The sequence below is a fragment of the Gobius niger genome (assembly GCF_951799975.1).
Source record: "Gobius niger genome assembly, chromosome: 15".
NCBI classification, from domain to species: Eukaryota; Metazoa; Chordata; class Actinopteri; order Gobiiformes; family Gobiidae; genus Gobius; species Gobius niger.
This window is the reverse complement of record NC_136866.1, coordinates 15,243,166-15,531,523: the sequence shown is the minus strand read 5'-3', so window position 1 is coordinate 15,531,523 and position 288,358 is coordinate 15,243,166. Positions and strand designations below refer to the sequence as shown.

General features: G+C 41.5%; 14 protein-coding genes and 1 long non-coding RNA gene across 15 annotated transcripts; 6 read left to right on the top strand and 9 right to left on the bottom strand.

Moving 5' to 3' along the window:
• Positions 1–9,640: 9,640 nt before the first annotated feature.
• Positions 9,641–13,772, bottom strand: hlx1 (H2.0-like homeo box 1). The gene is made up of 4 exons (XM_079572787.1): positions 13,036–13,772; positions 12,388–12,564; positions 11,323–11,507; positions 9,641–10,194 (listed from the first exon to the last, which is right to left on the bottom strand). The coding sequence occupies exons 1-4, from the start codon at positions 13,499–13,501 to the stop codon at positions 9,832–9,834; spliced, it is 1,191 nt and encodes a 396-aa protein (XP_079428913.1). The 5' UTR covers positions 13,502–13,772; the 3' UTR covers positions 9,641–9,831.
• Positions 13,773–34,229: 20,457 nt separating this feature from the next.
• Positions 34,230–38,116, top strand: hey2 (hes-related family bHLH transcription factor with YRPW motif 2). Its single transcript, XM_079572835.1, has 5 exons — positions 34,230–34,459; positions 35,099–35,177; positions 35,253–35,336; positions 36,948–37,029; positions 37,582–38,116. The coding sequence occupies exons 1-5, from the start codon at positions 34,374–34,376 to the stop codon at positions 38,013–38,015; spliced, it is 765 nt and encodes a 254-aa protein (XP_079428961.1). The 5' UTR covers positions 34,230–34,373; the 3' UTR covers positions 38,016–38,116.
• Positions 38,117–39,009: 893 nt separating this feature from the next.
• On the bottom strand, positions 39,010–43,319 carry LOC306975339 (lactoylglutathione lyase-like). The gene is made up of 6 exons (XM_079572859.1): positions 43,219–43,319; positions 41,360–41,442; positions 39,902–40,042; positions 39,525–39,592; positions 39,328–39,417; positions 39,010–39,168 (listed from the first exon to the last, which is right to left on the bottom strand). Exons 1-6 carry the CDS (start codon positions 43,300–43,302, stop codon positions 39,074–39,076), a joined length of 561 nt encoding a protein of 186 aa, XP_079428985.1. The 5' UTR covers positions 43,303–43,319; the 3' UTR covers positions 39,010–39,073.
• Positions 43,320–44,212: 893 nt separating this feature from the next.
• Positions 44,213–58,136, bottom strand: bub1 (BUB1 mitotic checkpoint serine/threonine kinase). Its single transcript, XM_079572651.1, has 25 exons — positions 58,001–58,136; positions 57,788–57,847; positions 57,126–57,264; positions 56,628–56,824; positions 56,475–56,515; positions 56,231–56,307; positions 56,081–56,133; positions 52,170–52,360; positions 52,015–52,097; positions 50,730–51,715; positions 50,332–50,366; positions 50,124–50,243; positions 49,711–49,809; positions 48,219–48,300; positions 47,907–47,982; positions 47,669–47,837; positions 47,544–47,601; positions 47,235–47,459; positions 46,543–47,075; positions 45,612–45,712; positions 45,381–45,542; positions 45,084–45,241; positions 44,803–44,980; positions 44,607–44,713; positions 44,213–44,517 (listed from the first exon to the last, which is right to left on the bottom strand). The coding sequence occupies exons 1-25, from the start codon at positions 58,021–58,023 to the stop codon at positions 44,316–44,318; spliced, it is 4,155 nt and encodes a 1,384-aa protein (XP_079428777.1). The 5' UTR covers positions 58,024–58,136; the 3' UTR covers positions 44,213–44,315.
• Positions 58,137–58,643: 507 nt separating this feature from the next.
• nudt15 (nudix (nucleoside diphosphate linked moiety X)-type motif 15) lies at positions 58,644–60,758 on the bottom strand. The gene is made up of 3 exons (XM_079572877.1): positions 60,524–60,758; positions 59,851–60,047; positions 58,644–58,869 (listed from the first exon to the last, which is right to left on the bottom strand). Exons 1-3 carry the CDS (start codon positions 60,673–60,675, stop codon positions 58,754–58,756), a joined length of 465 nt encoding a protein of 154 aa, XP_079429003.1. The 5' UTR covers positions 60,676–60,758; the 3' UTR covers positions 58,644–58,753.
• Positions 60,759–64,829: 4,071 nt separating this feature from the next.
• LOC306975368 lies at positions 64,830–67,170 on the bottom strand. The gene is made up of 3 exons (XR_013793700.1): positions 67,145–67,170; positions 66,003–66,068; positions 64,830–64,885 (listed from the first exon to the last, which is right to left on the bottom strand). It is a non-coding gene; the product is annotated as an uncharacterized lncRNA (long non-coding RNA).
• Positions 67,171–73,446: 6,276 nt separating this feature from the next.
• actc1a (actin alpha cardiac muscle 1a) lies at positions 73,447–77,993 on the top strand. The gene is made up of 8 exons (XM_079572876.1): positions 73,447–73,470; positions 74,719–74,875; positions 74,967–75,095; positions 75,216–75,411; positions 75,946–76,107; positions 76,674–76,865; positions 77,188–77,369; positions 77,709–77,993. The coding sequence occupies exons 2-8, from the start codon at positions 74,747–74,749 to the stop codon at positions 77,850–77,852; spliced, it is 1,134 nt and encodes a 377-aa protein (XP_079429002.1). The 5' UTR covers positions 73,447–73,470; positions 74,719–74,746; the 3' UTR covers positions 77,853–77,993.
• A 4,591-nt stretch (positions 77,994–82,584) lies between these two features.
• On the top strand, positions 82,585–84,653 carry scg5 (secretogranin V). Its single transcript, XM_079572853.1, has 6 exons — positions 82,585–82,654; positions 83,007–83,240; positions 83,629–83,778; positions 83,855–83,967; positions 84,210–84,263; positions 84,347–84,653. The coding sequence occupies exons 2-6, from the start codon at positions 83,021–83,023 to the stop codon at positions 84,470–84,472; spliced, it is 663 nt and encodes a 220-aa protein (XP_079428979.1). The 5' UTR covers positions 82,585–82,654; positions 83,007–83,020; the 3' UTR covers positions 84,473–84,653.
• An 860-nt stretch (positions 84,654–85,513) lies between these two features.
• On the top strand, positions 85,514–86,047 carry grem1a (gremlin 1a, DAN family BMP antagonist; the record flags this gene model as incomplete). Its single annotated transcript, XM_079572584.1, has 1 exon — positions 85,514–86,047. One exon carries the CDS (start codon positions 85,514–85,516, stop codon positions 86,045–86,047), a length of 534 nt encoding a protein of 177 aa, XP_079428710.1.
• A 432-nt stretch (positions 86,048–86,479) lies between these two features.
• Positions 86,480–102,026, bottom strand: fmn1 (formin 1). The gene is made up of 17 exons (XM_079572664.1): positions 100,969–102,026; positions 100,384–100,489; positions 99,363–99,424; positions 92,686–93,248; positions 92,151–92,289; positions 91,594–91,681; positions 91,340–91,401; positions 91,167–91,255; positions 90,964–91,093; positions 90,744–90,890; positions 90,570–90,629; positions 90,226–90,346; positions 87,622–87,714; positions 87,271–87,322; positions 87,032–87,181; positions 86,703–86,784; positions 86,480–86,623 (listed from the first exon to the last, which is right to left on the bottom strand). The coding sequence occupies exons 1-17, from the start codon at positions 102,022–102,024 to the stop codon at positions 86,561–86,563; spliced, it is 3,063 nt and encodes a 1,020-aa protein (XP_079428790.1). The 5' UTR covers positions 102,025–102,026; the 3' UTR covers positions 86,480–86,560.
• An 11,594-nt stretch (positions 102,027–113,620) lies between these two features.
• On the top strand, positions 113,621–197,547 carry ryr3 (ryanodine receptor 3; the record flags this gene model as incomplete). The annotated part of the gene is given in 109 exon segments (XM_079572619.1): positions 113,621–113,651; positions 113,654–113,692; positions 113,695–113,723; positions 113,726–113,776; positions 125,361–125,480; positions 127,430–127,534; positions 128,685–128,705; positions 130,921–130,995; positions 131,069–131,147; positions 131,931–132,043; positions 132,640–132,739; positions 132,838–132,931; positions 133,041–133,115; positions 138,322–138,478; positions 138,686–138,850; positions 139,262–139,383; positions 139,462–139,639; positions 140,354–140,489; positions 141,687–141,782; positions 141,861–141,979; positions 142,433–142,566; positions 142,641–142,882; positions 143,340–143,532; positions 143,857–144,073; positions 144,177–144,281; positions 150,851–150,954; positions 151,275–151,358; positions 151,447–151,606; positions 151,771–151,915; positions 151,984–152,189; positions 152,308–152,482; positions 152,553–152,761; positions 152,841–153,004; positions 153,086–153,134; positions 153,213–153,373; positions 153,710–153,860; positions 162,372–162,458; positions 162,534–162,760; positions 162,887–163,099; positions 163,951–164,554; positions 165,085–165,285; positions 166,453–166,555; positions 166,754–166,888; positions 169,506–169,779; positions 169,975–170,089; positions 170,712–170,844; positions 170,925–171,028; positions 171,444–171,579; positions 172,029–172,206; positions 172,707–172,809; positions 172,917–173,037; positions 173,119–173,288; positions 173,498–173,718; positions 173,910–174,000; positions 174,089–174,229; positions 174,529–174,692; positions 174,766–174,844; positions 174,909–174,998; positions 175,063–175,203; positions 175,330–175,392; positions 177,328–177,403; positions 177,471–177,594; positions 177,689–177,804; positions 177,881–177,948; positions 178,022–178,143; positions 178,652–178,701; positions 178,778–178,838; positions 179,097–179,335; positions 179,431–179,512; positions 179,607–179,737; positions 179,827–179,945; positions 180,011–180,209; positions 180,409–180,503; positions 180,574–180,719; positions 180,791–180,878; positions 180,960–181,052; positions 181,188–181,355; positions 181,505–181,564; positions 181,677–181,811; positions 181,911–182,023; positions 182,722–182,818; positions 183,693–183,805; positions 183,875–183,926; positions 184,005–184,061; positions 184,134–184,233; positions 184,363–184,442; positions 184,527–184,603; positions 184,676–184,749; positions 186,680–186,694; positions 187,443–187,523; positions 187,603–187,691; positions 187,764–187,892; positions 187,969–188,073; positions 188,274–188,355; positions 188,439–189,759; positions 189,831–189,993; positions 190,154–190,240; positions 190,534–190,737; positions 190,944–191,074; positions 191,925–191,967; positions 192,088–192,215; positions 192,365–192,425; positions 193,129–193,275; positions 193,880–194,014; positions 194,424–194,580; positions 194,807–194,871; positions 194,937–195,037; positions 195,109–195,160; positions 196,556–197,547. Coding segments are annotated over 109 exon segments (14,625 nt in total). The 3' UTR covers positions 196,652–197,547.
• aven (apoptosis, caspase activation inhibitor) lies at positions 196,476–236,582 on the bottom strand. The gene is made up of 7 exons (XM_079572583.1): positions 236,341–236,582; positions 231,999–232,167; positions 202,085–202,155; positions 199,069–199,161; positions 198,491–198,777; positions 197,716–197,963; positions 196,476–196,647 (listed from the first exon to the last, which is right to left on the bottom strand). Exons 1-6 carry the CDS (start codon positions 236,518–236,520, stop codon positions 197,738–197,740), a joined length of 1,026 nt encoding a protein of 341 aa, XP_079428709.1. The 5' UTR covers positions 236,521–236,582; the 3' UTR covers positions 196,476–196,647; positions 197,716–197,737.
• Positions 221,261–239,595, top strand: chrm5b (cholinergic receptor, muscarinic 5b). The gene is made up of 2 exons (XM_079572750.1): positions 221,261–221,368; positions 237,483–239,595. The coding sequence occupies exon 2, from the start codon at positions 237,501–237,503 to the stop codon at positions 239,091–239,093; it is 1,593 nt and encodes a 530-aa protein (XP_079428876.1). The 5' UTR covers positions 221,261–221,368; positions 237,483–237,500; the 3' UTR covers positions 239,094–239,595.
• A 1,529-nt stretch (positions 239,596–241,124) lies between these two features.
• On the bottom strand, positions 241,125–243,631 carry emc7b (ER membrane protein complex subunit 7b). Its single transcript, XM_079572840.1, has 5 exons — positions 243,287–243,631; positions 242,545–242,664; positions 242,326–242,464; positions 242,015–242,095; positions 241,125–241,623 (listed from the first exon to the last, which is right to left on the bottom strand). Exons 1-5 carry the CDS (start codon positions 243,520–243,522, stop codon positions 241,474–241,476), a joined length of 726 nt encoding a protein of 241 aa, XP_079428966.1. The 5' UTR covers positions 243,523–243,631; the 3' UTR covers positions 241,125–241,473.
• Positions 243,632–244,219: 588 nt separating this feature from the next.
• Positions 244,220–248,474, bottom strand: katnbl1 (katanin p80 subunit B-like 1). The gene is made up of 10 exons (XM_079572818.1): positions 248,295–248,474; positions 247,439–247,563; positions 247,288–247,325; positions 246,893–247,172; positions 246,443–246,558; positions 246,325–246,375; positions 245,957–246,046; positions 245,250–245,354; positions 245,082–245,175; positions 244,220–244,707 (listed from the first exon to the last, which is right to left on the bottom strand). Exons 2-10 carry the CDS (start codon positions 247,550–247,552, stop codon positions 244,675–244,677), a joined length of 921 nt encoding a protein of 306 aa, XP_079428944.1. The 5' UTR covers positions 247,553–247,563; positions 248,295–248,474; the 3' UTR covers positions 244,220–244,674.
• Between the last annotated feature and the right edge of the window lie 39,884 nt (positions 248,475–288,358).

The following is a 288,358-nucleotide window of genomic DNA, read 5'->3' as shown; positions in this document are numbered from 1 at the left end:
TGTTTTAACATCCTGCCTTTTGTGTTTGCATCTCAGTGGGATTTCTCTCCATGGAAAGGGGAAAAAAGGGGGGGCTCGCGGGGTCTAATTAATACCAAACGTTCACAAATTACAGCCTGTGGCACGCGGCGCTGGCCCGGGACACCAGTCTGCACCAGGGCAATAAAAGGCCTCCTTCACGGCCACATTAAAACCAGGGCGGTCGCTCTGAAGGCTGCAGCTCAGAAAGGATTACATTTGGACTGGCGAGAAGGTGTGTGTGTGTGTGTGTGCGGGGGGAGAGTATTATAGGCTGAGGCTGCTGAAAGACAGATTAAATGGGCTAATTTAGGTGTCCAGATCAAAAGGGATTTATTGAGCTCTTCAAATGGGCAAGGACAGGCCGTTAAACACATTATGCTGAGAACTGCTTAAAAAGTAACACAGTGCCATGTTAGAGCTGATACTTTGGTGTTGCAGTATTGACATCACAGACATTTGGATGTTTTTTTGAAGACAGGGGACTTGTTCATGAACTCCCTTAAAGGAATAGGCCACCGTTTTTATATACTGAGATATGCTCTTACCTCACTTTAGCCAGGTTAATATATCCCCGTCTGGTCTTTGTCCGTGCGCTCTGTCACGCAAACGGAGCACATACGCAGCCTCTCCCACATGTCACATAGCTCCAAAAAAGCTCACGATAGAAGCTACCAAGCTCTTCCACGTGTTCCCTATTTAAATAAAGTTACGTGAAGTGTTTTCATGCGAAGTATATTTACACAGAAATGTAGCATGTCGATTTTATAAGCAAATAAAAAGGGGGACTATATTGTGAGGCGTAATGATACGAGGAGCAAAACGTCCGCGCAGTAACTCCTAAAGACTTCCCCCGCTCACTTCCGTCAATAACCTTTAGGAGTTACTGCGCGGACGTTTTACTCCTCGTATCATTACGCCTCACAATATAGTCCCCCTTTTTATCTGCTTATAAAATCGACACGTTACATTTCTGTGTAAATATACTTCGCATGAAAACACTTCACGTAACTTTATTTAAATAGGGAACACGTGGAAGAGCTTGGTAGCTTCTATCGTGAGCTTTTTTGGAGCTATGTGACATGTGGGAGAGGCTGCGTATGTGCTCCGTTTGCCTGACAGAGCGCACGGACAAAGACCAGACGGGGATATATTAACTTGGCTAAAGTGAGGTAAGAGCATATCTCAGTATATAAAAACGGTGGCCTATTCCTTTAAAATCACTGCATTTCATGAAATTTACTCTGCAGATACGTGATTAAATTGTAAATTAAAAAATATAATGAAAAAATGTATTTCCTTCTTTTAAAAAACATTAAAATGGTGTACATTTTCAATCATCCAGGAGGTTAATTCAATCCTGTGAGGTCAGAACACAACTGGACTTTGCTTTGTTTTTTTAACAGATGCCGACATTTAACTCTCCATCCAGAGAAAATCCTCATGGAATGGCGGTAACTGGTGGCCGTGACCCTCACAAAGAACTGCCATGAGGATGCTCTCTGGATAGAGAGTAAAACATTGGCATGTGTCAAATAAATGTAAGTCCAGGTGTCTTGTTTGAACCTTACTTCAGCCACATTGTGATATTATGGGTATTGTAACAGATGTTTTACAATTACAAGTTCAACCTAGTAGCTTTTGATTTCCTTTAGTTACACATAATTAATGAAACATTGCTCCTGCCTTTGTTACATATGAGCTGAACTGTGGCCTTGAATAGCAGTGATGTGCTGTCAGCCTTCACTAAATCAAGTTGCAAACAAGTGCAGTTCAAATTTCAAAGATGGGAATCATCCAGGGTCGACCCATAATCTGACCCTGGATGTGGAGGTTAAGAAGGGACTCCCTGCTATGAGCCTGCCCGGCTGAGGCCTTCCGACTGTGGGCCGTGCCGCAGCAGCAGTGGGTGACTCTGGAGGAAGGGAGGAAACTGGGAGAAAAACCATGAAAAATGTGGAGCATGAAAATGTCTCCCTTTGGTTTATAGCAGCTCAGTGCGGCCGTCCAAAAGAAACACATCTTTAAATTTAACTTGAGATCTAACTTTTTTTTCTTCTTTCTCCCACTCCCAGAACTGCTGGCAGGGGCCAGGTCTCGAGAGCAAGGCCAAGTGCAGCCTTGGAAACTGCGACCATGTTAGAAAAGCACTCAATAATGTGGCTTTTTGGAGATGTGGCGACAGCTCTTGTAGAGGGTTTGGGTTTCAGTGCGCAGCTGCAGGGCGAAGGGCTCCGTTTCCAAATGCTCAGGCAGAAGTTGATTTACAAACGGGGGGGTGTTTACTTAAGGAAAAGATTAAGTGTGAGGAAAAATATCTTTAAAATGGATCATTCAGATACGTGTAGTGCGGATCGGTGCATGAGCAGAAAGTGCACTTGGCACCTCTGTGGTGAAACAGTGCATTTGATAGTGCTCCCTCAGCACTGAGGTGGAAAAGTAGAGACTTTCACTCAAGTCATTTACTCTTTATAAAACACGAGGGATTTTTTTCTTTCATGTCGTCTGAATGGATTGTAATAGTGCAGAAAATGTTTTCCAAGCAGTTTTATTTGAATTCTAGGTCATTTTAGGAAGTCTTTTGGAAATTAGTCTTGAATTTGTGATACTTAAATCAGTTTGGTCGGTAAATGCCTGTCTACACAGTTCAATATATATAGAGAGATATGAGGGCTAAACGATATAGATAAATGTGATCACTGTCTAGAATATTGCAATAACAATATCATTGCAATATTTTAACACAGTATATAAATAAAATAAAATAAAAAGTGTCAAAACAAGGATTATGACCGAAACAAGGCTGAAACAAAATTAGAAAAATCCTGAATAAAACATAATTTCTTTGTCCATTTTTAGTAACTATGAGTTTTAATTTAACAATATAACCTTGTATATTATTAGAAGCACTTTTCACTTTGTTTCCATTTCTGCCGCAGATGTCTTGGTATTTGCGCTGGTCTTGGGACTGGCACGACGACACCAGACAGAACGACAGCGAGCGCTCATACAGTAGCAGGGCATTGCACCCGGGAACCTCTTATTGTGAGGCGAGCCAAGCTGTGCTTTAGAGAGGCTCTGGAAACTACCCGCCCCTCTATCAATGTGGATTCTATACCTACCACTTCATCCCGAGCAACTGTAGCTCTCCCATCTCACCATTTTCCACATCCAAAGCGATCATCTCCTTTTGGGATAGGGACCATAAATACTCCACCTGATCCCAGAGGCTGTTACACCGGACGAACGGCTGGAAACATTTTGGAGCGCTATCAAATGAAATCGTTGTGCCATGTGATAATATTTTGCTAGTCTCAAGAGGAAGCCATCTCTCACGCGGACGATTCAGGCCTCATTTAGGGAAAGATGTCGTAAATCAGACTTGGATGGAACAAACAGAATCAGGAGGGAGAGGAGAAGAGTCCAAGTTAGTGATAGGGCCGAGTGATTTAGGGATGATGAACGTGTTACTGAGGGCTAGATGCATGTCATAAACACTGCTGCTTGGTAACTGCACTGACGGCTATGTTTTGAAGATTGTGGGGGGGGGGGAAACAGCTTCTAGCAAACATCACATCTAGTAATTACTGAAAAGGTGGCAGGAGCTAAGTTGGGAGAGATGTAGACACACTAATATCAAGCTTGCTCGTTCAGTCACTTGTACTATAAAGCAAGTCATCATTATTGTCATTTTCAAACATACTTTCCCAAAAGGACTGACCCCCGGTACGTGCAGAGCTGGAATAGCCGTTTGTAGTGAATTTTCCATGTTCCTCGAGTCCCTGTTAACAGCCCGTGCAGAGCATTTGCCAAGTGTACAGTGTCACGTGTTTAAATGGGTGTGCCTGCTTATTATTACAAGTCATCGTCAAACATACTCAAAAGAGAAAGTGATTAATATGAAATCCGAGGGCTAATAAAAATATGTCAATCAGTAACTTGCCTAAAGCAGTACGCTATTGCAGTTGGATGTGGCGGTAAAGGACATACCAACTGAAATCTGATTTATTTTACAGAATCATACTGAGTTTCCTCTCTGCATATCAGAGTAAGGAATCACAACAGTTGAAGAACGTGTAACGGTTTACCAAATGATAGGTGAACTCACACAGAGACACGAGCTGAAATGCCTCGAGATCATGATGAACGATGATGAAGCTACAGACAACACAGCAGTCCATCCAACACCTGCGACATGAACACAATGATCCTTGCCCAGCGCTGCAGACAGGAACCATCTCCTGGTCTCGTGATATAAAACTAAAATACAACTGCATGTATGCTGCCTGAGAAAACTAGTTTTCAACAAAGTTCTACTGCGGTAGTTCTACCATCCCTCGCACACAGTGTCTTCTACACATATTTAACTTCCAATACATTTCAAAATCTGTCTGAAAAACTTTTTTCATTTGTTTCATTTTCTGCTTGCCTTCCTCTTTCTTCATACATTACTGACCCTGTAAAGATTTCTGCATTTAACCGTTCTTGAATTCCAAATGGGAAATCTGTCAGGATCAATGGGCACCTGCCTTGCGTGTACAAAGTTTGAATACCTTGCTGAATAACAGTGCAGTTACTTTGCACCCATGCGCCTGTCCCATGTCGATAAGTGACGTACAGGGCAAGCTTTTAACACAGAAGGGGGAAAGTTAACATTAAATACAGCCCAGATGGACTTTCTCCGATCCTGCTCATAAAAGTTCTTAGGACGCGCCACAAATCAGGGCCCCTCGGTATTATGGTACGCGTCTAGATTGTTATTGTTATTTTACATTTGCAAATACTAAAGTAATTTATAGCATTTTGGGCATAATTCGGGGCTGGACCCACCCCAGACGTTTCTAAATGTGAGCTTTTAGCAGTTAATATTAGCTTGATGAAGCACTCGACGCTTTTTACTGCGCTCAATGGAAACTCACTGGTTGCTGTAACTTGGATAATGTAGTCTTCTTCAGTGAATTAGAAGGGATGTAATTTTCTTAAGAACTGGTGGGAGATAAATATAATATAATGACTATTTTTTAAAGAATGTAGCTTATAAGTGTTTTAAAAGTAAAAGTAGTGACACTGACAATAACATTTACCTTGCAATTACAGTAAATCGACAGCTAATATTCCCTAATATCACTGCAAACCATAATGACAGCAGCATATAACCTGGCTTTAAAGTGGACATGTCATGCAAAATCGACTTGGAAATTAAAACCATGGTATACCGTCGTTGTTCCTTCATCAAAGACATATCTGGAGTAGTTTCACTACATTCAAGTAGTTTGGAGTAATCCTTGGACAAAGCTGTTAAATTGAGCTGCTTCTTCGGCGCTTCGTTATGAACTTCCTGAACACAACTGCGTCAGTGTTAAAACCGCAAACTGTTCTCCATATTTTTAAAGCCCATAATCCAACTTTATGTCAGTTCTGCGCTCAAAGTGTGTTTATCAGGCCGCGCTGAAGCTGTAAACCACAACGTAAATCGAAACTGAAAGAATTTTTTTTTTTATAAGATATTCCAACAGCTGCCAGCAGGAGGAGCCCCAGTCTTCACCAGCCTTAGCGCCTGTATTTCATTGTCACGTAATTTAAAACGATAAAAGACAAAACATCAGCACTGAGGAACCCAAAGTAATGTCAGTCTGTTTTTAAGCCCCATATGCATGATATGTACACTTTAAATAAGTACAAATAAAGCTATTCGAACCAGACTTCCTGTTATATACTTGTAACACACTCCATATGAATTCTTCTGAAAACATACTTAAAGAATTACTTTAGTTAGAGAACCACCATCATGAAACACTCAATTTACGATGGGCTGAGAGGAGGAGTTGCGTTATATTAAGGGCTAAACTATCTCCTCTAAGGAAAAGAGCGGCCCTGAGCCAGCCGGCAGCAGCAGCAGCAGCAGCAGCCCGTATAGAAAATGAAAAGTGAAATTCAAGATGGTGGGGTAGAACGGAAAAACGGCAGCTCTCTGGGGGTCCGTCCTCTTTCCGGAGCGAGGCAGGAAAGAAAACCCCATTATGGCGGACTTTAGGTGGTCCGGCCTGGGTCATTCGTTATAATGGAGCTGCGAACATGACAACAACCACCAAAGGGGTTCCAATGGAAGATACTGTAAAATAGACTACTGTACGGCTGCTAATCTGAAAAAAGGAACTATATACTTATCGGACTAATACTTTTATCATGTGAATATAGTTGTCGGCACCTTAATACTTTTATGCCAGATGTAATTATTCCTCAGATCCAAGAGTGCAATGGTGTAACACTCTGGTGCGCCAAGAGCCAGAAGCAATTATATGGTTTTATCGTCAGAAATATGTAAAGAATTCACAAATGTTGGAGCAGATAAATCATGTGAGCGACGGGTTATTTCCCTACACTCATCAAAGCATGTCATCTAAAAAAAACAGCTACAGACTTTCAATTAGAGCTGCACAATAAACTGTGTAGAATGTTTCAATAACGACATTGAGATATTTTATATTTGACACTAAATCAGGACCAAAACTAAACTAAAATGAAAAATGATGTTAACAACAATTCTACACTCTCTTCTGTTTCAGGCTGTGATTGCAACTAAAAAAGAAGTGCATTAAAACACCTTACAGATATGTCACCTAATATTACAAAAACGATATGATGTATTGTGCAGCTCTGGGTACTACACTACCCTTTCTATTCATCCATGCCACTGCTAAATATTGAGAATAAAATAGTCTACATATACCAAAAACTGAAATATAAAATATGCACCAGCTATATAAATAAAAGGTCTCTTGAGTTTACTTAACGTCATTACACCAAGCAGTGCATACAAATAGCATATTAATGTTTGAAAAATTGCATTCCTTAACTCATGTAAGGTCAACAGAAGCAATGTGACACCAGATATGAAATAAATGTCCACATAGGAGAACATGTTTGCATTCGTAAGTCGTGAAATGATTGTTTATTTAATGCTGACCTCCATAAATTTGAGTGTGAGCCGCAGCAGAGATAGCTTTCTCCTTAAAGTTCCATCAGGCTCATTTTTCCATCAACAAACCTCTTAATAGCCCGGGCATGTGCTCTGTTCTCCGAGTATAAAACACTTAGTGACAAGTAAACACGCAAATATCAAGTTTAATATTGTGCAGGAGACACAGGACCTCCCAAATATGTACACACTCACCTTCTTATCTTACACCAGCACAAGAGTTTAAGCTCCTCAACTGTAGCTGTACGGACAGACAGAAAAACTCCACAGAAGTCTTCTGGGTCAAACCATGTCATATGAAGCTGTGAGTGTGAACAATGTCAAGTTAGAAAATTAACCGACTTACCAATACCCTGTTTAGGCTCAATCCCAAAATATGAACTTCAATTGCTAAAACAGGCCCGTCGAAAAGGGATGGGATATCTTTATGTGACTTCCAATTTCATGACACAAATAATATCTGACGGTTCACATGCCAGTTTCCATGTTCATTATTTAAACGCGTGACGCACACAACACATCATGTTTATATTTTTATTAACTAACATCCAAGTTTTGCTTGGACTCCTTCAGTGAAAAGTATAAAAACAGATCAGCTATTATCTATCAGTTATTAAAATGATATGTGGCACAATTTTGGTAATATGCGTATATATTTTCTGATTGCAATGGAGATTCAAGAAAAGATTCAGTTCACTGCTCACATTTTAAACACGACCAGAAGTGTCAAACTTTTTTTTTCACAGTTTTGATGTGATTGTGCAGCCCTACAACAAGTCACACCACAAGTTGTTAAAACGATCTGATAGCTGATAGAACTGTTCCCATGACCCACATTAGGATCAACTTCCACTCACTTCTCTAGAACTGTCAGCAATTCAGCTTTAACACACTTTACTTAACATTAAAATGTGCAGATTTTAGTTCTCCAGCTCGTGCATTGTGGAAATGTACTTTTTCTTTTTCTATATCACATGTATTACAAACTTTGATCTTCTATCACTCCATAACTTCCTCCTGATATAAGTCTCCATCTTATAAACAGCATGCACTCACCAGCGGTCATCAAGATAAGGGTAATTGGGAAACTGCATGATTTTCCTGGCCGGTCCTCTCACAGTACTCAGTGATTATCATGATTGGTCCTGAAGGCTGTGCAATATAAAAACACATCAGTCTCATCAGCTGCAACGGCGTGAAAGCAGAAGCAGTCAAACCGCACTGTGAATGGGCCACTTACTTGTTGATAGTATCTTGGTCTGCACACATAAAATACATCCATCCAGGTCATCGCCGTTGTCTGCTGGAGCCAGATAATGTACACAAGCTATAAAATCTCCTCTTACTTTCGCCAGAGCTGCAAGAGAGAAAGTTCATAAACTGAATAAAATAATGCGCCTTCAGGCCACAGCGCTGCTCTCTAGAAGAAACATTTTGGCAATATTTGGTGACATTGTACACTGCAGCTGTTTCAGTAAGTCTGCATTGTTGTGTAAAGAATAGAGCTTTTTACTCCAATGTTTCAACGCCCACAATGTCTAAAAGTCCCATTTCAATTATGAGATTAAAAAAAGTAATTGGAATGGAGTCAATGGACAGATAATGCACAGGCTTTCAGGAGTCCATGATCAGAATTGTCACAGGGTCAAGGTAGTACATAAAAAAAATGAAATTAAATGTTGTAAATTGATTGTTTGAATCCACCATTTTATTGAGAACTAGCAAACCTGTTCATAGACTAACATTAGCTAAAAACTAAATAAGTAAAGAAGACACACTCGTCAACTCAAGCAGCAATATATACATCTAACATACCCTTGTGTCCAAATGGTATTAAGTGAATGATAAATGCAGTATTTTTACATTTTATAATCTACATTAGTTCTTTGTTATGTAATGTACCTCTAGTCACAGAATGCTTAGCCATTGTGACGGCCTTAAAGCTGATGTACATGAGTTTTTGTTGTTGAAAAGTAAGTTTGTTTTTACCACCTCAGGATGAGTTATAAACACAGCAAAAAACAGATATTGATAAATTGTCTTCACCTTATTATTTATTGAGTGATAGAAGATAGAAATACCGCTCTAAATGAGTGGTATTTTTTCCGCTTTTCCACTGCTACAAGCAGTACACGGGCATGAAAAGTGCTTATAAACCATTTGCTAGAACAATTTGGACATGCAGGAGGGATTGTAAGTGCTAGAAACGAGTTTGGGCCAAATAAGAAAATGTCAAAGTTCGTGTGGGAAAAATCAGGTGCCCCAGCTTTAAGATGGTTAATAGTGGGGCTAATAGTTAAAAAAAAAAAATGGTGACACTGTGGTCATTTTTACCATAAGAAAACGTTTTATTTACAATTATTTTCAGTGCAAATTATCAATAACAAAATAGCACAAATATATCCAGACAAAAATATATCATCACTATTGCATGTTCTGAGATTTTGTAACATGAAACAAGTGGTTCATCACCTGATAATAAAATTCACGACCGCATTTCCCTCCACGTGGAGAAAATACTGCTCACATAAAAACATGTCGGACCCGTCTTATTAGTGGCGAGGATGAAATTATTCGGTAGACAATGGGAGTTGTTTAAGCCCTGGTTCATTGTTAATAGAAAAACACATCTTTGGCATTTAATTTATTTTTGACATTATTTTTCAGGTAGTCTTTACTCTCCCCGAAGTTGTCCAGGAATTAGCCTGCACCCACTCATAATCATACCTGTCACCTGCTGCCACGCGCTGCTTTGGACGTCGTAAAAGCCTCTTATTGAACACTTTCGGACGCCATTGTTCATGAGCTAACACAGTGCTAACATTGGCCTTCGCTCATAGCAGCACCTGGGGGGAGGCCGCAGTGTCCGTGGTCGCAGTAGCCGCCCCTTCCTCACTGTCAGGCGGGCTGCTTGATGCGCACGTGCCGCTGATGATAACGCTTGTCTGATTGTTGTTGCTGGCGCTGGAAATGTCCAAGGGAACCGACTCGTCCTCCTCTCCCTCCGCGGGCTCGTCGGACTCGCAGTCGGTCCTCGGCTCGCTGTCGCACTCGGACTCGGTCGGGTCTTTGTTGCTCTCCCCGTGGGCCTCGGGCGGCAGGCTCTTGTTGTCCCCCGCGGGGTCCTTCTCCTTCTGGGCCTGCGCCTCTTTGGAGTGTCGCCACTTCATGCGCCTGTTCTGGAACCAGACCTTGACCTAGGACAAAGATGCAGCCCCTTTAGGCAAGTATGATGATGTTTTGACCTTATGCTAACGAAGTGTGCTTTCTAAAGCCTCTATTAGGTAGACTGGCCAACCAAATACACGTGTGCTATATGGAAAAACGAAGAGCTTTTACCACACAAATGGGAAGTGGCGAGGCTATTTGAAAAAATAGTGGCTACCAGACAACGTGATTATAGCCTCTGTGCATCCCCTTTCCAAATGACATCAAATTAACTACTTAACCATAACTTGTCAAGGTAAAATAAAGGCATCAATGTAAAATAAAATAAAAAAAATAAACGGCATATTTCCAGTAATAAGTAATAATTTGTTGGCAATATAGCAATCTTTTTCACGCGCACACACACACACACACCTGTAATTTTGCCTTTATTTTCAGCTTAATTTCTATGGGTAGATAGCACATATAAATTACTTATTAACTCAAACATTACAAAACAGTGGGGTTGTTTTGATGTGGCAAAAAAAATGAATAAAAAAGACAGGAATTTGTATTAAATAATATGAAGTTTCAATAAAAAATATATATATAATACATAAATTGCAGAACATTCATGGGGTAGTGGGTGAGTATGGGGTCAGCTGGGTTTATTGAAAGAATGAAAACAATTTAAATACGGAAAAACTACTGGTGCCGGAAAAAAAGCTGGCACAGAGAAAATATTTGACTTAATGTAGTAAGTTATGATGTCTGGCGAGCCATGAGACAGCACTAAAGAAAGCAACTTGATTCTCAAACAAATGATAAAATCTAATGGTATTGCCCATAGTATTTATTTTATGAGCATATAATTCTGTTATAATTGTTTTTCTACAGAAAGCATTAGGGTCATGCACTGGTACCACACTGTCATAAAAAATGTAAATGTCTGCAGCCCTTTTCGTTGGTGGTCATTTGTTGTGAAAGCGATGCAATAATGCATGCAGTAGTTTGAAGCGTTTGGGTGAATAGATTTACTGCTTTTAGTTTTCCAAACATCAATAAAGAACGTGAGTTTAAATAAAATAGGAATCCAACGTGCATTAAAGACATTTTATTATCAAACCCATAAAAATCACACATAACACATTTATTTTTTATTTTTTTCCACTTCTCACCTGAGCGTCAGTAAGTCCCAACATGGCGGCCAGCTGCTTCCTGTCCGGCTTGGTGACATACTTCTGAATTTCGAATCTCTTCTCCAGCCCTTTTCTCTGCAGGTTGGAGAACACCGCCCTGGACCACGACCTTTTCCTCTTGTACGTTTGGGGCATTGTGTCTTTGGTGAGGACAGCGTAGGGACCTAAGGCAGTAAATTACAAGAACACACGCAGGTAAAGATCACTATACCAAATCACTCCGTTTACAAAATTATTTTCGTATCATCAAATCAAATAAAAATACAATACAATTTATTTTTTGAATGTTTAGATTTGGGGTGTGGATGCATAAATATGGGGTCATGTATCTTGTTGCTAATGTAACGTTTCTTGGAGATTTTCCTTTTGAAAACTATATTTACAATTACTGTAATTAATACAGTTAAGAAATACGATGTCACTTTCAAATGTCCTGCCCTGGACTTTGGAATCTGAACACCATCAGTTCTGCAGACCAAAAAAGCACTGGATATGGAGGTGTCCTTCATGGATGCTACTTTTACACTGTGGTTTTCAGCTGGCATATCTTCATGAACCATCTTCAACCTCTCATGAGAGCTCAAAGAAAAATAACCAATTCAATTTATAATGCAAAAATATTCCCTTTGACACTTCAATATACTTGAAATGCAGCATTTCCTCACAGAGCTCTGTTAAGTCAACCATAATAATTAACAGTGGGTCACTGAGCCAAAAATGGGCCCCGACTCACCAGTTGAGAACCTCTGCTTTACTATTTCCAAGTGTACACAAGTACATTTTTCACTTGATTCTTGTTGGCTTTTGTGAACACCCAGAGCTGGGGGCAAGTGTTGTTGTTTTTTAATGTATGCAATTTTTAGTTTTGGTAATACAACTTTAGTAACAACAAACGGTTGTAATAATTATTTGGAGATGTTTGACCTTTCATTCAAGAGGCTTTGTCAGTTCTTTACTTTCGCTTTTGAACTTGTAATTATCATGTCATTATCCATGCACTTTTTGACCCCTGCTACGGAGTAACGCCGCATGTGTGGTAACTACCTGGGAAGGTGTCTTGAAACTGATGCTGGCCTGTTTGCCTGCTGCTGAGCGTGCCCATCATGGAGGCTGCGTCGCCCATCCCTGGGTCTATGGAGGAGAAGTACTGTCCGGAGCCAGGCTGGACCGCCACGTGGTGCATCCCTGACTGACGGTTTGAGCTAACGATGGAGGTGAGATCTGCCATAGAGCCACAAATAGAGGAGGTTTTAGTGAGACGGTAAAGACAAAGACGTGCAGCTTCAACTCCAGCTCATTGGATTGAAAAATGATCACAATTTATTGTGAATTATGGGCTAGAAAAGTTATATTCAAGATAACAAATAATCTGCATGCAACTCATATTTATTAAATTAAACTACAAATGCAATTGTGTAGCTCAACTTGTTACAAAGGTCACAGCTAATACATCTCAAACTTCATCTACAGGACTTAATAAACGACTTAACATAAAAGAATTGAAAACATATAAAACAATTGAATTGCCTTGCTCTTTCTATCATTTTGACAATAATAAACATATCGGAATTACATGGTTTGTGGCTTTCTGGATGTCAGTAGCATTTTCGCTCTGTGTTGACAAAGTGTACTGTGGTGTGCATTATAATTTCCATGTTTAGTTAGACTTCTTGCGCAAAACGTTCTCCATACCTCTTAGCGATGACTTTTCCTTGCTTTTTGGATCAAAGTCCGTGGAAAGTATCCGATCTATTCCAAACTTGAGGTCTTTGCTGGAGGGCGGCGGGACCTGCTGGGAGCAGTACGCTGTCCGGGACACCGAGGTCAGCTGTAGTCCGTGTCTGTGGTGGTGGTGGTGGTGATGGTGGTAGGGAGACGGGGGGCTCACCCTGGCTGCGTACACGGCGGACTCCGGGGCGACTACTGGAGAGGGGCGCAGGGGAGGTGTTCCAGCGCGCCCCTGCGCTGTCCTGTGGTGGCCCATGTGCACCATGAGAGCGGAGGAGCCCGGGATGTTCTCCGCGTCTCCGGCTTGTAAGATGTCAGCGATGCAAAACGACGGCTTCTTCATGGTATCCACCGCGAAGCCCCCCGCGCAGTACGCAGACCACAGGCTGAAGTTCGACGCGTAAAACGGGTTGAGGCCGGCCGTGTACATCCCGTATAGCGGCGCTCAAAGACGCATATGAAGGCACGTTGAGAAGGCGAAGATTGCGTTTTAAACCCCCGCTGCTGCTGGTCCTGGTTCCTCTCTGTGGAAGTGCCAATATCACTCTCTCAACTCTGAAATCCTAAGCTTGGGGTCCGGGACTCGGCATGAAAGTCCTGTCTCTGACACTGATTGGTCGCTGTCTGAGCCAATGGCCGGAGCGCACTGAGGCTCACATCACGCCCTCGCAGTTGAAAATGTGTAAGTAACCCTCTCGCGCGCACACATGACCTGAGTGTGCAGCAATTTTGATCCCGAGATGATGGATTGATCACTTAAAGAGAGGCCACTCCCTCCTGTGACCGCAAAATGTGGCACGATCCCACAAGCTCATTCTCCAGATTTTTTCTCTATTTAGCGACGGACAAATGTGAATGAAAGCCCGCCGTGAAAGTGAAAACAATAGCGCTTTAATTCATGGTAATGCAATAATAGCTAAGAACGGGCGTATGGCGCATTAAACAATTTTACGCACATATTACGCACGGATTTTACAAAGCGTAAAACGCCTGAAAGATGAAATAGATGAACGTAAAGCGTTTAAAAAAATAAAACGTGTGTGTGCGCGCGTGTGGCAGTGGGGGGGTTTACACAGTTAAATAGCCTATAATAAAATATAGTCCCTATTAAAAAAAAAAAAAAACAGTAGCCTTAAATTTGGAAAAATGCCCTGTGTGTAATGTGGGGATTGATAATGATGATCGTTTGAAAGGCAATTTAATACAATAATGTGATTCAATCTAATACGTATGAAGCAGCCAAGCCTAATATAAGACATATAATAGGCTATTATGGTCTGTGCGCCGTTCAAGTGCAATCAGTGCTTCTATTAGCTTCGTCTCATCCTGTTTTTGATGGCCTGCGATTCGTGTTAAATGAGCGGATGCGCCTGCTAGATTTGCCCCCAAAATAGAAGCCGTTCCAGTATTTTAGGATACAGCAGAAATCCTTATTTCTTCCGGTGCTCAGGGGGGGACACTTTATAATGACTGTTAGAACTTCCTTCTTTCAATATTTGTGCAACTTTATCTCGACCTGCAAGTTGCACGGTGACGCAAATCCGTCCCCATGCTCATAATAAACAGAGGAAATCTATTCCCCGCGAAAACGAAAACACAATTAACTTCAGAGGCGATACTTCATCCGCAAGGCCCCTCAAGATTCACACTGCGGGTCACGGCCAATGCCAGCTTGTGGCCAGCACTTAAAAAGTAGCATGGAAAGAGAAAAATAATAACGGCTAGGTGATAAAAACTAATGTGATTACTTGTCAAATAGAAAATAATTTATAGAATTATTAGCATAGCACATTAGCTATAGGTAAGGGATTTTAACTATTAAAAATGTATAAGGCCACATTATAAGCCTATAAATGCGTGAAGGTATCGGTATAGTTTAATATGTATTAAAGTAGGCTATAGTGTAATTATTGGCTAATAGATAGGCTACTTTAAAATTGGCTTCTATGTTAGGATTGTGTTTATTTGGCAAATCCACCAATTAAATATATACATATATATATATTATCTTCCTTTTTTAAACATAAGCCCTACTTAATAATTTAGCTACGTTGTGCTGTGTCTGTAATGCAGGTGTGCCTGTGTTCTGCGTAAAGTTGAGATCGTGCTGCACTTTCGATGCTTTGCCCACGTCACTATTATATTTGAAATGAACTCCCGCTGCGTTCAGTCCTTTTGCTCTTGATTCATGCGCGCGGAAACCGCGATGACCCCGGTTGCCTCCTATCATCATCACGCTGTTTTCGAGTGACACTTTTCCGGGATAAAATTAGCATCGAGATACTGAAGGTTCGCCCTCCATCACACAGTCAAAACAATCCAGGGAAGAGGATATGGCAGGACCCAGCACGCCTCGAGTTATTTCAGTGACTACACGAAGAGGTTTTCGGCGCATCCGACATGCAGGCCTCGGTGCGCGCGCGCTGGCATCACAGGAAACGCTCATTCATGGGCGACATTTGTTCATTTGGGTTAACATGGAAAGAGAAAGAGAACACATTGGCATTTACTATCTGTGACGTCATTCTCATATTACCCTATTATAACTTTAACCTTTTAACCCCCACCTGAACCGAGCACATTTTCTTCAGTTCGGCATTACCCAAATCTAATCTAATCTAATTCAAACCTATATAAATAGTCTATATGCCAGTGTATTTGAAAGCTAAGACCCATATAACTGATCATTTTCCTTCTGTTGTTGTGACTTTAGTTCACATTCTTTTTAATCTCATTTTTGCCACTTTATTATCGCTATTTTTTTGGTTTTGTGTGGCTTTCTCATTGCGTTTTTGACACATTTTTGCCGCACTCTTCTTTTGTTACTATTTCTTTGCTCTTTCATCACTTGCTCTTTTTGTGGCTTTTTTTGCCACTTTTTTGTTGCACATACATTGCCTTTTGTCACATTTTTGTTGCTCTTTTGTCACTTGCTCTTTTGTGGGTTTTTTGTATGCTTTTGTGTTGCGCTTTCTTCTTTTTGTCGCTATTTTGACACTTTTTTTCTTTTACATTGTTTCCCCAAAATGTTAAGGCGGGGGTTAAGAGATTAATGAAGAGGTCAAATTACTTACACTGCAAAAAAAAAAATCTCTTTATTGTAGATATCCCAACAGTGGGGATTTAAACTGTCCATGTAATTTCTTTATTTCTTTATTTTTTGTCTAGGCTATAGTACAGTCGTGATCAATGGCTTCTCTGCAGAATGCGTGCACTAGAAACCATAAGATATTGTAAACCATATCAAGTGGGTCACGGGCCTTATATAATATAGTTTTTGATTGAAATACTGTGAAAACAAATCTTTTTCTTTGTGTTCCAGCTGTTTCTGACGCACTGAAGATGTGTCCCGAAAGCAACAGCACTAACAACCACTGTTCCACACTACTGCCCTAAGTTCAGGCTGAGTATCATGAAAAATACCCTTTCAGAGCGCGTTAGCACAAATCACCTGTAAAAACTGAAACATTACATTTCTCTGCCAGAGCGCTGCTGGACTCTATTATTCACCTCCATTTCCCCTTTTTCCAGGCGTCTCTCGGCGGAGCTGTATAAATGATCGCAGGTGGGATTTCTGCTTGTGCCAGCAACTCCGGCATCATTCAGAATCTGCGAGAATCAAGAAAAAACACGTGTACTGGTAAGTTAGTGTCAACTGTTTTCGTGCTAAACATTAGTTGTTTTCAGATGGTAGAAAGTGAGCACGCCAAGAACATCACAAACTTAAACTGCGTATTGTCACTGAATGTCACTTTGCCAGGTTTAAAAAGATGAATGCTATTAATTGTATTATCAGGTATTCTCGTCGTAGAAAGTAGAAAATATGGGCGTCATACAGCTGTTAAAATATGTGTTTGTTGACAGCATGCACATTTACCAAACAGCATGAAAAGTAAACAAAGGATTCACATACTCCTCTAGCTGCTAGTTTTGTAGAACTATTAGATTAGATCAGCTGACAGGAGGCATCCTATAAATAAAACAGTAAAGCTAATCACGGCTCAAATAAACAACAAACAAATGTCATGGCATTAATGACTTGCACAAACAAAACAACTCTTTCGATTACCTATTGTTGTGGTCTGATTACTTTGTGCATGTTTTGAGAATGCCTTATCAGCTGCTGGAAAACTGAATGGGCCCCTCCAGGTTTAGGGAAGGGAGGGAGAAAGGGGTGGAAGGGGGGGGAGGGGGGGGGGCTGTGGATCAGAGACCAAATTAAGCCCATTTCCATTATTACACCAAAGAATTATTGCTCCCGCCTGTAACAGACTGTGCGGCCCGAGCCAACATGACTATTTCTGGCCATGTTTATCCCAGGAAGGAACTTTTTTTTTTTGCAGATTTAATGGGACCTGGGCCATTGTACACAGCCTTCTGTTGGGCACCGAGCCACCGCCGCTCCAGCCGGGGGACGCAGAAGAAAGGAGCTGACGGCAAATCAAAACATGGGCTGCACCGGCCGCACCAGGTCACCGCGAACTCAGGTGATGTTGTCATTCACATTGTATTGAGAGGTGGAGGCACTTTTGCTGCTGACAGATGGACTAAATGTAATAGAACAGGCAACAAAAAAAAAACATTTTTAGCTATAAGAAGACTAGGTCTGCATAGGACCCCACTTACACAATGGCCCTCAAATGTATAAAGACACTATGGTGGATTGCAGACATTCTTTGCTTACAAATTCTGGATTACCAGGCTGTTTTATCTGGAATAAAAGCAGTTTGTATAGTACCCTAAAGTTCCATTAGCACAGTGAGAAGTTGCTATTAGTAGCTAAGTAGAGGGGCAGAAACAGTACTTAGATAGTTGATCTCCACCCCTATTAATGCATACACAGTGGTGTTGTTGTTGCTCACCTTTAAAATCTACATTCCAGCCCTCCTTTATGTGCATAACAGTGGAATTGCTGTATAATTGGCTCCCCCTAGTGACAAGATGCTTCATTGCAATATATCTTCACGTCAGCACCAGATTATGCACATCTATATGGAATCTGATATATATAGGTGTGTAAGTATAATGTGAAAAATGTGAATAGCGACTATTCACGCTAATGTACTATTTTTAGCAGTAGCACATTTGGATTTTTAGAGAGATATCCCATTCTAACTTTGAGTAGTTTTGTTTGCTTTGGTCATTTCTTCTTCTGTGCTCCAACCTGCATGTCCTAGATTTTATAGCATAATAGATAAAAATGTGTCCTCCACATTTTCCTAGTCCTCAAACAATAATCGGACGTGCTCTGAGCGCTTCTGCTCTCAAACTGCATTTATCACGGCGCCATCAGTTAGTTAGCATGCCATTAGCTTAAAATAGCAGCTTGTTTTTTCGTGTTCACTATGGTTGATTCCCCCTACTGCCGCTGAGGGTGCTCCAAGCATGAGATGCGTAGAAGAGCATCGGTTACTCATCAGGCGTCTTTTTCCTACACGCACATTCATTTAAGTTATAAAACGTCAAACTATCACTGCTGAGGTTGAGGGATGACGCGGAGCATGTGTGGGCCATTTGCCACCTGAAGAAAGCTTTTAATCCTTAATAAACCATTAAAACGATATGGCGCTGTCGACTGAGAAGCAATTTGTTTAGTCACATCAAAACGCGCATAACTGTCCTGATGATCTGTAAAGTGCCAACTATTTGACCCATTAGCTTTCCATCGGGGCGCATTAACGGTAATACGGTTATTCTTTGTCCGCTAATGTATCTCAAGTGCCTCCATAGACTAAGTTGGTTTTATTAAGAGGAGTAAATGTCCATTATATGAAGGCATTTCTATTTGCGGGGCTAGTTCTGAAGACATTAAGTGGTCGTTAGCCGGACAGCGGAGCGTTAGACTAATCACACTCACCCCGGCCTGCCCTGTGCTGTAAACACGCTAAGGGGTTCGCCGTAACGGACTCTTTTTGAATATGATGGTGACTTAGTGCCTCCGAGGCTAATCCGAGTGTTTACGTTGTGGCAGATTAAAGTCGCGGGTTCAACGCCCCTACCACAGCTCCAGCGCGCAAATGTACACACGAGTTTAAATCAAGTGTGCGGAGCTGAGGAGCCAAAGACTTAATGCAAACAGAGGAGTCATAATAACAAACTATTATACGGCCTACTGCTTCTCGTCCGCTGTTGGAGCTGCCACGGAGAGGACAGGCCTAAGCCATCACTAAACAATGCTTCCAAACACAAGCCAGCGCGAAGTCAGGGTTTCTCCCGGGTCAAAGCTAAGCACTTTCGAAAGGCAGATTTAAAAACACTTACGCTTTTCCCAAGGCGTTTTAGCTACAATTCTGCAGAACTGCGGGGTCAATATGACACACGATATGCATGCGCTTCCCACACTGAGGAATCTACAGCCCAATTTGAAATGTCATGTATTAGAAAAGTGGAGAGTTTAAGTTCATTGTGGCTGCAAACACGTGGCAAAAGGTGAAAAGTCACAAAAAGAATCTTGTTGTATTTTGAGTACACAAACACTGACTGAAATCTCCAGATTAACCAGATATTTTGATTGAAGAGTAAAAGCTCAATGTAAAAGGAAACTTAGGAGGCTCCTGCCAAGTGAGCCTCATCATCGTGAATGTAAATAGCTCAGATATAAAATACCAGCCTGCCAGTGCGCCCGGCTTCTTCCTTATCGAGTAATAAGGTGGCAAAATGTTCGTCACTGAAGTGGTTTATAGCCAAAGTGACGCTCATGCTGGGTATACACTTTAGCCTGACACAGAGCAGAGCTGAAAATAATAGCTTTATTCACATTAACGCTTCATCAGAGGCTCCTGTTTAAAGCAGAGATGGAAAAATGTCATATATCAAACAATGTCATCCAAACCAAGTCAGTGTAGTAGAGACATACTGTTTGTCACCTTTTTTGGTTTCGGCTGACCACCTGAGCCAAGGAGACACCCAAAGCTTTGCTGAAGAAGAGGGCTCTGTGTGTTTACTGTAGCATGAATATGATATGAATGCCTTCTTCTTTACACAACATTTATTTTCCCACAATATTGTTTTCTTATGTGGAGCAGTGCATTGTATTAGTAGCATTTGATCATAGCATCATATTATAGTATTTTATAATAATGAATAATAATTATAATAATGGAAAAGAATCTAAAATCGGTGGTTTATAGAGTTTATTTGGAAAACCTGGTACATTAAGTACCATTGAAAACCCTCAATGTATGTTTTCATTCCTAGATTTGTTTCAGTGTCATAAAAATATAAAATATAATATAAAAATATAAAGTCACATGTTCTTTATTGAATTCACACAACTTAAGTTTCATAAGTGTTGGGTATAGTAACAAATTCAAAACAGAGATATCTGCTTTTGCAAATGAACTTTGTAGACCTCAGAACAGTGCTCTAGGCCAGTGGTTCTCAACCTTTTGGAGCCACGACCCCCATTTTAACAAGTAAAGGGGTTCGTGACCCCCCGCCCGGGTCACATTGTGAGAAATAGGAACATTAGCCTATATAGTTCTGAAAAAAAATAAAAAAAATGTCTGAATTAAATTCATCAAATTATGAACAAATAATGGCACTCTCCAACACGTGCTACAATATAATATTAGGTTATATGCTAATAAAAATATGTATATTTTATCTAAATGATCTGGCAACCCCCCAAATCTGTCTGGCGACCCCCTTGGGGGTCCCGACCCCCAGGTTGAGAATCACTGCTCTAGGCTATAAGCAGCTGTGGATGGTGAAATTTTGCATTTGCCATAACAAAAAACGTATCAGTCCATTTCTACTATAAATCAACAAATAATGAAGATTGCTATTATGGATTTGCAAATGCTTTTCTTTTAAATAGGATCGATCAAATGTCAGGAAAAGCATTTTTGCCATTTTAGATATACTACAATACAAAGACATCCATTACATGTTCACAACGTAGTGTAGAGCATTTGAGTAGTTATATTTCATTCATGTTTACTTTAACTGCCTATTTCTCCTCAGTCCCCACACTTTGATGGTAACAGGACAGGACACATCTGTACCGTATGTTTACAGGTATTAGAGAAAGGTCGCCATCTAGAGTTTTTGTACCCCTAACACGGCTAGGCCTATAGATTGGAAATTAATCATTTTACTGTGAATGAATAGCCTGCAAAATGACAAAATACTCCAAACCAATCATCAAAAGTATATAGGTTGTATATAGGTAGTTTCAATATCGTCTCATGAGCCGCTAAATGCTTTGATCCAACCTCAGGTCAGATGCCCTCATCATATCGCCTTTCGCCCTTACCATAACTCACTGTTTGCTTGTGTGCCCTGTAAAATGATTGAACGTATCCGTGCGGCTAATTAACATGTGCGGTTGGCGATGTTTGGACATCTCGAGAGACTTTTGCCGTAACCTTTGGCCTCCATTAAAGGCCGGGGCGGTCCTTAGGGAGGAAGTAGGTCCGTTTCAGGAAGTGGAGGCAGGTGTCAGCTGCTGGAGTGGAGAGAAGTGCTTGAAACTGGACACGGCCGAGTCCGAAAAGTGCTCCAGAAAGGCAGCGACACGACTACCACGACAATCCTGCGATTTGAACCAGTGTTGGCACAGAGCTTAAGCATTCAGACATTTAGAAGTACATTTTTCCATATTTAAGACTGCCAAGTTTCAACATAACATAACATTCCACACCAGGAAAGAGTTTCAAAAGATCTGGCCCAGGTTATGTTTCATCTCTCATCCAGGAGGCTTTACCAGTTGTATATTTCTCCTGGTTTGCAGTTCCTTTTGTCCTGACCCGGGGTGTGGCCCATGAGGCTTGAGGACAACTATAGGCAATCATCATCAGAGTTTAGCATACAGCAGGTAATTGAACAACTGGGGGAACTGAAGAAGCCTTTTGGATGAGAGGCGAAAGATGACATCTGTCTGAAAACATTTGCTAATACAAACATATAGGCCGGTTGCAGTGGCTCAATTCTCTAACCAGCTGAGGCCTTTCGATAGGGAGTTGACATGTTTATCCCGGACAGATTTTGACAGGAGATCCAGTTTCCTTTCCCCTGCCAATAAAAAAAACATGCACTTTTATCATCATAATAAATAAATGTTTTGGCTTTTGTCCACATTTTGAGTCCAGAACATCATCACACTACATCCAACGATCTGCAAACAAAAAAGACTGATCACAGTAGTCTGTAAATGTTAGATATGTAATGTAAATAATGTCTTACCTTCTAGGAAATCGAGCTTGTTGTGGAAACTTGAGACCAACAGATCAGCAACCAGACGAGCACAACATGGGGGATGACTGCAAGAATGGTAGAAATCCACTGAAACTTACTGTATCAAACACCTCATTCAGTTCAAAATGTGTCTCTGCTGCAACCCACTGCACTGGCTCCCCCTGCTGGACGATCCCGCGTGCTACCACAGAGCTGAAGTAGATGTAAAGTCAACTATATCCATACAGGCTTTTGTAGTTGTGAAGAGAGTCAGACCACTAACTGCAGGAATGCTGGGTATGTGTCGGAGACGGTGCACAGACCATCATTAAACATTGCTCAGATAAACAGTGAGGCTGTAAAAAAGGCGGATGATCTCAGGCTCACTCAAAGCAGACATGAGCCAGACTGTGAGCGAGACGGTAAACAAGCAGTTGCTATGGTAACAAGGGGAGAGAGGTGGCCCTAAATCTGGGACATCAGTTTCAGAGTGAATGATTCATTTAAGAAACACGAAAGTAAGACAATGCAAGTGTTTTTTGTACTTTTTTTTAAACGTAAGCCTTATAGAATTACAGGATTATAATCATTAGAAATAAAAAGCAAAGAGTGCAGTTACAAATATTTCAGTGTCATATGCCCAGCTAAATGTTTTAAGTCTTATAAACTTATAAACAATGCCTCCCTTTTCCAGATTTCAGCAGCATAAAATTGAAACTCAGCCTGACCGTGTGTAGTCCTGACTCTGGGACCAGGAGGAGACCAGCACTCTCTGAAGTTCTTAGAGCCCGAGAGGGTTGTCTCTAATATGCCAGAGATGTACTGTGGTGCTAGATCATGGAGAGCTGTTTTAAAGTCTATTCTCCGAGTGTTATTATGTGGCTAATGTACAAACTGATCACTACAAGATGATCCTGGAGTTTAACTTTAAATCGTCAAAGAAAACATATCACAAGAGTCCAGAACGTTACATTTACTTTAGTAGTAAGTTACTGTTCAGGCGGTGTGTAAATCTATCAGTGACAAAAGCATTGTGCGAACATACAAATGGCATATTTTTATGCCGTAATCTTCAGAAATATAACAATAACAATATACATACACATAACATTTCACAGAACTTTACATTTGGTCTCACTCGTTACATCAACACAAAATCATCTATCAATGTCTTTTAAGCTTGTTTATTTTACCTGTGTAATTGTATGACTCAATTCTTTTTTACTTCTACTTATTAAAGTCGAATTACTATTAATCTTTATCAATTAAGTATTTTGCTCACTCTTCCCAGCTCTGCTTATCATGGCACATTTGTACCACAAGAGGGAGCTGTTTTTGTTGGAATGATGTCAGACGTTATTCCAAGTTAAAAATCTTACAGCTTCTGACAGCGACAATCCTTAAATCATAAAAAAAAAACACACACACACACACATTAATCATGTGTTAATAATTGTACTGAAATATTTATAATTATATTTATTTCCATGCTTTGCAGAAAAATAAAACTTTAAATTCAGGAAAAAAATCCTCAAATCACAAAGTTTCCTCTCACTAAAGTTTGACATTCAGAAATTCAGAAATAGTTAACCCTGGAAATGGTCCTTTGACCTCTAAGACAATTTTTTTAAGCCTCAAAAAACACAATCCTTTAAGGAGCGGCATTAAATCACTCTGTGTCTAACTGAACAACAGCTCTGCCTCTGATGAATTGCCCATAAATCATTGCGGTCACGACTCCAGCACACGCTCTTCCTCCTTTTCTCCTACTTCCCTCCTCCTCCTCCTTTATTGTTTCTGGATAAACTAATGCTGTTTTCACAGTTTGAATTGCAGAAAACATTTTGACCGCTTCGACACCTGGGCTCGATTAGACAGTGCTGAATGTCTCATATGAAAAATACTTGCTTTGAATGATGGATGCACATTGCTGTTTTCAAATCAAAATGTGCTCTCTAATTTAGATGTTGTAGAACATGATGGATGGGTGGTTTGCACTCTCGCCTCACAGCAAGATGGTCCCATGTTTGATTACCGTCTGGGTGGATTTCCTCCGGGTGCCATGGTTTCCCCCATGTAGAGCTGGGGAAAAAAATAACCCATGTCAATATCCAATGATGCAATATCGGTATCGCAAATTGCCACAGAATATGGCAAAATACCATCTACTGACATTTTCATATTTCTTGCTAACAAATGCATGGGACTTTTCATTTTCTTATTTTAGTTCCATTTTTATTCCTTGCTTTGGTGCTGATTTGATGTCTCGCTTTGACACAGTTTGCAAAAAAAAACAAGTTACTTAAATTGTGTTCAAATGTAACGGAACATATCGATGGTGCTGAGACGGTTTAGTAAAATAGCGCAACAATATTGTGATCGCAATATTGCCAATCTGTATCATAAATTGCAGGTCAGGAGTCCCACAAGGCAGTATTCTGGGCCCCCTACTGTCTCTCATGTGATCAGGCCAAATATGGGACCCGTTCCCTTTTTTTTATTACATTTTTATTGTATTTTTTCAAATGCGACCAAGGCCACTTTTACATGTGCTCCTAAATCCGACATGAACCCCATCTTTTGCCATGTGACTTCAGTCTGAATGGTCACACTCATCCGGCACACGCCATCGATGCATTATAATATCTTTTATTCCACGCTGTGTCTAATGTGAGCGTACAGTGCTTCAGGCAGTGCAGTGAATCCCCACGATTTCCACCATAACGAATTATTATCTTTTTGATCTGTTCCCATGCTGCTCCCCCCCGTCACACTTTCACACCTCGGATGTACTTGTGTGGCTGGGAAAACCTCTCCAAGGGCTTCTACTCCTGTTAATTACACAGGGGGCCGCTGATGTCTGGAGCTGCTCAGCGTTAGCTTCACCACAGGCCACTCCATTATCTCCCACTGTACATACTTTTACACTTAGCTCCAATACCTCCACTGTCTGACATGCATTAGCTACAGTCAGGAGATGAGAAGGGCCCTCTTAGGCTGTAGATTGACAGGCAATTTAGCCAACTTTACATTTATGTTATTATTGTGTTCAAACTTAGTTATTGATGCACTTCATGGAGCTTCTGTTGACCTAGAAATCTACAAAGCAACAACAAAAAGTAACATTTTCTTTGTATATTGTAATGTAGAATCCACCGTTGACTTCTTGCCTTTGGGATCATGACCTGCACGCTCACTGCCTCCCCTCAGGGTCCGGCCCGTAGTACTTGTGTGTGTGTACAGTATGCAGTAGAGTATGTGGTGGTGGGTGTGGGAAAGGCCATGTCCCTCCGTACGCTCGCAGTCAGCTGATGCCTCCTCCAGCTCTCCCATCTCCACAGCTCCGCGTCTAAACTGGACTCTGGAAATCCCCCGCTTCAGGAATAACATGTTTTCTCTATATAGTAGCAACGCCGCCCTGTACACTGACACGGAACACGCTTTTTTTCCCACTAGAGCTACAAAGTGGCTAGTATGCAGTCTGTGGTCACTTATGCGACCGTTCAAATTAGAAATCGGATCAGACGCTGTTCCACCTGCCGATGTCATGAGGTGGTGCTCCCTTGAGCTTCACTGGGCTTGCTCTGATGATTTCAGCGCTCAAACCGCCTCCACGAAAAGCACATCTTTTGTTATAGCCGCTATTGTTCGTTGGAGCTCAGGCGTTTTTGTTAGTACTGTAAGGCGTCCAGAAGTGTACACGTCTGAGAATACTGCAATAGTGGTAAAATAGCATGTTAGTAATAAAAATAGACCTAGTTTTAATACTTTCCTAAACGTAACACAGTGCTTTACTTTTCACTTTAAAGGGATATTTCAGGATTTTTGACATAGGGCCTCATTTCCTATTTTTCCAGAGTGTTATTGATTTCTGGAGATATTTTATTTATTTATTATTCAGGCAGTCCTTATATTTGAAGAGTTTAGTGGTGCTAGGTTAGTGCTAGGCTAGCGCATGTCTATGGTAACTAGTAGCCTGCATTAAAAACAGTCTGACCCAAGCACAGTACACATGAGGCAAATCACTTAAAACACCAGACAACCCATATAAATGTCTGTTGACTAAATAATGTTTGAAATATAACCATTTTACAATTTAAAAAAACTTGAGCAGCATCAGCTTCTTGGTTGTAAGCTACGCAGCGGTGGAGTGATCTGCTCGGTTTCCGGATCTACAGTAGTTTGTTTAAATGCGGCCGGCATTACTACACGTGGAATTCACAAAGGAGCTTTCTACAAATCAGATATGGCAACGTTTGGAGGACTATCTGATGATTTTGAAGAGGTTTTTAATGCAGGCTACTAGTTACGATAGACATGCACTAGCCTAGCACTAGCCTAGCACCACTAAACTCTTCAAATATAAGGACTGCATGAATTAAAAAAAATAAAATTAATCTCCAGAAATCAACAACACTTTGCATAACTAGGAAATGAGGCCCTATGTCAAAAATCCTGAAATATCCCTGTAAAAACGTTTTGAGACCCGGTACGAAATGTTCAAGGCTAACAGAGTGATATTTACTAACTTACTAATATTTTGTGAGACATTGATTCGTATTGATTGTTTTTGCTTTTTTTGTTCCATATTAATAATGTGAGTTTTTCTGTGTGTGTCGTGTGCATTATATTACAACTAAAACATAAACTCTACCACTCAATTACTGAGTACTTAGGTATTTTCACTAAATGCTTTTTTTGTTGCAACTTTTTTTTTTTTGGTCTGGCAGTATATCAAAGAGTTACTCAAATTTGAGAGAATATGTTGTCTTCTTTCTTCACCTCTGATGGCAACAGAATATAAGAATATGTTTTTAATTACCCAGGAAATGTCAGATATCAAGGCTAATATTTCTTGGATTATGTATATCATTTATATCTTCATTCATCGACTATTTCTTGGCAGTTGCGTGTGTTTCAAACCGCTTTGGCTTTCACAGAGCCTGTTCCCACAAACTTCTAATCGCACAAGAACAATCCGCTCTGTAATGATGCCGGGGGTTTCTTTAAGTGAATTAACACCCGGGCTGTGAAGACATGGCCCCTGCCGCTCATGCAGAAGTGCGTGATTGTATGTTCCTGACTGAGAGCCTTTTATTGTGCGTTCGTAGTGAGAGGCGCCCATTGTTGCGGCAGGACGGGACATCTGAGATCACAGCTGATAGAGGTGCTGCGTTCGCTGGCCTTCGGCCCTCCGAGCGCTCGCGGAGACAGTGAAGGTGGCACGCAACACAAGCTTTGATCAGCGATAAACACTCGAGAGAAATACGGCCTTGTGCTTTCCCACACGGCTGACAACGGGGTTTGTTGATGCTGCGTTTAAGAAACAATGATATAGGAGGGTGTGCAGAGATGTCAACAATACTTGATATTAATATTTAAATAGAAGTACTGATACTTAAAAGTACAGCTGCAACTTGTTTACTCAAAGGCACTACCTGATTTATTTCTAGTAATGGAATTTGCTTAGTCCTCCTTTAGTATATTGTAAACTCAGACATTTGTGGGGAAAACACTGTTGCATCTAATTATAAAGCATTTGTAACAATTTTATGAACTTGCAGGAGACTTTTCTAGCATTTAAAGTAACCCTAAAAAATTACCCTGGAAGTTATGAAATATGCTTATAAACTCGTCCCTGTGAAGGACTGGGATGCTACAAATAAAAAAAAATGTTTGGAAAGTAAAGAATGAATGTGGACCACAACTAGCATTGTCATTTTGTGGCTTCCTCTTTCATTGTTTGTTATAAAAATAAAAATAAATCAAGCATAGGGCCTGTAAAGGGGGTTTAAAAATGTTAAAATGAAGTATTTTCCTCCCCCTGCATGTTCCAGCCATGTCCTAATGTTTAGAATGAGCCCAGACCTGTTCACCACAGCTGCCTCTAAAATCTTGCACCGTCACTCAAAAAGGTGTTACTTCAAATCCGAAGTGCTGTCAAGCATGAGCTTAATATAAAAGGTGCAGTTACACGTATGACCTGAGGTGGCAGCAGTGAGTATAAATGGCCAACTTGCATCGAGTAAAAGTAAAAGTACAAAAATCCATCAAAATGTACTGCTAAAATGTAAAAACAGTCGACGATGGAACATGATTAAAAACATCCGATTAAATATGTTTTTTGTATTGAATTACTCTAAATAAATCCGACTTATAGGTGATGCATTAAAGGCTCTTCTTTATATCTGAGCTTGTTCTTATATGCTGATTTAAATCATATGATAACTGCAGCTACTGTACTTGCATCTGTTATTGTTTTTTTTTTTCCATTCAATTCTTGAAACAGGTCTCTCTTGTAAATCAGAATCAGTATTGGTTTATTGCCATTGTAAGAAGCGGTTCACAAACTTTTCTTTGGTTCAATCGTGCAAAAGGAAACATAAAACATGTAACATAAAACTTGGTAGATAAATAATAAACTATAAAAGCTTCAAAACTATAAGACAATAAGGGCATATTAAAATAAAAGATTAAATTGCATCTGAAGAGGCAAACTTGTATATTATAAAGAATTAAATGAATATATAGTAATACAAATACAAATGCCCAAAAAGCAGAGAAGCAAGAGAAAGGGGCTGGGAAGGGCATCTCGGGAGATCGTTTGAAAACCAGGAAGTGAAACTACAGCATATTTTGCTTTAGCTATTTTTTTTTAATCAATATTGCATTCCCTGTGATGAAAAGTGCCATCCTTGGGACACTTGCTACAAAGTTTGCAGGAGTACTCAAATATTCACCGTAAAAATAAGAATATGTGGTTAAGCCAATAAAGAACCAGTTAGTCATTGTCGTTATATGATTGTCTCCCTGTGCTCTCTTGTCCTTCCTCCTCCCCGGCCCACCGCGCTCCCTCCCCTGTGATTCCCAGGCGTCCCCCTGACCTGCTCCATGCCTCTGGTGCCCTCTCCCTGCCCTCGCTCTGCCCATGCTCGGGGTCTCCGGTCCCGGCCTCACACACACAGGCCTCGTATTGTAGCCTACGCCAATCACACCGTACGCAGGACATAAGCCGTTCTCTTCTACCATTTTTTTGTGAGCATCGTTTGTTGTTTAAGTCACCCACGGCAAAGAAACTGACATGAGTCCAGTCTAGGAATCCAACCTGCCACCACATTCATATCAAATGCTGGTGTGGACAGGTCCCGGTGTGGTTGGATGGAGGTGTGGTCCCTAATGACAGGAATGCCCTGGTGTGCAGAGGTTTGGAGAGAGTGCCGACGTGTCTGACAGATAAAATCGCACACGTCTGGCACACTTGAGGCTCGACTGATCCTGTTACAGCTTCTCTGACCAACAGTCCACTGCAATGAAGCATCAGTGCACGGCGTGATAGGGCTCTTTAGTCAGAGGAGAGAGCAGGTCCACGTGCTCATCACTGTTATGGGCTCCGTTTTGAGGAAAGTCTGTCATTCCCAAAAAAAATGTTATTTTGTTTGAAATCTGCACTTGCTGTCATTAGTATTTTGTCTTGTTGCATCTATGTTATGTATGTTAGCTCTCATGACGTGCTAAATGGAGTTTTTGAACTTTGAATCACATTTTTAGTTGAGACAAAAAATATCTTCCTCCAAAATGTGAGTTCAAATATCAAATCATCGTTGTAATGCTTTTGAAAGTATGACTTATTTAGATGGATAACATCTGTTGTATGTAATAATAATAATAATGAAGAAATGTTGGGCAGAAAAGTTATTTTTATTTGAATTTTCAAGCTACTGACAAGAAGTGACATAGATAGAGGTAAAGTTCCAGAGCAGTTTGACTCTTTTCCCATTCACATGAAGTTAGTAAGTGCTTTATTTGTCATTGTACAACCGTACAACGAATTGTGTTCAGGTGTTTGTCCTGAGACATGTGTGGCTTAGCTGTGAGTCTTGCCCGGATACCTCCTCGTTTGTGCCTTTTTTGTTTCCTGTAGCTCCTCTTGTGACGCCTCCACTGTGCTGCAGGTGTGGGGGGCTCTTGGTGCCTCTTCAGTGTTTCGAAGACAATGTCTGTAGGTCTCAAATGTCTTTAGCTCATAAGCTAGCTGTTTGTTTACTTCTTTTTTTTTTTTTTTAAAGCGGCTTTCTTCAGGACCATTATGGACTCTTTGCTGTAAAAAAAAATCTGCAGAACCCCACAAAAAAACACGGCAAAGACGTACGAAAGTATCAAGTAAATCAATGTGGAACAGAAACCACAAATGCAGTTCGCTGAAAAGGAAAAAGAAAACTATAAACATCAGAAAAATTGACAAACTAAAGAAAGCTGAGTAAAATGTTTAGCAAAATCTTTAGTATAATTGTGTTAACTATGTTTTAGCAACAATTGTGTCTATTGTGTCATATGCACTTTAAGCATCTTTGAGTGTCCAAAACAAAGCGCTATTCAAGTTTGATCTCAGGAACACCTTTGAATGATGTGATGGACTCGGGGAACAGGCCAAAAACAGTTACCGTAAAACTAAAATCTCAAATCTTATCCTTCAAAATAGTTCCCGGATCCTTTGCCCTGAAAAACGGAAAGGTACCCCCACCTTTCCGTTTTTCAGGGTAAAGGATCCGGGAACTAGTGCACTGATGTGAACACATGCCCACCTGGAGGGATGTTTTGTGTTATTTTTACACACTGGCTGATTTCTTGGTGTGTATTTCAGGCATTGTTGGACTTTATTGCCGCCGTTGCCCGTAATTCAAAAGCACACGTAAACATTGCCAGCACAGGTCCAAATCCACGCTCCGATTCTGATGGAGGGAGCAGGAAGGAAGCAGCAGCTGCAGGTTGCCAGCTCAACGCTCCTAAAGGACATTTTCAGGGTTTCCTCCGTCACAACAATGGGCCATTATACCTCCGAACAACAGGCATTCATACAGTCTATGGAAGTGCATTAGAGGCTGATAAAGCTCGTAAGTCTCTCTCTGGTCCTCGGGGAGTCCAACGTGCGAAGACGGGGAAATAAAGCTGGATCAAGTGTTAAGGGAAGTGACGTCTTAGAAGAGTCCATCAAACAATGTGCTCTTTTTATTTGTATGACGTGAGGTATAGGTTTGTGTGGATTTGGAAAAAATAGCTTAAAAGTTTCTCGGACTTGTATGATTTTAGTATTTTACGATACAATTTCAAAGTGGATGTTTGGGCACGGAGACTCAGGACAGGTGGCTTTGGCGGTCCTGAACTCTGCTGTAGTTTTTAGTTTGTTCTTCCACAGTGTGTTTGCTTTGATGGGACCTGTGTGGGGTCTGGGGCGGGCGGTGGTAGTCCTGCCAGTCTCTCTCGCTCACAATAATGCCCTGTTTCCTTCCATTCTCTCTGCACACTCTGCCCCCACCCCCCACCAGCCGTAACCCCCGCCATCCCAACACAAACACACAGTCAAACGGCCGCGTTCAGGAGGATATCCGACTCACGGCACTGCGCTCCCCCAGATATTACCCTCCTGATAGGCCTCTGCCAATGCTTCCTGCTATAGGATGGCCCTGCTTGTCCTCTGTGACCCACGACATCAATAAAAACATTCATATTCACATCAAGAAGAGCGCCGTGAGGCCAGGTTTAAAATAACAGTTTGGAAAAAGGCAAATCCTGAAAGAAAGTGGGGAATAATTGAGTACAAAGGTGCATTTACCAGTAGTGCCAGTTGTTCCGTGCCATTTTTGTTTGTTTTTTGCATCATTTAGGCTAATGTTGCTCTAGGGTAGGGGTTCCCAAACTTTTCAGGACGTGACCCCCAAAATCAGCAGACCAGGAACTCCCAACCCACATTGTAAAATACAATCAGTATTTATTGGGGCTGGGACGATCCACTTTTGTCATGATCCGATACATATGATACTCAGGGGCCGATCCGATCCGTATTACGATACAGCAACAAGTAATTATGATTTGTATATGTTAACCTTAAAATTTGTCCAAAGTGTCCAAAGTTGATAAACCCAATGCCATTTGCCATTTATTGAAAGGCAAAGGCAATAACCACTCATGCAGCCACTGGGTCACTACAACTGGGTTACAACTTTTTTTCATATAAAAAGTTGCATAATGCACCTTTAATGTTATTTGTTTAAAAAAAATAATAATAATAATCTTGCGAACCCCAGCTGTATGGACCTACAAAATGGCCGACGTTTGATTTCTTAGAATGAATCCTAACAACATAAGCCGATACACAAAGGAGGCCAAAGATACTGCTTATACAGTCTGTACATGTCTGCACTGGCTTGAATATAAACACTTCAAATGGAAATAAATCATTTGACACACTGTATGAAAACGTGATTTTATAATCTGGGCCCCAGGAAGACTGTAGCTAATAGGGATCTTCTTAAGCAAACAAACACAAACAACTCCTGACTGATTTGTTTGTTGAAATGAGCAATACACATATACCCCATTATATTACTATCACATTAACCTTTTAACCCTCACCCGAACAGAGCACTTTTTCTCCAGTTTGGCTTTACCCTAAAAGCTTCTTGAAAAAAGGGTCAAAATAGTGACGAAAACAACACCTAAAACAAGGATAAAAACACTGACAAGGTCTTGGCTTTCAAATGGGGCATTATACACTGGCCTAGAGGCTGTGAGCTCCAGTCAAGAAGCTTTTAGATTGAGATAAAATGCACTCAGTTAAGGCAGGGATTAACAGGTTAAACACTTAAAATGTATATATAGAATAATATTTCTATGTTAGGCCCAGGACTGACTGTGGGATTTTGGCCCAGGACCCCACACACGGTGCTAGCCCCGTAGTAAATCCCTCACAAACGTTTGGAGAAAAGGTGGAGTGAGCGGCGGTTGCTCCGGTGAGCTGGCGCTGAGATTAGCAGGTGCGAAAAGACGTCGGCTCCTGTGCGAGGGGCCCTGGACCGTCTCACACGACGATTGGGTTTCAGAGTGTGGGAACTGCTCTGATGCTCGGAGCAAAGGGAATGATGAACTCACTTTTACAGCCTTTATGGGACTTCAGTTTAGCTTTTTTAGTTCAAAAACATCCCCATAAATCCCCATGTGTGGTGTGCACATCATGCTTTACATGTCTCTGTACCTTGGTTACATAGTATTATAGTTTACTCCAATCCAAGAAATTGCAATTTTGATGCCCCAAAATCTTTGTAACTTTTCTTTCATTTCCACAATGAGGTTCAAAAGGTAAAAGCGCAGAAATATAATATAGGTCATCTGGGGACACAAATAGGTCATGTTTTGGAAATATTCAATTCTGGCTTTAACGCTGGACATGCATTTAAATAAAAACACAAAACAATATGCTGCTGTGTTGGAGATCAACCTCAGGACCTGTGTTTAGTCCCATGTGTTTATTAGTGAAGTACAATGAGGCGTTGAGTGTACATTTGCTGGAGGGTCCCAAACATTTCACAGTACCTTTGGACTTGAGTAACGATTTGCCTGGATAAGCTTGTTAAAAACAATGGCCCCTTCCTTGCACACACACACACTGGGTCCGCCCAAACGCTCACAAATACGGTTTAGACATGGGAGGCTGCCGCAGACGGAGCTCGGGCTGCTCCCACTTCAGATAAGTCCGTCCGTCTGGTTCGTACGGAGTGCGCGGGCGTGTGCGTGTGAGGGTCCCAGGCTCCGTGGGAAAAGTGCAGCCCAGGAACAGAAGGAGGAGGGAGGGGAGCTGTGCAGACCGCAGCCTGCTGAGAGGCTGCTTTAGCTGGACACTTCTCCAGAGATGGACCGCTCATAAAAGTCTGGGATTCTCACTTCTTCTTTTTGTAAAGTATTGGGTTTTCCTTCACTTTTTCTTTAAGTAAAGCTTTATTCAACTTAAAACAGTTATTAGGCTCTTTGGGACAGACCGCAATCTCAAAGCGCATCTTATTTTTACGTTTTTTTGTTGTTTTTTGTTTTTCCCTTTTAAAACGACTTATTTTTAGAATCCCTTTATTCAACTCAAAACAATAATTGGAATTTAATTGGACATTTTACCACAATCTTGCAAAATGCGCATCTTTTTTTAGACCTTTTTTTGTAGTTCTTACAATATCACATTTCCTTTAGAGAAAGAAGGAAATATGTGGAATTACCGTGACTAGTTTTACCTGGAGAACCCACCCCGCACCTCCAGTCGTTCCCCGGGGACCCACGGGGAGCATCAGCGCGGCCCGGGCGCCATGAAGCGGCCCTCTGAGGACAGCAGCTCCGGCGACAGTGACCTGGAGGGAACCATCGATGTGGGCTGTGAGAAGGGCTTTTCAGGGTGAGCAGCTCACACCACACACACCCTCACTTCACTAGGATTCACTAGGATTCACTAGGATTTCAGATTTATTATATTTATTTATATTATACCACAATAAATGTAGGCCTATTTACCAATTACCAACAGAATATTTGGATTTAGGAGGACCCTGTCTGCACAAGGCCTAAACTAGGGTTAAATCCAGTCAGCGACACCATGACTAATGACTCCTAGGTCAAAGCATAAGTAAGACAAAGCATATTTCAATTGAATAAAATAGAAACGCTCAGGGCCTCAATCACACTGGAAGCAGAAGTGGCACTCGTACCACAGTTACTGATACAGAGACGATACTTTCTACACTAACCACTAGCAACTTCTAATTTTTGCTTGTGTCATAAATTCCCTTGAACCTTTTTCAGGGTACATGACAGATGAAGTCACAGATTATTTAATTTATTTTGAAAGTTAGTCTGGAACAGTGACATCTCGCTTTGAATGATAAGACCCTTTAACTTTACTTTACTTTAATTTATTTGTTTTCATTAGACAATTATTATTTGTTGATATTTGGGTTCACAAACATTCCATGTCAAGTCATTTTAGTGAAAAGAAGATGCGCTAGCTTCACTTTTGATTTGTTTTGTTTTCCCCCAGACATATAAAGACATCCTTCATGAGATGCGCATCTCCCACGACAACGACTCAAGTTATGGCCAGGAAGAGGCGCAGAGGCGTAAGAAAGATGATCTATTTTCTGTTGATCATGTTTAAAGTTAAATGATTAACTCTCTATTTTTTCAAAACCTAGGTAATTGAAAAGAGGCGCCGAGACCGGATCAACAGCAGTCTGTCAGAGCTGAGGAGACTGGTGCCCTCTGCGTTTGAGAAGCAGGTCAGAGACAATACACTGCGTTCCAAATTATTATGCAAATGACATTTTTCTAAGATTTTCTAAATTGTCAACTCAAATGAGAGTCAGCATAATTTTCAAGTCTTTAACTGGTAGAGGATCATTTAAATGTGGTTGAAAAAATCTCCCAGTGACAACAGTATTTTTTTCAAAAATAAATATAGTAAAAACTTCAAAATCCACTGTTCCAAATTATTATGCAACTCATCGTTTCAATACATTTTAAAGCTTTTAATTAACTGAAAATGGTCATTTGTTGAATTTGTAGCATTAGGAGGTCATATTTACTGAAATCAAAAGCTACTTCAATCAAAAACATATTAACAGGTCAAGTTATATTTTACCATAGGAGCCCTTGTGTGATAGCAGCTTCAAAATTCTTAAATCCATTAAACTTGTGAGTTTTTGGACAGTTTCTGCTTGGATTTCTTTGCAGGATGTCAGAACAGCCTCCCAGAGCTGCCGTTTGGATGAAAACTGCCTCCCACCCTCATAGAAGTTGTTTTTGTTGAGGCTCCAAAGGTTCTCAATAGGGTAAAGGTCAGGGGAGGAGGGGGTCCACATCATGAGTTTCTCTCCTTTTATGCCCATAGCAGCCAGTGATGCAGAGGTATTCTTTACAGCAGGACATGATGCGTTGTCATGCATGAAGATGATCATTTTGTAGCATAGAAGACAGCGGTCAGTCAGAAACTCCACAGATTTTTCAGAGGTCATTTTCACACCTTCAGGGAGCCTAAAAGGGCCTTAAGGGGCCGACCAGCTCTCTCACCATGATTCTGGCCCAAAACATAACTCCGCTACCTCTTAACTGATGTCACAGCCTTGTTGGGACATTGTGGCCATTCACCAACCATCCACTACTCCATTGATTTGACCATCCAGGGTTACACGGTGCTCATCTGTTCATCAGCATTCAATTAACAGTTTAGGGGAGGCCCGGATAGAAGGTTTATGCACAACTGCAGCCTCTGGAGGGTCCTACACCTTGATGTTCGGGAGACTCCAGAGGCACCAGCAGCTTCAAACACCTGTCTGCTGCTTTGTAGCATCTGTTCTCTTAATCTGGTGTATTTGTCTGACAGAAACCGTCCATAAGAGCACAAACCCGAGTGTGCTCTGAATCATCCACAAATCTCTTATCAGTATGATGATTACACTTAATCTTTCATGAAATATCGAAGGTTTTCATACCTAGACCAAGGCATTCAACGATTTCACGCTTTTCATCAGCAGAGAGACCCTTTTTCTTTCCCATATTGCTTGAAAATGATGATCTGCATAATAAAGTGGAACATCCTTTTTCAGTAGTTTTTCCCTTAACTGGGCTTAACCTGAAAACTAATCATCCCAGGCCTCTGAGATTAATGTCAGTGATTCATAGAGCCCCAAGACACGATACCATCCATGAGTTTCAATATTATTATTATTTTTTTTACCTTTTTGACACAAAAATACAATTTGCATAATAATTTGGAACGCAGTTTTTAAGTGGCTACAATATGTCCGTTACAACATGGGCAAATGCTGGACAATACATACATTTAGACAACAGATCAAATAACCAAATACCTCTGTTACTGTTGACAGCAGGGTTCTGCTAAACTGGAGAAGGCGGAGATCCTGCAGATGACGGTGGACCATCTGAAGATGCTTCAGGCCACAGGAGGGAAAGGTGTGTGAGGCCTTCTTTAAAAAAGCTTTACTATCTATGGACCGCAACTTCTTTTGTATAGGTCACTGCATTGGTAGATAAAATGTTTTGTTTGTCAAAGCAAAGCAGCCTTTTTTAGCTTCTCCTCACACTGCTTGCTTCTCATGTTGACACAAATTGTGTGAACTTTGTGGGGGAGTTGAGTCCTATGGGAAGTAGCTGCAGGGGGAAAAGTCAGACTTTGTTCTGGCCTGAGCGGCTTTGTGTTTGTCTGGACAGAAGCACAGAGGAGATCACAGGCCGAGATAAAGCGCCATAGACGTATCGTTGTGTTGACACTGATGATCATGCACATTATGTATTTAAAGTGCTTATGACAGGTCTTCATGCTTTACTATAGTTTGTCGAGATAGTGCGTGTTGTGTTACTGTAATCTACTTTTCCACTTGTTGAAGCTTCTTAGAGCACTGGTGTAAGCCACAGCTGCCCTAAAGCGAGGCTGCCAGTCTACGCCAGTGCTGCCTTAGAATATGATAGTATGCACGAGTTGTAACTCTTTATTCGTCTCCTCAGGTTTGGTTGACGCCCAGGCCCTGGCCGTGGACTTCCTGTGCCTGGGCTTCAGGGAGTGTGTCTCGGAGGTGTCCCGGTATCTGAGCGCTGTGGAGGGGCTGGACTGTACGGACCCTCTGCGCTCCAGGCTGCTGACCCACCTGACCGCCTGTGCCTCACACCTGCACCTGCCCCCCCATCATCACCACTACCCCCCGCCCCACCCATACATGCAGCCCCCCTGGGCGGCCGCCGCGGCCTTCAGACCCCCGCTGTACGGACTCAGCATGCCGGTGGAGGGGGCCTGTGTGCCAGTTTACACTCCCCGTTCGCTCCACTCAGTCCAGGCTAACGTCAGTCCACCTGCCCCCAGCCCGGTGACTTCCTCTGGCCCTCAGACGCCCCGCAGCAGTAAACCGTACCGACCTTGGGGCACTGAAGTGGGGGCTTTCTGACACACATGATTAGGACCTGTGTGTCGACACATAGTGTTCACAGTCAGCAGGAGAAAAGACATCTCCCTCCCTCAGTATGGCCCAGGGCAGCTTCACTACAGCAGCCAACCAGGGTCACTCTTACACTGGCATCAAGCAGCACATATTTGGCTTTTACAGGATTAACAGGCCAATAACCAGAGGTGGGTAGAGAAGCCAGAATACTCAAGTGAACCAAGTAAGAGACAAACATTACTTCAAAATACCCAAAATGCAGTTCTTGACCGTGTTTGTGCGTAAAGGCTGGTTCTGTGGTTGTGCTGTGTACATCCATAAGCTGCCAGTGCTGTTGGTTGATCCTTGAACAGCACAAAACAGACGCCTTCAATCTGTCTCTAGTTCATACCTTGTACCACGGTTTATGCAATGAAAAATAAGCAAATGAATAAAATCAGTCACAACATGATGGGGATTAAGTTTAAATGCCTGAAAATGATTTTTGATGTTTCCAAAGCATACATTATATTATTTCCTTATAGTGGAAAGAGAAAGAAAATGTTTTACTCAAGTAAGAGCAGTTACTTCACCTTAATAATGTCAGCGTTCATACTATTACACTATGTTACCACTCACAAAGCATACAAATTAGTGAAACTGACTGATTGAAGCTTGTTATAACTGTGTGCAATGCTCATTGAATCCATTTATTACTGACACCCAACAATTTGAAGCAGCATTTTCTTTTTCTGAGTGTGCAAGTTTGTTTTGAACTTTTATTCTTGCCTTCCCTCTGGACCTGCAAACTGGACTCCAACGTAACCCAACCAAAGTACAATAGTGTCAGATTTGTGGGTTATTTTGAAGTTAAATACAGTTGTCTTTATACAAACAGACTGAAATAACTTAATGACTTGGAAAATTAACCAAAAGACTGTTTATTATGTGTGCGTTTTACAATAAAAATAGAAACTTCTTTGTCTTTAGTAATAAGAGTTCTTTCTTTTTAAAACCTTCTAAAATGACATCCTTGTTGTTCTATGATAAAACAAAGCCCTGAGCGTATTATATTATATAAATCTTCATTGAAGCATTAATGTGACCATGTGTTGAGGGCTCAGGATCTCGATCCAGTATCCGTCAGGGTCCTGTATGAAAGCCAGGTTCTTCATTTTACCTGAAACAGACAAAGAAGAAGAGGAAGTTCAAGTCCAAACTTGCAAAACACAAATGTACAGATTTTAATCTCATCAAATATATGATCTACACTGAAGTTAATTGAACCTCTCCATCATGCATAGAGCGCCCTCTTGTGGTACAAATCTACCTATCTTACCTGCATCTGCTTTCTTTACAAATGTAACCCCACGTTTCTCAAAGTATTCACACGCTTTTTCCAGGTCAGGGACAGCGATACCTATGTGTCCTGCAAATAGCAAAAAAAGAGTAGGTTTTTGTTTTGCAGTGTAACAAATAAAAAAAGTATTCATCACGAGCATCAATTAAAGGCTGCTTTGCACACAGACGACTCACCGAAGCCCATTGGCTTTTTATTCCCATTGTGGAAGGACAAGTCCTTATCTTTTTCTGCCCCCCAGTTGCTGGAAAATACATAATATTCACAACATTTTTACATTTTTAATCCCATATATCCAGTCATTTTAATCAGAACTTGAGTTACAGAAAACCAGCTGCATTGTAATTTGACTTTTTCTTGCTTTTAATCAAGTTTCCACATGTAAACATAATTCAATTTTTGTTTTGTTTGCATGTTTGAGTAATCCAGCATATTCAATCTGTCTCCTTCTCAAGAGCTCAAAACGCTTGCAAAGGTTTTGCGACCTAAAAGACTGGATTCACAGATGACATGACGCCTAAAGTGATGTGTTCAGTTGCAGAGTGGGCCGTACTGTGTGAGCTCGATGACGCCGTGTCGAGAAAAGGTCCAGGCCGTCCTCTCCATCAGCTCCTCGGGGATGTTAGCCTTGTCCTCAAAGCCCAGGAAATACAGAGTGAAGTGCATGGCGGGGAAGTCGATCTTCTGAAGCAGCCTGAGCCACAAAACACCACAATCAGAAGCGGCACAGGAAAGAGGGAAATACAGTCAAGCTTATTCTTGCTGTTTCAAATACTTTTGGGCAGGTGTTTACAATTTATAACTGAACATAGAATATAGAATATAAAATTTAGCACAGGGAAGCAGCGAGGGAGAGGGATACGAGATTTGAAAGCAGTTGAAAAAACAATTGAAGACTGTTTTTTGTTTTGGGATTCCACATACTCAGTCTTTGTTCTCATTTCTGATATTACTTTTGGTATTTGTAGTTTTTACTATTTACAGTAATGATTCTAAATCTCCATTGACCTGAAAATTCAGTCTGTACATGACTTGACCAACTTGACCAGTCTGAGTTCAGCTCTCATTTTTCAGCCTTGGGTACAATCGGCATTTTGCTGACACACAATTAGCAGCTGCCAGTGGAGGTTGCCATATTAATAGAAAGTCAGATACCAATCACACAATAATTTCTTGATTGATACAGCGGTGCGGTCAATGGCGCACACCCCATCAGCCAAATATGACCAGGTTGGTTGAATTTAACCCATTTAGAGCAACTTTTTTGTTTACTTTGACCATCATGCTTCCAAATGTGACTAGAATAACACCGCGCTCACACCAAAGGGAAATAAGTCTCTCTCCTTCGCTCAGCTTGTTCTACGCCACCTCCAGGTGTCTGTCAGATCTTGTTCTGTGGTTGGTGGTCGCCACCGTAAATGGCTCTGTATTAGCATCGCGTTGGATTGAACTCTATGCTAATGCCGTCATTGCTCCGGCTGCCCGTATCGAGCCGCTCTCCTGTGTATTTCCGGAGGCTTCTTTCCGGTCATCAGGCAGCATAGGGAATGAATGGAAGCTCGGCGCCCTCTTCTCTTCCACCGCTGTTGCTGTGAGCGCGGTGTCAGGAGTTATTAGCATCTGGATGAGTGCGTGCCAGCTGTGGACAAGTGTGACTTCAAAGTTCACTGACGTCACTGACAGCAGGCGCAGCTGGTCACATGACTGTGAATCCAAATACAATCACCATCAATCAGTTCCACCTGGTGCTGCGGCTGCAAGTGGAACAGATTAATCATTACACCAATGACATATGGTCTGTGGCTCCCTCTTGTGGACACACACTGTAACTGCAATGTTTAGCTAATCTTTCACATTATAATCAAGTGTATGTAGTGTATGAATACAACTGAGCACTACCCGTCTCCCATGGCTTTGGAAACTTCTGTGTCAGTGGTGACCTCCTACACAAACTTCTTTTTAGATCAATACAAGTCCAATGAATGGAAATGAAGTGTATTCTAACACTCACGTCATTCCCAGAATCCCGGTGTAGAACTTGATTGATCTGACTGGATCTTTGACCCTCAGCATGGTCTGCTGCATCATATAGTCCTACACAGACAAAGACAATATCCTACTGTCATACGCTTCATTTCAACTGATGAATGATTCTAATTATTATCTCACTTGTGACTACTGCACACGTTTTCATCATTGCACCACAATCACGGCTATTTTGGATCACGTCGCTGTCCCAAACTGAACAGAATCAGTTTGACACAGCGTGTTGAATAATCCCTCATGTGTCACTAATGACATGTTGAGGAGCTGAGGAATGAGTTCAGACTTGCAGCAGGTAAACCACCACATTAGGCCAAAACAGGTTATGGTCCAGTCTTTACGATGTCATAATGGAACAAGTAAAAAGTATGTTTGTATTTAGTGCAAATTAGAAAACTGGCTGACTTTGTTCCACTCTTAGCAGCTGCTCCTGTAACTTGTATAAAGCACTGTGTAATGAAAAAGCATGCAGTCTGGCTGGCCAGGCAAATGACTAATGAGTCCATAGCCAATTATAATCCTATTTCCACTTGACGAAGGAGTGGGATAAAGTATACTGTAGTAGTTAGACGAGCAAATTCAGTTAACCAATAATTTACTTGCCATGAAGAATTCCATTTATTTGTTGCTACGTTAAGTTATAAAACAGATGCACATGTGGGTGTCACCCTATATTGAGATGTTCCCATTCTCCTCCAGTCCAGACCTGTCCCCCAAAATATCATCTGCCCTGCTTTATTTACGCCACATCAGTTTGCTACTCTATGAATACTTTCATTATTTTTGCCAATATCTATCCAACATAATTCACTAGAACCTGAGCTAAATGATCCAAAGCACTGACACATCAGAAAGCAACACCTCGGCATTAAGAAAAGTCACGTGACTGACACTTTACTGTGTCATTTTGTATAATATAATATAAATATATTTTAAATCTTAGTCATTGACTTTATTTGTAGATCGCTGTATCACTGATTACTTTATTGAAGTCTCTCATTCATTTGTTTCTATTCTCTTAATTCCGAGTGCAGTTCCTGAGCTGTTGAAACAAGATCATTCATGACCATTTGGTTCACATTTCTGAACGAGAATAAATGAGCTCAGCCAGTGTTGAGTTCCCATTTTTCAGCCTCACTGCTGTAATGTCTTTTCACCACCAGATGGCGCCGTACCATACGGATAATGATACAATCATGGAAACGTGTCACACTTTGAGGAATCATCTGCCCATCACTTGATCACAGTAGCAGAACCATCAAATGGAATGATAATGTTAATGTGATCCATAAATGAAAAGTAGGCCTTTTAAATGTTAGCATGGACTTGATTTGGGACAACCCAGTAACTTTCTTTATATCAGGACCCACAGGCATCAAAACATGGTTAACATCTTTTTTTTCTTGTCAATCCCAGTTTTTAGAAACCTTTTTTTAAATCGAATTTTAAAACAAATATATAGCCTACTGTACTGGTTCATAACACAGATTCTAAGTGGTTAAGAGTTTATTAAACAAACAGCAGTTTCATGTGCAGTACTGAGTATTTCATTCTGAAACAGTGATTAGTAACCATCCGCAACATCGCTGTTTGAATGTACGTTTCTATTGTTCTATAAACAGCATTGTTTCTATTACCCTGGTTTTACTTTTGGAGTAAAATGCGTCAAAGTGAAGCGTGTTTTCTTTCTTACAGCCAATAAATAAAACTATCCCGCGCATCAATAACTACCGCACTGGTTTGTGGTTCTACTGGTCTCACTGCATACCGCCCACACTGCTCGCTGCAAGTCGACGATCCGAGTCAAAGCCCCGTCAGAAGCAGTACCTGAGTCATGGGGTGTCCCTCCTTACAGGCAGCGGACACCTCTTCATCGCTGAGGGCCCGCGCGCTCTTCCCCTGCACCTCCATCTCTGTCCCCTGCGCCTGGAATACGTGTGAGAACATACTGGCGTCCCACACTTCCTAAAGGTAGTGCAGACTCCACCCACACTCAGACTGCACTGTTGCCCAACCAGATGTTTCACCTTGGTAATGAGCACGGAGAAATACAAGGCTTGCCAAGGCCTTTGCAGGAGTGGTTCAAGCATCTGTTACTTTAATGGAGTTTCAATTTAAAAAACATTTGAAGTTAATGTGGCCACAGCTTCTAATGTTTGGCTTGGAATTAAAAGTAAAATGTTATGTGATATTAGACAAGGAGCTTAAAGCAGATTCTTTCCCATTGCCTACTGCCCATTATTTTAACTAATCATGGCAACAAAACTATGTGACAAATCCCACAATGTCTAATCCCTAAAAAGGGTGCAGATAACGACTCAGCCATCCCGGTCTTAAGTTGCATGTCATGGCATGTCCTAAAACATTTTAACTGCATATTTCCACCTCCTCCTCCGTCACCTCGGGCTTGTCATGGACACATGAGCAGCATGCACACGCTTTATTATTTTTCTTATTTAAAGGTCAACATATTAATCAAATCAATAATAAAAAGTGAAAAGAGAATGTATTTTTTATATGTACAAAGTTAATGCAGCAGTAATATCAAGCTTTCACATTAGAACAAGTCAATTTCAACACTGGCTTTAAAAGACAGATCACTTACTTACTAATTCAAATCACATCAATCACAACAAGTCCATTCTCCAAGATATTTACCACTTCTCTCTCAACGTGTGTCTAACCTAACCTCTAACCTGTTTTGCCCTGAGGTTTCCCAGGTTATGCACTTCACAAATGTCACGTGAAATGTATCTATTGAAATAAAAAAGTTCAAATACATTTGTCGACACTTTGTTTACAGTATTGTCACTTTTTTTTCTAAACAGGCCACAGGAATGTACAAGCGAGTCCCACAGATTGGAAAATCCACGGATGCAGAAGTAGAAGGGATGAGAAAAGTCAACAGAAGTGTGCTGCTGCGGTCATCTGCGGAGCGTCTTCCTGCTGCTCTCCAACAGCAGGACGACCAGGCGGCTCTTCAGTGAGGGCACTTTGCTTCTGTAGGTCTGCTCCAGCACAGACAGGAGCTTGTTTCGCAGTCCCCTCAGATCGGGCAGGGAGCCGCAGTCCGGGACGTTCAGCAGGGTGTGGAAAAACTCCTGCCACAAGTCGCTGTGAGGGTTTCTGCAGAATAAGAAAGCGCCTCTTAGATATGGATACTATTGCTGAGCCACTGCTTCAGATCATTTCAAGCCTTTCTGTTTAAGCCTCACCGTCTGAACACCCCATTTGTTCTCCAGACTCCTCCATCATTCACCACCTGCATGTAGGTCCCGAACAACATGCAGTAGACTGTCCCAGCCACGCCAAAGTAGTCCGTCTAAAAAAAACACAACACACATTTTTATTCCAACAAACCGCTAACTATTACAGCGTAATATTTTTTGGTGTAGTCTGTTGTAATCTTACCTGATAGGTCCATGGTTTGCCGGTCTGCATCTCCGTACACTGGAAGCCTGAGGTCAGACACTTGGCGGTGAAGGCAGTGCCCTCAGGAAACAGCCTCATGTCGATGCTCTGTCCCAGGTCGATGAGCACCAGACCATGGTCCAGGTCGTTCCCGTCAAAGCCTCTGTTCTCCAGGAATCTGAGAGGGCAGGTGAAGCAACCAACAAATGTAGTTTTTTTTACCCATATATATATATACTGGATATATTTATGCTGAAGGATTTCCTTTGCTATTCTTTCACCTCTCTCCGAGCAGGAAGTTGTCCGGTTTGACGTCGGCGTGCACTATGCCCACGCTGTGCAGCTGTTCCACCATGTGCAGGATACACACGGTGAAGTACAGGACCAGCGGCTGAGGCATCACTTTGTCTCCCAGGGTACGGTACAAGTTCACTGCGTTCTGCAAGGAAAGATAAAACCATTTTAAAAACTGTTTTGTATTAATGCTGGTGTTATCAAAACAATAACACCGGAGACTATAACCCGGCTACAGAGTCTGCGTTATGCGTCAGGGTGAAAGTTATGTAGTTTGTAGTTACCAGTAGCGTGCCGTAGTTATGCATCTCTCCAAGGAGGACACTGCCATTGTTAAAAATATGAGCCGACTGGAAACTGCTGTAAAAGTGTCGCATGGAGGGAGGCACGCGGACATCCAACTGTGTGTTGATGTAAAACTCCCAGGGATTGGCTGGTTTCTGCACCTGTAAAGACACATATGACACATACATATGACATTGAGTCATGACATGTAAACATGTCGCAGGACCCACCTTTAACACCATCTTGTCAGATGTCATTGGGTTTGTGGTTTGGTAAACTTTAGCAAAAGCTCCTTCTCCAAGAACACAGTCCACTCGCAAAGATGTGTTACCTGTGAACAGACGAAAGGTCACTCCTGCCCCACAGTGGACGCTTCCTAACATGACAGCCTGTTGGGTTACTACAGTAGACAGCAGGTTCACAGCCACTGGACATGCTGAATCATTCACATTCCACATGCGGATACAGTTTAAATGTGCAATCCTTTACGATATACTAATGCACTCATTTCAGTTTCTTTGTTTAAAAATGTATTGACTTTGGCAAATAAATGATCATAAATGATGATGCTGTTCAATTTGTTACCCCAGAACCGGAGCAACAATTTGGGCGGAAATTTAAATGGTTGTAATGAGAAAAATCACAAAAGTTGCAGTTATTTAAAAGCAAATAAATGTCTCCATGTCACAGTTTTCAGGGGGTTGTGGCCTTGGGCTTTGGCAAAAATTGTTGGTACATTTTTGTTATATTTTATGATTTCAGTGTTGAAATGCTGGTTTAAATATTATATTACACAACAGGTCAAACTTAAAAAGCTGAACTAAACATTTCTCTTTTAGTCGTCACACACAATATGCTCAAAGTGGAACCAAATAGGAACTTCTTGTTTCGACATAGGGCTGGGCAATTAATCGAAATCGCAAAACTATGCGAGTTTTGGAGTTTGTATGAGAACAATGGAAGATTTTTGTATAATAAATGATACTGGGGGAAAAAATATTTATTTTTGCTTGATTGCTTGATTAAAAAAATAAAATTAATGCAATATCGCTCAGCCCTATTTCAACATCAACAAACCTGTTCTGAAAAATCCATTAGATTGACACAACCAAGCAATACAATAACTGCAATACGAAGAGACATGTACAGTGAGACTCTTACCCATTGAGAGGGTCATTTTGGGTGCAATGTCGGGCAGGTTACACTGCCACGTGACATAGTGGGAGTGTGCCATCAGAGGAGGGTCCATACTGGCCAAAAGATGTGCTATGAGGTCATCGTTCCACGGATCGGGCACCAGTGACATCACAGGGCCGGCTCGTGACCTCCTAGGTGTTTTGGGGTCAACAGACACATCCATTGGAGTCCTCATGTCTTTGTCGGGGCTCATCATGTGTGCATCTGTGCTGAAGTCCACCTGGGGGCTCATTGGTATGTCCTGGCTTAGATGGGACACGTGTAGTGCCTCAGGGCGATGAGGAGTGAGGAAGGCCTTTAGGTCCTGCTCGGCAGACTTCTCTGGGCTTGGCATAGCGGGCCAGGCGGGCCGGGGGGCACTCTCCGGGCTCATGGGGATGTCCTGCAGAGGTTGGGGATGGGGCTGCGGTTGTTCCATGTCTTCCATTATGATGAAGGGCTCGTGTTTGTCTTTGGGTTCAGGGCTTGTGTAGACCTCCCATCCAGGTCCAGAGCTCCTGCAGACAGATGTGTGGACATGAAAACTTACAATCTGGTGCCTGTAGATCAATGCTATGAACCCATCAAACATGTCCCTGAACAGAAGATTAACTACGTTTTTAGGCTCTGGTCGCCAAACTTGCCTGAGCTATACCCATGACAATTCTTACTCTCACCTGTGAACGGAGGCGTTGTGGGGCACGAGTGTCTGGTCCCTGAAGGACAGCACCGCAGGGGGAGGGGGCTGGACCATGGTGGTGCCGGTGCAGGAGGTGGTCATAAACTGGGTGTTCATGGCCAGCGCCTCACCCACTATAGTGCCCTGCCGTGAGCCCAGGGACTGCCGCATGACCGCAGTGTTGTTGGGCTTCTCCTCGGACGGGCTCTGCTCAATGATGGGACTGAGGGGGAGGAGAAAGGCAGAAGACACTTAGCCAAAGTTCAAGCGACGAGGGTCCCATTACACAACTTTGCTGTAGCCTTACCTCAATTTCTTCGTGTAGCGCCGACCAAACGCATCCTCCTCCACTCCTTCACTATTTTCTGGAAAGGCAATAAACAGATTTTTAATGGATGTAATTGTTGAAAAATGTATCCTTTTCAACTCTACCTTGGTCGGGGAAGAAGATTGGGGTTTTGGACATGGAAGGCGTGGACACAAAGCGGGCCAACATGGCAAAGTCCAAGGTGCTGTTGGGACACGCTGCCAGGGAGTTCTGCGCGTGGAGTTGGGCCCCCCACATGGTGCTCTCGTCTGGGGTTAGTTCTATCGGGGTGTCCTGGGGGAAATAAAATAGAGCGTTAGAGAAGATGTTACTCTAAGAGCGGTCTGTTTTGCTGGTACTCACGTTTGGCTTGGTGGGTTTGGGCAGTTCAGCCAGAGCTCTGACCGGTCTGACTTGATCACTGACAGCAGAGGGAGCACTGCAAAACAAAATACATTCTAAACTTTGTAGAAAATCTATTTTGCCTTCTTGCAAATCTTTTTCAAAACACGTTTGAGGATAGATTGTTGCCCAAATATATCCACACATTATTATCACATGTCATGATCAGGGAATATTCTGTCTGTGCATTGATTTACCTGTAAATTTACAACTCCAAATCAAATATACATCGTCTTGTGTGTCAAATTTGCAATGCACGTGCGTTATGTCTACCTGCAGTTTTCCTTGTTCTCACTCTCTGCTTCATCCTGGAAGATTGTGAATGGGGCTGTGGCGGCTGGCTTAACAGTGGGCCCTTTAACACAAGAAAAGGAACCAAAGGTTTCATTTTTGATACAACTCTTTATAGCTTTAAAGCCACACTGCAGAATAACGCCTAATAAACAAAATAAAAAGAAATATAACAAAATGAAATGGTATTGGTGAAAAATACCATAAATGTGTGTGGGCAGACCCGCCTCTCCTTAGACTTCACATGTAACTTTGCTCGGAGTGGGACATCACTACCTCTTGTCAATTGAAAGGTTGCTGCGTTTAAATGGGTTACTCTGATACCCACTGCAAAAATAACATTGTCAGTGTCTAACCGTCCGAACGCCTGGCGTACGGTGCGCTCAAATCCTACACCAAGACAGGAGGTGGTGTACATGATACACCAATTTTAACTAAACAGTGCTGGAAAACAGTTTTTATCAGCATGAATTGCATTGCCACATCGCATATAATCCACATTGATGATTTAAACATGAAACAAGGCGTTAATGATTATGGGCAGACTTGATTCAATGTTGCGCTGCATCGACCTGCTCCTCCACGCCACGGGCCGAGTCCAGAGGCTCAGCCCGACCAGACACTAGAACAGCTCCACAGCTTTCTTCGGTCCGGACAGGTTCGTAAGGTCCGGGAGTGGCGCGCGCAGGGTCTGCTGACCGTGCGTTCTCCTCTCCTGAGGGGGATGATCGAAGCTCGTCCCGTCGTAGGGCTGTTTTCGGTCCGGATGGGTTCGTTAGGTTCCAGTTGGCTGTGAGCTCTCCGCCCACCTGTTGCCTCCTGGAGGAAAGCTTTGCTCAGGCCAAAAGACGTGCAGTTCTGCCCCGGCTCCAGCGCTGAGTCCGCGGAGCTGACCGCTGCTTTTCGCTGGTTCAGTTCATGGTCCAGAGTTTGCTCGGACTGCAGCGTTACATCCACGCTTTCTTCTTTTTACTACACTTTTTTTTTTTTTTTGTGGTTTAATTTTATACCCTTTTTTAAATAAGCTATTTAAGCCTACAGCATATTTAATAAACGTTTTTTATTATTAACCCATTTCTTTTCAGTAAATGTGACCTTGGATTGGCTATAAGGTTATTGTGGGTTTCTAATAGATTCTTGAATTTTTCTCATGCGCAAAAATATCATATTTGTTGTGTTAAAAACAACTCTTTATCATTTCCTGGTTGGAGAAATGTTCCTTTTTTGCCGTGTGTCGTGCGTGCGTGCCGTAAAACCCGTGATTCTGATTATGAATATTTTTGGGCGTTTCATTCAAATGACGCTGGGATTTCTCTGTGACATTTACTATCAGATGCTTCTGCGTACGGAAAGATCTGAGCGTAAAGCACAGGTTCATAAATGCCACGCGCACTCTGACGTATATCGCAAATACACATACACCGTTTTTGTACGCAATGTTGATAAATGAGGACCACTGTGTGTACTAGTGTACCATTTCTTGTGTATATGATGTCATCGCCTTGCTCTTCTGAAGCGTTGAGGAAAGGATCCTCCAGCAGTGTAGGCGCCTGGAACATGTCCATGATCACATCTACAAGTAAACAGGAGTTAGTTGAGAAAACCAAAACTAATTCATTTTGAGAGATCCATAGAAAATAGAAAATAACTTCAAATGAAAAAATGTAACAATTGTAGAACAACTCAGTGCAAACGACCTTTCACACACACAATCACATCTATTTAATTTGTCTTTCTGGATCAGTCGGAAAATTAATTAACCAAGGCCACAAAATCATTGCATGTGGGACGATCATTTCTACAATGACCGTATCATTAAACGGCGAAGAAGAAATGGCAGTGGAGCAGCCTTTGTGAAACCCGGCTTTTAGACAGTTGTGTGCTCACCCAGTGCTTCTCTGGTGTTGACAGTCGGGGACGGTAGCACCCGTGAAGGAGTGGCTTGAATGTAGCCCAGAGAATTATTAGGAGTGATACGGGACAGGTTAGCAGTAGCACCCTGGGACACTGTCACACAAAGAAGGTAAGGGGTGTTTTTAAAGGACGTCCTAACAGTCAATGAAAAAGCTTTTTGCTTAGAAACACATGTACATACTATATGCCTCATGCTCTGGCTCCAGGGGATCCTCACTAAAAATAAAATGGTCAAGTCAATGGATTTTTTTACATCCTAAAAACATGCAGGAGAAACTAACCAAGCCACGTACATTCTGCTTACAACTGATTTCAACAACATATGACCGGATTTGTATTTTTTCATAATTATTTCATTGTTTGATAGGATAATATAGGTGACATTATGGGAAGAGTGATATTCCTTATTTTGAGGAACATGGTCCTTATGTACAGTATGGTTATGGAAAGGTTACCTCTATGGTTATGTCACATCCTCCGTCAAAAATCAAGGAATTAAAATACTAGAAATGATAAAACTACGGGTCTCATAGCACCTTCTTAATGTGAGAACTAACAAATAAAAACACATTTACTCACTTGTCATTGTCTGGTGGACAAACATCTGAGGCCATTCCTTGTAGTAAAACAGACTCATGATGAGACAGGGATGCACCGGGGGCAGGAGACTGATGGGACAGGGATGCAGCGGAAGCAGGAGCGTGATAGGACAGAGATGCACCGGGGGCAGGAGACTGATGGGACAGGGATGCAGTGGAAGCAGGAGCGTGATAGGACAGGGATGCAGCAGGGGCAGGAGCATGATGGGACAGGGATGCAGCGGAAGCAGGAGTGTGATAGGACAGGGATGCAGCGGAAGCAGGAGCGTGATAGGACAGGGATGCAGCGGAAGCAGGAGCGTGATAGGACAGGGATGCAGCGGAAGCAGGAGCGTGATAGGACAGGGATGCAGCGGAAGCAGGAGCGTGATAGGACAGAGATGCACCAGGGGCAGGAGCATGATGGGACAGGGATGCAGTGGAAGCAGGAGCGTGATAGGACAGAGATGCACCAGGGGCAGGAGCATGATGGGACAGGGATGCAGTGGAAGCAGGAGCATGATAGGACAGAGATGCACCAGGGGCAGGAGCATGATGGGACAGGGATGCAGTGGAAGCAGGAGCATGATAGGACAGAGATGCACCAGGGGCAGGAGCATGATGGGACAGGGATGCAGTGGAAGCAGGAGCGTGATAGGACAGGGATGCAGCAGGGGCAGGAGCATGATGGGACAGGGAGGCAGCGGAAGCAGGAGCGTGATAGGACAGGAATGCACCGGGTGTGTGAAGGGATAGTTCCGGTGCTGGAACCTGTGCATTATGGGACACATTAAGGGATTGGATAGTCGCTGAAGTCTTGGAGTCAATGGATGGTTCAGGTTCAGGGGGCTTTGGGGAGTCATTGAGAAATGAGGGAGGCCTCAGCCCTAGAGTCGTCCTGGTGCTCAGGCACAAAGAGGATTGCGGCTGCACCGCAGGCTGATGGTGGTCTAGGCCTGGACTTGGGTCTGTCTTCAGGCCTGGATTCTATACAAAGAACAGTGGGATTTAATCAACCGATTGAAAAATAAATCTGTGTGCGCGTGTATGAAGGACTGCACAATGAATCGCTATCTTTGTTTAATTAGCAAATTGTAAAAATGGCAAATACATCTAAATACCTCCATGGATATTATGTTATGACCATTTTTAAATTTTACATAATAGGACATAGGAGACATACCAACATAAATTGTACAAAAATCAACATGTTTGGAAATGCAAATGTTTTTGTATTATTGAGCAGTTAATACTACATGAATCATTAGTGTCCTCATGACGCTCACCTTGTGAAGTTCTAGATCTTCCAGCAGCATTCTCACTTTCATAAACATATTTACGCCAGCCTGAGTTGGATCGTCATCAAAAACTGCAACAATATAATATAGTACATATCGTGAGGAATATAATAACTATGGAGGTGTGGACAGCTTTGGCTTACCTGTGGTTTCTTGTCTTTCTGTCTGTTCTTGCTGCTGCTGCTCCTTGACTTTCTGGAAATACCTTTGGGCCCGCACCTCCTCAAAGCACAGCTCGGAATCTTCACACTGCAGCGCCTCCTTGTCATAGGCAGCCACAACGTTCTCATTGGAGCTTGGGGGGAGTTTTCCTGAATACTCTGAACGGGAAACCCTGTTTAACGGACACAGCAGTTTAGACATTTGCAATAGCCCATGTTTATACACCATAAAGGCTGCTACATTACTTTACAATTACATATGGAGTAAGATAAGATAAGATAAGATAGCCTTTATTGATCACACAAAGGAGAAATTTACTTGTTACATTCAGCTATTTAAAAAAAAAATACTAGAAATTGAACATATGGCTGATCCTAAAAACACCAGAGTTAAAAAGGACATGCTAGAGTGTAAAACAGAACTACAAACAATTCTCCATGAGGAAAATGCATATGCCCTCTTTCTGTTGCGAAAACAATTTTATGAATCGGGAGATAAGGCAGGAAAAATGCTTACCCTTAAACTGAAACAACAGGAAAACCGACAATCAATCCCATCAATTTATGATGAGAGGGGTGTGTTAATAAATGATCCTAAACAAATTAATGAGACATTTGTAAAATACTATAGCAACCTTTATAAATCAGAGAGCTCTGCAAAGGAGAATGATATGGAAAAGTTTTTTGAAAATGTAACATTACCGTCCCTGGCAAAAGAAGATACCGAGTCTTTAGAGGGCCCGGTACTTATACATGAAATAAAAACTGCAATAAAATCCCTCTCTAATGGAAAAACACCAGGAAATGATGGATACACAGTAGAATTCTTTAAATGCTTTCAAGATGCCCTCATTCCATTTCTAACCACATTGTTTAATGATATTATAAAAAAGCAATCCATGCCTCCAACAATGCGGCAGGCCTCCCTATCCCTTATCCCTAAACCTGGCAAGGACCATCAGATAATGAGTAATTATAGACCGTTGAGCATTCTAAATAATGACTACAAGTTGTTTGCAAAATTACTTGCCAAACGAATGGAAAAGGTGATTCCAAAGTTAATCCATATAGACCAAACCGGATTTATTAAAGGCCGTTTGGCCTCAAACAACATAAGGAGGCTATTGCATGTAATGAAGAAGGCGGAAGAATATCAACACCCGGCGATCGCTGTATCGCTGGATGCTGAGAAAGCCTTCGACAGAATAGAATGGGAATACTTGTTTTATGTTCTTTCTAAATATGGTTTTGGTCCAAGTTTTGTTAACTGGGTTAAAGCACTCTATCATCAACCAGTAATAAGAATTAAAAGCAATGGAATGCTATCTGAGCCCATGCACCTATATCGATCCACACGCCAAGGGTGCCCGGCATCACCTTTAATTTTTATTCTTGCATTGGAACCCTTGGCCTGTGCGATTCGGACACAAAAAGAAATCAAAGGAATTAGTATTGCCAGCTATGAATTTAAATTAAATCTATTTGCCGATGATATTTTACTAACATTAACAAACCTAGAAAAATCTATCCCAAAATTGTTTCAGTTAATTGAAGCCTTTGGCCATTTATCAGGATACAAGGTAAATTATACTAAAAGCGAAGCCATCCCACTTAACCGACATACTTTCCAGTCTCATCTCGGCACTACCTCCTTTCAGTGGAAACCTAAAGGCATGACATATCTAGGAATTAAAATTAAATTTCCTATTGAAACTATGGTGGAATTAAATATTAAAGACCTCACAAAAACAATGAGAGAAGATCTTAAACGTTGGACAATATTACCCTTCTCACTGTGGGGCAGAGCTGAGACTATTAAAACGTATCTGTTACCAAAATTGACTTTCATAATCTCATCAATTCCACTTAAATTCCCTACAAAGTGGTTCAAAGATATAAACAAATTATTTACAGACTTTCTGTGGAGAAATAAGAAACCTAGAATAAGTTATAAAAAATTAATTCAAAGTCGCGATAAAGGTGGGATTGGCTTGCCAGACATTTACCTATACTATATTGCATTTAATTCTACATACCCTCTAAAATGGGCATATAGCAGAATGAAAGAAACTGGCAGCTGGGAATGGCTTGAAGAAAAAATAGTAAAAGAACACAACCCAGACTTGTCCCTTGCAACTCTCTGGTATAGCCCTAAGACGACTAGTGATATTAATAATCCACTAATAACATTCTCTGGAGACGTCATTAAAATGCTACATAAACACTTTTGCTTTAGCGGAAAATCTTTGCCTTCTTGTCCCCTTTGGTCCAACCCGCTTTTTATGGCAGGTAAAAGAATCCTAAAGAATAAAGTTTGGCAACAAAACAATATTCAAAAAATATCACAATTAATTATAAATGGAAAAACAATCATTTTATTTAATGACCTAAAGAAAGAATATAGGCTCAACGATAAAGAATTTCTTAATTACCTACAAATCAAATCTATCCTAAAATCCTCACTATCTCAAGATAATAGCCTGGGGGACAAAAAGGATCTTGAGGATAAATTAAAACGTGCTGCTACAAACAGGGGCACTGTCTCAGTAATATACCGACTATTATGTAACACTAAATCTAACCATAAGAATGTAACAAAAAATCAATGGATAAAAGACATTGGTGTGCCCATTTCTGACTCACAATGGAATGTGGCACTGCAAAAAAGCACAAAAATGTCCAAATGTGTCAAGTATAAAATCATACAGCTCAAAATAATAAATCGAGCATACATTACACCTTACATCCTCAATAAAATGGACAAAGAAAAATCTAAACTGTGCTGGCATGGTTGTGGGTCAGAAGGCACGCTGCTGCATATGCTTTGGAAATGCCCCTCTGTCCAGGCATTCTGGAGCAATATCACTGACACACTGTCTCATATGTTTGATGTACAAATATCGCCTTGTCCTCTGAATTGTCTACTTGGAATACGGACTCAAGACTTTAAATCAAAGAATGTGGACAATATTATATCACTGGGCTTCTTAGCAGCCAAACGCATAATTATGTTGAACTGGAAAGAAAGAAACTATAATTGTTTTGATGTACATAACTGGAACAAAGACTTTCTGGAACTAGTTGCTATGGAGCAGGCATCTTTACTTTTAGATAATCAAACGGACTCTAGACTGCCTGGACCTTGGCCCATAGTAAAAATGTATTTACAAAAAGGTAAACCTCCGAAGTAACCTGTGGTAGGGTGAGTAGAATAGTTATTACTGTAAAATTAGGGATAATAATAGATAAATAAATAAATAGATTAATAATTATAATAATAATAATAATAATGATGACAAAAATAATAATAATTGCTATTGATATGTATATGTATATATATGTATATTATGTATAATATTTGATGTATTTATGTATTATTGCAAACTCTGTAACCCCCCCCCCCCCCCCCAACCCCCCGGATGAATGTGGGTGAATGTGTATGTATGTGTGTACGGGTGTATGTATATGTATACAAGTGTATGTATATATGCATGTGTATGTGTTTGTACAAAATGTCTTCTTTTCCTATTTCTTTATATAAAAACATCTTCAAAAACAAATAATAAAAAAAAAAAAAAAAAAAAAAAAAAAAAAAACTATGGTAAATATGGATCATGTGTTCTCACTTGTGTCCTTAATAAAGATTGAATGTGCAAATAGGCAGGAAATGTGGGGGAAAAAAACAACTAATAGTAAATAGTGGTGGTATGTTATACACGACTTTGTGGGGACAAAAAGTATAGACAGTAAATAAAGTAAACAGATTATAACAAAAAAGTACAAGCCAGCATTGCTTCAATTAAAAAGTCAATTAATTGCAGTGCCGTGTTGGCCAACACCACAACAAGAAGCAAATTACAAATTGCATTGAAAAAAGTGCAGAGTTGACTTACATGACCACATATCTACGCTCTGCTGGTTTGGCAGGTTGGCAATCTTCGGATTCCTGTATTAAGAAAACAGTTCAAAATAAACATTAACAATTAACAACCATTAAGATAACCTAAGCAGTGGCAAATCCCAGGATTTAGAAAGACACACACCTTGTTATGAATGGGTGGTTCTGCCCGTGTTGTCATTATGTTGGCAGAATTAGAGCTTTGTAAGGCGTTTCTGCTAGCTGTTGCATAAAAAATATTGATAGTATTGTCAAGAAAAACTGAAACGTTACACACATCCAACATCTTAAGCCTTTGGTGATGAACCCTTCTGAATTATATAGTGAATTAAGAATTTCACAAAGCATTGCCCTTTGAAAATGTATCAAAACTACACCAGAGTACATACCTGATACGGCTACAGGGCACTTTGTTCTTGATTGAAACTGCCTATTGAGCAAATGAATAATATATAACAAAATGTACAATTGCAATGCACACAGCCATAAATAAAAGAGCTGAGGTAGAAGTAAACGTTGATTTTTAAAGGCAGGTAGAGTACCTGTATTCACTGAGCACATAGTCAGTCGGCTGGGCAGAGTTCTCAATGCCCTTCTGATAGAGCGCCTCAGCATGGTCGTTCATATTTCTCTGCTCTAACTGTTGAGCCCAGGACACATAAAGAGCAGCACTGTGTCTGCCAACACCTTTACTGAAGATGTGACTGTAGAAGGCATTGGGGTCTCCATAAGAGCTGGCCTGGAAAAAACAGAGCAGAGGGAGAGTTCATCCCATCTAAAATAAATAAGTAAATAAAATTGCTCTCACGAGTGTTGTTTACTGTACCTTTAAGTCAATTTGATTATTAATTAACTACATCTACTATGGCCCCAAAACTTTGTAAACATATTGTATTATCATGTAGGGTGTCTCAAATCAGTTACTGAAAAAGGAGGTTTCTGCCATCGTGAAATTTGTCTTTTAAAAACACTACTTAGATCACAGTGCACATCTCCACATTGTGCAGGAGCAAAATTCACAGAACATTGTGTTTACTCACACATTTGATGCAGAAGTTGACAAATCGTTCATCATTGGCATATTTTTCCACATTTAAAAAAGTCTCAACTAAACGATTCAACACAAGTGACAGTTGACTGGGGTCATCTGGAAACTTCCGCAAGAGCAGCTCAACAAACCTACAGAAAACAGGAAAAACAACATCAGTCAGATAAAACTGAAGAGCCTACATTTTCAAATTACAACGGGACTGGTGTGACCAAAAGCTTCACAAATTCAAATACATGGGCTTCTCTGATATGCATTGCAGTCAGTGAGCCAAATACTTCAGAATCAGAATAGTTTTTATTGCCATTCTTGGAACGATCATGCAACATAGAACATATAATGGAGAATTTAGATAAAAAATAAGCTATAAAAAGTTTTTTTTTTTTCATTTTAAGATTGAGCTCTTATGGCATTTTATACACAAGCCAGAAAACACAAGAATTACACGCCTTAAATTGTGCATCCCTCTTATGAACAGCTGAAATTAGTCGCAAGTAAAGATCATATCAATCAAAAATAATGTAAGGCCTGCTACAGCCACTTATGACTGAAAACGTCTTTATTATTGTATTGGTATGTCTTTTGTGGCGATGGCTGGTAAATTGAAATAACTTGTAAACAAATGAGGTACTACAGTTTACAAAGAGCTCTTACTTGTCCCACTGCTCCAGAGGGTCGTCTCCCACGAACGTGTTCATACTGCTCTCAAAACGCCTTGAAAAGCAAATAGATACACAGTGAAAACGGATCATCTTTCCATCTTTGTTTAGTACAATCGGATTTCTATGGTTAGTTGTCGCTAATGCTAACCGTTGCTCACACTATCCGCTAGCACAGCGGAGGAAATGGGAATAAAAGTCACTTAACTGTAAATATGCCGCGACATCCATCTTTCTACGATGATACGCAACAATACAACAAATTATACTCCAGTGTTGGGCTTAAAAACAGAACTAAATTGAAACTACACTCATCTACATGAGCACTTTTGACTTTTGTCTGGACTGTGTACACTACTTTTTCAAATTCCGCGCTCCACCAATCACAGCACGGCTCTAGCCGGCGCACGCAGCTTACGTCAGTATCTCCCCCTAGTGGAAGCTTTAGTAGTAGCAGTCCATCGAGGGTATAAGATACCTTTACTGATCTCACAATGGAGACATTTACTTATATGCAGATTCTACTTCACAAGAAATGGAAACTGAAATGAATAAACAAGTGACAAATCAAATAATAACATAAGACAGAACTTCGGAAGGACTGACCATTTACATTTTTTTTATCAAAACTGAATCAAATACAATTAAAATACTGATAAACTCTATAAACTCTATAAAATACTCTATAAATACTCTATAAAAGATAGTTTATAGAACATATAGGATGATCAAGTTTGATCTATCAAAAATGCAAAAACACAAATTAACAAACACAAATAAAAAACAAAACTCAATACAAATATATATTGTAAGCAGATTTTATTTCAGTTATTTAGGCGTGCAGACAGTATAACAGGATTTGCACACACATTTGCAATCCTATTGTGAGTATAAAACGGAATCAATGACCAGTATAAAACAATGAAAAATAAAATAATAATCATTTGTATCAGCTTCCTTGTCATTGTGTTTCTGGTTGGTCTTTAAAAGGACTAAATCCTTGTCTACGGAGTTCAGCCAGAGGCAAAAACAGCTGATCATTAGGAGGCAACTCATCCCACCTTGTCCATGTCCAGCCTGACAGAATAGATTACAAATAATTTCATGAAGAATACTACAAAAACATAATAATAATAATAATAATAATAATAATAATAATAATAATAATAATAATAATAATAATAATAATAATAATAATGCATTGGTTTTATATAGCGCTTTTCTAGACACTCAATGACGCTTTACATTGCACTATTCGTTCACTCCATATTCAGTGATGGTAAGCTACTACTACTACTACTACTAAAGCTGCCCTGGGTTAGACTGACGGATGCGAGGCAACCAGTCTGCGCCATCGGCCCCTGCAACCACCACCAATCACTCACTAACTACAGTCACCAGGCTTCCTGGTGTTCCCAAACGATCTCCCATCGAAGTACCGATCAGGCCTAGCCTGGGAATCCCCAATGCTGCTGTGTGCGCTCGAATCATTTCGAACTGCCCAACATATATAAATATAACTTGTGATGTTTTGTCTGGCAATAGCCAGGCTAGAGCAGGCCCTTCCATGCTTAACTTTCAAGGTCTGACGGAATTGGGCAGCAAAGGCGGTACGGCAACAAAACAACCTTGCATTACACATGGCAATAGAGCAGTGGTTTTCAACTGGTATCGCATGGGGATCCAACATCACCATAGGCAACTTTATTTATACCACGCATTTTGTACGCAAGGCCACTCAACTATGTTTTAATCACAGTTTGAAATGATTTGAGCGCACACAGCAGCATGGGTACTCCCAGGCTATGTAAATACAGTCATTTCTCACAGATCATTGTGGATTAGACGTTGAACTAATAGTTTTAAAAGATTCCGGAAGAGTTTTTATACTTTTTCAGTCGATATATTGGAAGAAATGTGGGTCAGACGACCCACAGCTGAGTCCCGACCCACCTGCATTAGAGGATGAGTAATTGTTGAATAAATTAAGTATTGTTCTCACAAAATTTTCACTTTTTACTAATGACAAAACAGAAAAGTATGTATATATATTTTTACCTTCATTCTTGTCTGGCTCCATATTCCTGGGCTCTGCGGACCTCCCTCGGTCCAGCTCCCCTCTCATAAACACAGTGACATAGTGATAAGCCTCATCCAGTTTCACTGAATTCACCACAAAAGCGAAACAAACGTGCTTTAAATGAACTCCTGCCTCCTCCAGAACCTCCCTCTCTGCACATGCCTCCCAGGACTCACTGCAAAAGATAACTCAACAGTTCACACAAAAAAAGAGAAAAGCTTAAGCATTAAATATTTTAAATAAAATAAAAAAAAACACATGACAACATTTTACAGCATTCTTTTTTTTATTGTCATTATTTCAATGGGTGCCATTATATGGTGATTTTTGATAGCACATCCATGACTTTTGATTTGGGTAGTAATGAATTGCTGTATTTATAGTTTTGCTTCCATCCAATCTCTGACCACATAAATATATCACACTCAAAAGCGCAAATACAGTCTTTTACTTTGACAGTGATCAACCGGAACCATTTGCCTTTTATTAGACATCCTATTTTCTTTTTTTCAGACATCCTAACTAACACGTGTTTATAATATGAAAAGACAATGAAAAAGATGTGTTATTAATAGCGTACAATTTGCTAAATCTAACACAAAATTGAAGAGATGTCTTGTATTGTAAGAAAATAAAAATAAAAAAACGCACCCAAATTCCAGGTGACCTCCCGGAAGTTGATATTTGCCGTGGCCCGTGGAGTTCTTGCGTTTTCCGAGTAAAACTGAACCTGCATGTTGTGAATCTGTGACCAACACTCCAATCCCCACACCGGGCCGCTTCACCTGCAGAGAATCACACATGAATATGAAATGGTTTTGGCAGTAAATGTGCAAAAATACTAGGTCTACGATCGCGTGTGACTGCACTGAGGAGCAAGGAGTGAAGCTACAAAACTGGACAGGGGTGACGGAAGTTCAAGGTAGCGTTTAAAAACCTACAAAAGAAAACCGTGAAAAGAAAATTGGAGAAGTATCCATGTTGACCACGAAAAAACAACAACAATCACTTTTGAATGATTAGACGTTTGCCGAAAAATGATAAACAACTGCAAAAACATTGTACTGTATGTCAGTGCGGTACCATGAGATGGCGCTGTTTCAACAACAAGCGGTTTATGGTGTTGCAGTGTGCCAGCATAGTGCCAGATGCCCGCTCATCCTCCTTTACCACTGCAGTTCATGATTCATTTCATTTGCCACTAAATGTAGGCTATTTATTTTTTAATTTACATCAGTTACATCACTCACACTTCATCATAAAATATCAAACATGGATATGTACTTAACCTAAAATAAAAGCCTGCTGCAAATTGATGCGCCATTTTGTGAATATAAAAATTTGACCTTGAATCTGAATCAAAGCATAAAATACTACAAGATGAAAGATTCAAAATGTGCCAGTAATTGTTTTCTTTTTTTCATTTTTTTTTCATATCCCAGTCAAATATAATCCAGAAGTTGACATTGTGACATCACTTGAATAAACAGTGTATCTGTGGTGTAAGTACATACATTTCCAACAAGAAGAGACTCCATCAACAACAGTACCCCACCAAAGTGGGGTACTCAATAATGGCTCTAGTCTAATCCGCTCCCTGCCTTGTAGAGCATAAATTCCAGAAAATATGAATAAAAAAAGGAAAGATTTTCATACGTGTCCAGCAGAGGGCACTGACATAATAAGAGATCTGGATATGAACAACACATTATAGCCACGTGATATCTGTCTCAGGGCAGCTGTGGCTTCAATAACAGCTTACCACCACCGAGTGTGGAGTCAATGAATAATGACTACTATGTAGTATTAGAGATACACACAGGCTTGTAAAGTGCAATACAAGCATAAGCCGTTGTTAGGATTAGGCTACAGCCAAGTTGGGGCTTTGACCAAATCACAGCTCATTATTATTATTAATTTATTGGAAAAAATGTTCTCAATAGTATTTCCTGTTTACATAATATGCGACCCGCTGTGGGAGCTGAATTTCGGCCCATGACCCAAAATGAGTTGTGCTCTAGGCACAAAACTCGTTTTTTAATTGATTACAGGTCATAACGGGCACTTGTCCTTCTCTGGAGCGTCCACTTATGTTGAAATCAACAGGCTGCATTACTGTTGCAGTGGAAGACGACAAATCACATGCTCTTTTGCTCAGGCACTTGACTGTAACAATAATCCACAACTACAACTGCCCATTAGTCTTCAGCGTTTGGTTCATTATAGCTGAGAGCAGAGCTGAGGCGCCTTGTCCACATTCATAGCCTCTGTTTGGGGTTCTCTGACAACCTGGCAGAAACAATCATAAAAAATAATACATGAACATTTGTTGACTTGTATTTTATTCAATAACAGCTGAACACTAAAATCCTGAATCCTAAACTTTCTTTACTACACTCATTAGCCTATAATACATTCAACATAACATTTGTCTTCAAGATCACAGTTTTGAACATATATTTTGCTGTGGTAAATTCCACTTATTGCCTAAAAGTTGACTGTTTCCCAGCTCCGTTAGTCTGCCCCAGGACAGTCCTCAGTCCTCAAAGAGTGCTACTAGCCTTTGACATGGGCTAACACTACGCGAGCAACAAGCTATTCTGAAGTGGATAGATGGTGACTTTGGTTACAATCCTGTTTTTTATTACATTGAATGTTTTAGCCACGCATCAATAAAGCACATCTGTCTCCGCAGTGTGTAACCTGATGTGCCAATATATTGAAGCAAGAGACGTACCTCTTTGAAATATTTTGTCTTCATTAATAATAATAATGGCCTAAACTTGAAGTGCACTTTACAAGCCAATGTTGACAACTTTCACAAAGCGCTTGGCTGTAGGACTGTTGCCTTCAACCTCCCAAAAAGTGTGGATTTTTGTAAATGCTGTTTCTTTGTCAGGGGTTCTCTCTTACAGAAAAGGTTGGGATTGGAAAACCATAAACCTACGTCCTTTACAAAAAGCTGTTTATGTGTGACACTGGTGCGTTCTTCTCCGGGACCCACAGCCTGCCGCCAGTGTCTGATCCGTTTGGTTCCATCTCCAGCTCAAAATTGCAGATAACTGTGTAATAGCACCTGAAGAAGCCCTGGTGTTTGTGAATCACTGGACTTGCAAAAACAAAGGACCTTATGTCTCACAATTATATAATTTGTTAAGACCACTGCAAACACTATCTTCAACTAGTGAATGAAAGAAATGTAATAGTGGTGCAACTGAAAAAAAAAAACTCCCCTGTCCCTCATTTGGGCAGTTTGTGCTCTTCAAAATCTGGGCTGTTTATAATACTACACTTACAACAAAGGTCAATTACTCCAACTTTATAAATAAGCTATGAACAAACAAGAAATACAAAACTTCCTCCTTATTTACTGTACATACGTTTATTTATCACTCCTCAAAGAGCTTCACAGGCAGCACTGCACAGTCAGGGCGACACATCAGAAGGAAACGGCTGCATCTCACCTCCATCGGAGCTTCTCTACGGGCGCGTCAGTGACACGTGACTTCCCACAAGAAAGTTAGACAGTGGTGCAGATGGTAGAGCGGGTGGTCTCATGATCACAAGGTTGGAATCCCAGCTCCTTTGCACTGCGGTTGTGTCATTGTGCACGTGGCCTCCAGTACCTGCACACATCAGTGTATGAGTGAGAGTGCGAATGGGTGAGCGGCTCCCTGATACTATACATTCATCTATATATAAGTTGAGACCATTTACCATTTACTAAGAGCTGCAGCCTCCTTAGAAATCACAGGTCACTCTCATGTCGTGTGGTGTTGGGTCAGGACGCCCTCTGCTGGTGCCACGCTCACTCGCAGATGTTTCTCCTGTAAACAAACAAAAGAAAAACACACACAACCCTACCAACAAAAACACACTCCTATTCATCTTCACTATTACGGCATCAGTCATAAATAGAAGGCATTAGGTGATAAAAAATGTACATTTTATTATTCAGTTTTTATTAAATGATAATAAGCTCTTACTCTACATGTTTCACCCCTTTTAATATTGTTTTTGTTGTTTTGTTTTTAAAGCACACACAAATACTATTACTACTAATAGAACAAGAAATATGTTTTTTGTCTTTTTGTTTTAAAAGCACACACAAATACTACTACTACTAATAGAACAAGAAATATGTTTTTTGTCTTTTTGTTTTAAAGCACACACACATACTACTACTACATTAAATATATATGTTACGGTCTTTTGGTGTTTTTAAGCACCCGCAGAAACGACTAAGTTAAGGCTACACACTGGTCAAAGCGCGGTGGTGTGGAGGGTGGTAAATGTTGCTGTTACAGACTTTCCAGATCCAGAAGTCAGAGGCTAAAACTCAGTCCTTGTCTGACTCTGGGTCCTGGAGCAGGTGGGGGTAGAGGAAGAAGTGGATGGAAGCAGAAGTGGAGGGGCTGTTGGAGCCGCCTTCAGAAAAGGAGAGGCGCGGGCGCTTGGCGCCGTCCTCCTCGTCTTTGTCATCTTCATCCATGCTGCGCTTGGATCTGCCGAGAAATCCCAGAGCAGACAAAGACAAATCCGGGATGGGAGGGCGCAGGGAGAGAGAGCTGACCGAGGTCCTGATGGTGGAGCGCTTCCTCAAACATCCTCTGCAGTGCGCTGACGGTTGGAGACAGGTTCTCTGCTCGTTGCTGTGGGCAGGGATCTGGGGAAGACCAACCGGCGCGGAGGCCCCCAAAACTCTTCTCGAGGAACGCGGTCTTTCTCTGCGAGATGACCGTAGCCCATACAACAAAAGAGGAAACCCACCAACCTCCAACTCACCAAATCCTCCCCATCTGAGAAGACCTCATCCCCTGGAGCGTCGGCAAGACATTTCTCACTAACCCTGGTGGTGAAGCTCCTCCATGATGCAACAGGAACTGAAGAAAAGTCTGAAATAAACAGGACACATTACCCAACTGGAAACAACCAGAAATCACCGCGTAGATAAGAAGTCAGTGTAGAAAGTGTGCCGATGGAGGGGACCACACAGAAACAGCCCATCTCTTCCTGTTGGAAAGAAAACATGAGGTTAAATTTAACAACGAGGGTAAGGGAGGGAATATGTTTGTGCCTCAGGGAGAGACACAGCCAGGACCTGAAAATAAAAATTAATGTCAAACTGTACAGAGAAAGGCAAGAAATGAAAGTGTGAAAGACGTAGAGGCCAACAAACTGTTAACACTCCACTAGAATAGCAGAAAAGGCTTGAATCACTCAAACCTACGGCGCAACCTCTTAGGACTGGCCTCAGCATCGTCGTCCTCCCTAAAGCGCTTACGAGGGGAGGGAGAAGAGGAGGAGGACAAAGAAGGGGAGGAAGGACAAGAGGAGGAAGGAGAAGACATAGAAGAGAAAGAAGAAAGTGAGGATGGAGAGGAAAGAGGGGAGGAGTACGGCGAGGGAAGGGGAGAGCGGGAGAAAGGAGGAGGAGACTCAGGGCAAGACAAAAGAGGAGAAAGAGGAAGGGAAGGGGGAGAGGGAGCGGGGCTCGGAGAAAGAGGAGGGAAGCCCGGAGAAAGAGGGGGAGAACCCAGAAGTGCTAGGAGGCCGGGGGAAAGAGGGGGAGAACCTGGAAGTGGAAGGAGACCCGGAGAAAGAGGGGGGCGGCCCGGAGAAAGACGAGGGGAGCCCGGGGAAAGAGGGGGAGAACCCGGAAGTGGAAGGAGACCCGGAGAAAGAGGGGGGCGGCCCGGAGAAAGACGAGGGGAGCCTGGAGAAAGAGGGGGAGAACCCAGAAGTGCAAGGAGGCCCGGGGAAAGAGGGGGAGGGCCCAGAAGAGGAGGAGGGAGGCCCAGAGGAAGAGGAGGGAGGCCCAGAGGGGGGGCAAGAGGAAGAGGAGGGAGGCCCAGAAGGGGGGCAAGAGGAAGAGGAGGGAGGCCCAGAAGGGGGGCAAGAGGAAGAGGAGGGAGGCCCAGAAGGGGGGCAAAAGGAAGAGGAGGGAGGCCCAGAAGGGGGGCAAAAGGAAGAGGAGGGAGGCCCGGAGGGGGGCCAAGAGGAAGAGGGGGAGGGCCCGGAGGAGGAAACAAAGGGAGAGGTGGAAATGGGACGAAGGAGCCTGCATCCCCAGCACCGAAGTGAAGGGGCACAGGAGGAGGGTCCACAGGTGCACGCGGGAGAGGCTCACCCGGGAGAGCGTCCCCAGCACCGAAGATAAGGACCGCAGGATCAGGAGGCAGCCAGGGGGCGTCTCCTAAACACACAAAAATACTTGTGTTAGAATCCGTTCTAATCTCTACTTTTAAGCTTAACTCAGTGCAATTAAACTGGCATTCATTTGTTTTTGTTGTGCGGGACACTGCAGGAACTGTCTCTGAAGAGCACAGTCCTGGTGCCTTGTGTCTGAGCACGTGTCAAAGTAAAACACACTGTTGCCTCAAGACTTTTGATCCCGCACAAAACTGTTAACACTTTGTTTTACAGTACCTAACTACATTTAGTACAATGTAATGTGCTCTGTAAAAATGTCTAATAACTTGTACCTATGGGTTAGATACACAATGGAATAATATGTATTAGTAGTTTGTAGGGACATAATGTAATAAGACATAACTCTAACCTTAAGCCCTAACCCTAAGGATCTCATGTCCTATTACAATATGTACCTACAAAGTACTAACACAAGTTATTCCATTGTGTGTCTAACCCACAGGTACAAGTTATTACAGATTGTTACAGAGCTCATTACATTATACTAAATTTAGTTCGCTACAATGTCAAGGCAGTGTAAAATAAAGACTTGCAGTAAATACATGAACTGAAATGAAATACTCTTGAACTAAACATTCAAATAAGAGCGAGCACCATTTAATTCAAAATGTTGCTACTAATGTGAAATTCAACACCCAGCCCCAAAAAATAAAGAATTATAATTAAGTGTTGGTTTCTTAGTTTTATCAAGGTTTTATACAAGACATTTTGAAGAAATCGTCGAACTTAGTGTCTGCTAACGTTACCAAAACTAGCTAGCGTAAGCCAAGTTAACCCCAAAATTCAGTTTTAAAACATGTTTTTCTCCACTCAAAGTGATGAACTATTACTGTACAGTTGCTAATACCTCGATCATTTGCAGTTTTTACCGATGGATTTGACCGGTTTGAACAAGGTATTTGGATACACTGCTAGCGTTAGCATCAATTAGCATATATCCTAACCGAACAAAGGCCTAGCTACAACAGTACTTTTGGAAAAATATATGTCACACACTAAAAGAAAACCTAAAGCCTAACATAAGTAGGTAATACAAACTAAGAATATGAGGATACATACCTCGAACCTGCAGGTCCAGGGCGTCGTTGTCCAGAGGGAAGTCCAGATGATCCATCTTGTCGAAGTTTTCCGTTGATAGTTCTCACAAATCTGGCAAAAATATAAAAGAGTGTTAGCTAAACTGCTTTTACTTTGTCAACAGATAAATGTGGAGACTCTAATTAAAGCAGAAAAGGCTAAAGTTACGCACCTGTAGCTACAGTCCGCAGTCAGTGTTGAACTCAAAGTCCAAAGGTAGTTGCCAGGCCACAGTTGCCATGGTAATAGTCATAGACGTAAGACGTAAGTTTGGCGCGTTGATGTCATAGGGCAATGGATTAAGGGTTTACATTGAACTTGGAGATTTATGATCAAGTTAAAACATTTGGAGTTAGGGTGACCACCTTCTGTTTGCACTGCACAGCCATGGGGAATTGTGGAAAAAGCAAGGCCTTAAATGTCCTTGAAAAGCATAACACATGAACATGCTGTTCACCTGCAGAGACAAAAGGCTGTGAACACTCAAAAAAATCAACACTTTCATCACATATCAAAAAATCTGATGCATATCAGTGCTCTGAGTAGTTTTGGAAGACATTATGATCAAAAAAGATGATTCTGTATAAATAAATGTGCATTTGTCTGGTGTTTATAGAATGTTCTGCTCTATTGTACTTTAACTTTCACTGTCAAACTGCACTGAACATACACAGATCACAGACAACAGAGGACTTCCCTGAAATAAGGGAATTTGTGAATGAGAATCACAGTTTGGTTATATTTCAAAACTGGGTTATAGCACTGTTTTTTGGGTCCTAAAAGATAGAAACAATTAGTGAATTCAAAATCTGGTAAATGTGCATGTAGTTGAGGCCCTGTGGAGTGTATAATATGTAAAAAGATTTGGAGTTGAAATGAAGGTGGTATGAAAGGCAGAAGACAGTAATATAGCTGAATTCACAGACATGGAGGACACGCCATTGAAATGAATGGAGAGCTGCTGCTGTTTTCAGGCTTTAGGCCCTACAACTATTCTAAAAATACGTTGAATAATATCCAGTTCAGGAATTTCAGGAATTATTAAAGGGCAATTTTTGGCTCAAAATTTGACTTACTTTACAAAACATAAACAATCAAAATGTTATTTTATGAGAGAAATATTAGAGAAACAAAATGGGGTCATTAATGGTGGTCGAGGTCTGTATGGGGGCCATATCCCTCGGTCTCTTCCAAAGTACATGTTTTGTCTGGTCTCATTACTAACATTATTTTTCAATTAGGTTAGTGATCCAAAGGCTCGGAGCAACTTTAAGTTGTAGGCATCACAGCAATGCAATAATGTCTGTTGATGATGGAGCGCTGACATGGAAACTTGCTAAGCACCGCACATATTTATAGAGCTGACTTTATCTAGGAGACTGCTGCTCAGAGCACTATGGTGGTTACAACACTCCAACTGTACAGAGAGCAAAATGAAGGAGCTTTAAGTATTATTATGTATCAGCATCCTATTATATTATAATTATGGTATAATACTGATGGTGTTTACATTCACAGTATCCCAGATGAAAGTTGTGTAGTGTTTTTGTGGTTTTGTGATAATAGTTGCTGGCATTCTGACTGTTTTTCAATATATGAGCAATTAACAGATGTCAGGCCGGTGGTGATGATAACTTGTGAAAGAGATGCCGACAGCTCCATGTCAGAACCTTTTTACAACCGGAATGTAGCACGTTCTACATAGGGATGAGGAGCCACGAACAACACCACGTAGTAAAGGAAGTATTTTATCATGGCTTCATCTGATGTAAACTATTGATTATGTAAATGTATTAAAAGTAGTATAGAGTGTCAAACTCTTCTTTCACCAGATCATTTTAGTCACTAGTACGAAATATCTTTATAGTTATAACAAGGTTATTTAGAAAAAGCCGTACTCCCCATTGTTGCTCTTGGCGGGATACACTGAAAGTATTCATTATACACATCACATTCTAGCTTTTTTTGTTTTTCCTTTTTTTTCTTGATGGCCACTGTGCCTAGTCTCAGCACTAGCCCCTCAGTCAGAACTACTGTATGGTCTGAGCGCTCCATGTATGTAAATGACGAACAGCAGTGCTGTGGTGGGGGCTGCTCCGGAGACAATTGTTGCAAACAGCTGCCATAATGTATGTGTGTGTGGGTGTGTTTGTGCTTTCAGGGGCGCAGCTGCTGGACCCATCGTGTGCTTCCCTCATCTCCTTTTATGGAAGAAAGAGCCTCAAAATCTTCAGGCCATCCCGGACCAATCTGCTGCATCCAGATAAAGAGGTGCTGAAACTGATAGGGCAGCGCCAAAAAGTGTTTCTGGACAGCTGACTGACACAACACAGGCCCGATTTCCACCAAAACAGAGTTGGGTGATGCTACTATCACTGTAAAAATGTGGCATGGTTTTCTTTCAGTTGACAGTTTTTACAAAGTTCTTGGGAGAGTGAACTGTGTGGTGGCCAATCCATGTGTGAAAATGATGTTTCATACTCCTTGGACCATTCTTTCACAATGTGACACGGATAAAACAGCAGACCAACTAACTCCAAAACACTTGTCTGCTCAGGGGAGCTTTGAAGTTTGTTGGTCTTCTTTATCCATCAAGCTGGCTACATTTTACGTATTTACATTTTTATTTTTATTTTCAGGGATATTTATCGGGATATAATCTCTGCATTTGACCCACCCTTCGGTGCCACAGGGCGACCCAAAAGGAGCAGTGTGTGATCGCAGTGCCTCACCTGGGGACCCATCTCCAGATGTCGAGTCAAGCTATCGGTCTAACTCAATGTTTGAAATAGGAGCACCCAGCGGAGACCCATCATGTCACAAGAAGAAAACTCAAACTCAACAGAAAAGGCCTAGTTGGTCCGGGAATTGAACCCACAACCTTCTTGCTGTGAGACAAGAGCGCTGAATATTCTGACACTAAGCTGAATCAACTGCAGCAAATCAGATTACAGGTTACAGGTGGGAATTTTGTATGGGTTTTGTTTCCTCCATATCTGCATAACTTCTTTTTACAATAGACTATAGACTACTTCACCTGAATACAGTTAATATGTCGTATACCACAGAGGTTTGTTGAATTCGAGATGCATTAAAGTTTTGAGCAGTGGCAAAGTGTGGACCACCCCCTAATGAAATGGCACTTATTTAGATTCTACTTCTATCTTGCATTGCTCAGTAAAACTTGAAGACAAAGCAATAAGGTCTATTTTATGCTGAGGCAGCAAAAATAAATATACTCTACAACAACAAATAGTCAGGTACCCCAGATTTAATGTTTACCAAAGTTTCCCCTAAAATTATGACAATTCCGAACTCTATTGGAAATGTAAGAAGAGGCAAACATTCCATAACTGTTGTCTTTTACTGTATATAAGGAAATATTCCAGAAAAACATAACACAACACACAGTTTTTTTCATTCTAGGTATATAGAGTATCAAATACACATCCACAGAAGAATCAAAAGGAGCTGTTGGGAGTGTTACACATTTATGACTGCTGCAGGACGTCCCAGTTCCTGATAGGGACTCCGCTGCTGTGTGAGAGCCCTGAGAGGTGACTAATAAGGAGCCTGCGCCAATGACCCGTCACTCTGTGGCTATCAGCACCTGCTACTGTCCACTTCCCTAAAAGGACACGCGCCGGCCAATCGCAGCTCAGCGTTCGGCAGCGTCCACGGTCTTGGGACAAGCCTTCCCAGGAAATAGTGGAGGTCTGGACAGGCCCACTCCCCTCTCCCCCTCTCTGTCCACACGACTGTTGCATCTCAGTTGTCGGGTATGTTCTTGAACCCCCCCCATTTCTTTCTTCACACATGCACAGGGTGGTATGAAAACACAGTCCTTCATACGTACAGCACATACCAAAAGGTGTCTCTCATTATACTTTGAAAATAACTATTAATTCTATTATTACTTTTACTGCTAATGCACAAACCAGACAGTATACCCAGTTATGCAGTACTCAAACAGCATTTAAATAAATATATACTGTTGGATGAGTTTCGACTTGTCATTGTTAAAGTAATAATAATACTTCAACTCTCTTTTCCATCACATTCTTTTATCACTCCACTATTTTATTGGCAACTTACTTTAAAGGCCCTGTACTTGATTTGTGGAATAAAATTATCTTTGACTTTCAATATATTGTAATGTATAAGCAGATATTGGTGATATTTGTGCATGATTTCTAAACTGTTTTATTGATGGTAGTAGTTTAGAGCATGTCATTAGAGCATGTCCAATTAAAAATGGACATGCTCTCTCTCCCATTGTTTAGGCCCTTAAGGTTTTTTTTTTATTCCAAGAGAAACGTAACAAACACATCTTCTTCACAAAAACACACTAATGTAGACGACAATTTAAAATGTAATGTTTGCTTTAGAGAGTGCATCTAAACTGGTTTGTACAGAAACTACGGGCAATCGACTTTTTTATTTGAATGAATGGATCTGGTATAATAGATTTTTTAATGGTTGATTACCAGATATTTTAGTAGAAGTTCAACTACGCTCCATAAAATGTCTGTTAGATGACATGGCAGATCCCTTACACGAGTCCCACAAGGCTTAAAACATAAACTTGGCCAGATTTCTCGGTGACGGAGTACTGTTACAGCCTTTGGCTCACCCACATCCCCAGTGCCCTGCATTTAGCTTCATCTTATGAACACATCCTTAGAGAACAATTGTGCGCTATATAACAGATACAAAGCAGGATTTAGAAGTCATTATAATTCAAAAGATTTCTTGGCAATTTTTTATTTATTTATTTGTTTATTTGACAGGGACAGTACAAGGAAACATTGCCAACTCGTTGGCCGATGTTCTGTACATAAGGCGTCTAGCCATCGGCTAATTTGCAGCCCCCGTCCCTGGTTAGGCTTTTGAGAGGGTTTATAAAAGAACAGAAAAATGAAAAATCAGTGAAAAGCATCAAACAATTCAACAATAAAAAGAAAGAAGAGAAGACATATCTGTCCACTTCCCATCCCTAGTTCAGCCTCACAGTTCAGTGTTCACATTTTTGTTTGTTCTTCAGCCACAGCTTCAGCTTTTGTGAGAAAAGTCTCAGGTCCAATTGGGACTTTAACTCCAGTGGCAAAGCGTTCCATAACTGAGTCCCTTTCACTGAGAACGCAGACTGACCCAGGGCAGTTTTGCACCATTTCACTCTGCAGTTCCCGCTTACTCCAGCTCTGGTACTCACTCCTTGGTTAGTGTATTTTTGTACTAATTGACACAATACAGACGGAGCAAGACCATTAAGACACTTGAATATAGTTTTTATAAAGGAGAAACTGATGAAGTTATCAAATGTCATCATTTTGTATTTTTTAATAATAGTGCAGTGATGCCACTTCATTGTTTTTTGATCAAACACCTTTAGTGTTTGCTTGTAGAGTGATGTTAAAGGCTTTAGGACAGATTGTGAAGCCTGGCCCCAAACGACTGAACAATACGGCATATGTGATAAAATCATAGCATGTAGATAAACTTGTGCCGCCTGAGTTGATACACAAGACCTAATCATACGGAAACAAGACTGACATTGCTGTATCAGAAAGACATGTCCAAACGACAGGGCGTTTCATACTGTGCAAAAAGTGGAATAAAAGTGGAAAACAGATACAAAATAACTACCTAATTACCTACCAAAAGTAATCATAATAACCATATGGGATCATAAGTCTGTGTATATTCATTTTAACATGACAACAAGACGGTCCCTACAAGACTGAACCTCCAGCAAGGAATTCCTGACCCAACAGCGAAGTACATTACACTCACGTTATAAGTCCTGAATCAATAATTTTGAGTACGTTTTGTGGCTCATAATGTTTGGAAAATGAAGACTTTGTGATTGCACAGTTGCACGTTAAAATATATAAATGTGAAATGAAGTGCTGTACATAATCATCCGTCTCCCCCCACTGTTCACCTCCTTGTTAAATAAAAGGGTAATGTGCATAAAATGATCATAAAAAGTTAAAGGATTTGACATAATTTGCAAACCCAAACACAGCTGTCCGTGTGTGTCGCTTCTTGTTTTTCTAAGGGAACATCATCTGTCTTCACTGGTGGTATCCCCCGACGCTGACATACCTAGGATTACCCACTGTCTCGGAGCCGTTTGGCTGAGCGGCACTTATTTGGACTTGTGTGGACTCCTCCGGCCCCGCCCCCTCCTCCTGTAGACCCCCCCTAACCTCCTTCACTCGGAATGACCCGGGTGTATATAGGGACCCCCTACGCCACTCAAGCTTCGTCCCAGTGCAACCGCCAGACCTTGAAGTTACAACTTGGTGAGTACACGGGCGACTACATCTTGGCATACTACTTTGAGTGCTTGCTTTGCTTTATGTTACTTTGGGTTTGAATGAACTGATTTGAAGTTTTGTCAAAAAATATACATGACTTGATGATGTTGCATTCCTGAAGAGTAGTTTTACAAAAATCAGTCAACTACTTCTAATATAATACTACGACTACTATCAATCAATCCAAGAAGGCAAATAATCCTTCCAGTGCAGAGATAAACAGAACACTTGTAGCACTTGCAAAGGGATCTAAATGGAATTCAAGTAATTGACACATTGACATTTAATTTTATAGCAACAATACCCAAGTGTAGGTATTTCACATCTATGACTTGAAGATAATTGTCATTTTGGCCTGAAGATAATTCCTTTTCTCTTCACCTTTATCTCCCACTTGCCAAACCAGAATGTCTAGCACTGGTTCAGCTACATGATGTTGTGTTGCAGCGACAAAAGAATATCTCGGAATTGTCATCCTATATAGACCTATCAATCAGAAATGGGGAGAACCGCAAAGATTTGAATGACTCAGGCAAGAAAAATGATACAAGAGTCAAAAGCAATGAGCCCAAAAGAATACTTCAATAAGAGCAGAAAACTACTCCTCTGAATGTCATGAAGTCATTCTTCATGTTCAGGATGAATTCAAATGGGGAAGCCTATCTAGTAAAGGATGCTGCCATTAGATTACACTTCTTGAAAGGCTCAGACTCCTTGATAGGTCACAACAAATGCACGTGTGGACAGCTGAGGAAACACTGTGCCTCTATATTGTCAGTGGACACACCACCTCAGCTGTTAACCGGCTCCTGTTAAATGTGCCTCAAACACAGAATGGGCTTGGGGAGGGGGGATTTTCTGTTGATACAAGTGGGACAATTGCTCTCCAAACCTAAAATAGTCATGTGTGAAACTGGGAGCTCTGTTCATGCCCTGTTTTGGTGTTTTGGGGGCAGCTGAAGAGATTAGGGCACTTAAAGGTGGCCTCATACTACTTGGCATAGTGTTGTTGCATTGTTATCACAGGATTACATAGCCCTACATGTACATGACCCCACTTTGAGAACCACTCAGCTAAATTGGCAAGCATAAACATTTGACTAATATAATGGCAAATGCAACTAAAGAATAATAAATTGATGATAATTTGGGACAATTTCAGACAAGTTCTTAAGAGGCTTCTTGTTTGAGGAGTATGGTCTGTGTGTAAGGCTCAACATGTTGTCTTCACAGGTGCCAGCCAGTCAAACAAAGACCAAAGATGTGTGACGACGATGAGACCACCGCCCTCGTGTGCGACAACGGCTCAGGCCTGGTCAAGGCTGGCTTTGCTGGTGATGACGCTCCCCGCGCTGTCTTCCCATCCATTGTCGGACGCCCCCGTCACCAGGTACCGAAACATAAATCACTATAAAAAGGTGTCTTGTTGTATATTGTCGGGAGTTTCCTGGAGGATTGACACGAGTATTTTCTCTCCCCAGGGCGTGATGGTGGGTATGGGGCAGAAGGACTCCTACGTGGGAGACGAGGCCCAGAGCAAGAGAGGTATCCTGACCCTGAAGTACCCCATCGAGCACGGCATCATCACCAACTGGGACGATATGGAGAAGGCAAGACAACTGCACATGAAACTGAGGGGTTACTGTTTGTGCCTGCCCCAACCCAAGATAAACAGAGAATAGCCATGTTTGAACTTTTTCATAACATTTTGTTTTGCTTCTTGCCTTCAGATCTGGCACCATACCTTCTACAACGAGCTGCGTGTGGCCCCCGAGGAGCACCCCACCCTGCTGACCGAGGCGCCCCTCAACCCCAAAGCCAACAGGGAGAAGATGACCCAGATCATGTTCGAGACCTTCAACGTCCCGGCCATGTACGTGGCTATCCAGGCTGTGCTGTCCCTCTATGCCTCCGGTCGTACCACTGGTGAGTTCATAAGCTTTTTCCAACTATTTTAGATTGTTGCTTTTTTGTTGCTAAATAAGTTTTTTTGTATTGATGCCTTTTTAGGGAAAGATAGCATGAAAAGTGTACTTTAACCAGTCACTTTCTCTACTATGTGATAAAGTAACGTCCATCATATGTTAATGTTGGTAAATATAGCAGGAAAATTGATTCATATGGATTTAAACTTTGTATTTTTTGCTTTAAATTGTACAAATAGATCAAATCATTGGAACCTTGTCGAAAACAAAATATTTTGCAAATATACTATTTCAGTGACTTTTAAGAACTCTGGGAACCAAGTACGATAAATGATTCCACCCACGACCTTCTGACATGAAAGCATTGATTTAGAAATAAAGTCATCATGTGGTTACCAATCAGTCCAGCAAATAACACAAATCTTTGTGAATTAGCCCTTGACTAAAAGGCATGTCAAAACTTGAGGATAGCACCATATTACCCCACTTTGGTGAAGATATTGAAGAACTGACCGAGCACATCTCCACATTGCAGGTATTGTGCTGGACTCAGGAGATGGTGTGACCCACAACGTGCCCATCTATGAGGGCTACGCGCTGCCCCATGCCATCATGCGTCTGGACTTGGCCGGCCGCGATCTCACTGACTACCTGATGAAGATCCTGACTGAGCGCGGATACTCCTTTGTTACCACAGGTAAGAGGCAAAGCACAGTACAAAATACACAAAATAACAACAGGGCTGTTTCAATATTCAAGATAATTATCCAATCAGAAAGCAGAATGTGCCCCACATTTCAGGCAGCCAGATCCTGTCTTATCATTTACATAAGTGATCAAAAAATGAATCTATGAAGTAATGTGCTCTACAATCTAAATAAAAAATGAATAGAAAATAGGCATCAATCATTTGGACTGACTTAATGTAAACCTTATCTGACCTAAATAGATTTGCTGCTTCAACTGATCTGAAAGGACTTGAACAGAAACTAGACATGCCTTTTCTCCACCTGCATAATTTGACCACTTAGCACTTCTCAGCGGTTAATAACACATCAATAATTGGCATTTTGACGCTGATTTGCCACAAACCTTTCTGACGTCACCTTGCCCTGTACAGACTAGACAAAACTAGAGCCACTTCATATTGTTTATTGCGCTTAGTTCAGTCAATTTGTGTCCCCAGTAGCCTCAGCACTCAATAGCGCTTCGATTACCCATCAGCCACAGCGATGCTAACTGATCCAATTGTTTCGTCTCCAGCTGAGCGTGAGATTGTGCGTGACATCAAGGAGAAGCTGTGCTACGTGGCCCTGGACTTTGAGAATGAGATGGCGACCGCTGCTTCCTCCTCCTCTCTGGAAAAGAGCTACGAGCTCCCCGATGGTCAGGTCATCACCATCGGCAACGAGAGGTTCCGCTGTCCCGAGACCCTCTTCCAGCCTTCCTTCATCGGTGTGTTACTCTATACTGATATTTCAGACAGTGTACATTTTAAACATGTCCTGGATCATTTGCGTTTGAGAGAAGCCCATGGGTAGATGGATATTTAGGCTGCAATTAGTCTTACATTTTAGCGTTTGTTCAAAATCTAACCTCAGTAAGTCTTAAAGTGGAGAGCTTGGGCTGCAAGTTCGAATTTGCCTCAATTAACTTATTGCCTTTACCTACTCCCTTAAATTTAGATTTCTTTTGCCGCAGTTTGCTAGTGTAATATCTGCAGATAATATTCTAAAGAAATTGAGCTATGTTAACCTTCTGTCTCACGATGTTTCAGGCATGGAGTCGGCTGGTATCCATGAGACGGCCTACAACAGCATCATGAAGTGCGACATTGACATCCGCAAGGACCTGTACGCCAACAACGTCCTGTCTGGAGGTACCACCATGTACCCAGGTATCGCTGACCGCATGCAGAAAGAGATCACCGCCCTGGCCCCTAGCACTATGAAGATTAAGGTAAGAAACAACAGCACTAAGCAAAGGTCATGGGAAGCTTTAAGCGATGCTATATTTGTATCAAAGCACACATTTAGCAACATTTTTGTAAGTAGATTATAATAAAGATGTCCGGCAGAAAGTGTCCAGTCAAAACCCTGCTAAATGTGCATATCTGCCAAAATACATTTCCGAGTCTGTTTACCTCACAATGTCTTTTGGCTCCTCCTCCCTTTTAATAATTTTTGGAATGCCCATTTTTCTCTCTCTTATATTAGAGAGATAGTTGAAAAAGAACTTTGTAATCAATTATTGTTATAGTAAATTTGAACAACATTGTCTTTTTCCTATTCTCTCCAGATTATCGCTCCCCCTGAGAGGAAATACTCTGTGTGGATCGGCGGCTCTATCCTGGCCTCCCTGTCCACCTTCCAGCAAATGTGGATTTCCAAACAGGAGTATGATGAGGCGGGTCCCTCCATCGTCCACAGGAAGTGCTTCTAAACTTCTGCGACTGACCAAACAAAACCAGCACCAAAGAACCAAAGAACCAAAGAACACCGAGCCCACCCAGTTTCCCTTTCATATGTGTTTCCATTGTGCCTTTCTATGATGTACTGTACATATATTTGCTATTGTAATAAATATAGATGCTTTTGACAATAATCACGTTTCTTAGAGTCTTTCACTATCAAGAGAGCGTCTGCACACCACCGCCCACATTATTATGCTCTTCTTATAGTGTGCCTGAAACTGGTAACAGCTGGGAATTATGCCTTGGTTGACCATGATCACCTGTCCCTCTTTTGTTGGGAATAGCAATTTACATATTGTCCCAAACTATACCCGAGGTATATTATGGCCCAGGCCAAACTATACCCGGGGGTATGAAATAGCCTAGGCTAGACTATACCCTCAGATGTTATTGTTATGTTCTCAAAGTGGTTATTGTTATTGGTATGGTCTCACTAAATAACCATCAAGGAGAAGAAAGGAAAATGCATGAAGTCTTCAGAGATTTTGTGATAAAAAATGCGTGTTCCGGCTTGGAACACCCATCCTAAATTAATTATGCAGTAGTATGGTATGGTTAAAATATATCAAGACAATGTTGAAGTCTAAAAGCAAAAGTAGATGGAGATAATAAAAAATGTAGTATTCCAGACCCTAACCCCTAACCCTAACCTTAATCCCAACCCTAACCCTAAAACCACATCTTGACTCTCAAACAGTCCTTCATAGAAATGAGGACCACCCAAAATGTCCTCACTTTCCAAAAATGTCCTCACTCTGTTGGTCTACATGTTGATGTTCTCACTTTGTCAGTCTGTACAAGTACAGCCACACACACGCGCACGCACACAAGTACATAGGACTAGTAAAATAAGAATGTAATGAGCGTGTAAGAAGTATAGCTAAGTAAAAGAGCCCTCCCTTAAAAATAGTAGGCTACTACTTGTACTTTTTACTTGCCTCCTTTCCACTGCTATTGAACGTACCACGTATAAGCTAATCCTTATTACCCACCTTCTTTCTGTCACCTAAACGCACCCTTGTCCAAACCGCAGGTGCGTCTCATCAGGATCATATCCTTCCTCCTGTTTCCTCCTGCGTCCTTCTGTCTGAGGTCTACTCATGTCTACAGCGATGAAAGTTACAGATTCCAACGTGATCCGCTTCCATCTTCAAGTGCTTCATGGGATAACACTGAAACCTTGTGAGAAGAAAGTTGACAGGTTGTTCTTCGGTGGGGCGAGAGTTTTTGGAGTGCCATTGGAGAATTTGGCTCGGACCTACATCCCCGATTTTGGCCTGGTTCCCGTGTAAGCGAACAGTTTATCGGTTTGATTTGGGTTGGGCGTCATCGTTACGCTAATACTAGATAACTTTACTCTGCTGTTTGTTTTGCTTTTAGCTTCATGGTCCAGGCGTGTTCTTTGCTCAGTGAGCGCCTGCGCACCGTGGGTCTCTTCAGAAAGCCTGGCTCTTTGCCTCGCATCAAGACACTACGGGTGAGTTCACATGTTCTGCACACAGGTCTCACAGGATTAAGAGGTGTATTTTCAACAATAATGATCAGTACTGGAAAGTAGCAAAGTATACATTAGAAAATGTTTTGTTTACAATTTACCCTACTTCATGATAAAAATATTTTTTTCTTTCTACTCTCTAGAGTTTACTGAATTAGAAGTATTTTGATTTGTGGCTTTAACGCATTTATTTTTGCAGCAATCTTTTTGTAAACATGTACATCAAGTTTCCACAGTCGTTAAGTACTTTTTGCCTTTATTTGAAAGTACATTTTCTGCTGTGACTAAACTAAAACCAAATCAACCAGTAGCTCATGTTTTTAGTTTGGTTTGGTGCAATGCAATTGAATCTTTATCTTTATTACGTTTCTCCATTAATTATTGCAGCAATAACTATTCCTCCTGGGGTTCATATAGAACATGTACCTTCACAAGTCAACATGTAAACAAAACAAGCATCAACATCACTGGTAGTCACAAGTTGGGTTTACAGTGTTAATTATGTTTACATTGGAAGAACACGTATACAATTTAAACAATATCGAGCATGACAGACGAGTCCTTTCAAATGTAATAGTTTAGAACCATTTCCTTCATAAGTATCGCCTGTTTCAACCTCTTTTTAGATGTCTCCTCCATTCTGATCTGTATTTTATATGAAGGCAGATGAATCCACGCTGATCCAGCTCTATACAACACTTCTGCAATAGGTAGTTGAATCAGAAGCTTGAGACACTAGCTTTGATTTCATACCTTTTATAATCACACAGATGACCGTATGTGATACTTTAACTTCTGTTTTTCCTCTCTCACCTTTTTATAGTAAATACATTTGCAGCCCTTTTCACTTTAATGACCGTGAAACGTTAAACCCCAAAACCCAACGTTGTGCTGTATAATTTTAAATTGGGTGACCTAATTTCCTGTATTTCCAGGCCAAACTGAATCGCGGGGAGGACTGCCTATCCACAGCCCTGCCCTACGACGTGGCCACACTCATAAAACAGTTCTGCCGTGAGCTGCCAGAACCACTTTTTCCCTCGGTCCTCCACACAGCGATACTCAAAGCCCAAGCACTGCCCAAGCAAGAGGCCCGGTCTTCAGCTCTGCAGTTGCTGTCCTGCCTGCTACCTGCCAGAAACGCCTCCACTCTGCACTACCTGTTCAGTTTTCTCTACAAAGTCTGTCAGAGGTAAAGGTTCACAATTCAGGGCTCAACAGTTCGGGAAACATAACTAATTACACTTCATTTGACAAGTAGAGGTGCATTTTAGGAAGCTTTCAAATGATCTGTTTATTTGGGGAAAAGCTATCCAAATCTTTTTTTTTATCATTTTGTAGTTGCAACGACAACCTGATGACCAGTTCAAACCTAGCCACTGTCTTTGTTCCATGTCTCCTGCCGCCTCCAAACCAGGCGGAGATGTCTGAGAGCAGACTGGAGCTCAGAGTGCTGGTACTACGCACTTTTATTGAAAATCCTCAACAGTTCGGTAAATACTCGTGCACCAATGCCTAAGATTACTTCAGAACATTTAGTACATGCTCAAAATTCTTCTTATTTTCGGATTGGAATAGGTGTGATCCCAAAGTCGGTTCTGGACAGTATGGAGTTCTTGAAGGATTCACCAATTTCTAAAGACTTGCAGACAAAAAGAGGAAACCGAAAGAGGCACAGTTTCACAAGTTAGAGAAAAAATCTTGACAGTTAAAATAATGTTCTTACAGATTTATATTTATATACATTATTTACATATTTTCATGCAGTAAAGAGAGCTGCAAAGACCATCCCATGGGTTCAAGCGCGCCCCAAGGCCAAACTTGCAGACACTGACCAAGTCAAGGTACCCACACACCGGCCTGGACTCAGAAGGAGTCTGGGACACGAGAACTTTCCAAATATCCAAGTGTTCAGGAGCTGTCTGCCCTGGGAAGGTGAGCATTATTAACGGTTAACCCGGATTAAAGTGAAGATAAAGGTGTCTGTCTAGTGTGTAATGGAAAGGTTTTAACCTTTTTTTTTTGTCAGATCAAAGTTACAAACTGGCCGAAGAGGTCGACGACATGGGACAGGGCGGATTCAAAAGGTGAATTCTGTGAAATTAGTGATTATTGTTATAAAAAATAGTTTGTATATTTGTGAATGTATTTTTGTGGAAGATGGCATGCTTTTGCAATAATTATGCACTTTGTTTCTTTTGAAGGGATTTACTTCTGCTGTCTAAAAAGGTCAAAGGACAGGATAGAGATGGCTCTCCAGTGCTCACTGGAGTGGGCAGATTGCACCTTGGATCCTGGAGAAGACGCTCATCACTGTGAAGGAGCTGCCCAGTTTTACTGTTTATTTTTAATTGTGTGGATAATTATGTGTTATTTAACTTGAGTTTGTCTGTTCTGTTCTGACAATGTTCGTTTTAATAAATAAGAGTTTTTAATAAAATTTGAAAACACGTGGCACGCATTTGATCTGATTTGTGTAAATGTGGCCATACCGCCTTTGCTCTGCCCAATCCCGTTAGACCTTGGAAGCTAAGCAGGGAAGGGCCTGGTCGGTACTTTGATGGGAGACTGTTTGGGAACACCAGGAAGCCATGCGAATGTAGTGAGTGAGTGAGTGGTTGGTGGTGGTCGGAGGGGCCGATGGCGCAGACTGGTTGCCTCGCTTCTGTCAATCTACCCCAGGGCAGCTGTGGCTACAATAGTAGCTTACCACCACCAAGTATGGAGTGAACGAATAGTGCAATGTACAGCGTCTTTGAGTGTCCAGAAAAAGCGCTATATAAAACCAATGCATTATTATTATTATTATTATAAATCCTCAAAATCATCTTGAGGGTGAGGTTCTATACTGGAAGGCCTTTTGGGGGATGTATAGGGGTATATAGTAGCCTATACATTGCCTATACCCCTGAACTTTAAAATATAGTCATTGCACTAATGAGCAACCAATCAGCGGTGACGTTTCCATGGTTGCTATAGCAACCAGATCTGAGCCGTGATGAATCGCATCCTGCAGGGATTATGTAATGTAATGACAGAGGATGCAGAACACACTTACCCTGCGAATTAAAGCTGTAAATACAGTTAAAAACTTCATGTTTAGGTGAAATCGTTATTTTCACGATCTATTACGTTTAAACAATTCGGATATAAGAGATATGGCTGACTAAAAATAAAAACGTATATGGCTTTATTTTGTAACAGGAAGTAAAAGACTTTCATGCTGCTGCTTGGACAGAGCAGGTGCAGGTCCCTCCATCAGTACGAGAGGACACGGTAAGCGCAACGCACTTGTTATTTAGACACTTATCGTTTATTCATGACATTGGTTCATAGTTGACAGGCTAAGAGGTAGATGTCGCGTTTTTATCTTGAATGATTGGCAGTGTTCGTAATTGTCTTGTGGAAAGCTGTCCTAATGGCTGTGTTGTTGTCATACAGTTTGTGTCACATTGTTATGCTAATAATTGAATAAACCAGCACATTTATGTCGTAGCCTGCATATTTATTTATTTGTTCATGTCTCATCTGTCTCCCTTTTTTTTTTTTTTCTACCTGTCGATATGAACGTTTGGATTTTTCCATTCGCTGAACCACAATCCCCATGTTTATTTCTAACCCCCTGCAGGCTTCACGACAGAAATGGCATCGGCGGTGCGGCTCTCCCTCCTGGGCCTCGTCGTCCTCTGCCTGTGTCCCGACAGAGCTCCAGCCCGTAGCCCCCGGACGGTGGACCAGGTGTCAGAGGCCGACATCCAGCGTCTCCTCCACGGCGTCATGGAGCAGCTGGGCATCGCTCGGCCCCGCGTCGAGTACCCAGCTCACCAAGCCACCAACATCGTGGGCCCCCAGAGCATCCAGGGTAAACGCTCAATAAACACCAGGCTGGGAATAGCAGATTTGTTTTCAGAGGCTAGAATGTGGTAATGATCCTAATGATGCTGCACTTTCATGTGGGAGGGTAATGTTTTTTTTTTTCCCTTTTTTTTTTATTTTTTTTTACTGTACTATAACTCAGACACTGTTATGTATTTAAAAAAAAAACATATGCAGACCTAACCAGATACTTTTTAAGCCATTATCTGTACTAAGTTCTGATGTGACAGATGAGGACTTAAAATCTATATTAAAAAAATTAAGTATTTAGAATAGTTTAATTTTAATGTTGAACACCGTGATTTAAACTTGCGTTACTGAATTTTATCCTTGTTGTGGTTATTATGGTTGACCGTTCTTCTTGTGGCCGCCAGGTGGTGCTCACGAGGGCCTTCAGCATCTTGGCCCCTTCGGCAACATCCCCAACATCGTGGCAGAACTGACGGGCGACAACGTCCCCAAAGACCTCAACGATGACCACGGATACCCAGATCCACCTAACCCCTGCCCCCTGGGAAAGACAGGTACTTCAACACACCCCAGTTTACAGACCAAAATGCTCACTTTTATTTCATATACATGAATATTGTGCCTTTATAGCTGCAGATGGGTGCTTAGAAAACGCACCGGACACAGCAGAATTCAGCAAAGAGTTTCAGAAACACCAGCATCTGTATGACCCAGAGCATGACTACTCTTCTCTTGCAAAATGGGTGAGTACAGACCGATGCATAGAGCCTAAATATATATATATATAAAGAATACAGTCATTATCTCGTCAAACTAAGTTATGATTAGAAAATCATGCTCGTAGCACACATGGAGTCATTCTTTTGTCTGCAACTTCTGACGGCATCGGTCATTTCACTGTCTGCAGTACATAAAAGCATTTAGGCAATTTGTTGGATGTTACCCGTGAACAAAGGCCCAAAATGTTTTTCTCGTTTCCTGTCAGAACAAGGAGCGTCTGTATCAAAAGCTGAAGGGAGCACCAAAGAGAAGAAAGAGGGTATAGTATTTCATAGTCTATGGCTGACACGCCACAGTGTCATCTAAAGGGTAGGTTATAAAGACGTTTTTTTTTTTTTGCAGAATGTCAACCCGTATTTACAAGGCCAAAGGCTGGACAACGTAGTGGCCAAAAAATCAGTCCCAAATTTCGACGAGGACGAGGGAGAACCTACTGCCTCGCCCAAAACAACAGCTCCAAATGTCTGAAACAATAGTTAAAATACACTCTACAACCTATAGGTTACACCTCTATGATTCGTGTTTGTTTTGACACTGTACTCTTTACAATAAGGATAAGGATATTTTTTAGCATTTCCTGAATTTCTTATTGCAAGACCTGTATTTATTTACACAGTTCTTACAATAAGTTTTGAATGCTATTACAAATAATTGACTTGGATACAGTTCATGGTCTCTGTTCTGGTACATGCATTTTAATACCAACAGATCTTTATTCCTATACAGAGATATTAAGTCTGCAAAAAATGGAAGCATGTTTTGCTAATGTTATTAAACTTGATTTCTCACTGTGTTTTCCCACATTTCACTTGCACCAAATGCCAATGAATTTGTTCTGTTGTAAAAGTGCAGCAAATGCTCTGAAAAAAGAGGGGTCGTCTAATATAACACAATTGAACCAATGGTGGCCGTGTATTAGATTAGGAGAGGTACTTTAACCAGCTGTGTGTCTTGAAGTAAATAATGTAATATGTATATTCTGTTGTGCTATGTAATTTTGTTGTAGAAATTCGCATAACTATTCTTTATATTAATAAGCACTCTTGTACAGAAGACCAACCAACCTTTCCTGACTGTTTTTTTGTTCTGAGAAGTCAAATAAAGCTTATATCTGCATTTGAAATCGGGAGTTTGTGTAGTGTTTGTTTTGCCAGAAAGATGAAGATTAAACCATGATGCTGAGGGGCGTGTTTTGTGGAAGCATGAAGTTTAGAAAAAGTCCTGATTTGTCATTCAGAAACCACAACATTTAACAAAGGACAACGTTGAAGAAACAAGACGTGGTGGTGTCGATTTTTTTTAACGGGTAAGTGGCAATTTAGTGGTAAATGAAAACGTGTATTCCTATAATCCTACTAGGATGTTACAAGGGATGTTCAATTTCATTTTGTTGTGACATTCTCAACGTTATATGTTAATTAAAGCTAAACAAGCTCGTGCGTAAAAGTCGTGCGTAAAGTTTCTCCAACTAAAGATGACGTTTTTATTTCCCCTATTTCAGCTTCGAAGATGAGAGCGACTCTGGCTGTGGTCTTGGCTCTTCTCCTAAGCTCACCAAGAAGCGCAGATGCCGTAACCTTCCAGAGCGCGTTGCCACATCCGAACAAACCGACCTCGCCAAACGACTCCGACGCCTGTCTCCAACCCCCCATCGCTGGACTGATGTCACGCGCGTCCGGAGCTGCCACCACGGCCACGGAAGAGGTGCTCGAGTCAAGCCAAGAGGCGCTGTACGTCACGGAGCGCCGGTACCTGCGCATGGACTGGTGCAAGACGCAGCCGTTGAAGCAGACGATCCGCGAGGAGGGCTGCCTGAGCCGCACCATCGTCAACCGCTTCTGCTACGGGCAGTGCAACTCCTTTTTCATCCCGAGGCACGTTTACCAGGAGGGGGGCGCCTTCCAGTCCTGCTCCGCCTGCAGACCCAAAACCTTCAGCACCGTCACCTATACTCTGTACTGCCCCGGACAGACGCCCAACACGCGGAAAAAGAGGGTCCAGCGCGTGAAGCAGTGCCGGTGTTCCACCATTGATACGGAATAAAGACGTTTGTACTTTGTTTATGTAATGAGAAAGTACAATTATCTAAAAAAAAAAGACAACAACACAGACTGGAATAGTTTTTGGATGTTTAGTGTAAAAATGTCAAACCATTTCCTACAATGTGCCTTATGTGAGACTAGGGCAAGAAACGTACATGATCAATGGATAAAAATCGGACATATGTGCTTATAAAAAGACCTCTGCTATTCAGTTATAGTCTTGCTCTTTATTCTTCGCTATAGCCAGAATATTATGGCAGGTCAGTGTTTTGTGCAGGGTGTCGTTTCCACTGTGTGGGATATATAACATGTTTAATTTATAATACCTTTGAGCTGCGCTTCATAATAAACATATGCAACATTGCAATTAAGTTATTTGAATAATTTATTTCATATCAACATTTACATTGATTGTCACATAGTATCACAGGTATTGCACAACATACAGTAATCACCAGTGAAAGAAACCCCTACAACAAAGGACAGATCCATTGACTTAATCATTTAAGACTTTTCATCCAGACATTTTTAAATCGAAGATGGGTGCATGGGCCTCCTTTTGGCGCAGCCGCTGTTTCTGTTCAGTCAAAACACATTCATAAAGGTTAAAAGGTTTCTTGTGTATGTTGTCTGTGTCACAGAGAGCATTATGTTACCAGGCTGTTTGCGTTGATCTTCCTGGTCTCCACTTTCTTCTCTGCTGTGATCCTCTTCACTGAGAGTTGAGCTTCTTTCAACCTGAAGGGACACTTGTGTGAACTTGTGTGACAGTAGTTTTTAAAAATATACATATTTTCGTAAGTATGTGTTTTTTGAAGCTATTAGCTAACATTTATTTGGCAATTAACCGTCTGATGAAGGGCTAAAAATACATCACATTGAGGTGTAAACACATATTGGCTGTACAGATGAATCCTATTTTGACATTATTATGAGGCATAGTAAGCGGGAACTGGCCTCATCATATTGTGCAACGAGCGCTTACCTCTCTTTGGAGATGTTTTTACTCTCCCTCTTCCATCTGTTTTTGAAATCGGCACAAAATTCGAACCAGAGCATGAATAGGTAGCTTGCGGTCACCTCCTTGTCCCCGGCTTTGGGCCGCAGACCGAAGTAAGCCACCAAACCCTGGAAACTAAAGGAAAGAAAGAAACGTCATCGTTCCTTATGACTTTTCATGTCTCTCTGTGCCTGCACTCTTTTCACATCTTTAAAATGTCTCACCTGTTCTCCACTGTCTTCAGCTGATACGAGGCTTCACCGTGCTCCTTCCTCGCTGCAGAAACACAAGGCACACCATAGTTCGTACATGTGGACTAGTGATGCAATACTTCCTATGGAGAGTCTGTCCCTAAACATACCACCTTAAGACCTTTACAAATGGAACCACTCAGTCTCAGTCTAATTACACACAAGCTCATAGATTCAAAAAACTGAGTAGCTCCTTCTGTCTACTTTTCCATAATCTTCCAGTTTGTCCAGTGTGATCTTTATCTGAGCGTCTGATCCCACAAGATATCAAAGCAAGCTCAATTCAAGGAAAAGAGAGGGGTATGAACTGTTAGAATCACTCACCACTGAGAACAAAAGCCTCCATCTTGTCCTTAAAGGGCTGGAGGCGCTCCTCTGGGGAGTTGCTGCAGACCCTCTGGATGTCTTTCTCACATTCTATACAAACATCACAAACAGAAGAAAAAACTGTAGTACGGCACATTGTATTGATATTGTGTCTAGGCCGCAGCAGGCAATACAATCCCGCGGAAATGATGTACTATTTCCTCACTGCAAAACCTGTAAGGAGCTATTCACTATTCAGTCTAAACAAAATGGATTCCACTGGTTGTTACTATGGTTATTATTCACTCCATATTCGATGGTGGCAAGCTTCAACATGGCAAATCAGCTTTATTGCAAAATAAATAAATAACATGATCTCTTATTTTGACTTTGTTTAACAGGTTTGTAGTACAGAGTAGCATACCAAAAGATTGTAAGCTTTAAACCTGTCAGTAGCTGTGAGACCCGTCTCCATATCTTGCAACCTCGATCAGGAGCACTTCGCTGGAGGAGTAGCCTGTTGTGCATGTTTGGCATTGATTGGAAATGAGAGTGCCTCAATCTAGGGAAACCTGTTTTTACTGGGCAGCCATTCAAAACCCAGTTTCTCTAGAATCCTTGTTCCGAGTACTGCTTGGTGCCAGCTTCACCTGTCGCTGTGTTTATCTCAGTAACTTCCTCTCTTTCTCTCAGACTGATCCTAAGATGGAGACTACAGCTCCAGCCTCATAGTCCTCAGTCCTCTCCTCCAGTCTGTGTCCCATCTGCGGATCAGAGGAGCCAGTCTACACAGAGGCAGCCATAACAGAGCCCTACCCCACCCGCCACTCCAGCCCCGGCAGCCCCCATGCCCCATACTCCATCTACATCTGCAGATAAGATTACAAAAAGAATACTGTTTTCTTTCGGGGAATTGTCTAAACTATGGCGGTTGCTTCTACCTTTGTGCCCTGTATAGCGGGTCGTGGGATCTTTAGTCTGGCCTTTGTGGCTCTAAGGGTTAGTTTATATTCCACTGAAGAGGGTAATTCACTAAAAAGAAGCAGGTCAAAGCAGTCATTGAAGCGGTAATTTCAAATGAAAAACTTCAAAATACAGTGTGTTGTAACCTTGAAAACATTTGTAAACTTTTATTCTGTTGGGAATTCTTACCAACAGTAAACTATCTGCACAATCAAATACAACCAGTCACATTATACTAGATAATGAGTGTCCTGCTCAGGGACAGTTAGTTCTAATGTTCCAAATTTACTTTTATTTTAGCCTCACTTTGGTCCTGATTCAGTGTTTTACTCTTGTTATATTGCTGAAAAACAAATTACTTATGGTTTAAACTGAATGGAGCACATCGCGGTGAGGCGGTTTAGTAAATATTGCAATAATATTATTGCTATATTGCACATCTGTATCACATATTGTTTTTTTCAATATTCCGCAGCCAAATGACCACTCTGCTCTGCCCCATATGGTTTTAAACCCATTAGTAGAATTAATTATCTTATTCTGGTTTTTATTTATTTATTTATTTTCCCATACACATATTATTGATCACATTTTGGCTTTGATGTATAGCGTTAATGCTAATCAGGTGACTTTAATAGGAATGTAGGGAATCGTCATTGTTTCGAATATTGGAACTTGGTAAACATTGACTGTTTATGCAACTAAATTGACGTCTGAGATGAAAAATTGTTATAGGCAAGTGTAGAAGATCGTCATTATAACATGACAGCAGAATACACACTCATTTTAAAGCTTTCATGGCAGATCAGGTAACAGTGCTTTAATATTTCATCTGTTTTCAGCACGGCTGACTACATAAACCAAACTGTCTGTCGGAAAACACAGAGAGAGTGAGAGACCGAGCGTACGGGTGGATCGGACTGAACAAAAGGGAAATCTCCTCCAGATCACACGCTGCTTTGCTTCCCACAGTCTGATAGAGCCGTCTGTTGAGAGCTACACAAAGCTATCTACCAGGCCACAGTGGAGCCACACGGAGATACAGCGCAGGTTACACAGGCGCCGACTGATGGGCCGTGATTACACAAATGGAAGTTGTGGTCTCTCTTTTCGGGCTGGCGACAGAAGCGCAGAGCCGGGGCGATGTATGGGGCAGATCTGATGGAGGCAGGATTAGGGCTGGAGCTCAGGCGCCAGAACAGCCTATCAGCAAGAGCCTGCTGCCAGACTCCGACAGCGACACACAAACACACAAGCAGCCATGCTCACTTTGTTCACTCAAATGTTTCATCAGAATTTCAGTCAAAGTCATCATTTTTCTGCCTAAATTAGACCGAAAGAAGTTCATGACGACTAAAACTATGACTAGCTTGTTTTCTCACTATCATCCTAAAATCTCAGGGTAACAACTGCTTCGGTGTCTTATTCGGTCTAAAATGCACAGTGTAAGAATAAATTCTGCCTTGATAACTGCGACCACATAGAGGAAACCAGTGGTGTCTGGTGCAAAACTATCCCAGACACGAATGAAAGTCTGGAGCCCCGCAGATTGAGTTACACAGGGGCCGACTGAGGTTTACCAACAAGAAAACAACTAAGTAACCACAAGCAGAGGCTCGTCTGGTGGAAAACAGTTTTGAACCAGGGGTGACAACGTACGTGTGAGGTCTCGAGAGAACTGCGTCAGGTCCCTGTGGAGCTCCTCGAACTTGACCTGAGCTGCCAGGAAGAGGTCCTGAGGTTCCGGGAGAGGGAACACGCTCTTGTCCGTCCCCGCGTTCTGGAAGGTCAAACCGCATATTTGTTTTTTTTGTACAATTTCTCTAGAGTGGCTTCCTGTTGCTCAGAGAATAGACTTTAAAACAGCTCTGCAGGGCTTATTCTTCTGTGTAATTGAAGTAAATGTTTTAGCCTTGTTCATGTTGTTATACTGTGTTGAGTTAAAACCTAATTTCAACTGCAGGGTGGCTCATTACTAACGATGTAAAATGAGAAAAGTATACCTTGTCCACATTGTGCAGATAGTATGACACCATGTAGTCCCCGAGATTGATGCGATTATCCTTGAAATGAAAACAAAAATGTAAATGTTGAGGAAAGCAAACTCCATCAAAACAAAAGTCCCGACCACTTTAATCCATATTGGTGTCGTGGTTGAGAAAATATCAATCTCTTACCCTGCTTTTAACATCTTTGAGCCTGGGGAGGATTTCCAGTCCAAATCCGTCAGCCTGTCCTCTGGTCCTGCTGCCTCCGTTCATGTGGTTCCCCAGCGCCAACACCAGACCCATAATCTCCTTCACGCTGGCACTCTTCAGCAAGACCTGACAGGCAAACCAAAAGACTCTCTAAAGTCCGAGCGAGCGTGGCATTTAGTATTTATAAGCGATTCCACACCTCACAAACCGATGAGACCACACGTAGCTTGCGCTGTATGGAGACGATACCGTCCAGAAACGTAGACTGGAAGATGATGCAGCTGGCTCTACCTGCAAAGTCCGGGATCTGGGACAACTCAAAGAGGAACCTGGACAAGCATGCACAAATTAGATTGGCTGAAATGACAATCTTTGCACATCTACAGAGTCTAAGACACGTACTGTTCAGGCTTGTCCAGCAGTTTAATTTCCTCCTCGTTTGACATCTCGTAATGTTTCTCAATTCTTTCAAGTTCATCTGGTTGTGCCCTCTAACAAAAAAGCCAAATGTATTTAGACGAGGAGAATGGAACAGAAATTTGCAATGAGACTTTACAGACTATTTTGTTGCGTACATTTTCATAAAGAGCTTCAATGGTGTCCAGATCCACCACTGAGTTATCCACCGTCAGTACAGCTGTGGAAAAGATAGGAACTGGATTATTTTGTCAAGCTGAGTCTTATTTGAAGTTACAAATTAAACCCTTACGTCCCTTCTACTTTTAAATCTGTGTCAAATACTTTTACTTTAAGCTCATTAGAGGGCGGGTGCTTGTTTGAACACTTTCATCTCATACCGAGGCTAGTATAATGTCTGTGTTGGCCTCACCGTGCTGTATGTCCTTCATGTCCAGGTGCAGGCTGGAGATGAGGATGCCCACGGCCTGAGAGCGCTTCCCGTCCAGCAGCTTCACGATCTGTCAACAAAGCAACCATCACCACCATAATAGCCACAGTTACCGTGGTGACAAGACATCATCAAACCCATTACTGAGCCATCAGCAACAAGGGTAAGCAAAGCAAACATGACTGATGTGCCTAATGCACTGGCAGTGAAGATGGAGAGCATTTTTGTAGAGCAGCTTTTTCACGCTAAAATGTAGTAGTAATGGCACAACAGAATATGCAACAATGGGGAATTATAATCTTGATAATGTGCGCCGATTGTTCTTGTTTAGAAATGACCTAATTGAATGGTTTCTACAAGTGCTGATTCAAGATTGTTTGGGGCTTGTTTCAACGATGCCTGCCCCCTCTAGTGGACATGTGACGAATTGCTATGTAGAACCTCATGATGGGCATTTGATCCACCCAGAGTCTCAAGGCCAGAGGGGGACTGTAGAGGGTATCTCGCTGGAGGTTTTGGGTTCAGACGTGTTACTGTACCTTTCTGGTCTTAGCTTTTTGGCCATATGTCTCTGACAGTGGCTTCCGTTTAATCTGTGTGGTGGTTTTGGCAAAAAGATCTTCAAAATCACAGGTGTTAATGTTTGGCTCCTCCAAAGTCTCCCATAACGTTTCTTTGCTGCAAAAGAACAAAAGGAGAGAAAATGAGCACATACACAATTTTTATTCAATTGATCATAGCTGCACAAAATTGTGAAAATGCCACATTAAAATTTTTATTTCAAGCTTTTTGGTATACGTATGTTGCCTGTCCAGGAGCGCCAATATTTGAGCATGAACTTGTTTGCCAAAGATATTTTAAAGTCTACTTCACAAAATTGCAGTCTTTGCAAATTAAATCCAATACTTCTCAGACATTTCTGATTTCTAAATTATTGACAGCGTAATAATATTCAGTATTATCATGTTGAGTGTATTCAAAAGAGGATTTTCAAATGATCTTATGAGGCATTAGTTGTACAAGCTCTACAAATGACCCACAGCTATAACATCTGATATAATGGCAGTTTCTTACCCGCTCTCCTGTATCTGAATCCTGGTCCAGTACAGCGGCTTCATTGGGCGTGATGGTTCTACGGCCGACTTTCTGGGCGCTTTGTCCATTGACGTGACCCCACACCCGCCAGGCAGAGGAGGGGGAGGGGGCAGTAGACCTGAGCCTGGCCCTGACAGAGGCAAAGGGGGAGGTGGCGGTGGGACTGGAGGTGGTGGCGGTACTGAAATGGGCTCAGTTAGACCAATATGGCTTTGAAATTCCCCATCATCTTTCAGATCAGACAGGTTTCTGCTAATCGAGTCAATATCTAACTTTTTATGCTCAACTGTCTGCTGTCTGAATCCTCCATCCTCACTGACACACGTCTTTACAAATGTCTCACGGTCCGTCTGGATGCAAACGCTTCGGAACGTTTTGTGCGAGTCGTCTCCGGTAGAGACTGAAGCGTCGCGGACTTCGCTTTGGCGGCGGTATTCGGACTGGGAGAGACGGGACTGCAGTTCAATGATGGTGAACTGTAATCGGGCCACGCGGTCATCGCTCTCCTCCCTCAGCCTGCTCAGCTGCTCCACATAGTCCTCCTGCAAAGGCAAACCAATAAATAATGTGTCAGTTTCTGTTTTAAGCCACCTTTGCGCTGCAGTCATTTCAGAGCCATAAATCAAGCCAACAGATTCACATTCATTCTGGCAGTTACAAGGCACATTCAACCATACAATCCTGTCCTCTCTCTCAATATCTTAGAACGTTGTGATGGACAGTGAATATATCCAATTTTATGGTCATATCTGAATATGATGCCAGAAGATCACAGGACCCTGTACAACTATACTGTATGTGGGGCTCTCCCAGACAGTTAGTATTTTGGCAATAGTATTTGGGCTAAGTTTGTGTTGATTGATTAAGATTGTGACTGATTCGACTTCCAAAGTCGCCAACTATTTCAATATTTGATTAGTTGTTGATGAGTTGTTTCAGCCTTACTTTTGATATTTCAAAAGTATATACTTAAATAGCTTTTTATCATTTTAGTGAATTTTAATAACCCAACACCTGCGGCTAAAACAGCGATGGCTCCAGAACAGACGGACAAATAGAGATCCTCAACATTAAAGTGCATTGTAACAAAAATGGAGAGGGAAAACTTCGGGTCCCTGTATTAAATTCTATCTGAGCCTAAAAGTAAGAATCCACAGGTAGATATCTGACTCTAATGGCCCCAAAAGGTTCAGCACCCCTGAAGTCTTTTCTATTAGCCCTGAACTAACTAAATTATTGATCAAAGTAATTGACACTACTTTGATCCAGGACCCAGTTCAAAAAACACGTCATAAAAAATCGTCATTAAAAAACTTAAATAATACAATTCTCAATTTCTTGATATTTTCTTGTCAGTCAAAACCTGGTCCCCTCCAGAGCAGTAGGTACACCGGCCCCTGCACACCTTTACAATGAGGATGATAGAATGTGTGGACTCAACCTTACAGTCCTTTAGTTTGGGGGATATTGCTCTAGTGGTTAGTTAGCATTTAATAATCTTTTCTTCTGATGCAGTGTGTTATAGCCTATTTAAATATCCACTAGTGACTCAATAATAACTATATATATATATTATTGGTGTTCAATCTTTTGAAGCCAGTTTCGCCTCTGTAGTCGTTTTCTAACATCTTTCTGTTTCATTTGTGTTACAGAACTTGAGCTAGAGGAAAGTGCTTTAGCTCTCTCGTCTTCGAGCTGGTGTCTTCACAGCCCAGCTCTGATGAACCTGCCCCCTTAATGGCCCCATCCTCTCCCACCTCTGCCACCACTCTGAAAAGACCACCCACTCCCCGCACCACCTCTGCCCCGAGGTGAGGGAAAACTGCAAGAAAGCGAAGCAGGAGCGGACCCGAGAGCAGACCTCCAGCAAGGCTGCAAACTCTTTACCCAAAACGACAGATGGAATGGAGAAGACGACCCCGACACTCCCCCCCCTAAATAAAAGGTTTACACCAAAATAAAGCCAGGACACCATTGGATCTCTCTTCACTTTTTGTAGACTGAATTACTATAACCACTCTTTGCAACAACACAAACAAGCAGGCTGGCAAAAACATTACCAAGGGAAAGAGGTACAAATGGAGACCAGGTAAAGAAGATGAGATGTACACATTTATTGGGCTCACGTCACGACAATGGATATACAGTGGACTTTTCTATTTACACTGGAGAGTCTCAGTTTACCACACAGCGCTGGTACCGGGCCCTCTTTTTTCCATTTTTTAGACATTGCAGCCACCAATGCATACCTTCTACACAAGGAGTTGCGCCAAGAGAGAAAAAGCAGAATATAATGACACACACAGGGGATTCATGGAGGAGCTGACAGCTCAGCTGTGTGGAGCGACTGTATACTTTTTGCCAGGATCACTCCCCAAAACCCGTGTGAACAGGGCTGTCAATTAATTGTGTAATTACTATATCGACTTATCATTCAATAAATAACAGATAAACAATATATTTTTGGGCTCGATATTTATTATCTGTAAATTTATTAGCATTTCACCCCCTATTTTTTTTCTTTTTTCTCTTTTTTTTTTGGTGTGGCTTGGGACTCATGGGTGGGGGTGGCTTGGGGTTTGGGAGGGTCTAGGTCTTGGAGCGAGGGACAATGTATACACTACCAAACTTAAAGAAAAAAAATTCGAATAAAAAGTTGATCACAAAAAAATAATATCGTTTATCGCGATACTTTCCTGCCTCAACATATCGAACTTCAAATTTGTAATCGTGACAGGCCTACGTGTGAAACCCTTGCCAGTGGTGGTAACCCCCCCAATTCGATGTAAGCAAGCATGCATCCTATGTGAGGAAAAAATGTGTCTACTGCAAAATAAAAACAAACAAACAAAAGAGCGACAGTCGACTCCCTGGAAATGTGAGGCATGTGATGTTGCTCTTTGTCTCATTTGAGATAGAAACTGTTTTCATATGTGGCATCAAAAGGGCAACAAGAAACTAGTTGTTGATGATGATGATGATGGTGGTAAAAATGATGGTGGTGATGAGTAAACATTTTAATAGGCTGTAGTTAGAACATTTCTTTTTTTTTATACAACATTTTTAGACTCCAGCTCATGTCTCCTGTAATGTTAAAATAAAACAAAGATGTGTGCTTTCTATATGTGCTTTTGTCTTTTGTAATTCTTGAGATATTATTATCATCATATGCTAATGGGTTCAGTTTTTTCACTTCACTTCCTTTGAGTTCTTTTTTTAGAATGCTATGTCATAGTTCTAAGAGGAAAAACATGGCCTATGTGTTTTTCCTTGTGCGTAAGTGACTGAAATAGTGCAAAGTTTTCCTTAACATTTAGGGGGGTCTTCTACTTTTATGAAGAATGTTGGCAATCTACACTGGGACCAAAACAAAGGCTTCAAAATACTGCAAAAATACTAAATGACATTTCAATTTGGTAAGTTTCAGATAAATATTCTAATCAAAATTGTGTGTTGTTGGTCATGAGGTTGTTATTATCGAGCTTGTTTCCTGACTCGTCCTCCAGACCAGTAGATGGCAGTAATGCTATTTTAAACGGTGCATTCCGCAGTAGTGTATGAGAGAGCGGTAGTAAACAGCAACAGCGGCTAGACATGTGTTAAACTCTCTTGAATCGGCTGTATGTTTCGTTTCAGATCAGACTGAGTGTTCACTTTAAAGGCACAGATCCAAACTTTACAATGGACCAAACCTCGCCTCCAGATGATCCATATGACGACGACGATGATGGAAGTGTCCTGGATTCCCAGTCCGATTTTCAAAGCTTTACCACAGATGAAGACGACTATTATCTGGAGCCCCTGGACCCAGATGACGAGTAATAACAACAAATACCCTTTTCAGTGAATTCATATAAAACTGATCGATATTCCGTTCAAAAGTTTAGAATACTTAAGTGATCGTTCTCCTCCGTTCATTGGTTGCAAAACTTTCTGGGGTTGTGGACGCCCTGAGACTTAGCCTGAGACCAGCCTAAACTATTTTGTTTTGTGTTTTTTTTATTAAACAATTATGGCACAGCAGTTTACGGAGTTTGTTTGCGGATGTATCTTGTTGGATTTCTCGTGGGAAAGTAGATTACGCGGTGGGGATGGAGGGTTCTCTACTAATAACATCGCTATATACGTTTGCTTCCGGGATTTTCGGCGAGTGTTTTGGTGAGTGGCAGACAACAGCTGACGCATCCAGGCATTGCTTCCCTTTTAGCGTCATGCCTTTTTTTTTAAATAGCAAATAAAGTACTGTTCCTTTCAAAATAATTCTTTTATTAATGTACTTAATTTGTTAACAGCTTTTGAGGCCCCCCCAGTAGTGCCTTTAGGGGCCCCGGACCCCACTTTGGTAACCACTGGAAATCTATGCAGAATAGAACATGCAATATCTTTAAGTGGGCTGTTCAAACCGGATATGCAGCCGCTGTTGTGTTATGCACGAGCTGTTGCTTTACACAGGCTGCTAGCTCTTATTATTTAATGTATAGTTCTTAGGGGGTAAGGAATTAATATATTCTGCAACACAAAAGGCTGATTTAACTCATAACATTTGATTTTAGACTGTGCTAATCCCTACGCCATGCATTGTTTTTTCTTGTTTTATAACGCTATTTCTCTTTGTCATATTTTTTTTTACAGAAGTGGTCCTGAGGACAGCTTATCTTCTTCATCTTCGTCGACTGTGCTACCATCTTCACAAGCTGATGTATCACCTGCCCCCACTTCTCAGAAAAAAAACACCTTCCTGCTGACTACTGACACCACCTCTGGTCCCAGGCGAAGGACCACTCCAAGAAAGCGAATGAGGAGCGGATCTGAGAATGGCTCTCCACCACGCCGCAGACTCTGTGCTCAAAGCACCAGGTGGAACGGCATAGACGACCTCGATACTGCCCCCAAGCTCCAAAAATTTACACCAAAGAGAAAACCAGGGCACCAACTGGACCCAAATGGTACTTACACCCCACTGGATCTCTTCTCACTTTTTGTTGACTATGGTGCAATATCTATTCTGTGCAACAGCATAAACAAGCAGGCTGTCCAAAATATTGCCAAGGGAAGGAAATACAACTGGATTCCAGTGCAGGAAACTGACATGTACAAATTTCTTGGGCTCACGTTTTACTTTTGTTTAGTAAAGCTGTCTGAAATAAAAGACTACTGGAAACAAAACACCATATTCAGTCAAGTTTTTCCTCCCAAAGTGATGGCTAGGGAACGTTACCGGACAATATACTGGAACATTGACATGAGAGACTCATATGACGACCCGAGCAATGACAAAAAGAAAGGAGCGCCCCAATGTGATCCACTCCTCAGTCTAAGGCCTCTCCTGGACATCATAACAAGCGCATGCAAAATGCACTACCACCCACAGAGAAGCCTCTCCATTGAGAAGAAGATGGTTGCAACAAAGGCACATATAAAGGCAAAGGCAACAAATAAGGAGTTCCAGCTCTTTGTGCTGTCAGACAGTGACAATGGATATACAGTGGACTTTTCTATTTACGCTGGAGACTCTCAGCTTTCATCTAACCGTGGACTGCAGTATGACACGGTTATGTCACTTTTAAACCCTTCATACCTGGGCCATGGTTACCACTTATATGTGGACAACTTCTACACCAGCCCACGGCTGTTCAAGGACCTGCATGATATGAACATTGGGGCATGTGGTCTATTCAAAGGAAACCGAAAAGACTGTCCCCAGACACAAAATAATGCTCTGACCAAAAAGGACCCCAGAGGCACCATCCGGTGGATCAGGGAAGGTCCACTGGTGTTTGTGAAGTGGATCGACTCACGAGAAGTGTCAATCTGCTCCACCATTCACCCAGCCTTCTCAGGAGAAACAACAATGCAACACAGCAAACATAATGATGAGAACTGGGGAACTACTGCTGTTACGTGCCCAACCCCTGTCATTGAGTACAATAAACACATGAAATGTTTTGACTTTTCAGATCAGCTCATACAGTACCACACAATTCACCAGAAAACAAGTAACTGGTACCGGACACTCTTTTTCCATATTTTAGACATTGCAGCCACTAATGCATACCTTCTACACAAGGAGTTATGCCGAGAGAAAAAGCAGAACCCAATGACACACAGGGGATTCGTGCAGGAGCTCACTGCTCAGCTGTGTGGAGTGACTGTTTCAACCCCGCCGTCCAAGGCCCCAGAACAACACTTACCAGTGCCTGTAAGCAATCAGACTGAGAAGAGCAAACGTGCGTCCTATGGAAGGAAAGGCTGTATCTACTGCAGGAACACACTCCGAAAGGAGCAGTCCACTCCATGGAAGTGTCATGCGTGCGATGTCGCTCTTTGCCTCATTAGTGATAGAAACTGTTTTTTTAAGTGGCATCAAAATTGTGACTTTGGATTATTGGTTGAGGGCCCCGATTGAATTGTTCAACATGTTTTCTAATGTCAAGGTGAAAATGTTTTTCAGTTTTCTGTGCAGTTCACTTATAAACCCTTTTTCTATTGTTATTTTTTATTATCGCTTCCATACTGTACAAACCCACTCGAGCATTCACTCCACAAGTTATCCTTGTTGCGTGCCCTCCGATCAGGATAGGTGAATAACATCTTTGATGTTGTTTTATTGTATTGGACTGAAAGCTTTTAGAACAGATTCAGTTATTGTGAAGTACCTGTATCTTCTCCAGATCCTTTTGGCACTCTCTCTTCAGCTGTAGAAGTGAGGCTTGGTGCTCTGAAAGGACATAGAAGGAATGTTTAAAATATACCACAAGAGGGCGCTACACTCCCAGGCTCTGCATGCAGCTCAGTCACAGAGAATGAATGCTGTATAGATATTGAGGAACTACAAATATTTACCTCCTCATAGGACAAGCTCTGAACTCCTCCATGGAGAAGGCTGATTTGTTGGCTAAACTGTTGTTGTGGGATAAATGAACACCCAGCATATTTAAGATTTAAATCAATAACTACATTTCTACACTTAAGATGATTTCCACTGCTTTTCCCCCTTATTTGAGAAATCTGTTTGAAATGGGAATCCAGGAAGTAGTGGCACACAAGCACTGGAAATCATGGTATTTTTAGAGATGAATAGTGTGGTGCAATCTTCTCAATCATCTCAAATTCATTCATTATGAAATCAAAGTATTTATCTTATTTTATTTTAATAATGATTGCATGACCACAACCACGTTTGTCCAAAAAATATAGCCGCCTTATGTTTGCATTTTCCGGGCTGTAGTTTATCCACAGAGAACACACAGGGTTGAGTGCTGTTTATCTTAGCTTTAGTTTGATATTACAACCGGCACATGATTACAGTGAGCAAACAGTACTGTAACTGCTGTCATGTGTCCCGCTATCATCACTCAGGAGAATTTAGATCCTGCTGACAGTCAGCCATATAACATTTCTGCCACGGTCTATTTCCTGCCTTCAGAAAATTCAGTGCATTTACATACTGTAAGGTGGGTTTAGAGCATTTTCATACATCTTGTAATTGTTTCTCTTATATTATGTGACTGTCTGATGGTTAAATGGTAAAAAAAAAACCTCAACATTAATTAATAAGAAATAGTATTCCTTTCACTGTATGGAGTGTAGATCTTAAAATGATGACAATAATAATTTGAACACTTTCAGTATCACACTAATACCATAGTGATATGAATAAAATACAAATGAATGCACCTGCTTCTGTGTACTTCAGTCCAACCTTCTCCTCTTCTTGGAGCGGAGGCCATACTGCTTGGAGACGACCCGGGGTTCGGTCCTCTGCATCAGTGGGACTCTCAGCCTAAAAAATAAAAAGGTAATAATAATAATGTTAATGCTGAACAGTTTCTCTCCTAACCAGCCCAGGGAACTAAAATTGGTGATAGCTTGCAGTTATTTTATCATTTATTTCAGCTGCAATAACCACCTTGTTTTCCCGTACCTGCTTTCAGTGCACTTTTTTTCGATACCAATAGGACCTCAGCTTTTTCTTTTTGATACCATACAGGTATTGTTTCTAATAATGAAACCAAAGTGAAACAAACATGCAGTTACATAATGTTTTTTTCTAAACAGCCTCAAACCACTCCCAACTACTAGTTTACTTTACACAAAAAACTGTGGAAGTATGTATTTAGAGACTTGCAGCACAGGCAACAGCATAACCATTTAGAGATGTAAGCTTAGTAATAAAAGTATCTGCCGTTGTAGTATCATTGTAAACTAGCAGTTACATTCTCAACATGATTACTGAATGTGATGGGGTTTTTTTGGTCATACTTTGCCATCAGACGCCTCCTCCTCTGTTTTCTCCAAAGCGCTCCTCAGCAGATCTCTCTCGTTCCTTATCTTCTTCCTCACTGCGTCCAGGTCCACCTTCTCCGAGGGATCTTTCTTCAGAGGTTTGGGTGTAAAAAACGCCTTGAACGCATCAAACACGGCGTCGGCGCTGGACCTGCTGTTCTCAACCACTGCCCCTTCCTCCTTCTTCAAACTATCACTGAACTCATTCTGACACCACTCCTCTTCTGCACCCTCTTCTTCTTGCTTCTCGCGGTTCAAAAGCTGCGATATTTGATCCAGAAATGTCCCTTGCGATGTGCCACCTTGCGGTATTGGTTTGAACTGGGACACGGTGTCGTGATCGGGCCCGACTACGCCTTTCCGGAGAACTCTTAGGCCGCTGAACAGGGCTGGGAGCTGGGGTTGCTTGTCAGTCGGAGAAGCGGATGGAGAAAAAGTAGCTCTCGTCACGGTGGACCCTGGTGGAGGTTGACTCGAACAGCCTAAAGACTGGATGTGAAAGTTTGAGACTGGACTTATGGGCGGCTGTGTGGCCAAATCTTGGGATGCATTTTGGATTCCTTCTTCTTCAAATGATGGTTCAAACTCCTCTTGCATCTCCAGTTCATGCTTTTCTTCCCACACCATTCTCACACCATCCCTTTGATTGATAAAGTTTGAATTCTCATCGTGGGGAGCGACCTCTCTCATGGCGTTATCTCCATCTTCCACACGACCAGTCTCGGTGTCTTGACATTGAACTTGAACTAACTGGCCTTTTCCACCATTACTATCGCTCTCGTTCAACGCGTTGGTCAATTCTTCAACACTGCAATCTTCAGCTTCATCGACGTCCTTCTCTTTCTGGTCTAAAAGCTCATCTGTTTTTAAAGGCCAGTTGTATTTGATGGTTTTCTCAGGATAAGGCAAAATCACAGGAAATAAGTCTCTTTTCTTCACGTCACCCCAGTATGTGCTTTCCTCGATGATGTCAGCATTCAAAACCTCGGGAAATTGTCGGAAAAATGTCAGAATAGGGCTTGGTTCTTCCATGGCCGTATCACCCTATGTTTAGGTCAAATGATAATGTAAATAATCTGGAAAACAAGCCAGTTCAGTCCTTTTGCATCAAATTAGTATGCAAATCTACACCTCAGATCATAATGTAAAATGCCACAAAGAGGAATAAAGGTATGAAAAACGTAAAGAAAAATTGCAGCAACACAAATGTAAGATTTTGGCATCAATGTGGCAAGCTGTTATGAGCATTACAGTCTTATGCAATGAAGTAAATCATCTACTTAGCCAAACCTGATTCCAGTTAGCAAATTTATACATCCTTGCTCCTTAAATATTAGCTCAGTTTATGCCTCCGCAGCTATAAAAGTAAATTGTCCCGGATGACACCCATGAGAAATGGCAGTGTCCAAGAGTTCCAAGTGCCTTAGTCAGCTTGAGTCCGGCCAAATGTAAAATCTCCAAGTGTGCAAGATTTCCTTCAAAGTGACTCGAGCATCATCGTTTTAAGTGCACAAAAGCTGTTCCTTAAGCGGCGTCCTGCGTCTGCGACACCACCCGGACATATCCGTGAGCTCCTGCGGGCCACATCAGGGACAGGGAGGGAGCCACGCCTGGGTAGTTGAATGAGGCGACTAGGATGTGAGGAAACTGTCTAAATGTTTGGAGAGTGACTGCTTCACTGCAATAACACTTGAGCTCGTATAGAGTAGCACCGCTGACGCTGTAATCTGGACGTCTTGCGGAGTGTGAGCCCGCCTCATTGGTTAAGCAGCTCGCTCTAAGCCATTGATGCAAATGTTTTCCCTAAAAAAAATAAAAGGTGAAGCTGTTTATAATGTGATCTCAATCCATAGAACAAGCGTCTTGGTCCGGGCAGCCTTTGTGCCACCGACAAGCTGGGATAAATGAGTAGTGACAGGAAGGGAATCTGATGTATTTGTACAAAAAAGGCATTTACAAAGAAATCTGTGTAGTCTTTAGTTAAAATAAAGACGGGCACTTCTGTCAGGAAGGACATCTGAAGTAAAAGCTATGGACATGGAAAAAGGCAATTCAATGCTGTTTAAGTGAATATACAAAAAGCTAATTCGCTCAAATTTGACCCCCAAAATCACTCAACCAATGACTCGGGACCCCTTTCAGTAAAATGTAATTCACATTTATAATCATTTAAATTATTAATGTTAGTAGGGATACTGTATTTTGATATTTAGGACATGCTGTTTTCAATTAAAAAAAAACCCATTTTATTCAGTCATCTTGTGACCCCCATTTCAGTGTCCCGCGACCCCCACTTTAGGAACCGCTGCTTCACAACCTTTCTTTCTCTCAGTGACCATTATTTTATTTTATCAGCAACCCCAACACCCTGTCCCAGCCTGGAAAACTGCTGCAGTTTAAAGAAAAATCAACATTTATAGACATAAGACCCTAAACTCCAGACCATGTCTTATTACATCATGTACCTCCAAACACACACACATTATTCCACTACAAGCTACAAGTTATTACACATTGTTACATGGCGGAGTTACACCGTACATATTTGTTAGAAGCAATGTATCAAGGGTCGTGTAAAATGAAGTGTTTAAGTAATTTACTAGTAGTTAGATAATAGAAGATAATCAAGAACATTATAAATGTAATGTTGATCCTGACCCCAGAGGAGGGACATCACTGCTCAAGGGGTAGATCATACAATGATATAAAAGACTATAAAGAAACAAACAGTTACTATTCATTCATATGCATTACCTCGTTTTCTTCATAATGCGTCAGTCATCACCTGTATTAATGTTGCATAACCATTTTGTCCTATATACCAGTTAAAACCCTTACACTTTTGACAAAATGGGGAACATTTTGTGAGAGCTTACAACTATAAGCCTATAGAGCCACGGGTTGAACATTGTGGCCTTAAAACAAGTTATGTTTATGTAAGAATGGACCCAGTTAAGCTTGTAAATATCCTTAAAGCCGTCTGCATACACTGCAAACTACACGTCAGAATGGATTATGAAACAGGAAAACAGCCCGGACTAGATTTAAATGGCATCGTTATATTAATGAATAACTCGTTGCACTCTTGTTGTTTTATTAAATTTATTTGATCTATATTTATCCCAGCTACAACAACAATTTTGATGCATACAATTTCTATACTCCTACATTTCACATAAAGCGTACAGCTGATTTTGTGGGTTATCACTTTATTTTATGGCAAAAAAAAACCTCAAATGGAGGGAATCAGCCTTACCCCGTCGACCGATATCACACACCCAGCGAACTATATATGTTTTATTTATATGTTTTCACCAACGATTGTGAAAGCTCCCGAAGCAATCGACCCATACCATTTATTGTACAACACACCTAGAGCACCTCTAATCCTGCTGTTATGTAACTAATGAAAACACAATGGCCTTTGTTACGCAGCCCTGAACCATGAGGCCACATCTTAATCTTACTAACTGGGAAAAAAACAGAAAAAAACAACCCTGCCTCCCCTTTTTCCTTTACAGTGAGAAATGGGTCAAAGCGGCGATGACTCTGCAAAATGCCATGTTGAAGGAGTTGCTTGATATCCACCGGGAAGGCTGGGTACATGGTCAATACTATGAACCAGCAGACCGGAGCACAGCACAAACGGGACCGCAGATCTATCACCGTCATTACTCCAGACTAGGGATGGGACGATAATGACATTTGGGGTCACGATCATCTTGGCCAAAATAATTGCGATTAACGATATTATCACGATATTTGCCTATGGGTTAAAAAAATCACTGAAATTGACATAATGGGGATTGGGCAATTATTAAATATTCCGCTTCATATTGAGTGAGACATAAAGTTAGTATTTAAAGGCACACTGTGTAACATTTTGGACTATACTGTTGTCATCAATACAAAACATGCAGCTAATGAGGAGCTCGACACAGAAAATGCTATTCTGTTGCAGTGGGTAATCAAAGAATGGATTTGGATGAGGAACTAACCTACTGAAATCTTAAATACTGCGGACTTTAGTCACATCTCCATGGAGACGTCAGGAGCAGGAGTCACTCAGCAGCATCTATGACTCGAGAGTTCTGAGGAAAGGAACCCAGATCTCCACAGACTCCTCACACACTCTACACTCTCACTGCGCCCTGTTGCTGTCCGGGTCCAGGTTCAGGTCCCTCCCTCTGGGGACAAAGAGAGCGACCTCCACTTTCCTCCCTACCTCCAGCCGCCTGCTGAATAAATGACTGTGTAGACCTTGGTCTATCAAAGGCCCACTATATTGTTTTTTAATGTATTTATTATTACACATGTTGATTGTGTTGTATGTCTGTGGATGTACTGTCTTTATCGGGCCCGTACTGGCACTTCTCCTGCAAATGAAGTTCCAAACGGATAAAGAAAGTGAATTTGATTTTGATTTGATTTGAGACGTACCCACTCCCGGTAAAGTTACTGGCACTGGTTGTCTAATGGATTTTGCGATTATCTTCTAGCACGACAATAACAATAGTCAAAAAAGGCGGCAATCGATTATTTGCCACATGAACTATTGGTTAGTTTCTGTATTCATATCCTTTAATTCTCTAAATCCAAATGTGTTAACCTCTTACCCCCCGCTTTAACCGAGTGCATTTTCTCCAGTTCTCCGGCTTTACCGAAATGTAAAAGCTTCTCGACTGGAGAGCAACAATGCAATGAAAAACTACAGCCTTCAAAACTGATCCTAACCTTTTTTTTTTTTTTTTTTTTTACATTTGTCACCTTTTCATTGCTCCTTAGTCAGTTTTTTATTGTATCATTGCTTTTTTGTTGTGTTTTTGTCGCTGTTTTGGTGCTTTTTTGAAGAACCTTCTAGATTTGGGTAAAGCCAAACTGTGTGTGCTCGGTTCAGGTGGGGGTTTAAGACGTTCAACTTGCTAGTTTATCAGAAATAATCCCATTTTTGGATAGTACCCTCACATAGTTTTTGCCTGAACATGAACTAAAAGAAGCCTAATACAAGTCTCTTACCTTGGTAATTGTTAGTATTCTTAATAGTGAATGTGAGTTTCATTGTCAGATTGGTTGAACTGAATCAGAGATTTGATAAAGGGACCACATTATGCAGCAGTGTTTGGGTATAGCTGTTCCCATCACAGTCCAATTAGATTGTGCGCTCTCTAAAAAATGAGGGGCTTATATATGCAGCCGTAAATCTGCAGCGCGCTCCGGTCAGCATGTTCACCCGACTCTAGGCAGTAAATATTTCAGGATGGGGACAGGGTGAGTTAGGAGGCACTTAACTCACCCCTAGCTCCCGGGATAGCGGCGGTGGTGGGGAGGATGAGGAGGTCGCGGGGCTGATGTCTTCTTCTTCAAGTGCAGTGAGGTGTAAAAAGTCCACGTGCTGGGGTCTGCCGGGACGGGACAGGACCAGGCTCTCCTCCACCTCCTGCTGCCATACCTCCTCCTGCCTCCGGAGGGCCTCGTCTGACAGGGGACAAGAGACAGAGTTGGAGTATGATATTCCATGTTGTGTTAAAAGGCTGAGGGGAGGTGGATGTCATTTTACCATTAGTGTATCGCTAGGGCTAACACAAGCTTAAATGACTAATTCATGATAAAAGGATGAGGACTAAATCAAAGGAGGATAGCAATGAGAACAAACCAGAGTTGTATTACATCTTTTCCTGTGATATTTAATTGGAAGAGCATAGAGGAGGAGCAGGAGTAATCAAGGGCCCTTACAGCTTTTGGCAGGGGCAGAGTCTTGTGATATTTTGGCAGCAAATAGACCATCTAATTTCAAATTGTAAATCACCTCTGCCAGGTCCAATCCTGAACAAATTGAAGATAATACATTACGTATCGGTTTAGCCAGTGTGCGTTTGTGGGTCAAATCTAGAACAGTCTTTCCCCGCACAGGACTTGGATGTTGTTTCGTCCTGATGACCTTGGACCACATACTAAATGCGCCGCTCCCGGTGGCAGCTGCAGCGCTTATGGGTGAACCGACCAAGGGCACACAGGACTGGGATGTGGACAGGCTGGAAATGGGCTCGACTGCAAAACGATTTTATGCTGGTTAACTAACTTCAGAATCCTCTAAACTGATCTCGATGAGACTGTAGAGATGGAATGCAAGCACAGCTGTAATGTCCAGCTGCTTGCAGTAAATTATCTCTTTACAAAGAAATCGGATTTGTTTCTAACATTTGCAAAAGCGGCACGTCTTCAAACAAAAGCATTCTCCTTTCAGCCGGGTAAATGGCACTTATTATGCAGCTCAACTGTTCAAAACGAAAAGGACAATCTGCATAATACAACACGTACTTTCGAGCTGCATGGATGTTTTCTGAAGATAACTATATGAGTAAAATAACAGTTTGAAGAGAGAAAGAAAAGAGGGAGAGAATGGGATTAACGTACTTTCTGGATGAGGTCACTCTTGGTGCATTGGCTCTCCTTCATAAAATATACACAATAGGCTCATACCAGAGGTAATCCTGATCAACATCCTAGCTCTAGGCCAGTAGACGGGTCCCTACACTCCATAGGCTTTGAAAGATGGGGCAGGTGCAGTTATTGTTATCATTACATTTTCCTATACGACCTTCTGGCACAAAGCTCTCTCTCCTGGCGCTACACAATGAATTGCTACTGAATTGTAATTACAGTTTGAACAGTCACAATATGTAAATAGCAAAAGCTGCAGTTAGTTGATAAAATGCCTTTTGATTTTTGAATACTACAGGGGGTCTTATTATTAGCTGTGGCTTTGTTTCAATAAGCTTCTGCCATGTAAAAAGATTCAGTGTTGCATTCATTTCCCACCAAGATCTTATACTGATGATGGGAGTGACCAGCACATCCCAAAGATTGCTGGAATAACCTGGTCATTCAGGATGTTCAGGTCGTCAGCTGATCTCATTCTTTGGGCAACTGCAGCAATAACACTTTAATCCAGGCGGCCACTTATTTTTTGGTCATGCAGTGTAGGATGCGTGCTCACTCTGCAGTTTAGACCTCTACACATGTATATTCTGAAATGGATTTGATTGTTGTAATAGTTCACATCATGGTCAGTCTTCTCTCAAATGTCAGCCCTCCTGAATGTGTATAAAATGCACGCCGAGAACTGAATCTTAACTTCAAAACACAAAAATCAGATTTAATCAAGAATGCAATGCTAGGGGCAGTCTAAAAATAACAATTAGATCTTTTTCCACAATTGTGTGGCCCTAGTACAGCCCAAGTAGCCCACATCTAATCTAAAAGGCTTCTCCACTTGACTGAAGCCACAAGGAGCCGGCGAGAGGCCATTATTCACAGCCTTGCTCACACACATACCTTTACTGCAGCTGTTGTCTGTGCAAACTACTATGTCTAATGACCCAGGAGGGCCCTGTGCAGAGGATGAGAGCAGATACACGGAGGTCAGAGCTTTATGTTAATCAATGTTTAAATCTGACAGTCACAAGCAGCCTGCTCTTTCTCTAAAACTGTCCAATTCTCCTCACTTCGTCGACCAACCAGCTAAAGTCAATGTTACGCACTCCTGCACACGTCCTTTTCCGAGTGGCTAACCCTGAGCTGAGAGCAAAACATTGTGTGGAGGTCTTGTTTTAAGATAAAGCAGCAATGTTTGCCTTACACTTGATGTATACTTAAAGATATATACCAGACATATAATAAAATACATGTCAGACATAAAATATACCAAACATCCACTAAGTGAGGACTAAGTGTTGTTATATTCCCTATAGTCCAAGCAATGCAACCACATGACCAGACATCCGTGTTATGATATTATTAATATGGATCAAATGTCTTAGTCAATACCACATTCCTGCAACCACTATTACCATGCTAAGATAAGAGACAAAAGTATCTGCAATCAGTGCAGTCAGTAAACTGAAAACAGCGTACTGTGACAGCAGAAAATCATTTCAAATGCTTCTCATGATGTACAAGGAGGGCTTTAGCGCAATACTGCTAATGCCAATGGCCCGATCAATGTTCAGTGCCTGAGGCGGGTTGTCCTCATATACATTTAGTCAAGTACATGTGCGTTCTTTGTGAGTTCTTTTACACAGCACATTTACTTCCATTTTTTTCTGCTTAAAGGCACACTGTGCAACATTTTGGACTACACTGTTGCCAATACAAAACATGCTCCTATTGACTAGCTAGACACATATAAAATGCTATATTTACGATGGTAACCAAAGAGTGGATGAGGACTGAGCAACTCAACTATTGCAAAACTCAAAACATGCCAGTCAAGTCGATTGTGAAATCACAGTGGGTTATCCAAATAAAGCATTTGGAAGAGAAGAACTACATGTTTGGTTGTCTTTAGTCAAAGCAAACCAGAAACATCGCCATGGAGACGAGCTGGTGATGTCCCGCTCCTGACAAAGTTAATGAAGTCAGGCCTTTGGTGAGCTTGCTCACAGTAAACACATGTTCTGATGGTGACAATGAAATTGAAAGGCTTACTTGTTACACAGTGTGGTCTTAAATGTTAAATAAACAAAACATTGGATTGTTGTATCTAAGGCTGATACTGAAGTAACTTGCGATATGCAGATACAGCTGTGGAGGATCGCGATAACGATATTATTGCAATATTTCACTTAACCATTTCAACACGATATGGTCCATTCTAATTAAACACAAACTAGTTTTTCAGCAAATTGTGTCAAAAGAAGACTTAAAGAAAGACTACATCAGTGCCACAATAAGACTAAAAAATATAACTAAATTAGGAAATGTTGAACTAAAACTTTAACGAGAACTTCTACACATTTATAAGTTCAATGCATTGTTGCATTGTTTTTGGCTGAGTTTGCAAAAGCGTGTGTCAATCTCAGTCAGATGAAGGCTTTAGTGATTTTGTGATACGGATATTGCATCACTTAATATCACTATACGATATTTTTTGCAATATATTGTGCAGCCCTAGATGTAGCCGTATTACCTGAACAGAGCAGACCATCTTCACTGTTGCTTGCGTCGGTGTAGACTGAGCCATATTCCCTCATCCAGTCCATCCATTGTTCATTAGTATTACTGTAGTCTCCGATATCTGCTTCCACAGAACTCCCCCATGTTTCCTCCGTCACCTCTACCTCACTCTGGGGCTCAGGACTTGGCCAATTCGAGGACAAGAGAGGCGACACGGTGGGAGAAGTTGAACGACTATTTGCTTCGCTGTAGCCTGGATTCGATGGTTGACACTGCGGCCTTGTTGGAACCTTTGCATGTTGGTAGTTCTGTTTCAGCAAATTTCCTTCTTCCACCTTTAAAGCTCGTTGGAAACATTGGCCAAGTGCTTCTCCCAACGAACGGAGCTCCTTAGCTACCAAAGGCTTTGTTGCACTGAATTCCATGTCCTTGTGATCATTTTCAAATGAGGTTTTCAAACTCATAAATCTATCATTGTCTTTAACCAAGTCAGAACTCGCTAGCCTGACCCTACGGATAATACCTTCCACTTCTTCAATTTTAGCCAGAATTATATGTGCATCAGTCTCCTTTTGAACCTCCTCAACTCTTCGCAAAGATGTCTCCGCAATCCTTTGACTAACATGGCCACTTTTGACTTCATAAATGTTCTGGTTGTCATAGTTCGAATGGTCCGAATCTGCATTTTCTTCATTAAGATGAATATCAGACAATGGACATTTTGGAAAATATAAAAAGCCTATAGCTGGGGTTGGTGCTTGATCTCGTTCAAAATCACCCCCAATGCATGCCCTTTTTGTCGAGATGTCTTCTTCAGAGCAGTTCTTAGTTATAAGCTGTTTCTGGTTCCTCGGCTTGAGTGGAATCCCCGGTGCCATCTTAGCTTTAAAGCTGCTCTTGCTGATTCTGCTCTCCCCTCTCTTCCTCCTCCTTCCCGATCCGAAGAGCTCATCTTTTAGGTTTTGCTGTATTTTGGTCGCCTGCTGGTTGCCCATGTTCACTTGGCACTTCTGACGCAGTGATAAGAGTTTAGAAAGCCCATGGAAGTCTGAAGGCTTGTCAAGGGGTAGGAATGCTTCTTTAAAGTCTTTGAGGGTCAAGCTGTGGCGTTTTTGCCCCTCCTCTCTGCTCCCACAGGTCAAATCCATGGGGCTGGGGCCTTTAGAAGAGGGAGTCCAGCCCCTGGGTGAGAAAGACACGCTGCTCCTCTCCATGATAGGCGTAAAGAGGTGCAAGGTAGAGTGTTTGCCCTCCATAGTGCAGCAAAACTATTTGTCAGAATGGATCCTGTTGAAAGAAAGTGGGCATATTATTGTATTCAAAGGGCAAGAAAGGTCATAACTGTATATCGTAGTATAGCTGAATTATTGACTTTGAGAAATACTGTATAACTATGTTACAATTGAAAGTAAAGTTATTTAAAAAAAAAAAAAAAAGGTAATTTTCATTGTGGAAGACGCCAATGTTTATATTCCCACTTAATGAGACACTACAAGCCTAACATGGTTGAATTGAGTTAGAGTATATACTAAAATATATAAATGAATAGATAAAAACTAGGATCATATACACAAGGCTAACTAAAAGTCATCCTAAAACATTTTGCGCAAACTGCTCCAAAATAAAATACAGAAGTGTAATAAAATGGAACTTACTTGTGGAGGAAAGCTGCTTGGACACTCACAGCATTCACACAGGCATTGATGGCACACATGTCGACATGCATCCTCTCTGCGCTGACCCACAGCGTGTCAACCAATAGCAGCTCTCTTGGACGACTCGTGCGCTCCTCATTGGATTAGAGGGACAAAAACCAGTGGGACTAATCCGAGTGAATCCACAGGTGAAGATATAGGAGCAAAGTGAAACACAGATGGTGGGGTTATTTATGTTAATGAAGGCAATCCTCTTGACTCCAATCAGTCTGGAGCTAATAAACAAAACAAGTAAGTGTTACCAGATATGGCACTGCACACTTGTTTTACTCACAGATTAAGTTTCATTTGAGAGGTTTCATTAGAGAATCTCCCTCATTCGATAAATTTAAAAAGAATATCAAAAAGTGGCTAGTGGAGACACAGATGTTTTGCTCTTTTTACGTACTTCTCTATGTATGTATGTATTGTATGCAGTGTATACATTTCATTTGCATATTGTTATAGGGCCTTAACATCAACATCACTGAAGGAATTTTACCAAAAGTTAATTAGCCAATTCTGCTAATTTGGGAACGTTTACATTGTGTAATCCAGATTAATGTTCAGTGTCTCTCTTCAGATAAGTAAATACATAAATTAATTAAAGTTTGAGCTTGTGATTTATGGCAGTAGATTGAGGGCTTACAATTCTGCAAAATGTGGAAAAAGCAAAAGCACAACGAGATATTCTTAGACTAGCCAAGAAGAAGCATAGAGGGGCCAAAGCATGATAACACTGACCTGGATTACATTTATGACGTCCTTCCCCAGATATTCCCAGGACGACAGGCTGGACAGCAGTGCTCTATGTAGAGCCGCACACATGGCCCGCGTCTAAACACGGCGTTAATCTGACCCTCTGGATTCTGTGGGCAGATGTCTGTTACTATGCTCTACACAGGTAAGTGGAAAAAACTAGCAGCTGGTGTAATTGAGACGGCAACAACAGACATGGCATGTTTAAGGTAATCTGTAGTAGTGAGGCGGAGGAACTGCTGAATTTGGTGGCTGCAGTATCATTGTTCAATAGACCAGTGGTTCCCAAAGTGGGGGTCACAAAGAACTGAGCTGAGTTTAAAGATGTAAAAAGCTAAATGTTGATAGAGTATTCAATTTATATTCTTCAGTGAAAGCATAGATTTGTGACTTGAGATAAAAAAAACAAAGTAAACTAAGTATAAATATATCACTAAACCAGATTTTTAAAAGCTTTTTGCTTGATGTTATAAACATTATTCATTTGTTTTTACAGTGGTAGTCCTGGATGGTTCACTTGGTAACTTTGGGGGTCCTGGCCTTTGCAGTTCAATGTGTGACCAGTAGGTGCCTGTATCATATTCAAAAGTTCATCAAACATTACTCCAGACTTTAAGTTTAACCTTAAAAAAGAGTATATTAATGCTCTGTTTGAAGTAAGGTTGGTTGAAGTTCATGCCAATAGCCACTGAAGACAGTAGGCCTTTGGGCTAAGCTTGCCTCTGACAGTAGAGGCAAAGCATATGGTAGAGTGTGACGGTTGGCAGGCTACAGTGGACTGTACTGCCAAGAATTTACTTTTAAATGAAAGTTATTTTTAACCTGATAGTAAATAGATTAGAGGTGGGCATGTTAGTTTGTCCATATCTGTAGATTTGATTGGATGTAATGTTATCATAACTATTAGTGCTGTTATCCATATAAAATGTTGCCATTTTCATTCATAATTTTACAGCGTGTGCCTTCAGACAGCCTCATTGATTTGGCACAAAAGGCAAGTAGTAGACCTGTAGATGCTCATTTCATCCACTCAGCCACGCAGCATCTCCAGCCTCCGTCCTGTGGTTCTCTGTCCATCCACCTGCTCCGCACTGCTGCTGGGGGTCTGGGGCTGAGCGGGGAGGCGGGGGGCGCACACAGGGGGCTGTCGGAGGAGAGCAGCGGAGACGGGAAGAGGAGGAGGGGGTAGTGTGGAGGGGGGGCTCGCCGGGCTGCCCTATATGGCTGTGGATGAGCTCTATGCTAATATCGGCTTGAGAGACACAGCATCGCGTTTCTGCAGCCAGTCAGTGGTGGCTTGCAGAGTCTGAGCAGGCTCCTTCACAGCCATGGCTGAGGGCGGAGAAGGGGAAGATGAGATCCAGTTCTTGAGAACAGTAAGTAAAGCTCGTGTCACACGGGGCCGGGGCTGTCCTTTTGTGGTGCCATTTCCCAATCGCCAAATTACGCACGGAGACGACAAGCGAACACCGGGCACACACCGTCACTTTCGTTCCGAGTGGCGTGGCTGCGGAAGTTTCGGATAAATTGCCCAGTTAGACTTGCGTTTTGTGCACGGTTTGCGCTCAAGTTGCCGCAGGTCTCGGACTACAGCACACACCTGTCGGCAGGGCTCTCGCGCAGTGGAGAACGTCAACGAGAGACGGTGCAGGTGCAAGGGCAAAATGATTTAACACTGGCATTCCCAGCCATTTGAAGTCTCGCAGCCTGATAATCTACGTGTTACACAAATCACATTATGTCGCGTTTAGGCAGCCGCAGCTATTTATATTCAGGTGGATGTTTTCTCTTGGGCTCAAGGAGTTTTAATAAGTTGTTGCTCGCGCTCACGCAAACCCCCCGCGATTACTATTTTAGTTGTTTGACGCACATTGCTTGCGGTGTCCTGCTCTACGTGGAAATGCACAGCAGTTATACTTGTAAATGATATGACAGCTTGTATGTTGGTGTGGTGGGAATATCTAGCGCGGTTTCTTGACTGGGCTCAACAGCGGCCCAGGCGTTGCTTTTATTTCAGCTTTATTATTCATCGACCAGCTGGATTGTTTTAGCGTTTGTCTAGCATTATTTCACTAGGTATTAAATAAATCACTGACAAAACTTTATGCAGTTATTTTGGTTCCCATGGTTTTAAAGACATTGCTGTTCTTATTCAAGGTGCAAATGTGTCTATCATGGAGAGCTGACATCACTGAATTGATAGCTTAGTAATAAACTACACTGATAGGTTTACTACAATTTACTCAATCAAGAATCTTTAGCTTTTGAAGGGTAAATCTCTTCCTTCCACCATTTTGACAAGCTTGCCTTGATGAAGTTGTATTCATCCAACAAGCATTTTTTTTTTGCAGTTTGTCTACTTTTGTTTGCAATACCAAATAAACCATAAAGCAAAGGTGTTTGCTACAAAGGCACCACTGTTCCCGACATTAACAGTTCACATCAGATTACATTGGAGTTTTGTGTACATTTGGATGGCATCACTTGGACACACGCTCCAGCTGAAGACACGAGGCAAAATCCAATGACTTCTACAAGTTTCCAATTGTCCAATGTCAAAGTCTATTGTGTGTATCTGCACTAAACCCAATCAAAGTCATTATTTTAATGCTGTAGTTGTTCACAGGCTTTTATTTAAGATTAATTGCGGAGAGGCTGAGCATATGGGACAGATGAAATTGATTACCAACCAAGCAAGATTTGCAGTACATGCAAATGTGATTTTTATCGGAAATGCCGTAACTCTGGCTTTCATTAGTTTCCTCTTACAACTGTGCGTACAAAATGCAAAAGAAAGTGAAGCAAAGAAGAAGAAGAGATTAAATTAAAGAGTTGGTCACTGCTATTGCTTTTTTATTGATAGTGTCTATTGCAGTTGAACTGCAGCAACAGTGTTCAAAGCTTAAAGGGACACACTGTCACCGTGTCACTGCAAGAGACTCGTCAAATTATCATGTAACTAGTTTTGGTGACTGAGACAAATGAAAGAATAAGCTGGAAGAGGAAAAAGAGGAATTGTGTTTGCTGAGAATCATTGCGGAACTAATGAAAACAGCTGGAATGATATTAACTTATGGCATGAATTTCTGGAAATGGTTGTAGAGTTCTAAACTTAAGGGCTTGCTGGTTTATAAGCTTATTATTGAGGCTACATGGAGACAGGATTCTTTGTTGACAGAGGAAATGGCAGAGATTAATGCAGCCCTAATGGTCTAGTCTGATCAAATAGCTTAAGTAATAGGTTCTGCAGTTATAAGCAAATGGCATGCACTAGCATATACAGTAGTTATTATGTTTGTTTACAGAAACTAGCGTTACAATAATTCACTGGGCTGTTTTTTTCTTTTTTGTTGTAACGCAGACAACGTTTTACAATCTTACTATTTGTGTTTGGTGTGATATGCTGACCCTCATGCCTCTCTAGTTTCTACTGTCACAATGGCATCCTGCTTATCTGATGACAACAGCAAAGTGAGCAAGTGGGGCTTCCCTTAGGTCCACACAGCCCCCCTTATTAAAGCTTGGTGCTGAGAGAAAGCTTTGCCCAAAGGAAACACTAAAGTACGAGTGCTAACATTACAAACCAAAGCCCGCATACAGCTGGCATATGTTTTGTGACGTTAGGAATTGTCCTTGTCTAACTGATGTTGTCAACAACTGCATATGCTACATTAAGCAAATCCTGCTTCCATTGCTTTAGTGCTGGAGAGTGCATATGATTAGATTTGTAAAGTTAGTCTACTTCACAGCCTTTCACACAGCTAAAATTACTTGAGAGTGTGATCTGGATTTGTAGCATGATTTAGTCTGTACATTGAGTATGCTTCTTTTAACAGTTCTACAATTAACATCACAGGAAGATACAACAACAAAAATGAACCACTGCTTCATTTTAGGGCAGCTTAAGCAAGGGACAGTGGAAATGACATAGATGATCTGACTTTGGACAGAAAATGAACTATGCCTCTTGAGATGAATAGGATGGAACTGGAGTGACTCCAAGCTCCCCATTAACTAAGTCGGCACTTACATTAGAGGTTAATGTAAGGTGACACAAAGGGCCAGTTTCGGAGCAACAATGATGGAAAGAAGAGTCATTCTGTTAGTTCTAGATCCCATTCTATAGAAATACTGGACTGACTTTGATAAAATTATACTGGTAACTCTTTTCGCTTCCCATCACCTCTCATGGTTTTGATGTGGCCTTGTTCAGTCTAATTCAAGTCCCACTGATGTCCTGGTCTCTCTGGTCTAGATTACAAAACTATGTAAAACATTGTCAAAATGATCGACGGTCACATCATTAATTTCAGACGCCATGTTGTGGACAGTGATGGGAGGTGGTGACAGAGGTCTAGACATTGTTAATCAATTTGGTTTGGGACACTCTTTCACCTTGCTTGTGATGTGCAATGGGAAAGCTGGCAGTTGCGAGAGATTATCTATCAAAGAAAACAGCAATGAACAACAACTCAGGGAAATGTTTCACCTCTGCCTCAAAGCGAAGACTGATGCCTCTCTGGTAACTCTATAGTGCTACCCTTCAGCGCTCCTCTGTGCTGCCTTCAAAGACACAAAAGTTTCAATTACTCAGCAGTCAGCATCTGTGTCCAGAATATCAGCACTCTCAGACATCTGTACTCAATCAAAATAAGCTTTTTACTCAGTTTTGGATTATACTTTTATATAAAAATGGGCTTTGTATTGAACTTTTGCTGGTAAAAGTTGAGAACACCATGCCTATAAGTTGCCACCCTGGCAAATACGATTGTAATTTGTCACAAGAATGTGTTTTCAATATAACCCCATCATAGCAAACAAAAGTTTCAATTTCATATAATACCAGCTTTATAACATTATTTCTCTCATTACATTTTAAGAATAGCAGTGGTTAGTAAACTATTACAAAACAAAAACCAAAAGACAGTATTACAATGGCAATTAAGAATGCTATTGCTGTCTTAGAATTGTTCCACTACCCTTGTCTGAACATTTATTAAAGTGGCACAATCACTGACTCTGAACTCAAAGACCCCAAGATGGGAACTCAACCATCCTGTACATACATAAGAGTCATGAGTGTTAGACAGTACTCCTTCAAATACCTCTCCCTCTTCTTATGACAGACATGTTCTTTTTCCCCAATTTTCTTCATAAATCAACACTTTGACTTGTGTACATAAAACAGGCATTACCCAAAAAAAGGAAGTGATGAAAACCATGGCAATTGGTCATATGCCACATTAAATGGAAGTTGTCATTTTCATACTCGCTACTGCCACCTCAGGTCTTAAGCGTAACTGCAATTTCTATATTAAGCTCGTGCATGACAGCACTTCAGACTTAAATTAACACCTTTTTGAGTGACAGTGCAGGATCGTAGAGGCAGTTGTGGTGAATAGGTCTGGGCTCAGTGTATGCATTAGGACATTGCTGGAGCAAGTAGGGGGTGGAAAATACATAATTTTAACATTTTTAAACTGTCTACTTTACCATGTCATGTTAAATAGGTACATCTAAACATAATGTTTACATTAAGAGACAGTGAGTAATTAGAAGCAGCTGTCAATCATCCATCACCGACCTGCTCGTGCTGCTCCATCCACAGGCCATCAGCGGTGAAGTATGCGCAAAACATCTTTAATGTACGTTATCTGCAAATTACAAAAGGAAAAAAGGATTAAAACGTAAGCCATGTATGTGTGAGTGAGTGGTAAGATATAAATTATTACCAACTTTCAATTGTTTTCTGACTTGAGCGAACTCAGCTGAGGCTTGCTAACTGTAGCAGCAGTAGCAAACATACTGGGAGCAAGCATTTAGTTTTGGTAAGGTGGCTGTGCTGCAGTCTTCTTCAAGTGTGGCTTGACATTTATTCAATGTATTTAATATTATGACACTGTAATACAATTATACCTTTCTAACTTTAGGCCAACGCGAGAGAAATGCTAATCATGTTAGCTTCCGTGCTATGGTGGGTTGAGTTGACACGCCTCCGGCTGATGAGCGCACCAGTCTCTGCGCTACTGCTCACTACAGCACAAGACTGAAATAATCATCTCAGTTTGATTTACGATCATTTAAGCTATTATGCAAGGGTGCCAATGATTTGTAGACATTTGTTCTAACTACATGGATTTGTGGTTTTACTAGTAGCATCACACTAAAAATTATCCAGTTAGTGTGTATTGAAGACAAGAATATTAGTCTTTGACTCTTTGTAGTTCTCTGGATAACGCAGCAAAATTATATTTTTAAAAATAAAAAATGTGATAGTGCTACATACAATCAAATTATAATATAAATCATTACAGTTGATTAAAGTTTCATTTTAGGATATGATTTCTTTTGGGCCATGTTAACGCAACATATTTTTTATTGAAAGTAAAATCTCACAATGCCTCAAAGTTTATTTAACCTTGGTGAACCAGGTAGTTCACTTGTTCCTCTATAAAGGCCAGGTGTTCATTGGTCACAGTTCGGCTGCAGAGGGCTTATTTGGGGTTTATGTTGTTCTGAAGCCTGCTGCATACCAAAGCATGGACTCTGGAGGTTTAAATTTAGCCTTTTTAAAGATGATGCTTCCACAGCACATACAGCCCTGCTCTCTGGCACGGCAGTACGCTACAAGCCATGCCTCAGTCAGGGCAGGATGGGACCAACAACACTTTAACACCATTTTTATAGGGATAAAGTCGCATTTAGATATTGTATGTCTGATACCACAGGGTAATATACAGCATATTTCAAAGCTTAACAGACTAGGGTGAAGTTCTATAGTTGGTGGGAGGCCAGTGACAGAAAAAAATAGACACGATTCATTTCCACAGCTGTTATTTTTTAATACAAGATTTCACATTGGATTATCACCCTGAATGAGTTTGTTGCCATGATTCCTTATTTGAATTACCTAACTTTAATGTTGGATAATGTCGCTAATGCTATTGGTGGCTTTAGTTGAGCCTGGATGATGCAAGTCTTCACACAGTCCCACATGAGAGGAGTCAGGTGTCCGCATAGATCAAGAGGGATAATTACAAACATACAGTATGTGAGCGAGTGTATTGAATATCCCAGTTATAATTACCCAAATAAAACATGCAACCATTGGTTTAGTATTGATTGTGAAGCTTGAACAGACCACTTGCTTTGAAAGTCTAGTTTGTATAATATAGTGTATAATAAGCGTTTTGTGCCTTTGAATAGGGCAAAGTTGGTCACCTCTGGAACCAAAGCAAGAAGTGGAGTGTAGCTGTCAGGTCTATGCTACCTGCTGCGGACATAAATTGAAAGGGAAGGATATCCAGTGTATTGATTGGGCCACCGGTAAAGGCAGGGCAGGCCAGTGTTTGGCAGCAGGCTGAGAAGTACGGGACAGGAGACTGCAGCAATTACAGGCTGATGTGGATCTGATACAAACTACCACAACGATTTTGTCCTCTGGCAAAAGAAACTGAGTGCTTTTTTATCTTTGTGAAAACTATCAGAGGATAATTATAAAAAAGTAAATTTCTTACTGTATTCAAGTACTTGCAAGCGGATTGCAAGAGGACATGCGGCTGTATTGTTGGTCAGTTTGTGCATTTATTTGAAGCAGGCCTAATACAAGCACACCCGGTCAGGGACAGAACAGACATGTTTAGCTGGGCACGAGAAAGTGACATCTCTGTGTTTTCAGCTAAGACTGTTTCTTTATTATTAAATCGGTTTGTAAAACGCTCTGTGCACAGCTGCAGTGTTTTGCTTTTTAGTACGGATTGTTTCATTTTGGGGCTCTGGTCAAACATATGAGAAACGGCAAATGCACAAAGAGTACAGTATGTGATGGCAACTGTAGAGTGATCGTTAGACAGGCCAAGAGTGTGACATCCAAAGAACCTAAACCAGACGCTTCTGAGTCAAAAGGCTGTAGGATTCAGCATTTATCACAGACTCTGAGACTCCGGGGCACAGAAGTAATGCCTCTTGTGATGACTAGTGTAATGCAGTTTTTATGTATAGGATAATTTGTGAAGCAAAGAATATCATTTATCATACCACTTTATTCTGTAGCTTATTTTCAGACTAAAGGAGGATTCACTTCTTTACTCTTTCACTCCTTTAGGTGCATTGAGTTGCCATGTGTGTGAAATGCGTGGTGTAAATAAACTTGCCTTGCCTTCAAACGCACTGTTGCTGTTTTGGCGCACTGTCGCACTGTCGCCAAAACAGCGACAGTGCTGTTTTGGCGACAGTGCGACGCACTATCGCTGTTTTGGCGGGCAGGGCAATTATTTGTCTGCTCAGGTCTCCTCTGCTCCCGTATCCCCTGCTAAGGGCAACATCTACACTGAAGCAACTTGAACCCCAGACCAAGCCCGATAGCTGCACAGTGTCCATGCGCATAATGATTGTCGCAAACGTTTAGTTGTAAATTGTAAACAAAATGGCTCGGTCCTCGTTCAAGCACTGTGTGGTGGTCGTCTCTGACGAGTGGATTGTATTCTCAGAGAGTCCCGTCGCCATTTTATTTACGTTTATGTACGTATAATTACGTTTTATCAGGGCCACAACGTCATAGTCTTCTCTATTATGGGACACACTGATCATTTGGGCATGTTTGAAAATGTGTTCTTTAAATCTCTTTTGTTGGACGGACATTACAAATTAATCTGGCTATATGTTGTATGTATGTTTAGAATGTTACATGTTGCAGGTACACTTACATGTACATAGAATAATATACTATCAAATAAATGAATGAATAAGTAAATTATAACAGTGGCGACAGTGGCGCAGATGGTAGAGCGGGTCGTCTCATGATCGGAAGGTCGGGGGTTCGTTGTGTCCTTGGGCAAGACACTTCACCCACATTGCCCCCAGTGTCTGCGTACATTGGTGTATGTATGAATGGGTAAGTGGATCCTTTGTGTAAAGCCCTTTGAGTGCCTAATGTAGTTGGAAAAGCGCTATATAAGTTGAGACCATTTTATAAGGTGGAGAAACCTGATACATGGCTTTTTGTGCTAATGGATTTTTGCTCTTCATGGACAGGTTCTGTCCGTCATGTGGTTCTGAACGATGCAAGACTTTTGTGTGTAGTTCACATTTATGAGGATGTGCTCACCTCAACACTTCTGTCTGGGATTTTGTGCCTCATATAAATCTTGCCTTTGCTCTGTGAGCAGATTCAGCAGCGGTAGTGAATGGAGTGTCAGTGATGCAGCATAGATGAAGAAGAGGCTTATGTATTAGCCTCAGGTAAATGTCTCTGCCCCCCCTCCCATTCTCTCTGTTCACTAAGAGGATGCCTCCCCCTGACCAGACACCTCCCATTTCCCTGTCCTGCTGTGGAGGTGGGCAGCACAGCCTTGAGCACACTAGGAAGCTTCCATTCTCTGAAGCTCAGATAAAGCAATATACATGCAAAGTATGCCCAGAAAATCCCATTTGTTGTAAGAACACCTTATAAATCTTGAAAGCAGTGATCCATAGCAGAGCCTTGCGGAGCAAAACTTGCTTGACTAAGTTTTTTCATTTTGCTTTAAGGCCACACAGATGTGCGATCAGACAAAGGAAACACAATCTTGTCGATGTTACACAATAGTTTAGTTTCTATGTAAGTTTTGGACATATTCACCTTTGCAAGTAAAGCTGAGTGCGTTTGCACAAGTATTCGAAATGCCTGCTGCAAAGGCATAGTGCTGCACAATATGTAGCCGAGTACAATGCTGTATTTCTTCTGTGCATTAAGTCTGTGCAGGGACCCAGCATGACTGCAGGCATGGTGTATGACAGGACACCCTGGGCCTAGCCTCTGGAGCGGTCTGTCAACATAAAATACGGCAGCTGTGGAGTTCAGCTCATTAGCTGTTTGTCACTCCCTGCTCCCTCTGTGTTCTGCCGGCTTTGTTGTTTTGTTCTGCCTCTCCAGCCACAACAAGAAATCAATCTTCATCTATTGGAGAAACATTTACGTTCTTGATGCGTCTTTTAGTCCTGATATGGACTTTTTCCAAACTCCTGTTGAAGTTTTGTAATATGCTTCTCAAAACATGAAGCTCCACCTGTACTTAGCACCAGACTGACATTTATGAGCAACACGACTCCTGCGGTCACAGCCGCTTAGACCCACTACACACCACCACAGTGTGAACAAGGAGACAAACACTCCGGAATCTTCTCCACGTTGCTGTCCTACCTACGGCACCTCTACCTTGCGCTCCCCTGCTGGCTCCTCTGTTGATGTCCAGTGAGCATGTGCAGAGCGCGCTTGTCAAAATAGCAGCGCTGAGGGATTGAACAGATTCACCTTTTCTCAAGTTCACATTGGTGGCAGCAGCGGCCGGGCTGTGGGAGTAGATTTGGCTCAGGGGGGCGCTGGGATATCTCGGGTTTCAGTTGTGGGTGCATCTCGCTCCTCAATGCTCTGCCACCTGTCGCCGTCTGTTTATCATGAGGGGACGGCTACGCGAGGTAAAACGGGGAGGGAAATGACTTAAATCAAACATTTTCATGCTATGGATGGAGTGAAGGGCTGGGGGTGAACGTTTGTGTGGGGTTCTTTTAAAAACATCCAACCTTGTTGTTTGGATCTCTACAAATTATGCTTTGAAATTGTTGTAATAGTTTATCCATCGTTTTCTCAAAGGATCTAGAGCAATTATATTGTTCATCTATAAGCAATCCCAGTATTTGTCAAAAAAGCCACAAAAGGGTTCCGCCCCAAGTCCCAACCCTGCGTCACCTCTTGCCCTATACATAGTTGCGGTGGTGCCTTTAGCACTCTAACAGATGTCCTGCTGCTGCCATGATATCACTTTGCCTTAGATTCACCACATTCTCTGGCCCCGGATCAGGTCAGGGACGCACAGGCCGATCGAAACGCTGATAGGAAGCTAGTAGTTGACACATAGTAGTCACACTTGTGAAAACGGCTGATCATACGCTTCCAATTTTAATGAGATCACACAGATATGTAATATGTAATCACAGATGACCTGAAAGTCCACTCATATCACCACATGACTTTGTTTATTTTAGAAGGAAGTTGGCCCCAATTAAAATACTTCTTGCTCAGACGTCTCAGTATGTTTGTTGATAATTTGCACTTTTTAGACATTCACTTGACCTGACAAGGCAAGGTTTATACTCATTTGGGCGTGCCGGAGTGGATCTAAATTAGGGGTTTGTGATATTGACTTGGAAAAGTACAAAAATGCAGACACATGTAGTATATTTTATTGTTGTATTTTAGCAGCAGCTTTCTGTTGATTTCTTGACATTGGAAATATTGTCAATATTGCAAAATTACATATCCTCAAAACAGCTATTTTAATAATTTCTATTTTCGATCCACAGGGGAAGAATGTAATGCTTCAATTGCGCTGAATATGGTTTGACTGCTGTCTCACAAGGTTATGTCAGGACAACATAACCTTTGCTCAACATGTTCTATGTATTACAACATGTTTGTAGATTTCTAAACTACAGTGTTAGCAAGTATTGTACATAAGACCGCGTGGATGGCACATTTTTTCCAATGCAATGCATATTGTCCGACAGCTTTTGCTAACAGCGTCTTTTGAAGCCCTGGTACATATATGTCCTCCGCTGCGTTGTTTTGTGTAACTCAGTGTTAACAAAGTGTCTAAGTCAAGGCCTGCTGCTGAAGGTACATTGTGTTGAAATGTGTCACCTGGTATCCAAATAGCACAGCACCGATAACGAACTGCTACCAATTAAAGCCGCTTAAAGCCAGGCCGCATCAGAGCAACACAAATATAGTTTCAGTCGTGGTGCCAGGTCCCACCGCTGCCCCGCAGAATCCAAGCCAGCTCCATCGAAACCACTGTTTTTATTTGGTTTAAGAGGTGGGAAGTCTCTGCTCCAAACTGACTTCCTGCTCCCACTGCGGTCCGAAAGTTCATGCTGGCCAGGCTTGGATGGACAAAATGAGTGTGGAATGGATAGAAAAAGTGCATTTATAGGAATGGCCTGAAGATTGGAAACACTGTTTATGCTACATCTTTCTTTGTGTCTTTTTTACTTCATTTTGAGAGCGAGCAGGACATTGTAGCAGTTCTTTAGTGCGGTATTGAATATTACAGTATGCCAAATTTAACAGTTTGGCAAAGTGGCTGCTGCAAAAAACTGTGGAACAAAGGTGCAGTACAAGGAGTGAAAAGAAAGAAATGTGGACCTCAGTTGCTTTGGAATGCACCAGGGCTGCATGGTCTTGCAAAATAATGTAACTATTTTCAATTTCTGTTGTAAAATGCAGAGTTGACAGTGCACATTTTTCACCAGATCTTCGAGCTTTTAACGTTTGAGTGAAGGCTGAAAAATCTATTGTTAAACTAATACTAGAGATCTAAACTAAATCATATTTACATCGTTCATTCATTTTTACGTTCTATTCTTGTGGAAAGTTGATTACTGCTCCAAGCCATTTCCGAGTAAACAGGAGGACGACGCAATGGCATTAATTAAACACAGCTTGCCAATGATGCTGTATGTTTGTTCCATTATAGACAATGCAGTGATTTAAAATATGTTTGCTGAATGCTGGAATTAAAGGTGGCGATCTTTGGTCTCACCTCCTGAGTAACTGGACACTGTATCTATATGTTTTGTTTTAATGCTGCTGTGAAGGCGGTGAGAACCATAGCAACCCTCAGCCGAGCCCGTGTGGGACGTGAGCTGGCACACACACATGGTCACACGCGCTCAGACGCAAGCACTAGAAGGGAAAAAAAATCAATATCTCTGGATCTGAGTGAGTGTAGCTATGTAGTGCTGTACCCACAACACCACACTCTGACATGTCCTGACTTTTCCTGATGGCTATATTTAACGTTCTGCTGAGTATTGTGAATGAAAGGATTGATTTGCACAAAATAGCGATGGTTTCTTCACGGGGGCATAATGCTGCTGTGACTGGGTGCTGATCGCTGCTGTTTGTTTGCTGTTTGTGCGCAGGATGATGAGGTGGTGCTCCAGAGTGTGGCCACCATCCAGAAGGAGCACCGGAAGTTCTGCCTGGCCGTGGAGGGCCTGGGCAACCGGCTCTGCTACCTCGAGTCCACCTCAGACGCGAAGGTAAGCACAGTTATCTCAGGACAAAGGTTTTCTGTGTGTCAGAGCATCCACACATCCATTCATCAACCTTTTCATCTTTGTAAGAGCCTCCGTTTTTAAGGCCTTTTGAAAAGTCTGCTGACAGGGTAATGTTGTGTTCATGCTGAGGAAGTGTCTTTTACTGCACAATATCAAAGTTGTGAAAAGTAATCAAGGAAGTGCAGCTCACTTAAGTTTATGAAGCTCGCCCAGGTATAAATTCTCTATACTTTATTTGGTGTTAGCAAACACTTCTTTTCTGATGAGTCATTTTTTCCTAATTAGTAATAAGTTATAGTGTGCTGAGAAGCTGAGTGTTGAACTATGAAATATGTTCTAATTAAAATAATGTTAGGGCGGATAATGCATGGAGCGGTGCAGCAGGCCTGGACATGTTCTTGGCTTCTTCCTGATGTGAGTGTAAATCAAAGAGACACTAAAAACCAGACGCTTCATTCCATCGTGTCCATCTGCTTTGGTAAAGTGCACACACTTTGCTATTGAGTTAATTAGATAAGGACCATCTCCAAATGAAGGCCAGCGGCGCTCCAAGTTTAGTCTCCTCCCAATTGGTCTCCCAAAGGACTGTTTATAGAAATGATGCATCGGATGAAGCACACACTTCTCCTGAGCTTTGTTTCCAAATTGGACAAACATCTACAGTAGTGATGACGACTTCGGTGTCAGACTTCCTTTTATTTTTTGTTGACCCTCAAAAACATCTGGATAATCATTGTTGGGTTTTACTGCGATCAGTATGGATTGGTATTGTATTTGCAGCATTCACGGTGCATTTAAGGTGCACAGTGTAATTAAACCCAGTTATTATCATGTGTTTTAAGCTGGTCAGACCTAGCTTTACAGTCCGTGATGTGGCAGGGTGATAAACATGTGATCACAGCCTCTTTTCACGAGCTGTGCATTTCAAGCTGCGGCCGAATGAAGAGAGTTATTAAGTGATAAGACCTGACAAACCTGACGGCTTATCTCCCACTACCTGTTATGTTTGTGCAATGAACACTGAATCGGGTAGTCGCACCTCTATTTTCATCTGGTGCTTTCAAACACAAAACTGATCTTCATCCAAAGGAACTTGAGCGTCACGTGGTAGCCTGGCGGTTACAAATTAGTTCAGATTTTGAACTAGAGCAAAGTTAGAGTCGGGGAGATAATGAGTGACATCGTGAGGTCTTGTCTCAGTAGTGAACCTCGCTGACCAGTGTGATCGCCGAAGTTTCCAGGATGTCCCCTGTTCTGTGCAGCCCAGAGACTCTTTACGTGTTTAGTTTCAGTGGAGGCTCTGCTCATTATCACCACAGCCTGCCCTATGCTCACATTTCTCTCTTCATTGCTGGGGTCAGGGGTCAGCCGTTTGTGTTACAGAGTCCTGCAGCCAATACTTAATCATTCCACTACACCAGCGACGTGGAATAATCCAATCGAGAGCTAGTTAAGAGGCTTTTCTGTTGGTAATTGTGGAAAGAAGAAACCTGCACATGATGATTATGATGCCTTGTTCTGTTTTACTGCAGACAGCGTGGATAATTTACTATTAGTAACACTTCCAGTGGGCATTATTAGAGAAAGCATTCATATAATTCCATCAATGAGTTCTCAGTAAATATCTACAGTGAGTGTAATTATGGGCTGTACAGGTAAATGTGTATAGAATCGGGCCGTCCACAGGCAATCCTCCTGTTCATTGTTTGGACTCTGGAGGAATTAAATAGAAACAATTTCATCTTAAATGGGACTTGAGTGGAAAGTATTTATATATTAATAAATAAAACTAAATCAGAAACCAGCTCATTAACACTTAGTACTTTTATATTTTTATTTCAAAACTGTATTATGTAATGTTTATTGTTTATTGTAATTTCTGAAGACTAAAGCTAATACACTGTACTTTTCTTCCTCTTTTCTGGCTGCAGCATGTTCCTCCTGACATGTGCATCTGTAACTTTGTGCTGGAGCAGGCTCTGTCAGTGCGGGCTCTGCAGGAGATGCTGGCCAACACTGGGCAGAGCAGTGAAGGGGTGAGTATGGATTTCCATTCTTTCGTCCAAAGCCTTCAGATTATCTTCAGAAGTTCTTTTGTCTTACATGAATGATGACCAGAAAGGTATATGAAGATTTGAAGAAGAGTGAGGATTTGTTTCAGTGCACATGTCTCTGTATGAGTTGAATAGATAAGTGTAAGACTAACTATTCTCTGATCCAGGAAATGTATTCTTCTAAATAGGAGCCGGTCCATTTTGGAGAGGACATTTATTCTGTTTTGTAAAAGAGAGGAGACACTCAGATAAGGAGAGTGTCTGGGGACAGGAGCAGAGGCACAATGATCTGGGGGTGCACTCTTTGTTGCACTCTGTTCTTTTTTGATCAGTGCCTCTGTGAGCTCCACATTCTTTTTAATGTCTGACGGCTTAACTCTTTATAGTCATAGTGGAGGCAGGCAATAATGCACGGTTCTCAATCAGCCATTTCCATTCGCATTATCTATCATTTCACCAGCAATCAGTACTGTTTTCAAGGGCATCTTGCCATCACAGGTCCTGTATTTTAGGGATCAATTTTTTTTTTTTTAACCACCTAAAATAAAGAGAACAAAAAACAAAGAGAAAACATTGCTTTCCTTTTCTAAAATCTTTCTGCAGACACACAAGCCGTCACTTTCAAAACACAGTGGCATTCTCTCTCTATTCTGTGTGAAAACTCTGGTGTGTGCATTTGAATATTGCATATTATTGTACACAGAGCTCTACTGTCCTAAAGGAACAGAGATGAGAATATCCATTACAGCATGAATGTTGCAGTGCACTTACTCCACATTGGGAAGCACAGGCGTGAGTGCTTCAGTTCAAACAACAGTACAGAGTACAGATGTGATCCTGGCTGTGTGCACTTAATGCATCACACAGTGTGGCCCTCTGCTGCAGGTCAGCTCTGCATTGTTATTAGGCAGCAGATTTGTATTGTAGTCAACAAAGCAGCATTGTTGTCCCGCCTTGTTTGGCAGCACAACACTCTGCTGGCTAGAATGCAACTCTGATACAAAGCTAATAAATCATCGTCCTCTCTTCCTGAGGAAAGGCCCATTCCTCTCCATCGCAACTCTCACATTGTGTAATTGATGCAGCACTTCCAAATAACACATTCTTTTCATTTGTATCTGTGTGTTACTAGAGTGCAGACCATGAAAAATGGGTAGGTCCATTTGCTGGCTCAGTGCCTCGTCCGCCTGCATGACCATGTATCTGAATGATTAACAGTCCTGATGAAAATTCCCCTGCTTTCTCATGCCTATTACTTGATTGTCATTAAGATCACCAGTCATGTATACTATACTAAATGATACATTCAAAAAGCAGAAAATGTCAGCATGGACAGCACTGATACTGAGCAACCTCTGAATTCAGTACAGCAATAAATGTAACAGCGTGCTTGTCCAAATGCATTAATTTTTGCAGATAAAGTTCTCACCATGCCATCACTCACTGCTCCGGAGACAATCAATTTCCTGTGACAGGGTCCTAAATTGTAACTTGTGACAATCCTGAAATAGACATTGGTGCTGTCGCCTTGTGCACATAAGTCAAATGAAGCCTGGCTCTTATAGTGTCACCCACGTTTTAAAGATGTTCCTCTCTTTGTTCTGCGCGTGCAACTGTTTTCTCTGGGTTTGGTTTCACATTTCATTTGATGATTTTGAATGTTCTGAAATCTTTTGGGATTTCAGTGTGTTTCTTTCCAACCTTTTACTTTCCTCCAGATTTTGTGCCAGTTGTTTTTAATCACACTTGTATTTGCATAACATTGTATTGCTGCAATGTTGGAAGCATTCAGTTATAACTTATGTCAATATTCGGATGCTTTCACATCACTTCTCCTGGAAACGCCTGCTAAATGAGAATGTTGCACTTTAGAATATAATTCTGTTGTCCCCAGAGGTAGAAATGTATCTTTTACTCACCAATACCATAAAAAAGCAAGGGCAACGTAAAGCAGCCGATGTTCAGTTGCCAGAGTCACCTCTTGTTGAACTGTCTGCTCCGGTTATTACTAGCTTATGTTATGGGAATGCTTTCTACTTGAGTCAAACCACAGTCAGCAGTGTGTAATATTATCAAGTGTTGGTAATAATAATCTACCACAGACTGACAGGCAGGTTCTGAACAGACAATGCAGCTGAGCCAGGAGTCCAAGCCGAAGTGTCATCATGGATATAACTTACATTGTGAGTTCATGTAAATAAAATTGAACAAAAGTGGAGTTCCTTGTCCCTTGTTGAGGGGAAGGGCACGGGGCAAAGAAAAGGTCACACTTCTTGGCAGTGATGTGTCAGCATGAGCTTCGGACTGAAATACCAGGCTGACCACTTCACACAGCTGTTGCAGAATACTCTTCCCATTTGTCTTTTTGATCAAACCCTCCATTTCCTTTTTGGTCAGTCATCAATTAGACACAAGTAGTCAGAAGTAAAATGTAATCCTCCCTCAAAGCAACAGGATTAAGGAAAGTCAGAATGTCAGAAAGTCTTTGCTCTACTACCGTTATATATCAATCTTACAGGTTCATCTTCTCCAAAGATAATAGGGCACTAGTTTGAAAAGATCCACAACAGTTTATTATTTTATATTTGTGGAGCTGATCAAAGTTATCAACTTGACCGGGTTGTTTGAGTTGATGATGTTTTGACACTTTTCTCAGGGATTTCTTCTCGCTCATCGATGATGATAAGCAAAGACTCCTGAGAAAACAACCCAGTCCAGGTGATTTTGAAAATCAACATACCATGATATAAAACATCCTGGATGACTGAGAGCTTTCACAAACATCTTCTTTATTTCAACTTGTTCCAGTTTTCCTTTCCTGTGGATCAACTCCATAACTAGAGAGATCTTTAACAGCTGATTTTCAAAGTATAGTTCATACCTGGCTGTAGTTTCAGACTGTACTATTTGAATGGTATGGCATCATGTGACAGCAACCTGCTGCTTGTACAAAAAGTCCAGTGGTCCAATCTTTACTCTTATGTTCTGTGGAAGGCAGTACTTACAAGACAATATCTATTCTTTTTTTTGCTGCCATAGAAGTTGATCAAAAGGGTAAGGATGCGTCTTGAAATTCAAGTCAAACATCTTTTCCTTTCCATTAAAATGTCATCTTGTTATTCTTGTTTGTGTTGCTGTTTGATTGATTTGAAAGTGAAAAATGTGTCCTGTCATTTATTTGCTTGCATTGTGTCTGAAAGAAGATTTGTTTTCCTTGTTAAGTCAAGGGATGCTGTATTACTGCTTTGTCTGACAAGTAACTGGTATTTTACTCACTGAAAGGTTCGATAAACATAATGATCCTCAACATGTCCACTCATAATTTGACTCTTTGATGTTGTAAATGAGCTCTCTTTTGTTTCTCCCAGGCGGGACAAGGGGGTGGTCACCGGACCCTCCTTTATGGTCATGCAATCCTCCTACGTCACTCCTTTAGTGGAATGGTAAGTACTAAGGCATAGCGTTTATTAGTACAAATTTCACCAAAAATTAACTAACATTTTGTATTTAAACCAGTACCTGACATGTTTGAAGACATCGCGGTCGTTGACAGACAAACTGTCGTTCGATGTGGGGCTACAAGAAGACTCCATAGGTACAGTGCAGTTCACTATACTGCCCTGAAGGACTGATTTCCAATGATTGGTATTGGATTAGTAACTTATGCACCATCCACTTTGCAAGAAAATTTCTGTGTGGAGTTTGCATGTTCTAAGAAACAAGAAAAAAGGCCTGCACAGCTTACTCCCAAGCATAAAACATGTATTTATTGCTTACACCTAGGTAATATTTCGGGCGTCTTGGCCCTTCATCAGTCAACATGTGCCACGGATGCACCTGTATTTGTGTGGACTGATTGGCTTGCCATGTGACAATTGCAGGCCAGTCAAAATAAAGGGATTTTTTTTTTACAAAATGCATTGACAAAAAGTGTCTGATACAGAGTATTTAATTTACATAAATAACATACAAAGACTGTGTGTCTCTATGCAAGTTGCAGTAAATACACATTAACATAGAGTGGATAGAAATACAGACATCAGGAGTTTGCATGTTCTCCCTGTGTCTGTAGGTTTTCTCTGGGTATTCCGGTTTCCCCTAGCATTAAAAACATGTTCAATAGATTCCGACTGCCCACTGCTCCTACCGGTTGTCCCAGTGAAGGATGGGTCAAATGCAGAGAATGAACTCCCCTTTGGGGATCAATAAGTATACCTTATTGTATTTTTTTCTAGTTGTGTAACATTAATGCAGTTTATTTTATTTGAGGCTCTAAGATGAAAATAAGTTGTGGCTTCAAATACTTAAAAAAATACATATGCTGTGCTGAATGAGCTGATTATTTGAGAAAGACTTGAATTTGTCTGAATGTGCCCAGGGGAGTCTTGCTGGTGGACCATTCACCCTGCGTCCAAGCAGAGGTCTGAAGGAGAGAAGGTCCGGATTGGAGACGACCTGATTCTCGTCAGCGTCTCCACAGAGAGATATCTGGTGGGTCAAGGCCAACTGCTCCTGAGGCTTTTTTTAAACTTAGCTTCTTGTTCACAGTTTTTTTATTTTGAGATGGTGCTTTTTGTTTACATTATTAACTTTCAGACTGCTGTATTTGTCTAGTTCAAATCCCATTTGCATCACATTGCCAGACTTGTTTTGATTCACTGTCATCTCCAGAAGCACTTTATAAAGTTTAATGGCCCTTGGGGAACTTGGATACCTATCTCAGTCCCCCAAACATACAAGTGACAAGGCAATTGAGGATAAAACTTCCAAGGCCGTATCTGTAATGGAAATCCGATTACCAGTGCCGCTGTCGTATTTTTTCTTCTTCACCGTTCCTTGATAAAGCACCACTCTGTCTGACGTATAGCTAATGCTCTGTCTCATACGCACAGCTCTGTACCTGCGCTCAAATAAACTAGCTCAGTAAACAAACAGGTTAGGGAAATTTTTAGAGGGATTGTTAACAATAGTGAGACAAACCCAGGTGGTACTATGGAAAAGGTGATATAAAAGGATTGTTCATGTATGTATTTTATTACTTTTATTAGAATCATTTACTTACTGAAAACGGTACATCCTCTTTTCAGCACCTCTCTGCTTCAAATGGGAACTTCCAGGTAGATGCCTCTTTCATGCAGACTCTTTGGAATGTCCAGCCGACTTGTTCTTCAAGCAACGTGGCTGCAGGTACATTTCACTCTCAGGCATGGCGACAAATTACGCTATGGCTCTTTCATCACTCCATGATACAAGTGTATTATCTTTAATGACTTGCTTTTTTGAAGGGTATTTGATTGGTGGCCATGTTATGCGACTTTGTCATGGACACGATGAAAGTTTGACCATCCCAGGAGCAGATAAGAGTGAAGAAGAGCAAAGGTAATCTATACTTTTTAAGCATTATTTGCTTTAACTTTTTTTTTTGTGTGTATTTTTTTTAAGAAATGAAGATTTTTAAATCTGACATTACTAATTGTATTGTTTTCAGAATAGTGAACTATGAGGCAGGAAAAGGAGGATCCAGGGCCCGATCGCTGTGGAGACTGGAGCCTTTGAGGATCAGGTGAAGTCACAGTGTTGTGCACTTAGTGATGTACAGGTAATTTTGAGGGGCAGATGCTCAACCGAGATAAAAGGGCACTTCTTGACACCCTACAAACAGCAACATCAACAAAAATGTTATATATTTAGTGTAACTAATAATCAACACAGACAGGGACAGATTTTGTAAATAATTTAATATCATATATAGGGATGGGCCAAAATGCAATTGCCATGAGATTTCTTGTCATGGTGTAAAAGAATCTTGTGATTTAGTATTATGGATTGACTGCGGAATTCTTCCGCAGTCAATTATTGGTTTTCATGTTCTTTATTATTATTCCTCTTCCATCTTTTTCCTGATTTTCTGCAGCTTTCAGCACCTTCATGCTTTGTGCAATTTATGCAAGTTATGCATCAAAATGTTCCACATGTTGAGGAGAATGGTGCTGCCGCAAATCCATGCTTTTCTGCATTTTTTTCTGCATTTTATGCAATTTCTGCACTTTGTGCATGTTCAGCTTATGCAACTTTTGGGTTTTGAGAAAAAATTGGCCTTCTGCAGATTTCCAGTTTTTTTATACGAGAGTTTGAAATTTTTGCATTGGTGTGTATGGGGGAATCCAGCCAATGGGGAGACTCCAGGCCTTTCAGCCATTTGTGCAGCTTCTGCCAATCAAGCACTGAGGCCATTTCAACAGTTTGACCAGTTTATGGAATATAAAAGTTTATGCAATATTAAAGGAGCTATATCATGCTATTTTAGCCATTCCAAAGTTAAGTATAGGCATGTATATGATATATTGTACCTCTACCATTATGGAGCACTCATTTTTGTGATAAATATAAGTGTTTTCTGGAGGTATTTTTCGAACCCGGAAGACACAACGCTTCGATTCAGTTAACTCCGCCCCCTCTCTCTGCTCATACAACTTTACCGTAATATAAATAAACAGCAATAAGTGAAGTTACTTCACGATGCAGTTATACGGAGTTGACATCTGCAACACAGCTTCATAAATGGCTAACACACAAGCTAATATGCTAACACACAAGCTAACCCGCGTTTGGATTGACTCACCACTCTGGTCCATCGCTGTTTACATTGTGGGACTCGCGTTGGTTATAAAAGTTAATCCACTTTGATTCTGGTGAAGGTTCACCAAACATCCATCAGAGACAGTCACAGAAAAACAATATTTTGGTGATAGTCGCTGAATCCCGGAGAAAAAAACAACTTAGATTGGCCTCTTCTTGAAAAAAGTTGAACAAACTCCTCGTCCTCGTAGCCAAACGCGCTTCTTTTTCTCCGTGACATCGTTAGTTAAGAAAAAAGAACATGTGTGTCCAGAGTAGGTAACAAGCTCCATCTTCAGCTGCAGCGCAAACATGACTGATCTGTTCAGACGCTCAGGGGATGTTTGTTTGTTTGTTTTGGCCCCAGCTGACCTGGAAGCACCTCGGGCACATCCTTTTTTTTTTTTTTTTTTTTCTTTTTCTTTTTTTTTCTCTTTGTTTCTCTCTTACGACAGAAATAATTAAAAAGCTGTTTTACAAATTAAAATCAGGCCGTAAGCATAGAATTAAGACACAACATTACAGACGCTGAGCACTTCCGTTCCGCTGTTACGACACAACTGAACACTCAGTCGTTCACCAGGAGAGAGAGTGGCACAGTGGCACAGATGGTAGAGTGGGTCGTCTCATGATTGGAAGATCGGGGGTTCGAATCCCACCTCCTAAAAGTGCACATTGTCGTTGTGTCCTTGGGCAAGACACTTCACCCACATTGCCCCCAGTTTCTGCGTACATTGGTGTATGAATGAGAGTATGAATGGGTGAGTGGATCCTTGCTGTAAAGCGCTTTGAGTGCTTAATGTTGGTGGAAAAGCGCTATATAAGTTGAGACCATTTACCAATATTAATAATTTATGCAAATTAACCACTTTATGGGATTTAACCAGTTTATGCATTTTAAACCGTTTATGCAACTTAAGAGTTTATGCCATTTAGGATTTATGAATTTTAAAGAGTTTATGCAACTTACATAATGTATGCAAATTAACCCATTCATGCATTTTTCCACTTTATGCAGTTTATTCACCTTATTTCGGAGCCTCGCGTGGGCGCCGCCATGAATTGTGCCCGCCCCTTTTCTCCTACGTGTTAACATGGGGCCGGAGAAGTCCACATAAAATCAGTCACTACACGAAAACAAAGCCGTTTTTCGGCCGCGCTGAGAAACGCTAAAGTGTTGACATGTCGGTGCAAATGAACATTGGCCATTTTACACAAATCAATCGACTAAACATCAGATTTATTTATTTATGAACATTTTATTAGAGGATCAGCCCCAAGAGATGAATCATCTCGTTTTCATTGGGGTCCTCAAAATGTCCAAGAAAAAAAGAACAGAAAACAGCAGAGTAGATGCAATCAAATCAAACAAACTGATAACAGTAATAATAATACAATAAAAACTAAATAATAATAATAAACAAAATCTTAACGCACACACACACACACACACTCACACACACACACTCGCTCTCATATTTCACCTCCCCACCTATTATCGAAGGAGTACAGTGGTTCCCAAACTGTGTTGTTTATGGTAAATGGCCACAACTTATACAGCATATGAGCGGAGAATATTTTCCCTCGTTCTCCGTTAAAACGGGCTTCGCGCTCGACTGGAAGTGTCTGGACAACGGAAGTGCCGAGACAACGCAAAAAGAGGCAAATGTGGGCGGGGCGGAATAAGGTGAATACAGTTTATGCAACATGACATTTTATGCATTTTACCAGTTTATGCAAATTCAATTATGCAAATTAAGCAATTTCTGCAATTTGAACAGTTTATGCAATTTCTGCATTCGCTTCCCGCAATTCCGCAGTCAATCATTTCTAGTTATTATTATTATTATTTTTTTAATAGGCTGCAATTTAGATATTGACCTACTTACTGTAGATTGCTTAAGGGGAATATATAGGCAATAGATATGTAACTGTATGTACTTAATATATTGATTAGCACTTTAAAAAGAAAGATTCATTTGATAAGTTTTCATGTTCAGGCTTTTGGGTCCGTCGCCTCAGTGTTTAAACACATTGTTACTTTCTCTTTCATTTTGAACTAAAACCTTGTTTGTACACGTGAACTCTGCCACGCATGGAAGAAGCAAAACAAAGTGGATGTTTTGCTCACGCCTGCGTGGACAGGGAAGGAGGGGCCGAAAGCACAGCGTGCAGAATATGAAGGGATAATTACTGTGTACAGTGGGCCATTTGAGGAAGAAAGAGAAGAAAGAGGTCTAAGAATCAGTCTCTGTTTAAAGCCTCCTGTGCATCAGTGTTGACACAGACCGAATCTAAGCCTGTCTCCTCCTCCTGAAATCAACTTTTAAGCTTCAAATTCTGTGTAATTATTCAATATTACAATAGGAAATTAAATTTAAGCTGAATGCACCTAGAGCCAAATGTATTAAACTATGCTCACAAATAGAGTCTGCATGATTTTGGTAAATCTTCAATTCCCATCCTTATTAGTTTTTGTTTTATCATGTTACAAAAATACAATACAATTGCTCCATACAAAGGAAGCATAAGAACAAAGTATTATATGCCATTGCAAATTATGTCAAAATCTCGTCTCGTGAGATTTGTATCTCGGCCCACCCCTAATATAAAGTTATTGTGCTAAGTTATCAACAATGTGGCCTGATATTGAACTATAGTCAATAAAGCCCTTCACAATTCTCAGTTCTTATGATTAGCATAAATACAGATGATGTCCAATTTTATTGATGTGTCCATATCAAAAATGGACTATAAAAAGACTATTTTATAGTGTGAAAAACAGCTGATAAAGTTACTGATTTCTTACCGCTGCGCTGACATTGTCCATCCCGACAAGTGGCGCTGTCTGACAGCCTCGTCCTATTGGCTCTTTCGTGTCCATTCCATATAAGCCGTCAGTCGTCTCCTCTTCTGGTTGTCACACCAAATTAGAAAGAGGAGCCCCACAGAAGATAAGCCACCTAAGTTCACCTACGGCTTTCATCCGTCACCGTCATGTCCGCTGCTCTCCCTCTGGGGGCTGTCTGTCATAGTTTGTACACCTGGATGTGCAGCAGATGCACCTATGAAAGTAAAAAAACAACAAAAAAAACAACGCAAAATTAGATAATATTAATAGATAAATATATGAATAAATAAATTGAAAATATGATTCTCTTGGGTTCATAGTCATACTAAGCTTCACAGCTGGAAGGTCTGGCTCACGAGCCGTATGCGGCTCTTGGTCGCTCAGAGTGCGAATCTTTGCCTGATTGGGTACGTTTGATATAATGCGGCTCTTTGCAAAATGAAGCTCGTACTCACACGTAGATTTGCACACTGTATAGTAAGTGGCAATGATCCAATAAATGATCAAGATCAGCTTGTCATCTATACTGACAACATGTCCATCGTCTAACGGAAGCAGCTAACAACTGGGGCGAATCAGAGGAGGGGCCTCAGTGGGCAGGGCCCCAGACACAAACATACTCCAGCACTAAAAAATAAATAATAGTAATGTTGATAAATAAATACGAAAAATACTGTCCCACTCTGAGTAGATAAGCAGAAAATGTGCAGTTTATTTAATATAAATTGAGTAAAACTATAAAGTCTACTATAATTGTTACTGAGCAGCTGGAAATATTACATCTAAAAAAGGCATTACATCTAAAAACCAAAATGCAAGAAACTGCACATTGTATGAAAAATAATTCTTCACCCCAGACCCTCATCTTTACACAGTTCCCATTTTACAATGAATCACCTTTTTGATTACAATGTTTGAACAGTTTTGAAAAACCACAACAACAAAAAAATGGTCATGGCATAAATAATAACAATAATCATATTTGTTTGGCGCCTTACTCAAGGTCACCTTACATCAAGGAAACCTATTAAAAGTACAATGCACAAACATTAGAGAACAATAAACAGGCAGATATAGTATCAATAAAGTTTTTATTATGATGAAATGTAATATGATGCTGACGGCCTGATCATTCTCTGGACATCGTGATCCTTCATAGGATCAAAGATGAAAATTTTGGCTCTTGGTATCTTACTAGCTAGTCACACCTGATCTAGTCTGAGCAGTGTTGTTGCAAATACATTATGTATGAGAAACTGCCTACATTGTCCGGTTGGTAAATGTATGCTTCTTTATGCAGCTGGAGTGGTAGTCATCTCCGTTGGGGGCAGCCTTTCCGACTTCGACATCTCTCCACTGGTTATTACCTGGCCCTGACCGAAGACAAAGGGCTGGTTCTTCAAGACAGAGAGAAGTCGCATACCAAAGCTACTGCTTTCTGCTTCAGACCCTCCAAAGTAAGATTCATCGCTTTGGAGGATTATTGCAACTTCATTCTGTTGTATAAGAGCAGCTGCAACGTCATCATTTTATACAGTTGGTTTTTTTTGTCACTTTGCGTGCTTATTTTTTGAGTGGTGTCTGGAACAATCCAAATTATCACACTGTCCAATTGTGCTGCCCCATTTGTGTCCATGATGTAATCTTTGTGTTTACCCCCTCAGGAAAAGGGTGACATGGGCCCAAAGCGAGACATTGACGGCATGGGTGTACCTGAGATTAAGTATGGAGACTCGATGTGCTTTGTCATGCATGTAGCAACAGGACTGTGGTTGTCCTACCAGGCTCCCGACGCCAAAGCATCCCGCCTCGGTCCCCTGAAAAGACGGGTAACTGAAAATACAGAGGACATGTAAAAAATGAAATAAAAACACATTTAAGTACCAAAAAAATATTTCCTATACATTATGTCTTATGTACAAAATAAGCAAATGCGCATACAATTTGGTTAAGTACATTTTTGTTATACCTTCTGACACATAAAGGTGACAATGAGCAGAGCACAGGGACAGAGCCTGGGGCTTGTGCCACCAGACTCTGTGCTTTGGCACCAAGTCAATGCACCTGACACCTTCAGAGTAATGGCTGCTCATTTTAATTATCTTGTTTCAAGGAACTTTGGTTTAGGCTATTCAAATGTTTGGTTTTAAAATGCTTGTGATTATCAAGGCTCTCCTTTTAAAACTGTCATGCCCTATGGAACACTTTGTACAATTTAGTGATTCTTTTTCTCCCTACAGGCCTGCTTGCACTCTGAGGGCCACACGGACGATGGGCTGATCCTCCAGCGCTGCCAGCACGAGGAGTCTCGAGCTGCACGCATCATCCGCAACACCACCTTCCTCTTCAGCAACTTTATCAAGTAACTTAACCGCGTAGACAATCATCTTTAGTATGTGCTTAACCAACCAACGTCATATTTTCTTTCCAATGGCACTAGAGCCTTAGACAGTATGACTGAGGGGGACTCCCAGGTGGCAGGATACATAGAAGAGGTGCTTCAGACACTCAATGACCTGATTGAGTATTTCAAGCAGCCAGACTCTGAGCTGGAGCACGAAGAGAAACAGACCCTTCTACGTTCACTCATAAAACGTCAAGACCTCTTCAAAGAAGAGGTAAGGCAGCTAATACCACACAAAATTGTTACTATAACTGTACGTAATGTGAAAATATTGTATAGTTTTACAATGTTGAACATGCAAAATGAAGCTCATACTCAAACGTAGATTTGCACACTGTATAGTAAGTGGCAATGATCCAATAAATGATCAAGATCAGCTTGTCATCTATACTGACAACATGTCCACCATCTAACTTAAGCAGCTAACAACTGTAATAGTGATGCGTGGAAGTGTTCTCTGCATCACAAGATGCAAAAAGTTGCTTGTTTTATGAAAATCCACCATATATTTACGCCAAAAACCTGCTGTAAAGATGATGAAATAAGTTGTGACAGAATTCAATGAATGCGCGTACAGCAGCATAGAGTGGCCGCAACTGGCATTTTTTGACCTGCCCCAACCCGGCCCGCGATCGAAGGAGCATTTCACGACTCGACCTGACCTGAACCGGAGCCCCCAGGGTCCGTGATGGAACTTGCAACCCGCACATCAGTAAACTGTAACTTATGGGAAAAATACACACGTTTTCTGACTTAACGTGTCTAATGTGACTTTTTGTAGCCCGTACTCACCAGTATTTGTATTTTCCTGTGTTCATAGTACACCTGCCTTAAACAAGACTAGCAAGTTGCCAGAAATCCCTGCGATTGTACAATCGTAAAGATGGCAAAGTGTACTTTATTTATAAAGGTGCACATCTTTTTCTAGGGTATGCTTGCTCTCTTGGTCAAAGGCATTGACCGAATGAATGTGTACAACAATGCTGCACATTTTGGAGAAATTGCTGGGGAAGAGGCAGGAGCGGCGTGGAAAGAGATTTGCAACCTCCTTTATGAACTTTTGGGTAAGGGTACTGTATAACACACTGCCAATATTCAAAACAAATTTAAAACAAACTGTTGTATATGTCGTAGCAGCTGTCATTGCACCCAACAATAACACATTAACTACTCAGTTACAGTATGTCCAACTAATCACCATTCAGGAACATTTAGGTTGGTCACGAGACACACAGTGTAGAAAACTCAGTCAGCACAAACAGAGTTCAATGGTACAAATGGACAAATCATGTAAAAAAAAAATGTAAATATGGGATGTGTGAGATGACAATGTTTCCACTAACTTCAATTTTCACTGCATGTGCCCTGCTCTTATATAGAGTGAATTCAATGTAGATAAAATAAAATGTACTTACTTACTACACACTAGCAGTATATCCATCGTTGTTGAATTACAAAGAAAATGAACCTTAAATACTTGTAAATGACTGATTAATTTAAGATGACATATTACAACCTCCAGTTCACATTGGAGTTGTTTTGACACATTAGGTGGATTTAGCAGCACACTTGGGGCCATTGACAATCGACAAGGTGGTGAAACATAATGACATCTTTTTACAACTTTGGGGATAACCTTGAAAGGTTTTTCATTTGAAAACTTCCTCTTGTTATACCATCATTATTCAGCCTTTCCCTCCAAAAGACAACACCCTGCCTAAGTTAATCATCACCTTTGCAGCATGTGCTAACTCAGTGCATGTTACAGAACGCCCCCCGTAGTGAGGTCAACTCCAAGGATGCTGAGGCACGATGTACAAAGCGGGCTTTACATGATGAATTGTGCAGGGGCCTTGCTCATTGTGGTCTCTTCCTAATCTCAACAAACTTTTTAAGAGTCACATGATGTGCAGATCATTTTCTGGAACATTCTATTGTTTCAGTGCCATTGTTTCTCTCTATTCCACATTGACATATTGCTCGGCCATGTAGAATTAGCGTTTAATGAAAGGTTCCTAAAAAGCTGAATTAGAGGATATTAGACAGTCATCAGTTCTCCTTTGGCACAAAATGCAGTTAATGAGCACCATCAGTCCACTGTCCCTGAATCCTAATGGTAAGAGATGAGAGCCTAGTGTAACTCTTAAAGCATGCAATAGAACAAGACCTTAGTTAAGTGCAAGAAGAAAGTGTATAGAGGCTTAGCACTAAATCAAGTATCTTCAAATATACATATTAACATTTAATTAAAATGTTCCCAGCTGCTCTAATTCGTGGTAACAGGACCAACTGTGCCCAGTTTTCCAAAAATCTGGACTGGTTGGTCAGCAAACTCGAGAGACTGGAGTCATCTTCAGGTATTTTAGTAGATTAGATTAAACATATTTCATACATTTCACAAGTAACAAAATGCACTTTTTTCTGTACCCTTTTAGGAATCCTTGAAGTCCTCCACTGTATATTGGTGGAAAGCCCAGAAGCTCTGAACATTATTCAAAAAAGCCACATCAAGTCTATCATTTCTCTGCTCTACAAACATGGACGGAACCATAAGGTTGACAGTTATTTATAGTATTTCGACTTCACCTTTATCTGCACCATTAATTACGCTTGGACACAATAACAACAACATAAACCAATGCGTCAGAGATAGATGGAAACAATTTACAAGGGACTTAAATGAAACCTAAAAAGGGCTCTGGGTCATCATCTGATGTGATGTCACTTATGTAAATCTTTGTTATAGCTGTAACTTAAGCCTCCTATCAACTGACCAAGTGTAGTGTTTACATTCTCACTATGTGCTTTACATGCAGTGTTAAACTGGGGCTCCAATATTTACTCTATAAATTCACAAGGCATGAAAGGGCATCCTTGTTAACAACAGCTGCTAATCACAGAAGTCTCGTTGAGAAGTGCATTGCCATTTTATAGTTGTCAATTTAGGGATGTACTAGCATCTAATTTTCATACGCACGTGTGTCATAACATTAATCGTCTCTGTCAGGTTTTGGACGTCCTGTGTTCTCTGTGTGTTTGTAATGGAGTGGCCGTAAGAACCAATCAGAACCTGATCTGTGACCACCTGCTTCCTAAGAGGGACCTGCTGCTGCAGACTAAACTTGTCAATGATGTTCAGAGGTAAAAGCACACATTATACGGATTATATGAAATTTAGTGTGGGTCACTGGTCTGAACTTGTGTTCTGTCCACAGCATGAGGCCAAACGTTTTCCTGGGTGTAGCTGAGGGTTCAGCACAGTATAAAAAGTGGTATTTTGAGCTGGTGATTGACCAAGTGGACCACTTTGTTACTGGAGAGCCTACTCATCTGAGGGTGGGCTGGGCCAACACTAAAGGCTATGCCCCGTATCCTGGTGGAGGAGAGGGATGGGGAGGCAATGGTGTGGGGGATGACCTGTACTCCTACAGCTTTGATGGGCTTCATCTGTGGTCAGGTAGGATTTATACTTTCAAATATAACTATGACAGTCTTTTATTCATACTAATCTCCTGTGGGTTTCCAAGAAAAGTCATAGGTAAAGAACAATTGGAGGTGAATAAAAAAAAAAACCTCACACTTTGGTCCTTGTATTCTTATACATAGTAGTAGGGGTTGTAACTACAGTATTATCTTTAAAAGTGTACTATGCGCACTCTAAAACTCACACATCTGGTTCTGCTAATAGCATGCCTGTTACAACATGTCTTAAATCGACTAATTCCTCTCTTATCTTTACTCTTGGAGGAAAAAACATCCGTTTCACCTTTTCCCAGAGAGTCCAACTGCCTCATTCATGTTTTAAAGTGAATCTCTCCTCTGCCTCTCTCACATCTCTTCTCATCACTATCACCCTGGCCTAAATCTGCAATGACTTTGTAGCAATAACAGCCATCCATGGTGCGTTTGTCTAGGCCGAATCCCGCGGGCCGTGGCCTCCATTAACCAGCACCTGCTGAACTCAGACGATGTGGTGAGCTGCTGTCTGGACTTGGGTGCTCCCTCCATGTCCTTCAGGATCAACGGGCAGCCTGTGCAGGGCATGTTTGAGGACTTCAACACTGACGGTTTCTTCTTTCCCGTCGTCAGCTTCTCAGCGGGGGTCAAGTAAGTGCCTGCATTCAGCTTACAGACACTGAGATAGCAGAGTTCATTTTGTCTCTTAAACATTTCGAAGAGAGAACGGCACTCCATAGTTCTGTAACATTTTGTAAAGCTTAGAAATTGAGTCTATTTTCATCCATACTACTGTATTTACTGTAAAGTGTAGCCATGTGTAATTGATTCTTATTGAAAATACCAAAAACATATCAAAATGATCTAGATTAAATGTTGTCTTTGATTCTTGGAATGGTATTAACTCCACAACTTGGTACAGGCAAATGAATTCTATTATTGATTGTGCAGAAATCTTACAATTTCTTGTCCCAGGGTTCGTTTCCTGTTAGGTGGGCGTCATGGAGATTTCAAGTTCCTGCCCCCTGCTGGTTACTCTCCTTGTTATGAAGCGCTACTGCCCAAAGAGAAGATGCATGTGGAGCCTGTGAAGGAGTACAAGCGGGACCATGAAGGAGTCCGAGATCTACTAGGAACCACCAAGTTTCTGTCTCAAGCCTCATTCATCCCCACACCTGTGGACACCACCCAGGTAAGGAGAGTGAACTGTATTCTCTCTTACCTACTGAATCAACTGCCGTCTTTGCATTTGCCTGTGAACCTGCTGCTACATTGGATGTCTCGCCCCTCTGCAGGTTGTTCTACCCCCTCTGCTGGACAATGTCCGAGATAAGCTGGCAGAAAATATCCATGAACTGTGGGCCATGAACAAGATTGAGCTTGGCTGGACCTATGGCAAGGTAAAGCTGACATTTTAGTGTCAGTGTGTAAATGAACTTATCTTCTGCATTTGTTTGGTAGATACTGTATATTCACATAGTGCTTAATAATCCTGGATTCATCTATACATCTATAGGCGTCATTTATAGGGGGGTTCTTCAGAACAACTAAATTTAATTAAAATATTGCCCTTAATAAATGAAAAATCAGTGGGCTATATAAAGGTTTAAATGCGTTTGCTTATTCTTTCTAAATTAGTTTAATTTATTTTAAGAAGAAGAAGTAGAAACTTTATTTATATAGCTCCTTTCACAGATAAAATCAAGTGCTCCACAGAGACACAAAACCAACAGGTTACCAAAAAAATTAACATAAAAACAGTTGACAGCCTTGTCAGCTAAAAGCTCGCCCGGACAGCCATGTCTTCAGCTGTCGGCTATACGTAGCAACAGAGGAAGCTCATTCCACAATTTAGATGCAACTGCTTCAAAGGACAAGTCTCCTCTGGTTTAAAGCGGGTCCTTGGGACAGTGAGGAGGTTCTGGCCTGAGGACCTAAGGGTGCAACCGGAGGAGTAGGGGCAAAGCTGGTCAGACAAGTATTTGTAGACATACAACACACGCCCCGGGGAGACACACAACACGCTCCCGGGTAGACACACAACCCTCTCCCGGGTAGACACACAACACACGCCCAGGTAGACACACAACACGCTCCCGGGTAGACACACAACCCGCTCCCGGGTAGACACACAACACGCTCCCGGGTAGACACACAACACACGCCCAGGTAGACACACAACACGGTCCCGGGTAGACACACAACCCGCTCCCGGGTAGACACACAACACGCGCCCAGGTAGACACACAACACGCTCCCAGGTAGACACACAACCCGCTCCCGGGTAGACACACAACACGCGCCTAGGTAGACACACAACATGCGCCCAGGTAGACACACAACCCGCTCCCGGGTAGACACACAACACGCTCCCAGGTAGACACACAACACGCTCCCAGGTAGACACACAACACGCTCCCGGGTTTATAACTTGAAATAGTGCTGTGAATAATCTGCAGGCACACGAACTGTCACTGGTCTGAAAAAGCCCACAAAAGTCAGTAAAGATTCCTGGCAGAGGGATCATGCAGGGCAGAAAGGGATGTGTGCACAAACGTGCAGAGAGAGGGTGGGGCCAACTAAAGGCAGTCCGCACTTTTATTTTGGCTACAACTGTATATGAACTCTATTAGCCTGTCTCTGTCTATAGGCAACATTCTCTTCTCTGGTTTGGTGCAAAATGATGCACCAAACCAAAGTATGTCTAAGGAAATGAGCCCAGTTTTCATGGTTTCACTCTTCTGTCAGTGGGACGGAGTAGACTGTACTTTGCCATATACTTTGAATGAATTAACGTTACTATAAAATAGTGCCCACTGCCCTTATATTAGCTATTGGTTAAAACCATTGGATGAAATTAGTCTATAATCTTATTGAAAGAGTTCTGTTCAGAATTAAAGCCCTGTTTGGAACCAAAAGGGCTTGATTTAAATGAATCTCTTGTGTTTGGCTCAAACACCCCCAGAGTTCTGAGTTTGTTTGATTGAAAAATTGTGGCTTAATTTGCGGCATTTTTGACCTTTCATTCCATTAGACATATGTCATGATTACCCTGTCCATCACTTGGCATTTCCCAGTGAAGCAGGGAGCTCTGTTAACAGTCTGCTCACACACAGTCTCTGTGCTGTAGCGGTTATCACACAATCATTTTCCAGTGGGCCAATACCAGCGGGCTCATTCCGCAAGCCTAATGAGTGCTTCACCTTCCAGGAAGATGACACCCACATTAATTAAGGCTGGGAAGAAGTGCTCCATAGAGGGAAATATAACTATATAGTTTATAAAGGACACCATTTAAGTGCAAACAGCTGCTGTTTCATTTAGTCTTGAATAGACCCAGTGACCCGTAACAGACGCCATGAATTCACAATGTGAGCTCTAAATAACACCATGCAAACTGCACTGATACAGTTCTAATTATGTTTCATTGTTTGGTCGAACAATGAAACAAAACAGGTCAGTAGTTTGGTGCAACTAATTAATACTTACTTATTTTAAATGTACTGTTGTATTTAGTGTAATTATACAATAGTGGGCCTGATTTACTAAGTGTTTGCTCACGTGCAAACACGATAGTGTGTACTAATGTAGAGGAAAAAGTCAGTGCAGTTGATATTTGCGTTGATATTTTTCCAGCAATTGCGGGAAAATGTGCGTATTTGCATAAAGAAAGTAGGCTACACATTACCTTTCCTCTGTATTCCATTGAACTGGAGCGGCTCACAGCAGCTGTCCATCAAAGGACGGCATCCCATGTCCTTTTAACGTCCTCATTCACCTTATTCCGCCCCGTCCACTTTTGCCACTTTTTGCTTTGTCTCTGCACTTCCGTTGTACAGACACTTCCGGTCGAGTGCAAAGCCCGTTCATTTAAACGGAGAACGAGGGAAAATATTCTCCGCTCAATCTGATGTTTAGTAGATTGATTTGTGTAAAATGGCCAATGTTCATTTTCACCAACAAGTCAACACTGCACCGTTTCTCTGCGCGGCCGAAAATCGGCTTTGTTTTCGTGTACTAACTGACTTCATGTGGACTTTTCCAGTCCCATGTTGGAAACTAAACTGCAAGAACTTGGAACTGTTGACCCATGCTCATAAGACCCTGCACTAAATTAATTATTTGTATGAAACCAAAAGAAAGACAAGCACTTCTCTCTCTTAACCATTGCCTGACACCACCTGCTGGCCATACAGGGGCCAGTGTAGGTTACAAGATCAAGAAACAACTGGACAATCAGGATCACCAGTGTGGTCCCATGGGTGAAAGACTGCAAGCTCTGATCTTCTTACACTTGTTGGACTTCTCTATTTGGAATTCCTTGGAAATTTCAACAGCTATGACATAGGGCCGACTGCTGAAGCCCCAGGTGTGGGTTTAGGATGGCATTTCATGGAATAACCCAGAAAAACATGGGAAGATAGGCTTTCCTGTTATGTACGGGTAGTGGAAGAGAGGCTGAAAGTAGTAGTTTGAGTAAATTAAAATCTGGTGAAATATTGTGGAAACTGACAAAGGGTTTTGCGTTGGTTAACTAACTTGACATTTAATGTGGAATGTACTATGGATTTTTGTTGTATGGTTGCAATTTCAATAATGGAAGCAATTACTAAAGGCAAGAAGTGTAATAATGGTTCCTTTTAATTTTTGTTGTACTGTAATTGATTGCTCCTGGCCCAAACAATTAAGGGGCCGGTGTTTAGGAACCCTCTTGACTGTCCTTTGTATGTGGGGCTCTGTGGTTTACCTGTGTTGAAGGGAGACACACCTGTAATAAAAGGACAGGAAATTGGCACCCGGTGTTGGAAGGTGCAGAGGCAACATAATTTTTGACTGTGTCATTGTCAGAGTTCTTTGTTTGTGCTAAAATAGCTAAAATAAATTAGTTTTAATAATTCCACTGGACTCTTTTGATATTCTTGAAGACATGTGTGCTTAAAGAACTTCGGTACACCTTCAACCAATAGTGGCTATTAGCACAGAGCATTTTAGCCAGAGCAGTCTGTCTACAATGTATTGATGACACTGAAGAAGACACAACTTCTGTTGTTCATCTCTTCCTTACATCCATGGGCGTCTCCAATGGGGGAGTGTGAGCAGTGGGTCCTGCAGCTGTGCGTATTCCCTTTCGCTTTCGAGGAGTCTATGATCCAAACCTCAAAATCTTCTGTCCCACACTCAGCACGATGATCACAGTTTGCTGCAGGCTTCCCCAACACTTCCCTATGTCTGTAGCCTGTGCGTAGTGAAGCGCACAGCACTTGTGAGATGCCCCTGAACCAGCGCGTATACAGCTGGATGCACGCATAGGGCTTTAGAGAAGGTCTCGTTTTTGCCCTGTGCCTCAACGTGCGCTATCAAATCACAGGCAGTGGGGCTATTAACTTAATAAAGATTCAGATTTAAAAAAAGAAAAATTGCTATAATAAGTATTATTTGTATTTCAATAAAATAATTATCAATTGCCTTTTGTCCTTTATCCAGCATTACTTTATACGTGGCTCTTTTCCTCAAAGGCGCTCAGCCGTTTAAAGAGAAGCTGCAGTTTTGTGATTCCTCTGCTCACACAGTAAACTCATTTACATTCACATTTCGACATTAGACACTATACACATATGTATGTGCATAGTGTCTAGTGGTAAATCAGGTACAAGCCTACAAATTGGCAATGGCTAATTTTAGGTACTACTCACCATTTAGCACCATCCTTAGTAAATCAGGCCCTATAAGTACAACAGCTGTGCTGTCCTTTTTGTGTTGGACACATGAAATACACAGAAAAAGTTAAAAACTCAACACAACAATTCAAAACAAATCCCCCCTTCTTTTTTGACAATAGCTGCGCAGTGTAGGGGAGCGATGTGTTAGGGGCCTAGGGTCAGTTTGCTAGGAGAATTAGGAAGTGAAACTACTGGAGATTTTATGCCAGCTACTTTAGATCAAAACAGCATTTCCCAAACAAAGTGTAAGAGAACGACCAATATGTTATAACCTAATACATTCTGAAAGCATAACACCCCCTTGAACTTTATTCATTTTCCATGAACAAAAGCTCCACATACATAAAAGTACCTGCAAAGACAGTTGTGTGTGAATATATGTCAAGAATAACAACCACCCCCCAAAAATAAAATAAAAAAGGAAAACTACAACCAAAAGCCTAAAATAATAGCAATACAATATATTTACAATATACTGATATTTATATTATATAGCAGGGGTCCTGAATTAAGTTTCACTAAGGTCCAAATTGAAAAAAAAAAAGAGACTACACAAGGTCGTGGTTTAGTCCAGGTTTGGTCCAGGTTTAGTGCTTGTGTAGTTGTGGTTTAGTCCAGGTTTAGTCCTTGTGTAGTCATGGTTTAGTGCTTGTGTAGTTGTGGTTTAGTCCTGGTTTAGTCCAGATTTAGTCCTGGTGTAGTTGTGGTTTAGTCCTGGTTTAGTCCTGGTGTAGTCGTAGTTTTGTCCAGGTTTAGTCTTGGTTTTGTCCTGGTTTAGACCAGGTTTAGTCTTGGTTTAGTCCTGGTGCAGTCCAAGTTTAGTCCTGGTGCAGTACTGGTTTAGTCCCGGTGTAGTCCAAGTTTAGTCCTGGTTTAGTCTTGGTTTAGTCCTGGTTTAGTCCTGGTTTAGTCTTTGTTTAGTCCTGGTTTAGTCTTGGTTTAGTCCTGGTTTAGTCCTGGTTTAGTCTTGGTTTAGTCCCGGTGTAGTCCAAGTTAAATCCTGGTGCAGTACTAGTTTAGTCCTGGTGTAGTTGTGGTTTAGTCCAGGTGTAGTCCTGGTGTAGTCGTGGTGTTGTCCTTGTGCAGTTGTGGTTTGTCCAGGTTTAGTTCTGGTTTATTCCAGGATTGGTCCAGGTTTAGTCCTTGTGTAGTCATGGTTTAGTCATTGTGTAATTGTGGTTTAGTCCTGGTTTAGTCCTTGTGTAGTTGTGGTTTAGTCCTGGCTTAGCCCAGATTTAGTCCTGGGCTAGTCGTGGTTTAGCCCTTGTGTAGTTGTGGTTTAGTCCTTGTGTAGTTGTGATTTAGTCCTGGTTTAGTCTTTGTTTAGTCCTGGTGCAGTACTGGTTTAGTCCTGGTGTAGTCCAAGTTTAGTCCTGGTTTAGTCTTGGTTTAGTCCTGGTTTAGTCTTTGTTTAGTCCTGGTTTAGTCTTGGTTTAGTCCTGGTTTAGTCCTGGTTTAGTCTTGGTTTAGTCCCGGTGTAGTCCAAGTTAAGTCCTGGTGCAGTACTAGTTTAGTCCTGGTGTAGTTGTGGTTTAGTCCAGGTGTAGTCCTGGTGTAGTCGTGGTGTTGTCCTTGTGCCGTTGTGGTTTGTCCAGGTTTAGTTCTGGTTTATTCCAGGATTGGTCCAGGTTTAGTCCTTGTGTAGTCATGGTACCATCTTATCTTATCTTATCTTAGTCATTGTGTAATTGTGGTTTAGTCCTGGTTTAGTCCTTGTGTAGTTGTGGTTTAGTCCTGGCTTAGCCCAGATTTAGTCCTGGGCTAGTCGTGGTTTAGCCCTTGTGTAGTTGTGGTCTAGTCCTGGTTTAGTCTTGGTGTAGTCGTGGTTTTGTTCTTGTGTAGTTGTGGTTTCGTCCTGGTTTAGCCCAGATTAAGTCCTGGGGTAGTCGTGGTTTAGCCCTTGTTGTGGTTTAGTCCTGGTTTAGTCCTGGTGTAGTTGTTGCTTTTGTCCTTGTGTAGTTGTGATTTAGTCCTGGTTTAGTCCAGATTTAGTCCTGGGGTAGTCATGGTTTAGTCCTTGTGTAGTTGTGGTTTAGTCCTGGTTTAGTCCTGGTGTAGTTGTGGTTTCGTTCAGGTTTAGTCTTGGTTTAGTCCTGGTTTAGTCCAGGTTTAGTCTTGGTTTAGTCCTGGTTTAGTCCAGGTTTAGTCTTGGTTTAGTCTTGGTTTAGTCTTGGTTTAGTCCTGGTTTAGTCCAGGTTAGTTAGCCCCTCTTTAAGGAAAAAAGTAATATAAACACCATTTTTTTCCAGGTTCGAGATGACAACAAGAGGCAGCATCCTTGCCTCGTGGACTTTTCAAAGCTGCCTGAAACGGAGAGGAACTATAACTTGCAGATGTCCAGTGAGACGCTCAGGTAAGCGTTTAATTACATATTTATTCGATTTGCATTTCTTCTCTGAAGCTGTGCAGGGCAAATTACTGCTAAGATTAAAGTACACTTTGTAATGACCCTTGTTGCCTGAGTGCATACCATTATTGATTAAAGAACCTTCGATTCAAAGCTTATTTGAGCCAGCCCCTGCAGGTGTTATTCAGTGACCTTATTTGGAGGTACAGTATTGGAGAAAGCTTTTAATTCACCTGTAGTAATCTGTGTTTTTAATGAAGTTTTCTCTCTGATGTATGTGGCCTTGTTGATTACACCAAATGGAAGTTATTTTTTGTTTCACACAGAACACTGTTGGCGCTGGGATGTCATGTTGCCCAGGCCAATATTCATGCTGAGGACGATCTGAAGAAAATCAAGCTTCCCAAAGAGTGGGTGCACTTCTTAGTGTTCAGCAAAAAATATTCATCCTCAAACAATCATTCCATCTACCCTGGGATATTTGGTTGTGTGTTCCAGCTACATAATGTCTAATGGATATAAGCCTGCGCCACTCGAACTTTCTGACATGAAACTGAATGCCGGTCAGGAGGTTCTAGTTGATAAACTGGCTGAAAACGCACACAATGTGTGGGCCAAAGACAGAATTAAGCAAGGTTGGACCTATGGCATCCAACAGGTAAATCATACACATGCAGCTGAATCTTAATCTTATCAATTTTATCATTTGTCCCTGTCCAGCTATGAAGGTGTGAATTCTTCAGTGTGAAACTAATTGTATTATTTTCTTTTTTCAATGTTTTTAATAGCTTAACATGGCAGATAATTTTTCATATGTGACAGGATTTGAAGAGCAGACGCAATCCCCGTCTGGTGCCATATGCTTTACTGGACGAGCGCACAAAGAAGTCAAACCGAGACAGTCTGAGAGAAGCCATCAGGACTCTTGTGGGATATGGATATAACATTGACCCCCCAGATCAAGAGGGTTAGACATGTTCAACACTTTTTACTCTTTAGCTGTGTATGTGCCTTCTAAAAAACTCCTTTCTTTAGCTGTTCATATAGTTGACAGTTCGTCTATTGAGACAATCCGCTTCTTCCGTGTGGAGCAAACGTATGCGCTCAAAACGGGGAAGTGGTACTTTGAGTTTGAGGCCATCACTGGAGGCGACATGAGAGTGGGCTGGGCCAGACCAGGCTGCCGACCTGATGTTGAACTTGGAGCTGATGACCAGGCATTTGTTTTTGATGGATACAGGGTAAGTCATGCTTGTGCATTACTGTATAGTCTTTAAGAGGGCTTCAAACCATTGGCTGTCTACACGAATCAAGATGTCCATATATTTTCAGTTCTGATGGACATTTTCATTTCTTAAGGGTCGACGATTGCACGCAGGTAGTCGTTACTTTGGCCAGCCTTGGAAGACGGGTGATGTGGTTGGTTGCATGATCAATATGGAGGACAAATCTATGATTTTCACTTTGAATGGAGAGCTTTTGATTACTGGCAAAGGCTCTGAGCTTTGCTTTGCTGACTTTGAGACTGAAGATGGTAAATGTCCATACTTAACTGTTGCACAAATTGAACTCTACAAACTTCACAACATGTTCTCCCATTCCAGGATTCATTCCCGTGTGCAGTATGGGCCAGTCTCAGATTGGCCGTATGAACCTGGGCAAAGATGCCAGCTCATTCAAGTATTACACTATGTATGGTCTTCAGGAGGGCTTTGAACCCTTCGCTGTCAACATGAACCGAGAGATCACCATGTGGTTTAGCAAACGCCTGCCCACTTTTGTAAATGTGCCTTCAGATCACATGCATGTGGAGGTAAACGCTCCTCTCCTCACCTGTTCATAGTCTGTGTATGTGAGTTTACATGGATTTCATTCTTAGTTTGTCTCTCAAGGTAACAAGGATTGATGGTACAGTGGACAGTCCGCCCTGTCTCAAAGTCACCCATAAGACTTTTGGCACTCAGAACAGTAACAATGATATGGTGTACTGCAGGCTGAGCATGCCTGTGGAGTTTTACTCTACAGACATGATTCTGGACGAGTCACACAAACTCAGGTCAGACAAGGATCTAATACTGTAAAAGCTTAATTCTTTTACATCAGTTTTTCCATAGTAATTCCCTGAATGTCTCTGTAGCCAGCCACCAAAAGAAGATGGAACAGTTGACTATGGAAGCATCACAACGGTAAATATATGTCTTGCAAAGATTGTCTTGTGCTTTATAATACATGACATTCATTTACATACCTTTCTGTGCTCACAGTATTACCACTCTGTGAGAGTGTTTGCAGGACAGGACCCTGCCTCTGTCTGGGTGGGCTGGGTCTCTCCAGATTATCATTACTACAGCAAGAACTTTGCCCTGAGCAAAACACGCACCGTAACTGTGACCCTGGGAGACGAGCGCGGACGTGTTCACGAAAGGCAATTACTTTGAAAATATATGAACTATTCATACACTTATTGTGGTTTGTACATCTAGATTTAATGCTTGGCCTGCTGGCATGATTTATTAAAGGTCTTAAATGTTTCGATTGTGTCAGTTATGCTGTATTTTCCTGTAAAATATTACAGCTATGTGGCTGTGCATCACAAGAAGTGTTATAGATTTTCTGTCTTTGAGTGGCACTTGCATCACCTCTGCTGTGGAACCAAAGACAATCCATGATGCTTGTCTATTTCACTCTTTGGCATCTCACATGATTCTATGGTGGATGTGTTCTATTTAAGTTCCATATGACATTTTTGTTGTTCCTGCAGTGTCCAGAGGAGTAATTGTTACATGGTTTGTGGATCGGATGCAGTTGGGCAGTCCGCAAACTCAGACTTGGAGATTGGCTGTCTCATAGACCTGGCATCTGGCCTTGTCTCCTTCTTTGCCAATGGCAAGGAGCTGCCCACCACATATCAGGTTAGTATTTCTCTTGATGTTCTAACTTGTGCTGTAAAAGATGGTGAAGTCACGGGAAAGTCATTTTTATTTGCTGTTGGCAGAGTCATACTTATTTTTTATTTTTTGTACTGTACCCCCTTGTATTTAAGGGGATATATTGTATTATGCAAAGCCAACTTCCCTCATCAAAAACATACCTGGAGTAATATTGCTTGATTATTTAGGAGTAATCAGTTCAATTTGGTTCTTTTGTATTCTACAGCAAAACATTTGCAGATATGTGTTTCCTGGATTTTGTTGTGTAATAGATAAGCTAGCATGCTGTGTTCTTTTTGTTGTTATTTTATGTGCAGCATCAATCTGATCTCTTCCTCTCACTTCATGGGTTAACTAATACGGTAAAAAAAAAACTCTTCCACACCCTCCGCGGGCGGTCTCTTTCTCCTCCTGCTCGGGTCCTCTACCAGAGGCCTGGGAGCTTGAGGGTTCTGCGCAGTATCTTTGCTGTTCCTAGAACTGCACTTTTCTGGACCGAGATGTCTGATGTATTTCCTGGGATCTGCTGGAGCCACTCCTCCAGTTTGGGGGTCACTGCCCCGAGTGCCCCAACGACCACGGGCACCACTGATGCCTTCACCCTCCAGGTTTTCTCCAGCTCTTCTCTGAGCCCCTGGTATTTCTCTAGTTTCTCATGTTCCTTTTTCCTGATGTTGAAGTCGCTTGGTATTGCTATGTCGATCACAACGGCTTTCCTCTGCTCTTTGTCCACCACCACAATGTCCGGTTGGTTCGCCATTACCATTTTGTCCGTCTGTATCTGGAAGTCCCACAGGATCTTGGCTCGGTCATTCTCGACCACCTTTGGAGGTGTTTCCCACTTTGACCTTGGGGTTTCCAGCCCATATTCTGCACAGATGTTCCTGTACACTATACCAGCCACTTGGTTATGGCGCTCCATGTAAGCTTTCCCTGCCAGCATCTTACACCCTGCAGTTATGTGCTGGATTGTCTCATTGGCCTCTTTGCACAGTCTACACCTGGGGTCTTGTCTGGTGTGGTAGATCTGGGCCTCTATTGCTCTGGTGCTCAAGGCCTGCTCCTGTGCAGCCATGATGAGTGCCTCTGTGCTGTCCTTTAGTCCGGCTCTGTCTAGCCATTGTATATATATATATATATATATATATATATATATATATATATATATATATATATATATACACTGCTCACAAAAACTTAGGGCGCACTCAAAAAACACATCCTAGATGTCAATCAATTCGATTTTTCGGATGAAAATCTTTATTCATAGTGTAGGGCAATGTGTTGAGAACAAAATAACATAAGATTGATAAATGGAAATCAAATTCTCAGCCCCTGGAGGTCTGGATCCAAAATTATAGTCAAAATCAAAGTGACAAATTAGGTCACTGGTTGATCCAAATTCTGTAGAAATTCCTCAAAACGAGTCTGTATCATCCTCAGTAGTGTGTGTGGCCTCCACGTGCCTGAATGCACTCCCTACAACGCCTGGGCATGCTCCTGATGAGACGACGGATGTCCTCCTGAGGGATCTCCTGCTAGACCTGGATTAGAGCATCAGTCAGCTCCTGGACAGTCTGTGGTGCGACGTGGCGTTGATGGATGGACCGAGACATGATGTCCCAGATGTGCTCTATTGGATTTAAGTCTGGGGAACGGGCAGGCCAGTCCATAACATCAATACCTTCATCATGCAGGAACTGCTGACACACCCTTGCCACATGTGGCCTGGCATTATCATGCATCAGAAGGAACCCAGGGCCCACAACACCAGCATATGGTCTTACAAGAGGTCTGAGGATCTCATCCCGGTACCCAATGCCAGTCAGGGAACCTCTGGCTCGCACATGGAGGGCTGTGCGGCCCTCCAATGAAATGCCTCCCCGGACCATCACTGACCCACCACCGAACCGGTCATGCTGGATGATGTTGCAAGCAGCAGAAGGTTCTCCAGGGCGTCTCCAGACTCTGTCACGTCTGTCACATGTGCTCAGGGTGAACCTGCTCTCATCTGTGAAGAGCACAGGGCACCATTGGCCAATCTGCCAATCGCTGTGATCGGGCAAATGCCAATCGGGCTACACGGTGTTGGGCAGTAAGCACTGGCCCAACTTGTGGATGTCGGGCCCTCATACCACCCTCATGGAGTCGGTTTCTGACCGTTTGAGTACCAACATGCACATTTGTGGCCCTCTGGAGGTCATTTTGTAGGGCTCGGGCAGTGCTTCTCCTGTTTCTCCGTGCACAAATGAGCAGATAGCGGTCCTGCTGCTGGGTTGTTGACCTCGGTTGGCCCCCCCCCCAGGTCTCCTGGTGTACTGACCTGTCTCCTGCTATCTCCTCCATGCTCTGGACACTGCGCTGGGAGACACAGCAAACCGTCTTGCCACAGCACGAATGGACGTGCCATTTTGGATGAGCATCACTCCCTGAGCAACTTCTGTGGGTTGTAGATGCCTCCCCATGATACCTCTAGTGGTGAGAACACTGGACAAATGCAAAACTGTTCCAAAAATACGGTACAAAGGATGACGACAGGGAAATGGTCTGTGGTCACCTCCAAGCTCGGGTCCTCTACCAGAGGCCTGAGAGCTTGAGGGTTCTGCGCAGTATCTTTGCTGTTCCTAGAACTGCACTTTTCTGGACCGAGATGTCTGATGTATTTCCTGGGATCTGCCACTCCTCCAGTTTGGGGGTCACTGCCCCGAGTGCCCCAACAACCACGATAACCACTGATGCCTTCACCCTCCAGGTTTTCTCCAGCTCTTCTCTGAGCCCCTGGTATTTATCTAGTTTCTTGTGTTCCTTTTTCCTGATGTTGAAGTCGCTTGGTATTGCTATGTCACCACAACGGCTTTCCTCTGCTCTTTGTCCACCACCACAATGTCCGGTTGGTTTGCCATTACCATTCTGTCCGTCTGTATCTGGAAGTCCCACAGGATCTTGGCTCGGTCATTCTCTACCACCTTTGGAGGTGTTTCCCACTTTGACCATGGGGTTTCCAGCCCATACTCTGCACAGATGTTCCTGTACACTATACCAACCACTTGGTTATGGCGTTCCATGTAAGCTTTCCCTGCCAGCATCTTACACCCTGCAGTTATGTGCTGGATTGTCTCATTGGCCTCTTTGCACAGTCTACACCTGGGGTCTTGTCTGGTGTGGTAGATCTGGGCCTCTAGTGCTCTGGTGCTCAAGGGCTGCTCCTGTGCAGCCATGATGAGTGCCTCTGTGCTGTCCTTTAGTCCGGCTCTGTCTAGCCATTGGTAGGATTTCTGAATATCCGCCACTTCAGTTATGTTTGGGTGGTACATGCCGTGTAGGGGCTTGTCCTCCCATGACGGGGCCTCCAGCACCTCATCTTCTGTTCCCCATTGTCTGAGACATTCACTGAGCACGTCATCTGTTGGAACTTTGTCCTTGATGTACTTATGGATCTTGGATGTTTCATCTTGGATAGTGGCTCTCACACTCACTAGTCCTCGGCCTCCTTCCTTACGGCTAGCGTAGAGTCTCAGAGTGCTGGATTTGGGGTGGAACCCTCCGTGCATGGTTAGGAGCTTTCGCGTCTTAACATCTGTGGTCTGTATCTCATCCTTTGGCCAGCTTATTATTCCTGCAGGGTATCTGATTACTGGTAGGGCGTAGCTGTTTATTGCCCGGGACTTGTTCTTGCCATTGAGCTGGCTTCTTAGGTCCTGCCTTACTCGTTGGAGGTATTCGGCCGTAGCCGCTTTCCTTGTCACCTCTTCGAGGTTGCCATTTGCTTGTGGGATTCCGAGGTACTTGTAACTGTCCTCAATGTCTGCTATTGTTCCTTCTGGGAGTGAGACCCCTTCTGTGTGGACTACCTTCCCTCTCTTAGTCACCATCCGACCACACTTCTCTAGTCCGAATGACATCCCAATGTCTGCACTGTATATCCGGGTGGTATTGATCAGTGAGTCGATGTCTTGCTCATTCTTAGCGTACAGATTGACGTCATCCATGTAGAGGAGGTGACTGATGGTGACCCCGTTCCTGAGTCTGTATCCATAGCCAGTCTTGTTGATTATTTGGGGGGTTCAGACCTATGCAGAACAGCAGTGGAGACAGGGCGTCTCCTTGGAATATGCCACATTTGATGGAGACTTGTGCAAGTGGCTTGCCGTTGGCTTCAAGGGTGGTTTTCCACAACCTCATCGAGTTTGCAATGAAGGCTCTTAGAGTCCTGTTGATGTATAGCTCCAGGCATTCAATGATCCAAGTATGTGGCATTGAGTTGTAGGCTTTCTTGTAATCAATCCAGGCAGTGCTCAGGTTAGTGTGTCGGGTTCTGTAGTCTCGAGCGACTGTTCTGTCTACCAGGAGCTGGTGTTTGGCACCTCTGGTATCTTTACCGATTCCCTTCTGAGCTGTGCATGTATATGTATATGTATATGTATATGTATATGTATATGTATATGTATATGTATATGTATATGTATATGTATATGTATGTATATATATATATATAATATATAATATATATATTAGGGCTGTCACGGTATGAAAATTTTACCTCACGGTTATTGTGACCAAAATTATCACGGTTTTCGGTATTATCGCGGTATTTTTTTAAATGTGTGTTAATATGGTCAGAAAGCATTGATAGTCCTACACAAACTGAAATCATTTCAAAAAAGTTTAACAGTGCTTATTAGATTTAAAAAAAATACAGACAAAGCCTTTTCAATCAAAGTAAAGGAACTATAACGGTGTGTTGTTGATCGTTTCGAGGGTGTTACGTGTACTATTTATAGCGTCAGAAATGAAGATAAACCGTCTATATCAGGAACATTGTTGTTGTCCTTCCAGTGAGCTTTCGCTTTGCAGATTTGGGAAAATGCCATCATTATTAAATTCATAAAACTGCGGCGAGAGTGAATCTATTGCAATCTGCCACTGGGAGCCCCGTAACGCATTGTGCCATCGTGCGGAGGTATCCGCGACACGGCATATGCTGGCGGTGGCGCTGCAGCCGCACTATGAGGCGACTCGTTACATTCTCCTCAACCCAAAGTCCCACATCAGCATTTCAGCTAAAACGCCAACGTTAACTTACTGCTATAGAGCTGTGGGAGACGGTCACGCAGGTGAGTCAAGAGGTTCGAAGTCTTGCTGCATTTGCTGACACTTTTTCCTGCACGCTCCGCAAACTGAACTCTGAGGCTGATAGATCCTGCGCGCTGTCGTGTCGGACATGATTCCAGCTTCGAGAAAGTTTTGTTTGGGTTGCAAACAACAAAGTGCGCATGCGCGGAAACTGCAGCAGATGAGACGGTGGCTGGTTTCACCGTCAAAATTTTTACCGGGGTTTACCGCTACACCGGTTACCGTGACATCCCTAATATATATAATATTAGTGCTGTCAATTGATCAATCTCATTAACTTGCAATCAATCACACATTTGTATCTCTTCTAATTATATGTCCCTTGAATTATTATTTAAGTACTCTTTTCTACATGAAAAAGTGGATTGGCTTGTCCATACATGCCACTCAAAGTAAGCTATGTTTTGTTGAATGTCCAGTTTCATGGGGTAGAAAAAAATAACATGTTTTATTTTTTCGAGTTTAGATGTAGCCTATACGTCCTCTGCTCAAAATGCGGCACAACGGCAGTGCCCAATCACATGCATGACAGGCATATGTGATGAAATAACAAGGCGACAGCTTCTTACTAACCTGAGGAGAGCAGCTTCTCGTAGTGTCAGGTAAAAGCTGCTCCATTATAGATACAAACCTCGTTTTGTTTGACAAAAAGAGTTGTCCATGACGTGGTAAAAGTAAACCCTCGGAAAATATTCTCCACCTTGTTTCCTGATTAGTCCATACGCAATTTCAAAGGTGTACCCAGCAGTGCAGCAGCAAAACACACCAACAAGTGCTATTTCCCCACATTAAACTCGGCCACGTGTTTGAGTGACAGGCAGTGGCAGAGTGGCTCAATGTCTGTTGGCAAATTGACCTGAAAAAATACTACATTTTTCAGGTCGGTTTGGGGCAGGTCAGAAAAAAAGCTGACATCACTGGACCACAGCTTATGAAAAACTAAAAGTTCAACAGGTGACAAAGAACGTTATATATATAAAATATATATATATATATACAATAAATGACACCGTTAAAACAGATTTGAGTTGACGTGCTAACAACGCAATATTTTTGACAGCACTAATATATTTTATTTTATCACATTACTGACATTATTGTTGAAGAATCGCCCAAAATGAACAAACAAATGTGTGTTTGCTGTGAGTGGCTCTCCTCAGACTTTACTGTAACTTTACTGAGAGCGGGCACGTCTCCAGCTCGTCTGCTTGGAGATGTTGATGAAAGGCAGCCATATGACATTTAAATAGGTTAGGTCCTCATCCAAACCCATTTTTTAATTACCAACTGCAGAAATGTCATTTTCTGTGTCTAGCTGGTCATTATGAGCATGTTTTGTATCGTTGGCAACAGTAGAATCCAAAATGTTATGCAGTGTGCCTTTAAAGTGTACTAAGTAACTCATGCTTCTGGAGGCCATAAGTGCCATTGCAGGTGTCGTAGCATGTTGCGTTTTTTTAAAAACGTTTTAATTGTCGGTAAAAGTAAATACTACGCTAATAGAAAATACAAAGGGAGAGAGTCATATTGTACATCCCATTACACAATGGAGATATTTTTTTTCACTTAATGTTGCCTGTAAATACTGTTTGAGTGGAGCTAGCCCACAGTTAGCTTTGCCCAAGAGCCTGTTAGCTTCTTCTTCGTGATTCTATCAGCGTGTATTGGGGCCTCTGACCCATTGGCAGCACAGTTGCAATTGTGGTTTTCTGGCCAGAGACACCAGGGGGAGATGAAAGACCCCCAAATCATCCCAGTAACACTTGTATTACCCCAGAGGGACTACATAAATTATATTATTTAGGTAAACAAGTTACTTAGTTCTGCTTTAACTCCCATATCAGCTGATGTTGAATAAGATCACCAACAGTGGGTTGCATAAGTGTCTGCCCCCCTTTAAGTTTTTGACATTATGCCACGCTATATACCACAAACATAAATATATTTAATTTAAATTTTATGTAAAAAACACGCACTAAGTGACACACAATCGTGAAATGAAATATATACATGATTTTGAACTTAAAAAAAATAAAATAAAAAACGAAAGTTGGGTTTGCAAAAGCATCTATACTCCCTGAGTTAATGCTTTGTGGAACCGCCTTTTGCTGCAATTACAGCTGCAAGTCTGTTGGGGTTTGTCTCTACCAGTCCTGCACATCTTGAGAAAGGAGATTTTTACCCATTGTTCTTTGCAAAACAGCTCAAGCTCAGTTATATTAGATGGAGAGCGCTTCTGAACCTCAGTTTTCAGGTCTTTTTGATTTAGGTCTGGACTTTGACTTGGCCTTTCTAACACATGGATATTTTTTGTTTTCAACCATTCCATTGTTGCCCTGGCTTTATGTTTAGAGTCGTTGTCTTGCTGGAAGGTGAACCTCCACCCCAATTTCAAGTCTTTTGCAGACTCTGACATGTTTTCGTCCAAGATTGCCCTGTATTTGGCCACATCCACCTTCCATCAACTCAAACCATCTTCGCTGTGCTACCCCACCATGTTTGACACTGGGGATGGTGTTTTCAGGGTGATGTGCAGTGTTGCTTTTACGCCAAACATAGCGTTTTGCATTTAGGCCAAAAATGTTCCATTTTGGTCTCATCTGACCAAAGCACCTTCTTTCACATGCTGCTGTATCGCCCATGTGACCTCTGGTGAACAGTAAACAGGACTTCTTATGGTTTTCTTTTAAAAATGGCTTCTTCTAGCATCTCTTCCATAAAGGCCAGATTTGTGCAGTGTACGACTAATAGTTGTTCTGTGGACAGTTTCCCCCAACTGAGCTGAAGCTCTCTGCAGTTCATCCAGGGTCATCATAGGCTTCTTGGGAACATCTCTGGTCAGTGCTCTCCTTGCTTGGTCAGTAAGTTGAGGAGGACGGCCGGGTCTTGGTGTAGGTTTGCAGTGATGCCATACTCTTTCCATTTCTGGATGGTGTATTTACCTGTACTTTGAGAGATGTTCGAAGCTTTGGAAATCTGTTTATAACTTAACCCAGCTTTATACTTCTCAACTAACTTTTTTTAGACTCTCTTTAGTGATTAGGTCAACATGTGATCATTCTGAAATAATCAGGCAACTTCTCAAGCCAATTGGTTGCACTAAGAGAAAAGGGGAATAGATACTGTTGCAAACCCAACTTTTCACATTTTAATTTATAAAAAAAGTTCAAAATCAAGTATACATTGCATTTCATTTCACTTCACGATTCACGTGTGTCACTTAGTGAGTGTCTTTCATGTAATGTTTGTGGTCCATTGTAGGGAAAAATGTAAAAAAGTTAAAGGAGGGCGGACTCCTATGCATCCCAATGTAGATTAGAAGATATGTAGTAACAGAAAATGATGCATTTTTATTCCCAGGTTGAACCCAATACCAAGCTGTTCCCTGCTGTGTTTGTGCGACCCACAAGTGCCAACCTCTTCCAGTTAGAATTTGTCAAGATCAAGGTTTGTTATCCTAAAACATAACTTACTTTACTCTCCTAACATAAAAAAAAACTGTAAAAGTAAAATGTACCCCAGGATGCCATGCCACTGTCGTCGGCCATCTTCAAGAGTGAGCACAGGAACCCCGTGCCCCAGTGCCCCCCTCGTCTGGATGTGCAGACCATTGTGGCTGTGCTGTGGAGCCGGATGCCAAACACATTCCTGAGTGTAGAGACGGCTCGAGTCAGTGAGAGGCATGGCTGGGTCGTCCAGTGTCTGGAGCCTCTGCAGATGATGGCTGTACATATCCCCGAGGAGAACAGGTCTGCTACACAAAGACACTATATACTTTTACTCATACTTTTGCATAGGTTTGCAGATCAGGACATCAAGCACTCATACTTTAACAGAATCATTTCTTACTGAGTTGTGTTTGTGCCATGACTCAGATGTTTGGACGTCCTGGAGCTGTCTGAGTTGGAGGACTTGAGGAAGTTTCATTACCACACGTTGAAGCTGTACTGTGCCCTTTGTGCCCTGGGGAACACCCGCGTGGCTCATGCCCTCTGCAGTCATTTGGACCAGTCCCAGCTGCTCTACACCATCGACAACCAGTACCTGTCCGGCATGCTGCGAGAAGGCTTCTACAATGTGCTCATCAGGTGGGCGAACGACACTTATTACTAATATGATACACCTGTATTCAATAAAATAAGAGTGAATCACATAACAATGTTTTTAGTCACAGCAGCTTCATGTAACATTTTAAAATGTTGCATGCAAATGTAATTTGCAATATTTTTAAATCTAGATTCATTTGACAGGACCCTCTGTATAACGTCCAGGAGCATTAAGTTTACAGTGGCATGCAAACACTTGTACAGTAAGTCAACATGAGAACAGATTTTTCCTTTTAACTGAACCTCACGGAGAAGGCATACTTCACAGAAAATATGATTATTAATAATAATTGCAGTCTTTTATGATTTGCTAATTTCATCAATAACTTTTCTAGCCCAACTCAGGGTAACTGCTGAAGTATTGTAAGATAAGATATCATTGTTTGTAACACAATTACTTTGCCACAACAGCCAAGTACAGCATCAATAAAAAAAAGAGGATTATGATAAACAGGAAATATGAAAAAGGAATTTAAAATAAATATGCATCTTTTATCAAGTTTGATTGATTTGATTTGATTTGATATATTTATTTCACAAAGGTCTATGGTACAAAAAATATAATAAAGACAAAAAACAACAACTGTAGAATAAAACAGTTGTTTGCTCTGGGAAACCCTACAGGGGCTCAAAGCCCCCGAGAACAGAGCTCCAGGATCATTCAGGCTCTAACCCTCCACCACGTTAACCAATTATAAGAATTATTAAACAATACATAGTAATGGAAAGTTTACATTTTTAAACCTTCACAGTCCAAACGATTGTTTTTGTTGTTGTTTTTTTTTAAGATGAACTTGAATGGACATATTAATGATTGAGCCCATTTTTCCCAGTATCCATCTTGAGACGGCGAAGGAGGCTCGTCTAATGATGAACAATGAGTTCATTATCCCTGTAACAGATGAAACCCGCTCCATCAGGCTGTTCCCGGATGAATCCAAAAAGCACTCTCTCCCTGGAGTGGGCCTGAGCACGTCCCTCCAACCACGGGTCCATTTCTCCCCCGTAGGCATCCTGAGCACCAAGCGGCAGCCATACATCTACAGCCCCCAGATGCCACTCAGCATCCTAAAGGAGAAAGCCATAAGCATGCTCACGGAGGCCGTGCAGGGTGGAGGCACCCACATCCGCGACCCCGTGGGCGGGAGTGTAGAGTACCAGTTCGTTCCTATCCTCAAACTCATCGGAACACTGCTGATAATGGGGGTGTTAACCAGCAAGGAGGTCCGGCTCATCCTGTTGCTCATCGACTCTAATGTGTTCGGGGAGGCCAAAGAGGAGGAAGCCAAAGGGGATGAGGCCATCACTGTGGAGAAGGAGGAGGCCAATAAGAATGAGGACAAGGCTGTGGAGGCAGGAGAGGATGAGAACAAAGAGACCAAAGCTCCTGTCAAGAGTCTCCTGGAGAAGTCTCTGCCCGAGTCCGTCAAACGCCAGGTCAGAAAAGTTCATCAATTCATCTGTCAGGGGGTTCTAATGACATTCAAAGTGTGACTGCCTCCTTCCGGTCAGTCGATTTGTTACACTAAATCCCCATTTGTCAGATGTAATGTTATGATTCATCCCATCCCGCTCTGGGAAGTTGCTGCTTGGGTGCACAGGAAAGTATCCAAGCTGAATGCTAATGCGCTTATCAATGACACAGCTATATGTGGGCACAGCAGTACTGGCCACACTTTTCCTGAGAATGTAAAAGTCTATGAAAGGAAAGATGAAGAGCTTTTAAGGCCAGTGCCCACAGTATGACTCGTGACTGTTACATTTACAGCCATGAGTGAAACCAGATGAAATAGAAACAAAATGTGCTTATTAGCATGTGACAAGGCAGTCATAAATAATTAGAAAACAGATCAATCCTGACATTTCTATCTGGCATTTAGATTCAGCTGCTGAATCTGGAAAGAAGTGCTCTCTTTTCCTGTGATTTCCTGCTGTTAGTGTTACTGTGCTGTGATGTGTTGTTTCAGATGTGCGAGCTGCTGCACTACTTCTGTGACTGCGAGCTCAAACACCGCATTGAGGCGATTGTGTCTTTCTCAGATCGCTACGTCTCCAAGCTTCAGTTTAACCAGAAGTTTCGCTATAACGAGCTGATGCAGGCGTTCAACATGTCTGCTGCCGTCACTGCAAAGAAGACCAAAGAGTTTCGCTCCCCTCCTCACGAACAGGTATAGCACCAACCCCCACAAAGATGTCCAACATGTTTATGCTTGTTGGACATATTTTATTTGAACACTTTGGGAAATATTGATTTTTTTCTATTGCCCCAGGTCCAAACACAAGATTAGGTCTATAGATCTTGTGTTTTATATTTGGATTCTATTCCCAAAAGGTCGGCTGGCCTTTAACTTGGAATATGGCATTTAAGATGCTTCAATGTTGTTTGATTGTTCATGTGTAAAAATTCTATTTCCAAGTTTGAAAGTCGTAGAATACCTTTCAAAGCAAGACCAAAGCGTAGGCCCTCAACCTGTATTTTATCTGATAATTACATCTGGGCAATTTAAACTGTTGTCTTTACTCCATTACTTTTGAGTTGGGGGACGCTTAAATGAAATAAAACTATACACTTTTTATTATTGCATCTATAACTCTACATTACTAGCTCTTTTATGTTGTTTTGTCTGACAGAAAAGGGGAACCTTATTCAAAAAGTACCACTTCAAAAACCTATATACAAAAACGTGACAAAAAAGCAACAATACGAGTGTCAAAAAAGTGATTAAAGAGCAACAAAAAAGCTATAAAAATGTGACAAAAACGCATCGCAAAATGAGATGAAAAAAAGTGAAAGAAGTTATGACAATGCGGTAACTACGCAAGGAAAAATATCTGTTTTGATCCGTTTTATAGGTCTTAGCTTTCAAATAAGGCATTGCACTGGCCTATAGGCTGCAAACTTCAGTCCAGAAGCTTTTAGATTTGGGTAATGCCGAACTGGAGAAAATGCGCTCGGTTAAGGCGGGTAGGAGGTTCAACCAAAGCGTCTATCATGTAAAGCTATACTGGTTATGGGGAAAAAAAGCTAGAGCAGGTTTTGACTGATGGCAGTCAGTGCTTCTCGAAATAGGTATCAAGTACCGTTTAAATGGGATCTGCTTTTGCTTACCCACAGACATTTAGCTCCTTATATTTAGTCATTTCACATTTGGCTTGAAACATGCAGCACACAGTATGTATATGATACATGCATAATTTTGTCATGGATATTTTAATAATGTGAAATTGACAGTTTATAAATGCACACTTCTTAATGTACATATCTCAATAATTCAAAGTACGTGCATTTACATGCTGTAATAGTCATATGTCTAACTTTAACTTTTTGCCTGTAGATCAACATCCTGTTGAATTTCAGTGCGGGGGAGGACTGCCCCTGTCCCGAGGAGATCCAGGATGAACTCAACGGCTTTCATGAAGAGCTGCGACTGCACTGTGGTACTCCTCCACATTATCACTATTTTCACATAAGCTCAAAGGCCATGAGCAGAAATGAACAGAATGCAGTATGCAATGAATGCGGAAATATAAGTTGGCAAAATGCATGTAAAATGTGTAGGGACTTCTAGAGGCCAGATGTTTAGCGTATGTTCAGAAAGTGCTTTTTGTCTCTTTAACATCTTTTGCTTATTTCAGGAATTCCAGTGGAGGAGGAGGAAGATGAGCAGGACACGTCGATAAAGGGCCGTCTTCTTGCATTGTTGTATAAGATCAAGGGCCCACCTCAGAAACAAGAACAAAATCCCTCTGAGCAGGAGCAGGAGGTTCCCAGTAAGTGACATCCATCCCATTTAACTAAGAGCCACTTATGGTCAGAGCAGTTACTCCAGCACATGGTTTTAATCTCTTAAGTACTGTAGTATTGCACCAGTCACTGAGCCATTATAATATACGCATCTCACCAAAAGATTGAAATAGGTGTAAAGGCTGATTTTTTTTTCTTGTAGTGGAATACAATTTAGTTTTGTCCTTCAGTATTTAACAAGATATTAGTAAGAAAAAAAAAGAAAAAATTGTCTGTTTTGCACCTAATTATACATTTCTATAAGCCACTACCTTTTTCACGTGTTGAACCTTGCGGCTTATTTATAGATTTTTATGGTCATACTGAATGTTATGTCATGTTATCAATAACAATGCATCTACGTTTGATCATATAGAAGAGCGCTACACAAGTGCTTTATTACAACGTACCCCACTCAATAACACGGACAGGTGGTAAACTTCTTCCAACCCTGTCCGCGATGTTTCCTGCATTCTGGGATGCCCTCCCGCGCCTGTAACGTGGCTTCAGGTGCAAAATAACCGCACAGGCTAAATTCATCAAAAGTCATTCAACAATGATTCACCATGGATACAGCTCTGCCACACTCTTTGAACACTGAGAAACTCCTGGGTCTGTGTGCACAGATATGCTGAGGAGGGCAGCTCTAAACTTGGCCACACTCCCAAGAGGAGCTTTTGTCTGACTGAACACATGCGGCTTTAAGAATAATCTTATCGAATTTATAAACTTCAGTTCTTAACACACTCTTATAAAAGTGAATGTACCTGTAGGACATTGTTCTCTTGGAAAATGTGACGTGTTACAACGTGGACATCTGCGGCCTGTATGTAAAAAAAAAAAAAGTAGTAGGTGCGCTCAAAAGTCCGAACATTACGGTTGTTGCAGTTGTTTGCAGTTGTCCTGAAGGTTTTGAAACATGCTTATAAACTTGTCCCTGTGAAGAATTGGGATGATAGAAATGTGTAACGAATTAGCTACTTTGAACCACAATGAATAATATAAAATGTACATGCTCCTTTTGTGGTAATTTGTAAACAATAAAAAAAGAAGTAGGACCTTTAACTTTATGAGTAGAAATATTTATAGTTCCTCTCTTCAGTATTTTCCTTTAGTTGCCTCTTGGCCAAAGTTCAGCTTCAAATATTAATGTCAACCCACTGCAGACACCTGCATTTTCTCCATGCTCTGAATCAACCTGCGCCGTCCAGAAGCTTTATGCTTTACATGGCCAACTCAAGCAATCCCTCACTTCCTCTGTTATTTATTGCAGTTTATTACAGTTTCTGTTGCTAAAAAGAATATGTAAAGGCAGCGCAGATAAAGTCAAGCAGTAAAAAGCCAAATTACTTTGTTTATGTCAGTGTCAATGTCAATGTTATTTATAAAGCACATTTAAAAACAAACTTACTCGACCAAAGTGCTGTACAAGTACAGTAACAATATGTACAATTAACACAGTAAAACTTATGTACATATATAATATATAAGGCACAAACTGTATCTAGTCTACATAGAACCGAAGGCCAAAGCAAAAAGGTGAGTTTTTAATTTGGTTTTAACTCTTCTATAAGCTGTTCCAAAGTTTAGGAGCCGCCACTGAGAAGGCTCGGGGCTCGGTCACCTCTGGACACACAAGCTCCATCATGGCACCACTTAAAACAAAGTCCAGTGTGGTGAAGACTTTGGTTATATGCAGAGCAGATGTAAGCCATTGACCTTCAGAGCTGCTGGGTTTCTCTCTCTGTCCACAGGCTCATTATCATTCTGTTGCAGTATGACCCTTGTTTGCTACAGATGCCCCATTGTTGACATGACTCACGGATCAACTCTCATTTTAGAATAACAATAAAAAAAATCAGATTTGGAGATTTTTTTGTTTTGAGTGACTCAAAATAATTAGAGTTGTACATATTTTGTGGTACAAAATTCAGATTTTTATTAGATTGCAATCGTGCTGTTCTCTACACTGCATAATATGCAGTAAAAACATGTATAATAGCTCATGGTGAATAAGAGTGTGTTTGAGAGTGTGACTCACTCACTCGCTCTTGACGAATTATTTTGGGGATGGGAGCACAATTCAGCGTGGCATGATTCCTATGTGTGCTCGTTAAAATGCACAGTCCCGACCAAATAAACAAACAAATAAACAAAAGATATTTAATTCTGACATACTTTAATGCTTACCATATGTGTGTCAAAACTTCATAAAAATAAATAGAAAATTCTCAAAGTTTAAATCCAGTGCTTAATTATATGTATATATATATATATATATATATATATATATATATATATATATATATATATATATATATATATATATATATATATATATATATATATATATATATATATATATATATATATATATATTTAAAAAAAACTCTTCCTCAGTATCTTTGCTGTTCCTAGAACTGCACTTTTCTAGACTGACTGACTGACTGACTGTCTGATGTATATATCAGACATCTATATATGTATATATATGTATATGTTATATATATAATATATATATATATATTGTTTCAACTATATGACCTGTCCCCACATTAAGTCCCACCATAAATTAACTTGTCTATGATTTTACTCTGTGTTTAGCTAACCTGAAGGAGTTGATCTCTCAGACCATCACCAGCTGGGCACAGGAGTCTCACATCCAGGACCCAGAGCTGGTCCGAGTTATGTTCAGCCTCCTCAGGAGACAGTACGACGGCATCGGGGAATTGCTGCGCGCCATGAAGAAGTCCTACACCATTAGTGCTGCGTCTGTGCAAGATGGTATCAACCTCTTAGCATCTTTAGGTCAGATCAGGTCCCTGCTGTCAGTGCGAATGGGCAAAGAGGAGGAGAAGCTCATGATTGATGGGCTCGGGTAAGATATTGTGAAACTAACAGCTCCTGTAGAATCTTAAAAGCCTGATTACCTGTTTAAAATGCCTATTTTTGCGTAGTGTTTGTCAAGTTTTTTAATGGACCATGCGTTCGCAATACATTTGAATTGAATTGAATTCAAAGAGAACAAAGAAAGGTATTCCTCAAAGGTAATTAAAATGTCTTGTGTTTATAGGGACATTATGAACAATAAGGTTTTCTACCAGCACCCAAACTTGATGAGAGTGCTGGGTATGCATGAGACTGTCATGGAGGTCATGGTCAATGTGTTAGGAGGAGACAAGTCCCAGGTATGTATTAGTTTACTGTGACTTGCAGCACATAACCAAACAAACAAACAAACAAACAATAGATCAGTTTATCTGTGTACTATTACAGTAAACCGATGAATTTCTTACCATGAATCTGAAGTCAGCCAAGAGCAACAGCTTAATGCCTATAAAAGCCTCTCATGTAATGGAGCTCGTAAGGCACTTGCTTGTCCAGAGCAGGGTGGAAGGTGAGGTGGAAGAGAGGCCTCTCTGCCCTGTCCTTTTTGAGCTGTGCTGACAGAAGCTGGAAGAGAGGGCTGTGATTTAATGCCTTAGTCGGTGCCAAAGATGAATTGAACCTTAGACAGACAGACCTCAGGGAGACAGCGAGGCACTTAACATCCGACTCTAGCAGTCCGATCACGTCGCCCCGGACATAAATTCCTCACCGGTTTACTGCCACTTGATACATGTAGTTAACTTACACTACCCATATAAACTAAGCAGGACTTATGAAGGTGTATGTCATATTTCTGATGTTTTGTTCTATCACTGATCATTTTATTTGTGAAGTTGTTTAATATTGATTCATGGTTGACTGAGGAACTTGACATAATTGTATTTAAGCTTCAGAATGTTATTTTAATAACTTTGTTCACAGGAAATTGCTTTCCCAAAAATGGTGGCCAGCTGTTGTCGATTCTTGTGTTACTTCTGTCGTATCAGTCGCCAGAATCAGAAAGCTATGTTTGACCATCTGAGCTACTTACTGGAGAACAGCAGTGTGGGCCTGGGTGAGATCAATGTTCAACCATGTTTGAACAACTCCAACGTCTGTACATTACATTTTTATTTAAAACAATGTCCTCTTTAGCTTCTGAAGCAATGCGAGGATCCACTCCACTGGATGTTGCAGCATCATCAGTTATGGACAACAATGGATTGGCTTTAGCGCTAGAGGAGCCCGACTTAGAGAAGGTGAATAAATAATGACATACAAACATATAAGAATTATAATACTACTGTTACTATGACTACTACTGCTACTGCTGCTACTACTACTACTACTACTACTACTAATACTACTAATACTACTACTCTCAAAGCCTTACAGATTAAGCCATTATTCGTTCGCTCTCTACTTTTAAATATACAGTATTTATATATGTTTATATATATATATATATATATATATATATATATATATATATATAAACTCTTCCTCACCCTCCGCGGGCGGTCCCCTTTTCTTTTCCTCCAAGCTCAGGTCCTGTGCAGTATCTTTGCAGTTCCTATTTTATTTATTTATTTTTCTCACATTTATTGAATAGCATTACTAAACACATGGACTTGAAACATTTCATGTTTTGTGAAACCAAGTATCTTTGTGTAGGTGGTGAGATATCTGGCAGCCTGTGGTCTTCAGAACTGTGCCATATTGGTTGCCAAGGGTTACCCAGACCTCGGCTGGAACCCAATCGAGGGAGAACGCTTCTTGTCTTTCCTGAGATTTGTTGTCTTCTGCAATGGTGAGAACTTTCCTTCAGTACGTGCATTTACTTATGAGTGTTTTCTGTTGCCATTGTCAGTGAAAGGCATTTTCTCAAACTAGGATTTATTTCTTTATGTGCTATGTTTCAGCATGACTTATAAGAGCATGCAAAAAATAAAAAAATGGACAAGATATAGTATTATTAGCTAAAATATATATGAACCAACCAAACAACAGGATGAGTTCATAGATTTAAAATGTGAGGTGTAGTACAAATACAAGTGCAGGAAACTAGGAAATTATTTAGTGTTCATGAGTTTGACGGCAGAGCTGACCTGATGTATTTGTCTTAATCAAAATCAATAAATCAAAAATCAATAAAAGCAAAATCTTGCATTGCATTGACTGTGTGATAGTAGTCTATCCAAACAGATGCACATTTTCCTCTAGTCTGAAAACACAATATTGTGCTTCTTGTTTTTCCAGGTGAGAGCGTGGAGGAAAATGCTAATGTGGTAGTGAAGCTGCTGATCAGGCGTCCCGAGTGCTTTGGCCCTGCCCTGAGAGGGGAAGGAGGCCAAGGTTTGCTAGCTGCAATGAAGGAAGCCATCAAGATCTCAGAGGATCCAGCCATGGATCTCCCCCCTGCTGCCGCTACTGCAGGGTATTTGGCTATTGGGCATTTGAATGTAGTTTTGAATACACATTTATTTATTTATCACATGAAAGCTACACCTTTTTAAAGGTATAGTTTTCAGACATTCCTCTGCTCTGTGTTCCTGTTGTACAATGTCCCACAATCCATTGAAGGCAAAAAGCAAATGAATGTGACCATGCTTCATTGGAAGCCCTGTTTTGTAAATAAAAGTTTGACATTGTTGGCTATTGTGCTCCCTGTAGTATTGAGATAGTGTAGACCACATTAGTATGCAAAGGCTGTGATACCGTAGCTGCATTTTAATGGGGAGAGGATATTAAAGTCTGGAGTGTGGAGGAAGAATGGAAAAGTAGTCAAAATCAATATTTATAACCCGCTGCTCAGTAAAAACACTGTGTTCAGTGCCAAATACTGCTGTAAATACTGCACCCCATTTATGCTCGTAGTTATTAAATAAAATAACAAATGTGTGTGAAAAAGGTGATCGACTGTAATCTATGTTGCAGGTCTGGTGAGGAGGAGGGAGAAGTCCTTCACATGGGCAATGCCATTATGTCCTTCTACTCTGCCCTCATTGACCTGCTGGGACGCTGTGCTCCTGAGATGCATGTAAGATGTCACCTCACATAGCCTAATAATCAGAACTTGGATGACACATTTTACATGCACTGAGCTTGTAAAAGAAGATTGAAACAAAATGTTGACAACTTTTGCAGTTAATCAATGCAGGGAAAGGTGAGGCTTTGCGAATCCGAGCAATCCTACGGTCCCTGGTCCCCACCTCAGACCTGGTGGGGGTCATCAGCATCCCTGTCAGCGTGCCAGTTGTTAACAAAGGTGAGCTGGCCCCAAGCATTTTCAACCTTATTCATAAATCACTAGAATTATACAGTATGTATACACATATGTTTTTTACAGATGGTTCAGTGACAGAACCCGATATGTCCGCCTGTTTCTGCCCGGACCACAAGGCTCCCATGGTGCTCTTCCTCGACAGGGTTTACGGTATTGAAGACCAGGGCTTTTTGCTCCACCTATTGGAGGTTGGCTTTTTGCCTGATCTTAGAGCCTCAGCATCTCTGGATACTGTGAGTATGCTTTAAAGAGTAGAGTTTCTATAACCTGTCTTCATTAAAAGCCTCATTATCACATCATGCGCCCTTACAGTGCACAAATATCTGATTGTGTGATGTAACTTGATGTAACTTGATGTAACTTGATGTAACTTGATGTAACTTGATGTAACTTGATGTAACTTGATGTAACTTGATGTAACTTGATGTAACTGATTCCACAGGAGGTGTTGAGCACCACAGAGACTGCCCTGGCCATGAACCGCTACATTGGCTCTGCTCTGCTGCCTCTGCTGACCCGCTGCGCTGCTCTGTTTGCCAGCACAGAGCACCACGCTCAGCTGGTCGACTCCACTCTACAGACCATCTACCGCCTGTCTAAAGGCCGCTCTCTCACCAAAGCACAGAGAGATTCTATTGAGGAGTGTCTGCTGGCGATATGCAAGTGAGTGTTGTCAGACGTGTCAGGTATAAACTGCCGACATCGATTACTGTGATGAACTGGACTGGAGCATTCTATTGTATTACAGCGGCTATCAGATAAATGTGTCCACATTTATTGATAAATAGTTTGTTTAAGTCAAATGAATTAATCATAAATGGCAATAACCACAAAACTACACCTCTTTGTGACAGACATCTTCGCCCGTCGACGATGCAGCAGCTGTTAAGACGCCTTGTATTCGATGTCCCGCTGCTGTCCGATTACTGCAAGATGCCACTTAAGGTGACACAACCTGACAGAAGCCCAATTAATTCTCCTGTAATCATAGTAACACTAATGTTTTTATTTTATTTTCTCTTTTGGTTTGTAGCTGCTAACCAACCATTATGAACAGAACTGGAAGTACTACTGCCTGCCTTCTGGAATGGGCAGCTTAGGTTTAGCATCTGAAGAAGAACTACTCCTGACAAAGAAACTGTTTTGGGGAATATTTGAATCCCTCTCTCAGAAGGTATAGCTACATAACAATTATGTGACACATACAAATCACGTTTCTTTCATTTCATATTTTTGTCTCCTAATGTTCCCAAGTTTACAGTGTCTTGAACGTGGGTGGCACAATATTGGTTTAGTGAGAAGTGCAGCTGAGGCAAAGCTAAAATAGATGAATCATTTATCAATTTCTGTGACAGGCTGTTGTTATATGCACACCCCTGTTCTTCTGCCCCGCTCTCCATTTTTATACTCATCCCATCATGCACTGCCTGAATAAACTGAAACATGTAAAACTTTTAATTGTGTCTGTTATAGAAATATGATGCAGAACTTTTTAAAATGGCCAAGTCGTGCCTGTGTGCCATCGCTGGTGCCTTGCCTCCCGACTTTATTGATGCTACACATGGGGCAGCGTTGGAAAAGCAGGCTTCAGTGGATGCACATGGAAACTTTGAACCCAGGCCAGTAAACACTGCCAAGTAAGTGTTCAGCTGTTCATCTGTCTTTTAAATAATGTCCAGTTTGGTCCTTACATATACACACTCTTTTCAGCATCTCCCTCCCTGAAAAACTTGAGTACATTGCCAACAAATATGCAGAGCATTCCCATGACAAATGGTCCTCGGAGAAGGTGTGTTCAGCATGTTTTTATTTTCTTCCTAATGATGTTTCTCATGTGAGGGCTGTTGTCACAGGTGTCAGCTGGCTGGAATCTTGGGGACAGTATTGATGATCAGGCCAAAAGTCACCCTCTGCTGAAGCCGTATAAATCTCTGAGTGAAAAGGTACATGTAAACATCACAACATTATGTACCCCCTAAACAAGCACTAAACGTGTTTCTGTTGCAGGAGAGAGAAACCTATCGCTGGCCAGTGAAAGAGTCGCTGAAGAGCATGCTGGCAATGGGCTGGAACATTGAAAGCACCAATGAGGGAGAAGCCATGTTCCAGCAGCGAGAAAGTGAGAAGCAGAAGAAGGCAGAATCCGAGGTATTATGATCCATTGGTTGTCTCTTTTGAATACAACAAGCCAGTGCACTCATGATGTATAAGCTGTCAGAAGGCCAGCGCTGAAAAGTTGGTGATTTATTTCACATTTAATCATTGTCCTTGTAGGTTAATGGTTTCAGTCCTACTCCAGTAGACCTGCACAATGTCACTTTGTCAAGAGAGCTACAGGTCAGTCCTCATTCCCAACTTTATAAGCCCCCTCAAATATATTTTTTGTGTCATCAGAATGCTAATTTTATTTGTCTGTGAATTTTCTGCTTTTTTTTTTTAGACTGAAATAACATGTTAGAATATTTGTCATATTTTTGTCCTTGATTTTCAGACACTTAATATTCATTACATTATTATTCCATACGTGTTTTAAATTAAAAATTCACCTATTTAATGTCATAAATTAAAAATTTGCAGTAGAAAAAAATTCAAATGGAAAAATTCACCCTTAAAGGGGCTAGATGCAAGTTGGCCATTTTATTCTTACTACTGCCACCTCAGGTCATACATGCAACTGCAGTTTCTATATTAAGCTTGTGAATGACGGCACTTTGGACCTGAAGTAACATCTTTTTGAGTGACAGTGCAGGATTTTAGAGGCAGTTCTGGTGAACAAGTCCGGGCTCGTTCTACACATTAGGACATTGCTGGAACATGTAGGGGAAGGAAAATACTTAATTTTAACATTTTTAAACTCCGTATAGTCCCTTTAAAGGGGCTAGATGCAAGTTGGCCATTTTATGCTCACTGCTGCCACCTCAGGTCATATGTGTAACTGCACCTTCTATATTAAGCTCGAGCATGACTCACTGATGATTTATAAACTCTGTATAGTCCCTTTAAAATATTGAATATTAAAAAAAAATCTTTATTTTCAACAGTAGAAATTCAGAGAGTGAAATTCATATGGAAAAAATTACACAGAATTCCCTGGACATCAAGATCAATCGAAGAGCAATCGATCCAGAGTGAGTCAAGCCAAATTCAGCAAACAGTGCAAGGGACCACTCAAAATTCTTGCATTTAAACAATGTAGATAAGCTTAGGAACATCCAAATGTGTCAAAACCAAAACAATGCAAATTAGCTCTACCACTTAATGAGTATAAAACCAAAAAATGTTTAAAAACAATGAATAAAAATTTAACCGATTAAAAGAATAAATGGAAATAAAACAGACTAAAAAAAACAACCTAAAACAATAGAATAGATATAAAGACACAGAGGATCACACAACTCACGCAGTGTTAAAAGCCCGAATAAAAGTGGGTTTTAATATGAGCCCTAAAACACCACTGTTGGGGCTGTTCGGAAGTGGAGGGGAAGAATGTTCCACAGCTTGGGGCCGACAATGGAGAACGCTCTGTTCCTCATGGTTCGTCTTAGGAACTACTTGGAGTTTTCCCTTAAACCTCACGGTGTGCGGGGGTCGGTAAATTTAGAAGAGGTATATGATCATATTGCACCGCAGCGTTCTGGACTAACTGTAAACGATGATTTTGATTTATCCCAGAGTTAAGTGCGTTGCAGTAGTCCAGATGTGATGAAATAAGTATGGTTCCTATAACACCTCCTATAGCATAGGGACATCAGGATGTGCCTCATCAGCCCATAAGGAGCTAAGAACAATCCCACAAGCCACTGTGCTGCCTCCCGAAGGTTTCCGAACTCAGCCAATCTCCGCCCGAGTGTGAAATGATTGACAGTTTTGCTGCATCACATTTCATTCAATAAAAATATAAACTATGTCCTAACTATATGAAGTATAAAGCAGGTCATGCAGTGATAGAGCCACAGCAGCATTTGAAGGTTTTATGATAGGAAACCTATATCTATACATTGAATATTTTAAGGGTGAATTAATGTATTTCCATACATACATCGCAAATTTTACACTCTGAATTTAGACTCTTGCATTGGATGTGTTGAAAAATAATGCAGTAGATATTTAAAAGGTTAATTTTTCATTTAAAACACTTGAAAAATGTAATGAATATTCAGTGACTGAAATTCAGGACCAAAAGACTGAATCGCACATTTTGATGACACAAATAATTTTCCATACTCAAAAGAATTTCAAATACATGAGTATTAATAAGTATTGCGTTATCAGGGTATGGTTGAAGTAGTTTCAGAAAACTACCACAACATTTGGGCTAAGAAGAAGAAGACGGAGCTGATGAGCAAAGGTTTGCACAAATGAATGATTTGAGCTATGCATGTAACACTGACTGTGCTGCATATTTGAATGAACAGGAGGAGGGACCCACCCATTGCTGGTTCCCTATGACACCCTGACGGCTAAAGAGAAGCACAGAGACAGAGAGAAAGCCCAAGAGCTCTTCAAGTTCCTGCAGCTCTGTGGATATGCTATTTCAAGGTTTGCAAATACTATCACAAGTAATCAATGAGAAATACTAATTCATAAAAATGGATTAATACTTTCAAAATTGTAATGTCATCTCTGTCTATAGAGGTATGAAAGATATGGAGCAGGACTCGTCATCTATAGAAAAGCGCCATGCCTATAAGTTGGTCAAAACATTGCTTAAATATGTGGATTCAGCCCAAGAATTCATAGCTCATCTTGGTATGTTTAATTTTATCCACTCCATCAGACCTAACCATTCAAATGTAATGTTCATATGATGATGGATTTTCTTCAGAGGCGATGGCCACCAGTGGAAAGACTGACAAATCACCACATGACCAAGAAATCAAGTTCTTTGCAAAGGTTTGTTCATAACTAGACCCACCTCTACCCGGTTTTATTTCACTTTTATTGTGTTTTATTATTGTGCCTGCAGGTGCTACTTCCACTCATCGATCAAGCCTTCAAGAACCACTTTCTGTATTTCCTGTCTACACCCAACATGGCACTGAGCAGCTGCGGATGTGCCTCTAATAAAGAGAAGGAGATGGTCACCAGGTAGAGAAAAGTACATGTATTAGATGTGCTGCTTCTATTTCTTCACACTTTTCTTTAGACTCTCTGCCTGGCACGCCAGCCGTTCATACTTTCTTTTCAAATGCAAGAGTGACGGGAGTCCTGCTCACAGAAAATCATTTCCACCATACAATTTTAGCATGGTCCATCCATACCTGTTTATCTGTAGTGTGCTACTCAAACGTGGAAATATAGCATTTTCCATTCAACAATCTTGTATCATTCAGAGCCAACTTATCTCATTTCTCTCAATTCTGATTAAAAGTGTTGAGTGCTTTTGTGGCAGAAGATGTATTAGACTCCATGTCTGTTTTTTAGTATCTCCTACTGTGCATTTCTCTGATTGATTAACCTACCTGTCAATCATTGCCACCTGAATTCACGTAGATTAGAGGAGATGAGAACAGAAAAAAAGACTGTTGTCTGGTCTGGCTGGCAAGGCTGTCTGACTCTATTTAAACGCTTGCCTTCTTGACTTTGTCTTTTCTAGCCTTTTCTGTAAGCTGGCAGCTCTTGTCAGACACAGGATTTCTCTGTTTGGTAAGGTTCTAACTCCTGTGATATGAGCATTTGCCCTGAAGTTTGTATAGCTATAGGCATGTTTTTTGTATTGCAGGAAGTGACTCGGCGAACATGGTGAGCTGCCTGGACATCCTCGCACACTCCCTGGACACGAGGTAAGACTGTTTGTTTGTGTGTAACTATTTGCACACTGAGACAAAGGCTATGTTCAGACTGCAGGCTTCTATGCTTAATTCAGATTTTTGGGAGAAATCTGATTTTTTTTCCTTACAAGGTTGTTCATGCAAACAAAGCAGAATTGCGCCACTTTAGGCTGGGGTCTGAATGTAGTATGTTGGTTAATAATTTTACCTGTTAACTTTTTAAATTAAAACTATCACATGTTGATCTTTTTATGTTTACTCGTGGCCTAGAACGGTGATGAAGTCTGGGTCAGAGCTGGTCAAGGCTGGATTCCGCACCTTCTTTGAAAATGCTGCAGAGGATCTGGAGAAGCTTTTGGAGATGTTGAAACTGGGGAAGTTCTTACAGTCAAGGGCCCAGATGAAGAGTGTCAGCCAGAGCATCAACTACGTGACTGTGGCCTTAATGCCGGTTCTGGTTGCCATCTTTGAACACATCACGACTTATGGGTTTGCAGCAGATCTCCTGTGTTAGTGTGCCTTTTCATTTCAACAGTTTTTAGCTTTAAAGTTTTATTCTTTCATTTGGATGTTTTTTATCGTATGATTATCTCATTATTTTCAGTGAATGACATGCAGTTGTCCTGTTACCGAATCCTCGTGTGTCTGTACTGTCTTGGGACAGGAAAGAACATCTTTATGGAGAGGTGCCCTATTGACTTTGAATTTAAGCACAAACAACGACAAAAGAGAGGAATGTGTCAGAATATTATGTTAATGTATGTATCTCCTTTTACCTAGACATCTTCCTGCACTCGGGGAAAGCCTGGCTACTTTGGTGGGAGCTATGCCTGTAGCGTTTTTGGAACCTGACCTCAATGCCTACAACCCACTGTCTGTCTTTAACACCAAGACGCCCAGAGAGAGAGCCAGTATGTGGCTGAGTTCTTCATCTGCCATGTGGATAGATCATTAGATACAAAAGCTTTGCTCTAAATCAGAAGTTTTATTTTCTGTTCAGTTCTCAGTATGCCTGACACTGTGGAAGAGATGTGCCCAGAGATGCCCCGCCTCGACAAGCTGCTAAAGGATGTGAATGATATCTCTGAATCTGGAGCCCGCTACAGTGACATGCCACAGGTGCGGGGCAAAATACTATCTCAAGTGACACTGGCTTCAAAGTCTAATGAATATTTCTTCCATAGGTCATTGAAGTGATCCTCCCCATGCTGTGCAACTATCTGTCCTATTGGTGGGAGAAAGGTCCGGAAAACTCTGCTCCGGACGCCCTGTGCTGCACTATGGTGACTTCTGAACACCTCAGTGGCATCCTGGGAAACATCCTCCGCATCCTCAATAACAACCTGGGCATTGATGACGCACCATGGATGAAGAGAATCGCAGGTATTCATTTCACATTACATTTGTCAACAAGTAACTTTTAAACAAGACTGGGTTTGCAATGTGGCTCTTCAAAGATTGTTTTACGTTGTCTCCATTTTTTTCTATTTGCCTCCAGTCTGCAACAGCCAGTTTACCTTTTCTTTTTAGTATTTTTTGTTTGTACAGTAATTAACTGCAAGAATGGCCCTGTCTCTTCCAGTTTACTCTCAACCTATTATCTGCAAAGCTGGGGCCGACCTATTACGAGCCCATTTTCTACCAACTTTGGACAAACTCAGGAAGAAGACAGTCAAGGTAATTTGAACAGATAGAAATGTGTTCAGAAAACAGAGAGTGTTTTTTATAACACATTTAAATTCTGAAGGTTGCTGCTGAGGAGGAGCTGTTAAAGGCTGACGGCAAAGGAGACATCCAAGAAGCGGAGCTGCTCATTCTGGATGAGTTTGCTGTCCTGTGCAGGGACCTCTACGCCTTTTACCCCATGCTCATCCGATATGTGGATAACAACAGGTGTGCATAAGTAAAAAAAATATGCTGAACTTTGATGTCATCAATTATTGACATGCAGATTCCTGTCCCAGATCTCGATGGCTGAAGGAACCGGATGAGAACTCCACTGAGCTTTTCCGGATTGTTGCTGAGATCTTCATCCTGTGGTGCAAGTCAAATGTATGCTTCAATACTTTATATTTCTGTGTATTTTTCCTTTGATTCAAGTCTAAACAAATGTGACCTGTATTTTGGAAACAGAACTTCAAGCGGGAAGAACAAAACTTTGTGGTACAGAATGAAATAAACAACTTGGGCTTCCTCACTGGAGAAGGCAAGGCAAAAATGTCAAAGGTAAGAGAGGTCTCCCTGAAGTTACCTCAGTTATTACTAGAACTTAAATAGTTGTCTAAATTATTCTATAATATCATCCACAGCATATAGTCAATCATCACTCACATTCTTCCAATGTTGCATGTTCTGTTTTAGGCAGGTGGGGACCAGGAAAGAAAATACAAGCGGCGTCGCGGTGAATACTACTCCATCCAGACGTCTCTCATTGTGGCCTCTTTGAAGAAGATGTTGCCCATTGGCCTAAACATGTGCACCCCCGGGGACCAGGAGCTCATCTCACAGGCCAAACTCCGCTACAGTTTGGTGAGTATATGGGTATGAGTGTGACTTTAGGAATGTTTGTTGAGCCATGATCCAAACAAAGTACATCTTGACATGGCTCCTTAGAAGAACTCTGCCCCCTGCTGGTAATTTCTACATCTACTGTATAATGTATATGTTTTCTGTCATAGAAAGATACTGACGATGAGGTGAAAGAGCACCTGCGTCAGAATCTTCATCTCCAAGACAAGGTAACATAAAGCTTTATTTTTTTAATATCACTTTATTTGCATGGTTGGGAAAAAGTGTTTTTTCAGTTACTTTGCTAATTACAAAAGCCTAACATCCATTTCTATTTTGTAGTCTGAAGACCCTGCGGTCCAGTGGCAGTTGAACTTGTATAGAGATGTTGTGGTAAAGAGTGAAGAACCTGCAAACCCAGACCACACAGTGGACCGTGTGCAAAGCATTTCTGCAGCTGTCTTCTATCTAGAGCAGGTACAATCAGCACAGCATGATAACAGTACTGTTTTACAACACGATGAAACAGTATTTATGTATGTATCACACACTGAATTTTGCTGAATAACATTTCAGGTGGAGCAGCCTCTGAGAAATAAGAAGTGTGTCTGGCATAAGTTGTTGTCTAAACAGCGTAAGCGTGCTGTAGTAGCCTGTTTCCGAATGGCCCCTCTCTACAATTTACCAAGGTGAGAAGTACACCTGCTAGGTATTATGAAACTGAAATTTCCAATTGTAAAGTAGTGCCTTAAAAACACTCATTCCTAACACAACAGAAATAGCACCACTGTTGTGGAGGACATTTGTTTGATTGTATGCCCATATAAACTTTCACCTTCTTCCTAGTAACACCATGTCCTGTGTGTTTTTTACATAACACTTGCTCTTCCTCAGATACAAAAATAATAATTACTTCCTGAATGGCTATCGGGAGGTATGGCTGGAAAGGGCATTCAAAGCCTCCAGCTTTGACCGCCTATTCTCTCTGCTGACGGTAAAGTGAAACTATCAGGCAAATGCTTCATCCACACCCCTCCTCATCACCAGGAACAGGCCCTGCCCAGCAACCAGCTCTTTCCTGACTGTTGATTCTGATCGGTCAGCTTAAAGTTGACATACATTTACTATGGGCACAGAATACACTTTTAATGTAGTTACTCTTGTTTAAACTGTGCATGCATATCTCAATCCAAATAACAATTCCATGTTGTAAATGACCAGTCAGAGTCAGTGGGTCCCACAGTCCCCTCCTGCCTGAAATGCACTCCTGTAACCCCTCCCACTCATCTCTCCTTACTGTCTCCAAACTCACCAGGACCAGTCCTAATGCCACTGTTCCTCCCATTCCTCTTCATTCACCCCCCATTCCCTCATCTCCCCTCCCCAGGCATCGTGCTATCAACTTCTTCATCCCGGCCTATCAGAGACTATGGATAGAGACAGAGGAGTACTCCTTTGAGGAAAAGCTAGTTCAGGATCTGGCAGTAAGTACTGGGCTCGTGTTGCCCTCGTCCTGTGTGCCCTGCATTGGCACCCCTCTGCCAGTCCTGTCTGCTGAATGCTTCTTTAGCCCTGTGCCCGTTGAGCCGTGGGAGCGTGTTCGGGTGGGGGCCCCGGCCAAAGCATCACGGGGCCCTCGCTATAGGCGAACCAAAGCCTTCACACAGAGGTCCGTCAGGGGCCAGAGGCTGCATGACCACCTCAGGAGACCCAGAGCCCGCTCCAGCGCTCTCAGCTGTAGGAAAGCAGGCTATGCCTTTGTGAAAGCAGGGGTAAGGAGGGCTCTTCTATAGCTGTTTGGCTGTCAGATCTGGATCCAACCATCAGTTGTCTTTTTGCTGTAACTGTAAGTCTGTCAGAGTGAAGGTGTAACGTACAGATGTTCTGTGGCCGTGGTGTCAGTGGCATGTTTGCGCTCTCTTTTCATAGTCAATATTTGTGCAGATGTAAAGCAAATGACGTAAATGATGTGGAAGCTCAAGTATTTTGTCAATAACTGATTAAATGTGTAATTTTATTATTAAAAATTTGAAATTTACAAAATGGTCCTCACTTTTAGCTATTAGTGCTGTTTTAGCTGTTAGTACACTTTGTGACAGGGTCATTTTTCATGTGCAGCCATAATCATCCGTTGGCTAACTGCCTGCCTCTGTTTGATTCAAAAAAGCATGTGTACTAAGAATTGTAAGGTTCATTGTACTTTAATGTTCTTGTCCAGCTGTTTTCAATGGCTACAGAATAAGACGTTATCACATGTGCATGCTGTTTGAATGTAATCATGTTTTTTTTTTCTTCATTCTCAGAAGTTGTACATTTTGGGGGATTAGCTTAAGTTTAAAGATGTGTGGGTTTCTACAGAAAACTCCAGTCAAGATGGTGGAGGAGGAGGAAGAAGTAGAGGCTGAGGTTAAGCCTGATCCACTCCAACAACTCATCCTCCATTTCAGCCACAACGCCCTGACAGAGAGAAGGTGGGCCTTCCAAACCTTTTGTCATTTTTGCAGCACAGCAGTAAATTAAGAACATCTCATTTGTTGCAGTTACTTGGAAGAAGATCCTTTGTATATTGCATATGCAGACATGATGGCAAAGGTACTGATTTGAATTTGAAGTTCCTTTCTCTTAAAATGTTTTATTCCTTTTTGTTCTAAGCATTTCATATCTCTGTAGAGCTGCGCAGAGGATGAAGAAGAAGAAGAGGAAGAAGGAAAAGAAAAGACATTTGAGGTTTTTGATTAATGATAGAATGCATGCAAATAATGCACTACACAATACTTACTGAACATTCAATCCTTTCAGGAAAAGGAGATGGAAAAGCAGAAGATCCTGTATCAGCAGGCAAGGTTGCACGCCCGTGGAGCTGCAGAGATGGTGCTACAGATGATCAGCGCCAGTAAAGGTAATGTATAAAATCATTTGTCCAATTCCAAAACATTTCTGCATACCTCAATTTCAAGGCCGAATAACTTTAACGGGGCTTTCAGACAGTCCGGACATGGCTACTAATGTTCTCGATGTCCGCTTTCAGGTCGTTTGGGCCCTATGGTGACCTGCACCCTCAAACTGGGCATTGCCATCTTAAATGGAGGCAATGTGCAAGTTCAGCAGGTGTTTTGATATATCATGGGACTGATGTGTTTTGATTATGAATATGAAATGAGAGTAAATGTATATTTTCCTTCCTAATGTCAGAAAATGCTTGATTATCTGAAAGAAAAAAGAGATGCAGGTTTTTTCAAAAGCCTGTCAGGACTTATGCAGTCTTGCAGGTAGGAAGTAAAAACATGTTTTGCTCAATATGAAGATTTGTGAATGTATAACCCTTTATCATGTTTTCCCAGTGTCCTGGACTTGAATGCCTTTGAGAGACAGAATAAAGCAGAAGGACTTGGGATGGTGACAGAGGAAGGTTCAAGTAAGTAATGCACTTGTGTTTATTCATTTATGCATTTATTTAATTAACAAAGCAGCAAACTTTATTTAGCCAGGAAAGTCCCATTTACATTCATAATCTCAGGGACCAGGGATCCTTTTGCACATACAGTGGGGCAAAAAAGTATTTAGTCAGCCACCAATTGTGCAAGTTCTCCCACTTAAAATAATGACAGAGGTCTGTAATTTTCATCATAGGTACACTTCAACTGTGAGAGACAGAATGTGAAAAAAAAATCCAGTAATTCACATTGTAGGATTTTTAAAGAATTTATTTGTAAATTATGGTGGAAAATAAGTATTTGGTCAATAACAAAAATTCAACTCAATACTTTGTAATATAACCTTTGTTGGCAATAACAGAGGTCAAACGATTACTATAGGTCTTTACCAGGTTTGCACACACAGTAGCTGGTATTTTGGCCCATTCCTCCATGCAGATCTTCTCGAGAGCAGTGATGTTTTGGGGCTGTCGCCGAGCAACACGGACTTTCAACTCCCTCCACAGATTTTCTATGGGGTTCTACGACGAGTTGAGTTTATACCAAAAAGTTCTACTTTGGTTTCATCTGACCACATGACATTCTCCCAATCCTCTGCTGTATCATCCATGTGCTCTCTGGCAAACTTCAGACGGGCCTGGACATGCACTGGCTTAAGCAGGGGGACACGTCTGGCACTGCGGGATTTGATTCCCTGTCGTTGTAGTGTGTTACTGATGGTCACCTTTGTTACTGGTCCCAGCTCTCTGCAGGTCATTCACCAGGTCCCCCCGTGTGGTTCTTGGATTTTTGCTCACCGTTCTCATGATCATTTTGACCCCACAGGATGAGATCTTGCGTGGAGCCCCCGATCGAGGGAGATTATCAGTGGTCTTGTATGTCTTCCATTTTCTGATAATTGCTCCCACAGTTGATTTATTCACACCAAGCTGCTTGCCTATTGTAGATTCACTCTTACCAGTCTGGTGCAGGTCTACAATTCTTTTCCTGGTGTCCTTCGACAGCTCTTTGGTCTTGGCCATAGTGGAGTTTGGAGTCTGACTGTTTGAGGCTGTGGACAGGTGTCTTTTATACAGATAACGAGTTCAAACAGGTGCCATTAATACAGGTAACAGGTGGAGGACAGAAGAGCTTCTTAAAGAAGAATTTACAGGTCTGTGAGAGCCAGAGATCTTCTTTGTTTGAAGTGACCAAATACTTATATTCCACCATAATTTACAAAATTTAAATTCTTTAAAAATCCTACAATGTGAATTCCTGGATTTTGACATTCTGTCTCTCACAGTTGAAGTGTACCTATGATGAAAATTACAGACCTCTGTCATTATTTTAAGTGGGAGAACTTGCACAATTGGTGGCTGACTAAATACTTTTTTGCCCCACTGTATATCTTTAAAATTGCTAATGCTGAACCATGCCAAATAAAGAAAGTAATCAAGTCCAAAAGAAACTAGTGTTTGAGGAATCCGAATTAATTGCTGGTACAGTGTTTTTCGTGCTGCTGTATTTGCAGAGGTGAGTTGAACATACAGGCTGTTGCAGCAGGATGTTGGAGCACTGAGAGCAGAGAGGTGGTCTGTGAAATACTAACACAAGTGTCTAATCCAGAGGACATGGTCCAGCATTAATCCAGCTTTCCCCCACGTTCCATTAAACTGTTTGTCTCCATCACATATTTCCAATGAGTCTCGTGTTTAACAGTTGAGTGTAACTATCTGTGCCTTTGTTACAATATTTTACTATAAATTAATATTTATTTGGTTATTGATAGATAACTGCATGATACTTAGTTTTACACCCGCAGTTGATACTTTTGTACATCTGTATTGTAACCCAATGTCCTCTCTTTTTGCTCATGTCTTGGTGAATTCTTTGTCTCCTTCGTGTCATTTTAAAACCCATCGATGGCAGTCCACACTCAGCGGGGTAAATAGCAAATGTAGATTGCCCTGATTTGGCTATGCTTCACCCTGTATGTCCTCTTCATTTCTGTGGTCCATTGTCCCTGCTTTGGTGCCCAGCCCCTGCCTCAGTGACCAGGAACACCCTGTGCATGCAGTCTCTCTCCACATACACTGCCTGTCCTGTGTGACATTGTTCCCATGATCTCCTCTTAACAGTTACTAATGCAGCCTTACTGATGCTCTGTCCTGGGGCACAGTGCCACCTCTAAGGGTTTGACTGAAGGTTTTCACAGCCTAAGCAAAGCTTTGTCTTGCTTTGTATTTGGGGCTCATTTCAAAAAGCTGGTTTCTGTATTTTAACTATTTATTATATTTTAACTTTCACATGGTTTCTACCTGCTCATACATGTCCTTTGCACATGCCTTTTAGCTCTGCTGTTGGTGGTTTATTTTTTTCATGAACAGTGTAACCACTTTTGTCCCTTGCTCCTGTGCTTCATCAGGCTGGGCCGCGGCCTGCATGTGAAAGTTATCAGGCTTCCTCCAGCTTTTGGATTTGTCCTAGTGTTTTATTATTATAACCACAAAACACACTTTGGATTCAGTTTCCAACCTGCAATCTAAAGACCATACATTTCAAAATTACATAAAACCTTTCCTGCTTGCCTCATATGAAATACTATTGAAGGTAGTCTCCCTATCCATTTCATTAAAGACAACTGCAGTTTTATCGAGTTTGAATTGATTTTAATAAAAGCCTTTCCTCAAAGGTTCAAAAGTGCTACAAAATGATGACTTTACCAAAGACTTGTTCCGGTTTTTGCAACTCCTATGTGAGGGGCACAATGGAGGTGAGGCCTTCTATCTTTACATTTCTATATTCCTGTCTTCTCTTGTGCCTGTTACTGATAAAGGACAACATTGTACCAGATTTTCAGAACTTCCTGAGAACACAGACTGGAAACACCACAACAGTCAACATTATTATCAGTACTGTAGACTACCTGCTGCGTCTTCAGGTTTGAAAATGGCAGTATTGGCAATGATTGTATTTGTGTAGTTTTCATGTACTCTCTCCTTCTGCCCTACAGGAATCCATCAGTGACTTCTACTGGTACTATTCGGGTAAAGATGTCATCGATGAGACTGGAAAACTTAACTTTTCGAAAGCACTGGATGTGGCCAAACAGATATTTAACTCCCTCACGGAGTACATTCAGGTGAAGCATGGTCTAGTTATGGAGTAGTCTGTGTAATTGTTTGATCTGTGTGTTACTCTCTCATTGTTTCCCTCAGGGTCCATGTATTGGGAACCAGCAGAGTCTGGCACACAGCAGACTGTGGGATGCCGTTGTGGGCTTCTTGCATGTATTTGCTAACATGCAAATGAAGCTCTCCCAGGTAAAGCACAGTTTGTATTTGGTTGTTAGTGATTAGACTGCTTCTTAGATGTGAATTAAAAATAATGCACTGCGCAATGTGACAATTTTGTGCCAGAACTGTACAATGGCTTCTGCAGCACATGTAAAACAAAAGTACAATTGTATTTATCATATATATATACTTTTACATTTAATGCAATTGATAACATTTTGTGATAGGATTCCAGTCAGATTGAGCTCCTGAAGGAGCTGATGGATTTACAAAAGGACATGGTAGTAATGCTGCTGTCTCTACTCGAGGGTAAGACGAAATGACTTGCCCAAATGACAAATGCATTGTTTGTCATTGACACTTGCTAATGCATGCTCATGTCACCCATGTAGGTAATGTAGTCAATGGAACAATTGGTAAGCAAATGGTGGACACCTTGGTGGAATCTTCAAGCAACGTCGAGATGACCCTGAAGTTCTTTGACATGTTCCTGAAGCTGAAGGACCTGACCACGTCTGACAACTTTAAAGAGTATGACCCAGAGTGTAAGGGTCTCATCTCAAAGAAAGAGTTTCAGAAGTCTATGGAGAGCCAGAAGCAGTACACTCAGTCTGAGATCGAGTTCCTGCTGTCCTGTGCAGAGGCCGATGAGAACGATATGTTCAACTACAAAGAGTTTGTGGAGCGCTTCCATGAGCCGGCCAAAGACATTGGTTTCAACATGGCTGTGCTGCTGACTAACCTTTCTGAGCACATGCCACATGACTCTCGTCTGGGCAGCTTCCTGGACGTGGCAGAGAGTCTGCTTGGTTACTTTGAGCCGTATCTGGGCCGTATAGAAATCATGAGCAGCGCCCGCATAGAGAGAGTGTACTTTGAAATCAGTGAGTCGAGTCGTGAGCAGTGGGAGAAGCCCCAGGTCAAAGAGTCCAAGCGTCAGTTCATCTTTGACGTGGTGAACGAGGGAGGAGAGAGTGAGAAGATGGAGATGTTTGTCAACTTCTGTGAAGACACTATATTTGAGATGCAGCTGGCTTCTCAGATCTCTGATCCTGATGAGGTGGAGCAGGCTGAAGAGGAGGAAGAGGAGGAGGCTCACAGCTTACATGAGGAGTCAGGTGAGGAGGAGGCAGAGTCCGCTTCTGCTTTTACCAACGCCTGTCGCTCCGTCACGAACAAGATTGCAAATGTCCGCCAAATGGTCTCACTCAAAAATCTACGCAAACAGTTCAAAAAAGTAAGGAAGCTGAGCATCAAGGAGGTGATCACCGGCTTCTTCTCCTTCATCTGGATGCTCTTCACTGGCTTCTTTAAGGGCATCTTCGGTGTGATCTTTGGCTTCTTCCACCTCATCTGGTCCTCCATGTTCGGCGGGGGCCTGGTGGAGGGAGCCAAAAACATCAAGGTCACAGACATTCTTGGAAACATGCCCGACCCAACCCAGTTTGGCATCCATGGAGATGCCGTAGAAGGGGAAAAGGTGGAGACCCTGGAGTCAAGAGGCAGCTTCGACAACGCCACGGCACCGACCGGAGAAGTGGCTGAGGCCGACCTGATGTTGGAGCTCCTGGGATCGTCGAAAAAGGAAGGAGGGAAACATGTAGAGCCTGGTCTGGGAGATGTGTCTGAGCTCAGCGAGGGAGCGGATCACCACAAGAAGAAGGCGGCGTCTAAACCTGCCGAGACCAAGGAGAGTGAGCCAGAGAAAGCAGAGTGAGTCAATGTAGTAATGACACCTGCCCTGTCAAATATGAGAGTCATTGTCTGTTTTGTCTGTAATGCAGCACAGAGAATCAGGAGAAGGAGGACAAACCAAAGGAGGAGGAGGCCAAGGAGCCCACTGTGGAGGAGAAACCTAAAACTAGATCCAGTCAGTCCAAAGAACCTTCTCCTGCTTTCATGTCTAGTGTATTTGCCGTTCTGGACATCTATAAGAACAAAGCTCTGGTATGCATGCATGTCACTCAGGTAGTTTCAGACTGCAAACAACATATTTGGCAATTTGTCGCTTGCAGTTAAATTTGTTTTTGTCAGAACTGATAACTTGGGGTGAAATGAGTTTGTAGTGTAAAAATGACATTATGAATCTTTCTATTCTTGGGCACAGAACTACCTGGCTCGCAACTTCTACAACCTTCGATTCTTGGCGCTGTTTGTGTGCTTTTCCATCAACTTCATTCTGCTCTTCTACAAGGTAACTTCACATTAGTGTTATTACAGCTTGACACTAGTTCATTAGGGGCATAAAACATTCATAAAACCTGGGGGTATTAAGGCCTAAAAATAAGTTTTAACACTATTGATCAATGATCACCAACTCGATTCTGATCTGCACTTGCAACGAACAGAGCGCACGATGCAGCGCTCTGCAGATATTGTGATTTTAATTGTGTCGGGCTCGGTCGGACTCGGACACAAATATCTAAATGCCTATTGGGCTCGCAAAGGACAATTTAAGTGGTAATCCTGTTAAAAATGTGTTTGAAGGTGACTGGAGAGACGGAGGAAGAAGATGAGGAGAGCAGCTGGGGAGGCGAGGAAGAAGAAGAGGATGATGAAAACACACTGTTTGACATGGATGAGTTTGTGCTTCAGGAGAGCACCGGATACATGTTGCCAACACTGCGCTTCCTGGCCGTCTTCCACACGGTCATCTCTCTGCTCTGTCTGGTCGGATACTACTGCCTCAAGGTACACACTGCTCCCGCTCCCAGCTGCATCATGGACTAGTGCTAGTGTTCTGTGATGTATTCAACATGTTGCTCATTTTAGTGTTAACCTCTCAGGTTAAAATGTAATGCAGTATGGTTGGGAGGCTTTCACTGTTGAAGAAAGGTATTTGAATTGTTACAAGGCTGTAACAAATATCCTTGCACGTCTGGCTGTGTAACATGTAGGTGCCTCTGGTGGTGTTCAAAAGGGAGAAGGAGATTGCCCGAGAACTTGAGTTTGATGGTTTGTACATTACTGAGCAGCCCTCTGATGACGACATCAAAGGCCAATGGGATCGCCTGGTCATCAACACACCGTGAGTACTTTTAGTGAGCACACGAAAAATGAGGGATGTGGTGGTGTTCACGATTTAGAATGTGATGTCATAATGTCAGATGGAGGGCAGGGCCAATACACCTCTGTGGGAGTAATGCAGTTTTTGTAAGAAATCTCCAAAATGAAAATTGACAAATGTTTTTGATCGTATTTGATCGTGATTGGATTCACAAACCTGTGATATTATTTTTATGTCTGAAAGTCCTTTCTATTGGACAACACAACATCACGGTCATGTTTTCACACATTGTCACCACTTTTTGACATTAGTTCAAACAGACAGAGGAGATAATGAACTTTGTGACAGTTTTTGTGTGTGGATGTGGATTCCTCCAGTAATGACTGAGATATTAGCCAAAAACCAAAGACATTAAAATCCAATAATTGTGAAAACGGCCTCAGAATTCATTAGTATGATGCTAACAAAAGAATAAAGGAATCTTTTTTTATTTTTTAAGATGCGACACAGATACTGAGACAGATGATGCTAAGAGGATGGCACAGTAAAAAACCCAAGCTTGTAGAAAAAGGTGGAGACCCAAATCCAAATAAAACCCATTATTTGATCTATATTTATTTATTGACCTTTATATTTTTTGGTAGAGTTTATACATTTTGGGCAGAACTGTGGGCTGTTACATTGATGTCTTGTCACAAAATAAAGTGCAAATACATGTGTCAGGTGTCATTATCGGTTATTGGTATTGGTTCAAATTTCCATTATCGTGCATCCCTACTAAAAATGATACAATGTTAATAATAAACAGATACTCATGTATTGCAGTGTGGTACTTGTAATGTTATGTATATTCTCTCAACTTTTCCTGCAGATCTTTCCCAAATAATTACTGGGACAAGTTCATCAAACGCAAGGTAAGAAGCATTGTCTTTTTTCTATGTTGTCTTTACTTTGTCATTTTTGACAATTCTTTATTGTGACTCATTCAATTGTGCAGACTATTTCTAAATCTAGAATGTTTCCACTGTGTGTAGGTGATTAACAAGTACGGAGACCTGTATGGGGCTGAACGCATCGCTGAGCTCTTGGGCCTGGACAAAAGTGCTCTGGACTTTGACCCCACTGTGGAAACTGTGGAGAAGGAGGCCTCGCTGCTGTCCTGGTCTGACTCTTATTATGTTACATACAATATAAAACCATAGACTGCCTGTGTATGGCAGCACTACTAGATGTCATGTGTTAAACAGCATTTTAATTCTCTTCAATCATTGGCATTAGTCAACAAATAAAAATGTATTTGTCCCCCGGCAGGCTGAGCTCCATTGACACCAAGTACCACATCTGGAAAATGGGTGTTGTTCTGACGGATAATGTAAGTGCACTTCAATAGAAATATACAAATATGACAGTAGGCATAGCAGATGTTAGCTGTTAGATGTTAACCTGTTTAACCAGGTTAGTCCCATTGAGATCTTAGATCTCTTTTACAAGAGAGACCTGGCCAAGATGGGCAGCAACACTTGGTTTCCATACATTTAAAAACATACACAACATTAGTTAAAACATTCACACACCGATGATCTGGACTGGACTGACATCACAAGAGACTTGAAACTATTTAAAGAAATAAGGTCCGTTAATGAACATACATGGGACTCATGCATGGAAACAAGCCACACCAGATTGTAGCCATGGGCTAATTTCCATCTATTGTCTCATGGTCACACACACAAACTTACTCTCATTCATCCTGGCTTTTCTTGACATTGTATGTCAGTGGTCGCTGTCACCTGGTGAGTGTGACGTGTCTGTCCGACCGCAAAAAAGGTCAAGGTATGGCTTGACATTTACTTATCAAAAGAAATATTGCATATGAATTGTTTTAAGACTATGACCGTTATGGATACATAATGCAACATATGAGATCAAAAGAAAATATGCAGGAGGTTATAGTTAAAACAATGAGGTTTTGGTTTGATTTTGCCGTCTTAAGTGCCATAGTTTCACGCTTTCACATTATGTCTGCATATCTCTGTAATGAAATGATTATTATCATGTCCTCTCCCTTTTCACAGAACTTCCTATATCTCATCTGGTACACCAGTATGTCCATCTTTGGACACTTCAACAACTTCTTCTTCGCTTCTCATCTGCTGGACATTGCTATGTGCTTCAAGACCCTCCGCACCATCCTGTCCTCTGTCACTCACAATGGCAAACAGGTGTGTAAAATCGCCAGCAGAGGGCGCCAAAGGAGAGACAGAGGGCGGATGATGTAGCCTGCTTGTACCAGTGTAAGACCAGACTGCCTTTGAAGCTAAGCAGGGAAGGGCCTGGTTGGTACTTGGATGGGAGGCCGTTTAGGAGCAACAGGAAGCCTGGGGTGACTGTAGTGTCAGTGGTTGGTCGTGGAAGGAGGGGCCGATGGCTGGTAGCCACGTGAGGGCTCTAGTATAGTCGGTCTATCTCGATGTACAGGCATCATACAAATGCCCCTCAGCCCTACCAACTGAGCCACACTAAAGTACTATTCTCAGTCATATCTGTTCATACTTTTCATTATGGCCAAATAGAGTAGTCAGTCATTTTAGGATCCTCAGGAATCTGTCACACACAGAAGGCTGTGCAGCTAATATCATTTAATCAAAGCGCACTCTCAACAATGGTCAAAATAAATGATTGGAGTGGTGCTTTTAATGGACAGGTCTGAATGGAAAATGTCATGTCTCTCAGCCCTACAAACACTCAAGTACAATATTAGTTTGTCAAGAGCCAGTGTTTAGGCCCAGGTCTGAACACTTTGTAACTTTGCCTTTGGTGCTGTAGCTGGTGCTGACTGTGGGCCTGCTGGCGGTGGTGGTCTACCTCTACACTGTGGTGGCCTTCAACTTCTTCCGAAAGTTCTACAACAAAAGCGAGGACGAGGATGCGCCGGACATGAAGTGCGACGACATGATGACGGTTTGTCTCGCCACACAAAGGTTCTCTTCAAGCAGAAAAATGCAGACTTTCTATTGTACCCGGTAAATTATAGACATGTTCAAGGCCAGATGAGATGTGGCAGTCTGGAAAAATTCTGCTTTGTCTGCCAGCACGTCAGGGCCATCGTACTGAGCTGCGTGACATGGTTAAATAACTAGTCTTTGTCATGGCAATATTATTAGGATTTGGGACATTGTAGTGAACACGCTGTTAATTACATTTTTATTCCATCGAAAACGGATTTTGAAACCATTGTAATGATTTATTCTAGAGAAACTATTTTACATATGTGAATAATTACATGAATGCAATAACAATAGACGTATGAATGCCACGAATGAGAGGATAACATTAAATCCAAATGACATGTGTTTGTTTTGTTGACCAGTGCTACTTGTTCCATATGTACGTGGGTGTGAGAGCTGGAGGAGGCATTGGAGACGAGTTGGAGGATCCTGCAGGAGACCCCTATGAACTCTACCGCATCCTCTTCGACATCACCTTCTTCTTCTTCGTCATCGTCATCCTGCTGGCCATCATTCAGGGTGATTACATTCATTCATTCCAGTTTGGAAAAATATACAAGGGCAAATTTAAATTCAAATCAAACTTGTCAACAAAATCTAATGATGCGAATGGAAGCTTGAGTTAGTTGTATTCTGTCAAGTCACTTGTGGCGATAAGCAAAGCTCACACAACCATACTGCGCATCTCCAAAAAGCACAAGTCGATAAAGTTATGATTCATTTATTCATCTTCTACCTCCTCCAGGTTTGATCATTGATGCCTTTGGTGAGCTGAGAGACCAGCAGGAGCAAGTGAATGAGGACATGGCGGTACGTTCTACAGTATTTTTCAATGAAATAAACAAATACATAATACAATTGACTTTGTCCTTCAGACCAAATGCTTCATCTGTGGCATTGGAAATGACTACTTTGATCGAGTGCCTCACGGATTTGAGACACACACTTTACAAGAGCACAATCTGGCCAACTACCTGTGAGTGAAAGAGAAATATTTGAAATAGTATTGTGCCCTGAACACGTGCTCAGCATTTCCCCCTTTTGCAGGTTCTTCCTGATGTACCTGATCAACAAGGATGAGACTGAGCACACGGGCCAGGTCAGCAACACGCTCTTCACACCGTTCATGCCATCCAGACAGTTAATGACCACTGCAATAATACCCAATTTAAACAATACCATCCGTTTCAGCTGGACAGTAAAAAACAATAGAATTTATTTTGATCTTGTGACACATTTGCGGCTGAGGGTTCATTCATACAACATGGAGAAAAGCTTTTCATTTTCAACTCTTTTTGAGCAAGAAGTATTTCAGCAGTTGATCCGAGTTTACTACAGACAGTCTTCAAATGTGTCACATTGACTGCGAACTCACATTTAATTTTTACTAATGAGACGTCCTTGATGTCCCAGCACGGACTGTTAGCTAGTGTTCAATCCCAATACGACCCACACTGACTTAGACAAAGCACTTTGGATCCTATAGTCCTATAGTCCACCCATCATCACTCTATAGCAGCTTTAATCAGGACTAAAATTACAATCAGTGTGATGTTGGTTATTGCCTGCTTTAACATTTGAGGCTTTGACTTATCAGTGGCATTTACATAAATAACATCGAACTATAAAGCAGGCGTTCATTTGTTAAAGGCATAGAACATAGATCATAACATGTTTTACTGAAGCCCTAGTGCGAACAGACGCCATGAGCCTGAACTACAAACTATACAACTATAAAGTGTTGCTTTGTGCGGTACTTATGCAACGCTCTCAAGTGGGTAGGAGCATTGCACAAGTGGTCCTTTGCAGAAGGAAGAACCAATGCGTGGGTTTCTTGGACTGGTATTTCTCTGCATCTTCTTGTCCATCTAAGAGACACAAATTTAGCTTTGAGGAAATAAAACTCGTATTGGCTGTAGAGGAAGCCGTCAGATATGAGTTAGTAGTGAGGCTGGAGGAAGTGTGGCTAATTTGCGACAGAGATAACAGAGTTGGTGTCCTTCTGGGTGCAAAAGTCTGAGACCATCTGGGCTGCAGTCTGTCAGTGGCCAGTTGGAGCCAGTTCAATCGATGTGAAGAAACAAAGTGTATCACACACAACATGCCCAGAGTCAGCTGGCCAGGACAGTTGTAGCCCAGAGAAGTCACCGGAATGTAAAGAGCTTTAGGCTATTTAACCTTTCATTTTACTGTTCATTTAAAGTCGCATATGTCCATTTGGCTCAACGGAGCTTTAAGCCACAGAGAAAAAGAGTAAATGTGACATATACTCAGATTTGTTGCAGCTTTTATTTGATTTCAGGAAGCCTCTGGTCCTGTCCATGCTCTCGAGTGTACACCAAAATATAAGACAGTAAAGCAGCGATGAGTGCTAAATGATATTACAGAGTTCCTTAAAGCCACAGGCACAAAGGTCCTACAGTCCCCATGTCCCAGGCATCATATCTCCTGTGCTGCAGGTGCTGATGATGTATTTGCTCTTGTTCCGCCGCAGGAGTCCTACGTGTGGAAGATGTATCAGGAGAGGTGCTGGGACTTCTTCCCGACTGGAGACTGCTTCAGGAAACAATATGAGGACCAGCTGGGCTAACGAGGACAGAAACACAAACTGAACTTAAAACCTAATCACATGCCAAAAACAATCGGACTGACAGACTATTGACAAGACATCTTCCACTTTGGATGAGTTGCTCATCTCTGCCCACCATAGTGAACACGTCACGACTCCACGACACCTCTTTATGCAAACTCTTGCTTTGATTGTGACTCACTTTGCCTTTTCACCTGCTTTAACTCAAACCTGTTGCACGATTGGTTTTGTGTGACATCTGTAACACTGGAGGGTTTACAGCATGACAACTGAATGTTTCAATTTGCACAATTTTAAAGAGTAACACTCAAACATTACTTTCACTTAGGACTCGACAGATGCGCTGCTAGTCTCAACCCACTCATCATCCAGTCCAACGAGACCTGCTTTTTACCTTTTTAAAGATGGTTGGAATCTGTTGACTAAGTCGTTTCTGGTCTTGGCTCGTTAGTTGTATTTCCAGGACCAAAGATGACTCGTCAAAGTGCCGCTGTGCCTTATAAGAAACTATGCAAACTACATTTCTATCCCTCCTGACACAAGCTGCGCTCTAGTTCTCTATTAGTTACTCGCAAGGATTTGAGCTTTCGCTAGATTTGATGGCTTTCAGATCAAGATTGAAAATCATTTGTTGTATAAAATGTAACTTTGCGAAAATGTTGCTTAGTTTTTTTTTTTTTCTCAAGCTTTGTCTGCTGTGTCCACTTACGTCCACAGCACCGCCGCCCTGCGAGCTGAGGAGATGCCTAAACAAATCTAGTTCAAAGGTTTATTGAACTCACAAAATTGCTATTGTTTGGCCATTTGTACTTAGTAGCTTTGATAAAGAAACTGTTATTAGGATCAGAGGGAGGAAATGAATAAAGTAACTGACGCAATAAAGACATTGTGTTTGCCACGTTGTACTATCTTCTGTGACTTTACGACCTCCTGTTTCCAGCTTTCTCTCAGAACATACAATTCTTTCTGAAACATCAAATACAGCGGGGACATTCTGACACCTTCAAACATTTGTACTCGTCCAGGACAAGCTGAAACTTTGGGCCACTCTCTCTGTAAGTTACCTTTGTCCTTGTGTGCTCAGGGTCAGGAGATCATGCTGTCCAGCCAGTCCTCAAGCTCCTCCTCCGTCAGCTCCTTCTTGACAGAAGCCGCAGTGACGTGTTTGTCTCGCACTTCCTCCTCCATCTCGTCTTTTTCTCTTACCACCTCCGGTACATTCTTCTTCACCTCTTCACACGCTGAAGAGGAAAAAAAAATACTGACTTGTGATACAATGACATTTTCGTAACAGTCACAACACTTCAGACAACTTTATACAAGTGTGCAACAATGACAACGATGAGGCTGAAGCTGGTTTGGCAAGTGAACTTTTAACTTTAGTTTTTGTGGGTTTGAGTAAAGTAAAGTGAAAAGCAGAAGCTTCTAGGAGCTCAAAGTTTTGTTTTCAATCCAATCACAGATGTAATTTTGTATCGTGTCATCCCGTATCATTCAGTTTAGAGCTTGGCCTGTTGATTTGGCAGAAGATGCTACTGTTTCTCAGTTTTCTGTGTGCTTTTCATTTCTTCCTTGAGTTAGATGTTAGGTTTGTCTAGTCTGGCTGGACAAGCTGGGTAATAATGGTAGCAGCTACACAGTGTGGGTTTCTACTAGATTTTTTATTTTTCATCTGCTGGGAATTAATTTATGAGCTCTGAAATGAAGAAAGTTTTAGTGCAGAGCGAAATCGAAAACCATAACAACTCACACTTAAATACTGTTTAAATAATTAGTGTGGCCCTATACAAAAAAAACAAACAAAAAACCATCAAAGATAGATGCAATAATCTGCCATGCTCACCTTTTCCTGTTGAAGCTTCCTCTTTTTCCAAATCTAAATCTCTATGTTCAGAGGCAGGTTTCTGTAAAGACAGCAGTTTGTCCAGTTCCTCCTCCATGTTCTCCTCTGGTGGTGGAGTAGTTTTCAGAAGCACCGGGGAGCTGACTGCCTCTGACGCTGCAGCGCTTGTGTGAACTGGACTGGGGCCTTTAGCAGCGGCTGACGGAGGAGGGATCGACACGCTGATCCTGGACACTTCCTGTTTGGAAGAAAGCTGAGGCGGAAGCTCTACTGGAGTGGAGATCTACAACACAAAATTATCCCAAAAAGTTGCTTCAAAGTGACACAAACACCCACAAGCCCCTGATCTACTCTGCAAGACATAAATGATTCCTATTCGATATAATTTTAGCACTTGGATTATATTTGCTAGGTCCTCACTGCTGTTTCACATATATCTACCACAAAACTGCACCACACAGTACACTTTGTAACAGCCTCATTTCCACTCCACTTTGGATTTGAACAACGTTTCCCCATGGCATTTCCGAGTGCCTCTCCACCGGCTGCTGTGTGCCCTGCTGGAGTTCTGTACCTGGATGAGCTGAGCCTCCAGGTTGAGTCTGTCATGAAGAGGCACTTGCTGGAGGCTCTGAGCCAAAGCCGACAGGTCCACGAAGGCAGACATCTGGGGAGAGGCAACAGAGGCGAGCTGAACAGGAGAGGCACACTTGCATATTTAAGAAATGGGTACGAGCAATGTACAGAGGAATTATGATTACAGTACTGCAATATCCATGCAGCAAGACACATTTTATGAGCTCATGGTTGAGAAAAAAGATAACAATAATCATACACAATACACACCAATTGTTTTTTTGTAATTAAAATGGTGACAACAATACTACAACCCACAAGCTGAAGTCAAACGGACAGGACCTGAACCCGCTGGATCAGGACAGGAGAGACTTAACGCCCTCCACCACACCAGGACAGGAGTTCATTTGACCTCATCTTTATGGATGTGCTATATTTGATTGGCAGTAGCTCAGTTAATACTGTGCCATCATGACCCAATGGTTGTAGGTTCAATTCCTTCTCCCACAGACACTGGTCTAAAGCCCAGTCTGTAACCTTAAAGTGTATCAAGTCACATCCTGCTTCATTCTGCAGAAAGGTGTTGATTACATAAGTAATTAGTGAGACCTACAGTATTTAAACTGAGTGAGGCGAGTTCCAGGGTTAAAATCGGTGTTGGTTGAAAGTGGCTTTAGCTCCGAGTCGGTAAGATGATCAGTGACGCCCGTGATCCAAAGGTTCTGAGTTGGAACCTCAGTCGTGCATGTACGCTCTGATCAAAGTCAGAGAAGCAGTCGCTCAGACACTGGTGCTTCCACCAGACTGGACTGTCTTTCACTGAAGTTGTTTTATTATTAAGTGTTTTTAACCAAATTGCAATTTGACAAAAAACTAAGTCAAATCAACAGGACCATGACCCAGGTTAGACTTGACCACAAGATCAGGACAAAGACTTCATGCCCTGTGTCTGAGCCACTCGACCACTGAAGACACCGGCAGGAGGTATTTTTACCTACATTTATGGATGTGCACAATTCATAAGCACAAAAAGCATTTGGAGTTATTTTGTGTATGTAAACATGTATGTTTTGTGACACGTTTTAAGTTTGTGCTCCATACCACATGGTGAAGAAGAAATAAAATGAAATGACAATATTATGTGATCTGACATGCTGCAGCTGTCCACTGGCTAGGCTGTGGGAAGAGCTCCAGACTTCTACAGAATAATTTCATGGGATTCTGGGGATTTTCTTTCGTTTTATTTTTTTGACAAATCCACATTTTCCATCTTTTGAATATTCAAGCACTGCTCAAAGTGTAGCGCCTCTATTTAGTTAGTAACATGGTGCAGTTGGTTGAAACCCATGTATTTCAATGGCACATTTTTGCCGTTGCCATGGCAAAACGTTTGAAGACACAGGTATGTCCTCATTGGCTCGTTGCATTTTAACAACTTTACCATCGTATAGATATTAATGAAAAAGAAAGCGGCAATGAGACCAAATATGATTTTATTGTGAGAGGAAGTCCTCACTTGTGAGTTTGAAGAAGCTAAATTATAAAATGTAAATGTGACATTGAATCTAAATGACTTTGTAAACTCAAAAGGGAAAGTTTTTTTTCATTTAAAGTCTGATCAGTATCAGATCAACATAAGTGGGCTGTGCAGTCCGTGGGGGAGAGGAAGAGTGCTTCTGAAAGTCACAGCTCTAATTTCTTTGATGAGTGAACCTCTGAAGGTGCCATCACTGAGGACTGAGTGGATGGGTGTAGGGGAAGGGAGAAGGGAATGGTTTCGGAAAGACCCATGGGAATGGTCCCGACTGGGCTGTGAAATTAACATGGCTGCTCAATCTCCTCCTACGAAGCCCCCTAAAGGGCAAAAAGGCGGGAAACCCCGCCCTCGCAGGGCGGGCGGAGCCTCCACAGAGCTCCAGAGCCTATCAAAGACTTAAGCTTCCACTTTTTTTTTTGTAAAGCTGAACTGGAGAAAATGCACTCGGTAAAGGTGGGGGTTCAGAGGTTGAGCAGTGCAAACGAGGTTTACCAAGTATCTGTTGGAGTCGCCCCTGGCCATCAGGGGGTGGTATTACGCCCATTGTTTTCAAGCGATCTCCCCATAAGCCCCTCCCACTCCCTCCCCTTGCTCCCCTTGACTGCACAGCCGTTTCAATAAAGAGAAAGAACAAAGATGAAGCGCGCTCAGCCCATAATGTCTGAAGCCTCTGGAGAAGATTTAAAGATTACTCAAAGATGCCGTGGTGGCGAGAGACACAACTCCAGGTATATTTTTGATGAGAGAACAACATTGTAAAAGCACAAATGCTAATTCCAGACCAAAACAAGACTGAAACTATTGCACGTGCTTAGTTTCCATTACGCTTTCGTTTTGGGCAGTTGTCAGATAAATTATCAACAAAGTGTGGCTTCTTGTGATAACAATGGCTGCACTTAATATTGTGATACCGACATTTTGAAAATATATTGTTCATCCCCAGTGGTAAAGAAACTAAATGTAACACAAGAAAGTATTACTGCATTTTGATGATTATCTATTTTATCTGGTATTTTTGTTATCATTAAACGGGACTAGATGGAAGTTGTCATTTTTTTTACTCGTCACTGCCACCTCAGGACGATGGAGATACTTTTTGAGTGACTGTAGGATTTTAGAGGCAGTTGCTGGAACATGTAGAGGGTGGAAAATACATCATTTCAACATGTTTTCAATTCTGTCTAGTCTTCTTTAAATACACTTTATTTGTAATACTTAGTGAAATGCTCCGCCATATGTCTTTAAACAAAGTTAAGAAGTGAGTGCTCGATGGATTCATTAATGTTTCCAACTTTCTCCAACTGTTGAGTAACTCCTGATCAGACGCCGACTGCCCTCAGAAAGGTTTTAAGTGCTTTGAGTAGTGATTTTCCACTCCTGGCTGTCTCTCTTAAATCCATAGCTGACAGTGACAGAGACGGCACTGACACGGTCCAGTGCGTGTGGGCTGCCGCTGCTGCCGCTGCTATAGATTTACCTGACTGGCCACGAACGAGTCCATCTCCCAGTCCTTCTCGTCCGCAAATCGAAACTGAGTGAAGGAATCCCCTGGAGGGAAAAAACACAGAAAACTAGTCATCAGCTTCAGTATTTCCACTCTGTCTTTTGGCCTCAGTACAGTGTAGAACTGACGACATGTTGTTGATTTAGAAGCTACTTTTCTGCACAGACGATGAGGACAGTCAGAACAGTATCTTCTTGTACGGGAAAAAATATCACGGTTCAATTTTATTGTCATATGTGTCAAGTACAAAACACCAAAAGCAATGGAAAACGTTTTGCTCTGGGACTCCCTCTACGCTGAATAAAAATCATTCATTTACATTTAAAAACATCAATTTAAACAGCCTGTCTAAATGCTAGATTGGATTCATTTCACAGGGTGCTTTTTAACAGGCTCAGAAGCATGTGAGTGATGAACTGCTAACGTTTCACAACAATCGCATGGCATTTCTAAATAAGGAAATAAAAAGAAAAAAGGTGACAAAGCAGAACGGTTTCTGGTTAGCCTGAAGGTAAAACACCAGAGGGGATTAGATAGAAGCTCCATTACAGCGCAGCCAAAGTATAGAGAAGAAATTAATTAAATAAATAGACCTTTTAAATACATTTCTGCTTGTCCACAAAATCAAAACAAAAAATCTCTCTTGATCTCTCGACACAACAGAGGAAAATAAACTTCATCTGTTGGCCTTGAGTGAATATGAGGTTATTCTAAATATTGAAATAAATCGGAGCATGTGCCAAGGAATCATAATCTATAACAATCCATAACGTGGTGGTCCAAAGATGACCTATTAAATGACTGCCACTCCCGGCTGTGCCATCACGGGGCGTCCTGCCACAGACACGGCCGACGTTATAATGACTGCTGTCCTGCGAGGCGCTGAAGTAGATTGTGTTTCCGTACGGAGAGAGGAGCGGGTCACGGAGGTGAGACGGGGGGGGGGGTCCGACCGCCGCCTGTTTCAGACTGGATTATTGTGCCGGGCTGAAGGGAAAGTCAATGAGACGTCAGCTTTATGTGACGCAGCTTTCACTTTTATCACCGATCTGGAGGTCCTGCGGCTCAGGCACATCACTCCTGGACAGGGCCATTCCCAACCAGACTAACAGTTAACATCCACTCATTCTGCCATTAGTTTCACCACCTTTAAAATACAAACAATAGCTATTTAACTTGCTTCAGGTGGATGGCAATGAAAGACTATGTGAAGGAAAACTACTTTAGCTATGCATTACTTAAATAATGGATTACAAATGATGACATCATTTCTCCATTGTTATCTAAAGATGTGAGCGAATATTCATGTATATTGTTATATTGTGTGCAGCCGAATGCAGAGGAAACTCTTGAAGCTTGAGTGTGTCTGATAGATTACTCCTTCATTAGAACACCTTTGTTTATAGCGAAGTCGAGAGGCGTTCGAGACCAGGACATGTTCTGCTCCAGAGTGAGTGTGTTCTGAAGGACAACAGTCTATATGAGGCTCTGATTGAAGAGGGCTTGTGTTTATTAAGAAACAACATCTTCAAAACAGATGACGAAAGCAAGCAAATGTTTTAAACGTTAACAATGGGGCTGCGTGCTTAAATCGAAATCGCAGCTTGAAGGACTGCAATTAGCAAATAGCAGATCGTATAAGAAATATAGCAAGAGTTTATTTTGCAATTATATATTGACCACATACTGAGCCCCTTTCACTCCTGCACTTCCCTGTCCATTCAAACCTGTGGCTAAAGCTGTAATCCATGATGTTCACACTCAGAGGGGACCATTTTCTAATAGAGCAGGGGTTCCCGAAGAAATTGCTCCACTAGGCAATATTGTTTGGCCCATCGAAGGGTGACCTCCTAAAGTGAAACTGTTCCCCCCAATGTCAATTATTATTGCAACTATTGAAAATAATCACAAGCACATCTTTATCACAAACTTACACTTTGTTGGTTAGAAAATGCAAATTGTTCTAAAACAGCTAAAAATAAATAGCAAGTTATTGTCACTTCCTGATTTTCAAACGGTCTCGCTGCGAAGCCACTGACACTCCCTGCCTCTTGCTCTCCTTTGCTGTGCAGCTGCTTCAATAAAGAAAACAAGAAGAAACAAAATAATGAATAGCAAGAGATCGAGAGGTGTTAACGTAGGACCACAGGAGAGTAGCCACTGGTGAAGATCCAAAGATCAAATGGTCACATTATAAAGAGCCTTTCTACCTGCTTTATGCACTCAAAGTGCTTTACATGAAGGTACCAGACACCCATTCACACTCTCATTCACACACGAGTGCATGCAGACACCGGAGGTAAGGAGGGTGACGTGTCTTGCCCAAGGACACAAAGACAGTGTGCACCTGTGGCATTCGAACCGCCGATCCTCTGATCACAAGACGACCCGCTCTGCTCTCTGCGCCACCATCACCCCGATCACTCAAAGATGCGCGGAAGTCTGGAAACACACCTCCAGGTTTGTTTTTGAAACTGATGTATTGTTATTGCTCCAGCCAGACGACTGGCTGTAGAACTGCCCGTGAAAAAGCACCATTGCAATAATTTAGTCTGACCATATAGTTTTAGCACATTTGGATTCAAATGTAATTAATTGCAAACCTTCAGGGAACACTGTGAAACTGATAATGTGTTACTTTCAAAAACTCTTTTGGAATATTAGCCATTGATGTTAATATTTCCTCTTCCATACAGACTCATTTCAGATTGTTCACACTCAAGCTTTTCAGCAACAAGGTCACGGAACCATTCACTCTGTTCAGTGAGTGAAATAGTCTGGATATTAAGTTCAACCCACACAGTTTGGAGGAAACTTTTAAGCAGCTCCTCTCAAACTCCTACACCCAACGCAGTCCAAAAACGTATTCAATCAACTTGCCATATAACTATGTGTGGAACTTTTGTTTGCTTTGACCAGAATAAGTTGCTAATAAGATGCTTCAAATTTCATGTAAGGAGGACTTGATTTGTAGCACATTGTCACACTTTTTTCAATAGTGTCTTGCCTAATGGAGCAAGACATTTGCTCCCATTAGTACCATAAAGATTGTAAAGGTTCAGCTTTGAGGGCCCCTTACTGTAATGTAGCGCCCGATACATTTGCACAGACCTGGCTGAGAATAGAAACGGCTCTGGTTCCTGTCCACTTGTACAGAACCCGCTCCTGTCTAAAGTGCCCGGTGACGGATGAACACAGCGGAGCGGTTGGAGCACATGCACTTCTCCTACAGAGGATAAACACTGCATTAGTCATGGCCCGTACGTGGAGCGGCCAGGATTGTGTAACTTCTGTGCTGCTGCGTACCCCCTCTCAACTAAAGCACCAATCTACCCTGTGTCGGCACATGACAAAGATACCTCTTTATGGAGCGTCATCAGGAAATTCAGCTTGTGTGCTGCATGTCTCGTCTATATTTAGCATCATTCCTGTGTACATGTATGAACTTTGCAGAGAACATGTTTAAGTACTTTATGAGCAATTACTGTATATCATACTTCAGGATTCTCCTTCCACAAAACCAAGACAATTTGTCTTATTAAATTCAAAATTCCAAAGACCAAAGCTGCAACAAATACAGCTTGTCCAGGTACAATTTAATGTCCCAACACAACTGTCCCAGTAAACAAAGCTGCTTGTAAATCCTTTGGAAACACACCCTTGTTGACGGAGCCCCTCCCTGAGCATATTTAGAACTTATTTAACTTGAACAACTATTATACGACACTGCCACCGTCTTCAGGGCAATGCACTATTGAACTAAAAACATGGAATATGCAATAGCTGTTGATTATTGCACAAGAAATCATTATGGAACATTGTAGGCTAATCCATTTTGAATTATTAGTTGGTGATGAATTGATACAGTTCAGTTTGTTTATTGTATAAAGCAGAAGCAATAGAGAAAACACTGAAGCATTTTTGGGGTCCTGAATGGGGCACTGGGGTGTCTCTTGTAGACTTAATCTAACCAAACTATTGAAAGATGGTGCAAACCCACAAGGGGATATCATGTTAAGGCCAAACTTTCAGCATAACATTTGATTAAGTTATTTATTGCAATGCTTTCTAACTTGTATTCATTTGCATATTTCCCAACTCCAAACCAATGGGAAAGGATGTTTTTCGGCTGCTTGACACGAACAGTGATGGCGTTTTGAGAGTGTGCTCCTCTCCAGTCCTCGCCGTGCGCTGTTTGCTTTGGTCCCGGCGGCGGTGGGACCGTGGAGCACCCTCATGTCAGTTGTTATGAGAAGCTGGAGTGTGGAGTGAAGTGCGTTATTAGAATAGATGAGTTTTAGCCCACTGTGTCTGTGCGCTGGAGACTTTTACAGTCACTCTGTCTGTGCAGCCCTGTCGATTTCAAACACTTGTCTAACTATAGCACTGAGCCTTATGTAATCACACAAACCAACTGTACATGCTGCAAGTACAGAAGTATTCAAAGTTACAGTGACACAATGGGCTTATGAAGAAATGCTGCAAATGCACATCATTTGTTGTTCCTAACTGTCCTCACCTTGAAGAATATTTTAGAACGCTTATTAAGTGTGGCCATCATTTTGCCATAACAATTATGTAAGTGTTATGCTTCTTGTTTCAGTCGTCATCTAGACCAGAATGAATCCACTTTCATACTCAAAAACAAGTGTTTGGGTCTAAATGTGATAAATGTGTTTGCTGATGCACTGGCTAATGAATGTTATATTTAACGACATTTTCAAACCCATTAGCCCCTTCAAGCAAAAGTTTTTTTTTTTAGAGAAGAAAGAAATCTGTTACAAGAGTGCCTTGGTTTGTCTTCATGTCTTACACTACATGAGTCTCTTGAGACATTAGTTATTTTGTTTTGTGAAATTCATACACGTACGAGCAGCAGATTCAGAGCATTCTCGCCCTAATCCTAAAGTTGTCAGTTCAATCCCAGTTTGGCTCCTTGCCTCGGGTGACTCTGCTCCGCAGAATGCAAGTGTGTGTACAAACTCAGATGTAGGATCTCAGGAGGGAATAAACCCACGGCAACAATCGGGCCTGCACATGTTTCCCGAGTAATCATACCTGCCCCAACCAAATAAGCACTTCATGAACAGTGATCTCATTGAGGCGCACAGTAAAGTAGTTATGAAGGTCTCACAAAAATACACACTTTGATTTTAGGGAACAGGGGGAAGTTTCTGGTTTTGATGGGCTTATGTCCGCTTTACTGCAAGTTGTTAGAGTTATTTGATTTCTTACCTTTATTTAACCAGAAATGTCCCACTGAGATTAACAATCTCTTTCTCAGGGAGTCCAGGCCCCAGAGGTGAACCTATTGTACATGTTTTAGTGGTAGGGGAAATCGGAGTACCCAGAGGACACCTACGCAGACATGGGGAGAACATGCAAACTCCACACAAAATGAAGAAGCAGAGACTATTCTCGTCTGTTTCTCATCAACCTACAGATCACTAATGTCGACCTGCATCAGTCTAAGCACCGGGATCTATCTATCACTTGTTTTAATCCTCACTACATATCCAACTATTGAAGTCAGACAGAAAACAGATCTTCTACACAGAATGTAAACAACGCACCAGACCCGTAAGCATAAATAATGTTGATTTCAGAATAAGCTCAGGGGTCTGAGTTGTTTCCCTGATTCCATTGATTACGTGTGAATACTCCTGTGTATGCTCCTCTTCCCCCGAGATGATATAGTGCCCCTCGCCTTTCCCTTTTGACGCCATAACCCTGTAATTACACGTGGAAGAATATGACTTAATTGCTTAAGGAAACGCGTCCTAACGAGCTAACGGCACTGTATATGAGTAAACAGTATCGATTTTCTCCTGGAGTGGTCATGGACTTTAAAGACGGTAAACAAGCTACGTGCCAATATATCTGGAGCTTTTAATGAGAGCTTGTCCCCCGTGGATTGTTACGGCCTGGACATCGGGAGGGAAACATAACATGAAATCAACGCAGAGAGAGCACTGTTGAAAGTCAAGGGTAAATAGCTTTCATATTGTCTCGCTTGGTTTACTCTGGATTTTAATTGCAATTAGCGGAGACAGTGATTTATTGTCACGTAGTGGTGGGTCTGCGTCGTCTTGGGTTAATTGGTTTGGTTAAAAAGGCGTGACAGGAGTGGCACAGGCTGATGGTACTAATGTAGATACACTCCGCCGAACAGGAAATGTGACAGTCATACATACAGTAGGCAGGTAAAGAAGGATACAACAGAATGAGCCATTGTTCTTCACAGATTGAATGATACAGGTAATGGTGGGAAAACAATCCCTAAGTGGTTGATGGAGTCATGTAATGGGTGAGATAGTGGTTGTTTGTGTTTATTGCCATGTTCCACGTTATAACTTGTAATATATGAAGAAAAGACACTTCAGGAGCTGGGACTGCTTTTCTCAGCACCTCATTTTAGGCTTAGAGTGCCCCATGATGGCAGTAGGGGCCACCAAAAAATATTTAGCAGGCCATTACTGTAAAATTACGCAAGATTTAGAGGTTTTACACCTACAGGACTCTACAATGTGTGGAACAAACCCTGACTATTTGATTCAGCTCTTACGGCTTGTCAAAATCTAACATTTCACAAAAGTCATGATTCTGGCCTGACACTTTTTCCCCACAACAGTAGGAACTGGGAATACTGGTATAACTGGGGTTTGGAAAGTTTAAACTTCTAACAACAGGACATACACCTCCTTTTCTGGGCCATGTTTGGTGTCTTCAGTTCTACCTGGAGTTGTTATTATAACATATAGAGATTAGAGAGAGAGTAATGAGAGGGTCAGTCTACCCCAGCTGTGGCTACAATAGGAGCTTATCAGTGTAGCGCTTGGTAACACAGGCTTGTAAAGCGCAATACAAGTGTATAATAACAGAATATCTTTGTCTTCATGTTACAGTATAAGCGCTTGTGTCTCTGGTCTGTCCGCATGTGTTGAAGTTGTGTATATAGTGTTAGAATAGGACACTTATGTTTATGGGGAGGACACTTATGAACCCTTGAGCTCCCTCTGAGATGTCTGAGTATGCTTTAAGAGTTGGCGTAAAGCTGTTCTTTTTCTTTTAAAGGTGCACTATAGGGCTGAACAATATGGAAAAATGTTAAATCTCAATATTCATGCCAGATATCTTGATATCGATACAATATGATATAACTATGGGTCAGTTGAAAACCAAGCATTTTTCAGAAAAATAAAACATAAATAGTGCAGTTTTATTGATGAAAATCTAAATCGTTTATTAGGGCTGTGACAAAATATCGGATCGGATTTGGATCGCAATACTTCATGCTGCAATACCAAGTATCGATACTTTTTCAAGTATCACAATACTGCACTCCTTTGTTTTTGCACTTTCGATATTAACACTTCAATAAATGTCAAATGGCATTGGGTTTATCAACTTTGGACACATGACGGTTTTCTTTTTACACATTTTAAGGTTAATGTATTACAAATTATAATGCAATACGTATCGGATCGGCCTCCGAGTACCGTGATACGTATCGGATCGTGACAAAAGTCGATCGTCCCAGCCCCATCGTTTACATCTTGTATATTATCCGGAAATCCTAAAAAAAACCTGACATAAAATCAAATCAAATCAAATCAATTTTATTTGTATAGCGCTTTTCATACATGTCATGTAACACAAAGTGCTTTACAGATTTAAAAACATTCTCTCACACCCACTTCCTTCCAAAAAATAAAATAAAAATAAAAATAAAAATAAAAAAACAGACACATTGTAGCATTCACACTCCCCCCACCCACCTCCCCAGAGACACACCGCACAAGCACACAATACACACTCAAGGTAAAACAGTGGAGACTATGGACAAAAGGCTAAGATAAGGCTGGGTGCAGATAAACCAGGTAAGGGAACACCATCCAAGGAGCCGTCTGCATCGGGAGCGGCACCTCGGCTGCAGCCACAGGGACCAACACAGGGTGCCCGGACAACACCACACCTCCATCCAGACACCCACAAGACAGCACCCCAGCAGCCACAGCCAATCACCGCTCCCGAGGCAGAGGGCTCCTCCAGAGGAAACTGGGAGAGCATAAAAATTGTTAAAATAAATAAAAGTACTTAAGTAAAATTGAATAATAGGATAATAAAAAATAAGACCGAGAGGTAAAATACATAAATACAGAATAAATATTAATAACTATTAAATGTCAATTTAATTAATTATAAGGTGCTGATAAATAATAATAAATAGGCCTAGCAAAAATAAACATCAGTTAAAAGCTAAGCTAAAAAGGTGGGTCTTGAGCCTGCTCTTAAAAACATGAACGTTCTCTATGGCCCTGAGCTCCTCCGGCAGGTCGTTCCAAAACATCACAGGAGCCACTGGGATGGAAAAGTGAATTTGCAAAGCTAACCACCCTTTCAGCCGCTGGGTCATTGAAAGGTCAAATATGCCCACTCAACTTTATTTCTAACAAAAAGTTGCATAATGCACCTTTAAGGAGCTTGTCACAAACTTCAAGCTCAGCACAGACTTAATTCCTTAACGTGTTTGAGATTGTTTGCATGTCAACTATTCACTTCTCATTTTTGTGGAAATATCCACGTCACACTATCTACTGTGAATCTGATCTGGGAAGTTGAGCAGGAATGGGCCTGGTCTGTGCCCGGATGGGAGACCGTGATGGGGTATGAGGTGCCTGTGTGTGTGGTTGTTAGTGGTGGGACGGTCCATACCAGGTGCAGATGTGCAGCCTCTGTGTCAGTTTACTCCAAGGACAGCTGTGTCTGCATACATAGCTCGTTAAGATTGTCCCTTGGGAAGTGACTTGTGAAAATAGTTATACTATATCAGATGCCCTTCCCCATATTTGGTTATTCATCTGCCCATCATTGTCCTGATGACACTTTGTAAATGGAAACCATTGCTTTTCCTGTTTCCTATAATAATCCTCTTTTCCGGTAAAACAAAGTCATTGTTCCAGGCTTCTACATTCCAACTAAATGGACGACAAAAGATGAGCTGGAATTGTCATCAGTCACAAAATGTCAACACATCTCTGGAGGTGTTGGGGAGATTTAGCAGCACTGTTAATTGACTACAGAAAGGCTATCCAAGGTAACGGGAGCAGTGGCCCAGTCCTCCCTACTTTACCTATGCTAACTTTAGTAACCAGGTTGGCACTTTATTCATGAGGTCAAATTCCAGTTTTACATAAAAAGAGCACAGCATTTCTCTGCATCATTTGTATAAAAAGAAAAGCTTATGTAAAGTAATGGAGAAATGTGTCTATTTGAAGGGAGTTTTGTTTTCAAAGGCCACGGAGAGATGAGAACCGCGCTCCCACCCGCTGCTAAAAAAAGACCTGAAGATGGACTGAAATAGGACTTAAACTGTCAGACAACACCGAGAGGCTCAGTGCTTTGGAAGAACACGCTTCAAAAACATTTTAATACCACTAACGCGACGAGAATGATGTTATGCTGCAGTCGTCCTCATTAGAGCAAGAGCTATTCCCCACACAAGGAGAGTACAGTAGCAGCACTAATGTGAATTGTAGTATTGTTTTGAAACTATTGGATAAAAAACTTATTCCATTTTATGGAATAGTGTTGAAATTGTTTAGTAAAATTCATTTCAAGACGGTTTTTCTTATATCATGCTGTGGAGGTGGTGGTGGAATTAAACAGTACATGTGAAGTATTGAAATGCATTTCGGTACATTTTTGGTCCATCTATTTAGTAGTGCTAGTTTAAGTTCACTGAACAGATGTTTCACACAGACTGTATTTAGTAACGGACTGCTCCTTGGGCGTATTTTGGTGTATTATTTATTAATGCGACTTTTTGAGTGGTGGTAGTGCTTATATTAAATGATTAATATTCTATTCAAAGTATTTAAAGACTTCAAAATGCGAGCTCACATGTCGAGGTTTGGACTTGGACGGGAGCTACATGGGTCGAGAGCTACCAGGATATCGCGGAGATCCTCATGCAAACGACTTCTCTCAGTAAAACTTTAGCCCTGTATCGCGCTGCGGTTTACTTTATGATAGGTTCGTGAATGTGATGAAGCCACTCTACCATGTGGGCGGCAGGAGCCAGCTGATCAACTGCATTACACTCTCACAAGTCGTATCTAAAAATAAAATGTATGAATTACAATAATGATCATTAATATCATTGACTGGGTCTATGATCTCTCTGTACAACACCCTGAAACCCAGCAATTCCAGTGATGCACAGACCTGTCGTCCGCCCAGGTAAACTGTAGTAAAAGTGTGTTTTTATACTTTTTATTAATACAATTTTAAGTTGATTGAAGAAATAATCTAATAAAATGGATAAATCTACAGAAAATGTTTTTTAGAGACCTAAATGGTCTTTTTAAATTAAAAATACTCTGTTTTTAAACAATTTTATTGTTTATTGTTTATTTCATGGGGGTTCAAATAGTTGAACTGAACCGAAATGTAGTTTTAGAATTAGCAGAAATCCAATTCTAAGCCCCTTTAAGCATTAATTCCTAAAAACCTATTTCCTCAGTATTCGCCCTTATTACTCTGACAAACTCTGTCCACTGACTTTCTTTGAAAAGTCTTTGGGAAGGTTTTTGCACGATACAAGCTGCAGCTCTGTTTTTGCAGAGTAAATCCATCAGCACACACTCAGAACCTGACATAATGTGACGGGATTATGGAGCAGCTGTCAGGTGGACATTAAACATCCACATCCTGTGCTTTGTCACAGAGAACGGTGAGTAAGGAAGAGCTGTCTTTTACTTTCAGACCTAAATCCAATGTGACTCTCTGCATCCTCTTTTCTCACACCAACTCACTTCACGTCCTCTTTAATTACATCCATAAATCTCCGTCTTCGGTCTCACTCTGGAGCTGACTGTGCCCCGAGGGACAGTGCGAATATCGCCACAGATAAATATGCTATGCTTCCCTGTGCGTGGTCGCGCATGGGTCTGAGAGCGAGCCGCTAATCAGTTCGCCGTGGGGTCACGACCTCTGCACACTTGTTTAGGCTGCTCAAAACAATTGTAGTTCAGTGTTTAGCCAAGACCGACAGTGCACACACGGGTTTTGACGGTTGTGGCCAAAGCGTGTAAAGTCGCAAAACAAACTTGACTGGGAAGAGTAGCCAATGCTCCGAGAACATCATGTACAGAGTTTATCAGCAGAAAAAAAAAGCTGTTTTTAGCTCCACTTTAAACTACATTAACCATTATCTAAAACTTTTAGCTTTGCTTTGTTAAATCCAGGTGGTGACTTTCTCTTAGTTAGGCAGTGCATTTCAGTTGGAGAACCACATATTAATAAGGTCAATGAATTCATATATTCAAAATACTAAGTCTTTATCACTCTGCACTCTATAAATCCTAGAATACATATCGCTGATAGGCCTGTTAATCCCAGCCATTTTTCAGCTTTGTTTACACAGAATCTTCTCCCACGCAGGTTAATGCCATTCATACTCCAGCTTCACTGTATCCTGCAGACCAGGCTTACATCCTGGTGCTTACAGACATCCCTGCCTTAACAAGTGGATGAACTATTTAGAGCATTTAGGGTAGATAATGTCTTACAACTCCCAATATTGAATCAAATTCGCTGTTGCAACTTGTTCCTGCCTTAAAGTACTGGCTCTAAGTCACTGTCGACCAATCGCATGAGCCCATTCACGAATGCACTCTCTCTCCTTTCCTCTGAGTGTTCACCACGGCAGCAGCTGCTCTTCACCACCAGTGTGTATGCCCCAATATGTAGCTATCCCTTCTCTTCGCTTCATCACTGACATCTCTCCACGCAGGGGTCAAAGCACCAAAGTTTACCCATTCAGTAGGTGATAAACACCTCACTCTCATTTCTTCAAGCCTCTCCAGGTTGAATTCAAGATCAAACAGATAACTTAGGTAACCAAGCATTAAGTCCTCATCCAAACCCCCTGGAAACAAACCAAAGCTTAAAAAGCGATAAGTAAAATAAAATAAGTAATAATCCATCTGTGTGTGTGTTCTGCTCATTATCATGGAGTAGAATAGGCCAGAGCATAAAGGCACTCACTCTCATTAGACACTCCTCGTGGCCTCTGGTGAGAACTTCAAACGTACTCCTTTACAAATCACCAACGCATTTTCATGTAAGAGGTGAAGCTGTTATGTTTATAGCATTTGATCTTTTTTCATCCGAATGTCTTCCAAGTACCGCTTACTAAGTGCTTGCATACCCCCGGGGTCTCTGTACACTTGGTTGGGACTCACTGTGAACACAGCATTCTCCTTCTTCGTGTAACACTTCAGTTTGGAAAGAAAAAATAATAATAATAATGCCAAGAAAATGCAAAAGACTAATCAATCCACTACACAAGAAGACAATAAAGAGGATTGAAATGGAAAATAAACCCATTTGTCCCTTTACGGCTCCAGCTCTATAGAATCATGCACCTTCCAAGCATGATGTTTTTATTAAAGGTTGTGTGCAATCAGGCGGTGGTCAGCAGAGGCTTCGATACGACTGAAAATCTCATTATGATTGTGAAGCCTGAAGTTAAAAGCCAGACAAACTCAAACACGAAAAGCCCTTCTAACTGGCTTGTGTTACCATGGAAACTGTTCAGCTCCAACAACAAAGAGGGAAAAAGTTATTTTGTTTTTCATGAAGAAGAGTTGGGCTGGTCTGAAGACATGATTTCAGCTCCGTGTCTTGTCCAAGGACACAATAACATGAACTTTGCAGAGCAGCTTTATAACCACCCATTCTCACCACTTCTATTGTTCTTTACATGAGTAATATTTTAAGCAGCAGCCCTTCAACTCACCATGGAACTATCATATTGGAGGAATGACATCACAGCTGATATAAGGCAGCGGGATGATTTTTTGTCCATATTGCTCTCCACGATTTCCAAGTAATTCCTTCTTTTTTTTTTAAACTTAGAGATCATAGTTTTTCTAGAGGTGCCAATATTTCCCTTTAACCAGACCCCTGTCAGTCATATTTGTCATCAGCGCAGACTTGGCCTCATTACAGAACACCCTACACCTTGTTTGTTGTTGTTGTTCCCTTGGTCATGTGCATTGGAGCTGGTTGATGTGGGCTAATGAGGAGCTGGAGTTGACACTAAAATGTAAAATGCTTGTGTCGGGGAGGGAAAAGCCATGCACATCTGGATTTGCGCGTTATTATCGGAAGCCTGTTATTGTTATTTAGCACATGTGACACGACGTGGGAGGGTGAGCAGTACAATTATCTCTAATAGAAGCTGCAATGATCCCACTAAACACCTGACAGTTTGCTCCCAACAACATAACAGGCCTAATGAAAAAAAAAAAAAACAACTCAAGCCACTGAAAAAACGATAGCAGACATTTGCTTCCAATGTGAAACAAGAACTCGATGAACCTGTGTTTCTACATTTGGACTTTTAAAACTTATTGTTCACCTCACCTTTGGTATTGCACATACACTAATTACTCTCCATGTACATAATATGTGGCACAACACAGACAACCTCACAAATGTCTGTATACAAATGGCTCTAAAGCTGGTCAAGAAGAAAAGAAGCTTCAGGGACTGCAAAGTGTGGGCTTGTACTGCTCCAGAAAGGTACTTCAGCAAATAGGCAAAGCTATTTAAAGTGAAAAAATGAGGGGAGAAGAGGACAGATTTCCAAAGTAAAAAACAAAGTTACCCCTCCTGATCGAACTTGAAAGCCAGTCCCGGTTTGCAAAATGAGGAGAAGGAGAAAAAGATTTTGAAAGTCAATGATCACGCTCCCTCCCCCTGCCCTCCAGATTGGACCTGACAGCCCAGTTCGCAGGAAAGCTCGTCTCATTGGTTAAAGCGATGGCACTGGGGATTCTGATTAGTTGCCGAGATCCAGTGCTTAAATTTGATCCCCCGTTTGCGGGAAAGCATTCCCCCAATATTATCAATATCAATATTTCAGGGTAAAGGATCCGGGAAATGTTTAGGAGGATCCGGCAAAGATTTGATCTGATATAAAGGTGTTTAATGTGTTCCAGCTTTGGCCTGTTCCCCGAATCCATCACATCAGACTAAAAGTGTTCCTGAAAATACTCATTTACAAATCAAGCACTGCCAAGATCAAATAAAGGGACATAGGGACATGTCATGAAAACCTGGATATATGGATTCAAATGGCTAAGAAGGAAACCTGTACTTTGTTCCATTTTAAGAGACAGCCCAAAAGTGGTGGCTGGACCTTTACCAAAACATAGTAGAGATTTAAATATCTGGACTGGACTTCACTGAGTTGAGTTAGATTTGCTTTTACATTCAGAAACTTTGTCTCACTCTTTGTAATCAAATGGAGGACTGTCTAAGCACACAAGCAGCTAAAGGTCCGTTTACACCCTGATCACTCCTCTAACCACACCTATTTGTGCACAGTTTCACCAATTAGAATAGTCTGAAGAATTGCACAGTGGACACAAATTGAGGTCACTCCGCCCCCGCTTCAGGGTGGGTCAAAACTACCACAAAGCGAACAACATCATTCATCATTTCAAGTACTTACCTGTGTATACTATAATGAATACAGTTTACGCAACCTTGTCCAATTCATCATTACTAGCATGTGAAGTCATAAGATATAACTAACAGTAGCAGCATGATAGGGCATCGTTGTCATGGGGATCCAGCTTGTGGGAGTCCAATTTACAGAAGGAGTGGTTTGAGTTTATCTGTGAGGCTCATTAAGGGGCGTCCTGCGGGGCCATACTAAACGTGCTCTGTATTCCATGCATTTTTGCCTATAATCGATAGTGGCCCAGAGGCTTAAATGCATTGGTCAGGGGGGTATGCACGGCGTATTCAGATGAAAAGAGCGCTTCAAAGCTGTGGAGCAGTGGTCCGTTTACTCAAGCTGTTCAATCAAACCGAGTGGGGATGAAACAGCTGGGCCTCCCTTAGGATCTTCAAACAAGACGCGGCACTAACAGGCGTCATAAAGAGGGTAGGGCCGCATTGGTGACGGAAGAAAGTGAGAGAGCGAGCGTGGCAAAATGGATGACGAGTGAAGGAGTAGAAGGGAATGAATAAGAAAGGTTTTAGAGGGAGACGCAAATGATTTGACCAGGACTGAAGCCACAAGTATGAACACATGTGAACTAACTCCCCTGAACCAGTTACTTTGGTATATTTCTCGTAAATTAGCCCCACTGATGGCACAATCTAAAATACCACAAATAAAAAGCTCCTCCATGTTGGAAAATAAGCAGCGTTACATAATAACACAGCAGCAGCAGCATCAGTCAGTCTTACTTGTGCTTACCTGGGCTAAACGTGACCTGGTTGTGACAGGGCAGGGGTCAGACGATGGTATGATGAACACATGAACCAAGTCGTCACATTCAGCCGTGTTGTCATTCGGAGCATTTCTCTACTCGAGTGGACAACGCCAACCAACTCAAGCACACTCTTTACAATCAAGGCAAAAGCATCCTCTGGCCGCCTCTGTTTACTTTGAGAGTCCAAAATGGTCCTGAAGAAAGCAGCTTTTTGAAGGTAAACAAACTGCTAGCTTATCAGCTAAACCCATTTGAGATCTACAAACATCTTCTTCTGAGACACTGAACAGTGAAGAGGCACCAAGAGCCCCCACACCTGCAGCACGGAGGAGGCGTCACAAGAGGAGCTACGGGAAACAACAAAAGGGACCAACGAGGAGATGGTGATAGACTGTGGAGGGAGCTGTGCAGGAGGAAGAGGAAGGACGAGGTGGAGCTGACCAGTGCAGAACACCACGCTCTGAGACGGGGACAAGCCCAGGAGGCGGTGCACCGTTTCAGATGATCAGAGGAGACAGAGGCTACAGCTACAGTTTCTCCATCCTCCAAGGTCATGCGGGTGGAGTGGCTGAAGGACAACGAGATCATCGACCCGGCCGAGGACAGGAACTTCTACATCACCGTGGACACAACCTGATCATCAAGCAGGCGCGTCTGTCCGACACGGCCAACTACACCTGTGTGGCCAAGAACATCGTGGCCAAGCGCAAGAGCTCCACCGCCGTGGTCATCGTCTACGGATTTCCCATCAACCAGTGCTCCTCCTGTGACCAAAACAGTGAAGATGGCGGCCGCGACACAACGATCTTTCACCAAAGAAACAAAAGAGTGGTGCGCACTGAATGGGTGCTGCTGCCGGATGCTCTCTCATCGAATGCAATTTCTCCATCTGTGAGATCAATAAAGTATCACCTTACCTTTAATTTGTGAAAATATGTCACTCACGCCCTGAACGATACTAGTACAAACAACATGCTAAAAGAATGTTAAGCAGAGCTGAGAAATATCAGGAGAATTTAGTACCAATTTCAAATAGCAAAGAACCAAATGTGTGAAAGTCTGCGCCAATGTTCAGACTTTAAAAAGTGTTTTATTATTTTGGTTTTAAGAGCTGCAAACACAGTTTCGCAACCATAACATTAGCTTGATCTATTGGATTTTTCCTGGAGCTGCCTCTGCCATTGGCACGGCATGAATGCAGAGCAGACATGTGGAGAAAGTCTACTGATTTTAACAGCAAATATCGATTCATTGTAACCAAACAGATGAATATTTGAAGCACAATCAAAACAACAGCGATGTTAACCATTTTAACAGGAATTCATAAACCTGTCCATTCCATCATCTGTGCACGTTTGGATGACTTTAAAAAGTAGCTGCGTGTTGAATTGAATGTTTTGAATGCCATTTAATGAATAAAACCCAATAATTTAATAGCACAAGCGGTGACATCTATGCATTTATAATTTGTACATTGCATTCATTCCAATGAACAAAGGACAGCGTGACAAATTTGATATTAAGAGCAAATTGGACACAAAGGAAAACGTGTGAACAAAAGTTTTTGAAAGACAGAAACTATACAGAAATCTTTCAAAAAGCCTGGAACCATTACAATTTCTACAGAAATGTTAATTTAGTAGGCATTGCATTTAGATTATAGGCATTAAATCTAATGCCTATTAAGGACTTAGTGCTTTTTAAGGCCTTAATTGATTCAATGGCCACCCTGTGCCACTGCTGGAACTTGAACCTTAAACTTTTCACATGCACAGAACTTAGACCTTGATCTCGACCAAACCGGCAGCACTCAGAGTTTTAAGACTCACTTTGCCACATGAGCCACTGGCGCAACCGTCTAATGACACCAAATATGTAAATTAATTAAAAGGTCTAAATCATTAAGACCCATTGCCAATATGCATTGTCACCCACGCGATAATCAGAAGCAGAGCATGTTGCCAGTTTGGACAGGGATGGTTGGATGTTGCTCAAGGAACCAAAATGCCGCCACCGTCCACTTATTAAAATAAATTGGCACAGCTTTTAAAGATGAACATTTGGCTGAGAATCCTTTGAGATAACAAGGTCTAAGAATAAGAAGAGAATTAGGCACTTAGCATCAAATGTGTTGAGCTACATTGGGAGCGGTTGTTGCAAACTTGGGCTAAAAAGCAGCGGTGCTTAAACTTTTGTACAACTGGCTCCCCAATTAAATCCCTTTTGAAAGGAAAGACAGAAACCAGAAACTTAATTACAGAAGAGATACATGGTGAAACAGCAGTCGGGGAGTGCATAAAAAATATGGTGGAGAATGAACTGGAGAAATGGTGCTTATTCTCAAAAGATCTCTAGACCATACTTCAGAGACTTAACAGGCAACATTTATTGTTGTCTTTTTTAACTTGTTGTATCCCTCATGTTCCGTCTCTCTCCTACGTCCACACTCAAAATGTCACAGTCAGAGCCCACAGTCCGGTAGACATCACAAGGAGATATATAAGAAAAAGTGTCCACCTGGATGTAACTATTACGATCTGGAGTTTGCAACAGTTGGTCAGATCTAGGTACAGAAACACTATGTGCCTAAAGAATGAGATCAGCTGACGACCTGAACATCCAGGATAACCAGGTTATTCCATCACTGGATTTCTTATTCCAAAATGACGATGCCAGGATCCTTTGGGCTCACATTGTGGAATAGTGGTTCAGGATGAGATATCCTTTTCACACATGGATTAACCCCAGTGGGAATCTTTGGGATGTGCTGGAGTAGTGGCCACACTCTCCCATCATCAATAGACGATTTTGGTGATAAATCAATGCAACATTGGATATTATGACATAGCAGAAGCTTATAGAACCAAAGCCAGAGCGAATGTGTGCTGTAATTAAAGCTAAAGGCCGTCCAAGGCAGTGTGCAAAACATGTGTTTTACAGAATCGACCATGGATATCGCACATACACATTTCAAAGGTTGTGTAATGTATGCTGGCCATATATTTTCCACATTTTTTAGATACCGCTGCATTTGTATTTTTGGATATAAAACTATATCACTATGGAGACAAAATGGAGCAAACAACATTACATTATAACAAGCCACAACATTAACTCCATCATTCTGGATATTGGACAGCTTATATTTGTATTGCATCTTACAAGCTTGACAAGGTTCTTAAAGCGTCATATTAATTTGCTCTCCACACTTGGCGGTGGTAAGCTACGCATGCCGTGTAGCCAGAGCTGCCCTGGGGTTGACTGACAGAAGAAAGACTGCTAGTCTCTGAACACCACCAATCATTCACTCACTACATTCACAAGGGCAAGGACACGACAACTGGCGTTTATACGACTTACTATAACCACGAATCTCATTTTAATTAAACCTAATCAACATTTTCCAACATAATATCATCGGGTAATCGGCACAGCCTTATTAAGCGTATCCAAATCATTGCTAATCTTATCATTAACATAATATTTACAGTCGTGAACATTGCACCTTTTATGATATCATGAAGCCCTAAAGGTTAAACCAATTTTGATTATATTAAATGAGCAAACTGGAAACCTCAGTATGACTTTATTTATGCATTAAATTGTCACTAATAAACATGCAAAGTCACATTTTCCACAGAACATACCTTCCATCTCTAAACAACATCTGAATTCTAAACCAGGACTAAACATTTTCTGAACGGGACAAAACCAGATCGAAGGAGACAACCAACTCAGTTTTACTATTTGAGAACGTACATCATCGACCCCCCTCCTCCCTCTGATAAGCCCCTCCCACCACCTCCTCCTCGCCTCCTCCGTCCCCGTCGCTCCATCCATCCTTTCTCTCACATGTCGCCGAGCGCCGCGCCATGCTCTGCTCAGACCAGGCTTACTGCCATGCGGGAATTTCTGCACATTTCTGCTGCAAACTGGAGATAAACCACAGCGCTGCCAGGTGAAAAAATTTAAATTATTTCATTTTTGTCTTCTTCTACTACTGACAAAGATAGTAAAGTCTAAACATCTTGGTTCTCGCGGCGTACCAAAACCAGTAGCTTTTTACAGTCAGATACCCTTATTGATGCAACCAAGTATTTATCCAGGATTGAAACCGGTACAAAGGCAAGACAAATCAGAATGTAATCAATTGGGGCTGTACTGAGAGACTCTTTCCACCAATTATTGAAAAAAAAAAAAAGTTTGAAAACCTCCTAAAAGCACTTCTTTGGACTTAACATCTGTTGCACTCGCCGCTGAAAAGACTTGACAACAATAAAAAGAAGAAAAAAAAAAGAAAAAAAAAAGCCACAGCACCTACCGAGAGCTTTTGTCCCGAAACGCATTTGCCGGAGAGCTGGAGCGCGTCGTACTTAGCAACTGGTGAGGATGAGCGGCGCTGCGATGACCTACGTGTATTTGGCGAGAGTGTTTTTCACCTCGTTGGAGAAGGGGAGAGGAGCGACGAGCCGCGCAAGGGAGCAAGGGAAGGGGCGAGGAGGGAGGCAGTGAAGGAAGCCAAATCAAGGTGCGAGGCTGTGAAGGAGGCAAGGACACGGCAGAGACGGGCAACGCTGGCCAATCTGAGCGGCCACATCCAAGCTTTCTGAACCCAAGGTGAGTGCGTGATGATTGTGGGGGTTCTTACTTGGCAGATATGTCAACTTCGGAGGCTCCCTGCGGCAGTATTTAGCAAAGACTTTATTAATGAATCGTGGAAAAAGTGCTGCGTCTCGTCAGCTGTCATCCCGGGCTTGTTTGGTGCGCTCTAGGCTGCGTAATGTTCACCGCCGGAGCGCTCTTGTACAACTATGGATGTTTATTCTTTTACCCAGGATGTGCACAGAAAGGGAATTGAGCCGAGCTATCAGTCAAAGTCAAAAGGCATTAGAAGTTACACGACTATTGGCGAGACAGAGCAAGAAGACTTGTGCATTTTTAGTTTTGCAAGATAAAAAAGGTATTTGATGTCTTCTTGTTTGCAGTTACGAAGGTCGTGCAGACAGAAGGCTTTACAGGAAAAATGACTGAATACCAAGATGTTCTTGAGAAATGCAAACACAGCCAGTGCAGTTATAGAAACGTGGAAAAGGTCTTTGTGCTTACAGAATCTTCAAAAAATGTCATCAATTTTGAGTAAAGATATGTAAACAGAGAATATGCTAAAACTAAATATCCCATTTGAACAAAACAAAGGAGGACAAAACCAGAACTAAATCAAGACAAAAGTAGGACTGCGTTCGGGCAGCACAATATAATCGCAAAAAATATTGTATAGCGATATTCTGTGATGTAATATCCGTATTGCACCCACAATATATCTATATCTACATAGTCTTCCAACTGAAGGGGGATCAAAACATTTTTCGCAAACTAAGCCAAAAACTGCATGGAACTTATAAATGTGCAAAAGCTCAGTTTGAGTTTAATTTTCCTGATTTAGTTCTATTTCAGCCCTGTTTTGTTCCTGATTTTGTGGGGGTTTTTAAGTCTAGTTTTGACATAAATTTGTGTTGAAATTGACTGGAAAACACTGAATTAAAAAACAAAATAACATGAATACCTCTTCCAGGTGTACTTTTGATACTTCTCTCCTGCTTGAATCCTGGTTTAGTCCTCATAAAAATCTTAGTACCACTTTAGTCCAGTCTGAGTCCCGGTTCAGTCCTAATCCAGTCCTTCATTAGTCAAAGCCTCACAAAACAACAGTGGCGTCAAATGAAATGTTGAAAATTCTTCCCGATTTGAAGCTGCCTGTATTTGTAGATGAAAGTGTTGCGAGTGTCTGGGATCTGAACGCGATGCTAGCGGCTTAATTTAGCATCCTCCATCCTCAGCATCGGTATCTCTTTGCTGTCCTACCGTAATGATCCAAAGCAAAAGACCAACAAAGCACCCGTGGGTTTTCATCTTTCTCCTATTTCTTTTTGGCTTCCTGTAGCAGTCTAGACCTCATTCCTTTGCTGTTTTGAAGCTTTCGCAAACTAATCAAGGATCTGGGAAGATGCTGGAAGAGAGAAATGAGTAACAGAAAAAGTAGGAGCAGAACTCTCAGGAAGAAACGGAGAAACACAGTGAATGAGAACAAAAAGGGGACAATGCAATGACAATTATTTTTGAATTATGATTTTCTATTTCCCATATTTTCGTGGAGCCTTGACCTCATTCCACTGCTGCTTTGACACTTGCGTCCGTGGCCTAATCAAGTATGTGTAATGACACCGGAACATTCAAACACACAGCACGGGTGATTGGGCCGATTCATCTCCGTTAGCAAAGCGTCCCTGTGTTTGTCAATCCAGTTAGTTGAATCAGTGAAGGCTAAATGCAATTTACCCCATGTCTTATTATGATTGAGACATGATGGGTGCCCATTAGTGGCCGTGGTTAAACTTAGGGCTGCAGGCGAAGAGGACGGATATGTTTACTAATGTGTGCGGATACGGCGGACTTTGGGCGCTAGCTTTCTCTTCCTTCTTTTTAGTCTTTAAAGCCACATTGCAGAACATTTCAGGTCACGTAGACTCTTTAAGAGATAAGAGATAATTGGCTACTTATAGGGTGGATCGCTGTTGTTTATTTCCGCGATCAATTTTCACAGGATGTTTTGGTTATGGTGGGCAAACAGCTGATTTTACCAGGTGTGAAGAGCTGTTTACTTAAATCAGTGATATTTTATAGTGCAGATCTTTTTTCAGAAGCAAAGCTCTGTCTGTGAACTATTATTATCTATTTAATACATTTGCGTCGCCCACCAGAGCCTCGGACGTAACGACACAGCAATCCCCCTCAGCTAGTAATGCCCTGCTCCCCGGTAAATTTGTCGGGTCTGAAGAGAAACGAGCAACACACAACATAAGATAGCCTTGCCTTTATTGATCTCACAATGGAGAATTTTACTAAGAGTCGAGGTTGGTATTGATCCTGCAGTCTCATGGTTCGGAACCCAGTGCTCTACCTATGGTGCTACACAGGCTGAGATGAAAATGTGTATTTTATTGTATACATTGGGTAAATGTTATGCAGTATGGCTTTAAAATAATATATAGAAAAGTTCAGGCTAGTGTAGAGAAGGTTGTAGATTTTCCAGAAGTAGAAAAAAAACATGACAGTTGTTTGCAAGCAATTTAAGCGCTGAAATGTAAGGCCAAAAAGATCTTTGGGTGTAAATATTCACAAACATTTTTGGCACTAGTTTAGTGGGTGGCACTTTCTGTGATCAGTGCGTCACAGAAAGTTGTCATTTTGCGAGGTAGGGCAGCTAACTTCCTCACCGCGCGGTAAGTGCTAATGTCACGCTAGCCTGATGCTGTGGGGTCATGACGTCGAGCGATGCTTTTCAAGAGACGGTCTCTGCAAGAAAATACTTAAATTACACTAGACTACACTAACAGAAGACCATACAGATAAAAAAAACAAACTCTCATATACAGTTCATCTGCATGAAAGTTCAGTGTTTAGTTTAATGGTAAAGATGATTTTGTACAAGCTTTTATTCATTCATCTCAGAAATATTGGCCAAGATGATCAATATTACTCAACAAGTGAATAGTGCCATATGTGCGGTCTCCAGAGTAACAGCACAATCAACCCCCAACAATGCACGGCCCGAGGTGACGTCGGGTGAAATGAGCACCCCTGATGTTACGAGGCAGTCGACAGTTCGGTCCCTTATAGCTAAATGTCAGCAGAGTTTTTCCAAAGCAATCAATGACACTTGGCTTGAGCAGAGTCCCCGAGGTCTGCAGAAAAACATTTTCACCATAAATGAAATAAAACACGCGAGGAGTCTGTGTCCTCGGTCAAATCTCACGATGCAGAATTCATGAAAAGAGGTGATATGCAAACTATTTTACCAAATCACATCCAAATTATCTATTTTCTAATCTGATCTGCTGTCCTTCAGATAAGGATAAAAAAAAAAAAATTGCTAAACCATCCTCTTGTGGTTTGTCTTTTAGTCCTATGTAGCGATGCTTCTAAATTCTCAAAGCTTAACAAAAACGCCAAGGTCTGACACATAAAACCTTGCAGAATAAGCAACAACGAGTTTGACACATTTCCACTTTTGCAGTCGCTACAACCTGCTCCCCGACGCAGCACACAATGCATTTTACACACACGACTGGCAAAGGCACTGTTATTTGGACAGGCAGTGGTGTTGCCGCATAATAGGCACCTGTGAGAAAGCTATCTGTCCATCCATTCAGTTCAAACAGGTCTGTGGACATAATTACCCTATCAGGCAGCAATTTCTCTAAACAAATGCACCACACGGCTGCTTCAATAGGGCGATATTAAACAGCCACTGAGACTATAGAGCGATAAACGTCACTAAAATGAATGCACTGTATTTCTAACCTTGAGCACAATAGGACCCAGGATGAGATACTCTTGTAAAGCTGGTATGTTTGAGCAGCCCAGAGTGGATCATTCTTACAAGGTTAACCTTATACTTATTGTAGGTATTAAAAATTCACAACTTGCGGGGCTTTGTGACCTGGAGAAACTAGTCTATGTATTTATTTATTTCAAATAAAGTGGACTGACTTCATCACTTGTTTGCAGGTGATACAACTCTCCTTATATACAGTATAATTGTTACTTGCGATGACAGGTGACAGGTCCTATAAATAAAGTAGAGCTTAGTTCAGTACTTTACAGATTCTTTACTTTATAGGGCTGGGACGATACACTATCGCGATCCAATACTATCACAATACTGCAGGCCTGATGTGATACGATACAATATCCAATACACGAAGTATTAAATTCATGATTTTTCATTATAAAAACAGTGATATTTCACCCCGAATGAATTTAACAAGAAAGCGCAAGGTGAGTTTCCAAAATGAATAAATTATGTATAAACCAGTCTGGCTCTATGGCATAAACCAATCAGCACCAGATCTGTATTTAACAAAACTACTTTTAAAACATTTCCCTTTTTCCCCCCATCACTGAGTTGAGTCAAAAGTATTGTGTATTGTGATAAACAGTTTCCGATGCAAGACACGCGTTGCAACAAAGTAGTAGTAATTATTGCAAAGATATATTTTGTCCCAAACCTATTACTTTATTCATACATTTATTTATTTATTTTATTTATTTATACATCATTAAATCAAAGACCTTAAAGATTGGCCATGATTTGCTAATTACTAAAAATAATATTAAACAATTAACACACAATCCAAGATATCTTGAAGAGCAAGAAAAAAAAAAACTTTAGTTAAATACAGGCACACACAAAAAAAAAAGAGTAGCTAGTACCTACCAAACAAAGGTATTTAGTATTTTTGCGTATGGCTTTTGCTGTACTGACTGATCAAGGACTAGATTAAATAGGAACAATGTTCAATGGATCTTGACTGAAACATTTGCTTTGTGACTAACCATGTATTCAATACTCCAATATATCTGTGCTGCAGCGGTCGATATATGTTCGCTACAGTCCAGTTTTCATAAAAAAATCTCTAAATGATGTGTATTACTGAAGGTGTCAACGCCGACTAACTTACTAAACTGACTAAATTGTGTGAAAAAGCACAATAATATGAACGAATATATATAAAGTTTTTACACCACATTTACCATAGTGAAGGGTAGGTGAAAGTAGCGATGGCTTGTTTCTAGAGTTGTGATATGTTCAGTAGTTTCCGCTCTGCACACAGCACATAGTTATACAAGGACAGCGCATGTTTGAAAAATGTACCGTCTTCTCTCGCTCAAAGAACAGTTTTTTTTTGGCCTCAAAGACGGTCCAAAGATTGACAGGTGCAAGGACATCTTCACTTCAAAATGGAACATCTGCTTCTCTTCTTGAAAAATCAATGACACAGCAGGAAGAAAGAAGCATGAACATGACCACCTTGAGGAGCCAAAAGTACTATTAAAAAGTTTTCGTTAGTGGGTGAAATAGATGGAACTTTCGGAAAGGCAAATTCCTGATTTCGTGGCGACCGTAATTGGCCATAAAAAACGGACTTTTGAAAGCACTGCCGCCCACGTACAATTAAGCGTCCTCTGGAGAGCGTCGCCTCTCGCTGTACGGCGTGACTAATCTGACAATGTGGGCAAAACACAGAGAGCAGGCTGCAGCAGTCAAACAGCTCAGGGCTCGGACGCCTTTGGCATTTATTCTACGAGAGATGGCACGTAGTAAAGCTCTGAGGGGCGTCACGATAACTCAGGAAGGTTAACACTCTCAGCACAGAGCTAGTCTTTTTTGGACTATCATGCTGTAAATGGGGTGATTATGCAAATTAGACTTTTAAGACATTTTTTCCATGTTACAACGTTCTCATCATATCAAACATACCATGTGTCTCGCATTTTTGCATCTTTGAGTAATCTTTGCATCTTCGTCAGTGGCTGTTCTCAGCATCGCGGCTCAGAGAACGCTCCTCTTGTTCGGTAAAGTTCCAGCTGAGGCTCTACGCATACAGGAAATACTTTCCTCACCTCTCGATCTTTGGCAAAGCGTAATCCTTTCATGTGGGAGCAAAGGCAGCTAGTGTTTACTCTGTGCTGTTGCACTCCGTGTTGGGTACATATTTCTTTTACATTCAGATCAGAAATGCATTTACTGCTGTTTGTCAGACTAAAAAGAAGCATTTAATGACATACCAGCAAATACCCACAAAACTAATGTTACAGACAACTCTCAGAGCATCAAACCTGTACCTACATAGACACAAGGCCAACGTTTTCACTATAAACTGTGGTCAAACTGCTGACATAAAGTCACTTAAACATGGCTTACATGCTTCACTACAGCAACACTTTCTTTTCTTGTTCTCTTTATTGGAACATAGTGCATAGTGAAGAGAAACAAGGGGAGGGAGAGGGCCTTAGGGTGAGTTCACTTGGAGAATCAGGAAGAGAAACTACAGGACATTACCTTTTAGCAGTTTTAGATCTATTTGCATTTGTGAAGATAATTATCAAAATGTGTTTGAGATTATTACTATACACCGGCTGAAAGCATAATCCCCTCATTAAAATCAAGCATTACTTAAATAAGATGATTAAACATGTCCATTTGGCATTCTTTTTTTTATTTTTGGATTTAGCAGGAAAAGGATTACATGAAAATCTGGCTCAGTAAATAACTGGTTAACAGCAGGTTCCTTGGGACCAGAGCAGAAAGTGAAGCCACTGAGCAACTGCTCACAAGATGGAAGTCGAGCTTAATCCTATGGCTCAAAGCATAGATGTGGAAGGTCAGGGCGTCCAACAGTGACGGAGCAGAGCAGTGGGGGGTCTGACCAGGAGCCTGTGATGGACTATATACACTCTGTTGTACAATCTGACACTGTTTCAAGTATTTCCTCTGTTGTACATACAGGGAGACAGTGCGACGGCGTGCAGGGAATTATTGCATGTAGATACATGTTTGTGACAAACATGGTACGAATTTGCTGTAAACAACAACACATTTTGATTACTCACGGTCCATTTTAATGTATTTATTTCACAAAGGCGCAATGCTCTAATTCTAAGCATTGGGGCAAATTTGATTTACAAATTAGGCCTAATAATAATAAAATGTGCCAGTTTTATACTGTACCAGGAAAGAAAATGATTTCATACCAAGTTTCAAAATGCTACAGAAAGTGTCAGTGTCAGGCCCTAAACATGGCAACAACAGCTGGTTTGCAATAGTATTGTTCGGTATTGTTTTAAAAAATACAATGGTTTCCAGCTCCATTTATAATGACAGACAACAATTACCCCTAAAGAAAACAAGACTCTTACAAAGCTTGCCCAGAGATACAAAAGGGTTTGAAAAACCATATGCTTATTTTCCAAAGTTATGCAAAGTTTGTATTGAAATGTCCACTGAGTATAAGCACAAACTAGGGAAAGCTAACAATGCGCGTCCACCATATGTTTCACTGATGAAGACAGTGTCTTATGAGCAGCCTTGTTTATGGTGATGGAAAATTCAAGCACGTCACTGCTGCTAATTGTGGAAAGGCTAAAATAATTTAAAGCTATCCGGCTCGTTTACGTGGGCTGGTAAGGATGCTGAATCCAGACACCATCTGTCACAATTGTATTTGATCAAATGATAGCAAAAAAAAGGATTGTCATGCGTCAGTCTGTGAGATGATTGTGGTCCCTGAACGGCAGGCATTTTTAATTAGAGCCGAACTTCATCTTAAACTCAAGGGACTGATTGGCAGAGCGGTGTTTAAAAGCGACTTCCCAAGTGACACAGCTCCAGAGTGGGATGAAGTGCTATTTACATGAAGAGTGGCAACAGTTACTGTATGCAGACCAAGGGGAACTAAGGTCACAAATGTGCAGAACACTGTAATAATTACCACAGACATCATCGAACTACGTTACTTTGAAAAGACATTGATATAGTTTGTATGCATTTTAAAGCCACACTGTGTAACATTTCACCCAAAAACTAGAATAAACTAGAATAAGCATATATAGAAACGTATATTGTTTAAAAATGCAAAAAAAACAACAACCAAACAAATGTGCGTTTGCTGAGAGCGGGGACGTCTCCAGCTTGTCTCCATGGAGATGGTGACTTCATGAACCAAACATATTTAAAAAGGTTAGGTTCCCATCCAAATCCATTCTTTGATTACGCCCAGCAAAAATAGTATTTTCTGTGTGGAGCTGGTCATTAGGAGCATTTTTTGTATTGCTGGTAACAGTATAATCCAATGTTACGCAGTGTGCTTTTAAGTGGCAATATGTTGTGACTTTTTCCTTTTGATATGACAGTTTATAGGAATCCAGCCACAAGATCTGAGTTAAGCACAACCAGATTCTCCAACATACAGGTGAAACTCGGAAAAATTAGTTTAAAAAAAAGTTTATTTATTTCTGTAATACAAATGTGACTTAAAATGTGACACCAATATAAGATATAGACTCATTACATTCAAAGTGACATATGTCAAGCCTTTGTTATAATTTTGATGATTTTGGCTACAGCTTGTAAAAACCCCAAATTCAAAATCTCAAAAGATTAGAATATTACATGAAATAAATAAAAAAGAAAACGATTTTAAACAGAGAAATGTTGTTTCTTGAAGAAACCAGCAATATGCTTTGAAGATTTTATAGTTCAACACAATAAAGGCTTTTTAAATGTAAATAGAGATTTATGATGTGGGAGGATGAATGACTTAGTTTTTGTTTTTCTTTTGAGTCACATTCCTCTTGTTGAAGCATCCTGGTCTTCCATAACACCTGAGCAGTGCCACAGGCTGAGAGCATCCATGCCACACCGCATTAAGGCAGTCATTCAAGTCAAAGGGGCCCAAACCAGATACTAAGTGCATATGCATGATTATAGTTTTCAGAGGACCAACATTTCTCTGTTTAAATCTTTTTTTTTTATTGATTTCATTTGGGGTTTTTACAAGCTGTAAGCCCAAATCATCAAAATGAAAACAAACAGAGGTTTGACACATGTCACTTTGCATGTAAAGCCTAGGTCGTGCAATTTCTGGCGTTTCCCAAATCGCTGTGTTTATTTAATTTTTTCGTGTCACACGCAGGCTCCTCGGACGTGCGGCTTTCACTTCTTTCGTACAAACGCATGACCAACCTACAATAAACGTACTGACCGTGCTGGCCATGTGGGCTTCGTATGAAGTTTGCAAGAAAAGCACACGATCTGTACGTCGTGTGCACCAACGGCATGCGTTTGTCTCAGAGATTACCCGGTTATTTGTGGGGGTGGAGGGGAATAGCCAACACATTTCATCCTTGGATACAGAGAAGGCGCATGTTTGGGCAGTATGACACACTTTTCCAGGAGCTGGAGAGCGAAAGCCGCAGTTACATGTCCTATATTCACGCATATATAGATCCAAAAAACACCTGTTCTCTCCTCTTCTTCCCTTCCCTCTCCCCCGGCAAATTGTAAAAACTTGGAATAAATGGCACCATGAAGCTTTATACATCAGAGTTTTCGTGCTGTTGATGCACTAATGGTGCGCGTGTCGTGTGGCACACGACACAAATACAAGTCTGCAAGTGCGGCATATGAAAAAAAGTTTTGTATAAATGTATGAAAGACAAACACAAACGACAGACGCACGCAGACGCACAGCGCCCGCAGAGTTTGTTTGACAATGACATGACAAAAGATTTTGTCATTTTTAAAACTTCAAAAAGTTTTAAAGTAAATCAATGAGGGAGTGTGTATTACTGAATCCTTTACCATTAAATACAGTGGAGCAGTGACATTCAGAAGTGTTAAAAATCTGTCCTGTCAATTTTAAATGACAATGTCACACCAGTGCCACTGCAACCAAATGTTCGTCACCTCCCTTTGGTCCTGTACTTCTTTAAACGTGTCGCGCCATCAACTAAACTTGCAAACAACAAACTCAAGACATTTTTTATTTACTACAGAACATTTCTGAACTGAATGCTTGAGTTAAAATTACAATCAAGTAATAAAAAACCCTTCTGTGTCCCGTTCTGCTCTTAACAAACATTTTTCGCACATCTGACACTAAAAGACGTTTTTTTTTCTCAGCAATTGAATGTCTTGAAAGATTCTTTGTCAGAGCCACACTCGACAGTAAAGTATGAGAGCTTACCTGCCGACTGCAGCAGGACGCTGTAGTCCGTCCCCCTCTGTGTGGGCGTGTCCTCCTCCACTTCCTGTGTCTCTGAGGCTTCATATCTGGCCCAGTTGGACTCCAGTTTCCTCCGGGAGAAGGTCTCGGTCACATGATCGTCACTCCCAAAGTCCTCTTCATCCTGGTCCTAGAAGTCACAAAACCAGTTCAGTCCAGTCGACGAGGAGCTTCACTATTGTTTTATTATTGACAAAAAGATAAAATGGTAAAGTGTGGCCGTGGGTTATGGATTGCCAGGAGCTATGGGAAAAACATATGCTAAAACAGTAATCATTTTTAGCCAACGGCATGCTATCAAATCAATGGTGCTGCCATAAACTCACTTTAAGCACAGAGATGCTCAAAGTGAGTCCGTGACGGATTATGGGCTTTAAAAATATGCGGGCAGTTCTGGCCAGGTTCACTCCATTACACAACAAAGTCCAAATCAGCTACTTTCTGCAGCTGAAGAAGAGGCAGCCCAAGCAAACAGGATTACTCAAACAACCAAAATTGCCATTAAATGGTTAGAAACTATAAAAAGAGAAGTTGATTTGAACCAGATTTCCTTATGCTGCATATTAAGGACACAGACACACACGGTTCAGTAGATGTGCCATACTTCCGTTAATAATTTAAAATCTCCAGTCAGTATGCAATATTCACACTGTCCCTTCCACTGTAGAGGTAGATATATCACTTCCAAATGTCTCGCCGGGCATCAGTACTTTGACTAACTTTTAATACAGAAAACTTTTAGCTCTGAGTCAGAGCTAAAAGATCAAATTGGAAAGTGTTTTTTGTTGACTAGGATCTTTTTCATCTTGTTCTGTAACTCGTGGTAAATAAGAAGTCATTTTCTTCAATACAAGTGTGCAGGGACTAAGGAGAGCTATTGAAGTATCCATCCCTGCTTTCAAAGTGAATGCTCTGCAAAATTACTCTTCATATTTCAACTGAATTCAAGATGTTATGATAAAAAAGCTGCTTCCTTCCATAAAACTGAGACATACCTTTATATTTTCTTGGTTTTAAGATAAAATTTAAAGAAAGTCACTGAACAAATTGCACAATATCCCATCTCCACGGGGTCTTTCTTGATAATGGCGTACCTCAGAGCTCTACAAACATATTGCAAAGGTTGTCTGAAAAGTCCTTTCCAAACTGCAGCCCGCCTTAGCACAAAACTCACCCTTGGTCATTATTATAGAGCATCTAATGGCTAATAGCAGCCCAAAATCCAGTCATACCCACACATTATTATGGCAGGAACAATGTTTATGATGCACTGTCACATTTGTTTATGTACCAGAGCAATTAATTGAAATTACAATTTAAATGGCTGCAATTAGCTGCAGTGAACAAAATATCCAGTTTCCACTGGGTCATGTAGCCGCTATAGCTGCTAGACATTTAGACAGACAATTATCAGGCAAAGGACTCTCAGGACTTTGTTAACTTATACAACAATCACATGAAATTCAGAACATGTTTAAAGAAGTCTAAATTACAGAATATATGATTATGATATTGGAAAAATATATACTTTGCAATTTGCGTCTGCCCAAATCTTGATTTTAATAATGATCAACGTTGCAGTTCAACAATGACATGATCTCACCATTACTAATGTAAATAATGCGGTCATTGAGTCATGTCCAAACCTCGCTATTGAAACCCTGCTGAAATGGAAGTGACTAAGAGCTGCGTTTTCACAAATGTAGCTCCTAAACAGCGGCCATTAACACATAGCACAACAGCACAGTCGGTCACCATGCCGGGCAAGTGGGTCAAGACCAGTGTTCTTCAAAAGTCTGAGTCACATTCGGACACAGCGTCACGAGGCTTTTCATTCAGCTGTCGTGGTGGAGATGCGTCAATGCCAATGTGGGCTGGAGTGAAATAGTAATATATTTTATCAGAGCTTTCACCTAGGTAAAACTTTTGGAGAACAAACATAAAGACTAAATAATGTTCAATTCAAAGAAATGCCAAGAACGTTCATCTTTTATAGTATAACGTTTTGATATGTTTAATAAAGAAAAACAATAAGCATTCCAATCGTGTGCTCTCTAGTCAGGAGCTACCACATAGCCGAATGGCCTCCACCATTCATTTCATTTATCTTCTCCACAATATAATAAAAAATGCTTAATTTGATAACTGTGTTTGATTGCGATAATGATATTGCGATATTTTCTGAACACACTTCTACACAGTAGATTCCATTAAAAACATCTAACTCAGAACCAAAACATGGCTTAGATTTTGGTGAGGATTAAACTTTAACATTACAAGTGTTGGTGTTGGTTGACAATACTCTCACTAAAGCCGTACTGCACAACATTAACTACATTCACCAATAAATGGAAAAAAAAGATAATAAATCTAAGCATTTATTTTAGTATGCATGAATATAGTGGAATACATCAAACAACATGTCTCGCTTGGCTTCAGACCTGACTCTCTTGGGCGACAATACCTCAGACATCATCCTATAACCGAGGGGTTGGCGGTTCGAATCCCAGTGCTGTAGTTGTGTCCTTGGGCAAGACACTTCATCCACCTCCAGGGTCTGCGGGGAGCGGGACTTCACCAGCTCGTTACTGCTTTCCATTAACTATAGGTAACCAAATAGTATGTTTGAATAGGTTCTCTTCGCCGCACCGTCTGTGCAACTGAGCATGAGGAGCACGTTTGGTCTCGCTGGTATTTTCGTGTATGTTTTTGAGTTTTACAACAGCTGAGTCGAGTCTAAATTGGTTGATGCCGTCTGTCAATCACACCCACCGGGAAATCGTTGAGATCATGCTCGCTCCCAGACTACATGTCTTTGAAATATCTATGAAAAAGCATGTAGTTTGGCAGGCCAGGCAACCGCTGGGATATGAAAACTTTCCGAGCCCGTAGGACAAAAACAAGAAAAAACATAACTGGCCTCTTTTTAACCCCCATAACATCAGAAACTGCACCGACTCACAACAGCGGGGGAACTGTTTGATTGCAATCAGAGAGCCCCCATCTTCTGGAGGAGATTTTCCGATGATTGCAATCAAAGTGGTCCTATTGTTCCTCATGTCATGCTGCAGTTTCCATGGCACAAGCTTTAGGAGTCAGAGCATCCCTTGGAGAAGCTAGGCCGATGTTTAGTGGTGTCATACGCAACACTGCCGGGGCTGCACAAAGGAGAGCAGTACGAGGGGATGGGGAGGATCATTTGTGAAAGGTGGTTGGTCACGACGACAAAGCAGCATTCATCATATCAACAAACGTGACTGAGGCAGGTACACAAAGGCAGTCTCTTAGGACGGTAAAATTTGTCAGTTGTCAGTCACTTTTTCACCAAAAAGTAGATGGAAGGAAAAGGCTCTTTTAGAAAGGGAGGAACCCACAACACAACCTAAAATGTTAGCAGCAAAATTCTACATTTCAAGTGTTGATTTCCTGCTTTTGACTTATCAACCAGTGCCATCTTGGGGGGAAAAGTATGTAAAAAAAAAAAGTATTGTAAACAAGACTTTGTAGCTGCCCTTTATGCTTAATTTGATTGTTACAACGGTTATACAGGGCCACATTTAGTAATAATACCACATTATGTAATAACATTTACACAGTTTTGTAAACAAATTGGTAACATTACTAAGCATCTACAGATACCAAGATCCCATAGTAGCATTGTGCACCATGCCTGTGTCTGGTTAAGCTTATAGGCACAAGATGGGAGTGGTAAAGTGTAGGGAAAAAGTTTGGGCATGTTGTAAAGTTATAGGGTCGAAACTTATTTAATGAATGAACAATAATGGTAATTACTACTTACACGCTTATGGTGTGTATACATTAAGAAATGATGAGAAAAGCATTGCAAATGTTACATGATAAAAAAAAACAGTAGTCACAAATGCTTTAGTGTGAAGTCATGAATTGCTACCATCCCTTTTATTGCATTGTATAAGTAAAATGAGAATATTATACCAGAATGCTGCACATGTGGTTTAATGACATATAAATGTGAAACTTTTTTATATTTTGAAATGTTGTCACGTGTTATGGCAGCTGCACATCCCTGTCTTTGGGGATGTTGTTGCCAAGGCCACAGTAAAGACATGTTTCGTCATGCTGGTTTGCAATCAAGATAAACCTTGGCACCTGGTTCATTTTTGATCCACGTGCGCCTTCAAAGTTGTTGTAACCTGAGACCGTGATGCTGCAAGTCCCGCGGTTTTGTGCTGGACATAGTTAATCATCTTTTTATCACACATAGCACTAACTACTGTGACACACAAACATATCTGGGAGCGGAGGACCGAGACACGCTGCTCACCCGGCGCCTGAAGTCCGCTGCGAGACCGCCTCCTCGTCCACGGGCGCGGTAGTGGTCTCTCTTGGTCCGGCCGCGGGGATGCCCTCCTCGGCCGCGGCCCCGGTGCTCGCCGCTGTGACTGTCACCATCATGCCCACCACGGCCACCCCTTTTCCCGCCGCCACCTCTTCTGAATTCCATTGGTGTTGTGAACCTTTAACCGGGCACTTTAGCGCGGTGCACCAAAACAATGGGGCAAAAGCGTCCGTCTGTCTAAAGGGCTCCACTCAAACAGTACATTCAGAAGGTTCCGGATTCAAACCAATTTCTAATCAAAAGTTATTAAAGTTTTTAACCCAGACAGAGATATTGGTCATTCTATCAATAATATAATTCTACTAGTAATATGAAAAAAGGTTTGTACAAATATTTTACAGGCTGCCTGTCTTATATTAACAGGCTTGCCTTTAGTTGAACCACAGCCATTATGGCCATGATAAAAAAGGTTTGATGTTGTGTATGTCAACTTCCATACGAGCGATCGCGATGTCGTCACATCCGTTGGCCGTAGGCATTTTACATTTTCATATTTGATAAGCATTTTATTAAAATCCTATGATCAGCAAAAACAATGTCCATAAACAGTGCATTCTCTTGCGCTGTAACAGATCTATCATTTTATAAAACCGAGTTAGAGGCCTGTATGCATCAGCTGTTGCCTACCATTCACCAAAACATCCGGCGAAAATTGCGGAAGAAAACAATAACAGCGATCGCTCGTATTGATGATATGGGCTTTACAAAAACAATTGATTTGATGAATAAAATGTTGTACAGGGAGGGACATGATAACATTAAATTAACAAACTACATTTGATTCTAATTTTTTTTTTTTGCTTCCAGTTTAGTCTAATGGTCATGGGATCAAAACATGCTTAATTATAAACAGGGAATTATATATGAGAAATCAACATATAAGTATTAATATGTACAAAGGTTTGTAGCAATAATACATTTTATTTGATGCGCCTTCCAATAAACGCAAGGGCACAATAAAGTAAAATATACACACCAAGAACAAACTAAGCTCACTCTCAACTTTGCACTTGTAGGCAAGCAGTTCTACAAAGTTAACAATGTATCCTTTTTGTTTTTCTCTCCAGGTGCTGCTCTCTTTCCACATGGATCCCCAAAAGAACATCTTCCACGACCTGGCCAATTACACCAGTGACTTTGAACCTAACAGTGTGGCAGCCGGTTTTGCAAACAGCACTTTTGGCAATGCCTCCCACGCCTACGCTGCTCCAAATAACATTTGGGAGGCCATAGCTATTGCCACCTTATCCGCAATTGTCAGCTTAATAACCATAGTAGGCAATGTCCTGGTCATGGTTTCTTTCAAAGTCAACAGCCAGCTTAAGACAGTCAACAATTACTATTTGCTCAGCTTAGCCTTCGCTGACCTCATCATAGGATCGTTGTCTATGAACTTGTACACTACATATATCTTAATGGGCTACTGGTCTTTGGGAAACTTAGCGTGCGATCTCTGGCTGGCAGTGGATTATGTAGCCAGCAACGCTTCTGTTATGAACTTATTAGTCATCAGCTTTGACAGGTACTTTTCCATTACAAGGCCGTTAACATACAGGGCGAAGCGGACTCCGAAAAGAGCAGCTATAATGATAGGCTTGGCATGGCTTGTGTCTTTCGTACTGTGGGCACCCCCCATTCTGTGCTGGCAATATTTTGTTGGCGAGCGCACTGTGCAATGGGACCAATGCCAAATCCAGTTCCTCACGGAGCCGGTGATCACTTTTGGCACTGCTATTGCTGCTTTCTACATCCCTGTTTCAGTAATGACAATCTTGTATTGTCGAATCTACAAAGAAACACAAAAAAGAACTAAGGATCTGGCTGAGTTGCAAGGACTGACCAGCGGAAGCATCCAGGAGGGGTCCAAACCTCAAAAGACAGTCATTCGCTCGTGTTTTCATTTCACGAGGGAAAAGGGAGCTCGCAGCCAAGCATCCTGGTCTTCTTCTAACCAAAGCAACGTCACCAAGACAACCACAAGGTCGGACGATGCGTGGACCAAATCCGACCAGGTGACCACATCCTTCAACAGCTACACTTCTTCCGAGGAGGACGAGCATCAGGTCTCCATGGATACGCCCCAAGGCTCCTTCAAAGATCAAACACAGAGTAGTAAGAACGGTCAAGTGGCCGACTACGGGGGAGACGAGCAGTACTTCTCGCCCTCCAAGAAAAATGGCAAAAAGGGCATTGCGTATAAGTTCAAGCCAGGTTCGAAGGGGAAAAATTCGAGCGCAGATCCATCTCCGAGCAAGGCTGAAACAGAAGTGGCAACCCAAAACAACCCATCGCCTTCCTCCACCACGTCGAAACCTTTGGACCCAAACATGAAGAATCAAATCACCAAGAGAAAGCGGATGGTGCTTGTAAAGGAGAAAAAAGCAGCCCAGACCTTGAGCGCAATCTTGCTAGCGTTTATACTCACCTGGACACCATATAACATAATGGTACTGATCTCGACCTTCTGCGCTGAGTGTATCCCTACCTGGCTGTGGCACTTGGGTTATTGGCTGTGTTACGTCAACAGCACCATCAATCCCATGTGTTATGCCCTGTGTAACAAGACCTTCCAGAAGACCTTCAGGATGCTGCTGCTGTGCCAGTGGAGGCGGAGGAGGCGCGAGGAGAAGCTCTACTGGGGGGGACAGAACCAACACGTCAACAATAAAGTCACTTGAACTGGTGAAACAGGGAAGATAAGGAGGTTTTAGGGTCAGAGTACTTTACGTTTGCTGCGCAGAGGACCTTGGAGGTGGTGCAGCCTAACAGGGCAGCACCGAAAGAGGAAAACTCTTTTCAAGATTCAGTTCATGATTATGAGAAGTGTGTTTATGTTGCCAAAGACCGGTTAAAAACATTAAAAAAAAAAAATCTTTTAAGAATAGTTGTAACCATAAAACCTGACATCATTTCAATCAATATTCTATAGGCCTACACTGATACTGTACATTTTAAAATCCTTTGACATCCTTCCATGGTCACTCCAAATGAAGTTATAAAATTACGTGATGTGGCATGATCTGAAAGGCCCTTTTCTTTTTTTTCTTTTTTTACAAACAATGAAAGAGTGTGCAAATAAAGTTTAAACTTTTAGTTGTGGTCCAAACTCATTTCTAACTTTACTAACACATTTCTAACATCCCAACTCTTCACAGGGAAGACTTTATAAGTACGATTCATAACTTTCTCCTGTTACGGTATAACCAGAGCAAGCCTGCCAGTTCACCAGATAAAAAGGCTTTATGATTAGACGCACACCACATAAAGGCCTTTATGTACAAATGCTTTTACAACGTAAGGAGGACAAAACTAATTTGATTCCACTTCAAGAAAAAAAAATATGGGCAGAGGATTTTAAGATTAGCAATTTTGGAGTATAAAACGACACATTTAAGTGGGGAAAGTAAACAATGTTATTTCTTCCTGAAAAGATAATGGTTTATTGTTTGCATTGCAACAGACTTCTTGACAAAATGTATTGGGTTTCTAACTACACAATGTACTTTTTTCTTATTTTATTTTTTGCTTGAATAATCTGTATAAAGAAAAGAGTGCAGGTCTACATAGTTGTTTGACACTTATGAAACTGTAATATAAAATCTTGCTATTTAAGTGTTTTGTGATGTTTTCTGGTTTCTAAATTATGCTGATGTTTTGATTTCAAGGGCTAATCACTTTCTTTGTATTTAAGCAGCTTATGTTTCACATGACATAACTTTCAGATTAAGCAGTATATCCAATGTTCATACTAGGGTAAAAAAGAAAATGTAAGTAAGACTGTCATTCACATATCTTCCTCTCGGGGGCGTTGTGCTGTTGTAAATTAAGCGCCGTCTCTTCGATGTATGGTGTTATGCTCTGTGCCTTTTGGTGAGCTCAGAGTGAATGAAAATGTGCCGTTTTACTCATTCCGTTTTGTGAAAGTTAGATATTTGTATGATTTGTTAATGATGTAAATGTGTAAAATACAAGTTGAAACAAAATTACACTGCAAGTTTATTTTTAAAACTATAGGTGTCTGTGCTTGCTTTGTGTGTAGAAGTCAATTCCTTATATTGAGTATATTATTTGATATGGGATCAAAGTGTGGCCAGGTAGGGTTGGTTTCATTACTTACAATTCCGACATGATACCCTTAATCACCTGAGGAAACAGGTTAAAGAACACAGGTTTGTAAAGACATCTCTGAATAGAAACAGTACTGCATTTGACTTTTTTTTTGGTTTGTTTTTTTAAACCTTTCCAGACGCTCACAGGTGCTTTACAACTACAATTCTCATAGAAGTTAAGACTTCCAGCCTGCGCCATCAACACTCCCAATGACACACACGATATTCAAGCAAGACAGTCTTGCCCATGGACACAACAGTTAGAAGTCAGAGCTAGGATTCAAACCTCTCATTTTTAGAGCCATGGACAAATAATGACCACTGAGCCGCTGTGGCCCTTGTAAAGCATAAATTATTCTCACTTCTATGATTTCTGGCACATGATGGGGTTATTATCGGAAATGAGTGGGCTATAAACCTCAAGTGAGGTATATTTATCTTATAAGTTGTTCTGTAAGGATGTGTTTCTGAGGAGAAACAGCAAAGATATCTCATCATATACTGTCCAGAGCATTACATTACCTTCAAATCATTTTCATAAGAATAAAACACATTTTATATACCATCACAATTTATTAATCTGTTTTAAATAAGATCTTATCAGACTTAAAATTTCAATGCATCTTCATTCACAGTTGCTTTACAGTTTTTCCAGAAACAAACAAAAACTATGAATATGTATATATGCTCTATATCAGGTAGAGGAAGTAGCAGCTGAAAGGAAATTAAGTTAGCACAGTAAATGTTGAGCGGTGTCACAGATATTATGTTCATTAAGATTAGCAATGTTAAGAATTTCAGTGCAGAACAAAACCTTTTTCCAATTGTACATTACAAGTCCAAATGTGCTCAATATTTAATAACGAAACTGTACAAAAGACCCAGAAGGGCAAATGACACTTAAAAATCTTGCTTCCATAGCATTTCCAGCAGGGGGCAGAGCACAGTACTACCTCCGTTTGACAGCTGGTCTCGTGCCTTTGCTGCTTGCCCCGGTTTTGCTGGAGCCTTTGGAGCCAGAGAAGAGCTTGGTCATCAGCTCAGAGACGTCGGGCAGTTCAGGGTTGGGGTTCAGCATGTTCATGGACTGCTCCATTTCCTGCCAGGGCAAATATGAGTTCAGTATGGAGGAAGGAGGAAGCTTATCGTTATTGGTTCAATACTGGTTTGGCATTTAAAGTATGAGATGACTCTTGGCAATATTTGCAAGAAAGGAAATAGAGTTATGAGGGCAGCATGAATGAAGAGGCCCCGAGGCAACGAAGGTGGATATAAATAAATAACCGTGACGTTAGAGCCCCTTTGCAGTTACTTTAATTTAGTTTTCTATTGAAGAGCTACTGCAGGGCTGTTCTGCTGAGGTCCTGCCGAGGGCTCCATTTAGATTTTTACAAAACATTGCGGAACAAAAGTACTACTTCACATCTTATGCCAATAATACTAAATAGCAATCACAACAGTTGAAGTCAGATTTGCATGAAAGTTTGTACCTTTCTCATTTCTGGGTCGTTGGTGTTGACAACTTTAGGCAGAAGGACAATAATCAGCAGAGGGAGGACCATCATCATCACCTACAGAAAGAGATGCAAGTTTTGTTATTAATGAATATTAATGCTAACAATATTATAGGGCTCCTGCACAGTTTGTGTGTTTTAATAATTCAAACATTTTATTAAACAAAATAAAATGTGGATATGACAGTGCTGTTTGTACGCTAGCATTTCCCCAAAACCACCATTCAATACAAGTTTAACAGAATTACTTTATTTTTATTTTTATTTGAGTTACAACCGTGCCTCACCATTGGGTTCATGAGGAAGTCCGTCCAACCCCACGTCTCCCTCTTCACAAAGTAACTGTGAGGCCCAGAAGCCCGGACCTGGAGAGGATACGGCTGCCGGATGACTTCAGACGTCTTGATGTAGTTCACCAGACGAGCTCTGTAGAAAAGGAAAAAAAAACAAAGTGCTGTTTAACAAATAAAAGACAATGGTGATAAAGTTAACGGTGTGATTGGTACCTCATTTTGCCCTTGGATGTGATGTCAACACGCACTGGATCAAACCTGAAGGTGGGTGATATGATCTCTACAACGTAAGAGCCCGGGGGGATGTCGTTCACCGCAAAGCTCCCATCAGTTCTGTGATCAAGATAAAACTGTAAATGCATCTGTAATACATTTTAAAAGCATATATATTTCTGTGTTAAATGGCATGTTTCGTCAAAAGCATAAAAACATGGTGCAACTCAAATAATATTGTGCAGGGATTAAAGTTATGTAGGTATATTGGAATATGTAAAGACATCTATTTTAGAATCACACACTTGTTGACTGACTCTGATGATAAAAAGCGTTTTCATCATCAGCTGTAATGCCCAAATATTATACAAATGTTCCAGATGTTTTCAATTGTAGTAAACGCATTCTTGTTTAACTACTTTACTTGTTTTTTTCATTCATTGTTTTCAGTAATATATGACCTGAGGTAGTCTCAACAACAAGGTTATCTCTGGAGAGCATTGTTATGGAAACACCAACACAACACCAGGGCATTACATCCAATTTCACTACTATACTATTTGTTGGTTACTTGACTAATCTGTAAATCAGTCTGGACAGCTCTGCTCGACCATCTGCTGAAGTGCAGCTGTTGTCCAAAAGCTTCTCATTTGGCGTAAGGAGGAAACAGACCGATTAGCATACTTGTGGCTAGGCTAATGCTAGTCAAACATGGCGAACAAGAAGCAATATGGTGAATTACCTCAAAAAGCCAACATATTCCTCCCCTTCCACCAGCACCCGAGCAGAGAAGACCCAGTCCTGTGGTTTGAACCCGGGTACGATGGCTCTTCCCTCGATTTTGAAGCGATCACTGTTGGACTGTGCGAATACACCTGCGCTAGGCCCCGTCTCCATTTCTGCATTAAAACACCACGTCACGACGAGCGTAGCCTGCACTAAAAGCCATAATAGCGGTATCCTTTCTCTAAACAGCATAATGTCGTGCTAACAGAAGTAAAGACTTGTCTAAACGGGCTTAAGTTGACATGTATTCTCTGGCAGAGCGAAAACGCAACACTGGGCGCATCAGCTGGCTATGCGAAAAGTGACGTCACGTCCTGTCAAAAAAAAAAACTTTATTAAAAATAAGCAAAATATGATATATTCTTAATTGTAATCTAAGTATAATTTCTATTATTGTTGTCAATTATTCTACTGCTTTTAAGGCAAATCCAAAATTTAATTCAATTTCTTTTTCAACATAGAAGCAAATAATTTTGTGATTGTAAACTGTTTTTTTGGTAGAGGAATTAATTTGTGGTTGTTCAACAGCCCTATTCTTCATTACTATTTAGTTGAAAACTTGAATTCAGATTTACTGTAGGCTTTGTATACATAGCTATCTGTCATATGGTTCCGCTCTATTGTTTACTTTTGTGAGCTGAAAGGCACGCAAACAGCATCCCTCCCATGTCAACAAAAGAAGCTAGTGCACTGTGGGTCCTGGGTTTACCACATTTGTTCAAACCGCCTTTTACATAGATACAGGTGCACACTATTGAATTAGATTATTGTGTAGAGAGGTGAAAGTGCAGTATAACAGGAGCAGTGCAATTCAAAACATTTCCAAATAAAACAAAATGAGTCATGAATTTTATTTTTTTATTTAAAAGATTAAAAGAATCACTTTTTACATTTCATACACCATACAGTCAACTGTCATACGAACAGGCATAATAAAAATGAAAAACTCTTATAACTTAAGACACTTTCAGTTCCTGATTGAAAACATTGGAGCAGTTGATACATCCACATGTGCATTTGTCATACCATGGCAAGAGTGATGTGAGATATTGGCACTTCATAGAGCGATACACCCAGTCTCATGGAGGTCCACTGTTTGCTCCTTCACAAGACGGTCCACTTCAATGTGAAGCAGGTTCGGTATTTGCTTTGTTTTAAGCAGACTGGCTCACATGGCCAAGAGTTTAGTGTCTCCAGCTCCACTTGAAGGGAGCACTCGGAAAAGTCAGGTTTTTGAGCATAAAGTCAAAAAGATCCAGTCCATTTGTCGGGTGTGGTTATGAGCTGCAAACAGCTGTGATCTGGCAGTAGTGGTCACATCCTTACAGAGCGACATGAGGACTGTTAGGGCAGCTGAGAGAGATAAGCCTCGATCGCCTGCAACATCAAGATAAAAAATTAACTTCATGAGGTATTCAAAAGTAAAATGGTTGGCTTTTGACAAGTCACAACTGATCAACTTCTTTCTTTCTTTCTATACCGGAAGGTATAAAGTTCAAGGCCAAACTTAATAGAGACAAAGTCTCTATGGTTTAGTAAAAATAATTAAAATGTGACCAAAAGAAAGACCTTTGTCTAGTCCCATTTAATCTAGTTGCTAAGCACGATTTTGACAAGTTTGAAGATTGTGATTGAAGTGGGCAATTGTTGTAAAACACTTTTGTATTAATCTATGTTGATGCTTTACTTTATAAGCTTTTATTCTTCAATTCCTTAAAATACAGCAAATTTTATAAGAAATGTCTCTTAACCTTGGCAAGATCTCCTGTAGATCCTGGGACCACACATAATCGGGAACCCTCCTTCCACAAGTCTTTTAGCCGCTGCTTCATGAAATCAATATTCCTACAACATAAACAGTTATAGTTATTTCTTTACTACGGTTTCTTAGTTGGCTCCTCTATAAAGAAGTTTCTCACCTTTCTTCAGTGCAACTGTCCTGCAGTCTTTTGTCTTTCCTGGAGAGTTCAGGCCACCATTTCCTGATGACGGCTTGAACCCAAAGTAAACCCACCGATAAGTGCCTAAAAAAAAGAATATATTAAAAACCAGTCTCTCAAGTCTTTTACTTTTAGAGACTGCCATTCTCATGTTGCATAAACATCAAAATGGTCTCAATTTTTAAGAGCCTTTGCACCAACATAAAGGCACTCAAAGCACTTTACGTCAAGAAACCACTCACCCATTCACACTCTCATTCATACGCCAGTGGGACCCTGTGTACAAACAAGCAGCTCTTCTCGAACACCATCCAGGAGTCGTATGAACTGCATGTTTCTAAGAGACTTAAGGCATATATGCAGTAGAGCGGGGCACTAAATCATCTACATGATCATATTGAAAAAGCTCTTTGAATATTGCTGTATTTTCCAGAGTATCATAAAACAAAAACAGCAGCAAAAAGAAAAAAATAGTAAATCAAGCAACCATTTTTTAATGTAGCCCAGACTAGTTTAAGATTACTTGCACATTTTTTTGATCAACTGCCACAAAAAATTGGCACAAAAAAAAGTATATTCAGTATTTTTTCATACATGTCAATAATTATTTTGAGAACATCTTGTGATGTGATCACTGTACGGAGTAAACAGTACATGCCCATTCCCTTTTACTGCCTGACACTTACTCTTCATATTTACTGGAGAGGATCAGTTTCACTTGGGGCATGAGGTCAACACAGCAGCCAAGTGATAAACATGATGCTTCTGCCTGAAGGCTGACAAGAGAAAGAAAAATAAATGGTACATTTCCACTGAGATTTGAAACATGAGAATTAAAAGTGGGGAAATGGATTGGATGTAGATTCTATTTTTTTTTTATCATATCAGATATCAAACACATTTTACTTAGACTAACATAATAAATAGAACACTACAGTACATTAGACTGGTATAGATCATAATGTATTATATGATCTATACAAATATACAATCATCTAAATAAAAATAAGCTCTTGCAAGTGTCTCACCAGGATATTAATTTTGTTCTACTCACTTATTTGTTAAGACAGGTAAGCAGTCAAGCAACACTCCTGAGTCCTGGATTCTGAACAATAAAACATATTGTTAAACCCAAGTTTGTTTAATTAAATAATATTATCTCAGTGTTTTACCTGATTAGGTAGGCCACAAACTCAATAGCGTTTCTTCGCCAAAGGCTTAGTGCAACTTTTAGTCTAAGACTTCTTCCAAATAAGACTTGAGTCATTGCTTCATGGTCCTTTGACATCTTCATAAATAGAAAAACAATTACATTAACTTCAACAAAGATTGAAATGACATTACAATTACAAGAGGTGACCTTTAAGAACCTACAACCTTGGACTTCCATTCAATATGGGCTCTTCCGAATCACTCTGACAGTTTTACTTGTTATGGTTTTGCAGTGTAGTGTTTTGTGTAAGTACTCAACAGCAGTTGTTGGCTACTGTGTCAGCAGTGTGTCACATACTATTTTAGTTACAAGTACATGGAGTTGGTCACGTTTTAGCACAATGTAGTGTTGGGTGACAATGTTTTACACGTAATGCATCAATGAAGAAGTCCTTTTTGATGATACAAACCTCATTCAAGTCAGTATATTTGGAGCTGGCGCCGGCCATCTTTGACACCTCTGCAGTGCCTACTGGAAGCCCATGGTTGTCACTGTGATAAAGGCCCCGAGTGTCATCGGAGCAGGTCAGTTCATTTTCTTTGTTGGCCATGCCGGGGGCGCGGGCACGGCCTACATCGGACGCTCTGCGGTGCAGCTTGACGCCCACCACCTCCAATGGACAACCCTTCCTCTTGCAAGGTGGCAACTTTTTCGCTTTGTCTGAACTGGACACACAGTGCACACGGAATCTGTCCGAACAAAAGTCATATGAAAAACATTAGCATGCAAGTAGCAAAACATGAAAAATCTGTTAACTGGAAGATTTTGTCTTGTTATCAAACCCAAAACACACTGAAGACTCACCCTTCCTTATCTAAATCTTCATCATTTCTATTATCCACCTAAAACAAAAGGGATAGGGGTTGAGGGCACTACCGGATACAACACTACACGCTCACACCAAATAACACTACTGATTAACTATGAGAAAGAGTTCCATTATTAGACCGCAAACCTGCTTCATGTTCTTGTCAGCGGAGGGATGCAGGCAGGGTCGCAGAAGGCCATTGGGTGGTTTGCAGTCGATCTTGAAGAAGTCCCGTTGACAGACATGCTTACCAGCTGCCATAATATGAGACACTGTGGGGAAACAAACAAACTTGAATGACGAGTCCAGCAGTTAGACAGCTCATTGCTCAGAAACTGTAAAACAATATGTACTTAAAGCCATAAAAGGCACCAAATGATGTGATCGAGGCTTGACTTCTTAAACACTATGTGGGTAGCATTTATCCAGGAACAATTTAGTAAATCCATCTTTGATCAGTTATTCCATTACCAGCTCTAGATCTACAAAAATAAAGAATCAAAAGGCCAGCAAAAATCCGTAGAAGGCTAGATACTTTAAGACTATCAAGACCTCTCGTGAAAGAACAAACTCACACCATCAAATGCTTAAAAAGAAACACACACAGACAGGTTTGGATTTACCTTACGGCGAGAGGCGTTGGCTGCACAAACAAAACATGTACAGTAGCAACTGCGCTAATATCACCACAAGTCATAAAAAGGCTGAAGGTAAGTTACATTAGGTCAGCTTTCCTTGGGTTGTACTTAACAGATCAGCCATCAGACGTGCACAATAACAAAAACTACATCGCCAACAATAATTAGCCGCGACTTTCGGCATGTAGTTAGCTCAAGCGTGAAGACAGCCACAGGGGAAAAGTAGCTGGGCCGCTAGTAGCATGCTAATGGGAGCTAACCCCCGCTAGCCTGTTAGCACATCGACTCTTTGATCATTTCGTTACACCCACAATAACATCAAACGCTCTGTAAAGACAATGCGAACAGACAAAGCGTGTACTAACCGATTCATTTTGCAAGCAGTCCGGAGATAATCCCGCGCGCGCTATCCCAAATCGCAAGAAAAAATGTCGAACTTTCTCACAACTTCTGGGGCTGTCAATGTCGCTTGCTTTGCTGGGCTTCGGCGATTTTACCATTCAAATGAATACACCGCCGTGGATAAGGATTGTGGGATTGAATTTGGCAAAGACACGGGGATAGAGCGACGCCTGCAGGACAAGGAGCAGGGCCAAAAATAAATAAATAAAATCACCTACCTAGAGACGCAATGGCGACATCAAGTGGACATAAGTGATACTGCAGCAAAAAAAAAAAAAAAAAAGGTTGAGGCCTTATTTGTGAGAAGTGGGGGTATTATCGACAAAGAAACAACATTTTCTTTTAAAAGCACACAGGGGTCAATTATTTTTATAACCAAAAAGACAAAATAAACCTCATATTCAAATCTTCCACAATTTGAAGTTCGCCCATGACCCCACATCTTGCACTTCCATGTGATCGCTGTGTGCACCATCTGTCCATTCCAACAGGCAAGAGGACACACATGCTTTTGGTCAGAGGGACAGTAACTGTGTGCACCTGTCCACAACAGCAACAAAGGGAAAATGACAAAGGAGCATTTGACTGTAAAGGTTTAGCTCTCTCGCCTCACAGCAAGCCGTGTTTGTTTGGATGGGACACAATTCCTTTTCACGGACAAAAAAAAAACAGACATACAGCATGATCAAATGTGAAGGAAAACAACCACATTTGAACAGGGACATTGGCCTAGTGTTTTGTTGTTGTATCTGTTTGTACCTTGTTCAGAAGCCAATGTTATGCTCACCATCCAGAGAACCTCTTTATGGCAGTTTCTGGTGTCCATCACGCCCAGGGCATCCTCTGAAGGGCTCTGTCCCAGGTGTGTGACAGCTGGAATCCAAGTCCTCCATGTCTGTTGAGGGCCAGCCTCACTGATCTCTTACATGGCCTCTTTCACTATAACTAAAACTAGAACTAACAGTTTTTACAGCAATATAACATGATAACAAGCATTCCTTTTCACATTTGTTTTTCAAATGTAGATTATCTGATTGGCAGCACTGCCGTAAACTCAGGACCAAAAAACTCAATGTCTCAGTATCTGTTATTGTCAATTTTACGATATTTTGTATGAAACCGATCAGCAAATGGAGGAGGGTGCTATGTGCTTCACACTCAGGGCTGTCCACCTCAGCTGACCCTCTCCTCACAGGACACTGATGTGATTGGACTTAACGTGATTTCTCACACATCCGCAGCCTTCTTCACTGTGGGAAAGTTTGCATTTGTCTGAATTATTGAGACTTCGGGGGAACATGGGACTCACACTGTTTGTTTCTGATGCTATCTCCAAAGGCAACTCCTCGGGCTTTGCTGCTGTTGATTGTTTATAACATGTACTTTGAGCGCAATGTTAGGCTTGCTGTAACATTATTGCACGTGCTTGGTCAGTGTTGAATGATTTATTAATACAATGTGGTCTCGTTCAAGAGCAGTAAAAAAAAAAAGATCAATTGAAATATAAATGAATGTAAAAAAAAAAAAATAAGAAGAAAAAAAAAGGTTGGCTGGATGAATATGGCACAACGGCCTGTACTTTGCCTGTCCACTAGAGGGGAGTGTTTCTCCGTCGTAGACTCTTGTAATGTTTCAAGCGGACAGCAACTGTTCTTGGTTCCTGTAACCATAACTAGTATTACTTCAGTCCCATGATCTGTTTCTCTTTGTGCGCCATTTTCAAGGACATTTGAAGACACAATATTTAGCTTTGAATACAGTGGTCTAAGTTGATCATTTCTTGAGACCCATGATGAACGATAGGGATATGTTCAAAGATTTGTTTCAACATTAACATTACCAATAAGAGAAACTAAACTGAAAACACAAGTTGGTAATATCACACTTTGTCCGTCCCAGAAACTTTTATTTATTAAATCTCACATAACCTCTTACCACTCACCATAACTGGGCACATTTTCTCCAGTTCAGCTTTACCCAAATCTAAAAGCGTCTCAACTGGAGCTTACAGCCTCTAGGCCAGAGTAAACGTCTCATTTGAAAGCTAAGACCCACAAAATGGATCTAAACAGAGCTTTTTCTGTTTAGAAAAAGCTCTCTTGTTAATGCCATGTTGTCGTAACTTTTTTCATTTTCTTTTTGATTGCATTTTTGCCACTTTTATGTTGCTCTTTTGTCGCTTCTGTGTGGCTTTTATTTATTGAGTTTTTGCCACTTTTTTGCTGAATTTTTGCCACTTTTTTGCTGAATTTTTGCCACTTTTTTGTTGAGTTTTTGCCACTTTTTTGCTGAATTTTTGCCACTTTTTTGCTGAATTTGTGCCACTTTTTTGTTGAGTTTTTGCCACTTTTTTGTAGAATTTTTGCCACTTTTTTGTTACGTTTTTGCCACTTTTTTGTTACGTTTTTGCCACTTTTTTGTTGCCTTTTTGTTGCTCTTTTGTCACTTGTCCTTTTGTGGCTTTTTGTACATTTTTGTCACTTTTTCTCTCATGTTAAAATGTGCTCGGTCTAGGTGAGGGTTAAGAGGTTAACAATGATTTGGATACATTACTTTGAAAGGTGTGAGAACAACCTATACCTCCTGGTATCAGAAAACCTAGCAGCGGAGGACATATTCCAACATTGGTGAGGTTTAAGTCAAAGGAGAAAACCTTTACACGCGTGAATGCTGTGCCGGAGTCTGGATAAAGGAGTGTAATGATAGTAATAACAGACTTTGATATTGAAGGCTAGTGTTTTTGTCTGTGTGTTACGTAACCGCTTGGACAGACTGCAGCACTGGAGGGCAGATGTTTCCTCACTGCTCCAAACAGTAGCATTTAGATTTCAGTAGCATGTGGGAAGCCGGGTACACGTATTAATGTAGTAATAATAGAGTGTTTCCATGGCTCTTCTGTTTATATTGAGTTTTCAGGTAAGTCTTTGGTCATGCCAGCTGTCCCTCGCTCCTGTGTCAGGTAAGTCCCCTTGGCCACAGGTATGCGTGTGAGTAAGTCTGGGGTTTCCCTGGAGTTTCACCTGAGCCTGTCCCACACCAGTAGAGGAGGAGTAGAGGGCAGGGGGCGCGATCAGCTACTCCTCGTGTGTCGATAATAACACTCTCCATTTTCAACCAGTGCCATTTAAGGTCGTGACTCACAGGCTGCACATCTCGGGATCTGTTCGAACACACAGATGGGGTTAACAGGGGGAAGTTTAAGGCCTTGGCCGTGGGGATGAGAGTGGAGTGTGGAAAGTGTTTTAGACGATAAAAAAGGATAGTGCTTTTGTGAGACTGGAAACGATCTGTAACCTCAAATGCCTCTACAATGCGTCCTAGAGGCTGTACGCTCCAGTCGAGAAGCTTTTAGATTCGGATACAGCTGAACTGGAGAAAATGTGCTGGGTTCAGGTGCTAGTCATGTGCCTTCTCCTCTTGAATATCTTCATCCTACATCTGAATTTGATGGGTGTTCTCCTCTCCTCCAGGGGCCTGTCCCATCCAGGGATACACTTCCACAGCTGGGACATAACAGGCATTTCTACCTCCCCTCTTTAACTGGGAGTAATAGGAGACACCTGTGAGAGCATGAAACACGCCTCGCTGAACCGCCGCATACTTTAGTGCGATTAGAAGCAGCAGCTCCGATAAACAGCTGAGTAAAGAGAAGGGCAGAAGGGAGTTTGAGAAGTTCCCATGGCGAACTGAACTGGCTCCGTCTGTGGAAAGAGTGGATCAACAACACAACTTCACTGCCACCGGATGAGCGCACGTGGAGTCTGCCAAACGTAATCAGTAGGGGGCGATGGCAGACCAGACCTTTTGTGATGTTCAGATGGGCTGACAGGCAGAGCAAAGCGTGCTCTTTAGAAAAGGTTTGTACAATAGAATACATTATGCTTCGTCCATTTTGAATAATGTCAAACACATCTTCATCACTACGTTACACTTTGTTGGTTGGAAAATGCAATATTGAAACAAAATGTCTCTTATCTTCATTTCCTGATCCTCGGAGCGAGCTAAAATAAGCCCCACCCACTCTCCCTGCTTCATGCTCCCCTTTGCTGTGCAGCTGTTTCAGTAAAGAGACAAAATACACTGCTCAGCGCAAGTGGCGATGACGAGTGACCATTTACCACGGGGCTATAATGTGTTGTTTATATCCTGATCTCTTATTATGTCAGTGCCCTCTGCTGGACACGTGTGGAATTCTTTCCTTTTTGAATTTTTCACTGCCCCCTAGTGGCTATAATGAGCATGCTGGTTATTTCAGTAAAAAATCGTAACTCCGCACAGGAATTGGCTAGAGACTTCCTTTTCTTTTGGCATACTCAGGAATTTGTGCTCGACAAGATTTGTGCTCACTAAGTCACGGGCCGGATTAAATCATCTCGGTGGCCGGATTGCTCTTGCGGCTCGAAACACAGCCCCAGATCTGCCTTTCGATGAGAGAACAAAACAACTAAACAAACATCCTTACAGGAGGACGAAGAAACGGGAAATGAAGCCAACAGCCATTCTGCAGGGCTATATCACTCTGCTGAGAAATACAAACATGATACAAAAAAATCCTAAAACATCCAGCGCAGTAACTCATTAAAGCTTTGAAGATCTCTCTGCTGACTGCTGTTATCTGGGTCATGGACATAATCTTTAACATGCCTCCAAACCTCTAATTTAAACCCGTGTCTTGACAATAGTTTACATTTTTGACTAAGCGCTCTGAAGCTGATGGACATTTTGATGATCGTCTGAGTGTGGGAGTTGGTTAGTGGGACATGTGAGGAGAAAGCACGTGTCTGTCCATCAAGGAACGGAGAAAAAAATACATCAACAAAACAACACAATAAAAAACAATGACATCTAATGTCTAATGTGGGACAAGGCCTCGTGGAAGACCCAGGACACGGTGGTGGGACTATGTCTCCGAGCTGGCCTGGTGTCGCCTCGGGGTCCCCCCAGAACAGCTGGAGGAAGTGTGTGTGGATCGGGAAGTTTGGGCATCTCTGCTGAGACTGCTGCCCCCGCAACCCGGCCCCGGATAAAGCGGAAGAAAATGGATGGATGGATGGACATCTAATGAATAATTTAATGAATAATGGTCATTCCATGTGCATATAAGTCCATTCATTATTATTGTCTATCTCTACTCTCCATGTTACCCCCAATGTTTTCAAGTAATTTCTACCTGCCTCAGTACTGCATGTCCACTGCCTCCGATAAGCTGCACTCCCCGTCCTTACATCTCCGTTTAGAAGGTGGAGAGGCGTCTCCAGTTACCTGCAGCCCTGTGCATAGGTGGTGTTTTTCTGCAGAGGTGGACCACAGACAGAAGACGATATCAGGACTCTATCGGGAGCTGTAGGATCGTGTTCCTCGCTCCTGCTCTGAAGAATGCTATGTTACTGTATGTTATCAGGCAGGAGCAGGGGGAGCAGGGCCGACGACAGGGCGACCTTTGCGGAGGTGAGAGCAGCCGAGCACGTGAGACCGGGGGGAAAAACAGGTCAATTACACCGTCTGGATGGAAGACTTTCAGGTAAAGCTGTACAGTGTAACATTTTACCCACAAATATATCATAAAAACATATGAATAAACCACGAAATAGAAGTGGTCAGTGTGAAAAGTTACTCATGTTAACCTTAAGCTTGAGCTGGTAAATGATCCAATAGCTTCCCCTCAGGTTAAAAAGTAATACAAGCAGTGTTGGGGAGTAACATGTATTTAGAATACACACTTTTAATCATCTTTAAAGGGACTATACGGAGTTTAAAAATGTTAAAATGATGTATTTTACTCCCCATACATGTCCCAACAGTGTCCTAAAGCGTAGAATGAGCTCAGACCTGTTCAACACAACTGCCTCTAAAATCCTGCACTGTTACTCAAAAAGTTAGTAGCCTGGTTTTACCAGACCCTCGTACTCATTGCGTTTCGTACAAGGGTCTGGACCTTCACAATTGAGCTCCGTTATCAGGTGGTAGGGGTGAACTCCTTTGAAACGATTGGATCTGATTTTCGCTAGCGTTTGGTCATGACGTATGTAATGCGCCCGAGTGAGTGAAGCAGCAATCATGACTCTATCATGACTCTATCATAACTATCATAACTCTATCATAACTCTATAATAACTCTATCATAACTATCATAACTCTATCATGACTCTATAATAACTCTATCATAACTATCATAACTCTATCATGACTCTATAATAACTCTATCATAACTCTGTAATAACTCTGTAATAACTCTATCATAACTATCATAACTCTATCATGACTCTATAATAACTCTATCATAACTATCATAACTCTATCATGACTCTATAATAACTCTATCATAACTCTGTAATAACTCTGTAATAACTCTATCATAACTATCATAACTCTATCATGACTCTATAATAACTCTATCATAACTCTATCATAACTCTATCATGACTCTATCATAACTCTATCATAACTCTATCATAACTCTATCATAACTCTATCATGACTCTATCATAACTCTATCATAACTCTATCATAACTATCATAACTCTATCATGACTCTATAATAACTCTATCATAACTCTGTAATAACTCTGTAATAAGTCTATCATAACTATCATAACTCTATCATGACTCTATAATAACTCTATCATAACTCTATCATGACTATCATAACTCTATCATAACTCTATCATAACTCTATCATGACTCTATCATAACTCTATCATAACTCTATCATAACTCTATCATAACTCTATAATAACTCTATCATAACTATCATAACTCTATCATGACTTTATAATAACTCTATCATAACTCTATCATGACTCTATAATAACTCTATCATGACTTTATAATAACTCTATCATAACTATCATAACTCTATCATGACTATCATAACTATCATAACTATCATAACTCTATCATGACGCTATCATAACTCTATCATAACTCTATAATAACTCTATCATGACTCTATCATAACTCTATCATGACTCTATCATAACTCTATCATAACTCTATCATAACTCTATCATAACTATCATAACTCTATCATGACTCTATAATAACTCTATCATAACTATCATAACTCTATCATAACTATCATAACTATCATAACTATCATAACTCTATCATGACGCTATCATAACTCTATCATAACTCTATAATAACTCTATCATAACTCTATCTTAACTCTATAATAACTCTATCATAACTCTATCATAACTCTATAATAACTCTATCATAACTCTATCATAACTCTATAATAACTCTATCATGACTCTATCATAACTCTATCATAACTCTATCATAACTCTATAATAACTCTATCATAACTCTATAATAACTCTATCATGACTCTATCATAACTCTATCATAACTCTATCATAACTCTATAATAACTCTATCATAACTCTATCATAACTTAGGGGACATTCCTTGCGTATTCCAAGGCTTGAATTTTAATTTCTGGATATCTGGGAGCCGAGCCAGAACAGATTGAAGAGCTTCCATTACTTTCGTATCCGCCGCCATTACCAAACTACAACCGGCAAATGCGGCGCAAATGCTTGACGTTACCTACAAGCCCCGCCTCCCCCGCTCACTGAATGGTAGGTTGAAATTCAACTGATGTAACGCGGCCACTGACATCAGACCCAGACGTACATACAGGGAAATTATAATTAACCGGAGTTATCGGATAGCTAAGGCCAGGCTAGGTCCAAAGTGCCATCATGCACGAGCTTACTATAGAAGGTGCAGTTACACGTATGACCTGAGGTGGCAGTAGTGAGTATAAAATGACCAACATGCATCTAGCCCTCTTAACTGTATTCTGGTACAGTTCCTCTTTCATTTGAGACTAATTAGAATACAGCTACTTTCCTAAAGTCAAAGGAATACACTGCGCCTCTCCTTCATTAAATTTTCACTTCATATAGCATGATATCGAGTGAAAAGATGAAAATGAAAACTTTAATGATGCTGCTTTGTTCTCGGTGTGCATTTGCCAATGGCTTTTTTTAGTTCCTTATTAGTGGTAAACAAGTTCATAAGACTGGACAACAAGTATAAGCATACACTGTATTTATACAGTTTATACATGGTTTTCATAATGTATACACCACATTTTGTACATAGATATAAAGCAAATCAGTGTGAAGGTATTGAAAGTATTCAGAACACTTTGACTGGACATAGTAACGGAATATGTTACCAAATACATTTTTTAGGAAATTATTCTGTATTCTGTAACTAAATACAATTTCAAAGTATTCTCCCCAACACTGAGTACAAGACATTTTTATCATTCATGTCAAATCCATGCAAAATAAAATATGTATCCATAGATATTAAACTGTCTCTATATTGCAAGAAATCCATTATAGCCGAAGTTTCTCAAACTTACTGTTGGTGATTCGGACACAACCGCTCATTATTTTCTCCAACCCGCTGTGAGGAGAAAATAGTGGGCTACGAATCGCCCACAGAATGAGTGGGTGGACAATCAGACACAGCCTCCGTCTTATTTTACACTGACATTACTTCAAATTTTAGAATGTGAAATATCAATGGGCTTACCAATTGTTTCTAAGCCTAAATAATGGATTTCCACTTTATAGGAGGAAGATATACATTCATGGGACTTGGTACTGAACATCAAATAATTAAAAGCTGAGAAGAGTCAGTTTAGTGTAATACTTTTCATACCTGCTGTTTACCGCGATAACAGATCGAACACGTGACCATCTAAAGTCGGCCCGACAGGGACTCAAACTCCAAGTGATCACAGACGGGCTGCTTTTGAAGGGATTTTCTGTGCAAATATTAGCGTTCTGTGGCTTTTCCCCTCAATAGACCTATTCACAGAACTCAAAATGATGCGGTCGAACATGGTTGTTGTGTAAGTTTTGGAAATGCAGTGTACGAAAAGGGAATGTCCATGGTAATCATATCAGATAATCGAAGGCTTTTGTTACTTCGCACAATACTTCGGCTGAAAAATATGCCTCGACCAAAAGTGTTCATCTGTCCGAGCTCGTCACGCCACATGATATTATTCATTCCGAAGTATGATTCTAATGTGGCCGTGTCTGACAAAATTGGAAAGTGGAAATCCCTGTGAACTGAGCGTACTTCTCCCTTTGTACCAGTCCCATTTGTCAATCAAACCCGTGTCTTTGTGGTGAAAAGCAGAAAATCCCTCTCTCATAAATCAATGTACAAATTGCAATATCAGCCATGACGCATGAAAGACACTGGATATTATGTTTTCTGTCTGGACTTGACAGAACTATATATATATAATCTTGAAACATCAGAATTTCCCCCCTTTTGGAAGAAAAAATGTTTATATTTGACACATTTCTGTCCCATTGCCTCATCCGCAGCCAAATCCTTCTCATTACATAACCTTCTGTCAAAGTTAACTCATAAGAATAATGTCCTTGAGCCTATGGTATTTGTTACATGTCATCATTCATGCCATTGTCTCATTTACATGAGATTCTTCGCACTTTGGACGAGAGGCAGAGCACCGTCTAGCTACGCTAACCGTTAGCATGTTTGAATCTTTCAAAAATAGACTCAATTAAACTCATGTTTGTGCCTCTGATAACAAACTCAGAGGCTTGTTGTGGAAAAGAGATTATAACTATTTTTTATTTTGAAATGACATATATACATTTTCAGCTGGATTGAGATCAGAACTTTATGATGACCGCTTCAAAACATTGACTTTGTAATCCTTAAGCCACGTTGTAACGTTTGGCAGTATGTTTTGGGTCATTGTCCATTTTGCTGACCCAAGCTTTGACCTCCTGGCTGATGTCTTGAGATGTTGCTCCAATATTTCCACATAGTGTTCTTTCTTCATGATGTCGTCTATTTTGTGAAGAGCACCAGTCCCTCCCGCAGCAAAACAACCCCACAGCATGATGCTGCCCCCTCCTGTGTTTCACAGGTGGGATGGTGTTCTGAGGCTTGCAAGATTCTCCCTTTTTCCTCCAAACCTGACGATGGTCATTATTATCCTGGTGAGACCAGAATGATACCCCTCTGAATTTTTTTATACAATGGTCTGGGACCCACGCCCACCGCTGGCGGCCCGTGCAATCAAATGAGTTTATTTGTGGTCACGTGTTATCACTCATGGGACACGGAAGTCTCCTCAACAACAATCTACGAACAGCGCACGAGATAAATTACCAAAAACACATCGACAGGTGAGTTTTGTGACTCATAATCCTGTGGGAATATTAACACAAAACCGCTAATAACACCGCATCAACGGCAGACGCCTGCCCTTTGCTGATTGGTTGACTCCACTTCCTGTTTGCTTGTGTATGTACGGCTGTGGAAATGGGGTTGATGCCACGGTCACCAGACTCTATCGTTAGCACAACGGTAAGTCTGGTTTCCAGGCAAGGTAATTATGACCAAACCATACAATTCTTTTATTCATCAGACCACAGGATGTGTCTCCAAAAATGGCTGAATCTGATCTATGTGATGGCTGGACATTTCCATCTTTTTTATATTTGCGTATAATTGTTTGAACCAATGAACGTGGCAGCTTCAGGTGTCTTGAAATTGCACCCAAGGATGAACCAGACTTGTGCTTCCAAGGACATGACATCATCATCTGGGCTTCGCCCAATTGTTTTAAGGTATAGTCATTTTAGTGCATGTAAACTTCTGACTATGTGGAAAGTAACAAAGAAATTCTATTTCTCATTCTCATTCGTAAAGTAAAAGTTAATTCTGTTTTCATTTCATTTGCATTTCAACATCTAGTTCTCAGTGTAACTGTTTGATAACAAAGAAAAACCCTTTTATAAATCATTGCTTCCTTACATCTTGCATTGCGAGTGGAAATTTTGAGATATGTGCCGGCTTTAGCTCTCACACAAGCTGCTCAGTTAATTCATGGGGAGCAGGTCTATGCGCCGACTGTCCGGCCCGAAACCGCCATGTTTGTGCAGTCTATACATGAAGAGTATAGGCCCCTCCGCTATGTATAGACGGCCCACTAATAGAAGATTATATAAGTGTAATTAGATGGAAATGCAGCGGCTATAAATTCACAGCTCCTCCTGTGCGTTCCCATGTTGTTTTTGGATTCTTCCGGGAACTTCACACTTGAATTAAGTAGTAATTATTCTCTCTACTTCAATAACATCACACAGTTTATGTATGCACCTTGTATGGTTTGAATTAGAGTTCTTTTTACCTTTTTGTTGGCATGGCAAAAAAGCTGAAAGACACATTTTTTCACCCTCTAAACAAATAATGTAGTCTTCTTGAAGAATAATATGTCTCCTATTCACTTGGGTTGTTTGCTCTTCTGCTGTGGAAGACTCATACTATAAGTGCTGATTTCATAACATTAATTTGTTAACACATCTCTTACATTTCAATTCTTTTCATGGATGAATTCATTGGCACGTGTTAAAACAGGCAGGGTCACTTTTCAGGGTCACAGTCTTTCAAGTAGTATTGAAATACTACATTTTTATTCCAAATACTCCATTCCACATTGGGACTTGTGTCTGTTTTTGTCTCTTCCACAGACTTCCTTTCCACACTTTGTCATTTGAGGGGTTTTCATCTGGTGACCCTCCGGTTGGTGTAATTTTTCCAGCAAATTTCAATCCCTCTGATTTTGAACCGTGATTCCTTCCACTTGAACCTGCCTGAAACGTGAATGGCTCCTCTGAAGTTGAGGCGCTTTGAACATTTGGGAACAGAAATCCTTCCAAAACCAATTAGAGTGATCAGTTACAGTTAAATCTGTGAGGCGTCCGGGCCGGAGAGGGAGAGGAGGAAGGGGGGTTTATTTAAACACAAGGAGCGAGGTGAGACCCAGACAGGGCAGTCACTCTGGAGGGGGGCGAGGAGAGCAGGACCAGCCCAGAGTGGGAGACTGAGAACCAAATATATAGATGAAAGTGCTCCATGCAAATTAATGGTCAGGATCAAAAACACTCTTACTACAGATTATGGATTTGGATATCTCTGTGTGGTACTCAAAGATAGAGGCTATGCAGTAATGTCACTTTGTGTCTTTTTCTTTAAGAAGCAACTAAAGCCGTCAGCTCCTTTTGAGAGATCACACTTCACAGTGATCGGTTGCGTCTGTGGGTCATTTGAGCATACAAGGAAACAATGAATCAAACCAGCTGGATTTCACCAACCCAGCCCTGAAGAAGATACATAGTTTGTGACGTATGCTTTAAGCTGAACAAAAAAATCCATCTGATTTGATTGGAATTGAATTAATCTTCCTGGATTCTTTGCCTCCATCCTTTTACAGTAGATTGTATACACCAGGCTGTAGTCTGGACCCCAAAGCCTTTTCATCCAAGATGGCAACATTTTTGATTCATTAATCAGTTCTGAGAATCAGACAACCTGTGTTCATGTTTGAACATTTTCAAGAGCAATGACTGCATTCTCGGCTGAATTCTCATCAGTCACATTTTATGGAGAAGTCTAGTTTCTGCAAAACTAGACGAAGAAACCATGAATCTCATTAATTCATCTTTTTTACTTTCATAAAACATTTTTTAAACTTAAACCCTTTGACAAACATTGTTTTCTTTCTATGCCCTTTGTAATCGACATCTGGACTAAATGCGTCTTAAAGTGAAATCTAAATCTCAGTGAGAAACCACTTAAACACTATTTACAGCCAAGTTTGAGTGAAAAAAATGATCTCCACTGTGTAATTGGATGTACAATATCCCTCTGTCCTTTTGTCTTTTCTGTCAGTATCGTATATACTCTCGCAGACAATTAATGAGTAAAAATACACAACATGCTACAACACCTGCAGTGGCGCTTATGGCCTCTAGGGGCATTAGTTACTTAGTACTGCTTTAATGGAAGCAGTATGAATGAAGTAGCACCAGTAAGTTATTGTTGGTGTGGGAAGTATTAGTGGCAGAAGCAGTCTGAGGATATAACAATCATGCATCATTCTGTTAATAATCATTACGTTTGCAGAGCAAACAACAGACTTAGCGAGTTCCCAATCAAATAAATCTTTACGGTTTTAACTGTCGAGGAGTGTTCGGAAATAACAGAGTAACAGAAGCCTGAGGCGGATTCACCTTGGACTCTTAACCCAAACATAGAACGGCTGTAGACAACACTTCAAATAGGGCCCCGCAGCTGGTTTATTTTATGTGAAATTAATGTTATCTTGTGTAATGAAGAAAGCGCGGAGGCAGGAGGTCCAGTCCCGGGCCGAGTGGAGGTGTCGGGTGCTCTGAGGACCTTATACAATGGTGCACTCTGTTCCTGTCCCGTTCAGAGATACCCCCTCACACACACATACACACATGTGATAGGGGCGTGGGGCCGGGAGTAAAGGAAAGCCAGGACTGTGCATATTTTTGAAGGTAGTCTGCTGACCTGCTGCACCAGAGTGACCCGCGGTTCACTTCTCCGGGGCCACACTGTAGATCCGGGGAAGAATGAATCCACCTGGATGTCTGCATGTGGGACACGTGAGGGCACATACCTCCATGCAAACTGTGGGGCAGTCTAAGGTTAAAAGATAATAAACTACCAACACTGCTTTCAAAAAGAAAGCCTCTTTACTTTGATAATGATTTGTCACATCATCAGCATGTTACTGCAAAACCACTCAAGTTAGCCCGATTGGGTGTTGCCCACATAACAGTTTCAGTCCATGAGTGTCGCCTCATGGACTGAAATGACCACAGGATTTGAAGGTTGTTTTTAAAATATCCGTTCTGATAAAAGAAGTGTCCAGGGGTGTCCAGCTCGTATAGTTCAGCTGCTACAGTAGTTCTTCGGTCCTTTCCAAGAAACTCTCCAAAGGCCTATTACATTTCAAGCTTGATGGGGTTTAATTTTATTCAACAAAGTACTTCAATCAATCATGTTCTTTTAAAGAGGAAGCAGAAGGAAATCAACAGTAAGACACGCAAACTCCACAAAGAGGGGCTGTGTGGTGGTTAGCAATAGTTATACCTCACTCCTCTGCCATCCTGCATCATGACAAGTTGGCAGGCTAAGTGCATAGGGTGCAGTAACGTTACCACCGTGAAAAGCGTCCAGCAGAACCTAAACAGGGTCCCGACAAAGCCCACACTGTACATTGAATATACATTTCTTTTCCATTGTGGCCTGAGTCGTACGGTTCTCCCACAGCTGAGTGACAGAAGCCAGGACCCTCCTTCACTCCAGTCAGCACCGCCGCCAAGACTTGCATAACACCGGGAATAGTAGTTAAGCCTGTCGAGTGTCCCGTCACGTGCTTCAGTCATGTGACACATCACCTGCGCGCTCACGTTTCCCGATATGTATGGGAGCAAAAGTGACAGTAGCAAAAGTCAGTCCTGCAGGTCCTTCGGGAGCTTAGCCTCACTGTATCCCAGATAATGTGCTGATTGGTCAGAACTGATCATGTAGTTACAGGCAAGGCAAGGCAACTTTATATATACCGCGAATTTCGTACACAAGGCAACTTAATGCGCCTCCAGTACATGGCTTGAAGTGTGTGGGGCCTACAGAGGTGCTCAGCAAATTTACTGATTTACTGCATTTAGGTAAAGTTTCTGACTTCACTTGATTGTTAAAGATATATATATAGGCTAGAGTGGTCTATAAGCCACAGCTGTTCCAAGGGCATTTGAAGCGTCATTAGAACTGGAAATACTGGACTTTACTCTTTGTGCGCGGTCACATTTACCAAGAGAACGGTGGCCTACAGGTCCATTAGGCCACCTGTAGGCCATACCGCCTTTGCTATGTCCAATCCCATCAGACCTGGGAAGCTAAGCAGGAAAGAGCCTGGTCAGTACTTGGATGAGAGATCGTTTGGTAACACCAGGAAGCGGCGAATGTAGTGAGTGAGTGGTTGGTGGTGGTCGGAAGGGCCGATAGCGCAGACTGGTTGCCTCACTTTCGTCAGTCTACCCCAGGGCAGCTGTGGCTTACCACCACTGAGTATGGAGTGAATGAATAATGCAAGCACTATATAAAACTGAACTTGGATTATATTATTCTTTAAACCTGCATGTGTTCAGTAAAGCCAAAGTGCCACCCACACAGCGACTCCTCCTCAGGAGTGTGGCCGTGTTTAGAGCCGCCGTCCTCGGCCTGTGTGTGCACACAGCTACGGGAGCTCGGGAGTTTCTGGTGTTCGAAGCTGCTCTGAAATGGGTTCGTGGTGACCGCTCGGCTGCTTTTGATACCCGCGCTTTGCTGGACCCTACATAATATTTCAGCTGTGAGAGAATTAAATGCATTTATTTTGCACTTGAAGCCACTTTAACTATAATGCGGGAGGGCATCCTGCTGCCTCTGCTCCGGTGGACAAATGTGGAGGAACTAAAACAGCGATGGGGTGACACATGACACAATGTTCAGTGTGACCATAAAAATCTATAAATTAGGCGCATTGTTGTGTGAGCCGCAAGATTTAAAGGGTGGGAAACAAGTAGCGGCTAATAGTACGGAAATTACGGTACTTTTACTGCACTATATTTGAAATAAATATAATACTTTCTACTCCACTACATTTTTCTAAAGGTGCCAAAGTATAGGTTTTGACGGACTTAAATATCTTTGATCACTTTAATATTGTGTGTTTTTATTTCATTTAGTCAATAACACTAAATAAACACCCATCTCTTGCACTTATAATAGAAGAGGTAGATCTCCAGTCGATGTAGTTTCTTACAGAAATGCATTCATCCACATTTTCAAAGCGTTCATGTCAAGTGTCCCATAGCGTCCAGGCTGTCCTTTTAAGGCCTGGATGTGGTGCTACGTCACACCTCACACTGTGCCGTCTGTCCCCTCATTAACTGACCTCCAGGGCCCTGATCATGTAACTTTATCTGCTCAGGACGTGACATCATGGTTCTGCTGAGCTATCTAAAGAAAAGAAAAAAGAAACAGAGAAACAAAACAACATTTCAGATAGCCGGACGAAAAGTACTCCATCGAAGCGTCTGCATTCAAACTTTAGGCTCTTGATAACATTACGACTTCCCGTGAACCTTTTCCTTCACACCCACAGAAACACAAGCCTCAGTGTATATACGACAGATCACGTGAAAACAGGCTTAGAGGTGGTCAAGAGGGGAAGCGTCTGGGAGGGAAGTCCAAACACTTTATAATGGAAGGTCAGTGCTCCCTTCCCCTTTTAAATGCTATAAATAGAACAGCTCCATAGACGCTTTTAAATTTACTGGAAAAATATCGAACGGAAAACCGAGGCTGAGTCTGGAAGTGCGATTATGTGGACGTATTTATAGGCGTATTTATTTGAAACTGAACCGATGGACTGAATGTTAACTGGCGGACTATAAAAAAGCTCCCCTGTGATTTGCAAATAGAATTTCATTCCTGTCACTGAATTGGACAACCTAAACAGAAGTTATATAGAGGACGTGGTGTGAATTCCATGTCTCGCAAACGCATCATGAAAATGAAGGTATAACTATTGGTGGCAGAGAGGTTATTTAGAAAAATAACCACTAAAGACTAGGTTACTTAGTGGTTATTTATTTTTTGTTTTAATTCAAATTCGGTTTGGGTCTATTCCTGGTGGTATCATTAAAGCCTAATGTTTTATGAAGTGTGTGAAAACTTTGACCATGTACGTTTTAAAGGAAATAAAGGGGTAAGGAGGCAGAGTGTAGTAGAGCTCGGTGGTTTTCTCTTCGCAGCTTGTTTTTTTTGCCTTTCGACTTGGTACAAACGATTTCGTGTTCTACCAGGGAAGACAACCCTCTGAAACAGGCATATCATACGCCATTAAATAATTGATGCATAATCGTGAAGGCTTCTGGTGTAAACCATTTTGAAGTCCAGGCCTCTCTTCAACTTCCTTTTATATTTTCTCCCGTTAAGTGTTTCCCACACAGACTTTACCCCAACACTCAGCGAACACTCACCTTTGAGCCGGAGCCTTGACAGTCTTCGCCAACCGTGACTGCTGACACAATAAGCATGTCCACATATGGAATTCATATTTATAGGACCAGGAGCAGGACCACATCTCAACCAATCTGTTTTCCTCAAGCCTAAACTGTCGAAATCACACTCCCTATACCTATAGATCTGTTTTATCTTTCAACACTGATTCTTCTGCTCCGAGGGGGGTCCTGAAGAGCTGGGTACACGTCTGAGACCCAGCAATCATCTTCAACCCATCAATCATCCTCATCATCATACCTTTAATAAAGTCCTAAACACACCTTCTGTTGTGGCGTGGTCTTTCAGAATGTGTTAAAGTCCACACTATGCTCAGAGGCGGACTGGAGTGACCCACGCGAACACACACACAGGCCGGTCGGTGTAAGTGGACAGAGCCTGTGTTTGCCAAATAGTGGTGTAAGGTCAAAACCCCGTTAAAGTCGACACCAATGCTGGAAAGATCAAAATGGTCTAGGATCACTTTTTCGGAGCATTGTGATGGAGGCCATTAAAGATGTTGTTGGTAAGTTTATGTCATGTGCATGGATTTGTGGGAGGAAAATATCTTATTGGAGGGTGACAGACAGGTGGCAGAGGGAAAAGTCCAATTTGAATTTTGTTTAAGAGGATTCTTCGTGGTCACATTTGCCCAATGCACCAATGTTGAGGTTTGCCATTCCACCGCAAAACTCATTACAAGAAAACCACTGAAACCAATTGAAAACAATAAATGCTGTGTTGACTGAACCAACAGTTGAACAGTATCACACAGAAGGGGGGCAGTTTAGATGTGAACTCGATGGCCTGGAAGTGTCGTGCCCAGACCTCCAGACTGCAGGGGCTTTTCACACCCCTCTCTGCCCATGAACGGAGCTCTGTGTCGGGGAGTACGGCCCGGTTGGCACGGACCCAGTGGGTAAATACGAATGAATGATCTTACACTAACAGAAATGCTGTTGCTGACCCAGATATCGGACAGAAAGCCTTCACAAGCTGCGGAATGTGCTCATATGAATTAATTCACAGACAGGAAGACGATATTACAGTCTGACATTTTGCACTGGCTGCTGAAAATTAAAATAAGTTTTGAAGGGGGGAGATTCATGTGCAACAATATAAGAAATCAGGGTGCACAAACTTGACAGTAACATGACGGCTGGGTTAATGCCACACCGCAGCATTTGTAAGTCCTGGTTGTGGTACGAAAGTTTAAGAAAAAAGTTTTTCGATTTTACTGATTGCAACAAAAATACCGCCTTCATGAGGCCGGGGTAAGATTTCTGCAGCAGAAACCACACATTGATTGCGAATGTGACAACCTGCATATTTGGAATAATTGTCATGACACATGTCCTGCTATAGAGGGAAATTTCAGTTGACCGCAACTATAAAAATCACAATATTCTATTGTTGCAATGTCAAGTAAAAATGCTTGGGTTTTTATTTCAAATGCCAATGTAAATCCCTTTGTTATAGCTTTGACGGCTCGAAACGCAAGTTAAAAATATTTTGTGGTGGCACACACATCCGCTGGTCAACCAATCACTGCTTGATCCGACCTTTTGCCCACCATATCACCTTTAACTTAGTCCGAGTCCCTCCAGCGTGTTCTATGTCTCCCAACTGGCCTGGGAACCCATCGGAATCCCAATGAATGAGCTGGAAGAACTTTGCTTTGGACAGGGAAGTCGAGGAAGTCCCAGCTTTGACTGTTGGCTGGACGTTCTGGGATTATGAGGCAGGTTTGTGGGAGGTGCTGGAGACATCTTTGGGGAGTACTCTAACTCCGCCATCATCAGTAAAAACATCAATGATCCTTGTCCTGCTTGCGTATTAAGGTAGTCAGCCGAAAACTGCTGGAACAATGACAGGACAAATCCGTAGGCCTTAACCCTATTCCTGCATGTACTGTATGCGGTGGCATGTGCAGCTGTGTTGACATGAGAAACACATGTGCTGAAAGAGCGGGGCAGTCGGCACAAGTTATCAGCTCATAAACACTTCGGTCCTCCAGGAACTCGCCCACTTTCACTTTCCACACTTCCCGCCGCGGCCACTGACAGAGGATATTACGGTTGCAGCAGTACACACTCACCCCGGGTCCACTGCATTTACATGTCAAAACTACAAGGACAAAGGGGTCGGATAAAGCACACTTAAAGGAACAGGCCACCGTTTTTACATACTGAGATATGTTCTTACCTGAGTTTAGACGAGTTGATCCGTACCTGTCTGGTCGAGGTCCGCACAGTAATATTATCAAAGTACTCTAGGTGTTATTACGCCTCACAATATGGTGCACCTTTTTATCCGCTTAGAAAATCGACATGTTTAATTTTGTTAGACTTGGATCGTGTAGCGTTTCACGTATTTAAAGCAGTTTTAAGTAACTCTTGCACCTAGAGGCCATAAGCGCAACTGCAGGTGTCGTGGCAAGCTGCATTTTTTTAAAATTAATTGTCCGTGAGAGCTGACAGAAAAGGCGAAGGGAGAGAGGGATATTATACATCCAATTACACAATGGAAATATTTTTTTTCACTCAAACTTGGCTGTAAATACTGTTTTAAGTGGCACTAGCCCGCAGTTAGCTTTGGCCGTTAGCATGTTAGCTTCTTCTTCATGATTCTATTAGTGTGTATTGGTGGCTCCGGTCCAGTGACAGTCAAGTTACAATTGTGGTTTTCTGACCAGAGACACCAGTGGAGATGAAAGACCCTCCAATCATCCCATAAACCCTTGTATTACCCCGACAGGGACTATGGAAAGGATATATTGAGGTAAACACGTTACTTAGGGAAATGTGGAACAGCTTGGTAGCTTCTAACGTCACCCCAGGTTGGAGCTAAAAGGTGATTTTGCTTATCGATAGCCTTTAGCCTCTGTTAGCATAGCATATAGCCACGTTAGCTACTTTAAATAACTTACCTTCTTAGTTGCTTCTTTCCTCTAGTTTTTGGCTCAGCATGCCGCTAACTTGGCAACGGAGCAGTCAGTGCTAATATAATAAAAGGCTAGCCTGGTGCTTTTTGGACGCATTGTTGCTCCTCCTGGTTAGCGCAGAAGATGTGGGTATGAATGAGCCACTATCAGCTCACTGTAGGGTCATGACGTCAACTGGATCGTTTTCACAGTGTTATATATTTTTTCGAATTTCACTTTTCCCCCGCAAAATTTAAAGTAATTGGTTACTGCATGCAAACACATTATTAGAAAATTGGCTCAATATGTATTAGTGAATATAGGCAAAAAAAGAGAAAAATCCGAGGCACTACCTGGTTAAAAGTCCTTTATTGAGTGGACATGCGTGTATTAGTGAATACAATGAAGTAGATGCTTATTGTAAATGACTCTATTGTTTATTCATTACAAAAGGTACATAATTAATTTAACATCTCCTGGCAGTGCTTGCTTTCGCACTTTGCTCCTGGCGCATGTTTGTTTGTATACTTGATTGTCCCCGTAGGGAAATTTGTCCTCTGCATTTAACCCATCCTTCGATGCCACTGGGGCGAACCGCAAGGAGCAGTGGTCAACGGCCGTGCCGCGCCCGGGGACCCATCTCCATGATGTGGAGCCAGGCTGATGGTCAGAATCACCTGGCTGGAGGATTCACCTATTGCACATGTTTTTAGTTTTTAGTGGTAGGGGAAACCGGAGTACCCGGAGGAAACCTACGCAGGCACGGGGAGAACATGCCTGCGTAGGACCTGGGGTCATTTGTTACAAGCTCAGAGCTCGCGCTAACGCTTCTAAAGCCAATGCATTAGGTATAGAGTTGTTATGCAGCTCCTCTGGGAAGTGGCCTAATACAATAAACACTCAACACCAGCGCCATACATACCATTTGCTAATGTGGAAACGGCTCGAGGAATTATAGCCGTATAAAACAAGGCCCAACGCAAAACTAAAGACTTTACCATGTATTGAATGAACAGCCACTCAGTCAAACAGGCACTCACACAAATAATAATAACTGCCATATACATTTTAAGTCATGAGAAGTATATTAGAATAGCCAGGTTGCTTTAGTAGCTCATAGTTAAGTTGGTAGAGAAATAACACTGTGGGCTTGAGTCAATCCAATGCTGCCTATACATTTCGGTGATTGACGTGCTGAATCAACTTTGTGGTTATCTTTGACATAACTGAGTGTAAATGGAGGGTCAATCCCTGCAAGACACGCAACTTTACTTGCTGTCTGAACATGTGATTGTTTTGTCCAATGCATTGTCATTTGTAAGTTTTATTCAATCCTGCTAAAGGATCCTTCAATCACTGTGGGAACATCCTCAACAATTGTAGACGCCAAGATTGAGACAGCTGTAGGCGAAGTAATCCAAACCCAACAGAACATAGCTGCTGTAGAAGTTCAGACGTCACTGGCGCTCAGAAGTTTGGCCCGGGCTAAATACTCGTCTCTGTCTTCTCCAAAGCAGCGTTTGATTTCTGGAGTCTTTACGAAGACTCCATGCAAGCTGGTTTACGTCAATGTGCTCCTCCTCGTGCAGCTGTCCAAAGAGCTGGTCCTGTTCCTCATCAATACCAACTCACACCGCCGTGTTTCTGCCCCACGGTAGCCGCTTATAGCTTCATATCCGAGGTGGAAATCATACAGTAACAGGCGGGCGAAAGTAAAGTTTACATTCATTGTCCAAATACACTGAGCGGCGTGAGGCTTTCTGAAACATCTCAAGCATGTGCAGACACTGTTTTGAGAGTTAGCACTGAATACCACTTCCTGAGTCCTAAAATAACCGCCATGTACAGAAATGCTGCTTTGTGCAAGTGTGATAATCCTGGGCCGACTGCAGGGCTGAAGTCTAAATAAACTGCCTCACAGGCGTTTGCCAAATGTCTGAAGTGACATTAAAGGATTTATAGCAGCTGAGCACACTAGCAGGGCCACAGCTATTAAGGCTAACTCATGGTGCGTTATTTCTGGAAAATGTTTGACAAGATCATAACGTGTATTATGTTTATTTTACAGGGTTTTTTTCACAAACACTCGCTACACTGTAAAGAGCTGATATATCACATATTACTATGCTATCACAAGTTACACATTTTTATTCTCAAACTCCACACAGCTCGCCGTGTTATGTCACACGTGGGTCTAGACGGACAGCTGCTGGTAGACAGATGTGGCAGTAGCACTGAGTCCTCTCACACAGTAGCAGGCTCTTGAGAGTGAGAGAGTCCAGACAGTCCAGCTGCTTTACACACACCACTCTTTCCTCTCGTCTATTGAGCTGGGAGAGATCTGAGAGCGATACCCGGCCGGGCCCCATTACACAGGAAATATGCCTCAAATTCAAAGGCGTCAACACATAAACGACATCAAAGGAACAGCATGTGGGGTTTTATTATTTCAACAACATTTCTGTCTCTAGATATGATTGATTTCTGGAGATTCTGAACATTCAAATGAGGTGTGGCATGTCCACAGACCTGTGTTTATATTCTCATGATTCAGTTTGGGTTGTAATAGAAGGTTGTAATTTGACATTTGTACTCGGTTGTTTTGGAATTTTTGGCTTTTTGCCTCTCAGCACATTAGGCTTTGTTAGCAACTAGTCATCTGTAGCAGCAGGCTGTACTCTGGACCAGTAGTTCTGAACTGTACCAGTTCTGACCCACCATAACCCGAGTATGACCCAAATACCAATTTGATTTGTTATACAGATAATGCAAAATGCTGTAATTTCCTCTCAAATGTTGATTGAATAAGCATTGGATGAACTTTTAAAGATGAAAAACAAACTCTAACAAACTCAGGTACTGAAATGCTCCCTGGGGAAGGCTCGCAACCAACTATTAATGGTTCCGCGACCCATTCTTGGGGCCAACCCACCAGTTGAGAACCACAGCTCTAGACTGTTCTCATAAGGAAGGGTTTGTTTCCACTGATTCTAAAGGTACATATTCAGGACAACTGAGAGCTCGGATTAATATTCAGCGAGAGCTTTTTTTGCATATGCTAAAACTGTTGGGTTTTTTTCAAAAATAAATATAGTAAAAACCTCAAAATCCATCCATCCATCCATCCATTTTCTTCCGCTTTATCCGGGGCCGGGTCGCGGGGGCAGCAGTCTTAGCAGCGATGCCCAAACTTCCCGATCCACACACACCTCCTCCAGCTGTTCTGGGGGGACCCCGAGGCGACACCAGGCCAGCTCGGAGACATAGTCCCACCACCGTGTCCTGGGTCTTCCACGAGGCCTTGTCCCACTAGGACATGCCTGGAACACCTCCCGCGGGAGGCGACCTCAAAATCCACTGTTCCAAATTATTATGCAACTCATCGTTTCAATACATTTTAAAGCTTGTAATTAACTGAAAATGGTCATTTGTTGAATTTGTAGCATTAGGAGGTCATATTTACTGAAATCAAAAGCTATTTCAATCAAAAAAGTATTAACAGGTCAAGTTATATTTTACCATAGGAGCCCTTGTGTGATAGCAGCTTCAAAATTCTTAAATCCATTAAACTTGTGAGTTTTTGGACAGTTTCTGCTTGGATTTCTTTGCAGAATGTCAGAATAGCCTCCCAGAGCTGCCGTTTGGATGAAAACTGCCTCCCACCCTCATAGAAGTATTTTTTGTTGAGGCTCCAAAGGTTCTTGATAGGGTTGAGGTCAGGGGAGGATGGGGTCCACATCATGAGTTTCTCTCCTTTTATGCCCATAGCAGCCAGTGATGCAGAGGTTTTCTTTACAGCAGGACATGGTGCGTTGTCATGCATGAAGATGATCTTGTTAGGGAAAACACGGCTCTTCTTTTTGTAGCATAGAAGACAGTGGTCAGTCAGAAACTCCACATATTTTTCAAAGGTCATTTTCACACCTTCAGGGAGCCTAAAAGGGCCTAAAGGGGCCGACCAGCTCTCTCCCCATGATTCTGGCCCAAAATATAACTCCACTACCTCTTTACTGACGTCACAGCCTAGTTGGGACATTGTGGCCATTCACCAACCATCCACTACTCCATTGATTTGACCATCCAGGGCTACACGGCACTCATCAGTAAACAAGACTGTTTGAAAATGAGTCTTCATGTATTTCTGAGCCCGTTGCAGCCGTTTCTGTTCATCAGCATTCAATTAACAGTTTAGGGGAGGCCCGGATAGAAGGTTTATGCACAACTGCAGCCTCTGGAGGGTCCTACACCTTGATGTTCGGGAGACTCCAGAGGCACCAGCAGCTACAAATACCTGCATGCTGCTTTGTAGCATCTGTTCTCTTAATCTGATGTGTTTGACGTGTCTGACAGAAACCGTACTTATTGTGCCTTTATCTGCACAAACCCGAGTGTGCTCTGAATCATCCACAAATCTCTTATCAGTACGATGATTACGCTTAATCTTTCATGAAATATCGAAGGTTTTCATACCTAGACCAAGGCATTCAACTATTTTACACTTTTCATCAGCAGAGAGACCCTTTTTCTTTCCCATATTGCTTGAAAATGATGATCTGCATAATAAAGTGGAACACCCTTTTTCAGTAGTTTTTCCCTTAACTGGGCTTAACCTAAAAACTAATCATCCCAGGTCTCTGAGATTAATGTCAGCGATTCATAGAGCCCTGAGACACGACATCATCAATGAGTTTCATTAATTTCTTTTTTTTTTTTTACCTTTTTGACACAAAAATACAATTTGCATAATAATTTGGAACGCAGTGTATGATAAAAAAAAAAAGCTAATTTCCCCACCATTAATGCTTCAAGCGACAAACAACCCCTGACTCCATGAGACAGACAACCATCCCCATCTGAAAAGATAAAACAATTGAAGCTTTAGCTCTTGATTCAAAGCTATGACTTTGTACAAAACAAAACAAAACAAATGATCTCTTCATTTTAATGGTTTCTGAGTGAATGAAGAATGAAAATGTTCAATGACCATATCAAGTCACAGTGTAGTGTGGCTTTAAAAGACAACCAACCTGCAGGACAACCAGCCCTGGCTTCTGCTAAACGATATACAATGAATTTGAGTGTGCATTGTTATAAAAAGAAAAGAATGTTAATGTATTCCAGTTTGAGAGAAAAGCCATCTGAAATCCATTGTCGCCGAGCTGTACCTGCCATGTTGAATTGAAACCAAATGAATGGCTTTAGAGTGAACCCCGTGAACCGCTGTGTTTTTGTGCCTAAACTCCCCAAATGCGTATGAAATGTTCTCGTCCTGAACTTGGTGGATGTGGTGTGGAAACGACTCTGGCACTGACTGATCCCCTTTCCATTTCTCTCTTCCCTTCATCAACAACACTGCTTATTATGTAACGCACGTGAGCGGCCAGACCCACCCTGCCCCTGAGGCATGTGTGCCAAAGCAAACCTCCGTGCCAGCGCAGGTAAGTGCCTTAGCAACCAGCTTCCTGCTATGCTTTACCAACACATGTGGAGTAGGGCTGCTCGATTATAGAAAAAATAATAATCACGATTATTTTAGTAATAATTGAAATCACGATTATTCAAACGATAGGGATACCTGCCCCCTGCTGGCCAGCCCTCACACCTGTCCAACAGAGCCGCGCGGCCTGATGACATCATCACACAGCGCTAAAGTTTTTATGTCAGACCAAAGCATGAGCCTTTAGCACGTGAAATGCGAAGGGAATAGAAACAATCATCTCAGCAGCATGAACTAATAAGAGTTTGTTTGAGCTCCGTTGATCTGCTCCTGAAGAAGAGTTTTAGACTTTTCTACTAAACAAAACCAGGGCCTGAGCAAAGGATGTCGAGGCTTCTAAAACAGCTGTTCTCCTTTCAGCACAAGGTGAGCACTTAACAGTGGCGTTATCTCAAAAGTTAGGTATAAAAAATATTAGTACGATATCATTTACAGTTCTGTCACGCTGCGCTGGTATTTCAGCCGATCAGACGCCTCACACAAACCGCGCAGGACGGACTTTTTGCGCTTTGGATGGACGAGCGGGAGGGCATCCTTAATAATCGTTTGTTCTCGATTATGCTATTTTTGTGATCGTCTAGTGTAATAATCGAAATCGTAATCGAATTTAGATAAATTGCACAGCCCAAATGTGGAGTATTCTATGTCACGTGCTTAAAGCCGGAGTTACTTGAAGCATGAAGGGTTAGGAATCGCAGGCCTAACTCATTTCTAGCTCTCACAATACAAACTTGTCATGTCAATTAATTTATATTATCTGATGTAGAATTAAACATTCTTCAGGTACCACAGCAATAATATTTAAAGCTTCATTTACACAAGAATGTAAGAAATGTGAGACTGGGCTGGTCAGGGATTGAGGCCTGGAGCTCTCACTGCAGGCAGCAGTGGGAATGACACATATAAAACAGTGAAAACATGCTTTCACCTCTGGTTTACAGCATGCTATGGCGCACATACTGGGCCTGATTTACTCAGCATTTGCTTTGCACTCATGCAAAATGGATAGTGTGTGCTAAAGTTAAGATTTTCATCTTTCAGAGACACTTGAACATGGCTACATATCAGAATTGCTCCACTGATCATATGCAAGGATACAAATGATAAATCAGGAGCAAAATGGCCATTAAAAACATGCTAATTTTAAATAAATCAAACCTTTGGGTCGCAGAAATATGCAGAACGGATCCAGTAATGGATAATAAGCTTCAAAAATGATGAAGACGGTTTTGTCATGTTTCGGTGACCCATAGAATTCAGGAAATAAAGATTTGAGCTTCAGTGTTATAGTAGTCAATGAAGATATTACTCCAGGTATATGCTTTAAGTGGTAGTTAACGGTACACTGTGAAACTTTTGATTCTACTGTTGCCAGCATTATAAAACATGCCTCTAATTAGCAACACCGGAAACGCTGTTTTTGCAGTGGGCAATTGAAGAATGGATTTGGATGAGGACCTAACTCAGTAAAGTTAGTTCTTCGGAGTGCTAAGCCGCTCACTGTATGGATGTATGTTTTTGAGGACCTCACTAATAAAAACACTCCCAATGGATAAAATGCTTGAATTTCAATCTATTTATTGGGTGAAATATTTCACAGTATGGCTTTAATGTGTCCAAAAAGGTCCAAGAAACCCTCTTTTTGGTACTGGGGTGGACACGTGGATGTGATGGGGCCCAGGTCGCTCCCGTGCTGCCTGAATATGAAGAGTTATTTGGGTGAAAGAGGATCCCGAGGCACGCAGAGGTGGAGGACTCAGTGGCACAAAGGCAGCATTCTGTGCAGCACCGGGAGGAGCAGAAACACCCAGTCACTGTGAGACTGAGGAGATTTAAGTAAACAAGCTCAACGCACGCTCTCGCCGGCCACTGCTCATCCTACTCATCTGTTTTCTCAAGAATTACGGCATAGTACACTGTACGGGAGAAGTGTTTATGATATTATATATAATATCTACACAAAGAAAAGTGCAATAAAAGGCCCTGAAATTAAAAGCAGACGTTTATTAAGAAAGAAAGACAGTGTATCTAATTCTGAAACATATTTATCGTGATCTATGAGCCAGTGACAGAAAAGATTCAAGTTCTTCTTTAAAGTTGTGAAACGTGCTGATAAACTGCTGCCTGTGATGCACTGTGACTTGAGAAAAGTTAAAGGGATTAGTTTTTGAAGCACAACAAACGTTAATAAAAGTTTATACTTGCTCCTTTATGTTTTGTTCAGACAAATTTAGTGCAGGACCTTTAAACATTGTAAAAAGCTAATCTAGTTAAAGAAAAACCCTTTGAAAAGTGTGCCATAAAAATAAAACTTTAAGCCATAGTTAATGAAAAGAGGCCACAACTTCCTCATTAAGTCCTGTTTCATGCAAAAACCTTTCACTTGTGGCTTCGGCTCCACTCATGTGCTGTTTTCTTGTTTTTACTCAGTTACAGTTTGCGCAATATTGACTTGAAAACCATGTCCCAAAACAGTCATTGTCCAATCAAACCTCATAGCAAACATTGCTTCGGATGACCTCCCATAGAAAACTTATAAAGCAGGGCCTTTTTCTTCCCTTTATGAGCTGAAAAAAAAACAGCTGAAAACAGTGCCTGCTAACTTTTGGGCCAAGGTAATACTTGCTCAGCCTCGTAATTTGCGGAGAGCTTCATGAGCTGTCGTTGTTGGACATTGTCACAAAAAGTCGCTTCTGCCGCTGGAGTCACACACACAAAAAACATACAGAAAAAAAAAGAAAACGATTGAATTCAAAAGATATGGAAACAAAAACATCAGACATGTTATTGGCCGTTGAACAGAAATGTTCAGTCTGGACCTTTTATCATTTACAAATCTTGTAACCTGCATTCAGAATCTGAGGATCTTCGTACATGATGTGTATGTGGTCCCTGATGAAGGCTGATGAAGGGTTGGCAGTCAAAGTGCATACAGTATTGGCTGAGAGTGTAGCCAAAAAAGACCCAGGATTCAGGTTAGTGGTGTGTACAAGGGGAGACTTTAGAGGAGGGGTACACACGGACATGGGGCACGAGGCCAGGACGGTCCCACCACAGACCCCTTACATCCCCCCGTTAGCAAACAGACTGAGGCCCATAGGTTCAGTTCATGAAAGCTGGTTTATAAGTTCAGTGAAGGCAGAAGTGTATTTTTTCACCTGCACGAGTGATGAAACTAACACAGAGGTGTTTTTAAGGAGTACACAGCTGCAGAGGACAGTCCTGACCAGCAGGGGCAGGAGGGAGGTGGTGGATCGTGGAGGGGACCAATGAGTACCCGCATATGAGTCCACCACATGCCTCATACTGCACTCAAAGTAAACAAAGTCAAGACAAAGTCGTACATTTTATTATAATTCCAGAAATCTGGATATTTCATTAGAAAAGTCATCGTTAATTTGACACTCTTTCTTGCACAGGCCCACTCTCTTCCGCATGTATCACATTAAAAAGTACTCTGCCCGACTAAAATTTAAAAAAAAAGTCGCCCAAAGGAAAAAGGTCAAACCACACCGAAATGGGAGCCGGCCTGTTCATCTCAAAACATCAACAAGATGATAACACCAGGAGACACGGCCCTGGGACCAGATTTCAAATGCATTTATTTATGAAGCCTGTTTACCCAAATGGCTGAATAAGCGCATTTGTCGGCAGGAAACACGTACTCCTGCCCAAATCTTCAAATGGAAATGGAATTTATCTACCAAGAACGACCTCCCACCGGTTCCTCTTAAGTTTAAGTGCTGGCGGACAACACAGGAAGGGAAGTCAATTTATAGCTGCCAAAGAAACTCGAACACACTGAGCTAGTTTGTGGTTTGGTATGACAAGAAGAATATCAGGAAATGTCTAAATAAAACAGTGCGGGAGCGATTTATTGGTCATATGCGTAATGCAGGATAAGACTTTAATGTAGCAGATTGTACATGGATCCAAAATGGAAGCAACACGGATCACTTTTTAAAGTTTCAAGCACTGTCATCTAGGGGGGTGGATTGGTGTACTGCTGTTGTTGCATTTTGTTCATGCTTTGTTACTGGATGCAATAAAAGAATAGGTATATAGTGTGGCTCTGGGATCTCGTGTTGTCTACCTGAATTCAAATTGCTATTAGCTGGTGGATAAACCAATAAAAGAGTTGCACAGTTTGTGTCAAAACAAACATGACGGCTTTCATTAGCAGTGTTTCCATCACTTGATTCAACACAAAATTTCATAATTAGAATCCCTACTTCACAGAAGAAGTGTATTGAGCATTTTGGATGATAGAAGCAGATTTATCGTGAACAGTTTAACTTAAGCTGACTGTTGGCAGAGGTGACCTTTGGACCTGGCTGAACAGAAGTGAAGGAGAAAAGTAGTTCCATCAGCTGGGGGTTGTCTAGTCCAAAAAAGACTTTGCAGTTATAAAAAGTTGACTTATTCCGACATGCGGCATGCCCCCCTCTGCTGGGAAAATGCTGCAATGGCACCATTCAGCCGTAACCAGGTAACCAACGGCCATCAGTCGCTCCAAGTCTTTGATGGAAGCACATGCACGTTTGCTTCAGTTTATTATGTAAAGTTTAGACATGTCTTCGATGGAAACGCAGAGACGGCTTGTTCTGAGTGATTCTTACAGAAGCACTGCAGATAAACGGTTCTGGACCATCCATTTGTGAGAAGAAGATGGATTATTTGTCAACCGGTCCGTATTTTATCATAGAGAGAACTCACAAACTTCAAGAACTCAAGCTTCAAGATGATTAGTAGTATAATAGTGGAGACGATGAGTTACGTGATAGAAAAATACAGTCTTATTGTACCAATTAGACTGGTGCGGCCTGCTGTAACTGACACTAACCAGAACAGATGGAGAGAATGGAAATTGGAGATTAGGAATGTGTTTGAATGAGCAGCTGGGGATGGTTTATCACCATCTAAGTCCAGGCCAGTGCTGCCGTAAGAGGAGCAGCGGAGTTCATCACAAGCCAAGATTTCAAATAAATGTTGTTTTTTTGTTCTGCAGGATGTTTTCCTGGACCTGATTTATTGTCCTTGAGGAATTGTATCGATAGAAGATGCAGGGAGCAAAAAAAAGAAAGATGTTTTCCAGTTTCGGAAACAAAGCCACTTGTTGCCAGTTGGGTCAAAAGCCCATCATTAATAATACGTTTCCGAACCGGTTGTCAGGTTTTCTACGAATCCGTGTAGCTAGGAGCACTGACTATCTTCTGGTATTGTCAATGCTTGTCCAGGAAATTTCACAGAACTCTTTTGGGCTGCATTTTGCATTATTCTTTCCACTCTGTTCGGGTGATAAATAATCAAATCACGTCATAAAATCTAACAACACAGCATGCCTTTTGTTTTCCAGAAGTTCTTTGTTTAAATAACGTGCAGATTCCAGCCATAAGGACTGATTTAAATGTGTGCCTCAGCTCACATTGTTCAGATTCTCTTTTTTTTATTTGAGGGCATCTGCTATCAGATAAACAGTGCAGAACTGATCACTTAGTTTACTTTGACTACAGTACATGCTGGACCTTTGGAAATATCAATACCTGCCCCTATTTTTTCTGTCGGTCATATAAAATCTTTCATTTTCTCCCATGTCAAAGTTCAAACTGCTTCAGCGCTGAGAATATCCACGTGCCGGCTCAGCCGCCTGCACGCATCAGAACGATAAGCAGGCGAAATGAAGCGCTGCAGCCAAATGTGTGTCCAAATAGGAACCCGCTGTGCGTTCAAAGGCACGGAGAGATGAGCAGATTTGGGAAGAGAGCCGCGGATTTCCCTTTCAAAAGACAGTGGCGAGGTTAGACCGTGTGTCATCGTACGGTCTCGCCGTCAGAGGATCAGGGTGGCTGGAACAGAGGGAGAGAGGAGATACGGAGAGTGAGAGTATTCTTACAATTATAGATTTGTATTTCCATGTTGTAGACGAGTGTAGTGTAGTTTTCCATCCCACAGATACATTGAAAAAGCGGGCTCCGTGGAAGGGTTATCAGTGCTGTTATTTCTAATTGATCTCTTTTAAGTCTCCTTTGGAGCGTCATCCGCTGTCAGCATGAGAAATTAAACGTGCTAAAACAATATATGAGTCTCCATTTTTACCCAACAAATCAATGGCACCATTAACAAATCAATGGTGCCATGATACGATGTTTTATAGAATCTGAGGGCTAATTTCCACAGCTGCATGTTGCCCAAGATATACTGACTCCCCGGATCATTGATGTTTCGCTAACACCCAGTATGCAATGTCAACCTTGGAATTGTCCTCGACCCCACTCTCAAGCAAAGGAACCCGGACGGCATTCTTCCATCTCAAAAACATAGCACGACTCCGTCCATCGCTCGCCTTCACCGCTGCTGAAACCCTGATTCATTGACCACTGCAACAGCATTCTCTACGGCTCACCCACTCTCGCCCGCTCTCATGAACACATCACCCCTGTCTTCCAAAACCTCAACGCAACCTGGGGAGACAGGTTCAGCGCTTGGTCCCTGGTATATTTCAACTGCATGGAAACACTACCAGAGTTTGTACCGCGGCTTGTCATCCTTTTGTGATGGTGGGTCACAATGCCATGCCAGCTGAGGGGCACTGATTTAAAGCATTTGCCTGAAGGAAGTCTGGATTTGCAAAAGATTCTTAACTCAATTAAAAGCTACAGTGAACAGATGAGTTTTAAGAGCCGACTTTAAAACAGAAAGGGATTCGGCCTGTCTAAGGTGCGACGGCAGTGCATTCCACAATGACGGGCCTGCAACTGAAAAGGCCCGATCGCCTCTCAGTTTCCTTTGAGACCTTGGGACGACTAACAAAGATTGGTCTCCCGACCTGAGGCTGCGAGCCGGAGTGTAAGGCTGAATAAGGTCGGACAGGTATGAAGGTGCAAGGCCGTGAAGGCATTTAAAAACAAATAGGAGGATTTTAAAGTCAATCCGGCTACGGACAGGGAGCCAATGTAAGGACTTTAAAACAGGCGTTATGTGCTCACGCTTTTTAGTGCCTGAAAGCAGGCGTGCAGCAGCATTTTGGACAAGTTGAAGTCGGGCTAGGGAAGTTTGGTTTAGCCCTGTGTACAATGCATTACAATAATCCAGGCGACTGGTGATAAAGGCGTGGATTAAAATCTCAAAGTGGTGCCGTGAAAGAACGGGTTTTACTTTAGACAGTTGTCCATATTTATGGAAAAGAACCCGATGCACATGTACAGTAAACTGGTTCTGGGTTTTTGTCCAAAGACCTGAGCCTGAACCATTGACCAGGCATCAGGAAAACATGACTCTTGCCAAGTGAGACTCTGCAGGGGGTAAGCGCCTCACCTGTTGACAATGTGAGTCTCTGCTGGAGGTGCATGATACAAAACACATCCTGGTTAAACTTTACCTTTGGTGCTGGAGAATTCCCCACGGCCTGAACTTTGGACTTGGATGATGTGAGTTGAAACGTGTAGCTGCGATTGTCCTTTTGGTGGCACTTGTCAACACGGTGTTAGCGGATTCATAATTAACCTATAAACTTACATAATGATGATTTCTGCGGCCAAGTGGGGTCGGATCGGTCAAATGAAACCTTTGTTTGAATTATATGAAGAGCGATATTACGTAAACGGGTGCGTAATGTCCCAGACTGCAGAATGCCAGGAATGCCCACAGACAGGAGGAGATGCAGAGCTCTGGCTATGCACAAAGCCTGAATTGTTTCACACACACACACACACAAGCTCAATAAGAAACATAAACAGTCGGATGGAGGAGAGCAGAGAGAGTGCATTTATCTGAAGGAGTTTATAGACTGAGAACGTCCAGATCCCATTTCAAGTATAGCACATTCATGTCACTAATGCCTTCTGCACATGCTCAGATGGCCCTGGCTCTTCCACCGTGTACTTGACCTTAACTACAGGTCAAAAATACTTATTAATGGGGCTGCACTATAGGCCAGTCTCTGCTCCTGGTCGGGCTTTATTAGACTTTGTTGCATCCATGTGACTTCAGACTCTCCGCAGACCACAGTCACTGACGTCAATTTGTCCGTAAGATAGAGGCCAGCACTAGAGTATGCACTTCCTAAAGTTTATTCTGATGTGAGAAGCAGCTCTTCATTTAGTGGCAAGAAGCTAAGGAGGTCATACCTTTCAGCACTGGTGCAGCCTGGTCACCAGTACTTTATCGCTGGCTGGACTGTGGGCTGTAATCTGGCTGTTTAGAGGCTTGTATTTGTCTGGTCGCCCAAGTTGAGCTGAATCAGCCTCCCTAAGGTTCATTTGGTTGAATGACAGAGACAAGAATTTATTTATACGTAATTTATGCATGCACATTAGTTTGCACATAAAAAGAGCAATGCAGTAATGCTACTGGTGAGAGGACAAATACTTGACTATCAGGTGTGAATGTGAGCTAGAGGTAAAATGCTTTACTAAACCCTCTTCCAAAAATGATTACAAGTCGAGTCCGGTTACAGCTGTTGTGGGTCTGGCCCAGGTTTGGGACAAAAATCGTGACGGGATGTAAATGAAGCGGTCGGCCGAGAATGCATTTCAAAACAAATGCTACCAGTCTTCACACAGCACAGAACGAAAAGGACAAAGAATTACTTCCCAAAAAGGAAATGCATTTTGGAATATATTTTCACATCCAATTTGAACAAATATGCAGCTGCAAGATGAATGATCAGCGTACACGGAGAGAGGAAGTGTATTTAGTTAAAATTCCTGTTCGGCCAATTTCACAGACGGTATGCACCACAGTAAAGACGCTACAGAACGTGAAAGATGCTGATTTTTGTGTGAACGTTTTGTGACAGCCCCGCAAATGCAGAGGACAGATACACCAAGATGACTTTGCTCAAATGTTGCATGACAGACCAACCCATAGGCTATATGTACCGTAAAAACATCCTTTGTACTATCTCTCTCACACAGACACTGCACTGTGCTGTCAATCATCTTTGGTGGTCTGAAAACCACTTCCTGTTTATGTTTCACAGGGGGGAAATAAATGACTGGGCATTTCTGGCAAAGTTACATAAGCCACATTACAGTTCTATAAATGTACTGGCGATCTAAAAGCCGACCACTATCTAATGTCAACCATTTGGTCACTACTGTGTTGGTGCAGCAGACTCCATTAACGTCAACACACTCTGAAATTCCACTAAAGTAAGGCATTTGGTGTTTGGAGACGCACTGGTCTCCACAGTTACACCAATGTTTATTTAGATGACGAAGTATAGGCCTAATCTAATCAGTTACAGACGGTATTGCAGTGTATACTCAGCTACTTCAAATACTGCTGCTACTGCTACTTTATACTTGTAAAGAGAGAGAGGAAATAGTTGGTTTGAAAAAGCAACACTACACAGCCTATGAAAAAGGATGCAGTATCTAAAAGAAGATATATAATAGTATATAATGATTGAAAACATGATTTGGCATCAAAACCTTACCACCATTTTTGTTTTATTTTTGACTTTAATGAAAATGTTGTGTAAAAGTGATGATGAAAGAGCATCAGTCTGATTTACAGATACTTCATTACTATATTCCTCAAGGCCATACCGCCTTTGCTCTGCCCTAGGAAGGGCCTGGTCGGTAGTTGGATGGGAGACCGTTTGGTAACACCAGGAAGCCTGAGTGAATGTAGTGAGTGAGTGAGTAGTTGGTGGTGGTCGGAGGGGCCGATGGTGCAGCTGTGGCTACAATAGTAGATCACCGCCATCAAGAATGGAGTGAATGAACAATGCAATGTGAAGTGTCTTTGAGTGTCCAGAAAAGTGCTATATTAAGCAGAGGTAAAAAAAAACTGTATGAGAAAACTCTTCTTTAGAAGTGCCGTTTTTAGAGTAGAACTGTACTTCTTACAGTAGTTTTACTCTGGAGGATGTACAATAGTGTGCTACCCGTCTCTCCCACTGGAGCCTTTATATTGTGAGGCGTAATGATACGAGGAGCACAACGTCCGCGCAGTAACTCCTAAAGACTTCCCCCGCTCACTTCCATCAATAGAAGCTGCGTGACTTGTAGACAACAAGCAGAAAATATATTTTCGGAAAGTGCTGCTTATTCCTACCTCATGGTAGAGGTCCTGAGTCCTGTGTCTTCGTCCGGGGTGAGTTGGAAATCTGTGAAACATTACTACACTATATACTTTCTGCTTGTTATCACAGCCCGGCACAATGCACGTAAAAGGCATTGTTCACAAGTTATCGACGCTTCTTCAACTGTTAGCTGTTAACTCTGCTAGCTCTCTACAAGTCACGCAGCTTCTATTGACGGAAGTGAGCGGGGGAAGTCTTTAGGAGTTGCTGCGCGGACGTTGTGCTCCTGGATCATTACGCCTCACAATATAGTACCCCTTTTTATCTGCTTATAAAATCGTCATGTTACATTTCTGTGTAACATACTTCGCATGAAGACACTTCATGTAACTTTATTTAAATAGGGAACGCGTGGAAGAGCTTGGTAGCTTCTATCGTGAGCTTTTTTGGAGCTATATGACATGTGGGAGAGGCTGCGTATGTGCTCCGTTTGCGTGACAGAGCGCACGGACAAAGACCAGACGGGTATATATTAACTCGACTAAGGTTAGGTAAGAACATATCTTAGTATATAAAAACGGTGGCCTATTCCTTTAAATTTACTTCAGGAAATAGAAACTTGCAAAAAAATAAAAAAAATAAAATAAAAAGACAATAGCAGAAGTGTTGTTTGGGTTAAAAAAAAAATCATCATCAGATTTGCAATTTTAATAACTTAAATTTTTTTCACAGCACATTTTATATTTATATTGGATTTGGAGACTTAAAGGTGCTACATCTGAATATTAAATCGGTGTTTTTACTGTCACAGTCGTCTTTTGGTGTCAAAATCTGGGAAAAAAGATTTACACTGCCAACTTTGACATTTTGACATTTGATATATAGTTCTAATTTGAGTTTAAACTTTTACTCATTGTACAAAAGATTGTCCATTACTATTAACTATTACTTGTTAGCACATTCTCCTGTTCCTCTTTGATTGCACATTTCTCCTGACTATATGCTATATACTACTAAGTGTTCTTGAGAGACGAAATTCATACACAAGAGTTAAAGTCCATCTCATTATTATCATCAGTGCTGTATAAACCATCTCATGTCTCTGACCCGGTGCCCCGTGTTTTCCTCCAGTCTTATCTTCAGCCCTGTGTGTGTTTGTGTTGGTACTGGCCCTGTTCGAAATCACACAAACCCTCCCTCCCTCAAACTGCCCACGTGCCTTTGAGCCCGGCGCAGCGTGGAGCGTCGGTTAGACCACCCACCGCAGTCCAAACAAAGTGCCCCTCTGTCGCACGGCCGACCGGGATACAGTTATCTCACCACAGGGGGCAGGCGTGTGAGAATAGACATGTGGGAAATGGTGCAGTTAACTAGGAGTGAGGTGGCAACAGGATGGCAGGACTTACACGTGTAAAGTCTGGTTTTCATCTGACACGTTGTCGCAGCAAATGCAAAGTGCAGCAAGCAAAGGGACGAATGGATTGACTTCTTTGTCTTTATTTTTCTGTTGCTGACTTTTTCGAGACATATTTTCTCTGGGTTTCTCTGAATATTGCACAGTGGCCTTAGGCTGTCTACAATAAAAGGACACTCTGAGATGTTCAGTTTTACGCAGTCTTTTGTGTATATAGAACATGTTTTATTCTTGAGTTCAGCTCATGAAAAATGAGAGCAAACCCCCCCCATTTACATATTTTTTTTAGCGTTTGTATTTAGCGTATGTTTGTGTGAATAAGGTTGTCTTCTGTATGTTTTCCACTCACTCAATGAATTTCCTCACAAAGACAATTAGTCCAACCTACCTTCTAAGGACGATGCCTCGGTCCAGGATGGATCTTGCTCTAAAGGAACGCTATTTTACATCGTCATAGCACTTGGTGACTTGGATCCAACATGTCTTTGTCAAAATGTACAAATATGGGAACTCAATGGGTCACTGGGACGTCTATCCATCCAGCACCTTGATGGTGGTTCAGCAACAAGTCATGTTACTTCACCATCACGTGATTCGGATAAATTGTACATGGAGAAGTTGACACACCATTAGGAAACCTAAACATGCCGTATGATCACGGGCTACCCAAAAGTCCAATTCTGCGATCTGGAAATGTAATCTTTGGCACGGCAAAGTTAAAGAATGGAAGCCTTTAAACATTTGCCACTGTGTTCGCCTCCTGCGCCACACTTTATTCACGCAGCCTCGCTTATACTGTGCTAACCAGATACTAAACTTTTTATGTGAAGCAGCACATATTGAACTCCTGTACTGTATGTTCAAAGCACTTCTCCCCATATACTGGCATGTGTCTCCGATCAGACCCATCACTAAGATCGATTCACCCATTTGTATTCATTAAGATAGATTTATAAGTACTATCGTCATGTTCTTGTCCATAAAGTTCAATGTTCCCTGGATGTGAGGGCACAGGGCTTTGACAGGTCCAGATGGAGGCTCCCACACCAGCAGCTGATATCAATACAAAGTCTGGGACATTGGCCGCGGGGCGTTCTATATTAGGGCTGTTTTTCTCTTGCTCAGAGCAGGCGAGCATATAGACGGGGAAAACGGTATGATGCGTGGGATACAGAGGGGGTGGTGGACAGAAGCCAAAGGCAAAGTGACGCATCGGGAAGGGCTTTCATGTACTGGAGTGAACTTGATAGATGAGGTGTGTAGTGCACGTGTTACTTGTTTTACTTGGTTAATGTCCCCTAAAAGTTACACAGTAGGATTTTTATCATCCACTCAGACTGTGCGACTGGATCTCATACGAGGAGAGGCCAAGCTCATTATGGAGGTACTCGGCCAGTAACAATGCCATGATCCGAGCAGCATGTAGCTGTGTGTAGCAGAACAGCTGTGTGTAGGGGTCCCCCAAGGCAGCATTTTAGGACCTATTTTATTCAGTATTTATATTAATGACCTACCTAAAGTGTACTAAAATGTTCATGTCCAGCTGTACGCAGACGATGCTGTACTTTCCGTGCAAGGAAAATCGATACAAGAAGTTGCAAAGATATTAACATCTGCCATGACCGATGTCCAAAAGTGGGTCAAAGAATCACGTTTGCAACTTAACAAAATGAAAACCATCTGTACGATGTTTTTAAAAAAAGTAACTGAATTAGAGTGGTCCAAGGTTTTCCTGGACGGAGAAGAGCTCAGCCTCGTCACAAAGTTTAACTCCCTGGGACTGACATTGGACCCAGCTGACATTTAGGAAACGTTATGTTGTTATTCAGTGAGAGGGTTCTCTACGTGGCCCAACCTCTAACCTCGGGTAAAGCCCAGTGTCGGTCATCAAAAACTGCCATGTAGAAGCTTCTGTCAAAAAATGTCCATTTCTCTTTCTTAAACCTTACAAGATTGAGCCCAAGTGAAAAACTGTGCCACCTTGAGCAGTTTTTGAGCATGTATCACAGATGTACATACCTCTAAATAAATGTGTGCTCCAGCATTACAACATAGGATCTAAGTCACTGAGCCTTCCTTGTAAATTATGACCTCATAATTGTGTCGACTAATACTGGGGCTCCACAGCAACAAGTAAAAGCCATTACCAGTCAAATTGATTTTCCCAGTTTCTGAGAATGTCTCTCCAACCCATGTTCCATGTCAAATATATAACATGTCAGGCATCCCCAAGACCATACAACCCCCAGATAATCGCTGCTCGTCCTGTGCACTGTGCGCAATTTGTCCCTGATTCAAAATGATTAGGCAAAAGTTTGTCAAATTCAGCCTAAAGTGCAACCCTAAGTTCAACATTGATTTGGGCAAGGTAACTGTCCTGACCCCAAAGATACAAAGGCGGTAAGGAAAGGTGGAATCTCGTGGTTATGATTAGGAAAGGGGGATTGGATTACTTTCCATATGGAGTCTAAACATATTCAAGGACTGGGCTGAAATGTAATGTGCTTAGAAATGATTAATACATGATGTACATGTTTTATAAAAGCTGAAAGAACTATTTCCCAATGCTTTACAAAGTGTTTATGAAGTGGTTCTGACACATCGTACGGTTTTCATTCTTTGTACTTGCTTTGCGACGGAGAAATCTAAATCACACGCATTGTCCAGTGAATGGTGTATCCAGTCAAATAAAAAAGATAGGGAGTTGCCAGAGAGTCAGCTAACAGCATCCAGACAGGCGAGCTGGCTGTGCTGGAGGCTGTAGATGAAAGGCACACTATGGTACAGATATTGTGTTGGGCTCTGTCATGTATTAGGCCTGTTATGTAAGAGTAGAGCGGAGTGCTTCAGGCTCATTCACCTGCCCATAGCCTTGGCTTTGCTGCTTCAACCTGCTATAGTTTTAATATGAATGGACACAGGGGAGACGAGATGACATATTGGGATGTTTACAGGAGGAAAATGATGTGTAAAAATGTGGTACGAATGAGGAACTGATGGTGTGGCAAACGCATTGGTATCCATTTAAAAAGGAGGTAAACACAAAATAGTGCATTATTCATTTTCTTGCTTATGTGAGTTGGCAGTTCATCATCATCTTCCTCATTTAACAAACAAACCAGATCACGTGCTTTATCAGACTGAAGCACACCATTCAGCATGACCATCATGAAATACCAAACCCATCGGGGTCGACCCATCATTCCGACAACCCTCCATTACGATATCCTG

Bases quoted from the DNA above. Each gene is read 5' to 3' on its own strand.
- hlx1 (XM_079572787.1), bottom strand. From the start codon at position 13,501: ATGTACACGGCCGGCCTCAACCCGTTTTACGCGTCGAACTTCAGCCTG. The intron at 12,565-13,035 runs GTATGGAGAACG...GCTCTATGGCAG, and splicing joins GGAAAAGTCATCGCTAAGAG to ATCTCACCTCCATCGTTAGC. The intron at 11,508-12,387 runs GTAGTTACCACA...TTACTGCCTTAG, and splicing joins GTTTCAAGACACCTTCCCAG to GTCCCTACGCTGTCCTCACC.
- hey2 (XM_079572835.1), top strand. From the start codon at position 34,374: ATGAAGCGGCCCTCTGAGGACAGCAGCTCCGGCGACAGTGACCTGGAG. The intron at 34,460-35,098 runs GTGAGCAGCTCA...GTTTTCCCCCAG, and splicing joins TGTGAGAAGGGCTTTTCAGG to ACATATAAAGACATCCTTCA. The intron at 35,337-36,947 runs GTCAGAGACAAT...TGTTGACAGCAG, and splicing joins CCTCTGCGTTTGAGAAGCAG to GGTTCTGCTAAACTGGAGAA.
- LOC306975339 (XM_079572859.1), bottom strand. From the start codon at position 43,302: ATGGAGGTGCAGGGGAAGAGCGCGCGGGCCCTCAGCGATGAAGAGGTG. The intron at 39,593-39,901 runs GTACGGCCCACT...TGTATTTTCCAG, and splicing joins GGCGTCATCGAGCTCACACA to CAACTGGGGGGCAGAAAAAG. The intron at 39,169-39,327 runs GTAAGATAGGTA...TGTCTGTTTCAG, and splicing joins TGTAAAGAAAGCAGATGCAG to GTAAAATGAAGAACCTGGCT.
- bub1 (XM_079572651.1), bottom strand. From the start codon at position 58,023: ATGGATGTCGCGGCATATTTACA. The intron at 56,825-57,125 runs GTGAGTAAACAC...TGTTTTTTCCAG, and splicing joins TCAACTTCTGCATCAAATGT to GCCAGCTCTTATGGAGACCC. The intron at 47,460-47,543 runs GTAAGGCTACAG...CCTCCCCCTCAG, and splicing joins CGCTACACGAAGAAATTGAG to TCCCATCATTGAGCAGAGCC.
- nudt15 (XM_079572877.1), bottom strand. From the start codon at position 60,675: ATGTGTGATTCTCTGCAGGTGAAGCGGCCCGGTGTGGGGATTGGAGTG. The intron at 60,048-60,523 runs GTGCGTTTTTTT...TATCTTTTGCAG, and splicing joins GGAGGTCACCTGGAATTTGG to TGAGTCCTGGGAGGCATGTG. The intron at 58,870-59,850 runs GTAAAAATATAT...CTATTCTGTCAG, and splicing joins GGAGCCAGACAAGAATGAAG to GCTGGACATGGACAAGGTGG.
- actc1a (XM_079572876.1), top strand. From the start codon at position 74,747: ATGTGTGACGACGATGAGACCACCGCCCTCGTGTGCGACAACGGCTCA. The intron at 76,108-76,673 runs GTAAGAGGCAAA...TTTCGTCTCCAG, and splicing joins ATACTCCTTTGTTACCACAG to CTGAGCGTGAGATTGTGCGT. The intron at 76,866-77,187 runs GTGTGTTACTCT...ACGATGTTTCAG, and splicing joins CTTCCAGCCTTCCTTCATCG to GCATGGAGTCGGCTGGTATC.
- scg5 (XM_079572853.1), top strand. From the start codon at position 83,021: ATGGCATCGGCGGTGCGGCTCTCCCTCCTGGGCCTCGTCGTCCTCTGC. The intron at 83,779-83,854 runs GTACTTCAACAC...GTGCCTTTATAG, and splicing joins CTGCCCCCTGGGAAAGACAG to CTGCAGATGGGTGCTTAGAA. The intron at 84,264-84,346 runs GTATAGTATTTC...TTTTTTTTGCAG, and splicing joins CACCAAAGAGAAGAAAGAGG to AATGTCAACCCGTATTTACA.
- fmn1 (XM_079572664.1), bottom strand. From the start codon at position 102,024: ATGGAAGAACCAAGCCCTATTCTGACATTTTTCCGACAATTTCCCGAG. The intron at 93,249-99,362 runs GTACTTCACAAT...TTGCCTTTGCAG, and splicing joins AGGATCTGGAGAAGATACAG to GAGGACTATGTGGAGCAGCT. The intron at 86,785-87,031 runs GTAAGCGCTCGT...GTGTCCCTTCAG, and splicing joins AAAAACATCTCCAAAGAGAG to GTTGAAAGAAGCTCAACTCT.
- aven (XM_079572583.1), bottom strand. From the start codon at position 236,520: ATGGAATTCAGAAGAGGTGGCGGCGGGAAAAGGGGTGGCCGTGGTGGG. The intron at 232,168-236,340 runs GTGAGCAGCGTG...TGTGACTTCTAG, and splicing joins CAGCGGACTTCAGGCGCCGG to GACCAGGATGAAGAGGACTT. The intron at 198,778-199,068 runs GTACAGAACTCC...TTTGTGTTGTAG, and splicing joins TGGAGGCTCAGCTCATCCAG to ATCTCCACTCCAGTAGAGCT.
- chrm5b (XM_079572750.1), top strand. From the start codon at position 237,501: ATGGATCCCCAAAAGAACATCTTCCACGACCTGGCCAATTACACCAGT.
- emc7b (XM_079572840.1), bottom strand. From the start codon at position 243,522: ATGCTGTTTAGAGAAAGGATACCGCTATTATGGCTTTTAGTGCAGGCT. The intron at 242,665-243,286 runs GTAATTCACCAT...TCTTGATCACAG, and splicing joins GAATATGTTGGCTTTTTGAG to AACTGATGGGAGCTTTGCGG. The intron at 241,624-242,014 runs GTACAAACTTTC...TTGCCCTGGCAG, and splicing joins ACGACCCAGAAATGAGAAAG to GAAATGGAGCAGTCCATGAA.
- katnbl1 (XM_079572818.1), bottom strand. From the start codon at position 247,552: ATGGCAGCTGGTAAGCATGTCTGTCAACGGGACTTCTTCAAGATCGAC. The intron at 246,047-246,324 runs GTGAGTAGAACA...TTCTCTTGTCAG, and splicing joins TTACCTGTCTTAACAAATAA to CCTTCAGGCAGAAGCATCAT. The intron at 245,355-245,956 runs GTAAGTGTCAGG...TCTTTTTTTTAG, and splicing joins CTCTCCAGTAAATATGAAGA to GCACTTATCGGTGGGTTTAC.